This window comes from Simochromis diagramma, unplaced genomic scaffold (assembly GCF_900408965.1).
Source record: "Simochromis diagramma unplaced genomic scaffold, fSimDia1.1 OVJJ01000293.1, whole genome shotgun sequence".
Classification (NCBI taxonomy): domain Eukaryota; kingdom Metazoa; phylum Chordata; class Actinopteri; order Cichliformes; family Cichlidae; genus Simochromis; species Simochromis diagramma.
Window position 1 is genome coordinate 15,581,127 of NW_024386801.1, and position 288,358 is coordinate 15,869,484.

At 40.6% G+C, this 288,358-nt stretch overlaps 9 protein-coding genes and 1 long non-coding RNA gene across 17 annotated transcripts; 4 read left to right on the forward strand and 6 right to left on the reverse strand.

Annotated features, from left to right (window-relative positions):
* Positions 1–34,223: 34,223 nt before the first annotated feature.
* irak4 (interleukin-1 receptor-associated kinase 4) lies at positions 34,224–39,907 on the forward strand. 4 transcript variants are annotated; one of them, XM_040026145.1, is made up of 11 exons: positions 34,224–34,527; positions 34,630–34,775; positions 35,116–35,259; positions 35,700–35,860; positions 35,941–36,005; positions 36,100–36,214; positions 36,314–36,423; positions 37,027–37,213; positions 37,681–37,743; positions 38,054–38,218; positions 39,598–39,907. In XM_040026145.1, exons 1-11 carry the CDS (start codon positions 34,367–34,369, stop codon positions 39,658–39,660), a joined length of 1,380 nt encoding a protein of 459 aa, XP_039882079.1. In that variant the 5' UTR covers positions 34,224–34,366; the 3' UTR covers positions 39,661–39,907. The 4 variants fall into 4 exon arrangements, with proteins under 4 accessions (XP_039882079.1, XP_039882080.1, XP_039882081.1 ...); XM_040026146.1 differs by having other exon boundaries at positions 35,122–35,259; XM_040026147.1 differs by lacking the exon at positions 39,598–39,907 and having other exon boundaries at positions 38,054–39,591.
* Positions 39,905–49,068, reverse strand: LOC120730053 (twinfilin-1-like). The gene is given in 10 exon segments (XM_040026149.1): positions 39,905–41,167; positions 42,848–42,969; positions 43,112–43,262; positions 43,949–44,074; positions 45,774–45,878; positions 46,041–46,136; positions 47,173–47,268; positions 47,270–47,352; positions 47,494–47,574; positions 48,935–49,068. Coding segments are annotated over 10 exon segments (1,053 nt in total). The 5' UTR covers positions 48,960–49,068; the 3' UTR covers positions 39,905–40,999.
* A 3,747-nt stretch (positions 49,069–52,815) lies between these two features.
* On the forward strand, positions 52,816–105,796 carry tmem117 (transmembrane protein 117). 4 transcript variants are annotated; one of them, XM_040026151.1, is made up of 9 exons: positions 52,816–52,826; positions 53,677–53,884; positions 55,319–55,626; positions 76,418–76,550; positions 86,803–86,902; positions 92,170–92,267; positions 93,889–94,048; positions 99,037–99,166; positions 100,189–105,796. In XM_040026151.1, the coding sequence occupies exons 3-9, from the start codon at positions 55,347–55,349 to the stop codon at positions 100,848–100,850; spliced, it is 1,563 nt and encodes a 520-aa protein (XP_039882085.1). In that variant the 5' UTR covers positions 52,816–52,826; positions 53,677–53,884; positions 55,319–55,346; the 3' UTR covers positions 100,851–105,796. The 4 variants fall into 4 exon arrangements, with proteins under 4 accessions (XP_039882085.1, XP_039882088.1, XP_039882086.1 ...); XM_040026154.1 differs by lacking the exon at positions 52,816–52,826 and having other exon boundaries at positions 53,323–53,884; positions 100,545–100,712; XM_040026152.1 differs by lacking the exons at positions 52,816–52,826; positions 53,677–53,884 and adding an exon at positions 53,893–54,966.
* On the reverse strand, positions 55,740–56,245 carry LOC120730059. Its single transcript, XR_005695043.1, has 2 exons — positions 55,874–56,245; positions 55,740–55,819 (listed from the first exon to the last, which is right to left on the reverse strand). It is a non-coding gene; the product is annotated as an uncharacterized LOC120730059 (long non-coding RNA).
* LOC120730057 (P2Y purinoceptor 1-like) lies at positions 68,621–72,443 on the reverse strand. The gene is made up of 2 exons (XM_040026155.1): positions 72,202–72,443; positions 68,621–70,082 (listed from the first exon to the last, which is right to left on the reverse strand). The coding sequence occupies exons 1-2, from the start codon at positions 72,245–72,247 to the stop codon at positions 69,094–69,096; spliced, it is 1,035 nt and encodes a 344-aa protein (XP_039882089.1). The 5' UTR covers positions 72,248–72,443; the 3' UTR covers positions 68,621–69,093.
* Positions 105,797–111,018: 5,222 nt separating the features above from the next.
* On the reverse strand, positions 111,019–196,364 carry nell2a (neural EGFL like 2a). The gene is made up of 20 exons (XM_040026150.1): positions 195,906–196,364; positions 195,505–195,633; positions 184,344–184,494; positions 182,950–183,123; positions 181,886–181,982; positions 179,686–179,758; positions 178,581–178,663; positions 178,066–178,194; positions 175,725–175,827; positions 170,648–170,739; positions 168,989–169,094; positions 168,315–168,443; positions 149,745–149,870; positions 140,377–140,499; positions 136,202–136,297; positions 123,687–123,827; positions 120,437–120,630; positions 116,437–116,613; positions 113,237–113,461; positions 111,019–111,294 (listed from the first exon to the last, which is right to left on the reverse strand). The coding sequence occupies exons 1-20, from the start codon at positions 195,955–195,957 to the stop codon at positions 111,253–111,255; spliced, it is 2,442 nt and encodes an 813-aa protein (XP_039882084.1). The 5' UTR covers positions 195,958–196,364; the 3' UTR covers positions 111,019–111,252.
* Positions 196,365–203,455: 7,091 nt separating this feature from the next.
* Positions 203,456–207,738, forward strand: dbx2 (developing brain homeobox 2). Its single transcript, XM_040026156.1, has 4 exons — positions 203,456–203,891; positions 204,753–204,836; positions 206,729–206,913; positions 207,142–207,738. The coding sequence occupies exons 1-4, from the start codon at positions 203,615–203,617 to the stop codon at positions 207,325–207,327; spliced, it is 732 nt and encodes a 243-aa protein (XP_039882090.1). The 5' UTR covers positions 203,456–203,614; the 3' UTR covers positions 207,328–207,738.
* A 2,155-nt stretch (positions 207,739–209,893) lies between these two features.
* Positions 209,894–212,724, reverse strand: szl (sizzled). The gene is made up of 4 exons (XM_040026992.1): positions 211,139–212,724; positions 210,859–211,025; positions 210,631–210,723; positions 209,894–210,521 (listed from the first exon to the last, which is right to left on the reverse strand). Exons 1-4 carry the CDS (start codon positions 211,417–211,419, stop codon positions 210,211–210,213), a joined length of 852 nt encoding a protein of 283 aa, XP_039882926.1. The 5' UTR covers positions 211,420–212,724; the 3' UTR covers positions 209,894–210,210.
* Positions 212,725–214,709: 1,985 nt separating this feature from the next.
* Positions 214,710–226,357, reverse strand: mov10l1 (Mov10 like RISC complex RNA helicase 1). 2 transcript variants are annotated; one of them, XM_040026158.1, is made up of 27 exons: positions 226,203–226,357; positions 225,721–225,852; positions 225,401–225,588; positions 225,103–225,262; positions 224,788–224,900; positions 224,437–224,624; positions 223,954–224,094; positions 223,102–223,392; positions 222,682–222,879; positions 222,426–222,540; positions 221,952–222,129; positions 221,792–221,862; positions 221,618–221,709; positions 221,415–221,470; positions 220,940–221,016; positions 220,764–220,836; positions 220,489–220,670; positions 219,739–219,885; positions 219,514–219,635; positions 219,329–219,428; positions 218,827–218,973; positions 218,452–218,625; positions 218,149–218,298; positions 217,870–217,977; positions 217,020–217,160; positions 216,812–216,903; positions 214,710–214,978 (listed from the first exon to the last, which is right to left on the reverse strand). In XM_040026158.1, exons 2-27 carry the CDS (start codon positions 225,812–225,814, stop codon positions 214,951–214,953), a joined length of 3,426 nt encoding a protein of 1,141 aa, XP_039882092.1. In that variant the 5' UTR covers positions 225,815–225,852; positions 226,203–226,357; the 3' UTR covers positions 214,710–214,950. The 2 variants fall into 2 exon arrangements, with proteins under 2 accessions (XP_039882092.1, XP_039882091.1); XM_040026157.1 differs by lacking the exon at positions 214,710–214,978 and adding an exon at positions 216,605–216,638 and having other exon boundaries at positions 226,203–226,355.
* Positions 226,358–232,422: 6,065 nt separating this feature from the next.
* nuak1b (NUAK family, SNF1-like kinase, 1b) lies at positions 232,423–250,658 on the forward strand. Its single transcript, XM_040026159.1, has 7 exons — positions 232,423–233,717; positions 238,616–238,736; positions 242,439–242,590; positions 243,901–243,966; positions 244,090–244,209; positions 245,462–245,594; positions 246,186–250,658. Exons 1-7 carry the CDS (start codon positions 233,433–233,435, stop codon positions 247,277–247,279), a joined length of 1,971 nt encoding a protein of 656 aa, XP_039882093.1. The 5' UTR covers positions 232,423–233,432; the 3' UTR covers positions 247,280–250,658.
* The last annotated feature ends 37,700 nt before the right edge of the window (positions 250,659–288,358 follow it).

Sequence of the window (288,358 nt, forward strand, 5' to 3'; positions counted from 1 at the left end):
TAAAGAGTACTTATTAGGGGAAAAATGTCAATATTAACACATATTGGACAATACGTGAGATATTGTAACTTACACATTGATATTATTAGCATCTAAAACGATTTAGTCTCAGGTGGAATAAAATAGACTATACTGTGTTGACTGACACTTTCAACATTACTAACCTTTGCTTAAACAGCCAGAGATGGTCAATGACTCGTTGTACCTATTAGCATCATTTGTCTATGGGGAGAACAAAATATTCAAATGAGAACAGTCAGAACTTACTGTGGATAATTATGAATACACAAACAAATTACAGTATGAGTCAGATCATTAAGTTATTATTGTTGCTGACAGGTAAGAGAAATCAAGTGAAAGTAATGTGATATCTGATGTAATGCATATCTGATGTAATGAATTTAATGAAGTTAAATTTTAGTTGACTGAACAGCACGTTATGGAGCTGCAAACTCATCCTGATAAACTAGGAACTTAGTGTGTACAGCTTCTTACATGTTCCATGGTATCAGCAGCACTGTCTACACCAGTAAAAATGTGTAATACTACCATTTTAGTATTATGATGCTCAACTGTACTGTATCTTGCTGAAGAAATATAACCTGTCCATTTGTGATAGTAGGCCTGAATTTAATTGCTTATTCAGTACATAAAAGGGAGAATAATTGTTTGATAATTATTTGAATTCTAGCTCCCATAGATTGACTGTGTGAGCATGTAGGGCATGGCTGTCCAACTCCAGGCCTCAAGCGTCGCTGTGCTGCAGGTTCTAGATATCACTCTGGATCAACACACCTGAATCAAATGATTAATTCATTACCAGGCCTCCTCAACTTCAAGATATGTTGAGGAGGTCATTTAGCCTTTAAATCAGCTGTGTTGGATCAAGGACACATTTAAAACCTGCAGGACACCGGCCCTCGAGGCCTGGCCTTGGCCCTGATGTAGGACAATCAGTCAATCAATTATACATACTCTTGATCTTAACTCGTTATGTGTATAAAGCACATCTGTCCACAGAATCAATTTCTTTTATTCCAAGCTCTTCACCACCATGGCCAAGACCAAAGACACCAGGGACAAGATTAAAGACCTATTAGGGTAACTATTGCTATTATTATTTGAAAATGAAAGACAAATAAAATGACCAGCTATTGACCAGGAGCTTACCAGGAGTAAGATCTTACCTCATGATCATGAGAAAGGCGGTGGCGGCCTGTTACGATCCGGCTCAAAAGCCGCAACATAAATATGGAGACGACCTAGAGGTTAGCGACCGTAACACAGCCCAAAACTATGGATTGTCGTGGGAGCTTTTAATGTTCTGTTGGAACCACAGTCACCACCATTTGTCAGCGATCTGCTGAGGGCCGTGTGTCACTCTCAGCCAGATCACTGAAGATAGGTTGTGGATGGATCTAGGGGATTTAGGGGTGGTTGTAGCTCAGGAAGCAGAGCAGGTCATCCACTAATTAGAAGCTTGTCAGTTTGATGCCAAACATCCCTGGGCAAAAATATTAACCCCAAGTTAAGTCCCATAACAGTGTGAACGTGTGTGTGAATGTTAGATAGAAAGTACTTAAACTCAGAAAAAGATGCTTGTTTGAACTGGTGTGAATGGGTGAATGGGGCATGTTATATAAAGAACTTTGAGCACTCAGGTAGAGTAGGTAAGCGCCATATAAGAACCAGTCCATTTACCATTTTCCAGCATGACAATGACCAAAAATATACCTACAGTGCTACAAAGGATTAGCTAAAGAAGAAGCACACAAAGGTCATGGAGTGGCTGAGTCACTCTCCAGACCTCAGTGCTATAGAAAATCTGCGTAGGACCGGAAGCTTTAAGTTACCAAGTGACAGCCAGAAACCTAAAGGATTTGGAGAGTTTCTTTAAGAGGAGTGGGCCAAATCCCTCCTGAGATGTTACAAACCTGGTGACCAACTACAAGAAAAGTCTTACCATTGCGCTCCCTACAAGAGTTTCTCCACCAAGTCCTAATTTTGCTTGATGATCAAACATTTTTTCATTCAATGATATGTAAATCACTTTACTGTATAATAATTAAGTAACGTGTATGTGTGTTTTTTGTTTTGAATTTTTGGTTGATATTCTGTCTCTCTCCATTAAAATGAAGCTACCATAAAAATTAGAGACTATTTAGTTACAACTGGTGAGAAAAGCACCGAGGAAATCAAAGCACAAAATAATGAGGACAGAAGGCATTAAGAACCATTCTTCACTGTCATCTATTGGAGGAAGTGGATTTCCTTGGCTGTGAAGCGGCCAGCTTCTCGTTAATCATTTGGGCACGTAAAGTGTTCCACAAAGTTGATGGATGTGTGAAAGAAATCTTGTCCTTTGAAGACTGATGTCACAGCATTGTTAGTAATTAGACGCAGTGGTCTCACCGGAAACACTTTCGGATACCAAAAGCTCTTTCTTTGACACAAAACATCTAGTCTTCAAGTCACGGCTATTACTTTTTGAAGTCTCTCTGACTCTTCTCTTTCCCTCTCTTCCAAGAGCTTTTATTTCATCGACACATATCTGCTAACAGAGCGGTGGTGTGGCCGGCGGTAGGCCAAACAGAGGTTTGCCATAGCTTTGCATTGCATAATTTTTCACATATTGCGATAAATGTTAAGTAGAAAGAACTATACGCCTCAGAAATTGCTCTTAACAGTCAGTCCAGGCTTCTGTTAAATATGTAAGCATCTCAGATGATGAAAGTTTTTGAAGTAAACTTAGACAAAAGAACGAAACAAGACCAAGAATGCATCTGCAAACAGGGTCCAACTTCTCAATAAAAATGCAGGATTCAAACATTCCAGTTTCTAAAAGCTGACAATATTTTAAAAGAATAGTTACTCAGTGTTGAAGTCAGGCTGTCTAATCTGATTATGAATTTCAACCTTCTGGGATGAAGTTATTGTTATTTTCAGTAAAAATCTCCCCACTGTAACTCCTCTGATGCCTCCCTGATGTGTTATTCATTCACTCTTCAAACCTCCTGTGAGGCTTTTCAGTCCTCTTGTCCAGTGTCCCAGCTCTTTCACTGGGTATGTGCAAAAAAGAACAGAGTTTGAGACAAACCGGTTATGGCAAGAAAAGCAGATTTACATAGTGACAGAAGAAACAAATTCTCTTATGAAATATTTGAAATGTTCAGCTTTAAAGCCACATAAAAAAAAACCTCATTTGGTGCTTAAATCTTCTATTTTTCCTAATTATATGTTTCAATTTTAGGGGGAAAGAAAAGACTGAGCTTAATTCTATGACGAGAACGATAAGTCCCAGATGTGCAGCTTTCTTATACTGCAACAACCGCTGTATGGCACACAGGTGCCAGTGCCTCTAGCTATCACTTTAACACCTCTTCATCCGCCCATCCACAAACCAGCTTTTATAATCTATGGTGCATTTTAGAGTTAGCCACATGCCTGCACTAAATAGCTTATTTAGGTTTAGTCTAGCTACTCATGTGCTTGTTATTCCAGACAGATGTTTTGGCTAAACATCTGCAATATCTGCGTAGTTTCCCAGATATTGCAGGGTCTGCTCAAAATCTGCACGTGTCAGTTCTCTGTTGTAATTTGTACATCTATACCATCTTTCTTATGTGAATTATTTATTGTGAAGAGTAATTTTCATAAAAATGCATCAAACGAGGTTGGCTCTTGATACCCTGACTGTTGTTTGCAGTGTGAAAAAGTTCTGGTTAGGAGTTTGCTGGTTATTATTTATTGTTTATTATCGGGGTTTTTTTTAAACGTGAATCATTATTATTATAATATGTTTTTTATGGGTTGTATTGCTTGTTTGGTCTCTGGCCTCAGTCTACCTTTTGGAGGTTTATGCATACAGTTAAGTGATTGATAATGACCAAGAATGACCTTGATTTAGGTTATAAAAAAAATAAGGTAAAAATTGTGTAAGATTCACTGCCATCTAAATATTTCACCCCCTTTCCAAGTGTCTACCCAGTAAAACAAATAGTCATTGAATGATTTGCCTCTTTATACATGTCAATGCTTCTTGTTTCTTCCCTTGGTCATTCATTTTCTGTACCAAGTATTTTGTTCTGACACTGATTTATGTCTTTAATTCTTTTGCCCTCGGAGGCCTAAACCTCGTTTCTCTTTTCTCATCTGATCAATTTCTGTAATTTCAGACCTTCCTTTAGAATAAAATGACTTGGTCTACATAATAATTTAGTGATCAGCTTAACAGTATAGGTTCAGGTTCTTGGAAAAACACTGGATCTATGCTAATGGTCATCAAACCAGGTCTTGATTGATATATTCTGAGGTGGCAAAATTCACCATTTGCTACAGAGGAAGTTGTCAAATACTGTTTTTATAGGGAAATGAAATTCAAATTCAAATTCAAATTTTATTTGTCACGTACACAGTCATACACAGTACGATATGTAGTGAAATGCTTGGACAACTGCTCGTGACCTAAAGAAAACAAAAAAGGAAAAGGCTATGAATAAGATAGGAAATAAATATGAAAAATTAAAAAGGGTAAATTTAACTAGGAAGGAATAAAATATAAATTAAGGTTAAAAATGAAATAACTGTACAACACAAATTAGAATGAAGGGTAAATTTAACTGGGAAAGAATAAGATAAAATATATAAATTAAAGTTGAAAATAAAATAACTGTACAACAAAATACACAATATAGAACTATATAAGAATGTATGATGAAATATAAATAAATATATACACAATAACAGCAGCATATACACAATAACAGCAGCGTGATTTAAGTAATTTAAGTAAGTAAATGAATGCAGCAGCACGATCCTGTCTTTTTTTCTTCAAAGTAATCTAATTTTTATTCAAAGGTACATGTGGGTCAATATACATTGACAAAATAAATGAGTGACACATACAGATGAATACACGGCTAAAACAAAAACATAAAATCTTTCGGTAAACTGAATTAATAATGAAAAAACGACACTGGTGTACTCAGCACATTTGGAGCTCTGCAAGAATCCTTACACCGTACAAAGTACTTCTTAGTTAAAGTGTACACTAAACAAAGAAAGCAGTGGAAGCTCACCAACATGTCAGGTGATTTATCAACCAGTCTGACCTTCCCTCCCCTCTCTGCTGTACCCCAAACTTAAGCAAAGCCTAAGCTCGAAAGCTCAAGCAGTTCCAGAGCTGCTCTGCCTCTCATGGGTCGCTGGTTTTGAACTCTGCAGTCATAACAGTGATCTATACCTCCTGATACACATCGGGGCCTTGCCTTAACCAGCCTCTTCTCGTGGTGTTGCAAAATCTTCTTTATTTGACACATATTTGCACATGTACGTGGTGTCAAGTGCAAAGATTGTAACATGACAACAGAGAATCATTCCTCCCAGGGGGGTAATGGATTGTTGACCATAAATTTCTCCATGACCATCCACAGAATCCTTTATTGTTGTGCAGTGTTGCAATGTCTGCTGTTGCACTGCATGCGTATAATGAACTCTTATCACTGTACTATAATCAACATGGCGATACTCAATCAGCTCAGAGGAAAATTCAATAAAAAAGTCACTGGGAGGTGGATAGGGGAGTTACTGTGTCCCTCAAAGAGTTAGCATAACACACTGACAAAGCAATCCCCGGTCTGCGACCATTCAGGTGGTTCTCATGGTGCATTGATCAAGAAGCTCATCCACCTGACTGCTTGCACTACAGATTAGCGCCCCCACCCCATTTCCTCAACGCAGCTTCATAAGATGCTGAATTCTTAGTTGTTTAAACACAGCAGTCTGTCAACCTTTTCCATACTCCCATTGAGTGAGGCACTGTCTGCCTCAGCTCTGCAGACAGCTATAAAACAATGTTAAAGTACACTCTGTCACCCATCTCCTGAGGGCTGATGAATTATCTTATTATGCCAAAAAAAAAAAAAACCCCAAAAAGAATTCTTCGTTGCTGAAATAAATCAGACAGCAAAGGCTTTAATTTCACATTATAGCAATGGCTGAAAAGCCAAATGAGTGAAAACATGGTGAATTCTTGCTGTTTTACAAGTACAAATTTTGTATTTTGATGTCCTCTTTTCATGGTTGGGACACTGTGTTTATAACTCTGCTGAGCTCATTACATGACAAGCAAAGGCCTAACAAGGAAGGCTTGGACTGCACTGTACAAGGAAACAATCAGCCTAATTCCAGTTCCAGTCTCTGACTTCTTAACACTCTTTTTCCGTTAATAGAAAGTGTCTGCTTCCGCACTCTAGCTCCACTGACTAGTAAAGGGGTTAAGCAAACAGGAGTGAGACAAAGCATGTGTCTTTAAATTAGGAGAAGGTTGCTGTCAAGGTTAAGGTCTGCTGCCATAAAGGCCAAATTTAATTCCTCACATGATTGTATCAATTACGCTAAAATGAGAAGGCAAATCATACAGCTGAGTGAAGCGAGATCATGTTTAATGGCGAAATTGACTTTCAGACACCAGGGATGTGTCACTATACTGCAAAAAGACATCACACTAATAAATGTAATGGAGAACAGATGATGATCTAAACAGAAGGCATTCGACCGTTTCACACCCGTGGTGTCCGGTGTGGCCACGCTCTCAACATGACACTTGCGACACGGGTCATGTGACTGTCTTTCTGATTAAATTTCACCGAGAAATGTATTCCCTTTTTTGCACTTGTCAACAGGCAATCGTGCATCCACACCCCTCAATAAAAATAGTGGGTGTTGATTTCTTTTGACAGCTGGCCACACTAGTGTTGATTTATTTTATTCCTGAAAAATGTCTTTGTCCGCTGTGGCATATGGAAATAGCATGAATGTGTTGATATGATGCGGTCAATTAAATCAAACTCAGCTTTTTAACCCTTGTTGTTTGATTAGTGGGAAAGAACTAGCATTTTAGCATCAACCGCTAACATTGACCGCAGCCATCAATCTGCCATCTGATACCATACCATGACCGAATGCCACACTGTTCACCAGTAACCATCGTGTTTTTCTTAAAATATGACTGGGATGCTAAATCCTGACCATTCCAACTGCAGAGGGTAATTTACAGAGTACAATCCCCATGAGCCACAGACAGGACAACTGCTCTACTATTTGTGACCAGCAACCAAAATAACAGTGAGGTTGGGGTGAAAATAGATAACATGCCAGGCCTGGAGGTTCTCCACTTCCATTATAAACAGTCAAAAGCTGAACCTGCCTTTGGAAAAAAAACTGTCATGTTAGACAAGAAAAAAAATGGGAGGATGAGAGAAGACTGACTGGCAAAATAAATACATTAACATACACTACATTAAGAAGATTGCAAGCTTGCTTCAGTGCTCTATTGTCTTAATGACAGGAAACTGGATACTTGCCAAGTCCAGTTTGGATTTGGGAGACAGACACCTTTTCAGCAAAGCTTATAGTCAAGGCCAGATCAAGGAAGCCTTAAACATCCCTTATTTATGCTGCTATAAGCTCAGGCTGCTGGGGGATTTCCCATGTAGTGAGCACATCTCCTCCTCTTTCCTGTGTGTATTTTTCTGTGTTTTTTATGCCACTCTTGCATGACGTGAATTTATGTTTTCTCCTATATTATTTTAACAGCACCAATGTTGCAAATAAATTGTTCATACAGAGCAAAAACTGCTCAACAACACCAAAAGGCCAAAAAAGATCAAAGAATACACTAAAGGGTATGATGACAGAATTATTTCCATGGTTAACATCCAAGTCGGGAACAAGCTTGAGAAGGTAGGCGTCATTTTCACAGTCTAGACTCAAGAAACACCTTCATGAAAATACATAGGATTACCACAAAGTGCAAGCATAGCACATCATCTGTCAAAGGGGGTGAAAGACATGTCATGAAATGGGCATGTATGGCTGTCCGTGGACCTGGGCAACTAGTGTTTATTGATGATGTGACTGCTGACAGAATCAGCAGGTTGAGTTGTGAAGTGTAGAGCGACTGTGCTCTCTGTTCAGATTCACCAAAATGCTGCAAAACTGATCAGGCAGTCCTGCACAGTGCAAATGAATAATAACCCAAAGCACTGCAAAAACAACCCAAGAGTTTCTCAAGACAAAGAAATGGGATATTCTTCATTGATGACCAAACAGAGCATGCTTTCAGTTATTAAATACAAAACATAATGCAGAAAGACCCAAAAATAAGCAGCAATGAAGTCTGATGTAGTAAAGAGAGAAAGCGGATATTCATAGTTGTGGCATTGATTGTCCATAAGTGGTGTTTTAGGGTTTGTCAATGTTAATGCAAAGAAAGCTTTGTTTTTGTCAGATTTGCCTCTGGTCTGCCTCACAATCCCAGTCGTCTTCATTTATGAACAGTAAATGCAATTAATGGGATTTATCATTTATTTATTCAGTGCAAACAAACAGATCTAATATTGTTGTTGTGGTGGTGCTGGAGCTTATCCCAGATGACATGAAGCAAAATTCAGGTACTCCCAGAGAAGACCTACCTATCATACTTTATCATAGATCAAAGTTTTCATTAAATGTGTAATATAATTAAATATCTTCCAACCAGAAAATTTAAGGGGATTTGTTGTTAAGCTTTATAAAATGAGAAAATGGAAAAGAAAAATACACGCGATTAAAATTTGATTTGTACTGTTGGTAAGTCCAATCATTGATTTCAAATCATTTTCTTTCAGAAATAATACCAGTATTACTGAAGGCCACGAGTTGTACGTGAGACATGGCAAATCATTTGTAAGCTTTGACAGTGTCAGTCTGTCTAAAGCAGGGCTCATCCTTTTACACACCCGCTGAGCTCACTGTTATTCGGCACTCACACAAAGAATCACTTTGCTTTTCGCCTCATTTCATTCCCTCACAGAAGGATTAGGGCCTGAAGCATAAAAGTGTTGCACAGACATAAACACACATGCACACATCTTTTTTTTTAAAACCTTCTTTCTCAGAGACCAAAAACTTATTTTAGTTTAGAGTAAGATACTGTTTCATTTAGCTAAATTCTTAAAACAATAGTTGGATGAAAAGAAAGACTAAATAAAAAGCAACAGCCACCAATCCATTGGTTTAGTCCATCATGCAGACTGGAAACATAAGTAAACAGCTCGCCAGGCTGTGTGCAAAAGACCCAAAATCCTACCGGCACCTCATTTATTTTGAAATTTAATCCCAATTTCTATAATCCCAGCTGAATTTCTGTCTCTGACTAAATCTCTAAGCTTAAAATGATATGGCATGAGCAAAGTTCAGAGCCAAACTGTTTAGTTTACTGTTATTATAAACATATCTTAACATCTTCTGTACTTCTCCTTATTTAGTTGTGAGGATCCTTTCCTTGAAACACACACATACACTGTCTGCCTGAGTCGAATCTGTCAAACCGGGCTTTCACTGAGCCAATGTGTCCACTGATGAAGACCTGGTTCGTTCACAGTGAAAGATGGCAGCTTTTCGTGAGCCCGGGAAGCTTACAGGCACAGATAGCCTCGTCTCTGAGATATTAGGAGGTCTAAAATTAGTGTTATCCAAATGCTTCACGATAAGAAAGCCTGAGAATTCACACTGCACACTGGTAGTCACTTTGCTCACAACCTTCTGCTGCTCTTTGAGTATCTTACACTGTGAGCGAGCAAGAGACAATGCGTTATTACAGACAGACTGTTTAAATCTCGCTGAGAGTTCTCCATCAAGGAAGGCACCATATAGCACACAGGTCAACCTTAAAGTTATGCACAATATAAGGATGCTATCAAACTCAATAAAACTTTCCCGGCACTAATAGCATTACAGCCATGCACTAATATAACCTTGGGAGTGCCAAGTGGTCAAGTGTTTTCAAGCATTCAACACTCCACAGAAGTGAGCTTGAAGTTAAAACCCTCTGCTACCAATGGAGTGCACATTCATCACGTGTATCCAGTGTCTGAGACATTTGGCTATGTACCGACTTTACTATCTTAAATATTAATAACATTAGATTCCCATTTTTCATTCATTTTATTGATATAAAGGAGAGGCCATGATAAGCATTAGGCTACAGGACTATAGCATGTTACAGAACTTGCATTTATATTTATGTGTAGAACTTAAATGCCAGTATTGAATCCATATTGAACATTTTTTAAACACTGACTAAACTAAAACAAGTAAATCCAGTGAGAAAACCTAATGAACTCAAGCCAAAATTCAGCAACAAAAAAGAAAGAACCCCAAAATATAATAACTCTGTCAATCACTTCCTCTCTTTTACACTGAGACTATCTATAGCCAAAAAAGAAAAAACGGAAATGCGTTCAACACCTGGAAACTGTCCCCTTTTTGTACGTTATCTCGAAACACAAGTAGACAGCCAGTCTCCTTAGCTCATGGAATCATGTAATCTTAATGTGCATGTGCTTGCTTGTCTGTGTGGATGTTCGTGTGTGCGCTTTGTATGTGCCTCACTTCTCGCTACAACAAGGTTAAAATCTGATGTCAGATATTGTTTGCGACCTTCATCATATACACAACTTCAAAGCCCTTGAATCTGCAGATCGAATCTTGATTGCGCACAGCGCTCAATTCTCCATGCGTTCATTTTAACTTGCAATTGTGTCAAGTATTCCCACGATTTGATAACAGATACATTTGGGCAAAAAACAAAACAAAACCCAGATACAAACATGAAACTTTTGCAAATGCACAAAAGGATGTGGAACAATTGTTTCATAATGAGAAACTTTATTTTTCCTTTATTGAGCAAACTTAAGAGATCCAACATAATCCAAAACAGATAGCGGTGATTGAGCACATGAACACAAAACAATTTTATGATTACACATCAGTTACCTCCAACAGAACACAATATTCTGTCAGATGTGTGAGCGGTGAGCTTTAGCTTGGTTGTGACATCAGACGCTCTGCGTCCCCTTCTTTCCTTTCGCCACCCTTATCCATACTTCAAGTGGAAGAGAAAAGATGAAGGGGGGCAAAAGGGACTGGTTCAAATTCAAAACAGTGTAAATCCTATGGCATGAGTCCATGAAGCAGTCCTCTGGAGGAGGATGGTGTTTGGGGGATTAGCCCCAGTACAGGTGGTCTTCATTTAGCCTTCTACCCCCATCAGGGGGCCTGTGAGCTGCTGTAAGAGCTCAGCACATGGTCATCACAGCTTCCATCCAGTTCTGATCTCCTCTCTACCCACTTCGACTATGTGCTTTATGGTGGTATCTACCTGAGTGTTGCAGCTCATAAAACATGGACCAAATCTGTATTAAGCATGATAGGAACCATGATGGACTGCGTTTTTTGTCATGTAGTCTGTGGTTTTGCAGCTGTGGGGTTAGACTATTACTGCAGAAAAGCAAAAAAGGAAATATGAGTGGTACTTTCCATGTGTAGTGATATGTTTTAGTAGAAACCTACTGCGTTTTGTTTTTTTTTAATGAAACTATAGACAGTTTCACATAGATTAATAACAAATGAAGTGAAGGAGAAGACGAACACGACAGCAATCAGAATAACAGCAATGTTAACAATGAACTGAAAAAGAGGCCAAACCCAGGTCAGACTTCATTATGAGTTTCCCACTATACCAGGTCTTGAAACCAGTCTTCCAGGTATTATCCCTGTGCTTGTTAGAGTCTGGAGTTGTGTAAACAGGTCTAAATGGCAGGGAAGTTGCTGAAGATCTGAGAGTACCTCTGATCAAAGGAACCTTTACATGCAGCCTGTGTCAGTGTTGTGCATTTCCCAGAGTGAGATGACAGACATAGATGTGTCTGGTGTGGTTCTTTCAGAACCTTCCTGTATTTCAACAGCCTCTGTTTGCTTAACACAAACCATGGAAAGCCCACTCACCTGCACCTATAGCTCATACAATACCTCACGTGAACTCGAGGCCACTACTGTATATGTCCTGAAAGACGCACAAATGCTGATATTTCTAAGAAACACTGTACACAGTTCTATACAATCTGTGAATTTTGAAAATACTCCACATCAGCTAACTGCACACATGATGTGTTGATGGACAAATTCTCTGTTATAAATTTTTGTGAGTTAAGATGCCTTTTCCCTAGACGCCTCTTAAGCAAACAAAGAAATGGGAATAAAAAAAGAGGAAGGGTGAAAGAGACAGAGCTGATGGGGTTGGGAAGCTCAAGACAGCTTCCATGGTCAGCAAGAGCCTTCTTTTAAAATCCCCTTAACAAAAAAATGTCTTTCCAGGAAGTCCAAACTCTGGACTGATTTTGCAGATTATTGTTCGAGGTGACACTGCATGAGAGCTCTTTTGGATGGGCTGCTTGCACGCAGTCCAATCCCGAGGTAAAGGGACCACCCATTAGCTGTGTCTGAAGAAATGCCCATTGAATTTCTGCTCCTATTCATAGACCTGCCTGTCTCTCTGGGCTTGCTCCTACACAGGGATTGTGTGACTGTGGAGTTGGGGGAGTGACAGAGTTTCTAAAAGCAGTGGTCTAGGGAATGAAGTCTGGTTGCTGAGAGCTGCCGAATAGGCCAGAACAAGTCGGAGTTGAGGGGTTTCCTGCTGCGGGAGAGCACAGCTTTGATTCACCATTCAGTGCCGCAGTCGTGCCCCGAAACAACCGACAGCCGACACCCCGGGGGCCGGGCTCGGTGAGAGGAAAGGTTAGCGCATGTTGCGCATGGTGATGACAGTGACATTGACAATGATGCGAGGACAATGTGGCAGCAAGCAGCTGTGTGGGAGGTGACAGAGGGGTGAGGAGAGAGGTTGAATTTTGTTCTACTAACAAACTTGTTGGAGTGTTTGAGTGAAAAGAACAGACTTTCTTTAAGAAGTGTGTGCGCATAGAAGCTGTGTTTTTAAATTCTCTGTCTATGTGTGCACACTGATGTGACTTTTTTGTATCTGTATAAGTATATACCTACCACTTGGTAATTAAAAAGTTCATTCAGTTCATTTGAAAAGGGTGTTTACGTCTGGCTTTGTAATTGTCCTAATAAGTGCTGTTGAGGTTAAAGGGCAGATCTGACACAGGCCTCGTGGCTCCAGCAGATACAATCAAGCCCACCTGAGTTCAGCTTCACACGTCTGCTTCATATTACCGTTGACCGCATCTGACAATGTGGCTCACATTATGGGATGCTCCACGGCGCTGCGGTGAGATCGGAAATTGATTCGGATAATGCGCATTAAAGGGAATGACCTAATTATTTGGCAATTCGTGAGCCACGCCAGCCTCTCAGAGATCACCTTTCGAATAGACCCCACTGATTGTTAGTACATTTTGCTGGGTGTCCCCTAAGAAAAATGAAATTTCCTTTGGGAGATTAACAAGCTTTTGTAAGGTTTCCTTCCCCTTCAACACTTGGCGTGAAGCCTAAATTACCCTGTAGGTTTGTGTTACAGCTCAAGCAGCTGAGCGCACAGCAGGCCAATCCGAACCCACTTTCACAATCAATAAGACATCAAGAACTGGTCTCAGGGAAAGAGAGAGGCTGAATGCTTGTTTATTCTGTCTTCCACCTACAGCACCAAGTGTCCCGTTATAGGAAATCCTCAAATCCTGAGATCAGATCATAAAAGTATCATTAGATATTAAGCTTTCCATTGCTATCGACCTTTTCTTACTTTGACTAAAGATATTTAACTGATCCAGTTCTTTTCATATTCTGCCACACTGTAACTACATGTTTCCTGGACTGCCATTGTAGTTTAAAGTGATGCTTAAATGCCCTGTTGTTTAAACAAAAACAGTTCTCCCACAGGACATGGACACAGTGTTGACAGGGAGGGTGACTGAGATTTTATCAGCACTGGCAAACAAGTAGAAACAAGCCTCTACACACTGAGCTGACTTTTGCCATTAGAATAAAAAGATAGTAGATGCACAAAAATGCGCAACTGCATGAGCAGTTTGCACAAACACAGTGAATGCAGACAGCCTGTTCTTGCACCGCAGTAACACACTACATGTAAACTGCATCGAAAAAGATGATCCGCAGCACCTCCACTTTGAGGATGACTTCAGTGAACCGGAGTACCGAAGGTCTGCGTCCAATTAAGTTGGAGGTTTTTTTGTTGTTTTTTTAATGATACGTACAAACTCGGCAGAAAAGTCTTCCCTTAATATTGCCAATCCCATCAGAGAAGAGGCTAAAAAACACAGAACACCGCTCTTCTCCTTGAGCTTGATGGGGCCCAGAGAAGGAGCCCCCAGAATGCTGATAACTCCCCCCACTATTCACCAGTACTCTCGGTTCATATTTTTGTGGAGGTCCATTGACTTTCTCCTTTTCAGTCTCCCTTTAATCCCTGGGTCTGTATCCTCAGTGGCTTTCTACAGAGGGGCTATTATTCGGGGCCTTATTACTACGCCCCTCGCGGCTTATCTCCTTCCTGGTGACAGTCTTTTCAAGCCTCTCCCTAATGACCTGGGGAAGCTCACATGCTCAACTTCCCAGGGCTGCGGGGCCTCGCTGATGTCAGAGGGGGTGGCCCCCATGCAGGGGCTCCTGGTGCTGCTAAAGAAGAAAAGAGAGAGAGAGAGAAAGAGAGGCAGGAAACAGTCCTGCCAAAGCCTCCATCACACATCTTTGCACCTACCCTCTACCTTATGTCACGTCACGCAGGTGGCCAAGGCAAACCTTATGTACAGGAGGATTCTCTGAAGTGACCCTCAGCTTCCCAGTCGTGGTGTCAGAGTCCATTCAGACTGTGAAGATGTGGTATCTGTGTTTATGATCCTCATCTTCAATGTCAGAATCGCTTCATCATGATATGAGAAAAAGTGCTGTGAGGTTAAAGGATCCAGTTTAAACGATCCAATCCTCCTGTTAATATTCAAAAGTGGTCTGCTGGCACAGACTATGTTACGTTCTGTATTCTCGAGCCTTGATTAAAAGTCCCCTAAAGCCAACCATTCATCTTTGTCACAACAAGCGAGGGGGGTTGAACTGCATGTATATGAGCGAACGTTTCTCCCAACATTTTCTTTTCCCAAGTAAACCAAGACTGGAACTCCAGCTGGGACCTCATGCTAAATTGGCTCGAACTCCATTCAGCATGTTCAAAACATTGCAGTAATATCACGCACGGAGGCTATTGAAGCACAGAAAGCTCCAGCCGTTTGTGGATCAGCTCGTTCATTCACATGTGATTTCAATTCACGCAAGTGCCACAGGACTCAGTGAGGAGGAATGATCCCTCTTTTAGGTGATTGTGAGCGAACATGGTATCCTACTGGTGTACCTTTTAATTATTATCCCCCCCTGCCTTTTTCCTTGTTAAACCTCATGGTGTCTTTGGAAAGGTTCGAAAAGGACACGGCAGGCGATTAGGCCTAACGCTGAGATTGGCTTTCCCATTAAACAATAAGCTGATTACAATTCGGTCCTCGGGACAGACACACTGATGTATGGTATAGAAAGAGATGATGGGAAATGTGGCACAGGTATCTTCCTGCTTCCTCACATGGCAGGCAGGCCTGTCACCCCGAGGCAAAGAGGAAACAACAGTCTTTAGTGTTTGGTTTGCATCTCCGAATCATAAACTGTTTAAGAGTTTGGGAAACATGTTGAGCTAGTCCAATTAAGAAAGTAATGACTTTAGTGAAGCCATTTACAGTGCAAAGGGCTGGAGACATGCAGGGAGCCCTGGAGGAATTAACCGAGTCATCTGCTAAGCTTTGCCTGTGCTGCCCTTCTTTTTTTTTCTTCTTTTTTTAATTCCCATCTGGCCCATCTGAAAGGCTGTAAATAAACGTACCTTAGTACTTCTGCTATTCACTGAGTGTGCTAGCCAACATCTAAATACTAGTATGTAAACCTGGGTCCCATTTTGTTGTTGCTGTGTTTCTGTATGTCGACAGAAGCTAGTATATTATTCAGAATTTTGCCACACAGATAAAACATTACAAGCATGTAATGTACTTTTTACTTTAACCAAAATAAACATTACCCACATGAAACGTTTTCATCCACTGAAACGCACCTATCAAGGGAAGACTGTGGAAACCATTTGAAGCAGCCCATTGCTGCCCTTTAACCCTTTGCTTTGTGTTTTCTTTTAGCCACACCTAACTTACTTTTAATTACGCTAAAGCACGTACCCTCCCCCGTCTCCATCAGCAAGGTAACTGAGGAAACAGGAGAATGTCCAGACACTGAGGAAAAGAAAGAAAGCAAATGCATCAAGTGTCTGAGCGAAAGTAGAGACCAGAATCCTACAACACACCCAGAATTTCAGTAAAGCATCTCTGTACTGGTGCCTGACTGAGATTAAGCTAAAAGATTAAATCCATCAACGTGAAGAGCCATTACAGACTTTAAGAACAAAGTCCTCCATTTGTAAATTATGGTGAATGGATTGGTTCATATACAAGGTTTTTCTACTCTACTTGAGCACTCAAAGCATTTTATACAGACAGCATGTTTCATTTACCCAGTCAAACAAGCACTTTTCTCTATGTCTAACTGCTTTCTATCTAATATTTACCCATCAGGAGCAACTCAATGTTTAGGATTTTCTCCAAGGATATGGTGGCATTAAGACTGGAACAGACAAATTGAACCCACCCTCCAACTAGTAGATGACCTGCACTACTATAATAAAAAAAAAAGTTCAGTGCTGTTATTTTCTTTAACAAAAACGAATGACGTGGGCATCTAAAGTGGCTATTAGCTGCCTTCAAATTTAGATTCACGTTAGCAGCATCAAACATTTTGAAATGTGGTTTAATTACGTGAAAAGCCAAAAACAGCACAAAAACACGATCTGTTTTCAGTAAACAGACACAACATCTTTAGACTAGTCCTAAATGAAAGTTACATACAGCATGGTGTTGTCTTAATCCCGACAAGGCATCAGCATATCCTGAGATCACACAGAGTGTTCCTGTCCTCCTGGCAACTCAGTTAAGCCAAAAAAGACCCAAGTACTCTGCTCCTGCATGGTAACAACTGGCATCAAAGGGGAAAAGGGGGTAAAAGGGGCTGTGATGATAATGGAAAGTGTTTTGACATCCAGGTTTAAGTAATTATTGGATTTAGATAAGAGGGGAATTCCATCTGATGTGAGGTAAAACAAACAAAACAGGAGATTGCAAATTATTCCACCAACAGCAGAAGTCCCATTGTAGCCTCAGGGTAGTGTTAAGCACTCACATTACATCATGGATGTAAACACAGGTGAAACAATGGAAAAATGCATGTAGCTACAGTGCTATAAAGCCCAGCGGCCTTCCTGCAGGGTCAGAATTGGGGCAGAAGGGTTTTACCTCAGCGCAGAAGTATAATGCTGCAGCGGATTGTCAGCAAATGAATATGTGGCTATGAAATGTTCCTGAAACCAAACCGACTGTGACTCAACTTGTTCCACATCCTCCACTCCTGTGTGTTCTCTAATTAGAAATGTAACAGCAAAATATAACATGTAATCATGGCCTGGGAGGCCCTGGTCTTTTTTTTTTCTCCAGATGCAAGTGGAGACAAATGTAAATTCTCTTAAAGCAGTTTCTGAGTCTTAACATGTGGATGCATCTTTTCAAAGTGCAACTAAGGGAAAAAAACAAACAAACAAATTAAAATATATAAATATAATTAAATAAAATTACTCACAGTATTTGACTGCTTATGTCCAGGACTATTGCGTATTATGTAAATGTGAAGCTAGATAGGAGATTTTCTATCTATCTAAACTGTTTCCATCTTTTCCCAGCTGATATTTGTTTGCTTTATCTTTTTGGCCTCTAGCAATGGATCAGTCTGGACCTCTAGTCTGCTGCAGAAGGAAACAAAGAGTTGTCCAAGGTCTCTGACCCAGAGTTTACAGCCTGAGAAAATATCAGAAAGTCTTTAGAATTCACAAGGAATGACTCCTGTTACCCACGGACATTACCAAGCAGCCCCCAAACTGATTCCGAGCACACATACTAACCCTCTCCTTCCATCACAGTTAAAATAAATGACCCATAAAAGCCCCAGTGAGTATCTTTTTGCATCAGTTAACTTTGGCATGTGTCCGAAACACCTCACTTTGTCTTCTTTATCCCCAAGGACCTCTGTTGTGGTTTAGCCTTTACAGACAGAATAGCTTTGCAACTGCTATTAAGCATTTCCAGGTTTTCATGATGCACATTAATCACTTTTGCAAAATGTGTGGTGTGTGGTACTGTGTGCTGCTGTAGCTCCACATTCTGGATGAGATGTACTTTTACAAACAGCATTAAAACGTCTTTCTCACTGACTAAAGTTTTCCTTTTAACAGTTCTTGGCAAAGGAATTCTAAAGGAGTTAAAGAACGTTTTTATTGCCTCTCCAAAACAGACAATATAGTCGCATATAGAAGTAACAAACTGTTTACTTAAAAAACAAGTAAGATGCAAATGCTGATTTTCTTAACCTTAGCATCTTTGCCCTTTTTTGCAGACAAACTCACAGGCCTATAGCAGTATTATAATGTGACAGTTTTTTATGGGAGTTTTTGAGACTTCTACATCATCAGTGTGAATTTTTCCCCCTGAAAAAACAAAAAAAAGTTGAAAATGCACTTTTAAGCAATAAGTTGCAAAAAAAATCAAATTCTGAGGTAGTAAGTATTATACAAATTTAAACTCATATGCAAATTAATTATATATTAATTATATATATATTAAATACATTTTTAAATTGTTTTTTGCTACACAGCTGTTGTCAGGGAAATGAGTCTTGAAAAAGTATCAGTAGTGATGATTGCAGCAGCTGGCTATAATGAAAAATGAGTTCCAAACTGGAAAATTCACATAGACACGTGAGAACAACTTGGAAAGTTGCTGAAAGATTTCTTGCTGATTAGTTGATGTCAAATACGTAGATGGTACAAAACTTTTATTTACAGTGCCAAATGTTTGTTTGTTTTACATTAAATTTATATAGTGTGTTATATGGAACAATCGCATAGTGACCTATATTACTTAATAGTTTCCTGATATGTGCTCAGTCACCCAGGTAATGAACTCCCAGAAAGTTGATTGTAGGTCAAGTGTTCATCTGTAGGTCAGATGAACACTTGTGACCAAGTGACTTCTTCAGAGACTGAAGCAATGTAAACAGAGAGGAAAGGCTCAGTTATGTCAAATTACACAAGAAATAGACTGAAAATCAATGGCAACACATCTGATTTTAGTGATTTTGAGTTAGAATTGTAAAAAAAAATCTTTTGTTGCTCTATGTGCTGTATTTTCACGTGTTTGCACATGTTTTAATATGTTCCAGTCAGCCAACATTTCAATGAGTTAGTACTAAAAAGCTGATGAAATTTGATCAAATAGTTGATAAAAAAGGATATTTGGAAAAGTTGTATGTCGATCTTCTTATCACTATTACAAGCATTATCACGTCAAGCAAAACAAAACTGCAGAAGTATTAGCAGCAGTGCGTATTGTGGCAATAATAAGTGATGACAATTTGTTACCCTGGTGGTGCAGGACATTTAATTAAAATATAGTTATCCAGAGCGTGACCTGTCTCTACTTCCCTGTTTTGCTCCTGCTCTGGTTGTATAACAGATGTGGAGAAAAGTAGGTGGCCAGTGTTTTAAAGAGAGCAAACAGTGTTATCCAGCATGCTGATAACATCTGTATTCCATCAATGACAGAGCGGGTGTGGCTGGTGGTTTCAAGGGTTTGAGATGTATGTAAGTGTTTGTACATATATGTATGCACGATGGGTGTGGGGTACTCACTGGTGGGCTTAAGGTGGACCTGCTGGACAAATACTGAGGGTGATCTGTCAAGAATGGAAAGGAAACAAGTTGGCACAACCTTAATTCACCTACACAGTGAACTTTTGTCCGTGGGATCATGTGACTCCTTTTAGTTTGCGAGCACATGTTGAAACAACGTATGCAAACAACCACAACATCCTGCACTATAATACGACTTTAAAGATTATTCAGTCACATTTGAACTCACAAATCCAGTTGTTTTAATGCAGTAATACGAGGGTCTATTGGTAAAAAAAAATAAAAGTTGCTCCAGTTGCTAGCTATTTGAGTATGTGCCCCAGAATTCCAGATCATATCACAGAATAAAGCAGATCGTGAGCTTCAATTTGTGCATTCTTTAAGTAATTTGGAAATCAGTCAACTATGGGCAGGACTCGCTCCTTACCCAGCAACTATTGTAATGATAAGCTGAAGCCTGTAATCTGTGGGTCTGAGTTTCCACAGAGCGCTGCAGTCGGTATGGATGCACCCTTACACTTGTCTTCAGCGACCACTTCTGCCTTGGCTTTTGATCTACTCTTCAATTATACCATGTAGCAATCATCTCCCCATGGCAGAGATGGTGGGTGAAGTTAAAAGGATTCACACTGATAATTTGCCAACACACTTGGCTATGTTAGGCAACCACAATTTGCCAATGTGTATTTTAAGGGATTTTGCAACTTTTTTTCCGTAATTAAGTGTGCCTATGCCAAAAGGCACACTTATTACTATTGCTCGGATTTATTATTCTTATTATTAAGTGTGCCTATGCCAAAAGGCACACTTATTACTATTGCTCGGATTTATTATTCTTATTATTATTATTATTATTAAGTGTGCCTATGCCAAAAGGCACACTTATTACTATTGCTCGGATTTATTATTCTTATTATTATTATTTTCCTTTTTCAGCCTGAAATTTCCGCGCGTAACTCATCCCACAGTTTTGACACAAGCTTCATATATGTTATATCATTTTGTGCGGCTGGATCAGGAATGGTGTGCTATGACTTTTGGTGTTTATTACTTCTATAGTTTTTTAAATATGAATATTTTAATGCAAGTTTTTTCCCATTGAAATGAATGGGACGGAAAGTGAAACTTAACTTGAAACGAAAGTGAAACTTCATTTGTGGTGTGTTGGCTCACTCTAGTGGTATGCCAGCAGTAGTACGGCCTGTCTACCCTTATTTGGATTTTTTTTTTGGAGCCGTATGAATGGCAAACTACACTCATTGGCAGCGGCATAGGCACACTTAAAATTTCTTCAGAAATTTTCGCTTTCTAGTTATTATTTTCCTTTTTCAGCCTGAAATTTCCGCGCGTAACTCATCCCACAGTTTTGACACAAGCTTCATATATGTTATATCATTTTGTGCGGCTGGATCAGGAATGGTGTGCTATGACTTTTGGTGTTTATTACTTCTATAGTTCTTAATTATAATATATTAAATATATTTTTTGCACTTTTAAGCAATAAGTTGCAAAAAAAATCAAATTCTGAGGTAGTAAGTATTAACAAATTTAAACTCATATGCAAATTATATATTAATTATATATATATATATTTTTAAATTGTTTTTTGCTACACAGCTGTTGTCAGGGAAATGAGTCTTGAAAAAGTATCAGTAGTGATGATTGCAGCAGCTGGCTATAATGAAAAATGAGTTCCAAACTGGAAAATTCACATAGACACGTGAGAACAACTTGGAAAGTTGCTGAAAGATTTCTTGCTGATTAGTTGATGTCAAATACGTAGATGGTACAAAACTTTTATTTACAGTGCCAAATGTTTGTTTGTTTTACATTAAATTTATATAGTGTGTTATATGGAACAATCGCATAGTGACCTATATTACTTAATAGTTTCCTGATATGTGCTCAGTCACCCAGGTAATGAACTCCCAGAAAGTTGATTGTAGGTCAAGTGTTCATCTGTAGGTCAGATGAACACTTGTGACCAAGTGACTTCTTCAGAGACTGAAGCAATGTAAACAGAGAGGAAAGGCTCAGTTATGTCAAATTACACAAGAAATAGACTGAAAATCAATGGCAACACATCTGATTTTAGTGATTTTGAGTTAGAATTGTAAAAAAAAATCTTTTTGTTGCTCTATGTGCTGTATTTTCACGTGTTTGCACATGTTTTAATATGTTCCGTCAGCCAACATTTCAATGAGTTAGTACTAACAGCTGATGAAATTTGATCAAATAGTTGATTAAAAAAGGATATTTGAAAAGTTGTATGTCGATCTTCTTATCACTATTACAAGCATATCACGTCAAGCAAAACAAAACTGCAGAAGTATTAGCAGCAGTGCGTATTGTGGCAATAATAAGTGATGACAATTTGTTACCCTGGTGGTGCAGGACATTTAATTAAAATATAGTTATCCAGAGCGTGACCTGTCTCTACTTCCCTGTTTTGCTCCTGCTCTGGTTGTATAACAGATGTGGAGAAAAGTAGGTGGCCAGTGTTTTAAAGAGAGCAAACAGTGTTATCCAGCATGCTGATAACATCTGTATTCCATCAATGACAGAGCGGGTGTGGCTGGTGGTTTCAAGGGTTTGAGATGTATGTAAGTGTTTGTACATATATGTATGCACGATGGGTGTGGGGTACTCACTGGTGGGCTTAAGGTGGACCTGCTGGACAAATACTGAGGGTGATCTGTCAAGAATGGAAAGGAAACAAGTTGGCACAACCTTAATTCACCTACACAGTGAACTTTTGTCCGTGGGATCATGTGACTCCTTTTAGTTTGCGAGCACATGTTGAAACAACGTATGCAAACAACCACAACATCCTGCACTATAATACGACTTTAAAGATTATTCAGTCACACATTTGAACTCACAAATCTTGATGTAATGCAGTAATACGAGGGTCTATTGGTAAAAATAAAAATAAAAGTTGCTCCAACATTATAGCTAGCTATTTGAGTATGTGCCCCAGAATTCCAGATCATATCACAGAATAAAACGGATTGTGAGCTTCAATTTGTGCATTCTTTAAGTAATTTGGAAATCAGTCAACTATGGGCAGGACTCGCTCCTTACCCAGCAACTATTGTAATGATAAGCTGAAGCCTGTAATCTGTGGGTCTGAGTTTCCACAGAGCGCTGCAGTCGGTATGGATGCACCCTTACACTTGTCTTCAGCGACCACTTCTGCCTTGGCTTTTGATCTACTCTTCAATTATACCATGTAGCAATCATCTCCCCATGGCAGAGATGGTGGGTGAAGTTAAAAGGATTCACACTGATAATTTGCCAACACACTTGGCTATGTTAGGCAACCACAATTTGCCAATGTGTATTTTAAGGGATTTTGCAACTTTTTTTTTGTAATTTGTAGATGTTCTTTTCCTGGTTAACACCCACCCTCTACAGTAGTAACTATGCCTGTAAAATCTAAAAAAAGATGATGTTGCTATGACTTGTGGGACATTGTGCATGATAACACTGACAGTGGGTTACATGTTAAATATTGCACTCCAAAACATGCAAGTTTTCTACACTTACTGGGTAGTAATGTTCAAGTATTAAAGAAAGCTAAAATAATCATTCAGAACATAGAAGAAGGATTTCTTAAATTATATATTTTTTTAAACTTGTTTAAAGCTGTAACCAACATATTAAAGAAAACTGGCTTGAAATGACTAGAAAGAGAAAACACATTTCTCCCATATTGGCTTTTCTTCATTGGCTTCCTGTTAATCTTATGTTAAAGAGCTCATAGTACCATATGACCAGAATAGAGCACTTCAGTCTCAGGCTTACTTGTGATTCCTAGGATATTAGCCTCGTCTTCTCTGGAACCAGCTCCCAGTTTGGATTCTGGAGACAGACACCCTCTCTACTTTTAAGATTCGGCTAAAAATTTTCCTTTTTCATAAAGCATATAATTATGGCTGGATCTGAATCCTCCCGTAGTTATGCTGCAATAGATCTAGGCTGCTTTTGAGTTCCCATGATGAGTGTTTATTCACCTATTTTCACTGTGTGTTTATACATGTGTTTATCCAACAATTTGTATTTAATAATTTGTTAATTTATGACTCTCCTCCACACTGTGCCTCTTATCTTGTTTATCCCCTTGCCAGAGGTTTCTTCCTATCAAAAGGGAGTTTTTCCTTCCCACTGTCACCAAGTGCTTGTTCATAGAGGATCATCTGATTGTTGGGGTTTTCTCTGAATTATTCGAGGGGCTTTACCTTACAATATAAGGCACCTTGAGGTGACTCTTTTTGTGATTTGGTGCGACATAAATAAGATTTAATTGAATTGGTTTGATTTTTGAAAGATCTAGTCTCTGAACCGAGTCACAGCTAAATAAAATTTTGAAAAGCACAAATCTGACTTAGCTTCAGCACACCAGACTTTAATGGACAGCCACATTCATCAAAAGTAATAACAGATACTTAAGTTCTTAAATTAATTTAGAATAAGAGTTATACTACTGGTGCTTCAGGGGGAAAAGACTTACACAGCCCACGTGATCATGACAGGAGACTGCTTAATCCATAGACTGAGTCTGTGGTGGGTGTGCGCAGTCCAGCATATCATCCACAGTTACCATTATTCTGAGCTGTTCTTATTTACAGTCCACTAAACATTGCCACCAGCTGTTTTCACTGTGGATAAAAGATAAATCCATGGGATTAGCATGACTCAGCATTTTAGGTGTAGGTATAAGAGCTTGTGAGGCGTTAACCCCAAGTGTAGTCAATGCACAAGACAAAAAGCCTTTGGTTTTTTCAGATCGAGAGGGATCAGTCGCATGAGAAACATGCACATCTCTCACTATAATGAATAGAAGCTCAATGTTTGAGCTTGTAAAGGTGATTATGAGATTTACGACTTCACCACAAGGAAAGCACAGTTGTGGGCTGCTGAAGAGTTGTGACCTGGATACTAATAGTTTTTTGTTGTATTTTTTTTAATATGATTATTTTTATACACCTATGGCTGATATTCATGGCCTATTTAGTAAATCATTGAGTCAATGTTCAGCACTGTAGCTGTATTTTAATATTATGTTATATATCATTATCATGCAACAAAGAGCACACGGGCAAACCAAACAGGAAAAAGTTACAGTGTGTGTCAGTGTATCCACCCTTTTATTGCTCTTCTTTGCTCTCCCCACAGCGCAGACCTTAACCTCATCCATCAGCAAGTTCCAACAGGTTTTTAAATAAGGAACAAATAAGGTGCAGCATTGTTTTATAGTTTAAAGAATAAACCACCTGTGGCAGTGTTCTGTCATTTTTTGAGCCGAGACTATTGTCAAGGCCTCAGAGCTGAGGTCTAGACCTGCTTTGAAATTTCAGAGAAGTTTATTGTGGGAGATCAGAGCAAACCGCCCTAGTTTGCCTTGGGTTATTTATTCAGCTACAGAATGGCATTTTCAAGCACATCGCTACGTGACAATACAAGGGAACAGTGTAGAAAAGAGGTCAGAAAACCTTGAACAAAGTAGGAGTTTGTAAACCTTTAAAAATTGCCTTTTTGTGCATGGAGACTAGAGTAGATTAGCATCTCAAGGCACCTGGGATTGAAAGCCTCCTCAAATCTCAAAGAAAGTTCTTCTCAAGTGTTTTTTCAGACTTTCTCATGCAAACTTGGATGGCACAAGTAAGAATGAAAGCAGACCAATTCAGTGAGTTGACCCTTGACTCCTTTGCAGCAGTCAATCAACCTGCCATTGTCAAGGAGGAAATTCGTCATTTTTCTGTCAGAATCCAAAGACAATTAACCAATTTCCACCTCTGGTCATCTGCGCATTATGGTTGTTACTCAAAACATTTGCAAGTCAAACACATAAGATGATGTTTGCTTTGTAGCTGCAAAGCTACAGAGATTAGCACTGACGAGCGTTGGATTACAGGGACCCTGCTGGGATGTCAAAGGGCTTCGCGGACTCCTTTCACCTCCACCCTCACTGGAGCAAAGCATCAGTGGCTGGGGTTACCTACCATCAATGATTTGCTTCAAGAGGATCAGAATGCCTTTTCAGTATTCAGAGTTACTACTGACCTGCAGCAGCGCCTCCCCCTCACCTTCCATTCCCATGAATTACGCCCCACTTATATCTTGGCAAACCAATACAAAAAGATCCCTCACAGAAATCGGAATTCAAACAATGGAGGTTATAGGCTCAACGAGAGCCACTCCAGAGCTCAGACCACAGGGAAGTGAAGGCGTTGTGTACATACAAAACTATGTGGAAGCTATTATTATAAAACAGTTCAATTTTAAGACTTTGAGAGCAAATGTTAGCTGTGACACAGTGGGTCAGCTTGATCAGACACTCTGACAGCTACAAATGTCACTTAGGACTAATAAGTGTTAGTCTGATGTTTCCTGTAAAGGAAAAATGGTCAGAAAATTGAGATATTGATGTCGCTTCAATTCAGTGTTGTACAAAAAAATAAATAAAGCAACACTTCAAAAACACATCAGATGTCAGTGGGGAAAAATAATGTTGGATATGCACACTAATGTGGTTTGGGTAATGTGTTAGGAATGAAAGGATGCTGCATCATCTGATGGAAATGATATTATTAACCCACAGAGGGCTGAATTCAAAGATATCTCAAAAATCAAAGTGAAAAATGATGCAGCAGAAATGAATTCCTTATCCAGGAACTGTCTACATAGTCTCATCACAAGCGGCCAGGCATTGCGGAGGAATCCAGAACCCACTGGACAAGTGTAGAGTCTGACAATAGCCTCAAGGATGGGTCTTAACTGCTGTTGCCTAGCCTGTAGAAGTCTGTGTGTCCCTCCCCAGACCGTCACTGACGCGCCACCAAACCAGTCATGCAGAAGGATGTTATAGGCAGCATAACCTTCTCCACAGCTTCTCCAGACCGTTTCATATCACTCATGTGCTCAGAGTGAACCTGATCATCTGTGAAAAGCACAGAGCACCAGTAGTAGACCTACTAAATCTACTATTCTATTGTAAATGCCAATCGGGCTCCATGGTCCAGGGCAGAGTGCACAAGGCCCGCTAGAGGACATCGGGTGCTGAGGCTACCCTCACAAAGTCTGTTTTCTGATTGTTTGGTCAGAGACATTCACACCAGTAGGCTGCTGGGGCTCATTTTGTAGCTCTGGCAGTCCTCATTCTGATCCTCCTTACACAAAAGAGCAGATACCGCTCCTCCTGATGGGTTAAGAATCTCAACAGCCCTCTCCAGCTCTCCTAGACTAAATGCCTGGCTCCTGGAATCTTCTCCATGCTCTTTGCTGGGAGACACAGCAAACCTTCTAGCAATGATACGAATTCATGTGTCATCCTGGTGGAGCTGGACTACCTGTGCAACTTCTGCTGGCTCCAAGTATCTCCCCATCCTACCAACAGTGACACTGACCATAGAAAAATACAAAACTAATGAAAAAACAGCCCAAAAAGATGAGGAGGGAAAAAATGTCAGTAGACCTATGAAACCATTCCTGTTTTAGGGGTTGCCTCACTAGGAAGAACTGTCTTCTGCCACAATGCTATGTTAATAGAAACATGCTCCAGATACACCACCTCACGTGGTCACAGTTTTTATTTACACTTACTACCCAGTAAGTGTAAAAACACTTACATGTTTTTGGAGTGCAACATATAGCATGTAATTCACTGTCCTCATACACAATTCACAGCAATTTTCTAGCTTATTGCTACATTTTTACATCTTCAAGGCCAAAGTAGCTGCTGAGAGTACTGAATGAGTTACTCTGAGTGAAACTAGTGCGCTGATACAGTGGGCAAGGCAAAAGTGTAAAAGTTTAAACCTACAGTATGTTAACTGCCACACAGTCTGTTATCTAGCAAAATGCTGTGGTGGTTAACACTATCGCTATTGTTGACTAAACAACGTCACAGCCAACGATAAAAAAGTATTTATATTTGTTTGAGATTTGTTTCCTTTGTCTTTATCGAGATAAAATAAAATTTGTGAACAAATTTCTATAAAAAAATCTTAGTATTTTTGATTTACACTCTTCAATGTAAAAAACAAAATAAAACAGGTATGCTTATATTAATAAATATACCTAATGGTCTGTTTCTATGTGTCATGCTAGATTAAATTCAGACATGGCATTGCATGACTCCTGGCATTTTTCCAGATACCCCAGAATACACCGTGCTAACAAGTAGCTTTGGAGCGGTGGTGGAGATGCCAGGGGAGGCTGCTCTTTTTGTTCTCATGCTGGTGTGCTTGGTTGGACAGAACATTTTGGGATCGCAGCCAGAGATTTTTTGAGGAAATATGAGAGGGCAACCTCCTGCAATCACCCAGTGTCGATGACCACTCGAGTGCAACGCAGTGGTGAGCTGCCACTCAAGATGCCGCCAGATCATTCCTTAGAAGTAAACTCCTGATGAGCTGTGGATGTGTGAGTGTATGCTTGTGTGTGCGTGTGTAGGCCAAGAGGAAATTGGACAGGCAAACAGCTGCTCTTTCCCTGCAAATTCTTCAGCCCACAAGGCAGAAATGAAAGGATACCTTGAAACGCAAAAATTACTTTAATTTCTGGTTGACTTCAAGCCGTATTGCCTTAAATTATGTGAACTATTATACGCTGCAGAGGAAAAAAGACAGGGTTTCTTTGTGTGTGTGCATGTGTGTGTGTGCTAGAGAGAGAGAGATTTCAACATTGCCCCATATTCTAGGTTTATGCATATTTAAGGACGTGCTAATATTTACCATGCTAGTCATTAATTAGCAGTTGCAGGCTGCCCTCTATGTGTCTAATGGGCCATTACAGTATTGTTGTGTGCACACATCTATCCAAGATTAAACTTGCAACACAGAGATGGGTCTCATCAACATTAAAGCTAGAAACATTTAAAATTCATAGCCACAAAACACCTTCTGACACAAAAGGCTATTAAAATGTTGTTCAGTCGCTGGGGCTTTTCTCAGTGCGCACTAAATCGGATCAATGGTGTTCCAGTTTGAGAGAAGACCTCCTGCAGTGAATTTTCAATGTCTATCAGTGGCACACTGCTAAACTCCTTGTATGCACAGGCAGTATACATTCAGAGATACATTGAGGCTCTTCCATTTGACCCCGATGCTGTGCCCATACCCCCCGTTGCTCTTCTCTGGACTTCCCCATGCATTTGGCTCATTTGAATTCCACTATGGGAGACCTCCAACGAGTTGGGGGAACTGTTAAACTCCCCGACAAGACTGCTAATTAATTTCAACAGACTGTACACACTGCATCTTTGGTGCTGATTTATGAGCATAAATCAGTCTCTCTCTCTTTTATTTTAACTAAGAAGTGGGATGTATCAGTCTGAAGCCCATAATTTCTTAAAGCACTGCATGCAGACATGCATCAGGGAGGGTTTTGTGTTGCTGTCTCTTTTTAGGTATAAACAGTTCAGCAAATGAAAAAGTGTTCAACCTGAAATGTGACATGCACAGGGCAGAGAGAATAACAAAGGTGTTGGATTCAGATTTTTGTCGTTCTTCTTTTCGATCATCTATTTTTGCTGCACTTGTTGTTTAATCTTTGCCTTTACTGCTACTAGTGTCTTTGTTTGCTAAACCTGCCATTTGGAGCAAGCATTTGGAATAAGCCGAGACATTTGCTCAAGAGACCAGTAATATTAACCCTTCACATTTATGCATGGAAACATTTCTCAGTTGGATTCAATATACATCCTGACTGTGAACAGCAAACCATGGTGGAAGCTTCTAATTATTCAGCTATCTGATTTGAAGATGTGATCTCTTAAGAAGGTGTCAAAGAATGCCTTCATTGCTGTACTGTCAATTTCTCACATAGCATCATAGCATCTCCATTTACTTCCAAAGTTGCCCTCCGGTTCTGTCAGTGTACATTCAATCATTGCCACAATCGTGTTGCAGCTTTGCTTTGAGATGCAAAAACTCCTCTTCTGCCACCAGCATCAGCTAAACTATACCGCCAAAAGGATTTGTTCACTCTTTCAAATTATTCAGTTCAGGTGTTTCAATCACTTCCATAGCCACAGGTGTATATAGTCAAGTCAATTTCGTCACTATTAAACATTCCACAGTTGCATGTTAGTGGTATTACAGTAAAGTAGAACTTATTAGTAACAGCAGCAACTCAGCCGTGAAGTGACAGGCCACATAAAATCACAGAGCAGGATCAGCAGATGCTGAGGTACATAGTGTGCAGAGGTCACCAAATTTCTGCACAGTCAGTCGTTACAGACCTCCAAACTTCATGTGGCCTTCAGATTAACTCAAGAACAGTGCATTGAGAACTTCATGGAATGAGTTTCCATGGCCAATCCGCTGTTTCCAAGCTTTACGTCACCAAGGACAATGCAAAGCATCAGATGCTGTCGTGTAAGGCACCCTGAGACACTGGACTCTAGAGGAGTAGAGACGTGTTCTCTGGAGTGAAAAGTCCCACTTGTCCATCTGGCAATCCGATGAACCAGTCTGAGTTCATAGGTTGCCAGGAGAATGGCGCTCATTTGTCCAAGTGTGAATTTTGGTGAGGGGGACATTATGATGTGGGGGTGCTTTTCAGGAAATGGGTCGGCACCTTAGTTCCAGTTAAAAGAACTCTTAATGCTTCAGCATACCGAGATATTTTGAACTATTTCATGCTCCCAACTTTGTGGGAAAAGTTTGGGGACGGCCCCTTCCTGTTCCAACGTGTTCCAGACATGCATTAAAATTTAACTATACAACTGATTTTAATTTTTTTAAAATTTGCAGATTTTATTCACGTTACTTGGAAAATTTTAAAAACACATTCCCTCTTAATAAAACACACATTTTCACTGTGATACAGTTGTGATGCATAATGGTGACCACATGTTTTAAAATGGTATATTTGTATATTGGATCATTTGCAACAGGCACCAAATGGTTTTAATGGTTTAAAAATACTCATTATTATTTGAGAATTGTGCCTTTTATGTCCCCTGTTATTGTGTTTTATTGTTATTCCGTATCTGCTTTAGTTTTGAACTATATCACAGTCTCCTTTGAAAATAATATTCTAATGCGATTTTTTTTTTATTATATAAAGGCTACATCTGCTATTCTGAGGGTGAAATTTCTCAAATCTTTTCCTAAACATTTCAACAATTTTAACCACAGTTATTAAGTTGAGCAGTTAATAAGAGTTTTCCAGACTCCTAAAAGCTATGAAACAATAACGTCTGCTGCAAAAAATATCCCACATGTAACCCCAACACCATCATGGTAATTTGGGAAATAGATGTAATTCTGCCTGTTATGCAATCATAATGGACCGTATAGCATCCGTGGCTAGCAGAACTTCTCATTTCATGTGTCCTTGTTTACCATTAAAGTTTCCTCGATATCACATGACTTCCTCAGATCACTTCCTGCACCTGCAGCATTTCCACCCGCTGATTTAAGCCACTTTGGCATGTCTCCCACCTCTGCCCTTGTTCCCAAACTACAGGGGACCTCGCTTTCTGCTCTCCCTCACATCTCCACCTCTCCTTCGCCTCTATCAGATCCTCTTCTCCACCTCTTTTCCTCTGCACTCTAATTATCGAGAGCCTTCTCCCCTGTGCTGGCTGTTAGTTTTCCTTTTTTGTTGTTGTTGTTGTTTTTTGAACTTTTATGCTTCTCCTCATCTTTAGCGTCAGACTCTCCCTTTCCAGCTCTCTTTATTTTCTTCTCCCTTCATCCCTCCACTCGCCACAGGAGAGCAGAGGCTCTGGCTTCACTCCCTGCCTCTGCGTGTGAAGTGTGCATGCAGTGTTTGGATCCTGTCAGTTGGGTTAGAGGAGGCACGAGATGATTAGGCACTTCAAAGAATCTCCTGCGCACAGGTGTGAGAGCTATCCTTCACCAGGAGCACACACACACACACACACACACACACACACACAAGGAATTTACCTGAGCTCTCGGCAGCTCGGGTCCTCGTCAAACAAGCGTCTTCTTTGATGGTCTCTTGGGCACCGCTGGCTTGTGTTCGCACCCCAGGTTAGCACACATACACAGAAAGAAGACAAGTACAGATACACTCCATCTCCTACTAACAACATACAATTGCTCTAATGAAGTCCCACGTCATTATGCAGAGGTACTCAAATGTCCTCACCTGTCATTTAATGATAAACAACTTCTGACGAGCTCCAGTTGGTCTCATGTATTATGTATTTGCAAAAGATGGCATCAAACCTCAAACATAAAGAGAATAAACCCTTTCGGGCACCACAATTGCAGTGATGGCTCTCATTATGCTTTTCCCTCACAAAATAACTTAATTGCGTTTTGGTTATTTATGTGGTGAAGTCTCCTTTTCATGTAATGCAGACCATCTGTATGCATTGTCATAGAAGTTGTTTTTAAGTTTATGAGTCACTAACTTTTATTAAGAGTATCACTCGTGGTGTCATCAGCCAAGCCTATAAAATTATAATCATAAAAGGCCTGTGGGTTACAGTTGCCTCTCTCTGCTTAGATCATCTCTTGTATGCTCCTTTCACAGAGACAAAGTGAAATGACTCGCAACTGTGTAAAATCATGCAAATGTTGCTTGTCATCATCGGGACTCATAAAAATCACATGCAGCATTAAAGAATTGTATTAGCGTGTGTTGTGAGTTCAGTCTGTTGGTGCAGTGATGGCCATGTGCTCTGGGTCACTGGTTTCACAAGCTCCATGCTAAAACATTATTTATGTCTTACTTCAAATAGGTTTTGGATGACTTTGGGTAGATTGAGATGAATTTTTAAAGTTTCGTTTGTAATGTAATTTTCAATCTTATTTTTTTATGTGTTTGCCTGGAAACAAAACTTGAACACAATATATATATATTATGTAAGAACAAACATTCAAAGAAGGAGTGAGAATTGTGTCCCATTCATGACTGAAAGTTTAATATCAAATGAGATCAAAACTCAAGCAAACCTGAATTTAACTTTTGCTTTGATGCAGTTTGGTGTGTGCACAGTGCAGCAGGTCTCTGTGGGTGGTTTGTTTGATGGTTTGAGCTGATGTTAATAGCTCAATAAATATCAAATGGATTTTAATTTCACTTGTTTGTATTAGCATTCAAAACATGTTATTGTAAGACTTTTCTGATGCAAAAAAAAGTTTTAATCTTGTGTGTGGGTTTTTTGTCTGAAATTTATGTCTCACACACACGCATCTTGCACTTCATCACAAATCCACCCAGTAATCCATCCCATCCAGTAATACAGCTAGGCCTTCCATTTGCACATGGAACTGATCACAGTTCATCAAATACAGTGCAAATAGCAAATAACACACCATAAACAGATCCAGCTTTTTTGTAACACAGAAACAAAAAAAAGGTACTCCAAGCAGTTTAGACCAAATGCCTCCAGCTGTTTGCCAAATTTGTTTGACATGAGATGGCTCGATCGAGGTCACCTCCTTGATGTGGTTTTAAAGTTTCCAAGAAAAAAAAAATCTGTTAAAGAAGTTTTTTTTTCCTGCAACACATTTGGGGAGTTTATTTGGGGAGGGGGGTTCTATGCTGGACTGTGACTGTGATTTAAACACCAGTGAAAAAAAAATTGTGCCTTATGGGTGATGGATAGGCTGATCGATACCTAACATCCTGCAAAAATGGCACCCTTTAGTTTATATTGTGTGTTGATGTAGCAACATAGGAGTTCATAAATGTCCATTTGAGTGTTTAAATACACAAATAGGTACAAAAAAGATGTTTGTTTTTTCCTAATACTTACTTATATAGTTATTTGATCACATTTCCAAACGAAGGCATGCGTGAAACCTAGAGTTCAATAAGAGAAGATGAAGATGGAGATTGAGAAGATGTAAAGGGAACTATTTTCTTCTGTTTTTGTGCATTTAAATTATATGCATACAAGTATTCTAATATTTGACATACGCAGCAGTTATTATGAATTCAATCACAGTTCTAAGGTCTCTCGGTTATTCATTCCATCCATCCTCTTCCGCCTATCCCAGATATCATTTGGGTGAGAGACAGTTTACACCCTGGACAGCTCGCCAACCTGACGCAGGACTAACACAGCAAAACAAGCAACCATTCACACCAACGGGCACCACTAACTACATGTCTTTGGAAGGCAGAGCACCCACGCAGACACCATGCAAACTGATCACATGAAAGGCCTAGCCGAGTGGTGGACTCAAACCCAGGGTGTTCTTGCCGGATACCGTCAGTGTGCACCACCGAATGGAAGATTTGTTTTATTTTCATTATCCACTAGAGGGCACTGTGACACTGTAAATCTCCAAACCACCATCACACGACAGCTGTCTCCCTTTCTGCTCTTGTGTTACCAAAAAGATAATTATATGAATAACCACACGCAGGTTTATTGTTAGTTTGTTGTGCCCGCTTACAGGTAAGAACAGCCAGCACAGACTGTATTATACCATAGCACTCAATCTTTGCGTTTCCGCTTTGTAGGTGGAGACCTTTTGTAGGACAGCCCTGCTGTTTACGTTTGGGGAAGTTGCTCAATATCGGAAAACACTTTTTCTTTTAGGTATGTGAGCAAAACATAACTGTTTGCGATTTTTCTGGGTTAAAGAATCCACTCGATGGAGTGTAATTAACGTCTTCAGGTCTAAGATCATGACAACATGACTGTTAGATAAAGCCCAATCTCGGGTTTGGTCACAAACTCCCCGCAGAATGGATAATCCATTAACTTCCGCTACTTATATTCGCAACATCGGTTTTCGTTTACGTCGCAAATTGTCCGATTTTTTGGATCCTCAGGACAGGTGGAAAGAAGTTCTTGTAGATATACAGAAACCGAGCGGGGAGCCGAGGTATTCCCAGCTTCATGTCAGGTAAGATGCGGGCAAACTTTCTGACGTGCTTGCTTTTCATTGAATGAAATCACGCTGATTGTTTATTTATTGTTTACTGAATTTGTGCCGCTGTCTTTGAAGGAGATTTGAAGGTCTTGTTGCACAGGGTCGCAGTCCCACAGTGGAGCTGCTCAATGACTGGGGGACCACCAACAGCACAGTGGGTGAACTTGTGGACATTTTGAAGAGTCACGAGTTACTGGCTGCTGCCAGTGTTCTGCTACCTGGTATGACTTTTAAAAGCCATTAAATAATAACCACACGCAACAGGTAGAATAAACCTGTTGAATCTTAACTTACCCCAGATCTTTTTCCCAGTATCGCCCTCTTTTTTTAAAAAAAATTCTTGTAAGAAAATAAGATGTTATAACCACGAGTTGTGAAATTGCAATAAGAGATGTAGCAAAAAACTTCTGCACTTTTTGGGTAGAGGATGAGTAAACATCTGTTATGTTTTATTAAAGGTGTGATGCCTGGAGCATGAGGAGAAACAGTCAAACCGCACTGATACAGGATGTAAAACCCAATCATTTATTCTGATCATTTTTTGTTTTTGTCCTCACACAATTGAAGAGTCCAGTCCACTGGAGACACAAACCCAAAGCACTGCTTCAACCAGAGTGCTGGAAGAGAGAGATGTGCAGCAGCAGCCCGTCACCACTGTGCTGCAGCTTCGAATGCCACAGGAGAACACCGAACCAATACACACAGGTCTTTCACTTTTTGATTATGTATTAATTTTACGTTCATATCTTGATTGAACATGTGACACTGAACGTATGACACGTTTGACATTTATTAACACAGTCATTTATGAGTCATATTCATGCGATGTTTTAAGTAGATAATGTTCATCTTTCATTATCTGCTGAAAAGTCTGGTTTCAGTGAATTAAAATGTCATATCTTTCTCAGCACCATGTGAATCTGCCACTGCAGTACTAAAGTAGTGCAATAAATCTACTTGATTACATTAGAGCACTGTAAACTAAGCTGCTCTATAGTGGTGTAGTGTAGTCAACAAAGATGATCTTTTGATTTCGATGCCGCTTCTTCGTAAAGATGTGATTTTATGTAATCGACAGCAGGTGGCAGCGTCGGGCTCTTGATCAGGGAAGTTAATGAGGCAGTTTACTGTGTCTCCCTCCTTAGGCTTCTCCAGTTTCTTATATAGTGACCTGATGAGGATCACAGGCAACTTTGATGACCGGTCCACGTCAGCTGGTGGCAGCCGAATTGGAGAGGGAGGCTTTGGGACGGTATACAAAGGTCTCCTGAATGACAAACCAGTTGCAGTGAAAAAACTCAATCCAGTAAGTGGAAATATTTTTTAACAGAACCACATGCCTCTGTGTACTGCTGTTAATTGCATCTGAGATATTGTATTATTTAGGTGGATGACATGCCACTGGACAAGTTGCAAGATCAGTTCAACCAAGAGATCCAGACTCTGAAAGTGTAAGTTTCCCTCAGGAAGAAGGTGAAGAAGCATATTTAACATACATGTATTTACAAATGCAGGTGTGGTTTAATAACAGCATTTGTTCCACAGGTTGAAACACGAGAACTTGGTTGACATGGTTGGATTTTCCTGTGACGAACAGCACCTATGTTTAGTGTACGCTTTCATGGCCAATGGATCTTTATTAGACCGACTGGCTTGCTTTGTAAGCATTATTTACTCTTCTGCACAAACAGTCTGCTTTTCAGTCCCCATGCATTCATAAAGGGATTTAATTACATGCTTTTTTTTGTTGTTTATTTAGGAAGGAAGTCCTCCACTTTCCTGGCACCACAGGTGCTTGATAGCAGAAGGGACAGCCAAAGGTTTGGAGTATCTGCACTCCAACCATCACGTCCACAGAGATGTTAAAAGGTTCATAGTGCGAAAGCTTTCATCGTTATTGGTTTAGAGATATCCCACAAAGAAGAGAGAAAATGTCCCGTTTTTGATGTCACGTACCTTTATGGAACACTATGCAAATTACATCACATTACTGTTTTAGACAAAGAACCAAAAAAAGACTTTGGGGATGTAGAAAAAGCTTTCCCATATGGTTCTCTGCAGATCATATGACAAGGTTCTCTTTAGAGCTAAATTAAAAGTAGAAAAAGGTTTCATTTACACTTGTATTCATGTCCCTGTTCAGAGGCACATGAAAAAACTGATGCCACACCTAGATTTATTTTATTTTTGTTTAATCTGATGACACCACTAGTAGCTAGTAGTTTAAGTTAACATGAAGATCATGAACAGGTTCATTAGTAATGCAACGGTACAGTTTGGGCACGAAAGGTACAGTTTGGTAATTTAGTGAGTTTTATAGAGGCTCATAAGCAAAATCATGCAAGAGGTATTGATGTTTTAATTTAACTCTTGGCAAGGACGCCAGTAAAATCACATTTCCCTAAATGTAGAAATATACATGACACATGACTGGATGTTTTGTTGCTCACTCTGGTATTTCTTCCCTGTTAGTGCGAACATCCTGTTAGATGAACACTTTGTGGCCAAAATCTCAGACTTTGGTCTGACGAGAGCATCGGCCAAGCGAACCTCGACGACCATGATGACTGAGAGGATCGTGGGTACCCGTGCGTACATGGCACCGGAGGCGCTAAGAGGAGAGATCACACCAAAATCCGATATATTCAGTTTTGGAGTGGTAGGCTTTCTTCAGACACACACACTGATACACACAGGTAGGGCTGGAGAAACTGCAGCTGTAATGTAAAATGTAGAGCAGTACTCAGCACTTTCCTTGACTCCAAGGTTCTCCCAAACTACTGACACATATATAACTGCAGGACACAAGCGTTGCAGTATACTTTTTTCAGTATTTGTGAAATAAGAGCTCTATATTGTTTATCATCTGTCATTATCCCAAATCTGCTGTGGGACACAGCGATACGTATTAGTAGCTATAATTGTCAAACATAGGTGATCATTAGGTGATCATTAGGTGATTTCCGGGATCAGTACTTTAGTAGAATCTCTGACCTTGCCACGAAGCATATGCATTCCTACATGCTGTGGGAATACTGCAGTGTTGGCGATGTTACCCGCCGCCACATGTAAGTTTTCCTGTTGCCCAGAGCCGTGCGATTAACCCCGTCTCTCTGCCATCTACAGGTGTTGTTAGAAATATTGTCTGGACTCCCGCCAGTTGATGAAAACCGGGAGCCACAGTTCTTGGTAAGTTACACAAAAGAGGCTTTCATTGTGTTACCTGCCAAGCTACACTTTGTGCTTCCAGCTTATTAAAGGCTTTGCCTTTAATAAGTCAGGGAACATTATCGGTTAATAGTCAATTTGTTAAGGATTTAAACAAAAAAGTTCAAATCTTCCACCTTTAAAAGTTTCATCTGTGCTCATCATGTGCTGATACTGTATTTGATGTTTAATATACAAGTCAGCATCTATGGAACATGCTTGCAGAAGATGATTGTTACATCACTGTGTGTGTGTGTGTGTGTGTGTGTGTGTTCCCTACTTCATTTCCTAGATGGAGATGAGGTATGACATAGATGATGAAGATGAGGAGCTGACTCTGGAGGATTTTGTGGACAAAAAAATGAAAGCCTGGGAGCTGAGCCAGGTGGAGAGTATTTACTCCTTGGCATGCAACTGCCTCCATGAGAGGAAAAACAGACGGCCTGTCATCAAACAGGTACAGGAACGATCCCAGCAGATTTAACGTATAGGTCAAGCTACTGTGTTGGCATCTGCACAACTTTTCACCTTGAGCTGTTTGCCTGCGTTATGTGCCTCTGCTGGACCAGGCTGAATGAAGAAATCCCACAAAGGGATTTTTTTTGTTTTAGTTTTTGAAAAGAGGATCATTAACAACTGAGTCGGGTCATTGTTTGTTTGTTTGTTTTTTAATGGCATTTATTAGCAAAGATACATTCACCAGACACTTCGTTAAATACACCTGTTTTAACTGCTTATTAACACTAATATCTAAACAGCCAATCACATAGCAGCAACTGACTGCCATATAGGCGTGGCTGTAGTCATTTAAGCACCTCGAGGTGACTTTTGTTGCGATTTGATGCTGTGTAAATAGCACATAACCATTTCCAGTGAGTGGCAGTTTTGAGGGTGAAAATGCCAGAGATCAAAGGAAAATGGGCAGACCGTTTAAAGCTGATAGGAAGTCAACAGTACTCGTTATCTTAACAAGGTATGCAGCAGAGCATCTCTGAATGCACAACATGTTGAACCTTAAAGCAGATGGGATGAGCAGCAGAAAGCCGAGGCCACAGTTCACTCCGACAACAGAACATTGGAAAAACATTGCCCAGGCCAATAAGTCTTCATTTCTTCTATGACATTTAGATGATAGGATCAGAATTTGGCAAAAACAGCATGAAAGTCCAGCAATGTACCAAAACCTCAGGCTGCTGCTGGTGTCATGGTGTGGGGGACATTGTCCCCTTAATACAAACTGAGCGTTTCTTAACCACCACAGCCCACCTGAGTGTTGTTGTTGACCGTGACCACAGTAAACCGACGTTTTTATGACTGCTTCCAGGAAGGTAACACACCATGTCACAAAGCTCAGATCGTCTCAAACTGGTTTCCTGAACATGACGAGTTCACTGTAATTGAATGGCCTCCACAGTCACCAGATCTTAGCCTTAATAGAGCATGTTTGGGACGTGATAGAAAGGGAGATTTGCATCATGAATGCATGATGCAAATCTCCCTTTCTGCCACATCCTGACAAATCTGTGTGACGCTATATTAACCAAAATCTCTGAGGAATTTTCCAACACTGTGTTCAATCTGTGCTGCAACGAATTAAAGCAGTTCTAAAGGCAAAAGGGGCCCAACTTGATATAGCAAGGTGTACCTAATAAAGTGTATGGGGAGTCTATGTAATAACAAACATATTATTTAGGGGATTTAGGGAGCAAATGCAGGCAGTAAGAGAACGGAGACTGCACTCTTGTCTTGTTGAACTAAAGGAAAATGTCATATTGTTGCTACGGTATATATATGCTAACTTCATGTTGTAGTCATGATTGTTGTGTGTCTGAACAGGTTTACGCGGAGATTCACGGAGTCGTCAAAAACATTGCACTGGATCTTGATAGAAAGGCGTGAAGCAAAGCATCGTGGGAATTGTGAGCTTGCTTCAAACTGCAGACTGACAGAAGAATTACTGCACTGTTTTTTTAAAGGCATGTTAGCTTACGTGTGTAATTGCTGTAAAAATACTGCTGAATACATTTCTGTGAGGCCTTTAAACAAATCTAATGGCCGAACTCTTTCAGAATGCCGATTGGTTGTTCTTCCCGGTGTTAAATGTATTTATTACGAACAATTAAAGAAATAAAGTGAAAGAAAGTGATTTAAATATTTTATTTTTCTTCTTTAAAAGAATTATAAGAAAACATAAGACCAAACATGATTTTTCTATTATAATGACACTGTATGAACATAAAGGGATATTCCCTTCAAACATGAGGTGAGCGAAGTAGTTTGCCTAATATTAATCAGTACATCAGTGGATGTGGCAACATTTTGATCAAGGTAATTATATTATTCCCTTTCCCATCCAGTAGCGTGGCATTCCCTGTCATTATGGGAACCAGAAAAGCTGGAAAAGCTTCCTTCCTTGTGAAATCTGAAATGTGTGGATGTAATATTTCTGGAAGCCCCAGTTCTTTCACTGTGATCCTTACCGACGTGGACATCTACCTCAACAGACCAGACTGTTTCTTAATCAAAGAGCATCACACAGCTACAATATGTACATTTACAGCACTTGCATAGAAAAATAAGTATCTCAGCAGATGATTTTTTTTTCATGTAAACCACAGTTATATCAAAAAAGAAGTCTTTTTTTTTTTTCCCCCAATATAAAATGAATCATCAGACACAAGTTTGAGAATTTTTTTTTTCTGCTTTGGAGCACCTCATTGTGCAAACAGTAGGAGACAAATAATCAACACATTAGACACAGAAACATTAATTGACACGAGGAGGAATGGAAGTTAGGAATTTGAGCACGTGAACACAAAATGGGGTCTTTTCATCATATTGGCGCAAGTTCACATTAGTTACACTAACATTTTTGAAGTCTCAGAGCTGGCAACGATGTGAAAATTCAAAAAAACAACCTCATCTTTGACTTGGTTTGGGCCTCTCTGAATTATAGTAAAAGGGTTTTTATGAATGTACTAACCTACATGAATGTACTTCCATTTGGCAAGCTACAAATGGAAATTCTGAAGTGTGTCATTGCTCAGTTGTCCTTGGCGTGCATAGCTGGGTCTGTGGGTGAACTCTGTGGGAATTTGAGGTTTTTGTCTTATTATTTTAAACAAGCGTGTCGAAAATGATTAACCCCCCTCCCTCCTGCCTTCCCCTCCCCAAAGCAGGAATGTTCCTCTGTGGACCGTGCTCGGGGTAGAGGTGGTGGTCGGGCGGTGAGGTCTGTTTAATCTTCCTCCTCTCTCTCCCCCGGTGGTCGGGTGATGCGGCGGCCACCCTTCTTACCAGCGGGGCCTTTGGGCTTGGCAAAGCGCTGCTTGTGTGCGTGCTGCTTGGGATGCACCTCCTCGTACAAGAAATCACTTGTCAGTTCTTCTCCGTTTTCTATTTCCAACTGGGAAACAGAAATATTTAAAAAGTGCATTAAAAAGATGAGCTGGACCACTGGTGCATTGTGTGACAGATTAAAGGAAAAACATTCACCCCTGTGCCCAACATTGAGCATGCTGTTTGAGGCCCATTAGAAAGGGTCACTACAAATGAGTTCTAAGATGACAACATGGCTTTTATTTGCATGACAGATGTTTAATCTGAACAGACAGTAAATTCTGGAAGTGTTCCTGAGCCTGTGCAGCGTTTTCCATGGCATGTGTGCTGTTTTAAATACAGCGCATGTGCTCGAATCGATCCAAATATCGATAGTATCAATGCCAACGCTGGTATTTGTGTCAGATCAATATTAGTTCCATATTATTAATGCTTTGTCTCCATCCTTTCCTCTCAGTTCAGTATGTAGCCCACTGAATTGTGTTAAAAAAAATGTTTTGAGAAAAACTCAATTTAAATGGAAAAAAAAAAAAAAAAAAAAAAAACTATGAAAAATGTCTGAACTTTTTTGTTGACTGTCACGTTCAGAATTTGCAAATTGATGCCGATTCAACTCATAAATCATGACACACTTTTCTCCCCTACATAAGATGTATTAATACATTAAAAGCATTGGCAATATGATGTGTAATGCAATGTGGAGTAAATTATGGGTAGAGTGCCCTTCACCACCATCATCAAAACACCTTATGAGGAAAATATGCTTTGGAAGCATGGCGCTCCACCCTTCCTGTAAATGCCTGGAGATTTACTGTAGAATCAATAATAACACTCTGTAGGTTTTCAGTCTTGTTTAAGCAATACATGTAGAATAAGGTTTACATTTGTAATCAGTCATATCAGCCACCAAAACCATTTTAAACTCTGTATGGAACACAGTACACAAATACTTTTGTTATCAGGAAATCTCTTATGTAAATAAATGATATTTATTTTACATAAGACATTTGATTATTATAGTATATCATAGGGCTGTTCGATATAACGATATATATCGGATGGCGATATAAAAACGTCTATCGTTTCATTTTACACTATCGTTTGTTTCGTGCAGTCGCAAAATAAACTGTTTACGGCAATATTTTTTCATCATTCTGATGGTCACTGTAGTGGTTATATTAATTTCTTAAAGTTCTCTCTTTCTCTTATATTTTATATAACCACACTACCGACGGACAAGCGCCTGTTTTTATGCGTTGTCGTTAGCAACAGCGACAGCAACACCTTCGCGTGTCCGCTTGTTTATGTTCCACATAAACCTTTCACAATAAAGCTCAAGATCCTGTTGAGACTTTTCAAAATAAACTGAATCACGTGAAAGAGCAGATTTATGGATGAGAAGTAAAAAAGAGCCGCCAGGTGCTAAAAAATAAACCTTAGACTCAAACGTTAGAACAGGCTTTTCCCCGCAGCACGCCGTGTAATAAATACTCACAAAGAAAACGGCGGCCGTTACAACTTATGTCTAAAAATGTATCGTTTCATGCATCGGTTAAAACACTCGACTCCAGCTACATGACGCGCAGCTGGAAACACTTCACGCAAGTAGAGCTGCCCGAGATTCACAGAATTTACAGAAAATTTTTGCGATTTATATCGTTATTGGAATGATAGAATTCTTATATCGGGATATGAGATTTTGGTCATATCGCACAGCCCTAGTATATCACAAAACACAGTGTCTTACTTTTTTCTCAATCTCAATCTGGAGATTGTTTTCCACCATGTCGACCAAGGGATTTTTGCAGCTGGAATACAGCATCCTCTCTTTGATGCTACACTTGTACCCTGGCATAGAATAAATGAAGACTACAAAGAAAGAAGGAAAGGACAGTGAGATGGGAATCACGTGAAGCACCATTCAGAGCAGAACAACACAGAAACCTGCACAAAATACAGTGTTTGTTTGTTTTTTCCTGCTGTTCGTAATAACCCGTGGGAAATCATTTACCTGTGGACTCTAAGTAGTCGCCCTCATGGGAATGTTTGTAGAGGAAGAAGTGGTAACGTGGAGTATCTTTAGGGATTCTCATTGGGAGATCTTTCAGCTCCGTTGGCTCAGTGCCGCACAACCGAATGAGCTCCTGTTCAGCATCTAATTGCTTTTTTGACAAAAGAAGCGAAAAGTTACCCTTTAAGCAAGCCGAGTGCTCCTGTAACTACAAGCTCCCTGCTTTGGTTACTAGACAATGTGAAAAATCTAGGTGGTGCCAGTAAATACCAAACACCTCCCTTTACTCTACATGCTAATGTGATCCTCAGCAGCCAGGAGTAAAACTAGTAAGGATGAATAGAACCCACAAAAGAAAGAAATGCACTTTAACTAAGCTTTTAGACTCATGAAAAGGAAATCTGATGCACAACCACAACAGTGCTACAATTATTCCTTTGTACTGGACTCATCTGATCTTGTGACACAAACCGTCAGAATTTCAATGAGCAGAATTTACACAAAGGCTTTTTGGACAAACTGAGTAACTCATTGTGTCAAACTAGAAAGGTCTCCTCGCCAAAACAATCTGCATCTTTCCAAACACAAGGTAAAAACTCCAACTGCACATTCAAATTATTGAATATGAATATGTCAGTGCTGAGCTAATTACTGTCATTTAGACCAGGATACAGCCTTGCAGACGTGTATGCAGAGAGCTGCAGACACCAGGAGTATGTGGCTGGCCTTACAATACTTTGTAATCCCATGGCATGTAAAAATGCCCAGATGTAGTGCTGTGACAGGTATGCTGACACTTGGCCATGTAGAGGCTAATAACCCCAGCTAATAACTCACCAGTTGTACGTAGTTGATTTTCTTGTCCCTGAAACGTTCAAGTGCTGCGATGGCATCTTTGTGAATAGGGAAAGCCACTCCCTGCAGAGTCTGCTGCTTGGTGTCCACACTGATGTCAGTCTGCACCTAAACACACCACAAACGAAGACACAGAAACGAGACACACTTTGAGTTCTACAGTCCCATTATCGTCATTAAAACACTACAATTGACAAAAACACTGAAAAATGATATCAAAGCCTTTAAAGTAGGCTGATCAGAGCATTACTTAGCAAGCATCAAATGTCTTCAAAATCAAAACATAAGCCGCAATAATTCAATAAGTGTAATCATGTGAGGGCACACCGTTAAAAAAAGAAACTTTTTAGGATTACAAGTGCTTTGCACATCTTCAGAGCTAGACCTGATGATTACAGATGAGGTGCTTGTATCGAAGTGACAAGACGCCTCCGAGAAATTGCACTGAAAACTGGAAATTCTGGAAGGATTACACTGATGGATTGCATCTATTTTTAGAGGCTTGTTCCCACAAAATGAAATGCCATGCAAACATGATTGAGCCTCCCATGTAGCTATCGCGCATACCAAAAAGGATTGCAGGTCTTTTATCCATCTGCTTGGAAAAAAGCGTGCAGTCTCCGAGGCAAAGCAACAATAAATATTTCAAAGGCTTTTTGAGCTAGGCAGTACAGATTAACAGTATATCATCTTCCTGCAACAGCTGGGCAAGTGGGAAGAGCAAAAAAAACTCACTTCCCATTTGCTCTGCTGCTTTTAATTGACCGTACTTTTGGAGACAGCCTGCACTCTACTCAGAGCACTTCCATATATGGTAAGAAAGATAGTTCTTGTTCATGTGGCGGAGCTGGGAGAGCAGCAATTAGAAACAGGTTGTTTCTTAACACTGAAGAAATTCTCGGCAAAATTCTAGGAATACTCTCCAGAAGTATAAAGAGTGAAACTTCAATTGTTCCCATTTTCATTTGTCTGTTGGAGTCTATGTGGCACATCCCCGGAGACCTTGATATCAGCACTGTAAACACTGCTGACGACACTGCCTGCAACAAGTATCACATTACAGCACTTCTTTATCTGATCACAACAAAGGCACAAGCCATTGATGCAGCTCACCTGTACTCTTGTGATCAATCACTGCCAAATACTAAGAGCTACAGAACCCTCTCATTTGCATTTAGCTCCCAACATGTAAATGTTCGATTAGAACAATCAAAAAGCTCTTCTTTTAGTCCCTTTGCTGATTAGGCTAACCAGTGTTTACAACTCTAAACAGCACGTTTTGTGGAGCTAAGGATATACACACGGCTAATAGCTTTATCTCTTCCCGATGCATTAGAACATCCTGCTGTTCTAATGCATCAGCATCTCTGCACTGCACTGATACTGCCAGGCAAGCATATGCACACTTGCATTGCTGCTGACCTTGTGCTGTTTGGAAGGCTTCAGCGCCAGCTTTCATTGATACCCTACACTGTACTGGTTTGGATTTACCTACCACACCCAGGATATGCAATGAGGAGGGATACCGCTGAGCTAAAGCAAGCCAGTGCTTTCTCCCAGTGAAGCCTCCAATGTGATAATGACGTAATGCCAAAAGAGAAACGAGAAGCCTAATCCACACCCACTTTAGAACACTTCAAGCCAGAGAACTTGTCAACAAGTGACCGCATGTGTGCAGCAAGCACTGCACAGAACATCGTTTCCTCCAAGATGATGACAACTCTAAGCGGTGACCAAGTGATAAAAGCCAAATCACTTGTCTGAGTGTGTGTGTGTGTGTGTGTGTGTGTGTGTGTGTGTGTGTTACCTCATTCAGTTTGATCTGCCTCAGTTCCTCTTCTGCAGCAGTAAGAGGCAAAGGAGCAGCTTGAGAGGTCAGATGTTTCTTGTAACCACTGAGGCTCAACTCATCCTGCAGGTAAAGAGCAGCCCAATCACACGGCATGCAGAAACACACACTGACTCACTGTTACTGATATAGTAATCACAGTTCCTATTAGGTGCTAAACACTAACACTGACATTTAACTTGGCACTGTTAAGCTACTGAGTAACAAGCCTTTCACTTGACCAACCTTGCTGGTACCAAAAATCTCATCCTTGATGTGCCCGCCTCCAAACTCCTTCTTCAGTGTTGCTCTGGTAGCAGCATATAACATTTTGTGTCGCACCTGTTGTGAATATCCAAAAAAAATAAAAAAAATAAAAAAATATTTTATTTAGCAAACTTTACACAGGACATAAGGCAATGAGAGCTTTATCTTTAAAGAAAAAAACATTTTATTGTTGCTTGCCTTAAAAAAAAAAGTGAGAAATATTATAATACATATTACAGCCGGTGCTTCTGTCAAGACATTCTTTCATGTGTTTGCTGGTTTATTGCTGCATTTCCTGTCATAAAAATAGGGAACTACTCAAATTCATAGTTACACTAGTGGTAACCAAAACTTTACAAGATACCTTTAAATATCAAACGTGTGATTTAAGGCTACGTAAATCCAGCTCCAGTTCTAACGAAGTGAAAAAAAAAATGCACATGATAAAAACGAGTGCATGCATGCATTGGAAAAATGTTTTGCAACTTCCAAGCAAGCCTAAACCTGAAGGCTCGCGCTTTATACTAGAGGTCAGGAATGCTGAGCTCAGCTCCTCCTTCAGAAAGTGATTCTAAAGTCCACCGTGCTACAAATAATCCTCCATTGCACTTTATCTGGGCACCGGTCGCTTCTCCTCGCAACATTCCCCATTTCACTGCTACAGAAACACACTTGTGTGTTATTTGTTACGGCTATTCTTATGCACAGCAACTCCAGGCTGCAAGTGGTTCATCAAGTTTCAGTGAGACCAAACAACAATGACTTAAATGACACTGTGCGAGACAAGAACGCATAAATTGCAAGCACACACATTTGCATTACAACAAAACACCAATGCATGAAAGGAATATGCCACCTAAAAGCAATGAGGGTAAATTTTAAGTCAAGAAGGAGAGGCTGAGGCTATGCACCGTGTTATTTGGAAAAACATAATTTACCCATATTTAGCTTTCAAGAGGTCTGTTAGGAAATAATGAATGCATTTAAAAGAACGGCTGCCTTGATGTGGTAAACCCCACCCGTCTGATACCCATAGCAGAGAAGGACAAATGCCATGCAGAATGGAAAGCTATTCATTAAAGCCGGGATAGTTTGGGGTTTTTTTCCTTACAGCAGAGTGGTCCGGTGACCAGGCCAGGAAGATCCACTCGTAGCCCTGGTTGTTATTGGAGTCTAGCCGGTATAGAACGTAGCAGGGCACATCATCAGTCAAGGAGGGGTAGCACTAAAGAATCGTATTCCTGGTCCCATTTTTTTGATGCTTTCCTGCTGGCACCTAGAGTCAGCTGCTCTGGAGAGCAGATGTGGACAAAAAGAGAGAAAAAAATCAGCAGTGCAGAGTTTTGTTTCTTTATAAAGAAATGCTAATGTCAGCCTTGGCAGACATTTAGGTAGAAGTAAACAAACTCCAGGACGCTAGAGCGCTGCTTACCATCCTTGATGACGATCTTTAGGGCACGATACTGATCCCCGCTCTTCGCACTGGCAAAGATATCCTTCACATCATTCCCCGCTGAGAAAAAAAAAAAAAAAAAGACATAAGAGGTCAGGGTTTTCTTCCCCTCCTTTAAACAATGCAGGCTCAACAACACCACGCTCATCTTAACATGGCCATCATGAGTCATATGATTATGAGTCTACACCTAAAGGTTTAATGACTCATAATAGCCTGTGAACCATCTGATGTCAGCCATTAGACAAAGGCCACAAAATGATCTTCTCATTAAGCATTCAGCACCTGCAGACCTTTGTAAAGTTAGCATTTTATCCCGTATTGCACAGGCTTTGAGTGAGCAGGCCATCAAGAAAACTTGTCAGTCCTATTATTTTGGTTCAACCTTTGATCTCAAACCCAGTCACAATAAATACAATTTTCTTTTAATAAATTTAAAAAGGGTGACAATTCAGATTCAAACCAACTTCTTAATAGCTGTAACACAAAGCCCAAGAGCACCTTAATGGCACAAGTCCAACAAACTATTTAGACATTTTTAAAATCACTTTTGCAGGAAGGCACTAAAGCAAAATCTTCCATGTAACACAACAACACACAGGAATGCATGGTAGTAAATGAACTGGGTCATATTCCCTGAATTACTAGGATTCACTTTTGTTTTTCACCACCACCAAAATCTGGTGAGCTACAAACAACCACAAAAAGGGTTTAGCTTAGAGGAGCCCCTGTATTAAGATTTACGTTTAACATATATATATTTAAAAGATAAAACAGAAAGAAAAAAAAACCACTATTCGGACACAGCAGTAACAAGTACGTTTGTACTTCTATTTTAAGGTTGCCTGATTTGTAAGTTTAACCTCGGGGTTTTTTTCTATTTTTGCTGCGATGCCATCGTGTATAACAAGTGGTCACGCCCTGCATAAATCCCTTTTTCTTTTAATTACAACACGGCTTAAGCAATGCCAGTACCATTCACGGATTATTGCAAACACCGACAGGTACCAGGCCAGCAGTTTGTCAAAATGAAGGCGTCGTCTGTCCATTCAAAATCTACTCAAAATCTAAACACTACCGGATTTATGCTTGATGCTAAAAGGCTGGGGAATTACAGGCTTTTCGAGCACTGCGAGGGTGAAAAAAGTATGAGTAGTCGTGTTTTATGTCGCTCGTAAACTGATTAGAGACTCAGGATTAGATTTCCTGGTCATAAGTGTCCAAACAGGGCACGCACGCACACACACATATGCACACATCAGGATAGCTCAAAGCTAGCTAGGAGTGGCTAGCTAACGTGACGCTAGCTTCCCCTTGCAATTAATTGTTGCAGGCGCTTAAAGCTCGCCGGGCAATCAGACACGCAGCAAAACAAGACACGTAAAGGCCGAAAGCTGTGAATCAGAAAGAAAGCATCTACCTTGAATGCCCGTTTGATGTGACATTGTGGCTTTCGTCGGATAAAAGGCTGATGCGGCTGATCAGGCGAAACCAGGGCAGAGAAGCAGGAAGTGGACTACATCGGCGAGACCCGCCCCGAGTCTGTCGTCACTAAAATCCTAACAGGAAGGTAATCGTGTTTTATTTTAATATGTGTGTTTTTTTCAGTCTTTTAAAAAAAAAAAAAAAACGGAGACGATACTTCACTCTTTATTATTGTCTTTATGATTGTCGCTGCTTTCTTTTTGTCAAATATGAAAACTGTGTTCTAGCTTTTTTTACATTTTTACTTTCCTGTGGAAAAATGAACCATACAGTTTGTTGATTTCTGCTGAGCTGTGTCATTGAAAGACTCGGCGTGTAGCATTTATAAATACTGGGGTTCTTTTGTCACATTTGATTTAAAAAAAAAAAAAAAAAAAGACAGATAAATATCGACTAGTCAAGTCCTGCACCTGAATGAAAACGACCAATCAAGGGGAGGGGGCGTGCCCAATGGTTGCTCGTGCATCATACCTTTGCTGTGAATTAAATTGGACTCAACAGGCCAAGATATTCTATAACTTCTTTTATTTTTTGTCTCTTTTGGTTATGTAGTGCATGCTCTGTATATTCTAGTATATTTAGCAGTACTTTCTACACAAACTATGTACTTGTTTTTATTGCTGTTCTGTGTGAAGTCTCATTTTTTTCATTCACCTTTTATCTGCAGGTGCATGTGGCCTCTTGGTGAAGAGGTGGAAGAACTCTGGTGTGGATTGCCTACCAGCCAGAAAACCAGTGGCTCTTTGCGTGGCTTCCTGCTTTCAGAGGTCACAGTCACACCTTAAAACTTGCAGTGATGATTATTTTCATGATAGAATAAAATACAATACAATAGCTTTTTATCAGTTTTTCTGAAAACAGGCTTTGTTTTGCTTTCTTTTTCATTTTTACAACTTCTGCTTCTTCTTCCTGATAAAGAACTCAATTAATAGAATAGAACGGAACAGAATACCCAAACCTGGCTCAAGAGTTGGCAGTTCGTCTTGTAATTGGAAGGTTGCCGGTTCGAGCCCCAGCTTGGACAGTCTTGGTCATTGTGTCCTTGGGCAAGACCCTTCGTCTACTGGTGATGGCCAGAGGGGCCGATGGTGCGATATGGCAGCCTGGCTTCTGTCAGTCTGCCCCAGGGCAGCTGTGGCTACAACTGTAGCTTGCCTCCACCAGTGTGTGAATGTGAGAGTGAATGAATAGTGGAATTGTACAGCGCTTTAAGGTTCTCGAAAAGCGCTATATAAATGCAATCCATTATTATTGTACATGTAAATGAAATTACGGAATTAAGTAATGATTTCAGCTCTATAAATTTAGAAGTAGTATTTTTCAGCATTGATTCTTTTGTTACTACAAATACAACAGTACAAATCCTTCTACTACACCTCTTCCAGAAGCTGAACTTAGAGCTTCTTTGAAAACAAAGGAGAAAGTGCAAGTGTTTGAATGTAAAAGTAAAAGCACTAGCAGCAAACCTCTGTAAAATGTGTTTAGCTCTTATTAGTATCATTGCTTTAAATCTTTTTTTTTTCAATTACTCTGATATATACACTGTTGTTGAATCCCAGGATACTATTGGTGAGATGTTTTCATATTCATAATGGATATAATAATGAAAAATAATAGTGACATTAAGTTAATGTGCTACCTTGCTGCACTTGTCCCTCTTATCTAGTAAAAACAGAGCTTCCTCCCTCTGACCTTTTTTTTTTTTTTTTTTTAGAAATATCTTTGGTGGTATAAAAAAGTCAAAATATATTTTGTATTTCACATTTTTACATGTGTTCATATGAGCATGGATGAAACGGGACATTTGCTTACACAGGGAACTAAAGGGGACCAGGCTTTGGGCAAGCACAGCAGCAGTACTCATATTATGCACACACCATTTTAAAATAAGACAATTACTTAGTCTCTTAGAAAAGTCAAAGTACAAAAGTTTAGAATTGCCAATTAACCTAAAACCAAGCCTTTGGACTGTCAGGGGAAGCCAGAGTATTGTGTAAGAATTCAAACAAGCACAGGGACAACATGCAAGCTTCACACAGACAAGCCAACACAAAGAAACAGACATTCATAGCACCAGGCACCAGGCACTGAAAAGAGTCAAGAGAGTCCTGGGTTTGAATCAACCAGCTGGCTGGCGCCCTTCTGTGTGGAAAATTCATGGTCTCCCTGTGCTGCTTGTGTTTTCTCGAGGTACTCCAGCTTTGTCTCTCATACAAAACACATTCATGTTCGGCTGACTGGCAATTCTAAATTGACTGTAGGTGTGAATATAAGTGTGAATGGTTGTCTGTGTAAATGTCGTAGCCCTGGTGACCTGACTAGGGGAAAACTCACCTCTCACTCTGACTCTACTGGTGGGTTTTCAGCCTATCCCCACCCCCACCCCTGTGGCTTTCTTCATTTCTTGTTTATATGTGTTCTTTGGTGATTACATTTAAGTCTGTTTTTTCAGTGTTTGAAAACAGACAAAAAAAATCTGTACAAGGTAATAGATCTTAAAAGAACCTCACATTGGGACTCTGGACAAGGAAAACTGAAAACACTGTGGGTTTATTCCCATGGCTTGTGTGATGCTAAAAGTCTATCCAGTTTACCACTTTCTGCCCAGCAGCGTGATTAATGTGTGAGACCTGTCCCAACATTCACAACACAGAAGGCAATCATATCCACAGCTTACCATGCTATTTTTTTTTTACAGTTTAAGGGTTAGTACTTAAGTTTCTTATTGCTTGTGTTTCTTAAAGGTGATATTTGGCTATTGAATAAGCAGGTGTGCTTTCAGTTTCAATTTCTAGAAGACTGCATGAGATTTGTATTTTCACCAACATGCTGTTTTCTGTGCTAAATATACCTTTGGCTGTAGTGGCAAAGGAGCTTAAATTCCACTGCATTGGAGTCCAAAATAACTTTGGCTTATCCAGATGTGGCTTTGCATACTATTTTTATTTTCATCAACACTGCACACTGGTAGAGTGCATCGCTAATCCTGCGTAACATTTGAAGATTTTCTGTTTCTTTTTACTTATTAAAAACAAAGGATTCTGTAATACATAGAGTGCCTAAAGTTTTATATGTGAATTCATAGACTATACTATGCTGACAAGGGACACATTTCTACACAAGTTTATGTTAAATGAAAAAGCCAAGAAGAAAGGGTATAAGGATACTCTTTCACATGTGTATTGGTCTTGGTATGTTGAGATGCCAGAAACCCACGAAGAAGAGCATCATATATATGCATATTCATGCTAACAGTTCTGGTTTATTTATGGGATATTTTAATGATATTCTATTATTGGGTATTTAAATTAAAGGGATAATAAAATAATAATGAATGCTTTACTCCACTATATGTGTATGGTATCTGCTTTTATAATGTAATAAGTTCCAAGAAATAAAGTCAACTTGTTTTCTGGTTTAAATTCAGCTATTTTCTTCAAGAAAAGAAAAACTAAAGCACTGATTGTATTTAATTATGGCTTAAGATGAATATTAATATAAAGATCAATATTCATTCATCTTTCATTTTTTTTTACATTTTATTCAGTTTTTCCACATCTCTGATCTGTCATACCAGATTCCCGCCTCTCAAAGCAGCAGATCCTATTTGGCACAAAATCCGGCAACATCTGGAAGCCACGGGCTTCCTGCCTCTGGTCTCCTCTTTAAATAAATAAATGAGCCCCATGGCAGCAAAATCCCTTCTCAGCTTTGCGTCAAGTATGACACACAGTCGCACAGGAAGTGATTTGAACCCCCCCCCCCCCTTTTTTTTTTCTTTTTACAAAATAAACTGATTGTAGTGTGGCTGATAAAACCTGTGCTCTGTTACTACAGTCACTGTACATTTATGTGAAACAAAATAATTTACCAATGGTATTAAGCAAATTGTTTACTGAGCTCTGGTCCACTGATTGAGATGGGCTCATCTTCAACCATTCTTCGATGTGATGTAGATTTCAGAACATATAAATGAGTGTAAAGTGAAAGACCGTTGACACTCAACTCTTCAACATAAACCAGGACGATTACAGTCACTGTGGAAGTTTGTTTCTGGCACTGAAAAAAAAAAAGCTGGGATCTCAAAGTTTTGAATTAATAATTCAAAATTTAGAGGAAATAACTCCAAATTTCGAGTTAGGTATCCCAAAGTTTTGAGTTAATAAGTTAAAGATTTGCGTTATTATCGAGTTATGGGTGACAGTTTTTTTTTCAGAAGCGGAAAAAATCTTCCTCTGAAAAATCCTCATAGAAATCTGGTAGTTTCTAATGATGTTTAATGGGTTAAGTTCAAGTAACTTGAAAAATAAAGGAAAACAACATCTAATCCGTTAATATTAGAGGTTCGTCCTTGGCCTGTTGTGATACATATATTGGTATACTTATAGATTCCTCAAGTCTTACTTGTGTTATGGATGTCGGTATCATTTTATTTTGAAACCCGTGAGCGGAAGTCGTGTATTTGTATTGGCTCTGACTTTGGCGCTAGTGAATCAACGTGTTGGCTACATTGCGTTGCACTGATGCTGCGCTTGCTGTGTGGATTCAGCCTCCTCCATCCTTGCTACAGCGGCGGTAGAAGCGTCCTACTTACTACCCAGAAACCGCACCTCACGGCGGGGACTCAGTGACGAAGCACCGCCCGCTTAATAGCCGCCCCGCCCGGCGTATGGACAGTCCGGCACAATGACAGAGGATTTGTGGGTGCCTCTGTCGTATACCAACAACAACAGGTCGCATGGATAATCCCACTTCAGCCCTGTCGTATCATCTCCTGTTTAGGATGATTAGAGCGCCGCTGCCGGCTTGATGTGGCCGGAGAGCAGAGCGGGAGCGGGGCTTCTCGTCCTGGACATCGACTGAGAGATAAAACGGCGTGGAGCAGGTGTGTAAAATCGTGTTGACTTTACCCACTGCACATGCACAAATGAGAAAAAGCGACGTGCATGCAGGTAACTTGCACGGATTTTGGCTGTCCCACATCTCACTCGGTGTACCCTACATTCAGATAAGAAGGAACCAAAATGGTCAAGCTTGTTGTGATATCTCATAATTATATAAGGTCAGTGATGTGACATTTGGCGTCATTAGAAGGGAGGTTGGTGCGATCACGCACTAATGCCCTGAACACGATAGTCCATTCAGAAATGGCCAGAAGTGCCTCAAATAGAGAGGCCATTTGGAGTATTTCCTGCAGCACTTAGACTGCTCTGCTCTGATCAGTGCAAATCTAATCTTTATGCTTTAGAGGGAGTTCAGGTCCCGAAACATCAGTTGAGCTCTTCATTACTCATCGTGGTTATCTAGGGTATAGCCCACTCACCCACCTTCAGGTAAACTTATCCCGGCCCATTTTGTTCTTTTTTGGGTGCTAAGTCCCACTTAACACATGTTTTGGGACTCTCTGGTCACAAGTTGCTAGCCACAGAATGGGAGCAGGTCCCTGGTCACACTAAAAGTCTGCCTTCTCCTCCTGCTCCTCTTCCTCTAAATGCTTGCAGTTTGATAAAGAAAGCAAACTAAATCTGCATTTTACCTCATCAGCCTACTATCACCCAAGGTGGCAGCATCATGACAAGACAAACATGATGCCGGTGAAATTTAATAGCCAGCTCTATTTTTGAAGCCATTACATAATTCCTTCTTCCCCCTCCATGCCCTGTTTTAGGGAAGGTATGAAAGCAGGCAGAAGTTCAGCCCAGCAAAGTCAGACGGTTCAAAGAGGTAGAGAGCGATGGAGTAAAGAAAGAGTGGAGTTCATGGGTGAATAATGATTAAAAATACAGGAGGGACGGGGTGTCTGCAGGTTACTCATGCACTGCTTGGCTGGTGTTGCCGGGGAAAGCCTCACTGTAATGCTGGAACAGTTTCTTTTAAGAAGAGCGCAGAGCAGACGGGCTGAAAGGAGACGAGCCAGCGATTTATAGCTAATAGATATATAGTACTTCAAGAGTCCACCACTTCCAGGTATGACACGTGATTCACCGACACAAGATGACACTTGAGTGGATTGATCGTCCACTTTATGTTATTTTTCTCTCCTTTAAATTGTTTGCTAATTTACAGCTGAGTGATAATCTTAGGACTGATTGGAAACTCTGGTTTTGTGTTAAGAAATCTGTGTGCGTTATTGGTATAGTGGTATATAGGCTCTGCTATCTGAGCCGGGTCTGAATTGAGCGTGATCCTAATCCATTATCTTTAGTGATATTCCAACCACTAATCTGTGTCTGAGGGGTGCGTTTGCTCTAATCTGCCTGGCTGGTAATGTAATCTGACTAAAAGAAGCACTTTCTCTCTCTCTCTCTCTGACTCCCAGGTGTAGTGTGGCTGGAGGGCTTAGCAAGATGGAAATAGATGCCCTTTTTCGCTACTATTTCCAGCACCCGTGGTCCCGTCTCATTGTGGCGTACCTCGTCACCTTTTTTAACTTCCTAATTTTCGCCGAGGACCCCATCTCTCACAGTCAGACAGAGGCCCATATGATTGTGGTGGGGAACTGTTTCTCTTTCCTCTTCAACAAGTACCCAGGCCTCGGGTGGAACATCCTGAAAGTAATTGGCTGGATACTGGCCATTATCACTGGCCTGTTAGCCGGGAAGTTTATATTTCACCGCCAGCTCTTTGGTAAGTCATGCACACAATAATGCAGTGGAATGTGCAGAGTAATGGCTTTTCTGTCTGAGGGAACTCCCCCCACCACACCACCCCCATTGATGTTCTTGTTGTTGCTATTCATCGGGGAGAAGCACGTTTAGACTCCTGCTCTGCTTTTTTTTTTGTCAATGGGAACGTAATTAAAGAGATTGTTAATTATTTTCTTTGTTGAAATCGCTGCTGATTCATCTTTTCATTGCGGTAACTAGATGTACACTGAAATTCTATATGAGGACTTGCATTCCTTCAACAGATTTGTGACTAGAGGTGTTTAGAAATGTCTCAGTAGAAAAAGTGCAGATGGAAATAATATTAGAAGATTACCTCAGAGACTTAACGTTGGACTCACAAGCACACTCCTGTATTCATGGCAGACACCCAAGCAATAAACAAAATTTCCCTTATTTCTTCCTCTAATTATTCCAAAATATAAAATGAAGAGTGTCTGCTAAAGTTTGTGTATGCAGTGATCTTTTTGTATGTGTTTCTTTATACATTGCTGTGCAATAGTCCTGAGCTTTCTCTCGTTTTAATGTATTTTTACTGTTGAGGAGCCAGATGTTCTTGTAATGTTTTTTTTAACCTGCTCTTGAGAAATATTTCTCCAGGCTTTCTGAAGGTCTGTGAAAGTTTTTCTTTGGACATTTGTTTGCTTTTTTATTTTAATTTTCAGTCCTCATAGCTGACCACTTTCAAATGCTTTTTGTTGTTGGTTTGTTAAGTGACTTAACAGAATGATTTATAGGTCAGTGTTATGTATTTACACATGACAGACAATTTAGCAACTGCTACATTTTAAACTGTATTTATTATGTGTTTATACTTTTATATTTATTTATTTTAGCTTGATAGGCATACAATTTATGTACCAATAAGGTGATTCCCATAGAGATACTAGTGGAAAACCTGGTGTTGCATAAGCAAGCATGTTGTGCAATGTGCCCTTAAACATCTACAGTAGATCAACAGTATCTGAAGGTATTGTCCTTAAGAAATATAATAAAGTACCAGCAAAGACTTGACACAGAACCCGAGTGAAGCATTTCGCTGTTCAGTTGATCCGTCTGCTGTTCACTGAAGCCTCGTCAGAAATGGTCTCAATGGTTGTGAAGACGTCTTTCTTAAGGAAGGGAAACGGGGAGAAAAAGGCTGAGGTGTGCCAGATTACACAAGAACTGAACTGTGAAAAAAGTGGCAATCGGTCTTAAAAAGTGATGAACTTAAAACTTTGAGATTTTAAAGCCTGAAGTATTTGGTTCAAATTGTCATCGATATGCATGGAAAAGATCAAGAGGGAGGTACAACAGTGAATGTTCAGAGCCATCTGTAAAGCATGGTGGAGGCTCTGTCATGGTCTGGGACTGCATTTAAGCCAGTGGTGTTGGGGACATTGTGAATACAGAAGAGTATGATCTTTTTGATTCATCTTGCTGATTCATCTGAAAAGCATCTGATTGGTATCAGTTTCGTGTTTCAGGACACCAATGATCTCAAACACACTACCAAAGCAGTAATGTCATATGTGGACAGAAAAAAAACACAGTGCAACACCATCAGTCATTGACTGGCTTTCCCACAGCCTGGGCCTCAGCATTATTGACGCAGTATAAGAACAGAACAGAAAGCAGCCAACACAGCTTTGACTGATCTTCAAAAATCCTGATGAACTATTCCTAAAGACTACTTAAAGAAATGTCAAGAAAACTTGCTTAAGAGAGCTTACACTGTGTTGAAGAATACAGGTGGTCATATAGTAAAGACTTTCAATCGTTTTACAATTTTTCAAACAGCTTTTTCCTTTTCTATATCATAGTTGTATGTATGTTTATATGTTTCAATAAATCACTTCCTCTATTTATCACTTCTCTAGGATAATACTGTACAATGAATTGAGGGGTGTAGAGACTTTTGCACAGTGCTTTAGCACTTCGCTTTTAACATTCTTGCTAACAAGAGATGGTTGTAGTGAAATAATATTAACTGCAGCATGTCGTATTAACAAAAGTGCAATGAAAGCTTCCCAAAAAATGTTACACCAAACAGAACAATGGTGACAGTGCGAGAGACTGAAGAAAGAGTAAGAACCTGACAGGAAAGCATCATCATCAGAGCTTTTTAGCTAAGTTTACAGTCAACTAAAATTTATTGTAAACAACCAGAGAAGCTGTTGGAGTAATCAGTGTGAAATGCCTCCAAACTGCTGGCGTTCAGCTGTTAGCCTCCTCCATGCTGTATTAGCTTTACCAGTAGCAGCTGGTGCACTGCTGTGTGGTATAGTAAACAGAGAGCAACATGGAAGTGAATTCAATAGATTAGCTTTATATATATCAGCAAATTGTCACAATATCCAATCCAGCCTTTTGAGTCAGGATAGGACTGATAACTGACCCAAATCAATTTTCTTTTTCCCCCCACAGATGCAGTAGTTGTTCTCAAAATCTGTATTCAGATTTTGATGTGTGATATCAGTAAAGTCCCCCGTTTAATAGAGCTGTTTTACTAGAACAGGGCTGTAGTTTTTCATGCCAGTCAAACTGTCTCAAGTGAAAGACTAAGGGTTTGTCACTGCAAGAAAGTTCAGGTGGTGTCGGCATACGAATGCATTAACACTAATGAAGGCTTTGTTCAAATATGATAGACTATAATAGCAGAACTCTTTATGTTGTTATTTCGAGCTGTGTTTTTCCTGCTGTGACAGGTTGAGAAGCTCTGCAGCGGAACATGTTAGTCAGCTCTCACACCTCTTTGATACATTTCCTCTTCTTTTTCACCAACCTGGCTTTTTTTTTCATCTGTTCTTATGACACTTGTTTCACTCTGTTGCTCGCTCGGCTTCCTCCTAGTCACTCTCCTTTATAACGGCTGTGACTCCATTGTCATCCTCCCTTCACTTTTATGAACTGCGCAGTGCTTCCAGTTGAACTCACGCGTTTCATTTCCTGCTCACTTCACAAGTCACTTAGTGCCGGATATTATTGGGCCCCCTGGTTTATCTTCTTGGATGAACCGTTACCGACTATAATTAGACGGCACAGAGTGGTGGCGGGTGCTCGAAGTGATCATCTTCTCTGAACATAAATAGAAAACTGAGAGTCCATGATGACATGACAGTTTCAGCAAATGCAGAGTCTTTCCTATAAGACGGGAAGTGGAGCAAGTGGGGAGTTATTAGATCTAGTAATAGCAAAATTGTCTCTTCACTTGCAATCACTGAATAAATTGGAGGGTTTTTATACTTGGAGTCTAATGTGTTTTTTTTTTTTTTTTTTTTTTTTTTTTCCTTTCTTTTGGGTCAGGACTCCATTACTAGACTGAGAAAATAAAAAGGTAATTTGATATGATTTAAATAAATGTTTGTCTGAAATAGAACATGTAATATTTATTCATTGCAAAATATAAAATATCATATATAGTATATAATACATATAATAATTGCGTTTTTAAAGCCTTAACAAAAGGCCTTAACATGATGCGTAAATTTACATATTTTGGATTTTCTGGGCTCATCTATCATTGGTGGGTATAAATGCCCATATCTAAATAAATGTAAGTTTTGTTATAGGAAGTTGGGTTGCTGCAACTACTTCTTGATCAGCCACAGTGATGTGTTCACGGTGAAAAGATAAGAGAATGGATTATCATTTGGTTTAAGATGATAAAACTAGCTAGCTTATTGCTCAGAGGTTTTAAATTATAGCTTAGTGTCACTGTGCGCTTGCGTGTATAGACCATCAACAATGTGGCAAATTACACCCCTTTCAGATGTGTGCTCACTAGGCTGTGAAATGAACACTGATCACTACAACCTCATACACACTTTCAGTACAACAAGTCTGAACTGCATGGAGTTGCATTAACGAATAGACACCCATCAAGAGTACTGACTAATTGACTCACATAGGCAATGCTTAATAGGGGTGCAACGATACTTGTATCGATATTGAACCGTTCAATACAGTGCTTTCAGGTCGGTAGGCATATGTATCGAACAATACAAAATAAAATTTTAATTTATTTTATCAACTTTCCTTCTGACGATGCTGTCAGTGTTGAGCGCTCAGTGGATCTGCGCTCGACAGTGCAGCCTAGGCGGAGTAGTCCAACGCAGATTCACTGAGCGCAGGGCAAGCTAGCGAGACAGAAGTTAAGCTCCCCTTGCAACATGGCAAATTGAACCCCCACCCTCGTTCAGATCTGGCGTTTGGAACTATTTTGGTTTTCATGTGATGTATGACCCTGAAGGTAAGCGCGTCATGGACTAAAGTAAAACAGTATGTTGGATGTGCCACGCAATGCTCAATTACATGGGTGGGAGCTAGTGTGTTAGCACAGTTAGCTCGGTAGCTCGTTAACGGAGATTTGCCGTTGTGGAGTTAAGGTCATTTCAACGACATTTACGCTGACAGCACTAGTGGGAACACAACAAATATGACTGCACATTTACACCGACATCATCCTAGTGCAAAGACAAGTGGAAGCAGACAAAAACAACAAGCAGGCATGCTACAAATTTTACCCGAGTCATTTAGACAGCCGTTAGCACATGATTCTTTTTATGGGGACCTGATATGTTTAATATGCTGCTGAGAATATAGCCCAGAAGAAGCGTATAGTATAGCTTTTATTTTGGAAAGAGCCATTTCTCTGTAATAAACTCTCTTTTCCAAAGATGAGTGATTCCTCAATCAGATACAGGGCTCGCAAAATCGCCTGCCCAACGTCCAGGGGCTAGCGATTTTTCCAGTCGGGCTACCAAAATCTATCTCTGCCCTGCCTGTTGGGCTATTGTAGGAAGGAAAAATATATGTCAATGCTTTTGCATTCTTTCGGAAATGTAGCTGGGTAATTATGTCATTGGCGTCGGTGAGCCACTGCCAATATGTGACATATTGAAATCGCGTTTGAATTTGCGCTTGTTTTTTGCTTTGCAATGGCACGAACTGTGTATAGAGAGCGACAGCACTGATTGGTGAATGATGATAATTTGCGCACCAATTCCTCTGACGTTGTCTTATCAATCGTTAGCTTACTATGCAAACATGACAAGTGAAATCTCCTGCAGCAAGCTTAAACATGTGAGAGGTTGATCGCGCAGAGAATCGCTGAGCGTTATGTGAGTGCGTGTGTAAAAGCAGCAGGATATATATTGTAGCGGGTCAGGGCTGTTCAGGGTTCTGTTTGTACAGTTATGTTTTGTTTATGTTGCCATAGTGACGGGTGACGCCCTCTCGCTGCGACGGTGTGTCCTTCCGGGGTCAGAGGGCGCCCTGTGTGTTGGTGTTGTTGTTGTTGTTGCTATGCGGTTGCCGCGCTGAGCAGTTAGCTAGCGGCAGTGTTCTTCTGCAGATGTCAATAAACGGCTGTGCTCCCTGGCTAGCTCACGGGAAGCAAGACCAAACGACACCTCCGTCTCCTCCTTGTCTGAGCTCGCCACATTGGTGTCAGAAGTGGGATGATGGTGGCACCCCATGTTCTGACCCGAGTGACTTTTCCCCCGCCGGTCGTGACCGGCCGGTGCGCCAAAAGAAGGCACCTGGACATTTGCAGGACTTTGTGTGGGGTAATGGGGTCGTCGGCGACGACTGACCCCTTAGGTGGGGGCTATGTAGCGGGTCAGGGCTGTTCGGGGTTCTGCTTGTACAGTTATGTTTTGTTTATGTTGCCATAGTGACGGGTGACGCCCTCTTGCTGCAACGGTGTGTCCTTCCGGGGTCAGAGGGCGCCCTGTGTGTTGGTGTTGTTGTTGTTGTTGCTATGCGGTTGCCGCGCTGAGCAGTTAGCTAGCGGCAGTGTTCTTCTGCAGATGTCAATAAACGGCTGTGCTCCCTGGCTAGCTCACGGGAAGCAAGACCAAACGATACCTCCGTCTCCTCCTTGTCTGAGCTCGCCACAATATTTTAGTTCTGCTGAGCCAAATAAGACAGGTCAGGGTGAAGAAGTGACAGCCAAAGAAAAGCTTACCACAAAACGGAAAAGTTATGACAAATCAGACTATAAGGAAAAAAGAAAGTGCAGCTTTATGGTTTCATGGACAAAAGAATTTCCGTGGCTGCAATATGACAAGCGAAATAACCGGGGCTGCACATAAGTGGTCCGCAGGTGCGCATTCGCTGTCAAAATAAAAAACGGGCACAAGATAAGAAGTTGCAACGTGTGTTTGCATACATAAGATTTTCAGGAGGAGCACAGACATTTGTTTAGAACTCTTAAAGATGTCGAAGAAGCAAGCTCCTGTAAGCAATTACTGTGATGTTCCTCCACCTCCAAAGAAATGTCAGAAGGAGTCCGAACCACAAAAGAAGCACGTATTCTCGGAAAAGTAGTTGCAGGAGGTGATCTGGCTTCAAACAAATGATGAACGCACAGAGATGTGGTGCGGAATGTGCCGTGAAAATTTAATAAATGACAAATTAAAAAGGCATGAACATTTTTTTTGTATCGAAAAAATATCGAACCGTGACACCAAAGTATCAAACCGAACCGAACCGTGAATTTTGTGTATTGTTGCACCCCTAATGCTTACATGTGTGACACATGAGACTGTAGCGCACCTACCCAAGAAGTGGCACTTTAGTCCCTACTCTGATCGTCACATTAAGGTTAAAATGAAATATTTCTTTCTTTGTTTTTTGTTTTTTTTCACGGTTTCATTTTCATCTTCTGGGGTATTGCTTGTTGTTGTCTATCTCTCTCTCTCTATATATATCTATTGTACCAGTATCCAGTATCGGTTGACTTGAGGTGTTTTATGTTGTAAGGTAAAGACCCTGCAATATTACATATCACAAACCCTATGAGTAAGCACTTGGTGACAATGGGAAGGAAAAACTCCATTTTAACAGGAAGAACACTCAGGCAGAACCAGGGGCTGCCATCTGCTGCGATCGGTGACAAAAGATATGCTGTGAGAGAGAGCCAGAGTTTAAAAATAACTAATGATTAAATGCAAAAAAAGGGCCCAGTGTCACCTGATGCAACCCTAACTATAAGCTTTATCAAAAAGGGAAAATTTAAGCCTAATCTTAAAAGTAGAGAGGGCGTCTGTCTCTGGAATCCAAACTGGGAGCTGGTCCCACAGTAGAGAGGCCTGATAGCTGAAGAGTCTTCCAGCCATTCACTTCTGTATGCAAAATCTCATTGCTTTTTCTTTCTTGTTTAATTTTTATTAATCTAAATATCAGTACAACAATTTCAATTTCAAAACATTGTAAAAAGGAGGTTTTAAAATTAATTGTAAATGTGTTCTTTAGGTCCATCTGCAGTACTTATATTGTCCACCAGATTAATAAAGGAAAAAATTTAAAGGGTCTATTCATCCTTCTATCTAACCACATGACCGGTTTGGTCGGGATTAGGAATGGAGGATAAAGTAAATTGTCCTGATTTTTGTTCATCTGCTTGGCTGTATTAAGAAAATCCTTGTGAGTTAGGGAAATACCCACTGACTCTCATCACCAAAGAGTGCCTTCACTTTAACAGACTGGCAAAGCCAGCGTGTTACATATACTGGATGTAACGGAGGTTAAGTGTATTATCCAAAATGTCAGACTGCTCCCCAAAACAGCCGATTTTAAAATGCCCGCTGCCATTTCATTACAGTCGGGTTAATCAAATTTTATTCATTGTGCATTTGGCACTCCGAAAGCATTTTCAATGTTCATACGAGACTTCAGTCAGAAAATGTTTAGCAGGTCTAACTTCTTCATCGGAACGAAGTTGCTTTTTAAAAAGTAAGTTTTGTGATATTTTGTTCCCAAACTATTACATGTTTATGCTACAGTATTTTCTTGGTCTGTGATTTTAGTTTGTTATTGGACGATTGCTAAGCAGCATGATGGTGTCACAATATGTCCTGCACAATCAGGTGGCTACAGGCAGCATGATGATGGAAAAGAACCTACAGGGGACTGAGGTGTATCTGTTTGCATACAAATAAATCCACTATATAACTATTTTCATAATTCACATAGTGCTCAAACTGGGATTTGTACATCATTTTAAAACCACATTGACACAAAATATTTTTCCAGTTCTGGAGTGTTGTGGAAGCTCCAACCCTTGGTGTGTTACACCACCAGCATTTTGTCAGTTGCATGATTCATAATGGTAATGTACAGTAGGTGTGCATGTAGTTCAGTCAGTTTTATGTCAGGTTTTACACTATGGCCCGGTGGATCTGTATCAGGGTCAATGCAATTGCATTAGCTCTAAGGTATGTAGGAGAGGAGTGCAGCTCATTCATAGCCAGGTGCAACTAATGCACTTCAACAAGCTTCTGAACAGATGGTTTGGACTTCTGTGTGCGGGCGTGTGTGTCTGTAAGTGTGAGAGAGCAGCGATATTTTGCAAGCACATGCACGGATGTGTGTTTGTGCGTGTGTCTGAGTGAGGCTGAGAGTTGGAGAGGCGAGATATGCCATGCACAACATTTCAGTGGAGCAGTTATGCAATCACAAACACAGGTAGAGCATAAGAGAAGCACTACAGAAGCAGGCCCACAATAAAATCTATCATCCATTATAAGTCTGCCACACAGGCCCACATGGCCCACTTACTGCTCATCGTGATATCCCCCACTAACATTGTGCAGATATCAGTCTACTATCTCTTCTATCCTCTGATACGTAGGGAGCCAGTGGGAATGCTTCTGGGTAGGAACACAATCCATGCAAAGGTCTGAGCATCTTAAAAAAAAAAAAAAAAAGCACTTTGGAGTGGCAGACTGAAAGTTTTTTTTTTTTTTTTTTTTTTTTTTTTTTTTCCTGTATCCACATTTAGAAGAGGGTGTCTTCTTGTTCCCTTGAACCAGAGCTAAAGTTCTGACACTGTTTGCAGTTTCATGCCTAACTTTATAGAAATGTGTCTCAGGCCTGGAAGCTGACATCGGTTTTGAAAGGTGACACATCCCCTGCATCCTTTATAATTTATCATGGCCTAGAAAATGTTTTGCTGTGAATTGCACCCACAGCCTTCCTCTTTTTGTGCGGTATTTGTCACAATATATATATATTATGTCTCCTCTCAGAAACCCACACAGTTTTTAATCCAGTTGCTGCATAACACTTTATTTGAACTAGTTTTCATTCGTGTTGCTATACGGGTTAGGCATGGGTGCACCGCAGTGTTTCCACAGTGAATAAACTCTCTTTGATGAGTGACTTGTGTGATTTTTAAGTTGACATTTGAGGCTCAAGGAACAACCTATCCTGCTCCATTCAGCCTCTCAAGGCTATGTTTGCTCTCTAATCGAGTGGGTGCTAGCCAATGACTTCTGGTCATTCAAGGCAAGACTGGCTGTCATTACACATTTGTATGAAATCTTGGGTCATACTGGGTTCTCTGGGTTTCATGTCAATGAGTTCCTAATGAAATAATTGTTAGAGCCAGACCCAGTGTTCCAAGTCTCAGTCACGCAAAGCCACGTAACTATATGGGTATAGCTATTATAAATGCCGATACCGATATATGGCTAAATTGCTAATATTAGCCTGTTAGTCGGGGTCTAATAAGTGTGTTACAGGTGAAATAATGTGAAGAAGGAAGATTGTTTTAAAAAGTACAGCAACAATTTAACATTAGAACACAATTAGTTTAGGTTAGTATAAATGCAGCCGTCTATTTTGTCAATTTTGACTTTGCAGAAAATGACACTGCCCATCTCTTTAATGCTGCCTCAGTGACCATATTAGCATAAAATATTCACCTATTTCTCTCTGAGGCTTTGTGAATTCCAAAAGGCAAAGTGAAGGGTAATGTTAATTCATGTGGAGCACTGTCCTAACTGGATTAGATCCTACTTTGCATGTTATTACAGACACTTACATTCAATCAAGCTATGACTTCTCTTATCCACCTGAATGAGTCATTTAAGGCTCCAGATATTGTGAATAGCTCTTAAAAAATAGTAAGTAATGTGAGAGTTGGCCTCCAATGGTCACAGACGTGTGTGTGTGTGTGTGTGTGTGTGTGTGTGTGTGTGTGTGTGTGGTGTGTGTGTGTGTGTGTGTGTGTGTGTGTGTGTGTGTGTGTGTGTGTGTGTGTGTGTGTGTGTGTGTGTGTGTGAGAGACTGTGAGATGTGTTGTTGGCTGCTCTGTTGCTGGAGTGCCTCTCATCCCCTTTTCTCTAGTCTTGATGATTGTAGCCTGCAGGATGCCATCTGGGTTCTGTCATGAGTTATTACTGTGGCAAGCAAAGGCTGACATGGCTTATGTACAGCAGTATGTGGCCGCAGGTCAAAGTGAACTGAGTCTGTGTAGGAGTCAATGTGTGGGTGGCAGGATAGGAGGCTCTGTGTGTTATATTTATATGTATGTAGCTATGCGATATTTTATTGCCCGTGCATTTGTCTCTTAGATGATGTGCTACAGTCGTGAGCAGGAAGTCTTTCCGAAATAATGAATTGTTGAAGTGAATTTTTGTTGCAGTCAGTTTCCCTGATTTCCCTGTCATTGTAAATTTAGGTGTGAACAAAAATAAATGTGCTACCTTAGGCTCCAGGAAAGGTTAAATGCACACAGGTTTTAAAGCTTGATCACCATCAGCACCTCTCTACGGAATGTTTTTTAGAATCATTACTTTGGTTCAGTCTCACCATTTTCATTAGAAATTCAGTTAGTGTTTTCCTAGCTCTTGGACATAGCTAAGCGTGTGTCAGCTAAAAACGTAACACAAGTTATTGGCTCTCCCCAGGATTCTGGCTCTTGCACCTCCTACTACATGACAAGCAGCAGGCGTAGTGGAGAAAAGGAAATCGTATTTGGAAGCGTACCTTTCCTTTATGAGATAATAACATAACCTTTTTGTTGGTTGTGAAGGGAAATTTGCCTTTTATCTTGTGTTGATATACAAACCTCAAAAATTATCTGGAATATCACATGAAACTACAGATCAAGAATTAAAAAATCCAAAACTGACAAGTAATTGAACAGCAGAGGGAGACAAAGACACAAAGAGCAAGCAAACAAAGGAAACCAGCCAAGAGGAAATTGCTTATTTACCTGAAATGTATGACTTCAGAGCCAAGCCATAAATAACAAAACTAGACTTCCACACTGCTTACTGGAACAGGTACAGTGGTACACTGGCCTAGTTGCCAGCTCTCTATGTCTCGGCTCTATTTGCTGCAGTCTCCCAGTGGAGGGAGTTCTTTTGTCACTTTCACCTCTGATTTATTATCCATATGCTTAGTTACAGAGGTGCTCAGCTCTGGGGACATTAGTAGCCGTAGCTGCTTCAACAAACACCCCCCACCCCCCACCCTGCCTCACAGTGATGCCACAGCTTGGCAAATAAGCAATGTGATGAATGGGTTTGGTCCTGTTCACATGCTCAACTGCAGATAGAGAGGAAACTCAGGGTTTCTGTTCTGTTTTTTTGTTGTTGTTTTTTGTGTTCTGTTTTTTTACTCTTAGATCCTTAAGGGGGCAGGATTGTTCTGAGGTTTGGAATCAAAACAAGATGCAATAGTGCTGCATACTGAAACCTAAAATAGATGAAAGTGCATATGCATTATATGCAAACCCTCACAGTTTACAGTATAATGTGTATGAATAGATGACTTGAATACAGAGCAATGTTTGCAATACAAAGACTGTGCAATGTGTAGTTCAGGTATCAGTATGGATGGTACATTGTTGATGATGATCACATTTTCCATGATAGCATCCACTTCTCTGCAATACAGTCAAAATATTTGAACAGGTACGGGCACCATAACTAACAAATAACAAGCGTCTAACAGGATTATATTTAATTCACCTGAGCCTTTCTGTTTTGATACAGGCTGACGTCAGAACCTGAACTTCATATAGGGATTGTTAAAATCTTAAGGGTCGGGTGACATAGAGTGTGTTCGGAAACTGTTTGGCAACCACAAGCTGTCAGATCAGCTTTGATGCTCCTCTTTAATAGACTCTGATAGTCAGTGTGGGGTGAACATTTGATAAAGAACACAATTCACATGATTGTCATGCTATGAAAAGCATAGCAGGCTAAACATCCATTCAAAAATGAGTAAAGTTCTGATAAGCAGACATTTAAGGTCTTCGAACTTGACTGGTCTGATGTTTTAAATTAGTAGTGTACTATGCAGTGTTGACTCACAGACACTAATTTGTGCTTTGAGGTGTGAACGTACAGAAAAAAGATTAACGGAGACTGGATTTTTAAGATTGATACCAATATTTGGCCGATGTAGATATAATTTTTCTTTTCACGAAACACACACGAAACATAAACAGATTTCGGTATTTTTTTGTTATGCGCAGTTACAGAGTCCTTACTATCATAATGTAATATGACAATGCAGTTTAAAAATAATTTTGTTTTATTGTCACAGCAAGTCGTGGATTACCTGTTTACGCTCTGCCCACCTCTGCTCGGATCAGCTGGTTGTTGTGTTTGTGGCATTCCGTGTTGCCAACAGGGAAGTTGTGGCCAAATTCACCAATGTGGAAAACTTCCACATTAGTGAATTTGTTATATGAGTAAAAGACTCACTGCCACCAAAACAAGCAAACTGAAATACTTTGGTCATATGATGTAAAGCAACAAATAAAATCTGCTTAAAGTAAAGGAACATTGAAAGACTTGGTCGTGGTATAATATCCTTAAGCCAGTGATTCAGACCTGGCACACTAGTAACATTAAGAAAGTTTGTGGACACAAAATAGATTGTGCTATTAATTGCCAACGGTCTTGGAGGATGAGGTACTTAAAGAACCTTTTATTCAGGTCTTTGGAAAATAATTTGTCACCTGTATGACTCTCATACATTATATAAGCAAAACTCAAGCTTGTGTTATCAGTGAGTGTGACGTTAGCTGTGCACAGATTTTAATAGGCACAGCTTCAATGCACAAACAAGGATAAGACCACAGAAGATTTATTGATTAATCTGATTTATTTTCATCTTAACCAAATGTTTATGTAATATAGAATAGACAATAATGCAATCTTGCTGTGTTGTTGCATTGATCCCAGATGGTCAGTACCAGCACTATACTTTTTCATTCCTCTTACACAGTAGATTCAGTAGCAGACAGGCCAGGATAATTATACTATTATATCATATCTGCCACTGGCACTGTAGCAACAGTGAAGCTGGATTCTTGCTCTAACACTTTTGTCCATTTGTGGAGGCGCTTATGGTGCGATGTAAAATGCTGATTGTTTGAACTGGAGATAGTGTGTTGACTATACATTGTTTTTAACACTTAGTGCTACTATACTACAGACCTGGTTGTTATGCCTTGTATCCTCTGGGGGCCATTAGGCCATAATTGCCACTAAGGTTGTTCTATATATTTTTGCCACTGGCTCTAAATGCCTGGGTCTGCAAAGGAATGCATAGCGCCAACATTATCCTAGTACCATGCCAGGACCTTATTTGAACCAAGGCAAGTTAAGGTAACTAGCCATAAACTATCTCCAGCAAATCACTCAATTACCCCAATCCTCCTGCTGGCCCTGCAGCAGAACCTCCTGTATTGGCCTCTTTTCCATGCCAGGAACTTCCTCTGGAATTGTTCACCTGCCAGAATATACAGCACTGGGTCCAGGCAGCTGCTTACACTGCACATGGCTTCAGAAAACTCATAGCAAGCATAGAGTACATTGGTGTTGGAGGGGGTCACCAGGTTAGAAATCCTCATGAATACCATGGTGGTGGCCATAGTGTGGTAGGGCAGAAAGGAGACCACAAAGACGAGTATGGCGGCAGTAAGGAGATGTAGGGGCTTTCCTCTCGCTCGGTTGCTTTGACCTCTTGGGAGACGCCTCAAAACTCGAACCGTCATAGTGTAAAAAGCAAGCATGACAGTGAACGGCAGCAGGAAGCCTATTGTTGTTCTGATAATGATGGCTGTTCTGACATAGTAAAAAGGATCCTGGATCTGGTCCACACACACAGTGACATTTTCTGTGGGCTGAATAGAAAAAGTTAGAAATAAGTCAGGAATGGAGCTAAGGACGACCAGCACCCACACGCAGAAGGAGCACAGTTTGGCTTTACCCGCATTCCACCAACGAAGAGAACTGATCGGGTGCACTGTGCCAACGAAGCGGTCGAAACTGATTAGAGTCAGGAAGAGGATGCTGCCATATATGTTGATGTTGAAGAAGGACTTCTTGAACTGACAGAAGATCTGTATGTTTGTGATGTGGGGCCTCCTCAAGGTAATGTAGAGGGAGAAGGGCAGTGTGAGGATCCACCCTGAGTCACACAGAGTCAGGTTAAGCAGGAAAATGTTGCTGGAGCTTGAGGTTTTCCTAAAGCAGGTGTGGTTGATGAGCACTACTAGGTTTCCCAGCAGTCCCACCGGAACAGTGAAAGCAAAGAGCACCAGCACGATGTAGCAATACCAATAGCTGTCCTCAAAATGGTTGCAGAATTCTGTTGACTGGTTCAGGAACACGAGAAGCTCGTCTGGGATTTAAGGACAGGAAGTTGTTAGTTTTTACTACAGTCGTTTTGAAAGGTTGGCTTAAACTAATGTGAGTGGTCAACATTACCATGAGGATAGTTGGATGTCTAATTTACAGAATGTAGCCTTAGAGCTGCTTTGTCTGTCATATGAATGTTTGGACATTTGAAGAGTAATTTGCTCTATTGCTGAGAAGTTGGTGACAAACTGGAGACAGCTCACACATCTGTTTGATGTGAAACTAGATCCAACCAAAGTCTGATAAGCCTGCATTTGTGTTATAGGAAAAAAGTTGATTAATTAACAAGATACCATATTTTAATTTTGCATTGCAATAGGCTGTTTGGGTCTTACCATGATGCACTCTTCTTTACTTCTTTTCACTCTCTATGTGTTTATAGACAGGGGTGCAGATAAGTGGTCCGCAGGTGCGCATGCGCTGTCAAGATAAAAGACGCGCACCAGATAAGAAGTTGCAACGCGCGTTTGCGTACATATAAAAGGCACTGTTTTTGTCAGCTAGAGTGGGATTTTCACGGCATATTCTGCACCACATCTCTGTGCGTTCATCATTGGTTTGAAGCCAGCTCACCTCCTGCAACCACTTTTCCGAGAATACGCGCTTCTTTTGTGGTTCGGACTCCTTCTGACATTTCTTTGGAGGTGGAGGAACACCAAAGTAATTGCTTAAAGGAGCTTCTTCGACAACTTTAAGAGTTCTAAACAAATGTTTGTCCTCCTCCAGAAAATCTTATGTATGCAAACGCGCGTTGCAACTTCTTATCTGGTGCGCGTCTTTTATCTTGACAGCGCAGGCGCACCTGCGGACCACTTGTGTGCACCCCTGTTTATAGACCACTTTGCATTTAAAAATGAGTTATTATTAATATCCGTCTCTATTCTACAGTGTGTTTTTGCATCAAACTGAATCTCATCTCATGAAATCGCATTTTGTGTGTTCACAAATGTAAAATTGTGGTTTTCCAGGTACAGCAGTGGGGTTCTTAAAATCTTCTTGTAACCTTTGAAATCAATGTTAATGGTCAAGAAATGGTGTTGCCCCTCTTGCCTCATTCTAGCACTATATTTACAAGAACACACGTAAACGTTAAACCATCCTCCCCACAGATCTTAAAAAAGCTCTAACTCAAAATTTGAATTTCCCAAATGATTAAATCTAGGCTAACACCTTTAGAAATCTTGACCCTTAGATATAAAGGCTATAAAAGTGATGTTAAACATGAGATAAATATCAGCCACTGTCAACGGTAAATGTTATCTTATTTACTCATAGGTCGATGGCAGTTAATGTCCTTTGTCAACGTTCATCATATAAGATTGGAAAGCAAAATGCTATGCATTCTGAATGCTGTAACTTTAATGTTTTATGTCATTCTTATTCTGTATTTTAAGACTGCATTCAAAATACTGCATTTTTGTATTCAATAGTTTTTTCCCCCAAGTCAGGTGTTTTCATTTGTTTCACTGACTCTGCTGAGTACTTAAAGTAAGATATTTCCCCACTCTCTCTCAGGGCTCTCTGTATTTACACTACTGTCTCTATAATCTCTGAGCATCACCAGTGTGTCCAGGAAGTGAGTGCTTGATTGTCTGCTGTGAGCAATGAAACCTGAGGGGACTGTTGATCTGTTCCCTCCACCATGTCAGCCGATGTTTGCACTTAATCAGAGATCAAACATTCATTTTGCTCAGGTGAGCAGACCTTTAATAATTCACATCTTAGCACCCTCTGAAAGGGAGAACAGAAAAATGTCTTCTTTGGTTATTTAAAATGTGTAAATGACAGTGAAACATTCGTCACAGTGGTATACTGTACATGTAAGTAATAAATTGTTTCCACAGCAGGAAGCTTTGCATGTTTAATTTGAGAAAACCCAAAAAAAAAGGATTTGTTTCTCCTTCCAGAATCAAACTGGGAATCTTCTTTTGCTCCTGAGTGCTTGGATTAAATTGCAGGGCACTATATAAGTACTGCTCCATTTACCATTTACTAATTATGTCAACAACTACTTTTGACTCACAAGCTTAATGTTAAGTTTTATAGGTTCATTTACAATAAACTAACTAATGAAAGTATTTGAAGTTGAGATTTGATCTTACCTTCTTTACTTGGTGCTGTACTGTCACTTTTTAAGAGCTGTGTCATGATGGAGGGATCACATCTCAAGCTGGCTTCAATGCTTCACCACCAATTGTTTGTTTCCCATGTGACTGGAGCTATCGGTGCGCTGCTGCTTTATCTGTGCTGTGTGTGTGTGTGTGTCTGTGTATCTGTACATCCGCACAACACAACAAAAAGAGGATTAAACAGAAGTACTGTTTAAATATCAGGCGTAATTGCTTGTCCATGTGCGCCAGTGGATGATTGATTGCTGACTTCTGCTAGTGTTTACTGTCTGTGTGACCTGTGAGTGGATTATGATTTTGTAACCCGAGCACTTCCCCGAAATATCAAATAGAGGTGGAGACTGGAGACCATAAAGACAGAGAGGACCCTGCAGACACAGATTTAGCATTTAATAGAAATGACTTAGGAAGGAAACTGTCAGATGATGGCTAATAGTAGATGATACAGCCTATTTGTAATGAAAAAATAAAGCACAAAATACTGGTGTAATGTTTTATGTCCCAAAGATTCTGCCATATTTTACGCTTTATTAAATATACCTTGGTAAACGTGCTATGAAGATGGTTGTGTGCAGTGTCAAATTGTCGCCAGTAGATGGAGACAGAGCTGCATCATTGATTTAGATAGAAACGACTTGAGGGAATTTGGGCATGATGTCACCCCAAACAGAACTTTAGTAACAGTTTCAGAAGAACGACACTATAAACGTAAATCGGGGATCAGAATGTAATGTCTGTGTGTTTGCACTGTGATTTAAAGACATGCAAAGTGTCCCCGTTTCTCTCTGTCTATCTTTTTTTTCTTTAGTTAATCTTGTGTTTATGTGTGTGGCTTTCTTGTCCATGTGTGGTGTTGTTGTTGTTGTCCCCAGCCGGGCCGAGCCTTGCAGTAGACATTGCTCATGAATCACGCCTTATCGGGATCCTTCACGGTGGGGAGTTGCAGTGACTCAAAAGGCTTGGCTGAATAGCCTTGAATCACCCCCGAGTTCAATCCTGCCCATACAGGCAATGAGAGGACCCCGTGTTCGATGGCTCAGCGCGCTGCTTTAAAAGTCAGATGTGCCGATGCGCACTGTGCATCTACATCTAAGCGAGGACTCAGTGGCACCGGAGGCAATTAAGTTCACCCATGCAAGTCAATTCAATTATGCAACTGTGATGAGCCCTGAAATACCACAGACAAAAAGACGTATGGTGTGGCCTCACACCAGGCCACTTTGCTTTTGCTTCAACTGCTCCCTCACACCCGTCAAAAATTGAGGAGGAATAATGTTATCAGGAGAACTTTCAGCTTTCTATTCTCTGCAGTACTTGCAATCAATAATCAAAGCTTTCACTAATCCAGCAAGATAATTATAAATATGTATATTTTTTTTACATATCAAATTCATTTTCTGCAGGATTTTCATTCATTATAACCTCACTTTTTTTCTTTTTCTCCTTATCTCAGCGCCCCTTCCACTCCTTAGGAATGTCAACCTCTTGGTTTTTTTTTTATGCGCACAGTGGAAAAAACTGACAGTGAGCAAGCAGAGATCGAACAGCATGTAAAACTATTCAAGAGTAAACCAGCCAGGCTGTAATGGGAAAATAAATGGAGCATTCTGCTTTGCTGTCTCTCTCTGGCTGTGTTTGTGTGTGCGCGCTTGTGAACACAAACACAATGAGCTCTTCGGGGAGCTGTAACTCAAAGGGACGCTGACTGAGCTCGAGGAGAGGAAAACAAAGAGTTGTTCCTGGGAAGATGGCCGCTTCTGGCACTGGATCACAGCTCACAGAGATGAAGCAGAGACTGTGCGTGTGCGTGTGCGTGTGCGTGTGTGTGTGTGTGTGTGTGTGTGTGTGTGTGTGTGTGTGTGTGTGTGTGTGTGTGTGCACATACTGTTATAAACAGTGGAAATGGACTACTATAGCCAAGCTTACTCATCCAGGATTCCTTAATTAAGACTCAGCAGAGTTACCTTGAAGCAGCTGATGGTTGGGGACACTGACTGTCAGATGCTTTGAAGTTTTCTTGGAATTGCTGTTTAATTTAAAGGGGCACTTCACAATTTTTTAAATATTTAATTCAGCTTCCTCGTGATGGCAGCTGCTACTTAGTTTGGTTGTATAAGAGCTCCTGCAACTTTGGGTGGAGCTCAGAAAGTTAATCAGATGACGGTCTAGTGATGTCATCGGTATGTCACAACTTGGCTCCCTGTAAAAGATGGACATAGCTGCTGTGACGCCACCCATTGGTTTCTGAAGTCCCATTTTTTTAATCCCGGAAGCGTGTCCTGTCGCCATCTAGGTTGCAAAAAAGATCTATGTGATGGGATGTGAGCAGGTCTGACATTGAAAACCTCAATCGTTGGTTTGTGGCTTGTGACTTGCTAATGACAATCACAAGTTGTTAGCTTTTAGAGAATGGTTTCACACCAGTGATAATCCTCCACTTTGAAACATAGCAGGGACAGATTTATAAAATAGACTTAATTTTTTTATTCAGCGTAACCCAAAAACTAGTGACTGAGCACTGAACTCATTATAAAAGTCTTTTTGCAACCACAGGTATCGCCATCTAGTGGCCTGCAGATGTAAGGCACTTTTGCATTGACCTGAAAGCTGGATCCATGTTTTATATGCCTGTGGTCTAACTGTTTGTAACAGAAAATCAATGTTCAGTCAGTGTGCTAAACTGTGTTGTGTTTAGTTTTTTTTTTTTTTTTTTAATAAAGACATTCTTCACGGATCTCTCACATCACCTGCATTGTAATACGGTTATTTGTTAACTGGGTTTATTTTACTTGCATTGTAAGTGAAAGGGACAGAAGTAACAGGATATGTTTACTTTTCTGTCAAATAAGGCAACACACACTGATGTATTTGACTTTGTGGGGATTAATTGTGTTTTTGTGCTCAGTCACCCCCCCCCCCTCCAACCTGTCCATTCTGAGCCAGGAAAAAGCCCTTAATGAGCACATTTCAGTTGGAATTGATTATTGAAAATCAGATTTTCAATACTGCTAATTGCAATGGCATGGAGGTATGTCCTCTCTATTAGCTAATATTTATATGGATGTTTCAAGCAGAGCTGCCAAAAACAAAATTGCTTGCATTTTCCTAGCACTTTTATCCAAAGTGGTTTGTAATTGGCCTCTCACTCATCTATTCCATTCTCACTCAGACGCTAGAGGCAGCAAGCCACCTTGTAAGGTGTCGTTCTCCAAGGACACTTCAAGCCATCAGCGCTGCGATTAGAAGATGACACACTCTCCCGAGCTAGCCTGCTAATACCTTTGTTGAGATCATCATGAGTCAAACAAAATGATCCTTTTCATGAATTTCTTCTGTGATTATTCCGATTTTATAAATCTGCAATGTAAAATCTTTTGGGAATCTCCTAGTATATTTAAGTGTCATCTATTTAGTTAAAGAGTCGATTTGACCCAGGTGGTAGGAAGAAGCACACTAAATGTGCAAAACAGATTGCTTCTGTTGTGTGAGCACTTTTGGGTTGTAGTTCGAGGACTTTGACAGGTGTTGTGCAGTTAAGTTATGCGTGTCTTTGCTTCACACTTGCTATTTTCCCATCATCTTACTTACAAAATAAATGCCTTTTCATCCCACTCTAACCAAGTGTGACTTTAAGGTGTAAATATATTAAACAGGAGTCATATTACAAAAGCCAAAATAACTGTAGTTTTACTCTTGTACAAAATAACCTTCAGAGTTGTGTTGAGTCCTGCCACCAGCTTTCTTTGATTATGTGTTCTGTGCAGAAGGCTGCGTATCTGAATCAATCTTATACTCTGCCAGAAAGGTATTTCACCATAATTTGATTCAAAGCCAGGACTGTATTTAAAACAAAACACCACGGGTCACAAATGTCTGAATAATTTCTCTAAACTGTAAGCGTCATGAAACACAAGCAGACATCCATCGCTGGCATCGTCAGCAGATATAACGACATCCTGAAACCGGGCAGGAAAAGGCCCTTACTTCAGGGCGCTAGAAGTGACGCCTCTAACTGGTCTTTAATCTTAATTTCACCGTGTAAAGGGCACGTGTCTGGCTGTGGAGGACATTATTGATCTCCGACTAATTAATTTACTTTTATCCCCATTTTCGCGGCCATACGTGTTAGCAGGTTGACATGCTGTTTGAAGCGCCACTGACGGCAGTGTCCTTGTCGTGCTCCCTTTAGGTCGATACCTGCGCCTGAAAATGTTCCGCGAGGATCATGGCTCCTGGATGACCATGTTCTTCAGCACCATCCTCTTCCTTTTCATCTTCTCACACATCTACAACCTTTTCCTGCTGATGGCTGGGAGCATGAAGTAAGACGTTCAATCTCTCTCTTTCTCTCTCTCTGCTCCTTCCTACCCCCACCCTCCTTACCTCCTCATTCTGTGCTTCCCATTTGTTAGGGCCATTGTATGCTCCCCTTTGGCTGGTGTGATTGATCTAAACGTCTTGCCTGAATAGAGACTCGATACCGGTCTGATTAATCAGCCCTGACTTTAAATCTCAGGTGAGGGCAGACAAAGTGGAGGGTGGTTAATCCTGAAAGATCACCTTTAGCACCTGCACTTATTCTCCCACGATCTTGACTTTTATTTATTTATTTTTTTAATGTGTTCTTGACATCTCTCTGGCTTAAAACCAAAATGTTGTTTTTTTGTTTTTTTTTCCCCGTGTCACTCAGTCTGGGGTCTCGTGTTTTTAGCTACCGCTGCACCAGCTTTCCTGCTGAGAAACCACAGCAGAGCTCCCACACCCACACATCAAGCCCGTGACAGAAATCAGTTTATTGCATTTGCAATGTGGCCATCTAGATGAAGGAAAACACGCCCTTGAAGCGGGCCAGCCAGCCAGACACGAGGTCGCAGCAAGGTGATTTACCATTTTATCTGTTTGGCCTGTTAAAAGAAAGAAAGAAAGTGTGGCAGCTGTCTTTTCAGGTACAAGCTGTCACGAAGGGAAGGCCAGGGCTGTCGTGTGTCCATACAGCACTGCTTTTCCATATTAACAAGGAGCTTGAGCTATCCATGAGGTGCAGGCAGATGAAGGCTATTAGCTATAGGCAAGGTGTGGTGTTTTTCTATGGCCAGAGGGATGAGTTTGTATAATCGGCCCATCTGTCACGCCGGCCGGCACGGTGGCACGGGCATCCATCTTGTTCTGTGTCTCGCTGTCCGAGAGACGGGAAGTGGACGGCCTAGCAAAAGGGCCAGAGGAGGTCTGGGAAGGGGGGTCTGCTGAGATGTCGAATGCTGCTTGCTCAGGGAAAAGTTCCCCTCGCAGTTCTGCCGAGTCCATCTGTCACAGAGATGACCCTTATTTTAACATTTCAGTCTTGAATCATAGAGGAGGGGAAGGGGGGGCTTTAGTTTTTTACTCTGTCACTGCATTTTTGAACAGTCTTAAAATGACATCTGGATAATAGTGATGGGGGAGAAATAATGACATGTTCAGACGCTTCCAGAGGCGTAACTTATCATTTACATTTAACATGTGCAAGTTACACAATCTGTTCATGCATCAAATTCATCAGTTGTCCACGTATGAAAAATAAATAGATAAGTAAAAATGGCAGCTGTAACGGCCAATTAAGCAATTACACTAAAACCCATCCCTGTTTGCTTTGGATGTGTGGAGAGTTACAGCAGTTAGTGGGGGGCTGTAAAGCTCTACTGGTGAAGACAGATGGTGCTGTTGTAAAGCGAGTTAGGCCGCCGCTGCCAAGACACCTGCTCAGTTTTTTTTTTCTCCTTTCATTTTTTATTCATTTATTTATTTATTTTCTGCACTTGCTCCCACCCGCCCCCCTCCTGTCCCTCTATCCCTCGCTTGTTTTCTTTCGGCTCCAACAGTGTGTCCACCAAGGACCCGGGCCCTGCCAAAAACCATTAGTGTTCACATCTCTGTTCAAGACCGACATGTAAGAGCAATGTTCACACTCCGCCAGGACGCTCCCTCAGAAAACCGGGCTCTGGGCTGTGATAGCAATGTATGCAGCAACGTGAGCGAAAAAAAGGTGACGGAGGGAGGGACGGAGGGAGGGAAGAAGCGTGGCGGGCAGTGGGAGAAGTGCTTCAGCCCTGATGATGCAGTGAAACTTAAGTCTTTTGATCTGTGTCCAAAACCCTATTTGCATCGCCTCCTTTCACTCCTCAAAGCGCTCCCTCCTCCTGCAGCGAGACCGTTGGAGTTTTTTCTCTCTTGCCACAGCCCAGAGGAAAAGTACAATATCCCTTTGTGGCTGCAGCTGCCCCTCCTGTGAGGACGAACGCTGCTTTACCTTATTTATTTATACTAAAAGAAGAAGCTCCTGTGAGGGATCATTACCTCTATGAGCAGGCACGGGGTTTTCCAGCTTTGACATCTTGCCATGTTGCTGCACTGCAGGGGATGCTTTTCTGGTGGCCAGACAGGGGTTTGGCCCGCACTCACACACGCACACACACCCCATATTGTTCACGTCTTGCACCTCGCTCAAGTTAGCAGGGGTGTGTGTGTGCGTTGAATTGGGTGTCTGAGTATGTGCGTGTACGTGTGGAGGGGTGTTGGCTCGCTGACCTGATGCTGTATGCTGGCCATGCCCTGCGCTCATTAATATGCTTTAATTTTCTTTGACCTTTCAGTTGGTCTTGAGCTTGATTTAATTAAATCCAGTTACAAATCTGCAAGGAAAAAATAAATAAATAAAAAGATAAACTGTGCCATCAGGACGCCAAACATTCGCTGATAAGAGATGGCATATCATATTTTCTTTTTCTTTTTTTTTTTGGATGACAAGTATTTAGTCATGATTAGTCATGTACAATGGATTCATCAGTGCTGTTATCACTCAGCTGAAAGAGGTTTCCAGACTGTGTAATCTTGCACGTCCAACTGCATGTTAGCCAATATTTAAACAGCCACTTGTAGGTCAACAGCGATCAACCTGTTACCTGGCTTATGTCACATCAGGAAAAGGCTTCATCCACCGTGGCTCCCTGGGAGCTGTAATCTACACTTGTTACCGAACCCCTCACATCTGGGCTATTTGCATTTTAATGTAACTGTCAGATTAGGGGAGGGTGGAGGCGGGGGGGCTGTTTGTGCGAAACCAGGGGAGTGTGACCGCCCAGGGAGTTTGACGGGCTTCATGAATGTTCTGTCACGCCGCGCAATCCCATTCGCCATCTTACGGCACCATTACCAGCCGAAATCAGTCCCTAATTAGATGGTGTTATTTAATTAAGACGGCCCAATGCGTGGCGCACACATTAATCATGACTAATTTAGAGGAAGGGGGGAGGTAAAGTATGCAGAGGTGGAAGAAAAGCGGGGAAGCCTGGAAGTTTGATCTGAAACAGAGTTAGAGTGGGATGGGCGGTGGGGGAGGCTAAAGCTGAAAAATGACATCTATATTTCTTTTCTTCCTTATCCAACACAGAGGTAGATGGATGAATGCCGGGCTGTCGGGGCAGGAGGGGGTGTAAGCTAAGCAATTGAATTGTGGAGCAATGGATAGGGGGAGGTTTGCAGTGGACGGATATCTTCAGCGAGGAGCGGAGAGGGTTGGATGTGACATTTGACTACAGTGAGATTAGACGCCACTATAAGTTTATTTGTTTGGTTTACCATGATCCTTTGTGTCGCATGCATGCAAGTCCCCCTCGACCGTCTGTTTGCTTGTCTGGCACTAAGCTGGGGTAATACCACAGACAAAAGGCTAAATAAACAGCATGTTCTGGTACGCGGATACCTCCTGTTGCTTGCAGTGCGGGACTTTGTGTTGCCTATGATACAGCGGGTTCAATGAACTGCCCTATACTTAATGATGCGCTAGAAAGAGGTTTATATTTTCTCACTTTGTAGTATTTTTTTTTTTTTAAATAATTCCTGAACTCGTGTTATGAAAAGGGTTAAGATGCTTCATTTCTTTCTCCTTTCTGAATTTATTTCCCTGCAAATATTAACACTATATTATTACTTCATGCTGTTGTTATAGAGCTGGTTGATTTGGAACCATTGATTTGAATTGTTTCCTTGTGATTTGGGGATTTATGGCATATATGGAGCATAAAATCAAAGCAGAAAGACGTTACAAAGGCACAAAAACATTGAAAATGTGATCATCACTTTTTTTTGGTGCCTTTTGCAGATCCTTTCGTTCAGTGGGGAAAAAATTGGCAGATTAAAGTGTGATGAAAATAACAATTTGTTAGTCTTAGATCGGCATGCTGATTAATATTCGATATGGCTCAGTGTTTTAGAGGTTGTCCAAAATACTTTACTCTTACATCTTAATATTGAAGCTCATTTACAGTTTGCAAATCACAGTGAATATCTTTGGATTGATTGCCTTTACCTACACCTACATGTACATTCTAAGAGCTCCTCCTGTTTTGTTTCACACTCCTACACACGCGTTTCACGTTGCTATCTGAGTCATTACTGTGTATTTATGAAGTGTTTAGTTATTGTAAAGCGTTTCCCTTTAGAGTTATTTTATCTTTGCTCAGAATATCTCTAAACACAGTCTGGGTGCTATATCAAACTGTCGTTTTCTCTCTGACTACATTAACGTGCGGTTTCCCTGGAGCGTCAGCGGTGGCTGAGGTTGTCGTCATACTTCGTCATAAAGACAGTTCTAAAGAGGTGTGTGCCAGCTGGGAACTATAGTTGCATTATTTATATTATAGTACAGACAGACATGTACTGTAATATGTAGATGATTTAGATATGTAGATATCTAGAAATGTAATATGTAGATATACGTTAATGAAAGGTGGGTAAGGAAATTGTACTAAGACATGAGGTCCACTGATTATGAATGAAACAGCCACTCCACACCTCAACGGTACAAGACTCAGCTGCACCCTTGCATTTAAAGGAGAAAGGACTCTTTTTAGAGGATGCCAATGTTCTCATTTTGGACCTAGAAGACAGATCAAGACTTAGAGGTCATCTGCATCCACTGCGAACGAGCATTGTTGAACAGAGGTGGTGCTTTACAACATCAGCTGTCAGCCACCTACAATGCAGTCCTGAGATCCCTTCCCAGGTGTCTTAACCCCCCGCTCTCACCTTGCCTCAGGCGATCTCAATAGCTCACGTGATGGGGGGTCAGGGGGGATGTCTTGCAGATGTTCCACACCTTGGGCCTGGTGACAGTAATGATCACGACTTTATTCGTACCTTGGGTCATATAGCGATTCACACGATCAATAGTGGGTTGACAACCGTCAGGACCACCACCACCAAGGGGGCAGTCCTCACTAGGGCTCAAATATCTGAGGCTCTGTCAGTTGTTTTAGAATTGATATGGATGTGGTCATTTAAAAATCTGACATTGGCTGATATGGGTTTTTTTTTCTTCGAGACCCACAAAACAGGGTGACACTGAATAGATTTCCCTAACATTTGTTATGTTTAGGTATTTATGAGTCCTTACTGACATAATATAACAACGCTGCTTAAAAATAATCTTGTTTTATTGTCACAAAAACAATACGCTCTGGCAGACTCTGTCATGATCAGATGGTTGCTTTGTTTGTGGTGATCCAAACACGTGTCGCTTTCTGGTAAACAAACTATGCCACATCATTACTCATAACGCAATAAAAGGGTGTTTCTCTTGTCTGTTCTTTACTTTTAAAATGTTAATTTATTTATTTCAGTACCAATATATTGGCAAATAGCTAAAACAAGCCATTGTATCACTGAATTATCAGGCTTTGTTGTGCATTCATGAAATGAACTGGGGCATAATCGGACATATGTGAGAGTGACTGGCCAGTCACCATTATGGGCTGGGAATACTGGAAATCGGCAGATTCTTTTGCCTGGCCGGTCGATTGGTGCAAAAAAAACAACAACAACAACATAAAACTTTACGTGCTGTGTTGCTATTACATTTTTGGTCAATTTTTCAATAAAAGCAATTCATAAAACATTCCCTGGCATTTCCAAATGCCACACATAGCACAGAATAAAACAATACTAAGCAAAATCTTTAGGTTTACATCTATACAGGGTTTTCTGAATGTTTTTCACTACCTTTGTTGGTTTCAGATGTGCCCTTAAGTTGAACTAAGATGGATCTACTTTTGATTTATGAACCTTTATGAATTTAAAAATCTAAATATTGTCACTGATGAAGAACAAAAAAAACGGTTGTCCAAACACAGAATATCAACTTTATGACTGCACAGTGCAATCAGCCTGAAAATCTTAAGTTTAAAAATAAACTGGGATTCCTGCTCTTGTATTTGTTATGGTACTGTGAATAAGGCCACTTTGTTTGTGTCGACGTTAGTGGCAAAGGCTTGGGATTAGTGACAAATCCACAAAGAGCTGTCGATGTCACCGGGAAATCATCACATGAGAAATAAAGAAGTTAAAGAAAGAACCCTGCGTAAAGTCTGTAGCACATTTTGTCATTTGCTTTTAACCAAATGTCCCTCATGTACATTAAATCTTTAAATGTGTCGTTTAAAAATATTATGTGTTATCATTAAGACTTTGAAGTGCCTGTAAATGCATTTGGTGGTAAAGTACACATGCACCTAGTTGTGGACTCTTCTGTCCTAATAGAAAACTGATGAGTAGAAGAGTGTCTATGATATTGCTCACTGATATTTACTCCCAATCTTGAGCCAAGGGAATGGCAAAGACTATAGGACTCAATCTTCAGCCAGTTTAATACAATGGGTGAGTGACAAATTGAGATTGAGATTTTAAGTTGCCTTGGGAGACGGTGTAGTGATAGTGAAGAGAGTCAATATTGACAGCTTTATGCTTCCTGGTAACCACTGCTGCTCACTGTTGTATACTGTAAATACAGCCTTGTGTACTGTAGTGCAGAAGGAGGAGACGGGCAATGCATTTTAATGTGGAGCCAGCCAAGGTCGCAATTTAATGTTCTGAGGGAGTCCAGTCTTTACGGGGCAGAAGAGGTCACTCGGTTGTTACAGTCGCTAAATCACTGCCTGTCCAAAAGAGAAAACAAGTTTATAAAAGCCAGTGTGAGGGCTTATGTATACGTCCAAGCGGACATTGAAAAAATTAATAGAAATTGAGGGCATGTGATGACTCAGAGTAGTGAAAGCTCTCTCAGCATGCTGTTTTATACCCTTAACCATCATAGCTGCTCTCACTTGGCATATTTGATTAAAATAAAATTAAATCATAAACCTTTTTTTAAATTAAATATATCAAGGAAGACGGTGCACAGTGTGAGGGTTGGGCACAATGCTGCATTGCAGATTGCTGATGAAATGGAAAAGCCATAACAGTAGAGGAAAGACTTTTATTGGTATACATATTTAAAGCCCCTGCACAGAGCCACACTATTCCTGAAAGTCTCGTTACGTGGCACATTCGTGTGGTTTTATGTGGCCACAGTTCTAAAAGGAGGTTCCGATGCATTATCTTGGGAAAACACGTACCTCTGGCTTGGGCGATACATAATGATTTTAATAATGTTCGTGTGCTAATATAATGAAATGGCAAATAACCGAAGGCCCTGGGAAATTCTAACTGGACATTATAATTCAAAAAACTGCACTATGACTTGCTATAGATGTTATCACTCCCTAGATGAGGCCACAGCATCTAAACTGAAAGTAAAAAATATTTAAATACTTGCTTAGCAGTATTTTAATTGAAATGCAAATAAACAAATTAACACAGGCTAATGGCAAAGAAAAATCTGGCTGCCAGCATTACTTTGACAAAAGTCAATATTATTTAACCCAAAAGATGATAAATTGATGCTCTTACCCCGAACCCATAAAGCCTTGATCTCCTGGAGCAGCAGTCCCCAACCCCAATATTTTCACAGACCAGCCTTTAAGGTGTCGCGGATAAATACAACAAAATAAAACCAGAACCGGTACCAAAGAAAAAGATTTATTCATCACACACGGGAAAAGACCCAGGGAAACCGAGTTAACGATAAAAACGATTAAAAAAATAAAGCTGAAAACCATGAATTTCACACCCGAGCCTCAGCTCTCGCAGCAACCAAATGACAACGACCGGTCAGGGGGTTGGGGACCGCTGTCCTGGAGGATTCTTCCTGTTAAAAGGTAGTTTTTCCTTCCCACAGCTGCCAAGTCTTTGATCATAGGGGGTCATGTGATTGTTGTGGTTTATAATATTCTTATCTACTATTGTGGGGTCTTTAACTTACAACAGAAAGCACTTTGATGTGTCTGTTGATACGAAATGGTGCTATATAAATCAAATTGATTTGAATTATCAGTGTAAAAAAATAAAATTAAAAAGGAAAGTAAGTAAAAATCTAAGCATCTAAAATCTAGAACATAAATAATGTGATGTGAACTTGAGTGACAGTGACAGCTAAACCCAGAAAGGTATCTCTAGAGACTTGAAGAAGTAAAAAAAAAAAAAAGAGAGAGATTTCTTGGCACCAAAGGGGGGAAACGAAATATTTTGCAGATGGCAGCACTAGTGCAACAGTTGAAATGGTCTGGTTAAAGTCAAACAGGGGTAACACCCAAACTCCTCAAACTTTGTAAGTCTTTAACCTCTGTAGCACAAAATTGTAATTTCTTGCATGCGATGGGACAAGACTGATAGAAAGGCATTGAAATGTCCTTGAATATTATGTCTGAACAAGTGTGGGAAACCTGATAACATTCCTCAGAGGGTCAAAGCTGGCTGAGCCGGCCGTGCTGGCACTGACATTGCAACTGGCTCTGCGATTAAGCCACGGGAGCCATTTTAGGGCTGATTATTCATGGTGCTACTGTACTGATGTTCCACTACACTGAATTCTCTCATTAGGTCATCCGGCTCTAAAGGCCATTAAATTTTCAGTCAGCATGAATAAGTCAGAGAGTTCTGCCTCTGATCATGCAGTGCGAAGAGTCCCCAAACTCATCATAGGTGCTCTGCAAGAAAAGGGAAAAAAAAAAACCTACTTCAGTGCAGGGGTAACATTTGCTCAATTAAATATGTGAGAAGGGCAGGGGTTGGCAGCAGGGTAGTTTTTTAGATTTAAAACCTACCATGTGGTGCCAGACAGCATTTCCAGAAGTATCGATTAGAATTTCGCTGCGGGTAAATGACTCCCAATGGGATCTCCTTGGCAACTGGAGCCGCGCCAAGCCACTGAATGTCTAACCGACTTAATGCAGATATAAATCGCCATTCCAATCAAGGCCGTTTTATTTGCGGCCTTAAGTGAAGCAATACGTCACCTGCAATGCTGCACATTTTCGTCAATAAAATCCTGTCATATCCGTTAAATGCATGCTGCATTGATGAGATATGATTTATGCTGCTTCGTTCCAGGGAAGGATATGTCATGCATAGTTGGAGTAAGCAGGTAGTTAAGAACGGTTGGCATTTGGGTCCCTAGTGCACTACAATTAATCATAATTGCTTTGTATTGCCTATGAACCTTTATTGTGCTTTAGATCTGCACTCCCATAGCATGAAAAGCATGAGCAATTAGCTTTAATTAAAACTAATTCCTACCCGTAATATCTTGAATGGCTTGCCTTCTGCGGCTTTTTGTCCGATTGTTTCGACTTGTGTGACAACAGCTCATTTACAAAGTGACATGAAAATGAAGCATTATGGCGAAACATGCACTGAAATAAACTACTAGATTTTTTTTTCCTTTTTCCGAAGCTTCAGCACTATAGAAAATATTTTCATTGGTGTTTTAATGTGGCCAGAAAATAACTGGAGAAAACAAAGAGAAATTGAACCATTGACTTCAAATACGACCCCTTGAAAGCACAGCCAGAGCCCTATCCACTGCCATCTATTATATTCATGAGTGTGACCTGTCGGGGGTGAGAGGAGGCTGCAGGGGGAGGTGATGGGCGCCCACCTGCTCAGTTTCTAAGACAACTGCCTGCCAGGAGATCAAACAGGCCTCCTCGCTCCCCTCTGTTCTCCTCCTCCTCTCCCTTGCAAGTCCCATATACGAGGCGACTGACCCACTTTTCCTGCCTCCCTGAGCCATTACCTGGAGAAAATGTAGTGATGTGGTGTGCGAGCATGTTGGGTTGGTGGGTGGGTTTGCAGCACTGAACAAAAGCTTCTCATCTTCTCCTACTGTACAGAAATGAAGGTGTAACAAGGACTCCAAAGAAAGCATGTCATTTCTTATCAGATGCTATTGCATGTGTGATTGCTTCTCTAATGGCGTGTCTTGGCCTAGTATGTGTTTTGCTTCTGTGCTGCCACACATGTTAACTGAGCTCACTCAGCTAGGCAAATTTGCCAGACAAATGGATAATTTGCCAAACACTGCGGGACCAAATGAAAGTAGTGATACTGCATAAATTCCATTGCGCTGGTGTAAATTGTTTACAATCCTAAGGGCTTTATGGAAGGTAGAGCCATCACTCATTGTTTTCACGGCATTAGATTGATATTGATTGACTCTGACAGCTAGCATCATGATACTTAGGCCCAGTGACCATTTTATCTCTTTCCCCCTCTTGGCTCATTTTTGTCAGTCCTCTTGCCACCTTCCTTTGTGCTTGCCTTTATTACCCTTATGCTACTTTTTTTTAAATGTTCTTTTCACTCTGATGCTCTCTTTCCTTACAGGCCTCACATGGTGACAGAATACATGGGCATCAGGAATGAGAGTTTTATGAAGATTGCTGCTGTGGGGACATGGATGGGAGATTTTGTCACTGCCTGGATGGTGAGATTTGAACTCATCCGTGTCCACATTAAATAAGTCAGCTTTTATGAAAAGAAAGACAGACCTTCAAATTTTAACCCGCATTATGAAAAGCACAATGACTGAAATGATTGAAAATAAACCTCTTATTTTTGCTAACACCATGATTTGTTAAATGAAATTGTGTTAAGCTTTATTTTTTTCAACACATAGTAGATCACAGTTTAATAAAGAATAGCAGCTTTATTTAAGAAAAAGTTCAAATATAATTGGAAATGCTGAATAACTAAAATACTAATACTTTTTGATAATTTTATGACTCTTTTTTTCATACCTGATACAAAAAAGATCTAATCAAGAGAAAACCAATTAGTTCAGCCTGCTTCATTAAAGTGCAATATACAGTTAGCAAAATAATAGTAAAAATCTAATAGACGAATGCATAAGCAAGTCAGTATTTTAAAAAAGTGAAATAAAAACTCAGTCTTGCTAAACTTGGGATTCTTGTGAAAACATCTGCATTATATTGTGAAATGTTTTCCTGGTAACATTTTAGAACTTTTTCATTAGAGTAGCTGCTCTTTATAGCTAGCTTGCTAACTAGTTTGCATTTAATTTCACATTAGCATGTACTTAAGCTAATGACCTTTAGCCTGTATCGTGGGCGTCATAAACTGCAGAAATAATAATTGTTTGGGTTTTGTTTGTTTTTTTATTTGTTTATTTTTTATTTTTTTTATCCACTCCACACAGTGTATCTGAGACAACTGCCTGATGGTACAGAGCTAAGAATAAAAAGAGCCCTAACTTCATAAATTAGCTGAGCAGCAACAATGAGCATCAAGTATTTAATATAATATAGACTGTCATGCACTGCTCAAATACACTATGCTGAATTACTAACCCACTAAGCATGCTTATAGGTTTTGATAATTTTATAAAAGTGAAATGTTTTTCTCTCATATCTGATATGAAACATTTAATCATTTTCATATCATAGAAGAAGGCAAACAAAATTCTGGTAACATATATCTGATAGACCTTCCCAGACTATAAGTTTGGTCAATATAACAAAAAAATTGTGAGCCTAAATACTCAGCCTTCCTAAAACTTTGTACAAATCTGTGACAAATGACGGACGGTGCAGAGCTAAGAATAAAAGGTTAACAGCAGCAACCTCTAAGCAGCAATGATGACCAAGTATTTGACCCAATGAGTGTTTAAAAAAAAAAAAAAAAATTTAATCTGATAAGCCTTGCATGGCTGCAAGCATGGTTACTTTTAGCTGTGTTCATATCATAATAATTTAATAAATCATGTTTACAACCAGGTCAAGATACAAATGAAGCCATTCTTCACGTACCAAAATCTAATTTCTAGGTCAGGTGTATCCTCTCAGCCATATCAAGGCACACACTTACAATGCAGCTTTCCACACTAATCTAGTTCAGTCTGCTATCAAACCCTCAGAGGAACATGCGACTGATGTAAGGAGGGTCAGAGGAAACAATAGGTGCACAGGGAGGGACAGAGTGTGTTGTAGAAGAAACCTACCTCTGTTCATTTATCAAAATAAAAAGAGGAGGAGAGCTCCAGCGGGACAGGACTACCTGTGGTGGGAGGAGTGCGGGCTTTGACACCAGCATCCACACAGCTGAGACAACTTGACAAGCTCTCTCACCGGTCACATTAGTATTCTACAGTACATACTGCAGAGAAAGAGAGCGGGTGGAAGGAGAGACAGAAAAGGAGGCAGAGGAGGAGGGAGGTAGTCGGTAAGAAACAGAGGTGAAGGGGAAAGGGAAATGTAAAAGTGTGGTCAGAAGGGAGCCAGGGGAGGAAGCGAGTGAGAAGGTGAATCAGGGAGGCAGAGGTAGGCCAAGACGAAGTGCTGATTCCAAAATCCCTCCAAGTTTTTCTTTTTTCTTTTTTTTTTTTCTTTTTTACATTTGATTAATTCAATGAAGCACTTTGAAGATGACCTCTGTGTCTCCTCTGCATAGCAGATTTACAGTATAGCTTTACTGGTTGAGTGAACAGGAAGTGTCTGTTTTTGAAATGGTGCAAAGCCAGAAACATCTCATCGATTCCCTGATTCACATTCTTTCTCCAACACACTATCTGCAGTGAGGTGCTTTATTGACGAATTGACCTTGCCTCTGCAGCAGCTCCACATAAAGAATATAGAGGAATTTTTTTAGACGCTATGCTTTCTGACACAACTCTGCAGCCGTGCAAAGAAGATCTCCCGTAATTGACTTTTAATGACATTAAGGATGACAGCGTAAAAACAATTTCCCTAGCTGTTGGAAGCACAACATTAATACTGAAAGAAGCGAGTATGTTTCAAGGTAATCACATAGTCATTAGTGGTAAATCAACAATGGAATGCTATTCAGTATGAATCATTCAGTATTCACAACTTTATATCTGTTCAGTATTCAAAACTGTATACCTGTAGAGTAACATGTCATACAGTTTAGGGAAATAAGCATTTAATCAGCTGCCAAATTTGTAAGTTTGCACAGCTAGAGACTTATTATTTCTTTTTAATTTTTATGGTGCTTTCATTTTAATTAAGAGAGAATATTAACCAAAAATCCAGGAAAAAAATCCATTACAGAAAAGTTACACACTGATTTGCTCGTCACTGAGTGAAATAAGTGTTTGATTCCTTCCATGACTTAGTACTTAGTTGAGAAACCCTTTTTGGCAGCAGAGGAGTAAGATACTTTCTGTAGTTGGTCACAAGGTTGACTCTCATCTTAGGAGGAATTTAGACTCACTCCTCTTTGCAGAAACTCTCTAAATCCTTTTGGTTTCTTGGCTGCTGCTTGGCAACTCAAATCTCCCTCCATAGATTTTCTATTGAGGAGTGGAGAATGGTTAGGCCACTCAATGACTTTAATGTGGTTCTTCTTTAGTCTCATTTGTTGCCCGGGTGGTATGTTTTAGGTCATTGTCATGCTGGAAGACACATTGACATCCTCAGTGTTCTGGCTGAGGGAAGGAGGTTCTTGTCCAAGTTTTTATGGTACATGACATGAAGTCAGCCCAAAGCATAGTGGTCCTCCCCTGTGTTTGATGGTGGGGATGGTAATCTTTGGGTCATACTTGGCATTTCTCTTTCTCCAAATACAGCACGTCAAGTTGATAGAGCAAATTAGGTTTCATCTGACCATAGGACTTTCTCCCAAACCTTCTCTGCATTGTTTGAATGTTCTGCAAACTTAAGACAGGCCTGCACATGTGCCTTCTTGAACAGGGGGACCTTTCAGGCACTGCAAGATGTCAATCCATCACAGTGTTGTGTTAGCAACAGTCTTCTTGGTGACTGTGTAACCGCTAACTGCCTTCAGATTATTAACAAGCTCCTCCTGTGTGGTTTTGAGATGATCCACCACCTTTTTAAGGATCGTTCTCACCCCATGATGCAAGATCTTGCATGGAACTCCAGACTGAGGGCGATTGATGGTGTTCCATCAATCACTATCTTTCATTTCTAAATAATCAAACCAACCGTTGTCACCTTCTCACAAAACTTCTTGCCGATGGTCTTGTAGCTCATTCCAGCCTCGTGCAGGTCTACAGTCTTGTCTTGACAGCTCTTTGCTCTTGCCCATGGTGGTGGAAAGGTTGGAAAGGAACAAATTGATCCTTTATACACATGACGGGTTGAGTTAAGGAGTGTCTGCAAATAAGTGATAGATTTATGGGCACAGAGTCATGTACACGCATACATGTATATTTAGGAGGCAGAATTATGTCCTTCACTGTAAGTTTGTAACTCTGGAGCAGCATGCAGCATTGTTATTTGTTTAGCATATACAGTAGTTAGCATATGTATAATTGGAATGTCCTGATAAACCAGATGGTTTGATTATGATTTCCACTAGATGAAAACTGTTAAGTAAGAAATGCTAATACTTTGTTTCTTATTGTTTGTTGAGAATGTTTGCACACGTAATGTGGCAACACTTGAACATTATCTAAATGGACTGGCATTTATATAGCACACTTTTTGAGTCATATTGACGTGTACACATCTATGATTGCTAAATAAATATTTTTCAAAAACACTAATAAGATATAAGAGATTTATGTACCACCCAAAAATTTAGACGACATAGCCAAAGTTTCCCTTTGACTTTGAAATGATTCATATTACTTTTATGGCTATCTAGTACATTACATATGTAGCTACATCTAGAAGGTGGTTAGCCCAAATCATTAGGGAAACAGGTAGCCTGCCTTCATCAACAAAAAAATATAAAAATCTTTACGATCCTCCTCTGAAACTTTCAATTAACACTTGGGTTTCATTTGCTGTATCTATTCATGCTCCTCTGAAGAGAACCTATGGGAAATGACTACCCTGCCTTGGGCAGGGTTACCAGGGCCCAACCACGGAGCCAGCCTTAGGGAGGGGCACAGTTAGAGCACCTGATGGTTCGGTCTTAGTCGACAGGGCTCAGCCAGATGTAGTCTGAAGAAGCAACATGGGCCTGCTCTCTGGTAGACCTGGCTTTGGGAATGCCTCAGTGTCCTTCTGGATGAGCTGGAATAGGTGGCTGTGGAGAGGGAGGTGTGGGCTTCTTTGCTTAGACGGAGGCCCCCATGATGCAGACCCAGATAAGCGGAAGAAGATGGATGGATGCAGTAACTTTTTTGACAGTTTGCTCACTAACTCCATTCAGACAGTTTCTTCTGCTTATCAGAAGTTGGGTTGCAGTGGCAGAAGCCTAAGTATTTTAATCCTGACATCATTGTGTTTGCCATTTTAATCCTAGAGGACCCAGAGGCACTCAAAGGCTAGATGAGACGCACAGTTCTGTCCCTGCATCTCCTCCAAAGGGAGGCATTCATGAATGATCCTGATGAGATGCCCACACCACTTCAGCTGCTTCCTTTTGATGCAAAGGAGCAGTGATTCTGCTCTGATATTCTCACTGTAAACCCGAGCTGAGCCATTTTACAGAGGAAATTTATGTCACTTTTATCCGTGACCTTGTTCCTCCGGTCACCATCCAGAGTTGGTGTGAGGGTAGGAATGTAGATGGACTGGTGAATCAAAAGCTTCTGGCTCAGCCCTGTTTTCACCGCTGCGGTGAAAACAGGGCCGAGTGCCTGCATTACTGCGGGCAATGTGCCAATCTACAGGTCAATCTCATGCATCGCCTGCCCGTAACTTGTGAACTAGATTTCAAGACACTTGAACTTCCTCAGTTAGGGTAACAACTCTCCCCCAACCCACACAGAGAACTATTACATTATTTTACTTTCTACAGGTGACAGACATGATGCTCCAGGATCAGCACTACCCAGACTGGGGCAAAGCTGCCAGAAGGTTCTGGAAACAAGGCAACAACAGGATCGTCCTGTTCTGGTAAGTCATTTTCTTACACTGAAATAGAATGTCTGTTAGACTGTGCTTTTCTTTACCTGCATGCACATAAGATATCAATATTTCCTCAAGCTTTGAATTATACTACGTCTTCCTGTAATGCTCTATAGGAGTGTGTACATGCATGTGTGCGTGTTATGTGATCTGTTCAGCACGTTGCAGGGTTACACACAGTCAATAGCCATGTTAATCATCCCTCACTCAGTGTCAGCACCTTTAATTAGAAGAACAGGCTGAAAATCAATGGACACAGCGAGGTCTCCAGGCAAACCATAGCCCCAGCTTTTACTTACTCATACCACAAGCTGTGACCCTGAAATAAGTGCTAAACAAATGCTGCAAACCATGTCTGATGCGCACTTTACTCAGCAGACAAGTAGAACCACTCCCTGTTTAGATGCACTACACCACCGCTGCACGGTCCCAGCGGCGTTCATTCACAAAAGTCCTTTGGTGCTGTCAGATAGTTTGACATAGCGTGTCATTCAGATATGTCACGTAAAAGCTTCTGCAGTGGTTCATCTCGGGGTCATTGTAAAAAAGTGAAAAAAACTGAAACAGGTCTGACATCTAGTTAATAGAAACACAGAGAGCTCGAGACATCTTAAACTTCAAAGCGAATTTGGCCGCAGCGTTTTAACATTTCCTTTTCGCCGAATTGATTCACCTGCAATTAGAATGCAGGCGGACGAACTGTTCGGCGACTTTTCTGCAGCCCTTCATTATATTGATGGATGCCTCAGCTCTCCGTGTCACAATCAATGCCAGATTTGATGAGCTATCGTTTGAAATTCAGCGCTTGAAATGTGATTGATAAATGCGTCGCTGGATATGTCTTGTCAATATGTGCTGAAGGGCCGTTGCAAATTGTAAAGGACAGCGCCAAAAGTCGTCCGTGCTGAGGGAAGGGAATGCCGCTTGTGGAATAATAAAACCCCTCAAAATTTATCTCTCAAACAGCTGAAATGGGATATGAGCTGGCAGTCACTATCTGCAATGCAGCCAACCGATGTGTGGTGTGAGAATGCACACAACTGCACAATAATCGCTGGGTGACATTGAGACAAAATACACAGTGGAGAATAATACTAAGTCACATTGCCTCTCTTCACATGGCTGAGAAATTTTTCAGTGAACACTGAATGCAGAGTAATCCCAGTGTGACATGAACGAAATGCGGGAAGTGTTAAAGAATGCAAAAAAACCCCAAAAAGCCCTCTCTAGGTAAGTGATATTTTGGCTCATGTTAAATATGTAAATGCATGGAAATATGTATGCAGTAGAGTTTTGAATTACATTGTCTCTGCATCCACAAACAGACACAGTTATTGTCTATGCACATTCATCTTCCTGGAAACTCACGCTATTTGTCAAATCTTGGTAAAAGAGTGTGGTTCAATGCATTATTGAATCCATGAAGAGAGACCGAACAGTGCGAGATTGATCTTCTCTTGTAGCTGTCGTACCTGTTGTTTGTGTTCTGAGATATGTGATGCTAACTGTGCATCTATCTAGGCTGAAATTTAGAAAATATATTTAGATGTTCTTTTTTTTCTCAAGTTTAATGCTTGTTATCATGCTCCTCTTCTCTCCTGTGCTGCAGGACAGTACTCATCTCTCTGACATCAGTAGTGGTTCTGGTCATCAGTACCGACTGGATCAGCTGGGACAACCTGAACCGAGGCTTCCTGCCCAGTGATGAGGTCTCCAGAGCCTTCCTAGCTTCCTTCATCTTGGTCTTTGACCTTCTCATTGTTATGCAGGTAGATCAGCCCCATGGGGCCAATTTAAGGGGGGAGAGAGAGAGAGAGAGAGAGAAAGAAAGAAAGAAAGAAAGAAAGAAAGAAAGAAAGAAAGAAAGAAAGAAAAAGTAGCAAGCTGGGATGTCTCTTGGCTTACTCTATTACCTACCTTGCCAGGTCCTCTGCCTCCCCCTTTTTCCTTCCTATTCATCAATGGGGCACTGCGGCACAAAGCAGTGCGAGGGCGGTTGATCCCTCTCAGCTGGCACGGACACAAACTTACACACAAACACACGTATATCTATTTATATACGAAGATACAAACAGAGAGGTGTGGTGTTAAATATAAATTATTGACTTTTTTAAAAAAATCTCTTTTACCGTCTTCATCATGTTTCCCAGACCTCCCCATGAGCCTAGAGACGAGTTTATTTTGTTTAATGATGACTCACAAGATTGGAGTCCCCACTTCCCCCACCGCCCCCAACCCAATGTCTTCTCTCTCTCACAGGAGAGTGAACATCAATAAAGCCTGTGTCAGTCACTCATGAATATGCAAATGTGCTTGTCTGGGAAAAAAAAACCCCAAAAACACATACTGTGTGCTTAGGAGAAAGATTGTGAGATTTTTGTTTTCCCCCACACTGCTAACCATGCGCCTGAACCACAGGCCAATCATCTATTTGCTCAGAGCTTCTCGAGCCTAATTCAGCAAAGCGCCTCCCAATGTTTAATGAACATATTTCACTGGAGCTCGTTAGCAGGTATTAGAGGACGTCCTACAATACCAATATCTGGTATCCCCTAAACATATATTTCCACTCTGTTTATTATGGTAATTATAAGGAGCCAGCAAATGTATGGGAGGACATTTTTCAGTGTTATAAATACCTCACTCCACAGAATCCTGGCACCGACGCCATTATTATTCCCTTGGTATTGTGTATTAGAACAACTGTAACACTAAAAGTGATTTCTAGACTTATTTATTGAAACAGTTCATTATTTTAAGAAGGGCTTTTTGCTGCTCAAGCCAGTAATTACTTCACGCTGTGGTCTTTTCCTCACAATTATTGTGATTATGCAGATTTAAAGCAGTAGCTGATCTTACACTGTGCAAGCGTTTCCTCCCAAACATCCTCGCGTCTCGCTGAGGCCAGCTTTTTCGCCTTCCTTGACCGACTCCCGGACGATGTGTTTGACATCTCCGTTTCTGGACCCTCGACTCTCTCGCTCACGCTCACTCACTGTAACTTGGCTGTTTATCATTCCCGGCTCGCAGTGATTTGTTTACGACAGGCCTCCGCTCATTTTCTGCGCGGTGTACAGCAAGCACATTTACTGCAATTATTTATGGGTCAAGTTAGCTTGTGCCGTTACAGGGCTCTCGCACCGGCGGCCGTCACTACATTCCTTCGGTCAATAAAAATTCATCCGCCGCAGCCCTCCCAACAGCTTCATTCGCCTCTATCCTGGATCTGTGCCATAGTTAATCTCACGCCTCCATGAGAAAAGATGGGTGATTTTGTTCTCAAGCTAATTAATGCTCCAATTAATGACCTGTCTGGATTTGCCTCCGAGCAGGGTTTTATCTTCTTTTTTATTATTATTATTTTTTATATAATTGTGGCTTTTTGCTGTTTTGGGTTTTCTTTGGGAACCAAATGTCAGATTTCTGTATATACATATTTACATATGTGAAAGATGTTGATACACCCTGCCAGTTTACTCTACCTGTATTTGTTGTAGAGGCTCATTATTTTGTGGTAGGAATGTTTAAATGCCATGCCTGCAAGTGCTACGGCAACAGATACAGCAGCTACGGAAGCAAAGTGGAGGACTTAATTAATATCCAAGGGGCTCTCGTCAAATTGTTTTGCTGTTCTGTTCATAGATATTGGCACAGGAGACCTTGGATCACATGAGGACGTAGTGAATTCAGATGTGTTAATTTCGCGCAGAGCAAGAAGCTCTGTGCAAATAACAGAATCAAATGGAAATGGAGCTAATCTGAAATTATGTGTGCCTTGTTTTTTTCCCCTCTAATAGTGATGACAAAAGCTAATTTGCAAAATGATTAAGTCAGCTCAGCAGAAAGAAACTGTTTCATAACATTTTCCTCTCTCTGTCTCTCTGTGTGACTTTCATTAGTTTCATCTGTGTTTATAATCATTTTAATGCCATGCTTTTCATAATCTTAAGTAACTCATTACAGAAATATTTAAATACATTTTAAAATGGTGTTGTAACATGGACATACAGTAGGAATCGTCTCCAGCAGCAGACTGTAACAATTTAAGGCTCTGTATTCACTGTTAGGTTAGATTTTACTTTAAAAAAATCACTTGATCTTTAATTTTTTGATAACAAAAGCAAATTTTTGCTCACTGCCCACTTCATTAGGGATACTTGTTCAATGGTTGGCAGAAGCCTACTGCGTTCAGGTATTTAGACATGGTCAAGATGAAGTTTAAAGCGAGAATCAAAATGGGGAAGAAAGGGGATTTTAAAAGACTTTGAATGTTGTGTGGCTGTTTGTGCCAGATGGTGGTGGCCTGCAAATTGGTGATCTACTGGGATTTTCCCACAATCATCTCTAGGGTTTACATGGAATGTAATGCTCTGAGCTGTCAGGAAGGCAACAGTAATTCAAATAACCACTAGTTATGACCAAGATGAGCAGAAGAGCCTCTTTGAATGCACAATATGTTCTTCAAGCAGACGGTCTCTAGCAGCAGAAAACCGGATCAGGAGCCAATCCCGTCAGCTAAGAACAGGAAACTGAGGCTGCAGTTCACACAGGCTCACTAAAATTGGAAAAATATTGCCTGGTCCTGATTCTTCAGCATTAGGATAGAGGCGATCCTAAATGTCTTCTTGCCTTGTATCTAGGAGACCTTAGCAGGGAAAAATTTCCTCTGACATAAAAGCTCCTGGGATCACTGAAACATACAAACCCCCTCCTTGAATTATCAAGGAGTTTTAGGACTCCCTGATAATTCAAGGAGGGAAAGGAGCCAGCTGAGGGGGTTTGGGCATCTGATGCCTCCTGGACACCTCAAAGGCAAGGTGTTTCAGGCTCCAACTGGGAGGAGGTCTCTGGATTTGCTGGAGAGATTATGTCTTGGCTGGCTTGGGAACAACCTGGTGTCCACCCAGGTGAGCTGGAAGAGGTAGGAAGTCTGGGCTTGCCCCCTTTACCTTAACCTAGATTTATGGCAGAAGATGGATGGATGGATGGACTGAGCCCCTTAGTTCCAGTTGAGCATCATTTATATGCCAAAGCCTAGCTGTATTGTTGCTGACCATATCCACCCCTTCATGATCACAGTGTACCCATCTGATGGCTGCCTCCACCAGGGTAACACATGAATCATTTCAAACTGGTTTCTTGGGCTACGTTCACACTGCAGGCGAAAGCGCATCATATCCGACTTTTTTGATCCTATGCGACCCATATCCAATCAAGTGAACAGCACAAATCTGATATTTTCAAATCCGATGATTTGATGTTTTAGAAAGCGATTGCTGTTTGAATGGTCATGTCGCATTAAATCCGTTTTTTATGTCACTGACACAAGACAGACGCCAATTATCAGCGCCGGAGAAGACATCGCGAACACTTCCTGGCCATTTCGTGTAGATGTTAGTGAAACTGTTGGGAAGACAACGTTGGAGAAACGTGAACATTTTATTTGTACTGTATAATCTGCAGATTCTGACAGAAATCTGCAACTTTCCTTTGAAGCACCGCTCCTCTAAAACAGCAATAAGAATGATTATTAGGCCATATGTAAATAACAAAATAACTTTACAACTTAAAGAAAAATTGGGAAACGTAAAGTCCAAAAAGTGTCTTTATATTAAGGGCCATCAGTCAAACAATACTGTTTGGTCTGGGTCTAAACAGAGCACGTTGTGTGTGACTTCTCCTTTTCCGCATGCGGGCCACTTTGAGGGTTCACACTAGAGCGTGTTTGCTGACACATTTTATCTGTAGTGTGAACAACTAGACAAAAAAATCGGATTTGATCCAAAAATCGGAATTGAGCATTAAGACCTGCAGTGTGAACATAGCCTTAAACATGATGGTGAGTTCAGTGCACTTAAATGGCCTCCACAATCGCCGTATCTCAATCCAACTGAATACCTTTGGGATAGGAACGGGAGATTTGCATCACCAATGTGCGCTTGTCAAATCCGCAGGTGTAACAGATTTGACAGCTGCTCAAGTTGTCATGTTAATACGGACTAAAATCTCAGAGGAATCTTTCCAGCACCTTGTTAAATCTATGCCATGAAGAACTAATGAAGTTCTAAAGGCAAAAGAGGTCTAACCCAGCTCTAGCAGTGTGCACCTAATAAAGTGGCTGATAAGTGTATATTGTTTATTAATTAGAATCCAGTTAAATTTTGAATAATAAAAAAAAAAAAATCTAATCTAAAAAAATTCTTCAGTACTTCACTGGTTTAAAAATGCAAAGCTGTAGGACTCTGTAGAACTGACAGTTTTCCATTTTCAAAAAAAATAAGAAATAATCTTTTTTTTCACCTAATAAATGAATCATGTTTTGTGTGTGAATAGTGAATAGTTTCACTAAAAACCTACTAGCCACCCAATAAAACTACATATTTGCAAAAAAGAAAAGTGACACCACGGGGGCAGAGGAAGATGCTGATGTTGAGCTGCCTGCTGATATTTTTTTATTTTTTTTAATCTGGTGAAATCCCAAGTGCACAGGCACATGAGTACACAGCACATGCGTGTAAACACACAGATTCGTCTGCCGTCTCCAGTAGCTGGCACCACGTTTAACCTCCAGTCAGTTTATGAAGAGACTCCACTGAGTCTTAATATTAGCTAATATTGAAGCCTTCGGTGAAGTGTTCAGCATCCAATAAACTACGATGCAGAGCTGACATTAGTCACGTCAGTGTATTCAGATGGGTGGCAGCATCACAATTGCGAGCTAAATTTTCAAAACCTGTTGTATTTGTGCGTGTTTTAGGACTGGGAGTTCCCTCACTTCATGGGTGACCTGGATATGAATCTACCAGGAATGTCTACAACACATGTGAAGGTTAAGCTTCCTGTCTGCAAGCGCATCTTTAAAGAGGAGTACCATATTCATATCACAGGTACACTCAGATACAGGTCCTCCAGACAAAGAACGGGGTTATTTCATTGTTTTTTTAATGAGAACCTCTGTTTTTTTTTTTTTTCTTTTTTCTATTTTTTTTTTTTTACAGCTGTTGGAAATGGATTAGGCAGCAGAAAGAAATGAAAATGTCCATGAGGGAGACATAACTTTGCCCTATTTTTGAATTGTGAATACTTAAAATAAAAAAGTGCTGTGGCTGCTCTACTTTTCCACTCCTTTCTTTCTTTGGGGAAGTGTTTGTTGGTTAAACCACAAGCAACCATTTATAATACATGTGTAGTTTCTGTGGAAAGCAGGTGCCAACGCCGCTTCGATTGTGTTTCCTGTTCCTCGCGTTCCTCCCTGATGTGCAAGATGCTTCCCTCATCATCTCTCGCATCTCGGCCTCTTTAATGTTCTCTGCAAATGAGTGTATTTCCCATTTAAAACCGTCCTACTGGTTTCTCTATTTGGTTCTGCCACATGAACACGGCCTGTCATGACTATCAAGGGGAGGCGAACCAGTGTTCCTGAGCTAAATGTTAAACTGTTCAAAGGCTCAGTGGTTCGCAGAAGGTTGTTAACCTTAATGCATTGCATATCCATTAAGCATTATGGAAATGGCTCCGGTGCGGCGTGATTGGTTTAACTGAAAGCTTATTAGCATCATATCTCGAGGAAAGGTAGGGAGTAGTGTCACATATACCAGGGGCGACATCTGCCTGCTATCAGACAACCTGGGCAGTGGTGGTGTGGGCTGTCTCATGGTAATATAGTGATCTTGTTAGGAGATACCGTGGAGGAGCTGCCACCTCTATCTGCATGCAAAATGAGAGGAATTTCTGATTAATGAATGTGACAGCATATCCATCTATGGACTCTGCCCTCTTAGCCATGTTTGGAGGAAGCTTGTGTGGTACATCGTTGAGGATATGCTTTAAATCATCTTTACAGTGCGTGCATGCTACTTAGCTTTCAAATATAAGCCTGGTCTAATCCAAGTTGCAATTCTCATTGCAGGTAAGTGGTTCAACTATGGTATCATCTTCCTCGTGCTGATTTTGGACCTTAACATGTGGAAGAACCAGATCTTCTATAAGCCCTATGAATATGGGCAGTATGTTGGGCCTGGTGAGAAGATCTTCACAGTGGAGGAGCCAGAAACCCTCAAGGACTTCAATCACAGCACACTCACCTACGAGTGGCGCTCCACCAACGTTGACCCTAGGACCAACTTAACCTACGTGGAGCGGGACATGTTCCTCCACAGCCGCTACATTGGAGCCAGCTTGGATGTGAAATGCCTGGCCTTTATTCCGAGCCTAGTGGCGTTCCTACTCTTTGGGTTTTTCATCTGGCTGTTTGGTCGATTTCAGGACAGCGAGACCTTCACAGAAAATCCAGACAAGAGTTATGAGAGGATAAAGAGGAAGTCGCCATCCGAGTACAGCAAGGAGATGGGCGCGACACCAGAGGAGACACATGTCACTATGACCGATAGCCTCAAACGATCAGGAACGCCGATGCTTCTGTCGGTGGATGGGCCGCACTTTGGAGCGACACCCTCTACGAACTCTACAATTTCCATGGAAACCCAAGAGACACATCCGAGCATTGTGATCGACAGCACGGAGCAGGATGAACCGGCAGTCTCTTTCGATGTTCACAAATTCTCCCCGTGACTTGACGAACCTCTGAAACTTTGTACCTGCAGACAGGTTGGAACCAACATGATCAATGGTAAACAACTCGAGCATGTTTATTCAGGACAGCACGAGATGTCAGAGGAGGATCTTTAACACAGTTCTTCAAGTGAAGGACAGAGTGTTATTTACCTAGCCTAACCTTGATGGCTGTTCCAGTCATATTAATATATTTTTGTACCAAAAGCATTTTAAAAGTCTTTAAATGGCACCAATTCTGATACATAGCAGATCCATTGCAAAACCTCAACTGACCAGGTGCTACCTTGGATTTTACATTTTCCTAATTCAATTTTGTCAAGGTACACTAACGGGTGCCTGTAACAGAGAACTATTTCTACAGATGTGACCTTCGGTTAGTGGAGTTTTATTGTTTCAAAACAGTGTTATAACTACAGCAGTGCCTTGATATTTCACGTATTCAAATACGCAAAGCATATTCTAAACAGCCTGTGTGACCATCCGGATCTGCTTTACTAATGTCTGACATACTGTATGCTCTTATCATATCGACATCATGTTACCTCATTTGATCCTAAAACTTTATCATTTTAATTTATTCTCATGCGATGTCACTCTTACTACGTTTTAATTGTGTTTATGACCATCGGTGTACGGTGACGACCTCCTCATTTACCCTCACTTGATTTTAGTTGCAAAGATAATAAATGCAATCAGCAGAGATCAAATAGCTAAGCAGCAAGCCACCTCATGATTGCTTATGCGGCTGCTGCACCTTTACTGAATACCAACAGAGGGAGAAAAGGTGGTTTTTGCCCTTGGCATAAACATAAATGTAAACCATTGAAGTGCAGCGGTGACTTCTCCAAAGCTCAGGGCTTCTTTATGTAAAGCTAATGGTTGTAAAAGCAGATTTTGTTTCCTGTTTATTGCATGAAAGAAAAGGTGCATTATCCTACTGTAAAAGAAACCCTCATTTCAAACATAACTAAAAGCTGCAGCATTTAAGCTTAAACTGGCTTTAATGTGTAAAAGTGTTTGTACGTCTAAGTTTGGGGGGTGTTTGGTCCAAAAACATGTTCTTTTTTGTTTTTTATACAATAAAATAACCATCTAAATTAAGTTTGTTCTTAATTATATAATGAACTTGCTCATGCTTTTGACCAAAGATGCTCAATCATGCAGTATTTTGAACATATTTGCAAGAAAATGTGATGATTTGAGACAAAGACATGTATGCACCGAGACAACGCAAGATAGCATGTGCTCTTGTTGTACTCTGCATTGATATATAATGCACAATATTACACTGTGGCTTCAGAAATAAGAAACTATGACATATATCTATATGATATTTCTCAAATAGTCTGCTTTGTTTGCCAATGAAAGGTACAGCAGTCACCATGTAACAGAATATGACCAGATTTCTTACATTTTGTAAACTATTATCTACAGTACAAATTAATATAATTACATTCACATTAATGGATTATCGTTTAATTTTTTTTATCTTTAATTTTTGAAATGGCAAAAACCATTAAAATGTCTTTTATTTAAGGTTGAGGTCCTGTTCTGGTAGAACATTACACAGTGGAGTTTCCTGCATTTGTGTTTTTGTGTGTGTGTGAACTGGAAGCAGAGCGAGAGAGAGATGTCCACTTGTGTCTGTACATGATGTTTTATACTTAACAGTCCGTGTGTGTGTGTGTGTGTGTGTGTGTGTGTGTGTGTGTGCAGACACTTGTGAAGTGTGTAGGTGTTTGCTGCTACACTTCTTTTCAACAAAGGCCATTCTGTGAAGAGGTCAATTTATTCAGCATAATTGGTTTGCAGCTCTTGGTTTAGTAATTATCCTTTTATACATTAAAGCTCTGTGAAGACATTAGATATTAGTGTTTTACCAAAGGGCAGAACCTCTTTGGACATGAAGGGGCTCTAATATGTTTGGAATGCAGCTGTAATTGTTTGGGTTAAAAGTGAGGCCTTTGTCTTGTTCGGACTGTTTTCATTGTGTTGTGCTGCATAACTGACAATTCCTACAAGTTCCTCTCTGTTTTTTGAAGCAAAGGGGATTGTTTTGTGTTTCCGCAGTGTACTGTACTACTGTTGAACCTTGTGCTACCAATAAATTAATAAATTTTTTACATTCTGTATCGCTTGACCACTTTCCTTAATTCTTTTTGAACAAGGTTGCTGATCTCGATAAGTAACTCGCAAGTTAAGTTCTGCTTTTCAGTTTTTCTATATGCTTGGGAAGTATAGTTGCCAAGCAACAGTGCAGGTCAAGCTTCTTGCATCTGCTGACCCAATTAATGTGGGCAACAGGAGAAATAATGATACTATCTCTTCACAAGGACACTCGAATACGTAGCCTGCATACACATAGCACCCAGCTCAGATTAGCATGAGTTCTCCTCTGAGCCTGTCCGTTGTTTGATTTATGCCAGTGGGAAACAATTTGAATTTGTTACTTGTTTTGTTCCCCGGCGGGATTTGTTTATAGAACATGTCTACGTGTAAATGAGTTATAGATTGGATCGAAAATGTCTGAGGGATGAAAACTGAACTCACTGCCGACAGAATTGGTTCCCAGTGTGGTGTTGGGACTCCTCCAATGAGGTTGAGAGAAAAATCTGAAGGGCCTTGAGATGATTGATAATATATTAAAGAAGAAAAAAAATGTGCTTTGTTACAGAGAATTATGGCACAGTACGGCTTTTCATCTTTGCTGTTTTGCCATGCATGCCGCTTGGCTCTGGATGGCAGTGCCGGATGATCAGAGCCACGCTGGATTCAAGAGGAAATTTTGAAAGGAATGTTGCGAAATTTTTTTAAAGGCACTGAAAGAATCCTACAAATGTTAGGGATCACATTTATAGAGTGAACGAGAGCCAGTCGCCCACTGTGCGTTTAGTGTTAATCGGCAAATGTTACTGTGCGAATTTGCTAAATTTATATGACATGCATGGTAGACATAAACACCAGGATATAGTTATTGTGAGCTCTTCAACTTTTACCCTTTATCTCAAAGTGCAGCTGTGTCTAAATAAGAGATGCCGAACATGAGAAAGGGCTGAAATCCAACCAGCGGTTAATGAGAAAATACCACACAGAGGAGTGCGTTATGACAGATCTGTGATGTAACAGTTATTCACTTTCACTAGGAAATATTCAACAATTCTTCTAAGACTCTTGGATGTGCTGATCGCAAATTTAACTATAAAACAATCTAATTTAAATTGTTTGTTCTATTAAAAATGCTCCAACACCACAAACACGGTCATGTGGTCCAGTTTGGCGACTCAAATGAGCTGGGAGCTATTCTGTGTCGACATCCATGTATTATATGTACATATTCTTGCTTATAATATAGGATTTCACTCTCTTTTTGGGACTACCAGATGTTACCCTTCAGATCAAGTCCCATACACGCATCTTGGCCTTGCAGGTTTTTTTTCTTGTAAGCTCTTCTGTTTTGACATATATACAAAGATTCTATTAAAAAGGGTTGCATGTAAGCCTAAATCTAATCCATTCTTAAAGCATGTGGTTGTTAATAGATAAAAGGGACTGCAGGGGTTGCTGCTGATAAAAAGTGGTTGATCGTTTTAGGTCAAATCATGTTAAACAGTGACTGTTTCATCCATCAGCTGTAGAAAGCTGCTTCACGGGGCTGGAATCCAACCACCGGTTTAACACAACAGAGGAGTGAGTTATGAAAAATCTGTAATGTGACAGAAGCAGTTAAACAAACTGATGTGAGACTATGCTATCGCAGGTGTCATCCAATCCAGCACTCCATTGTCAGTAACCGTGTATCCCGGGATGTGTAATTGCACCCACAACACTTGAATCCTGCTGTGCCATTCACTGCAAAATTAGCTTTAATAAGAGCCTCAGCTAGATTGCTTCAGTAGTAAATATTAAAACACCTGCGGTGTGAAAACCAAGCAGATTTGTGAATACCTGAGGTCTCACGGATGCTTGTTGTTTGTCTGTGAAATAAATCTCATTGCCAGAGTGTATTAGCTGTTTTTACTGAGGCCTCTTCCAAGTCTGCCGTTGGGCTGAGAAATTAGATATTGATTTTTTTTTTTTTTTTTTTTTTTTTTTTTTTGAGGACCATGCAGAAAGTGAGAGAGCACATCAAAACGGGCATTTCAAAAAAATGTTTATGGGGTGTTGGAGCCTGATACCCACGTTGTCTTAAAAGTGTATCGACTTCTCCCTCAATGCCGTGGATGCATTCGTGTTGGAAACGTTCATGATCAATTCCTTTCTGTCTGGTAATCAAATTTTTAGCTTGCTTCTTTTTTTCATGACAGAGAAGCTTTCTTTCAAACTGACTTCAGGCACCTTTGAAATGTTCCCCATTATTTACTATTTGTTCCAATAGCATGTCTACAAATCCAAAAAGACATAAGAACTGCTTTTTGAGGGAGGATATGAAGCACTATTGTTGGACCTAGAGCTAAATATAAGCCAGAAAAATTCTCTAGAGGGAATGAGCCATAGCTACAGATCAACTGGAATCTTCTCTACTGTCTTTGAGCTATCCTCCAATTAGATCAGTGTATCATGTCCTGGCATGGCCCATCACTCTGTGCTGGCAGCTCCGTGACTCTTAGAGACCTTGTGAAATTTATCAGTACTGTCAGTCCCAGCCAGCTACAAGGTTTCCCTTCAGTCTTTTCACCAAGTCTGAGATGGTTTCTGTCCCCAGTGGCCACAAGGGAAAGAGAATTCATCAGCAATTCCTTCTGCGGGTTTCTGATACCTAACAGAGGAACATGTGGCTCGGATAAATCTCTCAGAACCTCCAACAAGTCACTCAGAGGACTGAAACCCCAGGGGTGGGTTTGTGATAATGATGTCTGCCTTACTCTTCCTGTGTCGAGGAAGAGGATCAAATTTTATTCAAATTGTTCGTAAGTTATATAAAATGAAGAGCTGCTTGGTGAATATTAAAAAAAAAATTCAGTTGCAATGTCCTTCAGTGGAGCAGCAGGTAAATGACGATAAAATCCAGTGTTGGGGAAAAATGTCTCATTTTTTTTTACCAACATTGGACCCACAAAACTGAAAATATCAATCAGAAAAATATCTAATAGAAAGATATCTGTCACTGTGCAGCGTATTTCTTTGTGAACAGTGAAAAAGTTGATCTTGACATTGTAAGCCTTGCTGCAAAACTCACACACTGCACTGTTTTAAATAGTTTTATATAATATGTTAAAGTTGAGCTCCATCTCCCGACCTAAGCACACTGAGATTTAAATCAGCTGATATTTTCAGGTGACTGAAATACCAGAAAATACTAGTAAGTCATAGCAACTGACCAAGAGACAGGGGTGTAATTTCCAGGAGGGTTAGGGGGGTTATGACCCCCCCCCCCCCCTTCAATAATGAGACCCAACCAATATAACTCCCCAATAAAATTATGAATTATCTTGCATAAATAGGCTGTTGATTTTCTTTACTCATTTCAGGTATTACCAGCAAAATAGTTGCATGTTTATGTTTAATCATCTGGGAATTTACCCAGATTTATTTATTTATTTAGACAGAGATCTTAATCCCCCAAATGCTCAGCACAAAATTACGCAGATGCCAACAGTCAGAGAGGAGTGTCCGGAATGCATGGAACTGATAGGAAGGCAACAGTAATTAAAGAAACAAAAAAACACTCTTTGCAACTGAGGAAAAAGCATCAAAACATTGAAGCAGATGGCCTGCACTAGCAGAAGACCACACTGGGTACCACTACTGGTACTGAGGCTTCAGTTTGCACGGGCTCACTAAAATTGGACAATAAAAGCCTGGAGAAATGTTGAGACTTGATTGCTGCTGTGACATTAAGATGGCAGAGTCAGAATTTGGCGTAACCATCATGAACGCGTGTATCCACCAAATTTGCTATCGGTGGTGTGTGGGATATTTTCTTGGCTCACTTTGTGCCCCTTAGTCCCAATTCAGAATTGCGTAAACACCACAGCTTACCTGAGCATTGTTGCCGCCCATGCCCATCCCTTTGTGACCACAGCGTTCCCTGCTTTCCGACTGCTGCTTCCAGCAGGATAGCACACCTCCTGGTTTCCAGCAACTTGTTGAGTCAATGCCACAAAGAATTAAGAAAGTTTATGAAACCAAAATGGGGGTCTGTATACTAAACTGTATAATACAGTTTTGTTAACCTCCTGAGGAGGTTCTTCGTCGATTAAAAACAAGTTCATATGAAATAATCAGTACTAAATATCCTGATTGTAGCACCTTTGGCTGCACCCACAGTTGAAGCTGGAACCAAAAGTTATAGGTGCTGTGGGCACAGTGAGCACTTGTGTGGATGTTTGCTGTAACACAGACAATTCAAAGCGGCTTCCATTCTTGCTTTGGCTCATGCTCTACATGCTTATGCATTAAGTCAATCCCGCACAAGCTGTGACAAATAAGCAGAATGAACAGAGTTTACCCTGCAGCGATAAGAGGTACAAATACACGCAAATGCTATAAACTGCACATGTCCATGTAATTCCCTACACATAGTACATGGATGAGATTGCCAAGTCCAAAAAAGATGATTTTCAGGTGATTGTATTATTGCATGCTCCTGGTATCTTTTTGTCAGATAAAGACCCTTCTCATTCTTCAGAGTGCAGTGGATTTTCCAGACCAATTAGAACAATTTGAAGGCTATAAGATCACTGAAAACGACATGTCAGCCCAAATGTATTGCTAATGCGTTTTTTTTTTTCTCTCGATTTAAACTCCACACTTAAAGTAAAACTGACTTTTCACTGTTGCCTTGTTTCACCAGCTACAATCACAATGATATGTGTGGTCATTAACAGTGAATATAGGACAGGCAGTGAAGTGGACTCCCCGTGGGTACAGGCATCTGTTGCAGAGGGTTCAGCACTGCCATGGAAAATTGGACATTTAGGAGCCAGCTGGAGGACCAGTCTGCCCTGCTGTGCCACCACTACTCAGGTGCCCACTGGCTTCATGCCACCACCAGCTAGAAGCCACTGGACCAAAGCAGGCCAGATGGTGCCCTTGCCAACCAACGAGCAGCCGCTGTGAACTGTCCACTGCACACTGTCCACTGCCCTATCATTCAACTCAGGGATGAGTTTGGAGTCATGATAACCTGAGTTAAAAAAGTTTTTGGAGAGCGATGCAGAAACAAAAAAAAAAAAAAAGGCTCAAGTGAGCAGAGTGTGTGTTGGAATATAAATGGGCCCCCATTACGTTACGTGTTTGTTAATGTAAGCAGCTGCGAGGTAGAATCAGTTCGTGGAGAGAGACTGTTCCACAGGGAAATAAAGCCATCTCCGGGCTGAACTCATTTGTCTGTGGCTGTGAAGGGATAGATAATTATATTAGGAGCTTTAAGTGCTCTTCTGCGATACAAGTATTACTACCATCTCCAAAGGCACAGGACAAAGTCGGGAGGAGAGAGGAATCCGTGTGCTACAATTGCGGCAGTCGTCGCTCTGCATCCAAATATGCAGACGTGAAAGTGTATCCACCACACGGGGCTTTGTATAAAATCCAATCACTGATAGAACGCTGTTAGATCTATAAATCACACAAATTTACTTATCCAGTGTACAATATCTGCGGGGGACAAAATCTCTGACTTTCCTCAGAACAAATTAGTTTTGATCAGTGTTTGTTCTCTTAATTGTTTGAGCTTCACTGTGCAGAATAATGTACATTCACAGCGTGGCACTAATTCCAATTCATCAGCCAAAAGCGTAAAGTTCCCCCAACCTGAGTGTAAGGTGTGCACCGTCACAGCTAGTTTGGAAGTGAATCACGAGCAGCTTAAACTTAAAGCCAAGCTTGCGTGGCACAAACACTGAGAACAAGGTCTTTGAGTGCGGTAGGACGCATTTTGTGTCCGGTTATTCATTTTTTCACAGAACTAGGAGTAGTAAAAAGGCATTGGATTTTTTTTAATGGAAAAAGATATTATTCAAAGCAGATCATTTTTATATCTAATCTTAACACAAGCCTGGCGGTGGTTCTAAAAGGGCACGTTTACAAACCATCTTTTATGTGCAAGGCATCAAATATACACCAGCATTCATAATCAGTCAATCTATCAGTGTTTATTTCATTTTTAATGTGTGACTGCAATAATATGACCGATACATTCACATTAAAATGTTTTACTGCTGCAACCCGTGGAAGGGAAATTTGTTTTAAGTGTTTTATGTACACATGGCTAGCTGAATCGACTAATGACGCGTCATATTTTATAAACTGGGTAATCTGTCTGTAAACTGTAACTACATAAGTAGTGTGTTTGTTTCATGCTCAAGTCACTCCCTGTATGTTTAGTTTCCACAGCCATTTCTTGCCTCACCTGTAGCCAGTCTGCCAGTTGACATAGTCTATAAAGTCCTCCACTGCCCTTTTGCTCTTTGTCCGATCGACTTCACAATCTCAGGCTGTCCAGACATTTTTTTGTTTTCACTCTGCTTGTGGGTTTTCTTTGTTCCCTCTGTTTTTCTTATGTGTAGGGTTCCTCGTCTCCTCTTTTTACGTCCTCCTGCCTGGGACCCGGAAATCAATCTCAGTATCCCATGTTGAAGGATTTCAGAATTGCTAAAATGGATCAGAGAGGAGAAGGCGGGCTTGCAGAGGAGCTATGATCGAGGATGCGCAGGTGTATCCTGTGCATCAGCATATAAAAGAGGCGTGGCACACAGCCAGAATACATAAACTGTGGTGGGTGATTCTTCAAACAAGCAGTGATTTGTGTTGTTTCGGTTTTTAAAATGATTGTGAGGCGTGTGATTCAGGGTTTTGGTTTTTTTTTTTCAGTATTTGTATGTGTGTGAGACAGAGGGTGTGATATCTTGCCACATTGCATGTTGTAACTTTAATTAAAACAGCCATGAATATTTAAAAAAAATGCAAACAGTGTTACCTCTGACTTCACAAAACACAGGTGTAGTTGGGCTTGAGATTGCTTTAAAATAAGGCTCTGGAGCAATACTACATCATGTTAAATACTCAATGGCTCAGCTCACATCTCTGATTAGAGTGACTAGGATCGAAGGAGAGGAAAGGAGGGGATGTGCAATGAGAAAGAGGTGAGGTTTTTAACTTTTTGTCCACACCTTTGTTTGCATATTTTCAATCTCCTAGAAATTATTAGAAAATGGATTTAAGACTTTAATCTGCCTGATTTCCTTTTTAGGGGTCTTCTCCTCTGAACAGTCACAGTGTCTTACACTCTGAGACTTCAGCAAAGTTTACTGCATGTCATGCTGTGCCACATGGATCTAATAAATCCAGTTTTATGTATGCAGACTGTAAGATGATATAGTCTAATCTGCTCAGGCGCTACAACACATGGTTACAATCCCTTCTCCATTTGTTTCCACGCTATACATTCATCGGTGCAGTCATGCTGGAGGATGAGTACAGACAAACGCGTCTGCTACCTAAAGTTAATCAGATTTTCTTCTTTGTTGGAATGATCGCAAACATTTTGTAATGCATGTTTGTGTTTTACAAACTAACATTGAACCCAGAAACCTAAAAATCTAATTGAAGCCACTGTATGGCCAATAAAATCTCATATCTGTTAAATCGTGATAAATCCAAATTACATAAGAAAAAGACAAGCAATTAATGTAAATGGAAATACTTTATTTCACTATTACACAATAACAAGCTGGGAAAAAAATTACAAAAAAGAGAAATGGAACAAAATGCTGCAAAGCACCACATAATTTAGACGACTCAAATGTGGCAACGGAACCTTATGCTAACTGCCTTTGCTCTAGCTAATGTATCATCATCATCATCATCATCATCGAGAATTTAGAAATCAAAAAATATTTGGACATCAAGCAGAGTCATGCCAGTAATAGTAATATTTTACAGTTTCATGTAGCAATGATTGGGAGTGGGGAATGGTGATCCTTAAAGGTTCACTCTAAGTGGTGAGACATAACAAAGTGGTGGGTTTCAGGAAACCGTAGTCCATCATCTGTTTGGTATGATATACATTTGCATTTGGTATAAAGGAGTTGAGGAAGCAGGCGCCGGTCATAGAGTATTTGCTCTACGAGTTAAAGCTTAGCACCAGATGGGTGGAGTTTACTGTACAGAACATACAATCAACTGTGGCTAATCAGAAGGGAAAGAAAAATACCTGAAAGGTTACTTTTTTTTTTTTACAATTGTCTGTATTTGACAATGTGACACTGGGTGTGTTATTCTGAACTTCCACCCATCTGATTCAGCAGGCCAAAACAAATCCTTACAACGCAAACACTATGTGACCCACGTCTGTGAGGAGGACAGTGAAGAGACACAGGGATGGTGTTATTTTTTATGTATTTTTTTTGTATTTCTTTACATGGAGAACACTGTACAGGTGCCTTCAGATCTGCCAGGACTAAAGGCACATGGGATCCACTGAGCAACAGATGTGTCCATTCTGGAAACACAAAGAAAGAGAAAGAAGAGAGGCACAAGTTTGTTACAATTTAACCTCAGGGCAGCTCGTTTTTTCAACCAGATAATATTTTTGGGTAACAGCAGTGCTGCGGCACACAGACTCGGTTTGGTATTTAGAGTTTGTCTGGGCGCTAACTGATACAAGGTGGCGATTTCTCACTGAGAAATGTGAATGGTCACAGAGTCACTTTGGTTTAACCCCTTCTACGATGCGTGTACCCCGGAGGTCCCTGTAGTTGGGACTATGCTGCATTTGTTATAAAAAATAAAACTCATGCACAGTGAAGAGGCTGAGTGTTAATGCTAAAACTAAAAGGATGAAAAATTGCTGTGCTTCATTTCTGTTGAATCAGAAAACTGACTCTTTATATGTCGAAAATCTCTAGCTGGCCTGGTGATGAGGGTGAGGATGCTGCATTTCAAGTATCCAAGAGGCCAAGGTTTTTAATTTTAGGCTTGCATTTTAAAGCTGCTACTTCAAGGACTGTTTTTAGGTGAATTTAAAAACTGCGTGCTTAAATAAAATTTGCCCCCCCCCAAAAAAAGATGCATAACCTAAAGATGCCTCCCCTCCCCCGCGACCCTGACTCGCATAGAAGAAGAAAATGGCTGGATAGATGAATGGATGGTAGAGATTCCAAAAATGATGATGTTTATTGAAAGTCCTCAGAGAATAGCTGTTATTTTCTGTCTGAGATGCGGACATCATTGCAGGCACGCGCGACGAGAATATTTAATAGTAGAATTTCAAGTGAGGGAGTCAGCCTTGGTGGATTAAGTCCTAAAGCTCAGGCAAACAATTTACGCTCACATTTGGTAATGAAGAGGATATTGCCTGCATAGTTTACTCTCTCCGTGACTGCTCAGCGCTGCAAAATAAAAACTCACGAAGAGCAGCTTTCTCCATCTGATTTACTTGAGCTGCTGATGTGAGTGTTTCTCCAGACGTTTTCAGCACTTCATCCTCAAACCTGTGTGCTCCTTTAGCAGAGGGAAGAATACATCCATGATTTCCTGCTGCAGCCGAGCCAGAGGCCAGGAAAAATGACGCTGCCAGAATTTCAGTTCATTTTCATTTAAAAGAACAGTTCGACATTTAAAAGAAAAAAATTGCTCATTATAACTCAGGTTACAGACCTGAAACAGGAGTCTTGTCATCACTCTGAGAGGTTGCGAGGCAACCAGTGGATTTACAGCAAGTTGCCGCTCCGAACCAAGAAGCAGGCCAGCACGTTACATTGTAAACCTATAACTTATTTTTACACCCTAATTAACAACTAATTAAAAATGTTAATTAGTGACCTTTAAAGGAGCTGGTAGGTTTATTACCACTCGACAGAGCCTGTTTCTAGCTTTAATCTAACCGACTGCAGCTTCATATTTAGCAGAAATACAGTGCAGTGCATCCGAGTAAGACATTCTCATCTAATCCTAAACAAGAAAAATAAAAAGCACATTTCCCAAAAGTATCAAAGTTCTGCTTCACAGAAAACTGCATTCTTGTTAATAAATATAAATAAAACATGTAATCTATGATCTAATAAACTCAAAATTAGAAAGGGAATAATTGCGGAACAGAACATCATATCTTATTTATTTGAATTGATACAGCAGCCGTCTTGTTCTTAGAATGAATATTAGATTCATTTTTTTTCCAAAGCAATTACTGTGTGCATCTTGGTTTAACTAAATAGCTCCCAATAACTGCCCTTTTACAACAACTGGTAAATTCAACTTCTGTGAGGTGTTAAAGATGCACAAATTGCCTTTCTGTTGCAAATACTAGTACTCTGTTTTTGCCCCCTGAAAAAGCACAAAGGGTTCTCACTTTTCAAGCCATTTTTCTTTTGTGTCTTGCCTGCCACGAACTAGAGAAACTGTAATTTGCTGTTTCCATGCTGCCGGCAGGACTAGCAGCTTACCTTGCACTGGCACAGAGTGCACTCTGTGCCGTGTTTAATCCAGGAGGAGCCGCTGAAGCGTGAGATGTTGTGCTCGTCCGTACATGTCTTGGTGATGTCGTTGCGGATGGTGTCGGCCTGGCAGGGGTCGGTGACACAGCGGGGACAGCACTCGCCCTCGGGCACCACAGTAAACTCGCAGTCCACAGGCGGGCACGGCAGAGGCCAGCAATCCACCTGCCCCTGCTGCGAAGGTGGAGATGGAATTTGAAAAGGATAGCCGAGCAGAGAGAGAGAGAAAAAGAAAAATAATCACTGCAAATGCACTTTGCATTTCCTGTGTCTAAACAAGTTATTCACTCAAATGCACATTTCTCCTGACGTAGTGTATTTGTATGCTGGAGGGACCGTCTCGACTTGTAAGGAAGCTAGAAAAATAAAGATGAGCGGCACAGTCTTCCGACAGCGTCAGCAGTTTTTCCAGACTGTGGAGGTAAATGTTCCACCTTTCTAATTGACTTGTTCTAGTCTCGTTGTTCTCCTATTAATCTTACAGCAAACTTTTGGCGCAGAAAGACTTCTTGGATTTTTCCCGCTGCCGTTTTCACTGGCCTGAGAAAACGGGTCATATATTTTGTCCATCCTTGCAACTCTTAACCGAACTGTACTCTACATCATTCTGTCCTGACCCACTTCTGCTTGTGCTGTCATACATGCGCATATCTGCCACGCGCCTTATTGAAATGAAATATGACTTTAGACTGTTTATGTTTAAGCACACCAGCAGATATAAAAGGGGTGCGCACGCATGGTGAGGTTTGATGCAAGTGTCCCACCGGGGATATTCAATATCTCTCAAAATCATCTGACTCAGCGTTTCAAAAATGTTGTAGTAAATTAGGCTGGCTATAAAGCGCGCTCTCACACAGAGCTAATGCCCACTCCCTGCTTCTGTGCTGTGTGTAAACATTCGAAGTGGGAAATCCCCCCGAGTGGCACTTTCTGCTCGCTGCCAGAGGGAGGGATTGAGTGTAGCCTCAGGTATCTGTTCCACACTGTGATAGGGGACGATGTCATCTTTGTCTGTTTATGCAGATGTGGTCTGTTATCATACAGGAGAGGCTGATGTCGGGCACAGCTTTTTGCAAACAACTGACGCTGGACTTTGATATCTTTGTGATATCAAAGATATTGTGAAATCATTTTTTAATATGTCTCCATTCACGATATCTCACTGCTATTTAATCTCTAGATGTAAAGATTTGCTGTTTTTAAGACTGAATGTTACAAAATGCCTCAGGGAAATTAGAACTGGTGACATTTATCTTTGCTTGGGAATTAGCCTGCAATAATTATGCCATTTTTATTCTCAAAAATTAAGCTACTATCTACATGTATGGTTGTGAAAATCAATGGTTTCTTTGATATTTTGGTGATTTAACAAGATGGCAAATTGCAAGTGGCCCGTGTGTGCGCGGTCTGCAAAGGCCACACACTTGATTTCAAATGATTGCATGGTTCATACAAAAGGATTCACATCTTGGACTTGAGAGAATGTTTTGCCCATCTCCCTGCTGTCACTGTGTATTTTAAGGCCCCCGCTGAGTCTGGACAGCCATGCCTCTGCTAAGTGTAGCAGCATTCAAGGTTCATTTCACGTCCCTGTCACGCTACTGGAGCCCCAGTACGGTATCGCGGGAGCAGCCTTCTCCCTTTCAAGTGCTGCTCTTTGTACTGCGTGTGCTGGTGGCCCTTTGCTCTGCGTGCGCCTCTGTGCATCTTAAACTGAGCATGTTTTATGTCTATCTGTGCGTACATGTGGACATATGTAGGATGTGTGCAGATTTTCAAGCACACGTATACTATGTTTACATTGTGTGTGTGTGCGTGTGCGTGTGTGTGTTGTTACAGGCGTGCCTGCAATCTCAAATGTGCTCGTGTCTGCTCGTGTCAACACGAGTGCCTACACTGAGTACTGTTTCAGCGAGAGCGACGCTGAAGCAAACCCATTTTCAGCCAACTGCGCTTCCCCGCTGTCCCTCTGCTGAGCGGTGATTTTCAAGCTCTTCTATAATGGCTCGCTGTAAGAAATCCAAAAAAGCAGCTCTCAGGTCCAGGCATCAGGACGGCATTACAATAGAGGGAGGGAGGGGTGCGAGAGGAAATGACATTGCTATTGCTACTCAGACCATAAATCTGTCAGAGTGGAGCCAACTTATGGTATCTTAGCTGCAAGTACGGCTGATCTTTAAAGGCAACAAAAAGAGGATGAAATAAATAGAAAAATAAGAGTTGTAAAGTGCTGCTCTGAGATCCAAAGCAAAGACAGTTTGTGAGTCATTCAACAGAGGAACTGACACTGGTGTGGGTGAGTGTTACAGCATGTTGGAGGAGGGGGTGGGGTTAGGAGAAGACAGTGGGGTAGAATCTAAAGCGTTCAATTTGCATGTGATATGCATATGGAAATATGGTAAGAGGGGCAACACAGGTGGGAAGATTTATTGTTTTTGTCAGGTTTGTTGGGAAACGCAAAACGCCTCCCTGTTGCTTCAACATAAACACTGTTAAAACCTTGAAAAGGTCAACGCAGCAGAAGATGTGAACACAAAGAAAGCGGCGGATACGTCTAACTGAGAAAGATCTGTGTAGTGAACGAAATGCTGTTTTGTTTCGAATGGGAAATGGGATTAGATGTAGAGGACACTCGAGACTAGCACCGCTGCAGAACCTCCTCAAAGCACAGGAATAACACTCCCTGTTTCACCCTCCCACCTCATAGGCGACACTGTTCCCCTAACCTTGAATGTCTTCTCCAGTAAAACGTGTAATTCCAGCACAGCAGAGAGCAGCCCGTACAGTTCTTTGAATTCTTTAAAATTTCAGTAATCACTCGCTTTGGTTTTCCACTTGTGCAGAAGAAAGAAATCTTCATTTTCTCCTCTCTGCAACCTCCCTATTCACCTCTTAATCACTCCCCCCCTCTTGCCACAAAACATCTTTCCTTGACTTTTTTCGCAGAGCACATCTCTCATTCATGAGCATTTCCATGGAGACTGGAGTATTTGTTACATCTCTCGTGTGGGCACTGCGGCACGGCAACGAATGCCTATGTTGTCTTCGCTATCACCTTAAACGACACCGCACGAAAGCGTTAAATACCTGCGCTCTTTGAAATATTATCAACGTGCAGGAGGGGGTTGGTACAAGCGCCCTTTACTCACCAGGCACTGACACTGCTGGCAGTTCTCCACCCACGTGTCCCCGCTGCCGTAGGTGAGCAGGCCGTTTTGATGCAGACACTGGCTGCTAAGTCGAGGGTCGCACTCGGGGCAGCAGAACAGGTCGGCGTTGGGATTGTCGCAGTCGCACACCATCCTGCGGCACATCACTTGGCCGGCCTGCGTGGGGAGCACAACTGAGCACTGAGCACAGGATGACGCACGGGCCAAAACAGCTGCACGCACAGACAAAGGCCTCTGCTTTGATGGGATCATTAAACATACATGTTGATGATTAATAATGTAATGAAGGCAGTCTAGCTCATGCCAAGAAAACTGTTCTGAAGCAGCAATTTATGACACGCCAGATTAAAGTGTGTACTCTATGCGTACTGATGCATAGTTTCTATTCATCAGCGTGGTGTTCTCAGTGTTTTCAGACTCCTTCCAAACTCATCAGAGTACAGGAAATAATCGGCGGCTTTGAGAAAGCGTGGTAGGAGTTTTAAGCTTTTTAGGATTTTCTAAGATTTTAAGAATTAACTATGAATTGTTGAGAGAGGAAAAAAAAAGAATTGCATGATAATTGATAATGAAAATAATCAGAACGACCCTGCAGTAGCCAGAAGGTGGTGAAAGGAACAGGTACTTCTGTTGACTGTTTCCACAGAATCTTTATATGTGCATTAATCACAGTGTTTCAAACGCATGTCTAGTATCCCGAGCCCAACAGCACCCATTCATAATAGTGTGCAAATTTTCCATCCAATCCCATTTTAATCGCCGTTTTGCCTTCTTGTTACTGTTTAATTCTAATATTTGGATATTTTTCTGTGGATATTCATATGGTTACATATTTCCCGGCTCAGGATGGATACAGACGATTGTAAAAATAGGAAGTCCGAATTAACTATAGAGCACAAAATTAAATTTGAGTATTTTAAAGGTCCCCTACATTTTGCACGACGACAGCTCAGATAGGCTTGAGTGCCCAGCCCTGAGCTGAAGAAGGAGTTAATAGAATGGATTGAAAATTGATTTCAAAGAGCATGAGTTTGATTTCTTTTTTGTAACAAAACTGACAATAAAGTCTACCTTTCATTCCTGTACATTTTTTGTAAAGAATTGTCAGGAATGCATTCAATGTTGCCAGTTAACCTGGTATTTTGATATTTTTTTCTGAACATGTTTTTGAAATTGGTGCAGATGCATCGATGGGTTACACTCCACCCGTCAGCACTGCAATCAGAGCAAAACAATGAACTATTTGTGTACTGCTTGACCTCGGGCTGGACGCTCTTTGTCTTTTCTCTGGGGTTTGACTTTGGTTTCCCCTCTTCAGTTAATCGCAGCTCTCCATGTAATACCCAGCTGTGTCCACTCACTTCCAAAACAATAACATGTTTACTCCTCTGCTCACTGAACTGCTCAATACGACTAATTTTGACAGGCAGCTCTTCAATCTCTCAAATCAATTAATATGACTCATTTAATTAGGGAGCCATTTCTGCCCTGGACCTTTGTAATCAAATGAATAATTTGCTGCTTGATCATTCACTACCGACACTAATCCACTATAATCACCTTCCACTACCGCCAGACACTTGGCATTAGGTTGAGTGAAATGCTGAAATGCAAAGTATGACTGCTCTGTGACCTGATACTCATGGAGGAAAAAAATGTGTTTAAGATGATGGAATGAGTTTTCTGGACCAACTGTTCCCAGATGCCTTGTCACTTTGATGTCAGGAATCAATCAAAACAAGTACATCAAGAGCCCCGATCACTCTGATAGACCTTTAAAAAGGACTATATAGAGAGAGTAGCTCATGCGCTTTAATTAAGTTGCTCACCACTACTGCATCATCTCCACCCATCCACCCATACATACATCCTGATTTTAGGACTCTAGTCATGCAAAAAGCATCAGATCAAAATTCATTCACATTTTCATGCATTTTCAGTTACCGTTATTGCTACATTACTAGCTAGAGAATTAGCCTAGCAGACTGCATATCTAAAACGAAAAGCACTCAGAGAGCACAGACCTACACCAAGACAACTCCCTATCTGAGCTGTATTTACTTTTAAGGGAAGAGTATTGTATTTTGTATATAAACGTTATGTAGGAGGCGACCTGTTTAGAGTATACCCTACCCCTCACCCTATGGAAGCTGGAACAGGCTCCAGCCTCCTCATGATCCTAAATTGGACAAGCGGAAAATAATTGATGAACGGATGATTCATTTGTAAATAACTGAGCATGAATAAACTTATTATATAATATAATAAGATACGGGACATTTTATGAAGGTTGGCTTTATTTGACCTTAAAGAAGTGGCAAGAGGTTCAAACTAACATGATATTTACAATCCCCATATACCATTCCCTATATGCCTATATGTTCTCAATACAAACAACGGCAGGAACAAACATAATGGTAATAAATAGCACTAAAAAGTATTATTATTGTTTTGACCTTTAGGAGAGGAAGGAGAGGTTGGGGGTCAAATGTAAAATTGTAAGTATAATTTCTAAAATAGCTTTTTGAAATCATTACATTGACCTTGGAGACCTTGGTGGATGTAAGTTTGATCAGAATTCATTCAAATCTTTTCAAGCTATCGTGTTAACGGACAGAACGCCATGCATGCAAACGCTACCAAAAACATAACCTTCCAGACAGAGGTAATAAAGACTGAAAGTTACACGTGTGGTAAATTGTCTGATCTTCTGCCGGTAATAAATGTTTAGCTGAACACACATTATTAAATTAATATTAAGGGAAGAGTCATTTAGGAAGCTGGCAGGCCAAAAGACTAAAAAAAGAAAAAGGAGATGTGAGACTGGAACCAGGAGCCTTCTGGTTATTACTGAAATACATTTGCTTTACTGCCCTTAGCCACTGGTTACAGTCAGTGTTGGTGACTTTTAATGATCTCTTTACAAAGAAGGACAAACTGAAATATCCTCACCTGTGGCTTGTTATATGTAAAAGCCAATCATTAATAAAGAATCAAGCTATTTCTGTACAATACTGCAAAGATTTAAAACTGTTCTGTCATTAAGAAAATAGCAAAAACTGGGAAAAATAATAAATACAATGCATATTACGGTCAATTTTGAGCCTTTCTACCTCTGTTTTAATCTCCAACAGCTTTTTGAGAGTTGTACCTCTTTCTTTAGCTGCTAAGAAATCAACAGCAATCACTGTAGCATGACGAAAATCTGTAGTTGCACTTCTTGCCATCTGTTTACCATGCCTGGGTGAATGCTACAATTTCCAATTTCCACAGAGGCAGTAAATGAAATGCAATTTGCTAAGACGATTTTACATTTTTAGACTTTTTGAATTTCGAAAGGTCACTCAGGAGCTAATTCGCACTTCAAAGTTGCCAAAGCTGGGTGCAAATGTTTGCTGTTGATGGGGTGTGACAGTGCCCAAAGGTGGTCTCCCATTTGTCCTACATCAATTATCACATGTCATGTCTAATTAAAAATTAAAAAGGGAAAGAATCATTTGTTGCACTGCTGCGCTTTAGTTGTTGTTTTAATAAAATGTCACTGCTTGTTTAAAGAGAAGCACTCTGACTACAGGATAAAACGAAGTGACGCTTGCTGCTGATTGGTCCTGTGGGGAACAACATCATTCCGAAAGAAAACCAGGTTTACATTTGCTTTGTTATATTATTGTATTTCTGGTTTAAACACTTGGAAAGCCGAGTGAAAAATAACAGCGCTGAAAACGTTTCACGCCTGGATCAGCTGAACGCACATACTGTAAAAGTGTGCACGCGTCAGAGAGACAGGGGAAATCATTACTCGGCTATATACAGCCGTGGACACGTTTCCTCGTCTTTTCACTTGTCTGCCTCTTTCTGTTTCAGCGGATCCATTTACCTCTGCTTTGTTACTCTGTTCTTGGTTTGTTTGTTTCTTTGCTTTTCCTCTCAGCTTTCCTTGTCTCTGTATTCTCTGCGTATGTCTCAGCCTGTTCATTACCTGGCAGGAGCACACCGAGCACCTATCGCTGTCCAGCACCCAGATTTGCCCGCTGTGCTTGACCTTGTTGTCATGGATACAGTCGCCGGTGCAGTTGTGCCCGTGGGGGCACCGACAGTCATAGCCTCCTTCCAGGTTGAAGCACACTGTGTCGTTGGCACAGGTGTTCCTTCCTGTCTTGCATTCATTAATATCTGCAGGGAATACAAAAAGCATGACATCATACATATGCTCTGTGCAGATAACAGTTTCTTCTTTCTTTTTTTTATTACAAGACCAGTAATGTTGCTTTAATAGCAGGGCGATAAGGTAAAAGCAGTTTTCCCTGTAAACGTTGATGCTCTTATATGTCGGTGAGCAGCCATGCTTTTATCTCTTTCAGGACAACAGTGCCCTGCCTCTCTGTATGTGAAAATCGCTGAATAGAGGATTTGAAATGCAATTGTAACGTGCAGCAATAGAACATTTTTCAAATCTTGCTGGGAACACGCAGTATACAGCTGTAATGTAACCCAGAAACCCACTTTTGGCAAAATTATAACTTTGCTTTGTGAGGAACACACAGGCTATTTTTTTTAGGGTGGTTTTAATGCACTTTTTTCTCCCTCCTTTTCCTCTCACAACTCAAACTGACAGCTAAGATTGGGTCAACGAGTGGAGCAGCGCTAGCACTATTGTTACAGGCAACGCTTCAGTGTTACTGTAGATTGAGGGTTTCCGTTTTGACAGCTGACACTTTTTTCTGACAGGCTGAATCAGAGAGAATGTTTCCGAAAATGAACAGGCTGCAAAAGGAAATGTGATATTTTTAGGAAGGAAAACGCAACTCCTAACAACATATCTATGCAATCATAAAGGCACACAAACGTTTCAAAAATAAAACAACACCGAAAAAAAAACCATCTCAAAAGTTAAGTGAATTTTTCAAAGTGGATCACTTAAGATTTTTTTCTCTCTTAAAGTTCAGATTTCAGAAGCACTATTTTCAGTGTCTGCTTTTGTAATTTGAAGCCCTCAATCCTGATACTGGGACTCAAAGAGAGGGACTTAATGATGTGATAAAAATGAGGCATAAAAAGCCTGTCAATGGAAAATGAATGGGTGTTACCATTAATAGGGGTCTGTGGCACCTAATGATGCAAACAGTCATATTCTTGCATTGCTGAAATGTATGAACTGGAATTTAATCCTCAATTAATGCAAGGACTTGAAAAAATTAAGGTCAAATATTGATAAAGTAGGTGCCGTATCCTCTTGAGCAGGCTTTACTCTAATTAAGTCAAATAACTTGAAAACTGAGTTGCTACAGTAAAGTTGGGCATTTGTGCTCTGAGATCACTCAGGTTGGATGCTGGGGTGATGGAGGGGTTGAAATAGCAGACAGATGAGAAATGCTATACAGTCCGTATCAAAATTTTAAGACCACTTGAAAAATGTAAAAAAAAAACAAAAACATATTTTGCATGGTTGGATCTTAACACGGTTCAAAGTAAGCTTCAAAATGCAACAAGAAGAAATGGGAGAGAGACAAAATGTTTTTTTGAGCATGCAATTTATTGAAAACAATGCTTTAACTGAAACAGGCTGTTTTACAGCTGATGAAAAGTTTAAGACCACATGCCTTTAAAAGGCCAAATCTGTGTAAAAATGTGGATTCATTGTCATTTTCTGTCAGGTAGTCACACTGTCATGACGTTCTGATGGCAAAGCCAAAAAAAACATTCCATTTTTCAACATTGTCGGATTGCTGAACTGCATATGCAGGGTCTCTCGCAGCGCGCCGTCGCTGCTGAGGTGGGACGCAGTAGTACAGTTATCTGGAATTTCTTAAATGATCCTGATCTGGGTTATGGAACAAAAAAGTCAAGTGGAAAAGCAAAAATAATTTCACCAGCACTGAGCCAGAGAATCCAATTGGCTGTCCATCAAGACACTGGACGATCCTCGACCAAGATTAAGGCCGTTACTAGCACCGACTGCAGCCCCATAACCATCAGACGGCATCTGAGTCTGAAGGGCTTCAAAAACAAAAAAGGTCTTCAAAGGCCTCGTCTGCTTGAATGCCACAGCACTGAGCGTTTGGACTTTGCAAGAGAGCACGAAACATGGGACATTGAAAGGTGGAAGAAAGTTTGATTCTCTGATGAGAAAAATGTAACCTTGTTGGTCCTGTTGATTTCCAATGTTACTGGCATGATGAGCAGATCCCACCTTAGATGTTTTTTACACGCCACGGTGGAGGGGGGCGCCATAATGGTCTTTTCCCTTAAGTGGAACAATGGAGCTTCAGGAGGTGCAGGGGCGTCAAACAGCCGCTGGCTATGTCCAGATGTTGCAGAGAGCATCCCTCATGATTGAGGGCCCTCGTCTGTGTGGTAACCAGTGGGTTTATCAGCAGGACAACGCTACAGTACACAATGTTCACAGGACAAGGGATTTCTTCCAGGTCCAAAAGAGTGATTTCCCAATCACGCTTTTGGACCATCCTGTGTGTTCCCCTGATCTAAATCCAGTTGAGAAGCTTTGGGGATGGACGGCAGGGAAGTTTACAAAAATGTACATTTTGATGCCCTTCATGCGGCCGTCTTCACCACTTGGAGAAATGTTCCCACTCACCTCATGGAAACACTTGCATCAAGCATGCCACACTGAATTTTTGAAATGATCAGCAATAACGGTGGAGCTAATCATTAATGAGTTCATGTTTGGAACTTTGATTTCTGTTTTCAGGGGGTTTACTTTTTTTAAGGAGGTGTGGCTTTAAACTTTTGATTGGGACTGTATAACTGGGATTGTTTGTTTGTTATATAACGTGAGGAGAGTGAAGTATGTTATGTATGTTTTCTGCCTGAAACAGCTTCCAGTTTTCTCTCTATGGCGTAGTGTTATGTCAATTCCAACAGGACACATTTTTGGCATTTTTTTTTTTTTAGAATCGGATAGACTTATAAACAGAATTCTTAAAAAAAAAAAAAACATTAAAATAATAATTTTTAGGTCTAGTTTTGGTAAGTGTGAAATTTCTACCAACTTCTTTTAAGACTTTCGGAATTTTACACGATCATATTTATGTACTTTTTATAAATTATCTGAATTATTCGACTTATTTTCTTTTTTTAGTGTGTGAAATGTCACAATTATGTGTTCATTTTTTTACTGTGTCGTGTGGTGTGCTAAATAAAGACGTAATTAACCTGAACCAACTTTATCGCCAATATTTGTGTTGTGTACGTGAAGGCGGGCTACTCACCTATACATGATTCCCCATTGGCGGAAAACAGGCCGTTGTCATGGTACCCATCCCGGCACTCACAGTGATACCAGCCGGGCAAGTTGACACAAGTGGATTTACTGTCGCACTCGACAAAGCCGTCCGCACACTCATCAATATCTGGAGACGGAGAGAAGATAAGAAAAGAAATGAAGAAAAAGAAAAGTCACCTCGGATTTAGTCAACATATCATGTTGGTTCAAAATAGTTTTGTACAGTGAATGAGGGTGCTGAGCTGCATTCTTGCCTGGCAGGCATTTTCAACACGGACTGATTCATAATTGATAAAACAACATGTCTAGCATATCAGTAAATCTGGTCCGAAGGCTTTATTGATCAAGCATAGTTTCACAGCCAGAGAAGGACATCTGTATCAATAAAAGATAGCAGGGAATGAATGAATCTAACATAACAAGCTTATTCTAGGAAGACAGCAGCGGGGAGCGGCTCCGCAGTATGGTGGCTTATGTGCGCGAAAGATCCCCGGTTCGATCCTGAGAGGAGACACAAATCCCTTTGGGTTGTGTCAGAAAGGGCATCTGGCATAAAGAAAATCTGCCAAATCAAACATGTGGAGCTACCTTCCATGGCAACCCCCTTGTGAGTAAAGAAGCAGCTAAAAATAGTTTACTGTAGGAAGACAGAGATGTTACTGGCTTGTATCTGAAGAGGCCGTAAAGCTCCTTTGCAGTCTCATCTTCTCATCAAAATATGCAGTAAAACAAATAAATTCCACAGTGCGTGCACAGTTTTCTACAACTCTGCTCGGACAAAGGAGTTTCTATAATGCCTTTGGCACAGCTTCTAACAACCTGTGGGTGGCTGTCAATAGATGGAGGTGATGTTTGTTTTCACAGAGGTCCACTTAGCAATATCCTTGACGCAGCCTCCTTCAGCTCTTCTGTTTAATACAAAACTTTAGATCACACGTTCTGACTTTCTTCTCGGGTGCATTTTTCTTTTGCTTTTATCTCTTTTATTCTGTTTAATTCTCATTTTTCTCTTTCAGTCTTTCTGCCTACAGCTGGCCAACCTTCAACCCTTTCATTACGACAAGCGGCCTTGCAAGCAGCAACCAAGAACAAATCCAATACAGGTTTCAACAATGAGCCTAATACACACAGAGAGAAAGATTACTCTGATATTTTAGCTCGCATTTAATTAAACTAAGGACCGGGCCCACACGAGAGAGGAAATAAAGCCTGTTATTACGCAGTGGGGCTAAATATGTTAGGTCCAGACATGCACCGTGATTAAATGTGTCTGCATAGCCAGTGATGGCTTTTTTATGATTGTGCATGATGCATGATGCTCTGCTCTCATTATGAAAATGGCAGTGTGCCGTGTATGACCTTCTCTGCGACTGCCTGCAACAGTATCCCCCACAGAGCTACAGGCAGACGGGCTCATGGTTGAGCCCCCCCCTTCCACCGCCCAGGCAGTAATGGGATTAAGATCTATTGGCTAATGAGGCCTCAGCCTTTTAATAGAATTCTGCAGCAGATTAATCGTTGATCAAATGTCCCACAGATTAGGGTTTTATCTATTTAAAAATCACCCGCATTTGTCTGCATGAACTGCAGGTTTTCTAAAATTAAAAAAAAAAACTTTCCAGATTGGTGAGGTTTAAAAAAATCTCGCTCCTACAAGCTGGCAGACTTTAAAAGTGAAACACACTTCACCAATTATATCAGTTTGGTGAGAAAGGAGCACCTTATTTCCCCCCCCCTAAGGACAGCAATGTTGGCTTTAAAGGACGCTGTTTAAATCGCGAGTCTGCAGCAAATAGCATAACCAGCCGATCTTTGAAAATGAATATGAATTCACCCCACTCCTGAAGAGAAATATCCAATGCTCTTTGTTGCCTGTGAATTCCAGGGGCGATAAAAGCGCTGGGAGGTTTTAAAGGGAGGAGCTGTGTGAGGTGGTGTTGCCAGTATATGAAAAAGAAATCATGCTGAATTTGTTGGAATGATTCTCTTCTCTCCAATACGGTTGTGTGAAGTAGTTCAAAGTACAACTGAGTAGTCAGATTCTATTTATAACAAACACCGAGGGCGAAGTCAGTCTAAAAATATGCTAATGGGTTATTTTCAGCCAGTTTCATTCAGGTGTATTTAAAACGCTCGGCTGTCTGGTTGTAACAACAGCGGGTTACACCTTCAGCAAAAGGTTTGTCTTTCTTCCCCTTTTTATTTTCGCAAACCTTGTCAGCTACAATTATGGCGCAGCGCTTTTCAGCCTTCTGTCAAATCAACCTTTAAAGTGCTGCAATGTTTTAGGACAATGCAACTCATTGTTGTCGCACCTTGGATCCGACAAGGCTCGGTGTGCGAGGTGCGGCGGAGACGCGGCACGCTTGCACACACACAAAAAAAGTCTTGCCTCCCCTTTTATCATCTGGAGGATCGTTGTAATTAAACCATCAACAGCGACAGTCAGACAAGGGCGCTGCCGAGGAGCGCCGTCACTACTGAATCATGACGCTTTCGCTTTTGTTGAATCACAGAAGTGGATGGCTGTATTTTTACTTGTTAAATCATGTCGTGCTTCTTCTTCTTCTTTTTTTTTTTTTTACCTCTCTGCACTGGAAAAATAAAACCCAGTCCAAAAAAACCCCCATCACCATCACAAATAAATAAAAAAATAAAAAAAATGCTTCTCTCTCCTGGAGAGGTCAAGGCAGTGGTAGAGCAGTTATTTTGGACTTACCTCACTGCATGAAAGACTAGAAAAACAACACAGAAATACCTACGCAGGGGAAGAGGATGGGCCGGATGAGGAGGAGAACAAAGATAAACGCAAGAAGGTGGAGGACAGAAAGAGGAGTAGGAAGAAAAATTAGAAAGACGAGGAGATGGAGGAGGAATCGTTGAAGAGACACTGCAGTTATTCTACTCGTTATCCTGAGTGGCAGCCTGGAAACAAGGGCTCTATTAAGGCAGCTCTCAGAGGACAAAGTGAGAAACAAGAGGACCATCTTTTCTCTGCCCTCCTCCTGGGCTTGTTATGCCACTCTGCCACGAACCACCCTTCCTCCCTTTATATTCATTCTCTGCCTTCACCTGTCCGTGTGTTACCTTTTTCCTCCAGCCGTCTGTCTCAAATCTAACGCAAAAATAGAGGCACTCTAATTGTCACCGCTGCTAATCCCTGTGGTTTTCTCCCCCTCTGAGCAGAAAAAGCCAGAGTTTAGAGATGAGTTTAGCCTACCTCTTCTCTTCATGTCTACCTTTCATTGTTTCTGCTCCTGAACACCACTTCACATCATTCTCACTGGCTATTCTGATGCATAAAAGGTGCAATTCTTTGACTTCCCCTTCCAGCTTTCCTTCCCTTCACTATTCTTCCTCCCCTGTTTTTTTTTTCTTCCCTTCTTTGACTGACAGATAGCCCTAGGGGTTAGGATGCAATTCTGCTGCCTTGCATCACTCATTGCAAAGCCTGTCACTGCTGCCACGTGTACATCTCCCGTACAGTAACCTAATTCAAAAGGATTTCCATTTCCCTGCAAGTCCACCTGATAATCCTGATTGGCACAGGGAAGAATTATTCACACCAACAGCTCACCCTGCCATTTGTCAAGTCAAATGCCAGTGGAATATAAGTGGATTTTAAAATAGGCTGAATTTGTCATGTCAGATCAGGTTTAAAATAAAGGCTGAGAAAAGACCGGAGAGTCGATAATAATGTTTGCGGAGGCGATAACGTAAGAAATGGATTGCTGATCGCTGTTCTTTTATGTATAGTGAAGTGTAATTGAGTGATTGTCACTGATCCTCAGTCTTCATTAAGAGAAAGAGTGAACTCACATAAATCAATCGCTGTGAAACCTAAGGCAAACTTAGTTACACACTGACTTCCTGAAGATGAAACAGACACTGAAAAGCAAATCCATATCTGCAAGCACTTGAGTAGGAGAGTGGATGAGTAATCACGGCAAATTGGAAACAAGTCTTGTGAACAACTGGTAGCTGCAAGAGCATACAGAATGCAATCAGTCTGCATGCAAGTCTCCTCCACCCTTTAAAGCAGGCCTACAGCTGAGACTACAAACTGCTTTGCGATGGTTGTTTTAGTTATAAAAATAGAAGGAAAAAACCCAGAGAGGTCCTTTAATCGCCAAACGTCTGCCTGAGAGTATGGATGTGTTTGATAGATGAGCTAACAAGAGCATTGAGACACAAAATAAACATGTGCTGGAAACTTCTAATTTGAAGCTTATAATACCAGAAGTCATGCTAGAAGGGACTTTTGAATCTGCAATAACAGTATTTATTTGTATTAACAATTAAAAGTCAACCCATGTACATGACTGGTTCACTGTATCGCAGACAGGACTTTAAAAAAAGAAGGAACATAACCTTCACAAGTTGTAATTGTCCACATTTTCTGCTATAAAGGTTAAGGCACTGAAGAACTGAAAACTGTCAATATGAAAAGTTCAAACTTCAACTTTCAACATAAATAAAATTAAAAATGTCCATAAAGATAAGTGCAGCAATTTATAATTACCTCAAACTAACCATTAAGGCCAGCACAGTAATTTCAGTACTTTAAAACAGCGGTCCCCAACCTTTTTTGCGCCACGGACCGGTTTATGCCCAACAATATTTTCATGGACCGGCCTTTAAGGTGTCGCGGATAAATACAACAAAATGAAACTAGTACCGGTACCGAAAAAAAGAAAATTTATTCATAACACACGTGAAAAGACCCAGGAAAACCGAGTTAACGATAAAAACGATAACAAAATAAAGCTGAAAACCGATAAAAACCCTGAAAACTCTACATTTCACACCTGAGCCTCAACTCTCGCGGCCCGGTACCAAACGACTCACGGACCGGTACCGGTCCGAGGCCCGGGGGTTGGGGACCGCTGCTTTAAAAATTGCACAAAGTACTGCTGCTCTCTCATTTTATAACAAACAGGACACAGTCATTTTTTTATTTTATTTTTTCTTGTTCAGTGGTCAAAGCGGCCAGAGGCTCGGTGTGCCCCAGCTTGTGATTGACATTTGCAGGTCGTAGATCCAGGCCAAAAGAGAAGGCCGATTAAAGAGTTTACATTTACATGTAGCGTAAGTTATCACATGGTATTGTACATGTACTGTATTTAATAAAACTGCCATGTGTCTGCACGCCTTTCAGCACTTCAAGATTAGCATGCTGTGGTGGATAGACAGCAAATGGTGCACAGTAAAATGTTCTTCTTCACAGAAATGCATGCATGTCTGCATAAAAATGCTTCTTACAATACTATGACTCAAAGTTTGAGTCAAAGGAAATTTGAATGAATTGAACTGGTCATACCGAAGGGCAAATATTTGAGCTTTAATACTAATAACATAAAAAATGCAATGTGTAGAGTGGAATGTGCAATCTCCCGTGATGATGACGAACCCACAGATCGATTGACGATTGCTATTAGATTAGTGGAATATTTAAGAAGCTTTAATCCAGTTGTTCTGGCTTTAAGGTTTGTTTTATTCTCACTGTTAAAGTAAGTTTTTTCACCTAATGCAATGTAGCTGTGTTCAGTGAAAATCAGTGTAAATCTTACTGATTTCATGCCAGACTGATATAAACACCGAAAGGATGCTTACATTGCTCCACATATGCGTTTTTCAAAATAATGACCATTTCTTCCTCTCTCAAAGGAGAGCACAAAACATATCATTTACAGATCTAGTGTATACTAGCCTGCAGAGGAAAAGCAAGCATTTTAATTTAAATGTACTCTAGCTGTTCTGTGGCCAGTGCAGATCGCTGCATTGCAGCAGGTACAGTGGTCGCCTATCCCTGTGAGATGTGTAATTTAGGTAGAAGCAGCAGGTTGCGCGCAGCTAAACGACAACTCCGGCCATTAGCGAGGCCTAATTAAGACACACTAATTACAGGTGATGGAGAGAGTGCTTTGAAAGGCCGACGCTAAATAAATAATGAATACATAATCACTGTGCTTAAACAAGCCGCTTGAGCGGGCCCCGAGGCCTTGTGGGTAAATTGTGGAGGGAAGGAGGGAGCGTTGCAGTGATGCATCATGGGAGCTGTCAGAGATGCATCACGGGAGCTGTCAAGAGGGTGGAAAAAAAATGAATGTGGTTTTAGATATTCATTAGTGGTGGGTGGGAGGTGCCTAGGGAAGATTTCAAAGATGCAGGCTATTGTAGGGACACACACCGTTGCTCTCGCTGTTTCAAATTATAACAATCAGCAGCTCCAATAACTGTTGGCAGTGTTATAAAATTTACCCTGGAGTGGTCCGCTTTCATACACATGCAACCCATCTCTCTGTATATAATAATAAAACACTTAGTGCTGGCCCTATCATCTGAATGTGTTTTTATTTGATATTTATCTTCCGGCCTGCGCGACTGGGGTTGTCGGATATCTGGTTTATCTGCCGTTTAGTCCGTCTTTCAAGCCGCTCTTCTTTTTTCTCTGTCTAATCTGTCATGTTGTCTAAAACTCTGACAACCCTCCTCGAGTTCAACATCAATGTAAATGAGGTCTGAGGGAACAAATTGTTTGTCTGGCCCCGTTCTGCTCTCTGTCCCAGTCAATATGCCAGCATGACTTCAGCACTCTCTCACTGCCTTCAAGGTTTCCTCATGAACTCAATGGCCATCCCCGCGTCTCCTCCTATCCTCCTCCTCTTCTTCACTGCTCCCCCCCACCCGCCCCTTTCCATTTTTTATATCCTGTTATAATTCCCTTCCTTTATTCTCCAACTTTTTGTCTCTTCTATTCTACTCTTATGCCCTCGTATCTGCTATCACCCACTAATTAAATATCTTTTCTTCCCCACTCAACTATCCACCCATTGCCTCCTCAAACAAATGATTTCCTCACTTCCCATCCTTCTTCTTTTCACTTTTTTCACAACAGGAAGAAATATTTGAGCAAAGGTTGCTAAAACTCGTAGAATATTTCTTTGGTAAAGCAAACAATTTAGCAACACTGATGAAAAGACACATTCTCTTTAGATTAAGTCTCTTCATGAGAACAAGACTTTGAAGGAAGACGTGTGCTGCCAAATGATTGCGACTTTAGTAACCAAGTGTGGTTTTTTTTTCTTTCAATAAAACATCATTTTACAGTGTAGGTGTGCTGCACCAGCACTCCTTGATCGTGCTCTTGAACATTAGCCTCCAGGAGTGTGTAGGAGTGACAAATCTAAATTGTATCATTAACACCAAACATAAAAATCTTTTATCTCTTTCTCCTTGTCCTCAAAGAACTTTGTCGATGCTAAAATAGCCTCTGCGTAATTTGGACCTGCTGATTAAAACTGCTCACAAGGATTCGAGACTGCGGATGAATTGAGAGATGAAAGGCAGAGGTGTCCATCCCGAGCATCTGATCAAATGCTGCTCTCCCTTCAGCATCCCACAGTGTCCTTTTGAGAAACTAGCAAGAGGCCAGCCGAGGACAGCAGAGATGGCCATTAATTACAGATCTGACAGCACAGTGACAGAAAATTTTAACTGGTGGCCAAGCATCCTAATAGGCTTAGAGAGGCTTGAAAGGAAAAGCTAATGAGCTGAAAATAAAGGAAATGCAGACACAACCTCCCCATTCATCTTGTAGGAACAGGTCGGCAAACACAAATCTAAAACCTAAACAAGGAGTGGATTTCCATTATTATTTCATAGAGGTATTGCAGGTCCTTGGTTAGCTAAAAGATTATCAGAGCTACGATATTTATAAAGGCCTTACAAAATCTTCTTACATGTACGAGGTGCTTTCCTAAAGGTTTCATATCTAGAGATGCTTTAGGACGCATAGATTAATAGTTCCTCCTGCCCACTTATCTTAATAAGGCTAAGTACCTTTAGATGGGACTGGATAGAGAAAAAAAATTTATTATACAAATGAAAATAATTTCTTTCACTTTCTTTTTACAGGGAATTACTGGATTTGCATCACATGGCCATGAGCAGGTATCATCATATCTACCAATTTACTAGTTATGCAAAGGCATCCAATTTAATTTACTTTATTCATACAAAACAGTGGTTATGGGATTTTATATTGCAAGGTAAATATGAAGCCATGTTTTACTGAAACATATCAAATATTTAGAAAATGTACAATTTTAAGAAATTGTACATTTTTATTGTAGCAACAATCTCATAAAAGTTGAGATGGCAGCACCACAAGACTGGATGAGTAAATCATACTAAAAAGAAAGAGCTAGAAGAACATTATCCAACTATCGAGGCTAATTGGCAACACGTCAGTAACAATATTTGGTATAAAAACAGAGGAGGCAGAATTTCTCAGAAGTAAATATGAAACAACTGAAAGGCTTTATTTAAGGTAATAATATCCTTTAGCGGTCTAAAATGATGCGTCACGATGATTTCTTTACTTCTGACATCTATCTATCTATCTATCTATCTATCTATCTATCTATCTATCATCTATCTATCCATCCATCCATCCATCCATCCATACCTACCTGTGTGTGTGTGTGTGTGTGTGTACATAACTTATATTTCATCTTCAACCTTGAAAGGCAAGTTGTTGCCAATGCCCAAATAGACCTGTTTTCAATATTACATTAATCTCATCAGAAATGCCACTTTCTTTCCTTTTTTATATTGCTCTTTTTTTCATTTTACTGCACTATTCTACCTATGTTGTGTTTTTTTTTTAATAATTCACATAAATTGAAGCTCCAATCTGGCTTAAGTGCAACATCAAGCAGCCAATTTACTAAAGTAGACTGGGTTTACTTTCTTACACTTTCACCTAGCAACATGGATTATATAAGATGCTGAAAGCTTGAAGCTCTGATAAATTCAAGTTAAGCTACATTTTATGATGCTTTCAGTGCCTCTGAGTTCTTTCTTTTTTTCTTTATTCATTTACTTTTTTGATGTATGCATTTATGCTTGTTTACAGCAGGATGCATTATGGTTTTCATAAAAGTATTAAACTGTACCACATAGCACAGCCAGCCAGAGTTAAGAAGATGTGTATACTTGTTTGATTTTGAGTGGGGTATTAAGAAAAGTGTGTTAAGAATTAACCACCGTTCATAAAATAAAAACACTTTTAGACGATTATATCGACGATGGTCTAAGAAATATGTTTTCGTTTGGTGAGCAAACGACTAGTGTGCTATACTACATCACACACATAAGTAATAAGAATACAAAGCACTGAAAAAGATGACCTCGACATTCTTTAATACGTTTTGTTTCACTTCTGTAGGTAAAAAACATCTTAGCAAAGTACTGAAAAAACAAGCAGAGGCATTACAGAAAAATAAACATAATATTTCTGCATGTGCGCGTCTCTCCCAAGCCATACAACATACACAGCTCCAGCCTGGGGCTACCATGTTGACTATGCGGCATGTTCAGGGCACATATTACATGGCTGGCCCCGCGTACATTTATATCCATGACTGAAGTGAATGCGCACAGCCACAGCTGTACCCTGCATAATTCATGATGTGTCAGAGTTCTCCACTAGCTGGTGTCTGTCTGTCAGCACTGCCTGTCCCCTGTCCCTCCCCATCTATTCCCCCTGAATGGCAATGACAAGGCAGCGAGTGCACTGCACACAATTACAAGAACGCATGAGCAAAAATAGACAACAACACATTCACATGCATACACAGACGCGGAATATTCGACTTATGCATACCACAAAACACTGAAACCTGAAATAAGGGGGCCAGCTGACAATTTGCAAACTGTTGGCATCCTCTCATACGTTAATGCATGCTTATAGGTGTGCGTGTGGATCTTGAAGTTCGGTGTCTTATGACAGGCCGTCAGTCTGCCGCTGCAGCAGCAGAAGCGGTGGAATCCCTGGGGAGACCTCTAAAAGCTCACAGGGTTCTTGTGGGGTGGGGTGGGTGGGGGGGGGGGTGAGGAGCCCAGACTTAGTGAAAGCTTTTCCATGTTCATTCACCAGCTCTGCCTCTCCTCCTCCGGCAGCCCTAACTCTAGCAGCCTCATTCCGCATCCAAATGCAGAGAAAACTTGCTAACCCCTACCCTCTAACCACCCATCTATCCCCTCGCTTCATCCATTCCATCTCTGCATCAGTCAGTTTTCCCCAACATGTCTGTATCTTCCTTTCCACTTCACCTCCTCTCATCCCCCTCCTGCCCACAACCTCTCTTCTCTTTCCTTCCTTGAATGTTGCATCTGTCACTCTCCCCGTACATCTCCATCTCTTCCTCCCAAACCCAGTTTCCCCTCTCCCTCCTCCTACCCATCCCTTCTCCACCTCCTTACCACCAGTAGAGCAGAATATCCAACAGTACATTAACCCCCATACATCTCTGTGAGCTTCTGCAGCAGACGCGTCCGTCACTGGGAGTTCCTGTCACGCTGAGGAGACAGTAAGAAAGACCTTCGTCTTTTCACTCTGAATGACTGGTGGAGTCACTAAACAATGCCAGAGGCTTTCGCCCTATAGAATAGGGCCCTGATGGTGGTCCCAGATGGAAAAAAACAAAACATCAATATGGTAGCTGTCACAAGGCTGACTTGGATAAGACTGAGAGGGAGTCAGATCGTGGGAGGGAGGCGTGCAAACGACAGCAGCGGCATCTGTGGTGACAAAAAAAAAATCCCACTGCCTGAGGCTTGAGGAGCATGATTGGGTGTACATGTAAGATCCCGTTTGTTTGAACCTCAGATTCTAATCAGATGCAACAAGGAGGAGATTGATCCCTGAGCTACCAGTCATTCAGCCCCAGTGGCCTCATCATTAAGAAGAACTGTTTTCTCTTTTCAGAGAAAACATTGCAGAGAAAACAAAAAATGGAAGGTTTAAACATTTTGGGAATGACACATGCTGTATTTGCTCATTCCCAGGGTTAAAATAAGAAGATTAAGATCATTCCTTTATGTTCTTTAAATATAAATCATAAGTGAACGACCACTTTAGCTTAGCACAAAGGAAGCAAACAAAGGGAAACAGGTAGACCAGCTTTAAAAAAAAAGCACATAAAAAGGAAGAAAAAACAAATTCTCATCATATCTTTTTCATTTGGTATTAAAAATCTTTTGGGATGTCTATTTTCTATCATGACATTGTGTTTCTTCCTTGTATACTGAGCCGATGTAATGCAGGATCAAGTCGCTAGCATGAAAAGTCTCAAGTGTGATTGAGTAACCCAGAAAATAATAGCGCAGTATGGGAAGAAGAAAGTTGTGCTACAACAAAGGAGTGTCCTCTATTTATGTCTTGGTCTCCGTTTTTACAATATGCAGTAAAATGTGCAATATGCTCCATATTTTTTTACATTTTGGCTAGTTTTCTGGGGTGTTTTGTAAGATATGGGAGAATGAATAAAGGCAAATAGAAGAGGAGACAAGGAGCAAGGAGAGAAAGTGGGGATCTGAAACACTAAAGAAAGTAATGAAATGTGTGATTGCTTGGAACGTGCAATTACTAAGGGACGAGGTTCTCAGCACCTTCTCTGCTGCAAAATGAGGAAAAGCATAAGGCATTATGGCTGGCTAGGTGTGTTAACACAAGTTCTCTCACTCTCTTTCTCACTCTCAAACACACACACACACGCACATACAAACACACACACACACACTCCTTCCTCAGCATCTCGGGAAATTCATTTACTTTAAGACGGGCAGTAAAAAGGGCGCCTCGTAAAAAAAGGTCCTTTATGTGCAATCAATACCTGAACCAATGAGAAAGCAAAGGGGCTCAGCTTGCCTCATTCAAACACGAGCACGCACAGTGAGAGAGCTGTCATGGCTTTCTATTGCTTTGGCTACATGTCTCCTGAAGGACACTCCATGAAAGGTTGAAATGGGTTATGAGAAAGGTGCTGCTGCTGTAGATTAGACATATAATGCATCAAATACAAGTACAAGAAATACAGCGTTTCTTGGTTACCTTAAATCAGCAACACTGTAGGGAAAAACACACATAGAAAGCCCTGAGTCTTATCACAATGTTTCACATATCTCAATGGCTGCTAGCTGTCTTAACACTCAGTTCATCTATTATGTCCTATTTGATATGGTGCATCAGGAGTTTGCACAGCTGTAATGTGCATGTAGCATAAAGCCTATGAGGAGAATGCCATGCTGATTAATATGGGCTGTGACATGTATGGGCTAACGCCTATTATTGCTGCAGCTGCAGTTTAAATCCTCCACTGGGCCACTTGGAAGAGGCACAAGCTCATCGCTCACCACAGAGGCCCGACCCACAAAGTCAGACACGTTCACGGACATGCACACCGCCACAAACACATTCAAATGCACACAGGGGTAGTTAATATAGCTTAGTGAGAACACTGCAAAAAAAAAAAGCATTTACAGTACAGTCTCCCATTTTCCTTCCTTCATTTAGTCTTATTCTCAAGAGTGTAAAACACCTCCTCGTCCTGCAACATGTTCTTTCTTACACATTCAATCAAAAGTTCCTTTTTTTTTTGTTTGTTTGTTTTATGGGGAAAAAAATGTAAGAGCGTAACGAAAACAAATGTTTACCTGTTTCACATCTCTTCCCAGTAAATCCTTGCTGGCAAACACAGTTGTTAGGTGAAACGCAGGTTCCCCCATTCTGGCACAATCCGTCACACATTGCTGGAGATACACCAGAGGAAAGGAGCCATTACTCACTAAGATTAACGAGCATTAACTATGTAATTAGACCAGCAGCAGCATATGTATTTGCATACAGAATAAGAGCTAATTTGGTGACGTGATTCATTATAGGCTTGCACAATATTATTTTGCGTGATTAATGCATCTCACCAAGGTTAATTCAAAAATGTTCATTATCCGTGGGTAGGCTGTTAGTTAATGTGTCCCCAAAACACAGAGAAGTCACTGAAGTTGACACAAATGGAAATGGAAATAAATGTAATATATGCAAAAATCATACCATGCTTCCTCAGACTAAAGACTGAAAAGTACTGAAAGCAAATGAAAACCTGTTTAGTAAGACGTGTAAAAGCAGTGCTTAAAAAGAGCACTCCAAAAATGAAGAATTGCACTTTCATTAAGTTGGGGGATACAAAAAAACACCAAAAGACAGATGCAAGAGTCTGTCTAAACTATAATAAATTATTATAGCACAGTTTTGGGTGAAGGGTTCCAGCTTCTATCATGTATTTGTATGTGCATGTTTGTGTAGTGTACCTAGTGCTCATCATGACCAAGCAAAGTTATCTTAATGTGCAGCTCCACCATAAATAGATTTCTACTCAAGAAATAGATTAACCAGCTGAGGTCAGGTCAATTTTCTAGAAAGCACAGAGATCACATATAGAACTGCAAACATGACAGAGGCACTCATTAAATCTGGGTCACAGAGGGCTTTTCAGTGGGTGGTGGAGAGAGTAGAATCACCATCATATACTTTATGATATGATATGCTTAACAGAACAATGGCTAAAACTAATGATCTTTGACAGAAATTTGATGATGAAGATGGTAGCAATGTTTATTTTACATCATTAATTTACCTGTTCATAACTTTTGTTTGAATGGTTTTGTACAAAAGACTGTATTATTGTAGGGTCTTTACATTGCAATAGAATGTGCCTTGAGGTTACTGTTGCTGGATTCGCAAACTGTGTAATCACATGCACTGCACAGATGTAATATAGCCTTCTCTATGGGGAGGCAAAAACTCAGAAGCTCAAAATCCATAGAGCTATATGCCTGAGGAATATTCTCACATAAATACCCTGCATTCGGCCCTAATATGACCTTGAGGCCATCAGAAGAGAACATTGTGCAAGAAGGATGCACAGTCAAAGCATGAAAGTAAACCAAAGACTTTGCAGATGCCAGAGTGAGAAGCAATGCAGTCTTACATGAAAGAAACGTCATATCTACAGACTGGATGAGTTCAAAAGTTGTGGGGTGACAAAAGGTCTCCGGCACCAAAGTCAACCTAATCACATGGGTCTCAGCTGACAGACTCTTTCAAAAAAAAAAAAAAAAAAACCACACATGGCAAGATGATGTGCACCTGGCATCACCACATCAAAGCCAATATAACAAGCAGGTATACCTGCCAAATAAATCTTAATTGTAGAAAAGGGAAGACTCTCTAGTGATTCCAGCCCTTTGGATCGTCGACGCTTGGGGGCAGACCTTTAGCTATCAAATCTGACCTCTCAACAGGTAAGCATGCATATGTCACAGTTCTGGGTGTGAGTGAATCACCAGGGGGTATATGTTTGCAGGTGGGGCTCTGCATATGTCATCACAGGTCATCTGCCTTAAAGGCATGAATAGAGGTGACCTCAGCGAGGACTAAAAGGGAATAATTTTCTGTCTTTCCACAGTCAATTTCAACCTCCGAGGACCTGGCGTCCACATATGTGGACATCACATTTTGGGTTATTTAAACCAAAATACTCAATTTTGCTCTACAAGGGCCTGATATACACCTACGAGGACATTATACTGCTACTGTTCTATCAAAATTTTAAACGAATATCCTCATTTGTGGCTCTCATTTTTCTTAGAAACAAAAATCAGATAAAAAAAAAAAAATCTGGTAATTCTGGTAATTCTGATTTTACATGCATCGGGCCCCAATCAGCCCAAATATCAAAGAGTAATTAAAAATGCATGCTGTGGAAGAGTTCGGGTCTTAGGAGGTTAAATTAAATTTGGCCCAGAGAAAAAGGATGGAACGTTTAGTATTTTTTTCCAGGGTGTCATTAAAACCAGCATAAAAAATAAAATAAATTAATAAAACTAGAAATTATTCTGTTTTGTTTACATTTCTTGGCTGTGCATTGTGTGACACAATACACTGACATTCTTGAAGACTTCATTACACTCCGACTTATTTTTTCATATTACACGGTCACTGGAAACAATGCTGTTTCCCCTGAAAGTGAAGACTATTTAAATGTTTTATCATACACATATATATATATATATATATATATATATATATATATACACACACAGTGGGGCAAAAAAGTATTTAGTCAGCCACCGATTGTGCAAGTTCCCCCACTTAAAATGATGACAGAGGTCAGTAATTTGCACCAGAGGTACACTTCAACTGTGAGAGACAGAATGTGAAAAAAAAATCCATGAATTCACATGGTAGGATTTGTAAAGAATTTATACGTAAATTAGGGTGGAAAATAAGTATTTGGTCACCTCAAACAAGGAAAATCTCTGGCTCTCACAGACCTGTAATGTCTTCTGTAAGAAGCTTTTCTGTCCCTCCACTCGTTACCTGTATGAATGGCACCTGTTTGAACTCATCATCTGTATAAAAGACACCTGTCCACAGCCTCAAACAGTCAGACTCCAAACTCCGCCATGGCCAAGACCAAAGAGCTTTCGAAGGACACCAGGAAAAGTATTGTAGACCTGCACCAGACTGGGAAGAGTGAATCTACAATAGGCAAGCAGCTTGGTGTGAAAAAATCAACTGTGGGAGCAATCATCAGAAAATGGAAGACATACAAGACCACTGATAATCTCCCTCGATCTGGGGCTCCACGCAAGATCTCATCCCGTGGGGTCACAATGATCATGAGAACGGTGAGCAAAGATCCCAGAACCACACGGGGGGACCTGGTGAATGACCTGCAGAGAGCTGGGACCAAAGTAACAAAGGTCACCATCAGTAACACACTACAACGGCAGGGAATCAAATCCCGCAGTGCCAGACGTGTACCGCTGCTGAAGCCAGTGCATGTCCAGGCCCGTCTGAAGTTTGCCAGAGAGCACATGGATGATACAGCAGAGGATTGGGAGAATGTCATGTGGTCAGATGAAACCAAAGTAGAACTTTTTGGTATAAACTCAACTCGTCGTGTTTGGAGGAAGAAGAATACTGAGTTGCATCCCAAGAACACCATACCTACTGTGAAGCATGGGGGTGGAAACATCATGCTATGGGGCTGTTTTTCTGCCAAGGGGACAGGACGACTGATCCGTGTTAAGGACAGAATGAATGGGGCCATGTATCGTGAGATTTTGAGCCAAAACCTCCTTCCATCAGTGAGAACTTTGAAGATGAAACGAGGCTGGGTCTTCCAACATGACAATGATCCAAAACACACCGCCCGGGCAACAAAGGAGTGGCTCCGTAAGAAGCATTTGAAAGTCCTGGAGTGGCCTAGCCAGTCTCCAGACCTCAACCCCATAGAAAATCTGTGGCGGGAGTTGAAAGTCCGTGTTGCTCGGCGACAGCCCCAAAACATCACTGCTCTCGAGAAGATCTGCATGGAGGAATGGGCCAAAATACCAGCTACTGTGTGTGCAAACCTGGTAAAGACCTATAGTAAACGTTTGACCTCTGTTATTGCCAACAAAGTTTATGTTACAAAGTATTGAGTTGTATTTTTGTTATTGACCAAATACTTATTTTCCACCCTGATTTACGAATAAATTCTTTACAAATCCTACCATGTGGATTCATGGATTTTTTTTTCACATTCTGTCTCTCACAGTTGAAGTGTACCTCTGGTGCAAATTACTGACCTCTGTCATCATTTTAAGTGGGGGAACTTGCACAATCGGTGGCTGACTAAATACTTTTTTGCCCCACTGTATATATATAGTATGTGATACAACATCTAAATTAGATAAACACTGTTTGTTAAAACAAGGGGAAAAAACAACAGTGGTCAAGTGAAGCAGAACTTAACAAAACAAAATGAACCTGGTGAGATTACCTTTGCAGACTGTCCCATTGCCCGTGTAGCCTGGCTTACAGGAGCAGCTGTGGCCTCCGACCATGTTGAAGCACAAGGCATTCTCATCGCAGTTGTGGAGTCCGCTGAGGCACTCGTCATGTTCTGCAAACAACACAATAATAAAACGTGCATCAATCCGAGCAGGTTTCTCACTAGTACAAAGTATACTTTTCGTATTATGCAGCATCTTCCCAAACAAGCAGAGGAAAACACTCTAGCAACAGTTCAGAAATCGTCTTCACATCTGCAAAGACCTACAGGCATCAAGAAAATAACACTTGATTAAAGAAAAGTGAGCGTTTATCCTCCTTGTAAATATCAGAAATGATGGCAGCCAGCTGGTAATTTGTTTTACTAACCATTAACAAAAAAAAACAAGGACAAGATTTCAAACTGTGCCTTGTTTTAAACGACTTGATAGTTAGACAGCTGTGAGTCTAGTAATAAGACATCAGTGACAAACAGCCAACTGGAGGATGAGTCACTTTTCTCTCTTCCATCAAGATTTGTCGTGAAAAAAATTGTCTCAGATGTTTTGCTGCAATTTGCCGTTTTTGTTTTTGCACATCATGAGGGACGGAGACGTCTCAGTGTCTGCTTCGTAATAGCAGAAAATAAACACTTTAATTTCCGCGCACACACCAATACAGTTCATCCTTGTGTAGCAGTTTACATACAGTACATAAGCCATTAGCCTTTAGTTTGAGCGTTGCAATTGGCACAATTGGCGTGTTAAGTACCCACAGGAAATGTTTTATACAAGCATTAACAAAATGTCCCCGTAGAACTGGAACTCCCAGACTCCCATCACTGTGGAGTTAGTGATATGCTGTGTTATGAATCACTGACAAGCTTGACTAATGGCTACAGCCCGTGACAACATACTGTATCCAACTGGCAAACAAATCTCTTTCCCTCTGTGAGGAGAACTTCGGGAAGACTGAAGTGGCAAAACAGAATCAAATGAAAACCTGGAGTGAAGGCTAATAAAACAAACAGTCCAGTTGCAACTATGTAATGATGCCACATAAAGAAGAAAACAATTAAGCCATTAGGGCTAGTAGTTACAAATTTAAAATAAAAAACATTTAATTTGAAAGTAGCTGTTTACGGAAGACAATGTCTTGTGACAGCTGACAAGAAATCTCAATTAATTGTCATATTTTTACTTGAGGGATCCGAACTTATAAATAGGCCTCTTTAAAAAAAAGGAGTGCTGTGAATGAAACCATTTGAAGCAGCAGGGGAGACGTTATCCTGATGATATCACTCTCTGTGTGTCTGCTTTTTCGTTTGTCACAAGAAGATGTGTTCTGAAACAAATGTGATTTCATTTGCTTGTGGCTGGTGGATCTTAACACTTCCCTGAAACAAAATCATGCTCAAGTCTCACAAAAGTACTGAGTTTTACACCAAACACCACTTCGATCTCTTCCTCACAAGCACTTCATTCTATCGATTCCTCGTATTAATAAAGTGAGAAACTACCATTGCTGAGTTATCGGTATTTTAAATTTGTTTACACCGGTAGAATTGCGAAGCTTTGTTATACTATTTGATTCAAACGGGTCATTAAAAATACAGTGGCAGAAGTTTTTAGCCTGTGCTCACTTATTGACTTCTTTTGTTTTATCCTCCGAGGCCTCTGTGTTTGTTTACACAGTAAATAAACATAGAAGCAATAATGCAATGACGAGTTATTGGAAAAAATCTTATTTGAAGCTGACCTACACTAAACAGTTAAAGAACTCTAAAGCATTTAAGTCCGTTCCCTTGCTACGGGAAGATGGATCTTGATGCAAGTCCTTCATCTGCCCCTGAACATAAAAGCAGATCTTTGTCCCTCTGAGAATCACACAAAAGAAGAATACTCATCCATAGTATTTGGGAGATTCACATAAATATTGCATTCTGATATGTACTTGCTTACCAAGCACAGAATAAGTCTCAAAAACCTTCTAGACTTTATCCTTTTGAAATCTTCTTTTCCATATTTAACATCTCTGTATCCCATCGTAGCCCGAGAGGCTGCAGAGCACAAGCCGTTCATTAAAGGTCCATACAGTACAGTATTCACTCTCTCAGCTGGAGAATCTTGTTTTTCAATTCATATCATCATGTTGTTTGTGGTGAAAACTTTTAATGGTTGCTAAACGGATAAGCAGTCAACTAAATCTCTCCAAAAGGGTTAAGACTCTTGAAAAACACAAATACAAAGCTTTTAGTGCTAATCTGGAGTAAACCGTTTGGACCGTTTCTTGTTATTTTAAGGATTTGGGGGTAGCTTCAAGCTTGCCAGGGGACAGAAATAAACAAACTTCTCTGAGCTGGTTTCTCAAATATATTTTCTTCAGACATGAAGTAAACTTTTGGAGCGTTCTTTTTTATTTATTTATTTTGCTCAACTTTTGTGCTTTTTTTATGTTTGCACTTCGTAAAGACAGTCAAGACTTAAAGACGGCACCTGAAAGGTGAAAGGATCAGAAACCCGAATGCTTGTTGCGGTAGACCTGAGCCGCATCATCCATTTCCCTGCCATCACCCAATCCATTATATCTCCTGAGCAGACCGTGGGCTCTTCCAAATTGAAAGTGACATTGTGATGAGCTCCTCCATCGAGAGTATGATGTATGCGTGCAAGTGTGTGTGAGATGGATTGAAGGGCACTTAGTAGGCCCCACTGCACTGCTCCTGTAACACACACACACAACTTTCCTGCTGTTGGGCAGAATTAAAGTCTGCTCATGGGCATATAAAAACAGTAATAGGAGCACAGGAGAGAGGAAAGAGAATTAGGTGCTTTTCTTTTTCTTTTTTTCTTGCCAAGGTCACATCTGCCAGAGCAGCAAACACCAAGCTGTCTCTTTGAACACACACACAGGCAGCAGAGCCACCGGGTGTTTGAGGGAATCCAGAGTGTGCATCATCACTATGACCCTTGAGTTTTAGTATTGGTTCCTGGTAATTTGGGTTATTTAGGAATTTAGGCTTATTACACTCCTGCACTCAGTGTAAGCGACTCCTAATTTAATCACCAACTAAATCCCTAAAATGCGTACGTGTGTGGTGGCGTGAGAGAAGCATTTCCTCGCTGGCTGCTGCTGCTCAGGCTGTAGACAGATAAACAATCAATTATGTACAGCCTGTCACCAGGGATCTCTCTCTAGCTGTCTGTTTCTCCTCCCGCTTGACTCCATCCACCTTCTGCCAAAACAACACCAGTTTCATTGATGTCTGACCTTCCAGCTGCTTTCCCCAAAACAATGTAACCTCCAATTTAATTTTACAATCCCAAGCTTGAAAAGACTACGATCTTATAATGTTTTACAACAAGAAAAACTGTTCCTTTCTCAGTTTTCCTATTTTGGTGACCAAGACGATAAAAAAAAAGAAAGAAAACTAAATGATGAAGAGCCAATATTTATTTGTTCCTCTAATAACTTAAAGCCAGGACTGGAGCACAGTTTTGGGGATTTTTGTACAATATGTTTCCCATTTTGTTTTAACATCTGCACCTGGATGATGTGATGCACAGTCCAGTCAATGATTTTGTACTATTTCTTTACCAGGAAATTTAACAAGATGCAAAAAGAAAAAGAAAAAAAAAGACCGCAAGCAAAAACAAAATTAAATTGTAATGTAAATCCTTTACTGTGTTTTGAAACTGATTAGGAGAATATTTAAAGGAGAGAGGAATTTAACTAGAAGTGTTTTTATGGTTTTTGTACTTCTTAGCAACTTCTGCAACAAAAACTCTCTAGGGCACCTTTAAAATGCCAAAGACATAACACTGTTCAGACCAGCAGAAATTGAAAACTTTTAAGTCTAAGTGCCCATGGGATCCTGTTGTTCAACCAGAATACAGATGTCCTTTAAAAAGAGGGGGGAAAAACCCTCCATGTCAGCTGCAAGACCTTTTGAGTCATCAGATTAAAAGTCATCTTTTCTGATCTCTGCTGTTGACAAACCTCCTGCTCCACCTGTGGCCTTCGTCCATGCCTTACTCCTCGTCTCCCGCCATCCCAGCCCTCAGCCGGTTCCTCAGCCTCAGGGGCCCAGGTCTGGTTATCAGGGGATTAGAACCGGGACACACACTAACTACATAGGCACCTTAGGAACAAGGGGAGGCGTCCACATATACACCTAGCAAAAACACACAACTCAGGACAGCCTTCTTTAATAACGTTTAAACGGAGAGCACAAGCACAACCAATCCCCTACCTTTCATGGATTAGCTGCTAATCTCACAGAGCCGGGAGCACCTCGGGCACTTTGGGGAAAAGATGAAGAATGGGTGGAGGGGGAGAAAGGAAGCGGAATCTTGACCTTCAAGATGAAGGATACAGTAGCAAAAGAAAGTTGCACATGCTTCTCTCACTGTACCCTCAAACATATAGAGCCTCAGCTTTTGGCTGGACATATTTCATTTAAACAAGTACACGAAGTCCACATGTTCCAGTCTACCCCCAGCTGGGGTCTGAGCCCATCCACCTCCCTCACCGCAGGTGGTTTTCATGTAAAATATGGTCTTCTGTCTGAGCTCGCTGACCCCCTGATAAGCTGAGGATAAATAAAACCACAGTTCCATGCTGGTTCTCTCAGGCCTAAATCTGCAGATCAGCCCTTTAATACACTATCGCGCATATAGACACTGAGCCATGAAATGAGCTAGGGTCAATTTAATCCTCTTTACTAAGGCAGACTGGTTAACATGCAACACTGTAATGCGTGCAGAAATTCGTCCATCAATGCTGGAACCATTGTTTCTGCTGAGATTGCAATTTGTTAATTGGTGAAAGGCGCCATAAATGATGTAGTCACACATACATCATGCGACAGCTAGTGCGGCGGGCGGGGGGGGGGGGGCTTTAATCTTTTCTTCCGCAGCTATAATATTTTATGTGTGAGCAACTTAGAGGAATCAGCATTCCCTTAGGACTATTTTCAAACACAAGCAGATGTTCAATTACTACGAAGCGGTAGATTCCTGCAGCTAGTAACTTAGCATCTTCCTGTTGTTACTGTCAGTTACTGCCACTGCGACTACCAAGGTGGTACTGATCTCAGCACACAGGTATACATTAGGAGAAGTGTGTTTTCTGGCACATATATACTTTCCATTAAGGAATAAAGGCACCTAATTTGACTATAATTTGGCTTACTAATTAGTCTAAGAGGTAAGGTGATACCATACCACTGACTGCACACTGTATCAGACAGTGATAGTAGCTGTAGTAGCTGTGTGGAAGAACACAGTCCAATAAAACTGCAGGGAGATCATGACGGTAATTTGACTGAAGCAAGGGGGAAAAGTCATTACATCAAGCCTTTGCATAAGCCTAGGTTTAATCACACAAATTGACTTTTATAAGGAGGCGCATAGCTGTGTGTTCCACTACAGTGGCTTGAAGGCATTTTAATAGGAGACTACATAAAATATAGTGACACAATTTAATCCATTGGGTTTGTGGAATTAATCTTCATTGTGAATCTGGGGCCTGAGCACACAGTGGAAGAAAGACAAATGGGTAAAACAATATAACTTGCCCACAGCTCAGAAGACTAGAGAAAACACAGTGATTGAAATCACACGAGGTACAGTGGCTGTCTAAAGGTAATGTGGAAAAACGACTGAGTAAGCGAGGATGTTTCTTTCTCTAAATAAATCACAAGTGCACAAGACAAAAAAGATGAATGTGCTTTTGTTGCGGCCGCACAAATGCTATTCCTCATTCTCAACTTTAACTTGTTTATGCCTGTTTTTAAAAACACTTGGGGAAAAAAAAATGTAACTTTGCTCTGTCATTCCCTGATTTCCATTAATAAAGTAACAGAGAAACTACAGCTAGGAATGGAACAGGAAATGGGAGGTTTCAAAGTCATCATGTTGCTGAGTCTCACAGCTTTAATTCAAACTCCAATGGCACAGCAGGAAGTCGGCGAGCCTAAATCTGCCAGCTCCTTCGCTGTGCTGCCACTGAGTTCGTTTGCATTGGTGCAAATTGCGTTTTTAATTACAGGCACAGAGGAAATGCAGCATGTTGCCTCCTCTTCGGAAATGATGCGCAGAGGGAGCTACTTAGCATCGTGTATCACAAGCTGCAAACAACTGCTGAGGAATGAGGCAGATCTGCTGCTCATCCCTGATGAATGACATTGTGTCAGTCGCGTAGAAGGACAGGGACATTACATCATAAAAGGATTACTGATTTTTTCCCCCTTTATATTCTATTCTTAAGTGTGGATGTGCACATGGTATTTTAAAAGTGACACATAGAGGTGAGCTTTTACATAATCCATTTAAAATATGACTTCCCATATTCCTGCAGCATTCTTCACATTTGAGTAAATCTCTGACACTGCAGAATCGTTTCACCTCTTTGTCCACTGATTTGTTTAATTTTCTTTCAAAGGCTACTGGATACTACATAATATTAATAATAATATATCAGTTGTGCCAAGTGAAATTCATATATATAAATATTTCAGTTGGCTTTCATTATTATGTTATTTTTTGACTGAGTGCAAAAAAACATATTGTACAAATTTGCAAATCTTGATCACATTTGGGAAATTTGCCCCCCTCAGGGTTAAAATACAGAACATTCATTAGATTTAGAAACTGAAAAATTGCCAATAATTTCATGATCTTCAACTGAGTGTACACAGTGCATATCTAGGGAACATCCATGGCTTCGGGGCTAAGAAAGTGAGAGCATAAATATCAATAATAATAATATTGCAAACACTACAAGGCAAGTGGCGGGTTAGCAAACCGAACGGTCTCCTGGTAGGAGCTCCTTCTCTAAAGCACTGCCTTAAGCTTCCATTGTCTGGACCTTGAATCCATAAATGTTGTGTTTTCTCTTGGCTAAGTACATGTGCAAATGTGGCTTTTTTAAAAAATATATATAAATTACTCCTTTGTTGTGCTTTTGCACGATGGAATATCAAAATAAAATGATGTGACGTGGCTCTATTTCTCTTACATACAACAGTGCATCCATCTAGTAGAAAATGACCAGCTGGTATGACCAGCAGTGCTACACAAAGACATTCTTTCTACATATAATACGGACATAAAAGAAAGAATGCAAATCATCCACGCAATCTTTTGAAAATGACTTTGGTTCCAACTTTGATCACGAACAAACGGATCTGCCGCCTCCACGTACAGGTTTGCTGTTTCTCAGGTTCTCTTTGGCGTTTTCCTCCTCACACATATACACATACACAGAGTACATTCACACACCATATGAAGACTGCACACACACATACACACAAAGAAGACAGCCTTCTTCTTTTTTTTGCTTAGTGTGTGGATAAAGTCTGAGCCAACTATTGGAATCCTTTAGAAAAAGTTTGGAGTTGTAAATATGTTATATAACAAACAACTGACAGTATAATAGGGTTGAAAGATGGAAAGTTTTTCTATATAATAAATATATGTAATTACTTTTGCAGTTTGACAAAGCTGAAGTTTTAACAAAGACAGAATTTGTAATCTCTATTAATTCAAGGCAACTGAAAATTGATTTAACACTTCGTCTCAGCTGTCAGTGTTTTCTTTGCTATCAGCTTGTGCTGACTTATAGTATCAAGCAGTCAGGCAAATACTAAGTGGTCCATGGTTGTGTTCTCTATCACTGTGGGATACAGCTCAGCTAAACTAAAGCAATAATAGGATGCTAACCTCCTTGCGACTAAGTTGGAATTTTATTCACATCTAGTGATTGACTGCAAGTAATAATAATAATAATGGATTGCATTTCTATAGCGCTTTTCAAGGCACCCAAAGCGCTTTACAACTGCCACTATTCATTCACTCTCGCATTCACACACTGGTGGAGGCAAGCTACGGTTGTAGCCACAGGTGCCCTGGGGCAGACTGACAGAAGCGAGGCTGCCATACCGCATCGGCCCCTCTGGCCAACACCAGTAGGTGGTAGGGAAAAGTGTCTTGCCCAAGGACACAACGACCAGGACAGAGAGCCCGGGGATCGAACCAGCGACCTTCCGGTTACAGATATGCTTCCCAACCCCCTGAGCCACGGTCACTCAGGGGGTTGGTAGTTGTGGCAGTAGTTGTGGCAACCAGCTGGTCTCCCAGGGGATGAGGGTGTTGCATGCCCGACCTCTGAGGGACTACTCTCAATTACAAGGCAATTGCTCAGGTTGCTTTGTGGGAGCCAACTGGTCTCCAAACCAGTTTGACTTGGATTGACTCAGTCATTCTCAGACAGATTAGCCAGCGTTTGGTAATTGCAAATAATTTCTACTTCATTTGTAAATCTAGACAGATTGCCAACATGTTGCAATCAATCAAAGTCAGTCTGCACTGATAAGCGCAAGTCATCTACAATGCATCTGTGGTTGCATGTGGTTGTGGTTGCAACTGGTTGCCAGCTGGTTAAATTCTTATACAGTGCATAGGTCATTTTGCTGCAACTATGTCACTGGGGGCGACCGTGGCTCAGGAATTTCAGAATTTTTCAGAACTGACTCTGAATGCAAGTAATCTAAATTTCTGTATATTTAGATGGACACAACATGTCTGTGATTTTTGTTGATTTATCACAGTAAAATGCTTCATCATCACAAACACATTGCATGTAATAGGTAATAGTTCACTCATAGCAAACTCGTAGCACCAAACTTGATTCAAAGATGGCAGTTGACTGCATGCTGTCTCAACCCTGGTCATGCCGCGGTCTCCAGCCACTGTTTACCATAGTGTGACTGTAGGTGTTAAGTGATCAAGGGGTACAAATGAAATTCTGACATTTATCCTTCCACATGCACATCAAGTGGCAGATTTGCAGACACGTGTCTAACCAGCCATCGTCTGGGATGTGACAGAAAAAGTTAGAGGAGGCGTAGCGCATGGCAAAGCTTTACAACATGTTTTGCAGGTATTGCTTGATACCTATGTCTTCCTGTCATCACATGATTTTTTTATATTACACAGCTTCCTCATTCTGTCAAACATTGCTGATAACTCACAATGTTTATGTCTGAACTGACTTTTGCTGACACTGGCTGACTCTTGCTCTTCTATATCTCCAGACTTCTGTGCAGCTTTTGGCTGAAGTACTTGTTACGACATAAAATACCATAATACCATCCTCCAGTGCATGACTAAAGATGTTAATGAAATCATTTCTAGCTGGCAGTAACTTGCTGTAAGTATGCAGACAGATTGTTCATGCCCATGCAAAGGCATTATCCTTGTGCATATGATTTGAAGGTCTCATAAATGTCTTCACAAAATAGCTGAAACAGAGAAGTAGAATAAAACCAGAACTTTGTGTACTTTTGACTGTCAAAAGGCTAGCATACGAACTCACCTGTGCAGGAATAGTCATCGATCCTGATGTAGCCCGTATGGCAGATACACATAAAGGAACCGGGGGTGTTAACGCACATGGTGTTCTCCCTGCAGTAGTGCTTTCCTTCAGCACACTCATCAATATCTGAAGAGAGGGGGAGAGAGAAAAGCAGAGAAGGGGTGAGAACAAAGCTAAATGAGATGTGGGTTGCTCACTGAGAATTCTTTCAATTGAAAACACAACTAATGAAATTACTGGCCAGATAAAAAACAAGCAGTTATGTCCCATGCTGAAGGCTGATGGTCTATTGATTACTATTATCTGGGGTGTTGTATATTACTATTACTTGTCACTTGAACATAATCATATATTTTTTCTGGACACTTGCTGAAAGAAATCATTTGTTTTTTTTCTTAGGTTTTTCTTAGGTTTGATTTTCAGCATAAAAGAAGCTCATGTACATCACTGTTAAACTTAGCCTCCTTGCTGTATTTAGGCCTTAAGATTGCAATGCTTGATTTTCAATCATCCATCCATCCATCCATCCATTCGCTTCCGCTTCTCCTTTTCAGGGTCGCGGGGGGCACTGGAGCCTATTCCAGCTGTCATAGGGCGAGAGGCGAGGTACATCCTGGACAGGTCGCCAGTCTGTCGCAGGTCCCGATTTTCAATCAGTCAAAATGAATCATTGCACATAGCGGCTTGTCTGCATTTTTCCCACTCACTCAGATGATCTCAGTGCTTTGACCACTTTTTATACAGAACCACTCCACTGGAGAAGTTCATTTAAAAGGTGGGCACACAAACAAATACATTTTTACTCATCCTGCGTGATTAAGCCTCTGCCAAGCTGAGCAGAGATAGTCAAATAACACTGTGTACAAAAAACAATGATAATAACAGTGGGATAACAGCTGCAACGGGAGTGATGTCAATAAAGGACTGTGTATGCAGAGGCTCCACAGAGGTCTAATTGAGCAAAATGAGCAGCACCTGTTAGGGCACAACTTGGCTGTCTAAGCGTTTTAGTTATTTTCTTACAATGCGACCGTATTGCACTGGATTTACATTTCTTATTTGCAATATCGAACCTCTTCACACCAACGGTGAATAAGAATTGTTCTCGTAAATTTGAATGAAACATGTTTCCGTGCTTTGAGGACAGGGACATGATCGCACAGACGAGCATCGTGTCCGTGCTTGACTCATTCTCATGCTACTCACTCTACCTCGAACACCTTGATACAGTTTATCATTGTGCTGTGCATTTCATTACAGGGGATAAATTTCACACTCATCACTGTGCAGCCTATGAAAAAAGCAGGCTGGCAACAAGAACAGAACCCACACTCTGTCATTTTTATTTATAAAGATCTCCTCCAAAAGCTACCTCGGTATATCAGCACTCCTCAAATTTTAAAGCAACTGCCATCTAGAAAATAATTTAAGACTGTTTAAAAATATATTACAGAGAATTGTACAACTTGAATGATCCATCTCAATGGCTGACATTTAACTTCAAATATCTGCTCTGCCATCAACTCTTGGGCTCTGTGTGGCTTTGTTATGTCTGGCTATACATATTATTTGCATTTATCTTTGTTTATTCTTGTTTATTTATTGAATATATATTTGCCATTTTGCTATGTCTCTCTATTTTCTAGTCTCAAATAAAGGTTAGTTACACTTTTTCACTGCAACTCAAGATTGCATGATTTTTATTACCTATGCAATTACAAAATTAAATTAAATCTTTAAAACACAGCATGTCTCAATGGCGGGTGGATCATGCTGGATATGTACTGATCCACTGATATGGAGGGGTAATGTGTTAGTGTTAAATATCAACTTTGTACTTGTATGAAATGCTCCTAATGAGACAGCGGATTGTGTTCTGGGGGATCTCCTCCAAAATGTAGACCAGGGCATCACTGAGCTCCTGGACAGCCTGAGGTGCAACTTCACAATGTCCCAGATGTGAACAATTGGATTTAGGTCAGGCAAGCATGGGAACCAGTAATGCAGGGGTGGGGAACTCCAGGCCTCGAGTGCCGGTGTCCTGCAGGTTTTAGATGTGTCCTTGATCCAACACAGCTGATTCAAATGGCTAAATGACCTCCTTAATATGTCTTGAAGTTCTCCAGAGGCCTGGTAAACAACTAATCATTTGATTCAGGTGTGTTGTACCAGGGTGAGATCTAAAATCTGCAGGACACCTGCCCTCAAGGCCTGGAGTTGCCCACTGCTGCAGTAATGGGTATCAGTTCCTGCCTTCTGTATATACTCTCGTGAGCAGCGTTGGGTCAAAGGATTATATCACAATATCTAATGGCAGTCAGGTGCTTTTGCCTAGACTGTTAAGGTCTTGGCTATGCCTCCCCAGATCATCTTAGACCCACAACCCAACTGGTCATGCTAAATGATGTTACAGGCAGCATAACAGGGCACCAGTGGTGGACCTGCCAATTGTGGTATTCTATGGACCCTCTACAGCCCTGTCCAGCTCTCCTAGAGTAATAGCTTGTCTCCTGAAATCTCCTGTATCCTCCTGAGACTGTGCTGGATGACACAGCAAACCTTCTGACAATGGCACGTACTGATATGCCACCCTGGAGGATACTCTGGACTACCTGTGCAAATCTGTAGGCTCCAGGCATCACTTCATGCAGCCAGTAGTGACACTGACCCTAGCCAACTCCAAAAACAGTTTTAAAAAAAACAGTCAGAAAAGATGAGGAGGGGAAAAATGTCAGTGGCCTCCACCTGTAAACCATTCCCGTTTTGGGGGGTATCTCATTATTGCGCCTCTAGTGCACCTTTTGTTCATCTCATTATTACAAAAGCAGCTGAAACTGATTAACACCCCCTGGCCAGATCGGTATTATATAATTCATCATAACCAGTGCAACAGGATTATTAGGTGGTTTTTTTTTTTTTTTTTCAAAACTGAAATGCAACAGTAGACGTGGACGTTTAATAGCGCATATCTCTAAGACTACCCCTGGGTGGAGGAGATTCCTTTAAAAAGCTGCTCAGAAGTATCACTGTGGGATTAGGACATCCAAGTCTTACTCTGTCATATGATCAGTAATACAAAGACCACTTTAGCCTTGGGCATCTGTTATTCCAAGCAGGAAAGGCTTCTTAGCGTTTGGAAGACATTTTCTCATGAGAGTAATAGCATATACTGACATAATTTAAGAAGATAAATTTTTCCACAAGGAATGAAAAACAATCATCCCACTGATCATCATTTACACACAAATGTTTGTGCGTATGGGGTAGAGTATGACAACTTGAGAGCTATTTTTGAGTTAGGTTGACTTAAAGCTGTTGTTATTTTTTATGACCGCAGTCAGCTGGCTATCTTGGAAGATGACGTCCAAGCTTTTATTTGTCAGCCATTTATCTAAATAGAAAGCACTGATTCATCCATTCAGCTCTCTGGAACTCTAGCTGTCTTAGTTGGATGTGTAAACAATTATTCCCTAACATGTTACCATGACAACTTCATTAACCAATGCTGTGGCTTTGTTTTTGGCGGCTTTATGCTTCATGATAATTAATAGAAGAAACTTTGCTAGTGCAGCTTCAAGATCATAATTTATTAGATTGTCCTTTGTTTTTCCTTCTCACTCTCATGATTCCAATTTTGGATCCATATTAGCTGTTGCTAAGGCAACAGCTATTCCTGGGTTCTAAACTGCATGCCAAACCTTCAGACAGAAGATGCAAAATACTGCCAGGGTAAACAAAATAATCTAGATAATGTGATGCAATCAAATGCAATTCAGTCAAACTGAACAAACTCAGCCATGTTACATCCATCAGGGCTTTATTTCTACTGACAATACAGGTCAATTGAAAACAATTTATGAGAGACAAGTTCTATAGTTCTTGACATTACCAATTTATTATTAATTCTGTGTATTCAGTGTCTATAAGTGAGCAAAAGGATACAAAACCGCTGAATATGTTCTGTGCCAGATGCTGTAGCGAAGAGCACTTCAAATTGAATTTCAATAGATTTGCATTGGCATTCACTCAGCTTGCGTGTCCTTGGGTAGCGCACCGCCCACACCCCGCAAAATAAGAGCTCAACACCTGCCTACAACTGTCGCATTCACATTTACTTGGTGTTCTTCCTTTCACAGGTTCATCAATACTTGTTGCCTTAAGCTATTCAGAGGCTTCCCAGATAAATAAAGCAAGAAGACAATCACAAACCACCTATGAAGGTGCATGCGTCCTTCACTATATGGATGGAGGCCAAACCTTTACTAGCTCTGAAAGAAAAAGGAAAACAAAGGGAGGTGATGAAGGCAGGAAGAAAATGGAAAGCAAAAGAGAAGGTGCAGATAAAAGGGCAGGTTAGTAGAAGAACTGGATTAGAAACAAAGGTACAAGAAGCTATAATGCAGAGCCGGTGAGATGAGACAGATAGGGACAAAGAGCGAACGACTGAGATTGAGAAGTGAGAGAGATAAAGAAGATGGTTGGAAGAAAAGAGCAGGTAAACCTGTAGAATAAACATACAGAGTGAGAAAGTTTTAAAAAAAGTTGTGAAATGGTGTAGTGTGTCTTAGAGAGAGAACAATTGAGACTTTAGATGGCAGAGAAACAGAACTGGAGAGAAGGCACCAAAAGGTATTAACTGAAGAGGCAGTGGAAGAAAAAGTCAGTGTGTTCACTATTGCAGCAGTAACCTTGAGCACGGATCTGGTGACAGCTTCCCACTTTCTGATTGGCCGTCCATAGTGCAGCTTTGATTTAGAGCCTATTAAGTATAACCATCCATCCTGCCCCTGGTGACAGCAGTTACGTATGTTAAAACAATATGTTAGGGGGTGAGATGATGAGGGGCATAGTGTGACTGCGTGGGGGAGAGAAACCATCTCCATCTCCATTAATGCACTCCATTTTCTTGATTGGCTTGTCACATGGACATACGTGATGCACTAGGCAAAGAAGGTTGGCCAGGAGTCAGCTGCAGCCTTTATCACTGAACGGAGTGCTCGGGGTCAATCTGTTGCCACACAGCGACTGATGGCTCGAAAGTGGCTGTGCTTTTTTTTTTTTTTCCATCTTTGTATATTCATGCATAACTACTGAATCAATCATAGTCATATCTGAGGAGAAGGAATAGCTTTGCATTATCTAGACAACAAACATATCTCCCATGCTTAGAGAAGGATGTGTCTTTTACTTCCTGCTGCCACACAATGAGATGATGTGCAAGTCACTTCATTTATTTAGGAAAATATGAACAATAAAAAGATACAAAATGTTTTTTGAGTAATATTTGTGCCAGCAAAAAGCAGCAAAATCACCCTGATTGAAGGGTATGTATATATACTGTTACAATATTTATTATGTATATTATGCATCACCAAAATTCAAAATAATGACTTAAGGATGTAAGTAATGGCTGTAAGCTGAAGCTGCAGACATGTGTAAGCATTTGGTTTCAGAGAGCTTCTTCTTTACTGTTTGATCGACAATATATGATGGCTTAAAGAGAAGATGTGTTTTATACTGTCACCACAGACACAGCACTCTGGGTCTGATGCTCAAACCTTTTGTTTGTGAGAGGCAGCCAATCAGGAAAAAAAGATGGCTTAAAAGGAGCTAAAAAAAAAAAAAAAAAAATAACCTTGTTTCAGACGATTAATAAACTAAGGGGCTGCACCAAAGCTCACTATAAGGTAAATGTGGATTATTTTGAACTGTGAATCATGCAAAGCTACTCTAGTAGAGTCTAATGTCATGATGTGAAGGTGTGTGTGAAGGGGGTGTGACTAAAGTGCACGTGGTTGATGAGAAATGCTGGGATGAGTGATTGACTTTTCAAAATGCAACTACTAGCTCAGTAAAAGATGATGCCTGTGTACCCAAACTTTATATATGTTTATATAAATATAAATGCATTCCAATGCAACTTTCATTTGCATAATGATACCACAAACCTGCTTACTAAGTGCTGTTGTGTTGACATTTAAATAATCCCTCTACTGCTAAGTGATAGCACACAAACAGTTTGTAAATAGGAAATAGCAACTTATCCCTGCTCGCTTGCATAGCATGTAGTTTTTAATAGGGACTACCGTCACTATCTTTGCTTCAAACTGCAGTATAATCAAGATGTAGGAATAGGGAGATAACAATGCTATTTCCTTTGGACATCCAACAAAGGAACCCCATTTCTGTCCCACTCCACTAGGAACTCTTTTCCTCTCCCACTCTTTCTCTTTCTTTTTTGTGTTTTTCATCTGTTCATTCCTTCCTCTAACCAGCTCACTTACTCACGCAGATGGTTTCCAATAAACAGCAGAGGAGCCAGGCTTGCCAAAATGTTGTCTGATATTTCTCAGTAGCCAGTTCCTTTCAAATGTACTACAGTGAAAAGAAAAACCGCTATAGACAACAAGCTGTCCCTGCTGGCCAATCTGTGTTCCACTCAGCAGATTACCTCCACTGTTGGCCTCGGTTCCTCGTGGACGGATGAATGCGTTGGAGAATGTTATAAAAGGCCCGTTTTAGTGTGGGGGGAGTCTCTGTGCATTGTGATGCTGCAAGTTGTATTGGAAGGTGAGCCTGGGAAAAACTACTCAAGAAACTAATTTACTCGAAATAAAGTACTTTTTTGAAACACAAAAGTGAGGTGCTTATAAATCTGTCTGGTTTTTAACTTTTCCAATCTTTAGGGACAATTACTTGCTTTCATTTACACCCGTAGGGAAATCAGAATGAGAAAGAACAACAGTCAAATGCGTTTCTTGGAAATGGAACAAAGATGATTCGTTTCTGAGCCGGTACCTAAAGATGAACTACAGATCAGCAGAAAACAGTTTTCATCACATTTTCAACTTGCCAATTTGGACAATCACTCCTAAACAAGCAGGCCTGAAAACACCCAAAACAAATATGCAAAACGTCACTGTCAATTTGGGTAGGAGCGGGAGCCAATTAAGAAGACTGAGTGGAGAGAATACCATTAGGAGGCAACAAGAGTATAAATCACTCTGAGAGTGCAGTCGTCTAAATATCAGACACACTGTAATCAATCACTGTAAACACTTAGAAGCCTACCTGTTTGGGAAGAGCCTCGCTGCAAGTAGAGTTGCCAGAAGGTGTGTGTGTTAGACCATGTGTTTTTGTTCTCCTGTCAGTTTATGCACACAATCTACATCATTCAACAGCAACTTAGAATTTCCACCTGGGAATAAAGATTCATCCAATTTTGCAACAATCCTCGAACCTGCAAACATCTAACAGGCTTGAAGTGCACGTAGGTGTGTGTCTATAAAGTTATTTTAAACATGCACGTTACTCACTTCGATTTGGAATGACTCAAGTGAATGTCATGGACAAAACTGCCTTGTTTATGTGCGGCAAGCCTGAATGGGGCTTTGGTCTCCATCAGGGCTGTCATTAATCTGGGAAGTGTTTTCAACCATGCGTAAATCGATCGAGCATCATCATCATCCATCACACGTCACTCTGTGACTATTTGTAGCCTGTAGGCCAGAGGTCTAAACAATCACTAACAAAGGAGCATTAACAGCTATCAGAGCTCTCTGGAAGGCTGATTGGAAGATCATGCTTAGTCTTGAAACATGTGTTGCTGCGTACTGAGTTTTGCTTTTTTCCTGGGTTTTGCATTTCAATGCAGAGCTTTGGTTGTATCGAGAGCTACATGAGGATCTTTGTAGAATAGTTTTGATTTTATCTGGAATAGGGAACTCTAAAGTTATTCTAAGATGTGGCAGTTTATTGACTTGCTTTTAAAATATGCATACAGTACCTAGTAATTACTTAGTGGGATGCATGAAAATAGCTTGGGGTGGTTACTCAGCTTTAAAAGAGTTCCCTCTACTCTAACAGCCCCCATTTTAAATATTTTGACTCTTCACTGAAATCAAAGTAACCGTAACGCACTGATAAAAAGTAGAGCTGAGTGTGATCCCATCTGGAAAAGAACCACAGAGAAGTGATCTCCCATGTGACATTTAAAGGGTAGTGGGTGAGTTTGTTGAGATACTGTTATTTACACAGGAGGGAACTATCTCAGTGATGGTGGTACCGTCTGTTGTGGGTGACATTTCGGCAGGGTCACAGAGGTAAACACACATGACCAGTCAGGGTGTGTATATGTTTCCCTGAGTGTGCATGTGTGCCATTCATCAAAGTGCGTGGGGGTCAGGGCCCTAGCAGGTGGGGAGCCCAAAGGCTCAGGGCTCATCCCAGCAGTGATTGGGTTTTGGAGCGGGCTGTGCTCTTCAGTCAGTGCCAATTAGCCTGCTGCCACCTTGTGACATTTAAAAGACAGCTGCAGCAATGGGATTGGTCTGCGCACAAACACAAGGTGTACTTCGACTATGCGCACACATACACACACATTCATGGCTTATGGGTGATAACACATTCTGCGTGCAAGTGGTCCAGTCCTTTTTAATCAATTATTAAAATTCTTTTGTTCTCTGCCCAACAGTCTCATTATCCTGTGGTTGCTTTATCATTTTTAAAAAATATGCATTAGGACATGTTATGTGCAATTTTGTTTTCCTTGCTGATTTTAATATTCTTAACAAAAAAGTATCAAATTAGCACAAGCTAACTGGTAACATCAACGCTTTGCTTGTCGACAGCAAACTGACTGCTACCATCTTCGAAAGGGTGAATCTGACTGAGAAACGGAGGACAATCAATCACAGGCTAGCCATGCACTAAATCATACCCTGCTTTATCATCTTTACTGTTTTGAAACAATGGAGAGCATCATCTATAAAACAAACATCATATTGTACTACATCAGATTTCAAATTATCGATGGAGACCATAAACTCATCGGGGAAATGTTTACTGCGCTCATAAATCAGTTTTGAAGTAGGTTCCTTCTCTCATAGACTTCTTTTTGCAACCATTGTTGTGGGGTGGCAATTAGAGAGAGTGCGTGATTAAGGTGCTTCCACAGTGACTTCACTTTGTCATTTACAGTGGGGGGAAATACTTATTCGATTCTCAGCTGAATTTGTAAGACTGCTCACTCGCAAATAAACGAGGTGTGTTGAATTTTCATTTGTGGTTTCATTTTAATGGAGAGAGACAGAATATCAACCAGAAATCCAGAAAAAAAGTGCATCACGTCAAAGTTAGCAATTGATTTGCATGTCATTGAGTGGAATAATTAGGTGATTAATAAACAAAACGTGACATAGTAATTAAACCTTTGTTGTCAAGTACAGCGGTTTCCTGTAGTTGATCACCAGGTTTGTACACAGTGGTTCTCGTCTAAAATTTTATGATACGTGGCCCAAACCGTTATCACCTCAATGTGGTGAAGTCATCCTGTACCATTAGCAGAAAAACAGCCCGAAAAGCATAATGTTTCCACCTCCGTGCTTGACTGTGGGGATGATGTTTCTTGGCTCCAAATGAGCATTTCTCTTCCTCCAAACACGGCGGGTCGAGTTGACGCCAAAGGGCTTGACTGTGGTCTCAGCTGCCCACAGGACTTTCTCCAAAGTCTTCTCTGTACTTGTGGAGTATAAGGAGTATGAGGACCATGTGGTTGCTGAAAGATTTCATTCCATTACAATATAGTGTTGTTATTAACGGTGCTCTTGGTGACTGATGTCTCAACTGGCTTCAGATCATTACCCAGCTCCTCCCGAGTAGTTTTGGGCACATCCACCACCTTTCTCGTGATCATCCTCACTCCATGAGGCAAGTTCTTACACTCCAGACTGAGTGCGATTGTTGTTGACTTTAGATTTCTTTAATTTCCAAGTAATTGCAAATGAATGGGAGAAATTGGTTCTGTGGATGGGTGTTCTCTATACGTATAATGAGTTGAGATCCGGATTATCTGTAACTGATTGATTACTTGTAGACAATCTGTGGGAGTCCGAATTCTGTGGTTGTTGGGGATAAAATACTTTTTGACAGTCAATGAAATTTATAACCTTTATGTAATGTGTTTTTTCTGGATTTTTGTTTGTCTCTTTGCATTAAAATTAAATTACCATGAAATTTAGAAACTGTTAATTTTCCTCTCGGTATGTCCATCTTTTATATACAGTTGTTATATTTCCCCGTTTACAATTGTAATTTGTTCAAGTACGTAATTGATGTTTATGTGTTGATATTTTCATATATGCTGTATCCTGTGTGCATTTAAGGACCAATTCACCCAAATATCACATATAATGTATTCAAATGTTATCTTCCAGACTATTGTTTCTCTTGATTTTTTTCTCTAGCTGTAAAGTTGTACTTAGTGTCCAAAATATCACAAGAACAAACAAACAGATAGCTAGGGGAACAACTCCACACCTATTGCCTGTGAACCTAAATCCTGGCTTATATATCTATATTATTACTATTATTACTGCTCTAATTCCATATCAGTAGTCAACATGTCCCATTCTTACAATGCATCATCCTTTTGCTCTACATCATCCTTCTAAGATAAACAATCATTATCACAGCAAATATGTAATAATGCACAGATTATAGGAGTCCCGAGCACTCCAGATTAAGTTTACTTCAATGCACAGCTGTTTTAGGAATTTGCCTATATTTTAAATATCCGTTACATTTGATCTAAATAACAAATTCAGGCTCAAAAAACAGACAAGCCGGACACTCAGAAGCATTGAGGCAAACACGTCACTAGTTTTGTTGATTTGTTTATAATGAAACACAGACTACTGCTATTCCGATACTTCTGTAGGTTTTCCGTGTCGTAAGCATTCCCAGTTAAATTCCATTCTCCAGCACCGTGCTGCAGTAGAGACGGAAATCTTAGAGGCTGATATCTTCATGGTTAGATACCTTTCATGTAGGGTGTTTTACTTTTAATTTGGATCAAATGACCCCATAACGCTTATATAGTTACCTCACTTCTTGTTGTACTATTTAACACTGGAAGTGCTTTTGTCTAAATGCGGTTCATTAAATCATGATTAATTCAATAATGAGGATGTGCCTGCACGTAAAGCGAGTAAAGTGAGTTAATAAAACGCCACAATCTGCGATATTGTATGCACACAAAGCCCCGTTGCATACTCCACTTCTTCATTTAACACAATATCGTTCCGTTTTTCACATTTCCCATATGATTGCAACCAAAAAAATCAAACAGCTCTTATTTTTGCACAATTCTGACAGTGAATTTCTAAAGTAGGGCATTTCAAAAAGCAGACAACAATGGGAGATGTCTCTCTGCCTGCAGTCCTCTACAATGCTGAGGTGAATAATGGCATTATCTCAACACGTTGAACTATACTGATTGTTCAATTTAGAGACAATCACACAGTCTGTCACTTCTCCACTGCTCGCCCCTCTGTCTAATTCTGTCCTAAACACATGCACGCATGTAGCAAAATAGGCCTTCAGCCTGACTGCTCTGTGAGAATAGGATGGAGAGAAAACTGGGCTCTTTTTCTGTTGGGGAACTCAGCGCTCAAACACACAGACAAACACACACACATACATGGAACTTCACACACACCCACACAGACTTACACAAAGGCAGGGCTAGTATCCCCCTGAGTTTTCCCTACTGCTGTTTCTATGAAAAATTTACACAGAAGTGATCTCATCGGCTATTTTGAGCGCATCTCTGACCTAGGAATGTTTTAAAGAGCTAGTATCTGCCTCTGCTTTTAGTGATCTTTGGCGTTATGTTTGACATAACCCAAAAATATGCGTGTGTGTACATATACATAAAGTCTTGTATGCTGTGTACCCATGCTTTTCTTTCTTTTATGTTTTTTTAATCTCCCTACTTTGTTCAATACAATAATTGCCTTAAAGTTTGAATTATAATCCCACCTACAAGTGTTGCTGCATTGAAGCTCATTAAGAATTGAAAGCAGGTGGTTTCATTCATCTTTCTTTACATCTCATTGCAGCCACAAAATGGTGCATGAACACTAACATTCTTTTGTTGAACTGAGCATCACTCACTCACACACACACACACACACACACACACACACACACACACACACACACACACACACACACACACACACACACACACAATCATGTACTGTGTACAGAGACAGATGAAGAAAAAAATCAATTGCTTTTGAGAGAACTCCATCATCAAATTGACTCAATTTCAGGTTTCTCTGTGCAGTCTTTGATGCAAAAACTAACCACAATCACGGCCATCCAATTTCATAGCAAGAGTCAGCCTGCTCTCGAGATGAATGGAGATGAATACTTGGGGCCTGAAGTGTTGATGTTGGAGGCACAGGTCTGTCTGCTTGCACTCACTTTTACGCTGGTAATGACATGGGTGGCTACATCCTTATTTCTACAAGAATGAACTGCTGAAAACGTTCAAAGAGCTTGTGTGATAAACTTGCGATCACTAAAGAGCAAAAGGAATCAAGCTGCAAACTTTTAACATGTTTTTTGAGTCTTTCAATTCACACTACTACAATACTGCAGCTGTTTCAGCTTAAGTGACACTGTTATGCTGGTTATCTTGTTGGATATATTTTTAGGAAAATGGGATATTTCTTGTATTTCCTTCCTAAAAACAATCACTAATTACAAATATCTGTAACTACATCTGTTGTGTAGCGAACTAGCAGCTGTACTGTTGAATTAAGGTAAAACACCTTAAGGTAACTGTTGTTGTGATTTAGCACTAAATAAATAAAATTCAATTGAATTGAAATGAATTAAAGACCTGCTGGGATATTTACACTGCATGTGTATGCTTCCCACATTTATTTATGTATAGTAATGTATTGTGCATCCTATAAGAACTTAATGTTGTGCTTTTATAGGTGATACTTTGTTGTTACATTGAATACTCTGTATAAATGATGCACTGATCAGTTATTCGGATGGGACATCAATCTGATCCGAACTTGAAATGCCAGGCCGAGTGTCAGTGACAGCAGACACGATCAATCCAATTCAATTTTATTTTGGTCTGTGTTTACAACTCATTACATTACCTGTGGTGGACTGTTTGCTAGCAGGAGACCTAACATACCACGAAGAAAGCTAACAGGAAAGGGTCAGTAAATATCACAGTCAGTCAGCCAGGTTATGGTAGTCTTAAATGCTTGAACTGAAGCCAACCGAGCTTCGCTTTAGGATCATAAACACGTTTCTCTCTTATCCGTGAGGGTTCTTCAGTTCTAAAAGCTGATGGGGAATAGCAGGTATTTAACCTCCAGTGGGGGGTTGTCACTTGAGGTGGCCCTGAGAGCGGTTGACCCACCCTGTTATCATGCGAGTCGTAAGGGTCACATGATCTGAGGGACTTCTTAGAACTGAAGAAGTCCCTCAGATGAGAGGTGAAACCCATTCATGGACCTAAAAGAAAGCTCAGTTTCCATCAATTCAAAGTCTTAAGATGGTCAGCGCAGATATTTTATGCCTATAACACTAACACCTCTGTATGCTTGAAAGAGTTTTCCTGCTTTTATAATATTGTTACTTCACATACTTCTTGTGTGGACAACAGAGTTGGGCAGTAACGCGTTACTGTAATCCGATTACTTTTTTCGAGTAACGAGTAAAGTAAGGGATTAGTATTGCAAAAACGGTAATTAGATTACTGTTACTTTCCCGTAAGCACGCTGCGTTACTGCGTTACTAAAACCGAGAGTGTCTCATGACAATGACGTAAGCGAGTGCGACGTTCGTGGCAACAGCTGTGTGCAGATCAACAATGGATAATATACTGAGTGCGGGAGAGAGTATGAGCGTGCAGCGTTAAAGCGTGGAAGTACTGACCTTACTTTGAGTTTGATTCCATAAAAAGTGACAAAAACATTAGCGTCTGCTGTTCACTGCGTGGGAAGAAAACCCCTTAACTTCCGAGCAAGCACCGAGTGCGCTACCACGTAATGTGAAATTCACAGAGAAACTCGCGGATTCTTCAACTGACTGCTGCAGCACACCTGCACCAGGGTAAACCTCCGCCTACGCCACTCCTGCTTTACAGGTGAAAATAGAGCAACAGGACCGCTAGTCTTTGATTTTATTTCACTTGCATTTAATTGAAAGAAAAAAAAAATATTTATTTTATGTGCTGGAATGTGCAGAAAATAGGTTTAAATGTTAAACAAATTTCTTCCAGTCAGTGAATGTTGCATATAATGTAAATTTTTGCTTGATGCATAAAGTTAAAAGATTAAAACTGATAAAACAAGTTAAAAAAAGAGACTTTTCCATTTGATTACATTTTGTATGATGGATTATGCAGAAAAAGTAGAATTGGGCTGAAAGATCTATCGCCTTATCACCTATTCAGGTTGTAAATCGTGTTTTTAAAAAGTAACTAAGTAACTAAGTAATTAATTACTTTTGAAAATAAGTAATTAGTAAACTAACGGGATTACTTTTTTGGGGAAGAAATCAGTAATTAGTTACTGATTACTTTTTTCAGGTAACTTGACCAACACTGGTGGACAATAGTCAGTTTTATAAATTATGGTCCCATTTGGAGTAAATTAGCCAATAAAGAAGGCTATGCTTTACAGCACAGCTACCTGGTAAATGGCATTTCACTACCATGCTGCTGTGCAGTGTCTATCAACCAGATCCACTCCTCACTTGGAACGTCTATTTAAAAAATACAAATATGAAGGCAACCAAAAATCTCAACATGAGCCTTCAAAACAGGGGTTTAGATAAGTTTAATGTAACTAATTCAACAGAAAGTTTAAATTCAGTCTTCTTGTTATTATACAAAATCCTTTGCTTCAGTCTGACTCATACTCACAATCTTCCTGATGTACTGCCTACAATATAAGCAATATTTTCAAGGTAATGGTTTAGGTATAGCATTTTAAATTCCTTTCTCCTGTTGAGAAGCTGTACAATGTTTCATATTCTATAACTAATGTTTAGTAAGTAGCAAGTACCTCCACCACTGTGGGATTTATTACTGGGTAAGTGTAAACAAACACACAACAGCAATAATGTTTAAGAAAACAAATTATTTAGCACTGTGCTAAATTATTCCTGTTGCACATTTGTTTACACTTACCTTTTGTGACATTGGTTCCAGCTCAGCAACGGCGCTGCCGTTAATGTTCGTTATTGTCCACCATTGTCTGAATGTTGTTTTCAAGGACATCATGGAGATACACTGCTATGGTGGATGAGGGTTGCATTTACTATTTGATTACAACCTGCAACCCACAGCATTACTCCTCATTAACTTAAGTCAGATAGTATCTGTAATTATGCAGATTCCCTCTGACTAATTACCTGGACAACTGCTCATACCACTAAATTAATGTGCGATCCACTGAAGCTGTGAAGTACTACTACTCAATCATTTAACACCCTGGTTACAATTTAAAAAAAAATAAAATAAGAAGCCTGTCTTCTTATGCGACACTTGAGCCACATCTTGATTACATTAGAGAGAGAGCGATGACTGTAGGCATGAACTCACGGACTGAGGGTCTAAAACTGCACAGACACAATAAAAAAAGAAAGATCAAGAAGGCTGAATATTGACAGGGCAGCTGTCGGGGTCAAAAGCAGATGAATCTAAATAACTTTGATACCCTGTTTGCTCATTAATGCCAGAGATACACAGGGGTAGCAGTTATTACATGATGTTTGCTACATTTTTTAGTACAGGATAGCATTGGAGATGATAAAGTTATCATTTTTTAATGACGCATCTGGTAAGATTCCACCAAGATGGCAGATGAGAAATTCATCTGAAGCTCCATCAATTTCTAGGGTGAACGTTTGAACTCTGTGAGCAGGTTTTTCATAGCTTCCCCATCAACATAAAATGACCTGCTCAATGAGGTGGAGACAATGTTTTTCAGTCGAGCAATTTAAAAGTGTGGGGCGTTCAAAAGGCAATAAAGGAAAACAGTGTCTCTTTGTGTAAAGGAAGAGCGCTGATATAATTAATCCCATTGTGTTTGACTTAAAAGCGCAGAAAGGCAGCAGACTTGTGAACCTTTGCAGGCATTTAGTAATACATGACCTCAGTGATGAGCGATCTGATGGCCAACAGAGAGACCAATAACATATGCACACATACAAACTCTGAGCTTGTTTTTATATCAGAAATTAATCTACTGACTAAGAAGACAAACACAAGGGTCTCAAATTGTATTATGAAAAGCAGTTATTGTTGATGTGGACACAGATAATGAGAGGATTACATTTCCCATCACAACAGGATTATGTGAAAAAAAAGACCATGAATTCAACTAAGGGGTTTATGGGAAAATATTTTGAAAATGCTCCCATGTGTTTCCATTTTTTAGGTAAAAAATATAAAAAGCTGACTCTGATGAAAGCCAGGCTGTGTGAGAGAAAAGAACAGAATAGAATAGAAGAGCCCTTTATTGTCATTGTACATGAAATTGTGGAAATCTACCTTCTGTTAACAATGACAACAAACACTACGAATCAGGCACTGCTGGGATTTGAACCCAGTATCTCCTGTTTACAAGACAGACACTTTAACCAACTAAGCATAAAACCAGCAAAGTATAACATTTAAATAGAATGCAGTCATTTGCAAATTATTTAACTCTCCTGGGTTTGGGGGGCCTAATTTGTAGTTTTTGTTTTTTCATAATGTGCTTTTGTCTGCTGAGGCACCTTTATCTGATTTACAATATGCATGACCTGTAGATTATTTATCAACTGTTTGTCCTATACAAGGCACGGTTGGGTTCTGATGAGATGTTATTGCTATCAATCATGGTCAATCATGTGACCTGTCACAGGCGATAAGATGCCGCTGCCCTGTGTTTCACAGTCTGATGAAGAGCAGGTGTGCTTGAAACATCACACATTAAATAACAAATTTGGAGTTTTAGAATGAGGACCATTAATTCTTTTCTATTTTTCATAACAAGCTGAATATTTTCAAAGAGTGTTTGATTACAAGGCCAAAAAGTTTAAAGAAATGCAGGATGTGGTTTAGCAAAGCTGTTCTTGAATAAGACATCATCTTGATGGCGACATACAGTATGTTGCTCCAAAACCGGCCTCATCATTTGCATCAATGGGAAGTTACTCATATTTATGGACCTCACACTATCATCAATACTGTACAGAATGGTTTCTCTGCCATCTATGCATCAAAACGCACGCAGAGTCCATGATTTTGATTTTGCAAGCAACTATTTGCTGTAGCTGTTTGATGGCAATGTTTTTTTGCTCCCGAAGGCAGTGCAGTGACTTCAGCTAGAGAATCAGTCTGTTTTTAATGCGGTGCTACCTGAGGGCACAAAGATTATGGCCATTTAGAGCTGTTTTCTACTTGTCCCCTGTACAGCACTTTCTTCAGATTCCCTGAATCCTTTAATGACATCGTGCAACCTGAGGATGAAAAACCCAAATTATCTTATTTTAAGACTGAGAAACATTATTTTTAAGTTATTCTATGTTCACCTATTTTCCCTATTAGTCGTTCACAGTGCTGAAGCCTTCTTCATCTTTTTAGTCTTTTGTTCTCTCAGTCTGACACATGTTGTCAGCATCAAAACAATTTTACATTCGACAAGTATTTATGGTTTTAATGATTTGCGTAAATAGTTGCATTCTCTTTTTATTTACAGCTTCCAAACATTTTTGGGTACAGAGTGGGGGGTAACCTTTTGAATGAGATTCAGTCAAGCTAGGAAACTAATAACCTGCTGCTTCGTAAAATAAAAACTATAAACATTTAGAAACGGTGACCTAATGTTTTGGATTCTTTGTGCTGGATTATCTACCAAAGGCCTGAGGCAAATTTTGTACAGTTCGTTTTATAATTCTCCAGACTGAAAAGCATAAACACTCTTTTGGAAGCTGGAAAATAAGCTGTCACACTGACTGTAAGATGACCTCTGCAGAAGTAAAAGAAAAATCTTGGCTATTATTATGTTGGCATGTCTAAAGGAAGGAAAATGATTCATATAAAACATTATAAAAATGCTGTATTACTTTTGGAACACTGAACAAGTGAATGAATACATCAAAAATAAGAAAAATGTAAGAGAGAATAAAGAGACTTATATCCGGTATATCCTTTGATCAGCACGTCCTCATTTTCCACCTCGCTGCAAATGTCATCTCTAAAGCGCTTTGTCCCAAGACTTTTCCGTCTCTTGTTAGTCTGTTGGTCCTGTCGTGTACACATATCTGTGTGCACAGCTATTCCTCTCCAGCCTTAAACCCCTGTGGTTGGCACCACAACATAATATTGTCTCACCACGTATATCAAACTGTCTCTCCTCTCAGTCCCTGCCAGATCCCACCCTCACCTCCAGAGTTAGCTGCTCCATTACTTCAGGTCCAGTTTCTCCTGTTCTTTCTGTTGCCAATGTTAACTTTCCATTCTGCACATTATTCTTAATTTGACAGTCTACAGTGTACTTAGCTCCTCATCATGCGTTTCACCCGACATACACTGCTAACCCCGACCACCCTTTCTTCACTCTGTCTCTAAACCCTCTCCCACTCAAGTTTTCTGCTTTTCAATAAATCTATAAAACCTTCGCCTTTGTCTGGGCACTGCTTTTGGGAGCAGCTAGCTGCTAAACTTTAACACAGAGATTGTTATTCAGAACCACACTATACCTTCACAGTAGGCATTATCATCTCGCAGTGGGCGGAAGCCATCCTTGCAAACACAGCAGTCTCCTGCCTCCAGGTTCACACAGTCAGAGTTCTCCATGCAGCCGTTGCCCTCTGAGCAGAAGTCATGACCTGCGGGAGGCAGGGAGGAAAAGGGTGAGACTCAGAGGATAGAAAAGGAGAGGAGTGACAGAGGCATACAGAGGCAGTCGAAAGGTTATATCATAGCTCCACACCTTTTTTTTTCCCTCCACAGTATCTTAACTGTGGTGTTTTTACTAGTAAATGAGGGCAATACACTCAAATATGCTCTCTACATCTGACTTCACAGAAAACTACGCTGCACTATGAATGAGTAGGTAAAAATTTAAAGACCATACTTATTATTTTACAACATTCAATTCAATTTTCTAGAAGTCACATGCACTTTTTAACTGCTGCAATTCATTTTAAAATAAAGGAGATCTTTCTTACAGAAAAGAACAGAAAAACTACCCAATCACCTTGTAGAGAGAATTCATTTGAAAAAAAACAGAGTGTAAATATCATGCTGAATGACCTGAAATCAAATGTCAAAATCAAACAGTTAGCATATAAACATGCTCCAAAGGTGTGGAGGTTAACAGGTCTGAATTCTTGCATGTTTTCTGAAGTATAAGAACATGCTTCTTCAATACCTCTGCAGACTTTACAGCATCTGCCACTCAAAGCAATCTGCTCCGACTCCGGACAGTTGAGTTCGGGACAAGGCTCACTGGGGACCACTCGATGCATGGTCCTGTCCTGTGAAGAGAGGAGGCAAAATCCTTGTCAGCAACTTCTTAGGTGAACTCTGCCCCCTTCATTTCCTAAGGGCCCAGAGGTAATTATATAGGTAATTATTCATCCATTGTGTTTCCTCTTTCATGGCCCCACTCTCCCTGCTCCCGCTGTGTTCATTATACGCCAATTACTCATTGGTCAATCACATTTTTCCCCCAAAAAAACTACCTGTGAAAAGGGAAAGAAGAAGGGGAAAGCACGCTCTTCTTCTCTTGTTATCCTCAGCAATTTACATCAGGATTTATGATGCATCTTTATTACACTAACAGTGAATCAATCTTCTAGATTATCCCTGCATGTGCGTTTAGTCAGAGTGTAAAACCTGATTATGAGGTTCTGTTTCCCTGCATGCCTTTGGCAGGCCAATGTGATGATCTCATCCTTGTACCCCCAACTGATGCCCTTTTAGATTCCAGATTGCCACAGATAATTCGACAAAAACAACAGACCTCTTCTGTTAATTCCTAGTGGACAAATGTTTTCCTAAGGATAACCTTAAATCAGGAGGTTAAAAAGGCGTCCTTATAATATGCCATGATCTCGGCTCACACACAGGTAAAGTTCTGGAACAAACTTCCCCCAAAAGTCCCAAAGCAACTTTCCAAACAAGCCTTGCCATCTACTTCTGGCCACCCACCACCCAAAACTTGCACCCCCAACCCAACCCACCTCCCTCGCAGCCAGCAGGCAGACAGAAGATCAGAGACGTGACAAGCAGCTGTCAGGGGAAGCCTGCAGAAGTCTGCAGCAGTGGGCTGACTGACAGCACTTCTTTGATCTGCCTGTGACTGCCAGTCAGTTAACTGGGACTACAGATGGGCCAGGTGTGGGCAAGCAAGCCAGGCAGCTGTCTGAAACTGCAGATTCTAATGGAGCTTTGCCGAATTCATGGAGGAGCTGGATGATATGATAGAGCTGGGTGATTAAAAACTTCAAATCATTTTTCTGTGATTGATTGGGCCTGCCTGGAATAATGTCATCAAGCGAATTACTCCCAAAAGTGAGCAACCCACCCATCTGGTGCACCAGGCAGACAAAAGCAAATACTTTGAATAATTGGGGAATGAATCTAATTTGGGACCACTGTGGTATCTGATGATTGGTGCTGAAGAATAGATGTGGCATTCTCTGACTGACAGGTACACCTCCTTTTTACATTTTGGCCTCCAAATGTAAAATTGAGTAGTGGGATTCGGTCTTCTTTTCTTTTTTTTCTTTTTTTTTGTAGGACAACGACAAGACAGATCAATGAAATTGAGCTAAAGCGGACAAACTCACAAGATGGGGTATTGTATCCTGCCACAGTGGGTCACACAGCGTAAGTATTTAGTAAGCTGTCATGCAGAGCGATATGGAAATTAGGAGACTTGAAGTGTTTAGGTCCATGAGGTAATGTGGGGTCTCTTTCTAAAAGACGTTCTAAAGAGCCTTCTAAATGAAAATGGTTGCGTGTGCGTGTGTGTGTGTGTTTGCGCGCGTGCGTGCCTTTGTGTGTGCGTGCTGATATGACTTACCCTGCATTCAAACAGCAGGCACCTGCCAGCAGAGTCACGTACAGCTTTCTGATCTCCTTCCACCAGTTCTCTTCCACCAAATAAGCAGACAGCTGTTAGCAGACACATAAATGCACACAAATAAAATAAATAAATAAATAAATGGTACAATGAACAAATATTAAACAAATATGCACATAAAAACACATTGCTTTTTAAAATCTGCAGTGGTTTATCATCTGCACAGGATAATAACCCTACATCTCCCTTTTTTTTAAATGGCTGTGACCTATTTTTAATTAATTAATGCAGGTCCAAAAAATGTGCTGGTGTAAGACATTTAGACAATATTTAATGATCACCAAAGAGTAGCAGAAATGTTAGCTGAACTGTGTGAAAGCTGTAGAATTACATGTGAGTAAAAAAATACAAATAAAGAACGCAACAAAGCGCTTGCAGTTGCCGGGTTTGGAGATGGAAGGATGCGAACAATGATACCTTTCATTTCCAAACAGATAACAGCTCAATACTTATGATGCTTGAGTTTGAACAGCTGTTGAATACATTTTCATTATTTATTTTTTTATTTTTTTGCATATAAGTATTCAGATTCTATTGATAAGGTAGAGCAGCTAGGCTCATGCTACATGCAGATCAATGATCTCCATAGAGAGCAAAGCAGGGACGGCACTTTCTTATATGTTGTTATTGTAATCTATTGAAGTTAAAACAAAAACAATTTTTATTAGCTTTTTAAAAATGTATCTGCATTTGTAAACAAGGACCACATAATAGAATAGTAAGTCTTTGCCTGGATATCCACTGGACATGGTCCCTTCAAAAAAAATATTATCCATAGGTTAAGCCAGCACGCATGCCTTTGGTTTCGCAGATTGGCCCTTAATAAGTTAATAATGTCTTCAGCTACCAATCAGATGCGAAGAAAAACAAGATGCCCATAATTCATTTTGAATTCATAACCTCATTAATCGGAAAATAATGACTTTCTATTTGAATTTTCTTTATTGTTCTTTCTTTGTAACTTAATTCATCGGTAAAACCTTAGATCGAACCTAATGATCAAAACTGTCTCTTCATATATACACTGATAAAAAAAATAAAAATAAAGGGACACACTGAAAGCAACACTCAATATGAAAAAAATCATGCTGTATACATGTGTCTATAGTCATATGGACTGGGTAATGTGTTTGGAAGGACAGGATGCCACATCACTTGATGGAAATGAAAATCATCAACCTACAGAGGGCTGAATTCAAAGATACTCCGAAAATCAAATTGAAAAAATGATGCAGCAGGCTAGTCCATTTTGCTGAAATTTCAACCTAGAATAACTCAGAATAGTATTGAGTGATTCATGTGGCCCCTAAGTGCATGTGTGTCTTCTATGTCTGACAATGTTCATCCTCCAGGAACTCCCTGCATATCCTCAGCACATGAGGCCGGGTATTGTTGTGCACCAGGAACGTCTTACATTGGTCCAAGGATTTTGTGCTGATACTAATGGTGGTCAGCCTGCCTAGCAAAGGTCTGTGCATACCTCCATGGATATGCCTCCCCAGATGGACGTTGGGCACTCAGGCCACACTCATGAAGTCAGTTTCTGATTGTTTGGTCAGAGACCTTCACACAGTGTGCTGCTGGAGCTCATTTTGTAGGTCTGGCAGTGCTCATCCTGTTCCTGCAGATACCAGTCCAGCTAATGGTTTAAGGATCTTTTACGGCCCTGTCCAGCTCTCCTCGAGTAACTACCCATCTCCTGAAATCTACTCGATGCTTTTGTAACTCTGCCGGGAGACACAGCAAACCTTCTGGCAATGGCACGTATTAATGTGTAATTAAATTTGTAGGATCCAGAACTGCAAAAACTAGCAAAAACAACAGAGTTGCATCTAACAGTAAACCCATTCCTGTTTTGTAAGATGTCCAATTGTTGTACCTCTGGTGCACCTCTTGTTAATTTCATTAACACCAAAGCAGCTGAAACTAATTAATAACCCCCCCCCCCCCCCCCCAAACACACACACACACCCTGCTGCTACTTAACTAGCTAGTTTAATATCCCAGAGGTTTAACTGACCTGATGCTATACTCTGATAAAAAAAAAGCGTTCTTTTAATGTTTTGAGCAGTGTATATATTCTCTGACATCATACAAATGATTCAGTATGATGTGGGAAAATAATTAAAAGAGCCAAACAATCTGTCACAATATCACCCAAATTAGGGGTAACCACTTTTTCGCCCCAGGAAGAACAGATGCTTCATTCTGGTTTGGAGCTTCTTACACAGCTTGAAAAGATTTGGGATCTGCATGTTCTCTGAAGAATTCCGATACAAATTTAATCTGAATTGTAAAATCGCATCATCATAACTAATTTACTAGACCTCACAACCAGCAGCTGAAATAATGGGGACAAAAGGCTCTTTAAAAAAAGGCCCATCAGAATTTTACAATCTGCTTACATCCTATCATGAGAGAGCTCACAGTTTAAGCTACACGCAAGGAACAACAATTCGGTTGCTGAAAACTAAGCAGAGGAAATTGGCATGTGTTGCAGGTGGTGAACTGGTCAATGCAAGCATGTGTAACTCCCACCAAGTTAAATCAATATAATTTTTAAAAAAATGCACCACGCCCGTAAGCTAAATACACAGTTGATAAAGAGACACTATTTTTCTCCAGGCTGGCAGAGCAGAAAGATTCAAATATTTTGAAAAGAGGTCAGAGTGACATGTAAGAAAATTATCTCAAACAGAAATTGCACAAGCCCCGAGCTCATTTCTACTTGGTTTATATCCAGACAAACAAAATTACTTCAAAAAAAGGAAGCAAACATTATGACCCTTGTTTTTTAAATGCCACAAAGCTAACAGCATTGTTTTAGAAAATGACCAAATGTTACACACTAAAAAAGACAAATGATGTCAGAGCTTCCATTTGAAATAATAATTTAAAGGGAAAGTAAGGAGTGTTAGAAATTGTTTAGGGGACCTTTCTTGAAATTCGTAGATGATGTGGATCTAACAGGAAGTTGATCTGAATTGCAGTTGTTTGTAAAGAATAGAGGCTCTTGTTCAGATTGTGAGGTTTTTTCTTGTTTCATCTGAAAAAGATTTGACTCATACTGTCCTCTTTTTGTAACTGCTGAACCCAAATCTGTGCGTCTCCGCTCAGCTGTGACCGTAAACACTAGTTAGATGTCAAGAGTTATTTACCAGTGCTGTTTAACGTGCATCACACACTCTGTCCTTATTATTTACACTTTTTTTGTGAGACCTTTTTTTTAAAGCCCTCAGGTGAATACAGTTGAACCAAATCAAGCGTGTCAAACTCAATTAAGTAACAACAGAAGAAGTGATGGCATAATTAATATGCAGAGGGAGAAAGCACTCCTGAGTGTGGCACTGAGGAGAAGCCATTTCATGTAACTGGGGGTTCTTGGGGTGGTGGAGGTTAAAATAATCACATGGGCAGAAAGCGTATGTTTGATGAGCAGTTGGGGTCAGACAGATCTAGTCTGATACAAGGGGGAGAAATGATTGACACTGGAGGTCAGGCCCTATCACAAAGCAGCGTATCATAAAAGCGAAGGACTTCTGAAACAGCCACTTGGCGCTCTACTTGACAGACAATCACACACAAAAACATAGAGACTCAGAACTCCTCCCTGGAAGGCCCGGCGCTGTGAGATAAGCCTTTAATTTGGAGAGCAAATCATGTCTTTGTAGCAAGGAAACTTGCGGTACACTTCTCTCCAAAGCGAGAGCACGTGTAATTAGCTGTGTGTTTGTCTACCTCATTGACACAAGGGAGAACAGGGATATTGAGTTTAAGGGCATTACTTGCTACGTGTTTGTATTTGGGTAACACGGCAGCAGATTTACAGTCCCGCTTAAAGCCCCTGCGTATCGGCCTAGGCCTATGGTTCCGTGGAAAAAGATGCTGACACGAGATGATTAGCATCCCAGACTAATTGTTTCTTCCTGATAGAGAGTAAATCTTGTCTATTATTTGCGTTTGCAGCATTTTCACTGTGTCATTCGCTTACAAGCAAAGCAGGAAGAGGGATGGCAGAAGTGCGTGGGTGCTTGTGATGAAGAAGCTCTCAAATGAAGTCAGCCTGCACAAGACGTGGAGTCAAATCTGCTAAGAAATACTATACACGCACACGCACAAAGTCTGGTACGTTTTTCTATCGCTCATATGGTGTGTAACCTTCAACACATCTCAGGTGAGAACACCAGTTATTGAAAACACTCAGACGTACGGTAATAAATTCCTTTGCTTAATGCATGTGCTAGATTGTGTTCTATAAGTTGGCAGGCAGTTCTTTTTGCCTCTCAAAAGAAAATATATCACATCTGTTAAAGTTTCATTTGGGATACTATCAGCAGAATGTAAAAAAAAAAAGATAATACGATAATACCCACTGAAATCCATTTTTATTGAGAGGGGAATTGAGAGAATATGAGATGCAGAGTGCTGCGGTGAAGAGGCTAATAAGAGTTCATTGCTTAGCTCAAAGTCATGCGGAAAAAAGAAAAAAAAACAGACCCTCTATGTAGCAATGTGATGAAATGGAATTATTTATCCAGCTAGAACAGATCAGTGTTCAAAAGTTAATAAATGGACATTTATGGAGACACTATTGCCAGTGTGATTATGAGCATCGTTTTAGACCCTTCACATTCCCTTCCTCTTCACTTTTCTCACAGCCTCAACATGCCATGCCATAAATAGGAACTAGTTTACATCACATGCAGCGATCCCAGATTTACTGGCTCATGTCTCTGTGACTGGTGGCCATCTGTGTTTTGAAAGCCAGCTAGTGAATAATTGATTGGTCCGTGTATATGCAAAAAGGATGGACTCATCTCAAGAGACATGTTAGGAGGTAGCTTAGCAACACAGCAGAGCCCTGGTCAATTGTCAGGCAGCCCTTGTGGAGGTGTTATATGTGCTCTAAATCTGGTGATGGAGGTTGTTTTGCTGTTATGTGTGCGCGTTTGTGCGCAATTGTGTCCATGATTGTATGAGTGTAGGAGGGTGCTGAGGTTAAGGGTACTTCACTCACGCTGGCACTCCTTGCAGCAGGCACCCTTTACGTAGGCAGGCGCTGTGCCCGCCGGGCACTGAGGGGGAGGGCAGGAGATGGCCTCACATTGCACCGTGCCATTCTGGTAGAAAGAAACACAACACTTAGTTTAAAGAGTGACTAGTAGAACTCAAGTGACACTGGGTGTTTGGTGCTTGAACTGATACATATTACTTCAGTATCAACAATTCTAAATATCTGACTATATTTATATTGATTTTCTTTATAATAATAATAATAATTTTCTATATAATAATAATAATAATAATCACCTAAATTGGGAAAATACTGCATTTTGAAAAATATATATAATAATTAGGATTTAACATTAAAAAATAAGACTGGAAAAACTGGAAAACAACTAATATCGGATTTTACCGATACCCACACTGATATTTGGTGATTTAAAAATCTGATATGTCGGCCAATATTTTTTTTTCTTTCAAACGCAAATAGATTTCCCCAATAATTGTTCTCATTAACACAATATAACAATGCTAATTAAATATAATCTTTACTTGGAATACTCGAGAACTCCTGGCAGTACTGGCTGGTGGTAATTGGTGGGGTACTGCAGGAAAGTTACAGAGCGCCCTCTGGTGGGCAATCTATGCAGTGTCGACACTCATAAGATAGTTGAAGGGTGTTTCTTACATGTTTTCCTTTTTAATTTATGTACTGGCTTTTATAAATGATGATGAAACAGCTAATATCAACGGCTGATATTGGCTAATAACATTGTTTCTGAACTTCAAACATACATTGGAATTTCTGTCAGCCATTTTTAAATCCTTACTGTCCAACATACAATTGAAGCTAAACACAGTGGTCCATCAATAAATTATATTTTTATGAAGCTAGTATTTGTTGATTTTTTGGTAATGATGAACTACTACATTATGTTGATGTTTCTATTATATTGTTCACCCCATTTGTATAATTGGCATAGGCTAAATGCATGCAAGGCTGCTATTGAAATTAATGCATTTTAGACTGTAATTATGCCATTATAAATACATTATAAATCACAGGATGCACAGATGTTTGCAGCTTACTCAACCCCCCAAATCCTATGTTGCGTCTTCTAAATATTCAGAGGGTTCTGGCCAAGCCGAGGACTATGAATACTGTGCTGCGAATCCACTAAACTGAAGATTTCTACAGTAATCTGTATATCTAACATATTTAAATACTATCTCCTTTTCTCCGGCTGTTACTGTAATTAACATAGTTTCCACGGATGAAAGCTCTGTGACAGCAACATTTATGAACCTGATCCACATAATTGATAACATCTTAATGCATGACCTTTGAATTTTAAAGGTCACAGCTAATTACCACACATAAGGTAAGAACATATCCCATTTAATGCCTTAATTGCAGCCCAGGAGTGGCAAAACATCTTTCCCGACGAATGAAGCGATTTCATTGGATGAGTGGGTAGAACAAATCCCTGATGATAATTATCATCTGTCAAGTGCAATTAGGTGCGGTGCACTGAGAGATATGTGATTTCCTATCTTTTGCATGTTGGGCAGTGGTGCGCAAAGTCATCTCATTGGCTGGTTGGAGCAGTTCAGTAGCAGTGAATGAGTTTCATGTTCCGAAGCTGAGTAGACTGAAAGCCAGTGAAATCTGTTTGCCGATGTAGTACAAGCACAAGATCTCCAGCCGCTTATAATTCTTCTTTTGGCAATTATTCACACTTTGTGCAGCACAAAGTAGACCCTTGAGAGAATAGCGTATTATTAAGCACTGCTGTTGATGCGTCTAATCCTGAGTACTGTGGAGGTTTTTAATACAGTATCTTTTCTTGGGTAACTAGGGCAACCCTCAAGCTAGTGCATGAAAATAATGATACTACAAGCTGTCAACAACGGTGCCCCTGCACTTTGCACCTCTACCTCACCCAAACCCCTATCTTCACACACTTGATCAACAGGGGTTCAAGACAAAAAGGCAGCTTACAATAAGAGCAGAGAATGTATGTGTACACACAGACGCTTGCATACACAGTCGCACACCAACTGAGGCATGCACACGATACAATAAATACAACAATGCATGATTAAAAATGCATGTTGTCAGACACAAATGCATATCCCATTCATACAAATGCCCGCACACATTCATATCCCGCTCACATGCCTGCAAACATATAATCACACACAGCGAGACAAGTACATAATTTCAGACCCAGTATGTTCAAATGCACACAATCACAAAACCGAATGTCCCCTCCCCTTTCCTTTTAATGGTCAGACACACACACACTAGCATGCACGCAGAAGCAGTCGAGCACCCTTGTGAGAAGCCCCACCGTGCATGTGCAATTCCTGCAGCCATCTGTCCAGCTTTCATCCTCCCTGTAGACGACCCCCTTGACGCTGCAGGTTCTCTCACAATAGCAGCCATCCAGCCCATTCATCTTCTCCTCCGCCCTGGACAGCTGCACCACCAACACCCCCCCCCAACACACCCAAAAGACAAAAACCAAGTAGAAAAGAAGACATGAGTCAGCCTCATTCTATGTCTATATTCACATGAAAAAAGGAGCTTCGAAAGCAAACCAGTAGCATCACAAAACTCATTCACGAGATACTATTAACACCTCATACACTCTCAGTCTCTCCATCAGAAGAGAAAAGAGTTCATTAATAGGCAGAGCCAAATGTTAATACGGCTCTGAATGCCTGTTGCAGTGAATGTTAATAACAGAACCGTACTGACAAGGGGATATATTTTACTCATTTAATTCAAAGGAGCAATTACCGTTCCTCTCTCTGTTTTGGATTAAATGTCAAATCAGCACAAATAACACACACATTACATTACCTTGCTGGATGTTTTTGCAAGTATATCCTGTAGCTCCATGATTTTCTGCACTAGTCCATGGAAATCATTGCAGGTTGGACATGCTGGCATACAAGGAACAATACAAAGTAACTTAGGTACGTGCAATAACGTGGTCATCATTTCTAAAAATCTATATTAACTGCATCATAACTATAGCAGATAAAAACCTGTCTAACCATATAACAGTTTTTAAACACTTTTAATAGTAGAAACAGTTCAGAAGTTTAACAGTAATAGTTAATAATTAATAATAACATTAATAATACTTGCTAATATGTTTTTCTCTGAAGGAGGAAATTTCGCTTGTTATTTTATATTACAAAAAAATGTCCCCTCTGTAAAAGGGTGTAATTTACTGGAAAATGCATTAAGCAAACTTTTTGAGGGACAGGAACATATAATCCATGTGAAAAATCATTTTAAACCATGAGGTGTGGTTGTGTGGTTTTCACTCTCTGCAAAAATAGTGTTTGTCTGCAGAAACTCTAACAATGAGATAGGTAAAACAGCCACCTGGAATATAAAAAAGGTTCCTAGTGAAAACACATCATCATAGCACACAATAAAAACATTTCACTGTACAACCAGTGATTGAATGGGGAAAAAAACATTGCATCAGAACATTTCTAAATCAAATAGTCTCACAGATTGCCACTTAAAAGTAATGCGAAACCGATTTCTGAAATATGCCTGATACAGTTTATTTCATCTAGCATATTTACTCAGATAAAATTTCACAGCTTTTTGCACTGATATAAACAGCTGGTTTCTTTGTCCTCGCAAAACTGAATAAAACAGAACCATCATCAAAATCGTGGCAACAATGAGGGTAACGATCACACAAGAAAACCCACTTTTTGCTGATTGACTAACTGCAAAACACCCCACAACTGTTAAACTCCTTAGCGCTACTCAGGATTTAAAAATACTACTAATAATAAATAATAATATCAAATAAATACAAAATGTACGTTTTATCTATACTGTAATCTAAAAGTGGGGTTGCAGGTAAATAAGTTAAAATCGGTGTAAACTAAGTTTGAGTGTTATTCAGAATCAACAGTAATGGGATTACTGCACTCACTTCTGTTAAGGTCTGGACACTGTGAGATGTAACCCTGTGGCATCACCAGGATCTCCACGTCCTGCATCACTCCCTACATACACAGACATAACAACCTTTTGATCATAGGGAGTAACACCTCGTGCTAAAAAGAAGAAAAATACAGAAGAAACATCAAGCAGGTGTAGTAAATACATGAGAGTTGAGAGTTGGGAGTGTGGGTAGGGTGGTAATATTTCTCTAAGTTGTCTAAGTAATTAATATTTGAGATAATGTGGGACCCAAGCATATGTATCCTCACAAAAATAAACAGGTAGAATTGTGTTTTTCACTGTGAAGTATGACAGACAGGTTGTTGAGTGATTGTTGGATAATATGCGTCCCAGACTGTCGCTCTGATCAATCATCTCATATCTGCAAACCTACAGGAGGTTAATTATGTGGCCAATTTAGCTGGAACGTGGATTTTTTTTTCCAATCTCCTCTGATAAGCATAAACAGGAGATAGAGATTCAATCATTTCACAAGTCCAAATTGTCCTACGTCCGAATCCCAAACACATACCTGTGTTCAGACACTCTGTTGCCATAGTAACCAGGTCCATTTCACTCCATGAGTGCATTTATTACCTTTACAGAAGTGGAACAGTGCAACTTAGGAGAAATTGTTTTTTTAAATTGTCTCGCCACTTCAATTTACCAACCATAAATTTAAAATCCTGGGGAAATTATTTGCTGATTTTTCACGGTAACGTGCAGAAATGGCAGAAGATAGGAGCTGTGTCGATCAAATTTGAAATAACACTATTTACTTACCGGCACAGTATAAATTCTGCAAAATACAACTGCTACAAACTATAAACAGAAACTGTGTTATAATGTGTATTGCATATTACTTGCACATTATTGTTTTGTTTAAACTAAGATGCCAAATTACAGTTATTTGCTTGCATCCCTGAATAGGAAGTTTTTAGTGGTTAAATATTGTTGTGTTTGTGTGAAAGAAGGGAGCTATTATTTAATAAATGTGCCCAACAATATTTTAGAAAGTAAAGAGGGATTTTTTTAATGGGCAGTGAGAAAATACTTAATATTAACACATAGAAAAAATTAATCCAGTTTTTGATCTGCAAAAATTAGATACCCTACCAGGCCAAGAAAAAAGTGAACTACTGAAAAATTCTGACTTGATAGAATTCATAACTTCAGTTACTAGATAAGACATTTAGTTATGTATAGTGTCTGAATGTAAAAAAACAAACAAACAAACTTCTTGAGTAAAGAAGCAACAGTGCATGTGCTCTGTCTAAAGTCTTAACTATTACCGCTAAGGCTGTGATTTTCTCATTTTTAGCTAACACATACAGATATTGACCATTTCTCCATGTGTGTGGGCGTGCATGTGTCCTAATGAAGTAGTGTTTAAAAAAGACGAAAGAAAAAGAAAAAAAGGAGATGTCTTCCCAGCAACTAATCAAGGATTCACAGAGTGGCGAGGAAAGATGCTGCTGTGTGACAAGATTAGTGGGTGACCTCCAGAGCTTCTTTCATCAACCAATTAACACAGAGGAAATTCAAATGCCAGGACACAGTGTATAAAGCATTAACAGGTACACATACACACAGCCATCACCGCACCATCAAACACAGACCTAGTCACCAGCAGATTGATTAAAGTAGTTAAAATTGCTAGTAAGCTGACATTTTGCCCCAGCAAGTCTCCCCAGGTGGGAAATTCGGGAGTGCGGCCTAGTCTGAAAGAGGCGATATAAGTCTCTCTGTCTGAAAAACAATACTATAGACTAAGCTTAATGAGCATAGTCCAGAGGCTATTTAATGATTTCTCCCAAATAAGCACGGTGGGGGTTGCTGAGATAATTGCACTGGGCTTAGCTGCAGACTAAGGCACAGGGAACAAACAGTGACAAAAAAATGTCAATTCCTAGGGTAGGCAGAGCAGCCCTCAAATTAAAATGGTAAGCCTTGAGAAATGCATGCAATTAAATCCAACAGCTATAATAAATAAAAACAAACAAGCCAAACAAAGAGGGAAAGGATACAGTATAAACCAAGACTGAGTACGGGGTGAAAAGATGGTGCCGCAGCTGAAATGAATTACTTGTTTGTGCTATTCTGAATCATTTATGGCTTAGTAATGACAGATCAGGAGAGGCATCAGCATGCATATATTCTGGAAAAGAGGTTTTTATTGCAGCATTAACCTTGAAGAAGCCATGAGCAGCGTTTCTTTGTCCGAGCCAAAAGGAAGTATCCTCGGGTATGTCCATGTAGGGAGGTTCCACCACCCGCTCATAGATCCTGAAAAAACATGATCATAAATTGGTCAACGGCTAAAATCACAAAAAAGTCAGTTATGCTACCTGTTTGGCTCATGTGATGAAAAGATGCCCCCCCACCCCCCACCCACACTGCAGGTCCTGCCCTTTTAAATCCTTCTGTTAACTCTTTCCCTATGCAGGGTATAGATAGCCACATGCTTTCTTGGATGCACATGGCGTTGCCGTCTGTTCTCTTATCGTGCCAAGAAGGATCATCACACGCAAACAGTGACTCCCATGTCATAGTGAGCAGCAGAGGCATGTAAAAACGCCGGTTTCCTCAAGGTGAGTTCAACCTGCGCCGGACCCATGAGACATATGGCCGATGTCGATACGTGCATGCCAGAGTCAGCAAGTGAATACGGTCCATACACAACGCAGCATGTCATGGCCTAAAAACACAAACCGTAGTTTAAAGCGCCGTATTGTTACCTAACAGGTTTTGGTTTCACTATTGTCTTTCAGTGAGTTTCTGCTTTTGGAGAGATATTACACATTGTATTTTTCCATGCAAAGACACAGACAAAAAAACCCTGAAAGATGATCCAGAATAGATTTGATCACTTAGTTTAAAGTAATTTAAAGTCCTATTTAAATTAAAGCACCACATGCTAATTCAGTATGAGAAATCTCTTTTTTCCCCAAATTTAAAATCGGTATCTCTCTAAGCCTGGAGTCATTGGAATAATTTTTACATGATTTAACATAGCAGTATCTATTGCCGTGTGAGTTGGAGGCTTACAAATGCAACTCATTGCAGAAACTCAGAAAACAGATTTTATGTGAATTAATTATATTATGGCAGATCAGGTCATTCAGATAATGAAGGTCCTTGCGCGGTATGTTGCATGAGATTAGTACATGCAAAGTTTGAAGCTGATACACAAGCGACATTTAAATCTGTATTTTTCCTTTTGAAAGCGAAGACCCTCAATCCAGGATCTTACCTGTTACAGTCCACGTGTAGTATGACGTGAGATGCGCTGACGGCGACAGAGACCTTGTGCCACTGGTCGTCAGCCAGGCTGTAAGGGAACACCTCCGTGTGATCCTGCTGCCCTTTGGTGCGATAATGAAGGCGTACTTCACTCCGTTGGCCGCTGCTCTCGAGCTCCAGGAACCTGCAACACAAAAGTTCCAGCAACTTAAGTAAAAACCATGGTAAGTTCTGTGACACCTTCCTGCGTCTTACAGTGTTACAAAGTCGTGTTGCTTAAAAAAAATGTATTTGTCGCACAAAGAAATGCAAAACTGTCTGAACTCCTCTATTAAGAATTTGATCACATTAAAGGCTAAACATAGGGGCGCTGTATTGCTGTCTAATGCAACATCAGCAGCACACAGCAATGGCCCGCATGCAGCGATTCAACTCTTTACGTTAGAGCATTAGTATTCCAGGAGAATCCTCTTCTCCACACCGCCGAGATTCACCCAGCACAGTGACACTAATGGAAAGAGCTGCCGATACACACTCATCACCTCAGCGTTTTAAAGACAGACTTATTTGAACAAGAGTCATTTTCAAGAAACATTATTCAAAAGAAAAATAGACAGTGTAGCAATGGAATTGATTTATCTGCAAACCACATCTAATAGATTTACTCTCCCCTAGCCATGCATGCACATTCATCTTGACTCCATAAACGCACTAGCTAACACTTTGGATGCTGAATTATTTCTGCCATGTTTTAAATGAAACCATGCAGTGCTGCTTTGTTGCATATGAATGGCTGGGGAGGCTAATCATCAGTGGGAGAAAGTCATTAACATCCCTGTGAGCTCTCTTCTCAGGACCGACTTTAATGTACAGACTGTTCAATCAACGCATTATGTGGAATTTAGATTGCTGTTCTGATCATCCAACGGCTCAGCTACCACAAAGTAATGGAAAGCATTAGCATGCTAACTGCAGATAGTGTCTCATCAGTTTTCGATTCACAATTACAGACTCGACGCTTACATCGTTGATGGACTGTGAATAATACTCTGGCATACAGGGTGATTTTCTTTGTTTATTTGACTAGTGTGTAAAACATCTAAATGCTTATCAAATACAAATATCCAGTCTGCTCATATGACAGAACAGAGAGTTACTAAATTTAGAGCACAACTGGAATCATTGGGCAGGGAGATTTATTCTGACAGGCTTCACTGTACTAAATGAGCTATACTTTAGTTTCCCAGTGATACACATGCATCACTGAACTTTCTTAAAATGTATTTTATTTAGTATATTCCATTCATGTATCTGCAAATATATCCAAAATGAGCTAATGCTCCACTTTACCTGTGTACGACAAAAGCCGTTTTACACACGTGGTGAAACGAGAAGTGATCTTACCTGTGTTCAGAATGATGGATGGAAAGGATCACCCCAGAGTTCAGGTGATCCTGTTTGAGGGTCACCAACACAGTAAACTCATTCTTGCCTCTTAGCTTCTGGACCATTTGCTCTGAGACCTCCACGGGAGCTTTTACTTCCCTGGAGGACCCTGGATTAAAGACAGGGATTAGAAGAAATTATTAATACCATCAATAAGTACGTCCTCAGAAAGACTGTCTATTTATCTGACCGAAACATCACCACTGGGAAAATAAACTCCAGAACTAACAATGTGTCTTTAGCTAGAGCTGGATCACGAGACCCTGAGTCTTTATGGGGTTTCCCATAAGTTTTTCTTTTTTCACTCACTGCGTTTCACTCTTTGTGCTTACTTACTTACGTACGTTGCATTTAATCATTAATTATTATTAATTACTGGCTTTCTTCCATACTTTGTTTCCTGTTATGTCTCTCTCTTCCCTTCTCTCCCAAACTAGTCACCACAGATGGAAGAAACATGAGGAATCTTCTCATTAAAAAGGGAGTTGCTTGCTTGTAATGGGGTAATCTGATCTTCGTCTTTAAATTACAATGCCTTGAGATGACCGCTGTTGTGCTTTGGTGCTATATAAATAAAAATGAAATGAGTTATCTATTCTTTTTCAGCTCCTTTAACAATGTTTGAAAAACAGAAGTTCTGGTTGAAGCAGTGAATCGACACAACTTTTCCTTTTCCTTTTGTTGTTAACTCTATTGCCACTATTGATATATAATATTAACAATTTAGTAAGAATAACAAATTAGTTGATGTGAAAGTTATGAGTAAAATGTGCTCTAGTGAATCTGCTGTATTGTGGAAAACTAGACAACATTCTGCTGGGATTTTATAAATATTTCATGTAGTGACATAAGACAAGCCTGATAAATTTAAATTCATGAAATAAAAATCAGCACTAAACATTCAGAGCATACTTACTGGCACAAATTACAGTTTATTTCTTAAAGTGAGAGCAAAATGCTAAAGAACAACAAAAAAGTGCCAAGCTTAAAAGCTTTAGTAAGCTGCAAGTCAAATACTTTTTTTCCCAAATAAAACCTTTGACATTTACTGCATTCATTTGGAAAACGGCTTGAGTACTGTTTTTGGTCCAAGAATTTTTCATATATATAGTTTATTGTAAACTCATGACTTCCTAATAAAGGCCAGCTGCTGTAAATCTCACCTCAAGAAAAACTTCTGAAGTTGTCCCCCTGCAAAAAATAATAGGCAACAACCCTTTGCTGCCAAATACTGTACCAGCTGGACAGTGATGACCACCTCTGTCTAATATGCTGTTTGTCCTTTGTATTGTAGGATAATTGACCCACATAAACACAAAGAGACCTGAGAATGCTCTGTGGTATCTGATACAAACAGTTTTTAGCTCCAGCATCTTCAAAGAGCTGTGAATTACATCAAAGTTGATCCCGCACATCCTGTGTTTTGTCAGAAACACTCATCTCATCAAGTCTTCAAAATGGGACTTCAGAAAACAGTGGGTAATGTCACGGTAGCTACATCCATTTTTTAAACTGTCTTCGACAGCTATTCACCGCTTCTGGTCAAAAGCTTGCCACAAGCCCTGTCATTTTGGAGTTGCTCTAACCTAGTCATCTACCATAATGATTTGGCCCTTGTTGTTCTGGCCTTTACACCCACCTACAACACTAAGGCTGTATCAGTGGATGATGATAAACAACAGTCAGAGTGCGTGACAACAGCTTGCCAATCAAGGTGTTCTTTTTTTTTCCTTTTGACTTGTTTTCCTGTGTGAACACACAAGTTCACGTTCCCACATTTGCTCTCTTTCAAATTACCGTTGTGAACCACTCTCATCTCAAAATAAGCGAAAACAGAAGAGGAACATTTCTATTTCTAAAATTGGAGCTTAATGTAGCCGTGTGTTTGCAGAGATGCTAGTTTATCTCATGTCTTTAACCTTATTTATGTCACCAGGTGTTGTGTGAGTTTCTGGTAAAAGACCCTGCTGTGTGTGAGGTGAGCACAGCCAGAGCAGGAAGAGATAGGTGAGCCACCTTTATGCATCAAACAGACTGATCAAGTTAGCAGAGCTATGATAAAAAGAACTATAATCCTAAAGCAAACTTTTAAGTGTAAATCATTTATGGCTGTGTGTGACCGTCTCTCTCCAGCTGGTTCTTTCTCTTTATGCTGGAAATGGGGCATAACCTCTTCTCTGTCTTTGTCTCTCTGGCCAGCAGTTACAGTGCAGCTGTATGTCTGGACCACATACTATGCACAATGTACAGCAGATACCTCAATCTTAATGGCTGCATGGCAGCTATGGTATTGGTTATTGGCATAAGATAATTAGACTATGGAGAAAACTGCTCAACCCTAATGTTTACTATAACTTAACTGCTGCTAATATATCTTAGAAAATAACAAGTGCTCTTGCTAAAAAATATCAACATTATTCATCATCTGTCATCATTTGCCAAAGGGGATAATGATTTCTCTCACTGGTGCAGGCTAACTTAAAATTCAGGTCAAGTTACTTACTCCTAGGTGTAGTATTGGAATAGCCGTATTAAGCTGAGGACTAGAGGAAAAATAAGTAATACGGGTGCTGGTGTGGATGGGAGGGTATTTTCTGTGTGTAGTTAGCTGGTAAACTCCTGTTCCATCAGCGTGCCCCCTTTCCCTCCCCACCAAGTCTACACAGACGTCTATGTTACTTTAATGGAAGCATCAATAAAAGATGACGTTTCTCAGAAGCAATCACATCAAAGAGCTCACTTCCAGCTACGGGATGCATGCACGATGCCCTGGCACACTTAAGCGCTCCAGGAAGCTAGCATGGTGACTTTTCCTCAGTGTATTAGCATTACTTCCAGCTGGTGGGAGTAGCCAATTAACACAATGCAATGTGAAACTTCAAGCAACGCTGTGATGAAGACTGAATACGCATACTCATCACTTACATTAGACACAATGACAGCATGCTTTAAAAAAAAAGGCCTGTTTCGATTCAGTTGTGGTACTTGCAGTGTACACTTATAGTGCAAGCATTAGCTTTTTTTTTCTTCTGATGCAGGCTTTTAAGCCCATTAGGTGCATATTTTGAGTCATTTCTCTTTAAACAAAAGCGTACACTAGATTTGTCTCTCACCAAAGGAAATGCACAGGGCAGGGATTCATGCATTTTGCATTACCAGTGGAGTATCATCCCAGTGACATTGGCTGGGGTGGGACAGATGGCCCAATGACTGCAACAGGAGTTCTGCTGAGCAATAATCTGCTGCTATCAACAGATCCTACTTAGTAACCAATTCCAAATGGCACTGCTGACAATAATCTCAGAATGAGTTTGTTTTCATCAAATTATTAAATGGTAATTTAATCTGTAGTCAGATTTAATTGCTTTTATTAAGAAGAGTCATATATTTATTGTCATGGTCTCCTTGCCTGCCCGGCTACATGTGTTGTTTGGTTTTCTCTCTCTCTCTCTCTCCCTCTCTGCCTGGGCGGAGCTCACTGTGGGATCCCGCCCTTGGCCCACACACCTGACAACAATCAGCTGTCATCACCTAGGAGCACTATTTGAGGCTGGAACACAGATCCTCTCGTTGCTGGATGATTGTACTACAGACGTTAGTGATTCTCCCAGCTCCTGTGAACCTGTGTGTTGTGATTTGTGAGTGACTTCCCTTTCTTCTGCTACAGAGACTTTCCTCCCCGGACCTGTGACCTCCCTGCCGTGTGAACGTGTGTAAGTTTGGACAAGAAGACGTGAGCGAGTGTGAGAGAGCTTCCCCGTGATTCCCTGGAGTTTGGATTTCCCTTCACTGTATATATCGTGCACTAGTGCTGTAAATAAACTGTTTTTGGAGACGTCTAACCGCACGGGTCAATCTACTGCCATGCCATGAGTTGAACAGAAAGTAAAAATGACATCTCAATCATGAGCAAAATAAGCACAGCAGGAGCATTTGTCAGGGCGGGGCCCAGGGTTGATGAGGCAGGGGGGATGGTAAGGATCAAGGAACCTCTACTACTTGTCTGCTCTACAACTTGGCAGCTATGAGCCATTGGCTGTATGTGGACAACTCTCATCACCCATCTTATTACTTTAAGAGAAGGTGCATCTTTATATGGGTCTTTAAGGGCTTGCCAAGTAGAGGCTGCATTGGCATGGAGCGAAAAGATCTGTCTACACTGAATGAATTCAATCCGGCAAAGATTAAGTTAGCATATGTATTAGGAGCATCTCTGCATTCCTTTAAACATATACGTGAAAAACGAGTAGATGAGTTTGTGCTGCGATGAGTAGGACAACTTTCCCGTGTGCCAAATCAATAAGGCCCTGCTGAGGGGGGCCTTTGGTCAATTATATATTGGCAAGTGCCTGGATGGGACAGCCACCTGCTCCTAATGACCACTCTGATGTGAGTTACTGACACAAAATGGCTTGAAAATGATGACACGGTGCATAAAATTCTAATCAGCGTATTTTCGGTGCAATAACACATCTCACGTCATCTGTTGTCGATGTTTACAGGCTATAAGGAGCAGCTGATAGTGAAGAAGCTGCTTTTCAGACACACAGAGTTTTATCAGCTGACTAAAGATCTCCAAAAGCCTCAGGCTCAATAGCATCCCTCGGAAGCGCAGCTTAGGGCTACAGCCTAATCTTATCTCTTGGGTACATTCTGCTTTATTAGTTATACTCAGGCCACGATTTCCATCCCTCAGCTTCACGTCTAATCTTTAACTGTCTAACGGTCTTATTTTGTCTGACCCATGGTACACAAGCCGAGCACTCCCATTCACCCATCCACCCCCACCCACACCCACGCACTCTATTCTCATAGAAAAATATTGGCAGAACCGCACCAATCATCAGCTAACACATTTAGCATTTCGAACAGGTGCCCCCACAGCACAGCGTGAGAGGCCAGATACGCCCAGCTTTGCCACAATCCTTTTCTCACACACTGCTTTCATGTCGACCTGCGCTCACAGAATGGGAGTTTTTCTAGTGAACAGACGCCGAGTTTCTGTCTTCCCACCACGCAAAAGGCATTGGTTAGCGATTTATAAATTTCTCGGAGTGAAATTGCTACTAAAAGCAGCATCGCTGATATTAAGTATGAAAATTACAGCCTCGTTTTTATGCGAATAATGAAGAGTTTCGTTCTCCGGTCTCTAGTGGATTGCCAGAACAAAATAACACCTCCTACATCTTTTGCAACAACTCTTCAACAACAGTTTCCAAATAAGCGATGTTCCTATCAGTTAAGAGGGACTGAGCCATGAGCTGCAGAGAATGTATAAAGCCAAGAGGGGTCCAAATAACGCATTGATGCAATCAGAGGAGGGAAGACCCAACGCTGCCATAAACCATGTAAACTTGTCATATTACACAATGTTTTGTGTTTGAAAAAAAAAAATGACAGCACACTTTTACACAAGACATTTTATCTGCTGGCCTGAGTGTAGAGGGATGTGCGTGGGAGGGACAGGCAAGAGAATATCTCTCTTGGAGGATTAGAATAATGATAAACTCTCCGCCAGAAGCAAACTCAAAACCCTTCATTACTATCAATGTACACACACAATCGCCTGTGAACGCATGCACGTAGACGAACAGGTGTGGACAGCAACACATACGCAGACACTGTAATGCCAACATTTTGCCTAGCCTGCACAACTCTAAACAAACACTGCGTCAGTACAGAGAGAGAAACGGATGCAGAGGTGTGCGGTAAGGTACCTCTTACATACACTAGACACATATACAAAGACCAGCCCCCTAAAGGTCGTTACAGCTCCTAGATATTCCGCCACACTCAGGCGATCTGCATTCGGCGGACCATCTCCCCCCCTGCTGTGTCTCCACTCTCCTGGAACAAATACTAAACTGAGCCAAGGGCACCTCCAGGAGTGCCTTGGCCAGCAATTTTTTCCCAATTCTCAGATCGCCTCCTCGGTGACCGCCTGTCTGACATTCACACATACACACAGCTAATGACAGCCTTCCAGCCACCCAACTGTATAACAACCCTGGGGGGATAGAAATATCTCCCCCTCCATGGTCACTGGAGCTCCTGTGTGGAACAGAGGATCAGGTTTGCCTCAGAAGGCAGCAAGCAAAAATGACTGACCACAGGGAGTTGTGGATAATGTCAGTCATCAGGAAAGATTGGACAACTTTTCTTTGAAATACAGCACAAGACACAACGACTGCTGTATATCGAAGGAAATGGGATTATTTTATATGAATATAAAATGCAGGTGGAATGGATCAAGCAAGCTCTGACCTCAGGTAAATTTTGCTTTTAGCTTCAGCTTCACCGACAATTCTGTTTGGTTCATTTTTAAGCAGAACAAAATGTTATGGTGTTAAAGATTGCAAAGAATAAAGTGCACATCTAACATTTATGTTAACATCTAATGTCTAACATTAGCCCCTGAGTCTTAAAAATGTTTTTATTCTGAAACCTGCTAAAAAAAATTGTCCACACTGCACAATTTTTCAAAATGTTTTTCTGGGAAAATTGGCTTCAGGCAGAATAAAGCAGACCTTTGTTACCTTACACTTTCAAGAAAAATTACTCTTGGTCCTGGAAAATTCTTGAAAGAATGAGTTTCTTGAGTTTCTGTACATATTATAGTCTTCTTGTTAGGTTTGTATTCATCCTACCTGAATACAATCATGCCTGTATTCATATGTTAAGGCTGGGATTACACTATATTACCTTAGAGTCCATTTGGCAGTTGCATGCACAGTTTGCACCCTTAAAGTGTAGTATCTGCACTGACAATTGTACCAGATCACAACAAATTAGAGGCTACATCTCCTCAGAGCTTCACGCACGCACGCTGAAGATAAAATACACACCACTTGGACACTTACAGCACGTATGCAATATGCAATAAACCTGTATTACTAGTCGCTGTAATCCAGCCCATATTGCCACAAAGCGATGCCTTCTGCATGCTGTTAGAATATGAGTGATGAGGATAAAATCGCTAATCTTTGTTCCACACAGAAACGCAGAACTTCAGCTTAATGTGAGGCTACGGCAGTGTGAGACAGTCAGCTAGGGATTTTCCACACTCAATCTCTTTTAGTACCAAATTATCACTTTCTTTTCCCATCCCTCTACATTGGCTCATCAAGGAAACACTCTGTGAATCCACAAAGAAGGAATTTCATAATAAGGACTCTTTGACTTCAGGAAAACCCAACTGACTTGTCTGAGGCTGTAAGAGCTTCATGTTAGCTTCAGATTCACTTTGGAGAGCATTTTCACACGGAGCACCGAGGAATGTGGATTCTGTTCCTCTATTACTTTGGATATAGATTTTTTTTGAAGTCCATACGATCAACAAATTAACATGTAACTGATTTTAATTTACACACGTGTCAGTGATGCGTTTAGCAAAAAAGAAAGTGAACCTTTTTAACTATTCAGCATCAGAGTGTGAAAACAGGCTGAGGAACTTTACCCAAGGTTTCTCAGAGCTTAGTGATTATGTTTTTGTTTGGATTCATATTTTCTGTTATTAACTAGATGGTTTTATTGAAGGTAAAATGGTTTTAAGCATCTAGCTGAACTCTGCATATTTGTATTGATATGAGAGTAAAAAGCTTCAATCTCAGTGAAAGTGAATGCAGCTGTCATGGACAGTGTGACAAAGGAAATCTGAGTGATGTCAGCCATTCTATTATCTTAGGAAAGATTTGTAGAATATTCATTTTAACTGAAAGCTTCTGCAAGCACTGAGAGTTTAACAATACACCAATAATAGTGTTTTTTAATGGATCTTTCTCCATATTAAGGTCTAAAAACCTCAAATTTCATTCTGTTTTGTAGATTTTGTATGCCAAATTAGTTGTGTTGATTCTTAGTTATTTTAAGGACTCCTGCAGAGCTAGATTGGTATGCTAGTTTTACCCCATTAGCACATTTTTCTATTTAATTATTTATGGATTCTTTTGGCACATTTTCCTACATTAAATAACATTTTCTTGTCTATTTCAGGAGGTTTTTTCCTTTTAATTGAATCTATTTGCATCGTGAAACTTCAATAAAAGAGAAGCAGCAAACACAGCACTTGCAGTGAGAAAAAAGAAGCGCGCAGAAGTTCAGCATGATGTGTTACGCTAACCACTTTTTGCCAGTGTTAATTGCATTATTATTTCCTGAAGCCACTTTCCCATTTTGCTTTATTGTCCTTCCTCTAAGTGTGAGGTTTGCAGAACAGCACCCGGTGAATCCTGCTCAATACGATTCAGCAGAGTGCAGCTTTCCTGTACGCAAGCTTTCTCCAGAGCTCTGCCGCTGAAGGACTGAATTGCCCTCTGAACCTCTACATCTTTCTATAGCACAATACTCCACTGCATCATAGTTACTAACAGCTGGTAAGTGTAGCCTCTGCACTGGAAACACATCTGTGACGTACACAGAAATGCCAGACAACAAACCGACATTTCCTCCCTGCTTCATACAGATGTACAAATAAGCGCGCGCACTAACAAGGCATTACAAACGAGCCTCTTCCATCCTGTTACACTTTAGTGTCACAGGAGCCAGGGGCGTCGTCACCACAACATACAAAGAAACACCTCTCTGGCAGTGTTTAAACAGCCGGAGCAGAAACATGCTTCTGAGACAGGCAGGATTCATATAAACACAGACCAACACAATTACAAGGGAGCCTTGTGCTGCAGCTGAAACAATGCTTCTAGCAACTGTGTTGTTTGCACTTTGAATGAGTTCGGTCCATACACTTGTAGCCATAGAGGGAGAGAGCGTGGGTGTATGTGTGTTGGGGGAAGGGAGTGCTTCTGGGTGTGGTCCCCCCTCCCTGCTCGTGTATACCAATAGATATACGGATGTCTAGATATTAAAAACTGTGGGGGAAGTGCTAATGATGTGATGGTTTTGTGGCGAGCCTGAGTATCACCTTGGCACGAGAGGAGCGTAGCCTGGGGCAGGGAGGGGGCCTTTTTTTCCGCCTTTATTATGCCCGTCCCTGAGGTCCACCTCTCCTAATGTCATGCAATGTAGCTCTGACAGCTACCTTCAAAAGCATCAGCAGGGGTTCGCTGAACAGAAATCTCCCCACTGCTCATTCCTTTCCTATTTCCTTTTTTTCAAAACAAACACATTCAGCAGACAGAGATGCATAGAAACAGCATACAGCAAACTAACAGCACACAACACAACAGCCGCTTATCTGCACGTGGACATACACCTATTTCTATACTGTGAATTACACTCTTCCACTTCTCTCTTAGCTCTCAGCAGCTACACCCCCTCCCTCCCACTTCCATCCAGCACCCAGAGATAACAGCCTTCCCTTTGGGCAGGCAGGCAAGCAGCGGAGGGGACAGCCATGGATATGTTCTGCCTGCTATCTAATGAGCGTCGGAATGTCACTGTGGGCCTGTCTGCTGGTCCCAGCCAGCCAAGCCTCCATACATGTGGAATCAGCACAGTCTATCAAACAGCTGGCAGACAGCTCTGCTCTGCATTTCTATCTCTCCCTCTCTCTCTTTCTCCCTCCCATCCCAGCTTCTTTCTCTCGAGCTCCCGCACTCATTTTCTCTTTTACAGAACGTGCCTCCTCCTTTCTGTTCCTGATTGCAAACAAGCAGATGCCCAGGTCCGTTCTGCCGTTGCAGCTCTGCCTCCCCCTCACCCAACATCATCGACTTAACATAGACATCCCAAATGAAGGATGGAGGCAAGCTACCATAAATAACACACTGCTGTCTCCGCCTGGATAACTGTATGTACTTAGCAAAAGGTATCGTAGGAAAATAAGATAGCGCAATGACAAAGGGGTACCAGTCACAGAATAGTTGTTCTTTTTCTCCTTTTATTTTGTGGAAAGAAACCTGCAGGTAGCTTCTTTCACTAACTGTCTTTGTTTCTCTCTCTCTAACTCTCCCTTTGCTACCCGCCTGTGTAGAGCACTTCTGAGTGTTGTCTACACAGAGGACATCAAATGGCCTGCCTTCACAAAGATACTGGAGTTGCTGCTCCATGCAGAAGTGCCGCTGTCTCAGCGGTTGTGCAGGGAGATTAGAAGATATCAGCGAGGGGGGGGGGGGTCAACAAATGATTGTGGTGTTTCTCTGTCCCAAAACAATGCTGTCACTTTGGTACATTACGTGATCCGTGATGAGAACCTTCTTGTGGAGATGTGTTACATCGCCATATCTTTTGTTTTGCCACTGATCTGGGAGCAAAAAGCAATTTCCTCTTTTGCTACTTTTGCCTGGGTTATGATAGACATCTCCATCCCTGTGATGGAGCTGTTAACAGTTTCATTTGGATTGTAATGAGTGTCTGACAAGTAACAAAGACGTAACACTGACAGAAATTTTTAAAAAAAGTGAAAAAGCATTAAAAAAAGTCAAGCACGACCTCATCTTTGACAACTCTGTTTTGCATGCTACAGTTTACTAAATGGCACGAAAGTCTACACGCACTGCCTTGCAGCTGACAACATGATCACTCTGCGGCCCATTCACATTTTTAGCGACGCAAACTGTTCAAACTCACACACTCCAGAAGATCACCAAATGGGTGAATTCTTGCAGGGGGCCCATTCACTCTCCAGACTCACTTCATATATCAGCTGTGACTGTGGGATTTTTGTCTCGGCCTAATCTGATTAAGCTCAGTCATTCTATGATTCTTTGTATGATCCTCCCATCTCTCCCCCTCCGCCTGCCCTCAACACAACACTTTTTCATGAAAACCGAACATGCCTATTGTTCAGGCAGGTGGTAGTCTGAGGCCACCCCCCCCCAGCTAAATCCAAATAGAGAGGAAAAACTGATAATGCACTGTATGTTGCAGTTTACAGTCTGTTACACAGGAACAGACAAACACAAGAATCATATAAAGGAATCTGGTGCACAGCATTATTCGATGATCTAACATCAGACATCTACGGGCATCTCAGCTAAGGATCTGTGGATTACTGGGCTGCATCATGTTGGCCTTTCTAGTTGTGTAAACAAAACATACAAAGGAAATAAACAAAATGAAATGAGTAGTTATCATAGGAAAACATGTTCTTTGCATGGACATCATCTCATCTGGTTTACATTTTAACTTCAGACAGAGACAGAGTGAATGTGTGTTATGGTACCTTGGAAGTGGAAAGCTCTAGACTCGCTGTGGAAGCCCTGGACCTGAGTAACTCCATCAAAGCCTTCTCCAAGCGTTAGTTCATCAAATACGCTGATGCGCAGGGCAGGGTCAACCCCAAAACCTATAACTAATTTACAAACAGAAAACATTTTATTTTATTTTATTTAAACCACTGTTATTTAAAAAAAAGAGTCTTGTGATGCTAGAAAAAATATCATGTTTGTTTCAGGGGGAGATGTGTCAGGTCAGGTTAAGATTAAGAGCTGATTATTTCTGAGAAGGTTTGGTCACAAGTTAAGCAAAACAGCACATCATTTAATGAAGCTGATCTCATGTTAAAAAGCAAAATGTTGCGACATAACGGTTCATTTAAAAATCAGTGACAGCCTTTTGTCCTACCTGAGGAGACGAAAAATACACCGGAAATCAGAAACAGCTGTAATAATCTCATGGTGAATGTATAAAAAAACAAAAGCAAAATTAGTCCATGTTTTGTCCACTTCCGAGAGACAGCGTTCTTCAATCACATGCGAATGATGTGTCACCCTCGCACGGGAGGCTGTTACCAATCCCAAATGCTGAGCGGAGGCATCATCACAACTTTAGATGCCCGGCGATGCGAAATTTTTTTTTAAAAAAAGGGGGGAGAGAGAAGCAAATCCGAAAGAGGGGGAGGAAAAAACACAGCAATGATGCTGAAATTATTCCATGTAACACAGGGTCTGCTCCATCCGCATCATCCGCGGCACAGGTGGCTGACAGAGGACGGACAAAGCGAGCTTCTCTGCCTCGGCAGCTCAACAGACGCTCCTACAGCAGTGCGAACGAGCTGTGTGCGCTGAAGGAGTGCAGACAGAGAGAGGAAGGGAGAGGAGAATCCTGTCAAGGAGCGAGAGACAGGGGGAAAAGAGGGGCAATAAAGCCCCCTGGTGGCCTGAGATGGGAAAAGCTTTTATATCCATTACATGCATCTCGATTGCAACCACGCCTCATCCTGGCCCATGTCTACTGTAATCTCTCTCTTAAAAAAAAAGAAAAGAAAAGAAAAAAAGGAATTTTTGTCAGTCCCTTAGCTTACATGAAATTCAGAGTTAGGGTCAATGTTTAAATGTTTAAGAAAGCAAGAAGTAACGACGACCAAGACAAAAATCGAATTATTCAGTTTTATTCTATATAAAGCAAAATAAATAAATAAATAAATAAAAACAGGCTTTGTGTGCGCGTGTGTTATTATATTGTTATTATTACGGGATAATCCTGGGGTTTTGGCTCATCTTATTAAAACACTGGGTAGCAACCTTGATCTTTGACTCAAATTTCAAATTTGACAGTCAAATGAATTCTGTGGTCTCGAAGCAGTTTCTTCCATCTCCGGACTAAAAACTCCTTGACTTTGTTATGTTAAAACTGGACTACTTAGAGCACTGCATGCTGTAGTTAGTCCATCATCTTTCGCCCACTTACAATTAGTCCGAAAAACTGCAGCCAGATTATAGAGTGGGACAACGAGAAAGAGAGAGAGAGTGATCACATTACTCCAGTGTTGGCAGCCTTACATGGCTCACTGTGTATTACAGAATCCACCATGCAGTGGCACTGTTTGTGTTTAAAGCCTTAAGGTGTCTTGCACCTGCATATGTGGCAGATAAGCTCCATATGCTACTGACGTACAATTTACATACTTAATTATTATTCGGATTTGTCCATTTGGAAGTCTACTTGGTGTGACGTGCTTGGATACTCATGTTAAACGTAATCAAAGTTTCAAATGAAGACGTCAGCATATCAACAAATAATTCAGGTGAGTCAAAAGCTTAGACTTTAGGCTGCTCTAAACACTTTATTTACTTTACTTCTTCATTTGTGTTTCCGTAGAGAGGCTGACACAGCTTGTTTCAAACAGCTGATGAAGTGAGGGGTTGCATCAAGTCTCAACATGAGATAAATAAAGATTATTTTGAACTATGAGTCAAACAAAACAACTTTAGAGTCCAAGAATGAAAATATAGAGTTGCAAAGACCGTAATAGGTCTAGTATAAATAGATACGCATGTTTGAAACTAAATTTTAATGAGTTACTGCTGCAAAGTCGGCCCAATCAAATGAGAAAATGCACTTGCTCTCTATCATTCATAATTGGATAATTACTAGCTAACCGAGCAATATATTTCAGTTTTTATGTATAAACTAAGTCATGGGATATCTAAAAAGTCTAAAAGGGAAAAAGGGAAACAATAAATGAGATAAGCATTGCTAGTATAAGTGTATTGCTTTTCAATTTACTGAGACAAAGGTACGTAATTGTTTTTATTTTCCATCTTAAGTACATTGCACCACAAAAGGCCTAACTACTATTGAAAGGTGGAAGGCCAGCAAGCACAAAAAGCTATTTCATGAGTTATGCCTGTTCATTGAAGTTGTCAAGGTTGTGTACCAACTTTGGAAGTTAAAAGTCCCAGCGATTATAGTGGTAAATGGTAGGAACCTACCATGATAAACAATCCTTCAGGCATTGTCAAGGCTCGCCCTCTTTTCCTTTCCTTTTTAGCAATGTTTGGGTTTTCTTTTCAGTTGATGTTGATAACCTCCTTTACGTCTCTTCCAAACCATCTGCCTTCCCTGTCCTTGTGAAGAAGTCAATGGAGAAAAAGCCACCTGTCACAAAAGCACAACATTTTACTGGATTATCATATATGTTAAAACTGCTTTTTGATTAGAGTTGTGACCTGCTGCAAGCACACGTTCTCAATCCTTCTGTAAAGGTGACGTCTGGCTTTTCAGCAGGTGCCAAGAAAGCAAATTAAAATTGAGTCCTTGGCTGACTGTGTGCCAACTGAAGCAAAGGCGCTCTGTGGGTTGAAAATTTATTTATTTATCTCGCATCTTCTTTATCATGGCACATACTACCATTCTGAAACCTAACTGTTTAATCAGCATCCATGTTATGCCAGTGATGTTGATTTTGAAATTATTACATTTTCATTAAATCCTGATCAATTTTCTGCCAGAGGGACATAAATTGAAGACTTTTCCAATAGGCCTTCTCAGAGGCAATCGATCATAAGTCCTTAACAAACTCAGGCCAATCCCTGGATGACAAGAAAAATCTTTTGCTGGCTATGCTGGTTTCTGAAGTCGAGCTGACAAGTGGGCATCAGCAGATATGATTCGTGGGCCGCTGTGGTGCTCAGATCCATCCCAAGGACCTCAGATTAACACCAGCACATTTTGCCATTTAAATGTGCCTCTCCTTCAATATAGCCTTCGTCAATGCCAATAACATGTTTTGTTTTAATTATAATTCATGCAAAACAGATGTTTTTTGACAAACAGGCTATTATCTGTACCAACTGAGAGCGCATCTACAGCATGCAGCTAATGGGTGGCTATTGTGACCAAAACAAAGACAAGCAATAGCTCTTCATGCAGTGTCACATCTGTTGTCTGAGAGGGCGACCAACCCACTATTCATTATTAATAATTCCATTTCTTCTGGGTCCAGACACAGGAAATGTAATTACTTTGTATTGCCCACAACTTGTCATTTCCTAAAGTGCCATCAGGAAAATAAGAGTCATTAAAGCATGCGCCCAGCAAAGAATCAAAAGTAATAAGCACGCGCACTGCCAACACACACCTGCGCTCGCACGTCAAATCTCTCAAGGCAAAGGCAGAAGAACAGCGGTACTTTCATTTATCTAAAAAAAAAAAAAAATTAAATAAATAAATAATGAAAACTAGATGGATGATGCATTGCAAAGCTCTCAGGGGCTTGTTCGCTTAGGAAATAAATATACCATATAGACATACTGATGCAAGATCTACAAAATTAAAATCACTTAAAGTAGCAGTGACGGAATACGAATGAACTGCTGGGAAAAAAGAAAGAAAAAAAACCTCTGCATATTGTTCCCACAGGGGTCTCCTGGGATTCATTTGGTTCATATTTCTATGTTATAATGTCCTTTTCTGAGTTTCTAATTTGAATTATATTCTATTAAACCTGTAACGTTTTATTGCATCATCCTGCCCAGTAATGTATTCTAATACCTTTGCTTTGACGTGTTTATTTTTAAATTATTATGAATATTATTTTTAATATAAATGGAAAAATATTTAAATTAAGCTGCGGTGGACTGATGGAAGTCATCTGCTATTTGTTGCAAAGCTGCATTTTTAAATATTTGATGCTGATGCAAAAACCAGACAGAGTTTTGGGAATCACGCTGTTAAAATATTGATGGTCCCCGTTCTCTCAGCGCCATCGTGGGTACATGACAGAGCATTGCAGGCACTCGATCACAGTGGAGCAGTACTGAGGCCAAACAGACAGTGTCACTCTTGGACCATGCCAAAGGGTAAATGCTCAACTACCCGAAAAATGGGCAACATACACTCGCGGGCCACTTACTTGGTATAACTGTTGCTCGTTAATACCTAATTAACCAGTCACATGGCGACTTGTATCCTGACTTGTGATGTCATGGTGTGGACGATATTTTCTTAGCACACAACTACTTAGACTAATTACAACAGAGCATTATTTAAACCAACAGCCTACTTGAGTATGGTTGACGATCTAGCCATCACAATCTAACCGCTGTGTTTCTGTCCTCAGAGGGAAGTCACAAAGCTCAAATGAGCCCAGACTGATTTCTTGAACATGACGGTGAGTTCACTTTGCTCACTTCCGCAGTCACCAGATCTCAATCTAATAGAGCACCTTTGGGATGTGGTAAAAACAGGATCTGCATCATTTATGTGCAGCTGATGGAACGATTGTGTGATGCTAGCATGCGAATATAGACCAAAAGCTCTAAGGAATGTTTGCAGCACCGGTTTGAATCCATGCCACAAATAATTAAGGCAGTTAGCCAAACCTGGTACTAGCAGGATTTAAGTGGCTTATGAGTGCAGTGAGTTCAGGGATGAGACATAAATCAAGATAAATGACATAAATGAGCAAGACAAACTATGTACTACCAGATCTCTGTGAGCAGAGTCACCCTGTATTAAGGGCCCTATTATTTTCTGTAGAAACTGACTGCTTAATAAAACATTTTTGCACACTATATTTGAATATTACAGATTCTATGAGTCAAAATCACTTACATTAAATTATATATAGATATTTCGTATCTAACCTCAGATGGTAAAGGGAAAAAATCATTTTAAATCTATATTAATGGGGCTGCATTGTTGCCCTTTTATTAGCAATATGTACACGTTGAAAACTCAGAAAAGTTCGATCACAGCTTTGACAGCCTTTTATTCTGAAAATTATGTGTTTTTCTCATGCCTAAGTGCCGCACAGCTCCACAAATATGATCCGACAGGCATGACGTTGTTTTGTGAAAGGTACACAATAAGACACCATAGTGGCACTTTATTTCATTTAATACTTTTATTCATTCTCATTACTTTTTTTTCAGCGCTCTCTTTTGATAATAGAGACTCATGTGTCGTACATGCAAAGCTTTAAAGTGGAGATAAAAACAAAAGCTTTTCATTGCAATCAGCTTAATGTGCCGTACTCTTAATGAAAATGTGGTCTTAGGTATGTTGAAGCCTTTATAGACTGTCCATGCAGAGCAGTTGCTCCACACAGCCACTCCCATTCCCCCAGGATCCTATTGTGAACATGTGCAGTGAGCTGGCTCATTGGGCCCTCATGGTGAATGGCCCGCAGCCATTCACTCAGCATACAGAAGCTCATTAGAACTCTATAGGCACACAATTGAGAGGCTCACATTAGAAACTTCCTGTTCTGGGGCATAGACACTGCACACAAAGTGCCAGTTTGCTGCTAAACTAAGCGCATTGTCCTCCTGATTCATAGAACCTGGCCCTCCATTCACGATATTAAGTTCGAGTGGTGGAATATCAATTGCGTGTGCAATGGGCCAGTATCTTTTTAAGAGCTTTAGTGGGGTTAAAAAAGAGAGAAAAGGGATCTCAGTCGGTCTGCAGAGTGCTAGTTTTCAACAGACCCATTGTGAGGATTCTGAATGAAGGGAGCCCTGTTTTTTCCCTCCAGTTCTAAAAAGAGATGGGCATCAAATAAATTCACATGAACTTGCTTCAGGGTGTTTCTAAGACCTACCCGTCAAGAAAAGCCTAATTATACCTCCCTCTCCTGGAGAGCTCTATTGGAATCTGGCTAATTACACAGTGGTGAATTTTAATAATGATACGTGCTTACTGATGCCTTTTAAAATGTGCACAAAGTTGGATGAGATTTGTTCTACCTAAAAAAAAAAAGTCACTGAACACAGAGAAATATACGATGTTAATAGACACGCATAATGCTTTGATGAGTGTCATCATGTTTCTGACCTCTTTTAAATTTACTACACTGACATTTTTTGCTCAAATGCTAATTTAAGAACAGAGAACGTGACTCGGTGAAAGTCCTCAGTGTTATCACATAAAACATGCCTTGATACACAATAAGCTATTTAAGAAACAAAAACAGTTAAAAATAGCACTAAACAAGAGTCTAGGCTTCCCTCCTGCTTTCTCGCTGTCATGTAAACAAATGACTCTCTGCAAACAAAAAGCTTCAGGGGGCTATCACAGCCACTGGTCTATGTGAAGCATGTTAACATGAACTCGCTTAACAACAGTGGAAAGTGCACGCAGACGCGCTAACACTCATCATGTGACAGAGCACTATGCATTCTCCACCAGCCTGAGGAATAAAACCTCAAATTTGATTACAAGCAACCTTTGGCTCCCTGGCCATCACACAATAGCCTGAGCTGTCTGGGCCAATTTCCATGCTCAGCATGAGGCATCTACACGCGCAGCCTGGCGCTCCCAGTCGGCCCCACAAACACACAAACACGCTCCCAGATGAGTGTGGATATGCCTGTTTACTGTGCCTAAACTACGGGTCTGTTGCCCCTCTTGTTGGACTTTCTATGACAATGTTGAGGATCATTAGCTGCAGTGTGAAAGGTTACACAAGCCTCTTATTGGATGTGTTTATGCCAAAACACTAACACACGTGTGTATTTGGGTGGCCACCTATATCTCGAAGCTGCAACACACTAATATGCAACACATACAATCCATATAGTGAAAACTGAATATTTAAGTGCTTGATTTTTCTGCCTGAGGAGCTTTATGGATCTCTGTAAAATCATTTGTACATGTAAAATTTTTAAAGCTGACAAATAGAGTTCTGCAACAATTACCAAAACTGAACAAGTCTTAGTTCTGAGGGTTTGTCTTCTAATATAAACAAATGTTGCTCATTGCACTGTTTATTGCATATAATATGTTACAGGAAAAAAATACCCTAAATTGCAACTAATATCAGTTGCAACCAGAGGGAAGAAAAATACGATGAAAAATTGTAAATTTCACTCAAAAGGTTTATATTAACTTAAAAAATTAAGTGTTTTTCCATTATTTATTAAGAAATTAAACTGCATGCTTAAATAAGCCCAGTTATCATGTAAACAGTGCAAGGTGTCTTGTGCAAGTGATTTAGAAAAACAACTGGACACTTTCTTTTTATGACCCTACTGAAATTTGCTTATAAGTGAGGCAAAAACATTACAATCGGATTAATTTGCCAACTGATATTCCAGAAAAACGCAAGATGTTCTTTTTAAACATTCAGCAATGAAAAAAACTCTTACAGAGCACAAATGAACGACGGAGGTGCTTGTATGGTGCACAATAGAGCTCCGAAGGAGGCTGGAGAAAGGAGAGAACTATTTACTACTGCAGAAGAGTGTTTGGTGCATGCTAAACTTTGGCCAGCACTTCATTGTCTCTGGTGTCTATCATTTAATAGGCTAGTTGACATAATGAATGAGCCAGACCCACCTTCTGCCACTCCAGAAAGGCCCCAGCCTTATCTGAATTGAGAAGCACATTAGAGCCCCTCGGCCAATCGTGACACAGTCCTGTGGCATAGTGCAGGCCCGAAGGAGGAAGAGCAGACAACTTTTGTTTTTTGTTTTTTTGTGGTTGTTTTTTCAGAGTTTAATGAAGTTGGCCTAGTCACTCAAAAAGGGATTAAAGGAGAATTTAGTGTCACTGGGCTGTGACTGCTGAAGAGGAAACTCTAGTGTTCAGGTCACTGTGTGATCAGGATGGTCTCAGTTCAGAGCTGTACCAGGAAGAATATGGCTGGCTGTCCTCCTGCTGTACCGGGATATGGGAGCTCAGGAAAGAGTTTTCTTATCGACAATCTGCTGCAGTCTCAGACACCTTCAGCCGCTTCAAAATGGACAACGAGTGGACACCTGAGACGAGCAGTGTATGAATGCCCAAGGAGAACCTGGGGCCCTGAGGACGGAGCCTTGGAAAGTCGGACCCAAAGTCTTCGGCCAGTGAAAGACTTAGGAGGGCCACATCTGCCACGTTCTGGTAAAGAGATTGATTTTATGCAAGTGAACCTTTAAACAAAATGTAAACTGTTTTTCCTTGTATGTTTTAATTTGATTGTAATGTAATGTAGTTTTTTTTTTTTTTTTTTTTATGAATGTAAAGCTACAACTTTACATTCAAATCACACTAATTTTTTCCCCCCGGTCTTGCACCATCTATCAAACCCAGATATGTAGAGGAAAAACATTGTTCAATTAATAATGTAATACTGCTACTTTTGATGCTGTTTAGAGGTTTTATAAAACATGAAAGTAGGTAAGTATATCCATCTTTGCTAATAGTGTCATGTGTGAGTCCAAGACATGAAAAAATGAACAGATAATTAACAGATTTATACCCTTGCATGAAAGAAATAATAATCACTTATTTCTGAGTAATAACAACATTTTGTAAAAAAAAAAAAAAAAAAGTAATAGTTTTTTAACATCAATTTGTAAATGCTAAAAAATGTCATTACATGTAATCTAAATATTTAACAGAACAGTCTCTAAATTCTATGCAGATTTGCAAATAAATGTCAGTTAAAAGACAGAAAACTAGTGACTGATAACAGCTTAGTCAACATACAACTGGTAAGCAAAGATGTAAGTAAATGCATCAATTTTACTATTTACTTAGTTTCTACAAAATCTGACTTCTAAAAATCGTTGAAAATGTCTAATCATAATTCGCACAAATGCCAGTTTATTTTAAAACCGTTAATGTTTAAATACAATCTGAGACTCAGTTTTGTAGACCTTCAGAAATATGAGCTTAGTGATTCAGGTAAGTTCTTTTGGGGATCACAGATATCACACCTGGCAATCGCATTACCCTATCTGACTGTCCCTGTGTTTGCAGATGTGCTGAGCAGTGTTTTCCTGCCGAGCCCGCAGTATCTGTTGGCATGCTGCGGTGGGTCCAGCCCCCCTCCTGTCTTCTCCAGTGAGTGTTTTATGCCTCATCAGCAATGCCTCAGCTACTCTCTAAGCATTAGCAGCAGGGTCTCCCATGGTCTCCACAGCTAATTACCGATGCAATGCCAAAGAGCTAATTCTCCGTTCAGTTCTGCACAGCTCTATTCATAAGCATTCACGGTTGTTTAGGAAAGGGAAAGAGGGGTGGGCTGCAAGGCTTTTAAGAGTCCCAGAGGCCCCCCAACACAGACACGCACCTTTTTTTGTACATGCAAATACACATTTAATAGTGCAAATATGCAGCACTAATAAACATCTTGTCTTCTGCTATATTAAGATAATAATTACCAGGTGTGGGTAATTCTTACTGCTGAGTAAGGCCAAATGTTTCAAAGCTTTACTCCCTCAGCACATTAACAAGTTTGGGTGGCAACACAAAGAGTTTGAAATAAAACTTTCAAGGTGAATAAAATGAGGCAACAGTTACAAAAGCTATTACTGCTTCCACTGAAGGAAAATTTAAATTTTTTAAAGCATGGTTCAAAGTATCTAATTTAGGATTTGTGAAGAGTACTAATTCTTCATCATCATTTAAAAGACTGGAATAAGTCAGGCAGTTCTGATATTTGGTCATTTTCCCTCATTAATTGGAAGTTATTAGTTTCTGCACCCTGTGATGCCTGTCAAGAGTCGTGCAAAATAGCACAAATCAGAAAGCCGTCATCCCACAAGTCCCTGGGGTCCCCTTAGTAGGTTGACACTTTCCCACAGTGCCCGGCAACGAAACAATGCCAACTCTAGCCGTGACCAATTGCCACTTTCACTCCACCATCCACACGCGACCTCACTGCAATTTTTCACTCCAGCAATGAACTCCACTAAGCACAAAAAAGTCTCCCATTTTTCAGTAGAAGAGGGCTGGACAAGTAACATCCCCCACCCATTGTGTGGCTACAGAGCTTGGTTCGCCGACCCCCCGTCTTTCTCCTGTCCTTCAACTCTCATTCCTGCCCATTGAAGACCTCTTGACTAGGACATAAAGCATTCAATGAAAGTGACTTTTATAGACTTATTTGAGCTCATCTTCACATACAAACTGGCTTCAAACTTGCAAGAGAAAAGATTTAGTGTTGGGCCACTGAACCATCGAGTAATGGCATTTCCATTGAACAGCTCTATTGTTGGTGTCCCATATGGCTCTATAGTTGGCCCACTAGGGTAGACACACGTTGCCCAGGAATGACCTGGTAATCAGCTATTTAAGTAAAAGCTATTGAATGCCAATAGAGAAGTGAAAAGCATGTCCAAACCAGTTTTGTGCTCTCTAGAGGTGGTCTATGTGCAGATTTGTCGTACAGATTAAAAAGGCAATGTTGAATAGATCAGATAAATTGTTTCACTTGACTTTTGTTGTGTGTGCACCTGTGAGTGAAGCAGCGTGGTATTGACCCTCTCAGGTCACCAAATCTCCTTTTTCCAGGTTGAAATGGTTTTCTATTCTCATTTAGTCACCCCCAGTTTGTTAAATTGGACAAATAGAAAGAGGATTCAAGAACGTGCGATAAAGTAAGTGTGACAAAGACAACTGGGTTTGAAAAAGTAGGAAATGTGAAACAGTAAGTGGATATATTATAAGTGTGGAGAAGATCTGATTTTATCCAAAGCTTGAATAACCTGTTTCCGTTTATAAGACACTACCTTGGTGTTCCACTGTCTGCTACTTACCTTCTCCAAGATGTTTTTTCATGAATCTACACTTTTTGTTTAAACTGATACAGTATGTGTTACAACCTACCTTGCAGAGATGAACCACCCACCATTGATTTTTATTGCTCTAATAAATAGCCCATTGAATATGTCTAGTACTTGAAACTGATGTCAATAAACTGACATGTTATTGTCCCTCTAATTCACTTCCAGAGGGAGCAAACATTCAGATGTGGTCTGCTAATGCAAGTCCAAACTCACGTAGAGGGATCCTTAGGAGAGCTGTGTTCTCTGAAGAACAAAGGAAGGAGCTGGAGAGGACCTTTCGAAGACAGAAGTACATTAGCAAGACAGACAGGAACAAACTGGCAGCTAATCTCAGCCTTAAGGAGTCACAGGTAATCGAATTCAAATGAGCTCATGTTTCGAATATGTGATCCTGCCTTACAAAAGGGTGCAGGGGAAAGTGACAGCTGTAACAGCTCACCTTAAAGATCAAACCTAAATTCCACACAGTGACCAAGATCTCTAAACTGCATTTACAACTTAAAATGAGAAGCTAACATAATTATAATGAAGGACTTCACAAACTGAACTAAAACCTTTACACTGTCGCACTGCTTTAGGTAAAGATTTGGTTCCAGAACCGGCGCATGAAGTGGCGAAACTGTAAAGAGAAGGAGGTTCATAACATTCGTTCCCCAATGGATGAGCTCATGGCCCGTGGTCTTGGTCAGGAAGAAGAGCCACAGAATTACACTAATGCAAAAACAGAGAGATCATCAAAGCAAAAGAGTGCCAAAGACACATGAGAGGTCATAATGTATGGAGGGCAAACTTTACATCTACAAAATAAAAAGACTACAATACTCTGATGGTTCTAAAAATATATGGATGAAACATTGTCTGTGTATGGCACGTTTCTTGGCATGATAAATGCAATTTGGTACAGCTGCTTGGTCAATCACATTGCAGTGCACTGGCTTCAGTAAGCAGTTTCATGGCTATTACCCTGACAAGTATTTCCAGGAGAGACTGTAATTGGAGTCCATTAAAGACCCGAATGATTCACTTCATTTACTGCACTTCCATATTAGGCTGTTTTATATTTCACATTTTCATAAGCTCTACACTTATGCTTTGTTTGTAATCCAAGTCCATTGGAACTCATGTTTCACTTTCTATATTTTGTAAATATTTTTGTCCAACTGTAAATAAAGCATTTCAATAACTCCTGTTTTAGACATTGTTTGTGCTTAGTGATCACCCTACTATATACTATTCATTGCTCTTAAATATAATCTTGTTAATGGAAGAGCATAATTACAATGAAGGTATCAAAAACCACAATGAATTTTTGTTTAAAACAGAATTGTATATAGATCACGCGCTATCGTGATCACAGTCCAGCTGAGTGCATTTCAGGCTGCAGAGATGATTTTTGACTTTATTGGAGTCTCTGCAGAAGCAGCAGGTTATGATGGTCGAATCCTCCTTGTTTATAGCCGGAAAAAGTCTGAAGAACAACTAAACTCTATGCAGAAATGTAACCCATGTTTCGAATATGTGCTGAAAAGAATAACAGGGAAAAAACAAATTCTTTCAAAGAATGCATGGTGATGATGGATTTATATATGGACTAAAAGTGAACTTTTGAGTATTAAGAAGACGCAAAATATATATTCCATAATTTGCCATAATTATATTTTATACTTCATTCCTGCAAACATAAAAAATCATCTGAGATTTGCAGTGAACACAAAGTGAAACATTTTCAACTGCAGTGTGAATCATTAAAATGCACTGTATCAGTGAGCCCTAGACCCTTGTTGAAGCTGTAGTTGATCCTGATTGTGATCCCGTTACATGCTCCAGTAGTTGTGACAGGAGCTCATTCCAGACCCACAGATAACGTCAGAATCAACCCTGTCAGTTGTTGTTGTCGCATGTGAAAGAAAAGCTTAAATAACTTGTTGCTTTAAAACATCACTCCAGTCACCATACCAAAAAAATGTCTTGCTACTATGATTGAGTGACATTACATATCCTAACCATATGTCTTTATCATTAACAACATCATGAACTCACTTTCAGTCTTTGAGTATTCTCTTGGTCACGTGGTGTTTGGTTACCATGTGTGGAACTTTCTGTTGGTTAAGAAAGAAATATTTTTGTTTTGTGAACACGGGGAAACAAACTACACAATTATAGTTTTGTTTTAATGGCAGCTCAAATGAGGGTGGTTGATGATGATAAATGAATGACAGATAAAGGCTAATGGGTAGTGATTGATGATCATTGTTAAGCATGAAAAAACCCCACAAATTTAGCATGCAGGTCTGTGAGATGCCATGCATTCTTGAAGACTGTTGTGTGACTCTATGAAATAGAGAGATCTGAAAGGAAAGGAACATGGAATCCCGCCTGTCCATCGGGACCAGCGCGTTGGCACGCATTGAAAATTCAGGCATGAACAATTAGAAAGAAAAAAAAAAACACCATTCTTAAATTCCACAAACACAAATTTGTTTGTAGTGGATAAAAATGATATTTTCATGTCATACAATTTGCTTATTTAGCAACTTAGCCAATGTACCCACACGGGAAAAAGTATTACAGACACTAGACTTACTCAGACATTTCAAATAAAGAACATTATTATTGGGAATAAATAAAAGATTTTAATTTGTTGCGCTTGTCTCCTATTCATTTTCAGTTCACATAAATGATTTTAAATAAATGACCATTATCAAAGTAACCTTCATCACATCACACATGTGACACATTGTGTATTATATGGAATGCTGATGATTTTACTTCACAGCTATTCCCGAGGCTGAATTGGCTTTCACCAAAACAGTCAAATATTTAGCATTTATTTTAAACTCCAAGACAACATAAAACCCAAAAGGAGATTTTTCAAAAGTACCAAACACATCCATTGTTCATGAACTACGTCTGTTTGGCCGAGCTGTGAAAACAAGACTATTCAAATGTAAAGGAGTGATTGATCTTCTCGTTAGCATTACACACAATGGGCCTCACGCTGTGAACATAGTGATCAAGACATTTAAAACAGTTTGGCATCTTATGCAGAACAATTTATAGGCAATCCAATTTGTAACCATTACTGCATGCTAGGTGTTAGTTTTACATTGTATTATGCAATGTTTCAGAACAAGTGGCATTAGTGTGCCACCTTGTGGTGACATAAGTGTTAACTGGTTTTTATTTCTGATTTTTATTAGTTCTCTCTTGTAAGAGCAATAACTAAATAACTGTTGTATTAAAGAGATAAACATACTAGGCTAAAGCAAGGCTTTTGAGCACAAGCATGAGGGAAAGAAACCTCACAAATATGTGGTTTCATAGGACGACTATTTTATTGTCATTTATTCCAAACAACACACGGAACATCATAAATACAGCTTTTAACAGAAAATATAATCTACTATAAATTTATATGTATAATACTATGTACAGGTTTCAGTGCGTCTTAATTCAGTGTGCTAACAAAAGCACTAACAAAGATGAAATGAGACGGCGACCTGCTCAGATGAGCAAATTGCTTGAGTCAGAGTCTGTTCTCATAACAATTACCCTCTTTTACAAATGCTTCTTAAAACCCAGTGCCACTGAGCTCCATCTGTGCCTCAAAACACAGATTTCAAGCTCCTGTTTTGGTCCATGTCCCTTCAACATCTGTGGTGCTTCCATTTTCGAAATGCCACTGCAATGTTTGCATCTTTTCTGTGCCAAGGGAAGACACGAGTCAGAGAAAGGGTCCCATCATGCTGCACAGAACCAGTCAGCACATAAAGCTGTGACCTCCCAGGACGCACAAGGGCACGGGCACATCTAACGTTGATAAGGAGCCACTGCTGGAGCAGATGCTGGGTGTCATAAGGCAACAGAGGACCCTGACGGATAAACTCGACCCGCCCCTCAATTTCAAATTCTGGCTCTCCTGTGGGTAGGCGAAGACGGTGGAGTTTGGCGGTAACAGCTGTAAAGGAAAAAATGAATAATAATAAACACCAGGAAAATCGGAAGTTGTGACAAAAACAAACAGATGTGACTGTACCGCAGCTTTTTGAGAGATTTTTTGAACGTACCAAAATCATGGCTGCAGAAAGAATCCAAGATTGTTTTTGATTCAGGAGCCTCTTCCACATAAGGACAGTTTTGACAGGCAGATTTAGGCAACCCTGCGATAAAAATCAAACATTATTTAAAATAACTGTGGTAATCATAAAACAACCTGAAAGAGTAAGGAACTGGTTTTCTATTATTCCAGTGGAATTAAACATTATAATCCTTAATAATGAACATGTAGTCTTTACCTTTAGAAAAGATGCCAGGTTTTCCATGGTGAGAAAGACACATGTCTTCCTCAGCAGGGAAACGGTCACAGTCAAGAACATCAGGCCATGAGTGTCCTTGGCAGGCAAGCACTGGGGCACAGCTTTCCCTCACTGCCACACACAGACTACGGCAGGGCTGGATGAAACTGAACAAATAGCAACAAGATGTTACACAGTGAACAAACAAGATTACAACGGTCATGATTATTAAAGGAAAGAATAAAAAGAAAGCAAAGCTCAACACAGAAAATCTACTTACGTGTCAAGACAAACAGGGGCAATGAGGGAGCAGAGGAAGGCTTGTGCTTGAGGGTGGCAGCCTGTCTGCAACAGCGGCCTCCAATCCTCTGAATGTGGCACCACCTCGCTTTCCAGGCTACTGTGGCCCAAAAAGTTTGGCAAACGCATCTCTGAGTATCCAACATCTTTGCAGACATGCATCTTGTGGGGAATGGCAACACAACGAGTAGACTGACCCATGTCAAATGCCAGTAAAGGACAAGCCATAGTCATAAGAGCCACAGTGAAGAAAACAGCCATAATGTCAGGATCAGAAAGCCAAACCAGGAGAGGACACAAGGATAAACAGGGAGAGTTTTAAACCAGCTTTCTTGTTGCCAGTCTCTGCTGAAATGGCATGATATATATACAGCAAGGTCAGCCAGCCCCATGAGTCTGTAGGTCTGTTATCAACCACCAATCAAAGATGCAGAGACGTGTCTTTGGAGATAACGACTTGTTTTGTGATGACCGCAGACGACAGGGGGGGTGGCAGTAAGCAGATGGTGCGTGGACTAGGGGGGCGGGGAGGGGGAAACACTGGGGAATCCCAGCCCCAACTTTCACCACTCAGTTAAGTCACACAGTCTCCTGCATTCGCTTTTATAGGTCTACAGGGCACAAAAATGTTCATGAGAAAGAAAAAAGGAAAGTTTCAGTTTTCAGGGGGAGAAAAGGTCATTTTGAATTTGATGGCAGCAACATTTCACACACGCACAAAAAAGTTGTGACAGGGTCATGTTTACGACTGTGTAGCATTACCGTTTTTTTAAACAATAGTCTGTGAATGTCTGAGATCTGAGGAGAGCAGCTGCTGGATTTTTGGGAGTGTTGTCCCATTTTTGCTTATTATAAAATCTTAGCTGATCAGCAGTCCCGGGTCTTCTTTTCCTATTTTTCATTTTATGATGCTCCGAATGTTTTTTGTTGGTGTAAGGTCTGGACGGCATTTAGGCCATTTCAGTGCACAGACTCTTCAACTATACAAAGCCACGTTGTAATAGCTGCAGTTACAGGTTTAGGATCGTCTTGCTAAACAGTGAAAATTGTGTTGTCAGGATGTTGTTTTAAAGGTTGTATGTGCATTTAAGTATTAATGATGTGCTTTCACTTGTGCAGGCTTTTGAACTGAGTGGTGATAAGTTGGATGGTCTGTCTCCTCTTTAGTGTAGAGAATGTGGAGTCTATGTTTTGCAAAAATAATTTCAAATTTCTATTCATCTAACCGTGGAACACTTTTCCAGTTCGCTTCGGTCCATTTTAAATGACCTTTGGCGTGACATTTTTGCATTATGTCCACACTGGGCCGCTTTTTTGCAAGACTAAACTTTAACCAGTATTTGTGGATGACACAGCAAACAGGGCATACGGACAATGATTTCTGGAAGTGTTCTTGAGCCCATTCAGTGACTTCCATCACAGAATGCCTGTTTTTAAGCACCTGAAGATCATGGGGGTCCAATGATTTTCAGCCTTGCGCACAGAGATTTCTCCAGATTTGCATAATTTTCCAACAATTTTATTTAGACGATTCATTAGATATTCACCAGTCCTTAACAATTTTATATTAAGGAACTGTTCCACAATATTTCTGTGTTCTAATATTGATAAAATATGGGTTTCTAATATATAACAACCATTGCATTCTGTTTCTGTTTACACAGCATCCCAGCGTTTTTGGAATGCAGTTTGTGTATGAAGTTGTTTTGCATGTCTGAAAGTTCTATTTAAAAATAAATAAATGAGGTTTTGTAGACAGTCAGGCTGTCTCCCTTATACGGCAAGCGTCTTTCGTGTGTTCCTGCTTCCTAATTGAAGACTCATCTGAAGAGCCTCCAGTTCTCATTAGCAAACCAGTGTCTCCTCTGGCACACCTGGCTTTGATCTACCAATAACCCAACCTCAGATCCAGATGTAAAATATTGGCCCATCTTTAATTTATCCATTTCATGGAATAGAAGCTGACAAAATTCCTGTTTCATTAACCAATACAGTGACATAATGACATATTCCAGATCAGTTTAGAGAATTTAGACCATTTCAATTCTTCTTTCTCTAGTAACATGTCCATAAATTTCCTATGCACATTTGAGGTGGGAAAAATATCCTGAGAAAATATGTCAAATACTTTTTTTTAAGTATTTTTTTTTTTTTTTACAAAATAATAACAATAAATAATTTAATAACACAGCAATGTATAGCATTCACCGTCAGTGAGAATTATGCCTAAAGTGCATCCCAAAAACCCATTCAACAGACCAAAGGTCTCATCTTTATTTGTCAACCATAGATAAAGACACTCATTTGTCAAGTTCTGTTAATACAACAGAACTCCATTACAGCATCGTCATGTTTGTTTTGATGTCGTCTGTCTCTAGGTTTAGATCTGTATCTGAGGCTGATGCCACTAAGACTTTCTCTTACAAACAAGAAGTCTCTATCCTAACCAGCCTCCTGTGGCTGGTGATCAGAGATGACAAAGTAAAGTGCTTTCTGACTGACCACAATTGTGTGTGTCAACGCTGTCTGCTGTGAGGACAATGCACCATTGAGCCCTCCGTGGTTGCAAGCCCTCCACTGAGCAACAGCTTAGTCAACTTTTACAATCTGATGAGCGGAGACTGGTTCCAGAGCTTGGGTAGACGAGTACAGTCAGTAAGATGGGGACTAACTGAGCAATAATAGTTCAAGACTAATTTGGGAGAATAGGTCAACACATTTAACAAGCTCCCCTGCTGAGTGCCCAGCAGGGATCTATTGTTGAGCCTAATGGCTGCCTTGTAGACACAGTGTCTGTCTTGGTAATGTGTTGCCTGCCCCTACCTCAGTGAAAAGGTGATAGTGTAGTGATCTTAATACCTGAGCAGCTCTGTCTTAATACAGTAGACAGTCTAGCTTGGACAATTATCCCTTAAAGCCAACAATTAAGAGTAGCTTTAGCCATTTTCCTACATAATCTGCACCATCTGGCTTTCATAGACATTGAGCAGAGGATCTGTACGACCAAGCGATCAACTTTTAAGTTCGGGGCTGTCATATGGACTTAAACAGTCCATCATTACCTGTTACCGTTTTCATTTTAAGTTAAAGTGAGTCTTACACTAAATACCTAAAATCAAGTAAGCTACGCATATATATTTATACGCAGAATTTTTAGTTTTTAAATGAATTTCCCTGTTTAAATGCATAAAATACAAATTTTCAGCTTACAGCTTATAGAAATATAATTTATTGTCCCTCATTAGGTAAATGTATCATATTTAGCTCAGAATTATGTTTATTTCAAAGTTTCTGCCCACATGAGGAATTTGTCTTGGTGTCATGGTGCAAAAATAATAGTGGTACAAAAATACATGGTATTTACAGTACACGTAATATATACATATCTATAAGTACAATAAAAACAAGAATACTTTATGTTTAAGTTAACCATTTATTGATTATTACCTACTTATCTACAAATTTTAGCTAGTAGTTCTAACCGCACATTCACTAATGATTACAAGAAAAAAAAGAAAAAACCACCCCATGCTAGCCTGCACTGTCAAGCACATCAACTTAATGGTAGGACACAAGAATGCTTGGGCCCTGATCATGAGTATCACCTTTATTTCTCATCCAGTGGGACTGCATTTGGCTCTTAGGCAAACAAGATATTTTTCTTTTTAAAGCAATTACGTTAAGAGGTACACAGAGACAAGCCGAGAAAACGTGAAGGAGGAAAAACAAATATAAACACAATTTGATTGCCAGGTTGACTGTGCTGCAGTACACCCCCTGTTTTTGTCCCTTTTATGTGCTCCTTTGCTCCTCTGCAACACTGTGGGAAAATGAGATGGGGTTCACATTTTTGCACAATAATAATAACAAGAATAACAAGAAAAAAAAAAATCACCCCATGTTAGCCTGTTTTAACAGCTTATTGCTTAATGAGTTAATTCATTTTTTTCCCCCCAACATTATTAACCAATCTTAACTTTTGCGTTTTTGCTGTATATTTAGCTGGCCAAGCCATTTCACTTTATGGCAAGGTAGGTTTTTTTTTTTTTTTGAAAGGCTTGGGCTGATGCAATCTTTCCATGTGTGATATAACCCCCCTCCTCCTTTGGTAGCCAACTTGTCTGCTCTGAGGAATTCACAGGTATGTCTTACCTCCTTACAAGCACCACCTGCTATAATAAAATGAGCACAAACTAGTGAGAATGCAGCTGGCACAGACTGTCCCCATTATGTGCTACATGTGAGCACATAATGCTGGTATACACACTGTCCTGGGACCAAAATAAATAAACCCACAAACACCCCGTGTGGGTTTATACTGTCTGCTTATTTCAGACACTGACTTTAGCATCTTGTGGGGAAAATAGTAACCTTTTTTCTGTGTGATAATAAAAAATTGTTTTCCAGACGTTGGGTTTTAATCTGTGCATTTGAAAGTCTTAAATTATTCATTAATAGTAACTGTTCCAGCAAAACAACGTCACAACACATCATGCTTCAAAATCTAAGTGAGAAACCTGGCAGACTAACTTAAGAACCTACAAAGCAACATTATTTTAAACAATATAAATGTGTATGGGTATTTTTCACTCTATGGTACAGCTATTATTGGAGAAGTGGGACACGAGAGGGAAAAAAACAAACCCAAACACCTGAGGCATACATCAAAGACGGGGGTGTCTTTTGGAAGAAAAGAAAAGGGACTTTGTGTCTGAGCTGAGCTCTCTCACAGTTCAGATAAGCGTTATCCCCTCCCTGCTCCTAATAGACCCATTAACTTAAAGACACTGAACCCCCATTTTTGTCTTTTCTTTTCCCATTACTCCACCCACTGGGCTCCAGTAGGGCTGACGGTGAGTGTGCAGACTTAGACTCAATAGCACTCAATTGTCACATCCAGTCTCCAGGTCTTATGGGCAGACACTGTTATATCAACTTATGCAGACAACTTGCCCATAAAATCCGCCGACATCTGCTTAGGTTAATGCCCTCAATATACCAAAACCTTGTTTGTTGTATCCATTTTCTCTTGTTTATCAAAGAGCTGGCACCACATTACTTTCTTTCTGCTTTAAAAGCAAGGTCGATTCCATTCAAATAACTGTGGAACCATTACTGTGCAGACTGGGTAGATAAACACACTGGGACCATTAAGGTGCAATTCTTGGTAATTCACCCAAAAATCAGAAACATCTTATGCACTGTCAAGCACATCAACTTAATGGTAGGACACAAGAATGCTTGGGCCTTGATCATGAGTATCACCTTTATTTCTCATCCAGTGGGACTGCATTTGGCTCTTAGGCAAACAAGATATTTTTCTTTTTAAAGCAATTACGTTAAGAGGTACACAGAGACAAGCCGAGAAAACGTGAAGGAGGAAAAACAAATATAAACACAATTTGATTGCCAGGTTGATTGTGCTGCAGTACACCCCCTGTTTTTGTCCCTTTTATGTGCTCCTTTGCTCCTCTGCAACACTGTGGGAAAATGAGATGGGGTTCACATTTTTTGCACAATAATAATAACAACAAGAATAAAAAAAAAAATAAAAAAAAAAAAAATCAGAATACCATCTGCACTAACAATAAATAATATTTGATTAGTAGCCTTGCAATAGTCCAGAATATCCATTATGAACCTGTTTACTTACGTGTGAACATCTTGAAGAGAGGAAGGAGGGTCGCAGCCCAGATAAGCCTCATTAATAAAGCAGTACTCAAGCAGAGCCCTGAAGCATAGGTCCTGGAAAGGAATTATGATTTTAGAACATATAGGGTGAATGCATTTTATTACAACCAGTATGATGAGAGAAAAAAAAAAAAAAAAAAAAAAAAAAAAAAAGTTAAGAGGTCACTCACCCTAATGAGAATGTGGGGGTTTCCAACAATTAAAAGCAGAGCTTTAGGTCGAGTGATGGCCACATTGAAGCGTTTTGGGTTGGCCAGAAAGCCAAGCGTACTCTTTAGATCATCACTCTGTAGTGACTCACTAGAGCGCACCTATATTATAGAAGAATTATGTGGATTAAATGCCATGACAGTGAACATAAATTATGTAAATGTTACGGGTTTACGTTTGTGCACAAGGTTGAACTAAATCAGCATGTCTGCTTATTCATTAAAAAATAAATTTAAAAAACTCAATAAATCAACAAGGGCTTCAGTATAGTGGAAATTTTATATGGTACAGGTTTAATTTGTGTATTCACTATTTAAATCGTGTGTAATTTGAGGTTAAAGGATATACACATTCAGTGGCCACTTCATTAGTTGCACCTTGCTAGTACCCTGTTGCATCACCACCAGTCTGAACAATTAATACAAGGTAGGATGATCCATGCTTTTGTTGTTTACACGAAAATCTAAACCCAACCATCCAAATGACAATTAAAAAAACAAAAAAAAAAACCCCACCCATGTCTGCCACTTGGATTAACCCAAAGAAATAATAATAATTATTATTATATCAAAGTCAAACTCAACTTTGATATAATTATATATCAAATTATATCAAAGTTTATATAATTTTGCTATAATTTATATAAAATTATATCAAAATTAATATTAAAATACTGCACATATTTTGATATTTGATAACACAGATGCATGTTAAAAAATAAAATAAAAAGAATCAAACAGCTAGCCTTTTACTTAGAGGAAAATACAGTCCAATATTTCTACCTGTAATTAAAAGCATGTTTTTGCCTACCGTAGACAAAATGATGACCAGAAACTCTTGTCCTTGGAACTCCTCCACAGAGCCCACTTTGATGTCCGACAGGCCCACCTTCCCCAGCAGGACACGAATCTTCTCACACTGGTGAGGAAAGCCAGAAGAGTTTAGGGTCTACAGGAGTGCAGTTGGCCAGTTTTAAGTTGAAAAGCCATTAGCACTAACAGTTTGAATTGTGCAAATTGTTGAGGTTTTTCTGTCTAATAAAATAGTAAAAGAAAAAAAACAATACAGTGATGAATCGTAAACTCATACTTGTTTTTTGTAGGGGGCAATAACGCCAATGTCAGAGGCATGGACAGGATTGTAGAGCTTCTTTGCCAGTTGACAGCAGTATAGCATGACCTGTACAGCTTCTACTGGGTTAAACCATGATGGGTTGTTACCTTCTCTCATTTCTGTGCCCTAGAGAAAGAAGGGGGGAGGGGGGGGGGGGGGGGGGGAACATGCAACAAAATAAAAATGCAAGCTAGCAATCCCAACAAAGTGTCATATAGCATTCCTCAGTAAAGGAACCTATCACTTGATGAAGGAAACCATATTCTATATTTTCATTACCCTGACTCCATGAAAAAGAAGTGGGAAGCATTTTTTGGGCAGATTTTTCCACTGGCACAGGGAGTCCACAATAGGCCTGGGTCCTTTACAGCACAGTTCTCCCTGATAGAAGAGCTTTGAAGGCAGTGTGAGCAAGGCCTCGTGAGAACGATAGTTGTAGACCAGCTTAGTTACCTGTTGTTGTAATGAAACAGCACTCCTGTGATTATCATGTAGACTGAAAATATACTGACAAATTCCAGTCAAGTTCATTTATCATTAGATCTGCACTGTATCTTAAAACTTTTATCTTTACTCATTGTAATATGATGCATTTCTGCAAAAAACAACTTAAAAATGCTCAACAGCATGAACACCTTTATGTAGAACACTAACCAGCTTAGGATTGTAGCCCCAGTCCTGTCTGGAGTACAGAGGGTTGGCCATCAGCCTCTCCAACAAAGACACCCCAAAGCCAAAGGTACTGGCTATCTTAGACTTCACAAGCGGACCCAACTGACAGGGGTCTCCAGCTAAAACTATCTAAATAAGGAAAGGTTTTTTTTTGTTTTTTTTTTAAAAACAACAACAAAAAGAGTAATTGTTAATAAAGCTCAGTTCAGTCATGACCAAAAAGTAAAGTAAGTACACAAAAATATGTGGAAAATTAGTTTAACCAGTCATCAAATTCACCCCAACCCTGAGATTTTCTAGTGTCTGACAACACTCAAGTCAGGCAGGTCCATTGTTTAATCCACACAGTATTTCCAGTAGTAAGAAGACACTCGCGGGGCTACATATGTGAAACAGACAACATCTGAACCCGATTCTCCCAGAGCTCATATGTAAAAACCCATTAAGGTCTTAATGAAATCAGTACATGTGTATTTGTGCTAACCTGTCCATCTCTCTCTGACACAACGCTCATCGGGATCAGGGACTCTGGCTCAGTGGCTTGACCGGCTTCATCCAGAAACAGATGAGTAAAGTGTCCAACTCTGAAGATTATTAAAGGGTTAGTAAACAAGGACTAAAGTGGGAGAAAAACTGATTAACCTCTCTCTACTATAACCCATGTCTTACGGTAGGCCTATATTATGAAACATGCCAGCACTGGAGCAGGTGCTGACCACAATCCTGTGGAAAGCAGCTTGACGAATGTCCTCTCCTGCCCTGGAGTACACTCTCAGCACTTCTGGGATAGACTACGAGGAGGAGTGGAGAGAAAAAAACATAAAGAAATAAAAATCTAAATCTGAAATAGTCAAACACATTAGCCTAAATACTATATTAAATAATATTAAATACCTCATTCTGCCTACAGGACGCATTGACACGGGCCAAACTCGCAGCATGCAGGAAGCCACTGTTATGCAGGCGGATGCAGATGAGGTCAGCAGCACTGTTGGAGGGGGTACATACAAGTACCCGACTACTGGGCATAAAGTAGTAAACCTGGATGTGGAAAAGATTAAACCTCATACAAGCAATGGGAATCAAACAGCCATCATTTGCAAATGAGAGTCTAAAGAAGACTGAGTGCTAAGGATTTTTATTCACTTTGTCATAAAAATAAATTAATGGAAAAAAAAAAAAAAAAAAAAAAAAAAAATACTGGCGGCAGCAGCGGCACCCCTCAGCCTCCTAGTAGATGCACCTAGGGTACAAATTTAAAAAAACCCTACTTTGCCTTGTTCTCACATGTTACTGCATTCACAAGATTTTTAGAAAACTTGACCTCTGACCTCCAACCTTGAGGCCATGGTCACTGACATTCAAATTCATCAAGATTTTTAGTAGATACACCTATGGTATCAATTTGAAACTGCTATGTCAATTTATTGAGTTATCGAACTCACAAACTTGTGTGTCCACGCTGCCTGCTCACCCACCAGGCAGGGTAACAACAATTCTATCTATTGACAATCCAGACTTAAACCTAAATACCAATGGACAAAACGTAAAAATGAGCACAGCCACAGTGTGAATAAGAGTGGCACTTACAAAATTATATTTTTCTATGTATTCATGTGACTATATTGCATTGAGTATGTGCACCTGGAGTATGGCCTCTATAATGGTGATCGTCTTTCCAGTGCCTGGAGGTCCAAAGAGCACGTACGGAAGGGGCCGGCACTCCCCTGCTAGGATCCTCTTCACTGCCTCCTTCTGAGGGGGGTTCAGGTCTGGGTTAAAGAAGTGCCCTTTGGTGGGGATGGGTTTAGATGTTGGTGCACAATCTAGATACAATTACACATTTGTTAATGATGATGCTGGTGACGTTATCAGTCAAAACACAGACAAAATCAATATGATACTGAAAATATCTGTACCTTTAGTCTGTGTGCCTTTTGACTTCATGTCAATGGTAATGCCTGACACTTTTCCATTTTCAGTGGCTGGTGCCTGTTTTGTTTGTTTTTTTTTTTTAAACATATTTACATTTGATTAAAAGCTTTAAATTTAATCAAGTAATGTCTTACTTTCACCCCCCCATATTGTGCCCTACCGTTTTGTCATCTAGTTTATCCATCCATTTTCCAGTCCACCGAGGGGTCCGGGGTGTCACTCTGGAGGGGAAGAGAACTGCCCGACAATTTTAAAAACTGCTTTTAAAGTTAGTCATAAATGCTTGGGTATTCTGTAATCAATATGTAGCTATGAAGAAATAAAACAAGCTTTGTGTTTCTTTTTACAAAATGTTTGAAGGCATCTGAACAAGCTGTTGCTGCAGTACATCCTGTGTCAAGACAAGTCAAACAGCACCCTCTAGTGCCACTTTTGTGGCCCTGACAATGTGTGTCATACTAAAGATGAGTTTTCAAGCAGTTACTCTTGTTTTCCCTCTGTTTAGCCTTTTTCTGTTTTTCAATACATATTACACAAAATATAATTTCATTACATCAAAATATATTTTTATATAAAATTATTTAAAAGAAAACGAGTCTGGAATGTAGACTCACAGTAATTTAGATTGAACTTACTTTCCCCGAAGTGTTTTGTCTGTTCAAGTGCACTGTGACACCGCCTCATCGTCAATCTGAATAAACAAACATCAAAAACACTAAAAGGTAAACAAAAAACCCTGAGGCACAGCAACTATGAAACACTGTTTTCAGGTGAAAGACAAATTTGAAATGTGAAGTAATAAATTAATTATGATATTAGGATTCACTCATTTTCTCACCTGTTGTAAGAGAACTCAACATCTAGTGGCTCTCCGAGGTAGCTGCGCTGAAAGTCTGAGTTCACTCGCAAACTCACATCCTCATCATTGATCTGTGTAACAACTGAGCATTAGACTAACATAAAATTAAGTATTTTTTGAAAATATGCTTTACAATAAGAAATATCTCCATACCTCTGTGACGTAGCTAATGTACTCCATCACCACGCCATCACTTTGTGGCTTCTTTAGTATTATTCTGTCCCCTGAAAAGGAAGCTTGTCAACCTTCTTCTTTTGTTGAACAGTAACAATAAAGCAACAATAATGATGAAAGGTGCTTAAGGCCACCTTACCTATATAGAGATTAGGTCTGCCTTCGGCCAAACCGGGTACCTCGAGGTGCAGGTAGACAGCCCCTTTCCTGAGAAGCGCTCCGCTGATAGAGAATTCTCTCAGTTCCCTTTCTGCATTCAACTCTTCCAGCCACAGAAGGACTGAGAAACGCGACTGCATGTTTGACGGGGACAGCACCTGTGCAAAATGCAATAACTTACTGTTTCACTTCATGCAAATTCTGATTTTCTATTTTCAATAGGGCACAAGACACCAGCCACCTGAGGCAGTTCCTAACATTTTACATGACATTGCTTACAGAAAGGCTTAAAAGTTAATTCCTTACTCAAGATCCACAGTTTGTTATTTTACTAATTCAGAAAGTGAAATTATTGTCAGCCAACCATAAACAACACCTCCCAATCATGTAAAAATCAAATGTTTTGTGTCATTATTTTTCAGGACCAGATTAACTTGACCACAGGCAAGCTCACCTCTCCAAGGCAGGGCTCAACAACCAGGACATCACTCTGGGCTTCCACACAGTCTCTTAGAGCTTGAGGCACAGGGTAGTTGGGTAGAAATTGTGGCAACCGTCGATTAGCAAGCCTAGAAGAGTGACAGTCAGCCTTACACACAGCAAGTAGCAAGGGTTGGTTGTGCAACTTAATTTAGGGGGGGAAAAAAATAATTATGCCCACCAATAATCCCCCACATGATCAGAATCATTGGAATCAGCTCTTTCGATACCTTGGTGTTATTTTCGGAGCAGCTACTGTGATCACGTGAGAAGATTTCGCTGCCACTGGGCGACTATCAGTAGGAGCGTAGGGCACAGAGGGCTGAAGCACATCTTCACATTCACTCCGCACGGTGACCTCCAGGCGCCTCCCGATGGTGAAAGAAGAGAAGTGCAGCAGTAGCAGCTCAGCACAAGTTCCCAGGCTCCTTGAGACATTTCCCAAACAAAATTAAACTGTACATAAAAATCATAACAACAAAAGCCCAATAGAGACACACGACACCTTCAACGGTGAAACTCTAATAAATTGTTAACCAGTAAATCCAAAGTGAGATTAAGCAAAGTTCTTCTTTCTCATACATTACCCATATTAGTGATTGTATTATTTTTATCATTGTTTTGATATGAGGAATAAAAACAAAACTTACTTTGCCTCGCAGGCTACAACAACTGGCAGTCTCTCTCCAGGTAAAATATCCAACTCGCTTTCCTGTCTTCTTAGACCAGGGGAATGGACCGCCTCCTTCTGCGCATCGCCATTATCTTTGTCTCCATCTTTTACTTGGATTTCTGAAGACTTGACAGGGTTTTCTTGCAGCTGCTGCCCTTTTTGCCTCAGTGATGTCGATCCTTTAACACTAACCAGAGTGAACTGTTCTTCTGAGTCCCAGCCAGCAAAGTCGCAGTGTGTAAACTTGTGGGTCTCTGAACCTTTATTTCTGTTAAGAGAAAGATGAAGACACTAAAACGCAATCTTACTGAATACTAATTAAAATTGCATTTTCTCAATAATATATAGTCCACAGTTCTCTGAAAGTTTGTGATGCAGTAGCACAATTTGCTGTGATTAAGCACTCATTTCCCCTTCTAAAAGGATGTGCATGGGGAGCATTTTGTGCTGATCCATGCTGACCTCTATCTCCAAGAGACTACATCATTTGTTTTGTTTTCAAATTATGTGCCCTTATAAATAGTGCCAACATGCTTGCTCTGTCTGCTGTGGTTCCTATTTAGGTTGCATTTGGAAAATTAGTTTCATTTAATTTATGCTAATATGAACACGTGGAAAAAGTATTACAATGTTCTTACTCTCAATGACATTTATCAAACAAAAATAAGAGCAAAGTAGCTGCACTTTCACTTTTGACAGGTACAAAAGCAGAATTAAATCAGTGCTTTTAATAAGATGTACATAAATCTCTTTAAAATTTATGTACATTTTGAGTGCTCTTATTTACATTCACAATGTTAATATTTTATTTCTTCCCTGATTAACTTACTGTATCCAGAGCACCAGCTCTCGTGTCTCCCCAGTCATCAGTTCCCCAAACTGTCCGTAGTCTGTTACATTCAGCCCTCCTTTATCTTCTAAGATGCTCTTCAGCTCAGCCTCTCTGAGAGGTGTAGCAGAAAGATTTGCACTGCAATAAGAATAAAAAATACACTCATTATGATTAACTATCTATCAATCTGTCAATCCTTTCCATGTCCGGGTGAGGTTTCCCGTGTTCAGTCAAATTAAGCCGCAGGCTCCACTCCTGGTGGTGCCCTTCCGTCAATTCCTTTAAGTTTCAGCTTTGCAACCATACTCCCCCCGGAACCCAAAGACTTTGGTTTCCCGGACGCTGCCCGGCGGGTCAATAACGCCGCCGGATCGCTAGCTGATGATTGCTCAATGAAGTTATTTTTCAAGCAGAAACTGTAAAAAGCAAACCCACAAAATATACAGTCATCACTTCAAGCTTAAAAACTGTAGCTGATACCTCTGAGAGAAGGGTGCCATGCAAAGAGCCCTCCAGCTATAGAGTGACTGACTGCTCTCCACCATTACCAGGTTAACCAAATGTCCTACTAAAGGCTTGTAATGGGCAGGGAGCAGGAGAGAGTCCAAGCTGAAGAAAACACTGTCATCCACCACTCCACTACGACCATAGATACTGGTCACACGCACCTACAGAAAGGAGGTGAAAATGACAAATGGGGGGGGGGGGGGGGGGGGGGGGTTTACAAAGTTTTACCATTGCAAATAATTGAGCAGAAAAGTAAAGTACAACTAAATGGACTCCAATAAAATAAGCATGTATTGCATTTTAAAAAAACAATGATACAATTACTTGGTCTAGGCGGCAATAGCGTAAAGGGACCACAGAATGAGCCTGGGTAGTCCACTGGTTAGGATTGATAAAATATTTTGCTTGGACCCAGTCTCCTTTCATTGGCTCATAACCTGTGAGAAGACAGAAAACACTCAAAAGATGCCTAAAAAACAGGAAACGTAAACCTTCAGCAGATTGAAAGCATGATCTTTAAAGATCATGCTTGGTTAAATCAGTCCAAAATACTGGCTGGGGCTGAATGACCAAGAATGGGTGTAGCAAAGCATCACAGGTGGAAGAAGCTTTTAGCATGTAATGTGAAGTGGGAGGTACCTTCCCAAAGACTGTGGCATGGGAAGTATGTGGTTTGATTTATGTAGCCACCATCTCCATCAAATGATGTGACCATGCCAACAAGAGGCCGCAGCTGCATAATGTCAGCTTCTAAGGAGGATTTTCCTCCATCCTCCCAAGCGTCTGCACTCTTCTCCACCTAAAGGACATGGTTCAACAAAGCTCACTGAATGCCTTATTGGAGGGAACAACAAACAAGTTCTCAATAGAAACAACTTCACACTACGAAATAAACAGAAATTTAAGCTGTTGATCACATGAAGCACAGGCTCCTCACCCTTAAAGCTTTCCATCCCCCTTCGGAACCATCTCTTACTGCTATACAGTTGACCAGGTCTCCTTCTTTCAGTGGCACGCCACCCAAGACCTCACCACTAGTGAAGTAGATGGCATCGTCGATCATGCCATAGTCAAGACACAGCTGGGTTATCACCTGGCCCCTCAGGTGGCGAATGTCTTCCCTACCTGGTCAAGAGAAAAAAAATTGCAAACCAAACTTGACTAATCTAATGTGTTAGTATTCTGCGATCAGCAATACACACGATTAAGCTGACCAAATTTTTACCTTAACGTGGTTTGAAGTAATATTGCATTTACCTGATTCATGGGAGAAAATGTCTCCTTCCACTTCGACTGTCCTCCACAGTGGAGAAACCAGCTTGGACAGCACACAACGCACTGCAGTAAGCATATCTGCAAAATGCTAGCTCACGCAGCTAGCTACCCGCACTAAGAAAACAGGACGGAGGAGAGCTGCTCTTAATCAGTATTTGCCACCTAAGAGCAGGCTGTACGTTTGCCGTTGTTACACTTAACTCGCTAACAGACTATTAATCGAACACACAACTGAGTGAAGTCATAAAGTTGAATAAGTTATCAATGTCTGCTAATTAGCTGGGGGAGGAAAGTTAACAAGTTCACACGTCGCAGGAAAAGTTAGCTAAAAGCTACCTCACTATAAAAGCCCGCAAATAGAAAATAATTGAAAACATTATTAAACAAATTAAGGTAGTGAGAATATGTTAATAATAAATTAGTTCGTGACATTAAACTAATTTTTCAAATGTCTGATTCGAGACCTGTTGGCTCTTCCACCCTGAAGATCCGTGGCACTTTGGAGGTACGCGGGGACGCTCGGTCACGGCTAATTTTAAGAAGGGCGGTGCTAGGAGAGAGAGGGTAGATTTAACCAAACGGGGGCGCTGTAAAGTACACAGTAAGCAGGTCATAGGAGGAGTGAGAAGAGAAGGAAAGACTGCCAGTACATGGTTGTATCCCAATTCAGGGTCTACAGCCTTAAAGGCCGCATTTTAAGGCCGATTACGTCACAGTGGCGCGCCGAAGGCTGTCCCAATTCAAAGGCTGCTCGAAATGCGGCCCTCAAATGTGTCCTTCATTTCCCTGAATTTTAAGGCTGTGGCAGTGTAGACTTCGTGGCCCAACATATCCCACAAGTCATAGCAGTGTGGATAATTTTGCCGCAGACGGCAGAAGCAGAGCGGCCGAAGAGTAAACTGTGAAAAGTAAGTACTAAATATTATGTCACTTATTTATCTGCAAATGTTTAATAATGAGGAACATTAAAACATTACTGTTGGCCACATGTCGGCAAAGTTATTTGCCATTAGCGATGTTTGTACGTTCAGCTTTTACTTGCTTTCAAAGCCTTTAAAATATAATAATACAATAGTCGACCTTAATCTTACAGAGAATGTGATGATTTTGTGGATAATTAAAGTCAGTCATATATCCACAAACACAACAAGCTGAAAGTCAGTGATGCTGCTCAGTTTGCAGTCCTGAATATCACGGCACAAGCAGGATTCACTGCACTGTTAATGTTAGCTATGTTATATTGCTGCCTCTGTTCGGTGGTGTCGAGCCAAACGGACTTTAACGTGTGTTTGAACGAGCTGACGGTTCACTCGTTAAGCTGAAAGAAAGATGCTTTAATCACAGGAGTCACACATGTGTCCACTGTACCATCTGGGAACTCTTCTTGTTTAGCACTCCTAATAACACAAACACTAAATCCTCCTGTTTTGTAGCAGTGTATACACCTGAGACTGCCACCTGTCTGTCTGTCCTGCACTCTCTCTCTGTTTCTTTCTCTCTGATTGTGGAATAAAAGTATGAACATGTATTTATAAGTTACACTTGTGTTTGAATCCTGCAGCTTATCACACATTTGATTTCCATGTGTGACAACTGCAAGTGTCCAGAGTGAGGACAGACTGAGGGACCCACTGCTGCACATCATCTGTGAGGCTTTGCACCCCTGATGATCCACCAGGACAAACTCAGCAGTGTGTGAGGAAGAGGAGGAGGAAGAGCCAGCAGCAGCTGACAGATGGAGAGAATAGACAGACTGTTCCCTGTTTGTGAAGGACTGCTAGGAAAGTTTAAAATAACTAATTGTCTGTCCTGAATCAGTCTTATTAGGTAATGTTCAAATAATTTTATCATTCCAGTGTTTTCAGTGTGGGAGAAAGTACTCAGGGCCTTCAAGTTACACACTATGAAAGGCAGCAACAAGTTTAATGTTCAGAAACCTGAAGTATGTATCAGCAGCAGAATGGAGCTAAAAATAAATGTTTGTTCCAGTTCTATGAAGCTTTGAGTATTTTGGATTAGTAGCACTGCTGTGTTTGTTGCATCAAATTTCTGTAATTGTTTATATGCTTTATATATTCTGAGGTAAGTTGATCTATAGTGTTACATCATATTCTATAAGGATGTTATGTGTTTGTTTACTTTCTGCCCAGTTTGACCCATTTAGCAGAAGTCAGCCTGTTTAAAGCTCTGATGTCTATTCTGTATGACTTAAAGCAGTTATGACATGGTCTGATTTTCTCACCCAATAAAGGAATATTTAATATATCAGTCTACTCTTCATTTTATCAGAAACAGTTATCACAGCTCATACATTTGCTTTTTACACATATATGTAAGTATTGAGCCAAATTTAGTAATGCCAACATACTGAAGGAACAACACTTGTCTCATATATATAATACATGTATATATACACTGTCAAAGATACTTGAGTGTCTTTGAGTGAAGATTCAAGGTGATAGGACATATGAATAGCTGCAACTTGGATATTTACTGAAGCTCAGTATTTGACACAGAGTTCACTCACATGAATTTCACTCACATGTGCTGTACCAGTGTACCTGCACATGTGATGTGACAATAGAAGTGATTTGATTTGTGAGTTCAAACTCACTGCTGTAATAACTAATAATGATTAATATAATAACTATAATATTGGCCATCTCATATTTACACTGACTTTAGTCTCATGAACAACATTAACTATTTGTTATTTACTAGCTAATCTTAAATGACTGTTCAGTACAGCTATGAAGCCCAACAATCATGTTTTACAGTCCTGTGGTCTCAGCCTCAGATACTTATTAAATCACTCAAAGCTCGTGTAGAAACAAACAAACAAATGAACAAAATATGTTCTCCTTCATTTCTGTCAACCACACGTTTCCAGCTATCATGGTTGCTAGGCAACCTGGGCAGCGCGACGGAGGCTAGACCGTCCCATTTCACAAGCCTCACACTTCCGGCCTTAGCGGTCTTTGAGTACGCGGCCCTTGAGGACCGTTGAGGCTGCGTACTTTAAGGCTGCAGACCCTGAATTGGGATACAGCCCTTGGTTCAGAAACACCTGCTTGTAGCCATGAAGAAGTGGCCCATTGCATGACATGGCCTCAAACACAAAGAGTGAAATGTTACAATTAACCCCATAGTCTGGGTTAGTTGTAACATATCTTGGGGTGAAATGTAACACAATGAAATAAGGGTACTGACAAAACATTAACATGTAATCTTTGTTTATTCAACACATGAATGCACTTACATCCATTTATGTAGCTCTGTGTGTGTGTGACAGAATGCAGAAATCTAGCTTTTGAACATATTCCAACCCCCCCAAAAAAGACAAATTATGGAATTTTCTGCAACTGAATATTTCATTAATTTTGGTTGGTCTTCCTTGAGTTTGGCCTCATTGGCTCAGTGGGCATTATAACCTACAACTCTTGCACCAATTTTGAACATAACAATGAAGCTGAAAAAATGTAGTTGTTCACCAGCATCGCAATTCCATTACTTTTTATCATGGCTTACCTTGGTGTGGTTTGCAAAGTGCTTCAGAAAGATGAGGAAATCTGTTTCTTGCACCCATCCTGATTTATTTCCACTACCAATACTTCCTACTGGTCCATCTCTGACACAGTGGTCTGCATAATGTATGTGTGGGAACACAAACAGTGGAGGAATTGTGTTGCCAATGGCATTAACCGCATATACAAAAGCGACCAGTGAACCTCTCTCTGCTGATGTCGTTGCCCCAACTTGTTTAATATAAGTTAAAGTAATAGTGTGGTAAGTTGAAACATCTGCATTATTGTTACAACTAACCCAGACTGTTGCTGTTACAACTGACCCGGACTCCTATAGCCATGAAATAGCTAACATTACAGCCAACGGCTAAAACATTAGCACTAAAGACCTACACAGAATATATCTCCATAGACATACAAATAACATAATTTAAGTTTGATGAGTTTAACTGCAAAGCAGATAATGCTATTACAAATTGAAATAAAGTAGAAAAACTTACTTTTTGCCATACAAATGACTTTTTTTCGTGTTAAATTGTCTGTGTTTGACAAAATGTGCTGATTTTTCACATGTGATAGCAGAACTGAATTGGGCATGCACAGGATGAGTCACATCATTTGAAACTTAGCCCTGATTGGAGAAATTGGAAGTGTTACAACTGACCCACGTTACAACTATCCCCGGTCTCCCCTACTTTAAGCATGTAGCTCTGTTTTTTAGTAATAGGAAGGTAAAGATTTTCACACATTAATTAAAAACACTAAAGTTATTGTACAAAACAATATTAATAATAATAATAAATCGAGGATTCTGAGGGGTTCAGCTGGGAACTTTGTTTTACAGGTTTATTTTTATTTCATATGCATAATGATTCTTCACCCTCAATAAACATGAATAGTTTTGAGTAAAATGTAACTGAAATATATCAAATCAAGGAATCAAGGTTTTTTTTAAAAATAAAATAAAATAAAATAAAAAAAATCAAATAAATGTGTGCAGTATAAACTGATTGTATATAGGTCAAGCGCATTTCTTTTGGCCAGATTACATTAAATGTAACATTTGACATTGTATTTGTTGCACAAGTCGGCTTCTTTTTTTTTTTTTTTTAGTGTCAAATAATCCTCCTTGTTTTAAATTCTTGGTCCCAGCTTTTACCACAAGAGGGCAGCGGTGGTGTTTTTTGTACACAAGACGTCCCACAGGCTGCACAACAGAGTGCAAATGAGGCCAAGGGAAGTATCACATCAGATAATCTCAGAGTATGTGTTGTTATAAGTGGACACTACTAAACTTTGTTTAGTGACAACAAAATGCCATGCGAAATTATGCCAACTACGTGAGAACCAAAGGAAAAAAACAGATTACATGAGCCCAAACAACTTTTTCCTTTTCTTTCTGTCATGAGAAGCTAAAATACATGTGCATCTTAGCAAATACCAGCATAGTCAAGCCTGGTGTGGTTGTTGGATGGAAATACATTGTGTTTGTGACTCCAAAAACACACATCAACAATGATTAATAATAATATTTGTATGAGATTGTTTTCTTCATTCTAGCAAGTGAAGTTGTTCATAAAGATTATTAAACACCATTAATTGCAGTTTTAGTCCCTACCTGTCCATCAGTCTTTGTTTAGTGTTACCAACAGTAAAATTCACTCAACTTCTTGCATATATTTAAAACAGACTGAAATGGCTTTTTAAAACATTTAAGAGTAATCACACAATTCCCGTGGAAAAGTGGGTAAATGTGTAAAACACCATGTCCCGTGCATTATATGTTGTTGTGACGATTATTACGACTCCAGAAACAATGCACACTTTAAAATGTAACTTCCTCCTTTTTTTTGTGACCAAAACTGAGCAAAACCACACCTATCTAAATTGACAATAATGTAATACTTAACAAATCGGACAGATTGTTTATGTTTAAACTTGATTTTTTTCAGCAGACTAGGCTCCCTCCAGGCAGCATATGCATTCAATTTATAAAACTAAGGAATGCACCATTTTCTTTCTTTCTTTCTTTCTTTCTTTCTTTCTTTCTTTCTTTCTTTCTTTCTTTCTTTCTTTCTTTCTTTCTTTCTTTTTTTGGCTCATCACAGTGTATGACAACCTGTTAGCCAAGAAATAATTCTGTAAATAACTCCCATTAAAGCACATCATGCAGGATTGCTCTCCCCCCGCTTCAGGACACCTACACCAGGAGATGCCGGACTAGAGCAGCGCAGATACTGAAGGACCCGTCCCATCCTGGCAACAAACTGTTCCAACTTCTGCAATCTGGTAGAAGGTTCCGCATCATCCGGGCAAGGACAGAGAGACTCAAGAGGAGCTTCTATCCCCAAGCCATCCGGGCCCTAAACACACACACCCGCCCTCTCACATCATCTATAATTGACTGAGACAGGACTCTTCCAGACACTAAACCAAGGCACAATGTACATTTCAATTCCTTTAATTTTAAATATGTTTATATTGTCTATCCTGTAAAATAGTCAGATGTCTATTCATATTAATGTACAGAATTCACCTGCTTGCTGCTACTACTGCACATTCACCCAATGTATATACTATATATATATATATATATATATAATGTTCTTCCTCTACACCCCCCCCCCCCCCCCCTCCGCCCCAATTTTTTTTGCACATGTCGAGGAGCGTGTCAGGCTACATTTCACTGTGTGTTATACTTGTATAACTATGCATGTGACAAATAAAGAACCTTGAACCTTGAACCTTGAACATCATTTGTTTTTTGTTTTTTGTCGTACATATACATTTGTTGCCTTCTGGCTTTGTGTTTTTAGTCTAAATGCTAGCTAAGGCACACTGGCCAAAGGCCACAGCTTCTATCTATCTATCTATCTATCTCTCTCTCTCTCTCTCTCTCTCTCTCTCTATCTATATATATATATATATATATATATATATATATATATATATATATATATATATATATATATATATTAGTGCTATTAGTGGTACTACATAAAATATGTGGAGGTGAACTACAGATCTGTCTGGTAGAAGGGGTGACAGTGGCAATAAGACACAAAGGGCTTTGAGGGTGGGGGGAGGGGGTGTCACCTCCCGTGCACATGATCGCTGGCTACGCCCGTGAGACTCGGCATATCATAAAAGATGTGAGAGGGAATGATGAGGGGAGCACAAAGACAGAAGGGAAGCGAAAGGACGGGGAAGGAGGAGATCTGCCTAAACTCCGCCTCCGGTCTCGGATCCTCTCGCATTCCTTCTTCACAGCCCTTCACGCTGGAGATAGAGAAAGAAAGGGAAGGAGAAACAAGAAGGCCACGAAGAAAAAGAGGGGGAGCAGTGAAACGACCATGGCAATATCCAAAACGTCTCAGCGTGAGATAGAGTCCGATCCCAGCGCACTTTCACCACCGTCGACCCCGGCTCGGAGCATGCAGTCGCACAATAGACAGAGTCCTGATGAATGAGGAGCTTTACCTGGGCCGTGGACAAAATGAGGGTCATCTTCATCCAAAACGCCGGTTTCGTCGCAGCTTTCTCGCCTTTCTCGTGATGTTGGCAGTGTTTGGGACGACAGATGATGTGAACGAGCCAGAGCTAACCACAGCCAGATCATGCGAGTAAATTGAGGAGTAAGGGGATCGTAGCAATTTATTTAGGCTGTTTTATTTTATTTTGTTTTGTTTTAATGGGATAGAGAGCTTGCACATATTTATAGCCAGTATAGCATCTCTGAATCGAAAGTGTGCTGAGCTTCCGGCATGCAGCCTGCTGTCGAAATCTGAATAATACACTATATTTTTTAAACTATATTGGCACTAGAATGAATTTTTAACCAATGATAGAGTATGTACCAGGTTATTAAGGTCCGATCCTTTTAGACTTCCGCGCTCATGTAGTAATCCTTTAGTATATAGCAATTATTAATATGAATAGGTAGACGGAGAGATCTCTGGCCACTATGATCAAAGCCTATTGATCAACTGAGACAATCTGGAAATGTCAGTTTCCACGTGTGATAACATGACTGGCGTTGTTCCTTGTAATTTATTTATTTATTATTACTATTATTAGGCCTATAAGTATTATATTATCGATTTATTTTTTAGGTAGGTAGTGATATATTTAACAGTGGGAAGGCTGTTTTAAACCCTTCCTTATAGTGAGATGGAAACCGCTTATTTATCGTCGCACCGGGGGGGCACCCGTCCCGAGGCCCAGAAGGGCCAAAGCTCGGCGGGTGAGCCCTCCGCTGCACCACCACCTTCAACTCCACCTGCCGGCAGCTCACCTGAGGAGACCCCGACGAGTGGTGATGGACGGAGAAACTCGGGCGTGAAGAAACACCATCACAAGCACAACCTGAAGCATCGCTACGAGCTGCTGGAGACGCTGGGAAGAGGCACCTATGGCAAAGTCAAGAAGGCCATTGAGCGGCACTCTGGCAGAGAGGTGAGCCATTTACACAAGCAGCTGCAAACATCTGTCACGATGCTTTTAGTAAACCCAGACGCTTGTAATTCACAATACTTCTGTAACGCCCTTTAGCAGCCACTACAAACAGCACTGGTCCCAAATTAAGTGGTTTGTTGCTCCCAGACGCGTGTGCACGACCTACCCCCGCTGGGAATTCCCCCACCATGCTCCAAAAAGGCCAGTGGGGCCAGGGAGTTACGCTGCACACATGCAGGGCCTCACGACCGGATGCCGGAGTGACAGACTTATGGGGACTTGTGTGACCCCCACAAGCTTCACAAAAGTTCCCCAGAAGTGTCCTGCGTCCACGCTCATTCATAATTTGTAAAGTTTTTAAGACATGCATTGCAAAGTTCAGATCAACCCCAAATTCACTCTTTTGCGAATGACCAGCATTTGACATAGTCTCAGTCTTTAAAGTAGTAGGTTACTTGTACTGTTTCATCACTCTGCACAGTGCCGTACAGTTTTTCCCTTCCCGTTTTGTTTCTATTTTTAAAGTGCCAAGTTTTTTTTCCCTGCATGGCTCAGTCTGGCACTTTGCGTTTCTTTTTTTTTAAAGTGATGAACTGTATATTTGTCGCAGTAAACCCACCATCTGCTGTGATGTCCTTGCAGACCGGCAGATCTCTACCAACTATTTCCACATGTGGCAAAATATGACCCCAGTGCCCATTCTGGCAGGGCATGCGGAAATTTCCACTGAAACATAGTACAGGCCAACAATGTCCCCCAGTGGTTTCATAGCTCCTGGCAAATGCATGTTTAATAGGGGAAGGGGGGCAGCAAACCCCCTGGTACGACATTCCTGTTTGACCTGTCCCACTTGCCAGCTTCTCCTTTCTTCCGTTTGTTTTTCGGCATTATTGCCATGGTAGCAAGTGTAATATGAATTAATGTAATTTCACTAGCATCATAAAACTGTGCAACTGTACTAACTGGACAGGTCAAAGTGTATTGCATGATTGTTGGCTTTGGATATCTTGGAAGTCTTTTGTTAAATAATTGACAATGTTTGTCACATAGTTGGCAAGTTTATTATATTTTTGTTACTAAGCCATAAAGCACTACTTGCCAGTCACTAAATATATAAATAAACCCAATATACTTATGTGTAAGTCAAAAAACTATAGCCCAGTGGCTCCAGTTCTCCTACTATCTACAGTACTGAGCTGAGCTTAGCATTAAAACTTAAAATAGAGAACTATTAATATGGGACCCAAGTCTGTGCACATAGAATACTCGCCATCTCGCAGCTTATGAATATGGCACTACACTGCTAGAGTTTACTTGACCTCTGATCCAGAGGGAGTCCCTTGTGTCCATTTGGCATGTAAACCAGTGTGGTGAGAACGTTATTTAATCATCTCAGCTCCCCTGAACCTTTTCCTGGCTTGTTCCACAGACCCAGTGAGAAGAACAAAGTGGAGAGATAAACTGATGAAGCTCTGTGTGTGTGCGTGCTCACACATGGGAATAACGAACGACAGATTAGATGCAAGCATATTCAGCATGTCAGTGAAAGTAGAGCTGGTTTCACCTGGAAGCCCGTTTGTTGTACAATTTGCACGCTCAGTAAAAAACACAAACACCTAACATTAAGTGAAGTGCAGCAGATCACAGAGAACTTGGTGTGGCTTTGTGGGATGTGCACAACCCATGTTTCTGTGCCTGTGTGTGAAAGGTAAAAGGAGACCTGTGGCTATGTTTCAAATAGCTGCATTAAGTATTACATGCCATCTAGAGAGGACTATAGTAAAAAGGTTATGGTGACAGTCAGGCCTATAATGGACACTGACACATGAAAGGCCATCCACAGCAGGAAATTAGATTTAGAAGGTAATGTTAATATCCTGTATGGAGGATCCATCACAGACAGGGGCTGGGGAGTTAGCACAGAGATACAGGGAAGCTCACCACCATAACAAGAGAGAAACCGGCTCAGTTAAAAGGGGTAAAGAGTCATATTAATATGTGCTTAAAGCACCAGATTACATCATTCCCCAACAATGGACTCAATAGGGAGGTACGCAAGAGGGAAAAACATTGGCATTCCTCTGTTATATTCTATGTTGTACAGCTGATGAGGCTTTATGATTCCTGGCTCTGTTTGAGAATACACTTCTCTGGAAAAGTGACGGGCCTCTTTCTCCCACTCACTCTCCCTCTCTCTGCCTCCCCCTAAGTCTGACTCAGACGCACAGTCAATACGACAGATGATCATGATCTTTAGACAATGCAGGGACGAGTGAGTTTGTGATGAATACTTCATCTATTTTAATGGCCTGAGAAAGGCCTGAACGATGTCAGGCTCCGCTGAAGCGAAACATGGACTTTCACTTCAAACGAGCTCTTTTGAGAACAAAATCTGGACGACGGGAGGGGCAGACGAGGCCGCCCCATACCTGGCAGGGACCGACGTGGGCAGCAGTGCAGCGCCCGTTTACTGTGAGTGACAGTAATAGGGGGGTCCACTTAAGAACAAGCGTAGCTGCGTCAGCCAGCTCCGCCAGCTGGCAAGTAGCTGATCTGCGGTCCTGTGTAATGATCCGCATCAAGGTCAGGGCAAAGCAACATGAGGAGATACACAAAAGATATCTGGCTTTCTAGCCCAATATTGGGGAACTGTCTCATTCACTGATTTATCATGCAGTGTAGAATTAACTTCTCTACACATTTTACTTGTCTTTGTGTGTAACTTTTGTAGGCAATTTCTTAGTTCATTCCCTAATTTTAAAAAAATCGGGTATTTTTTGCATGCATCCATCCATCCATCCCACAACAACTGAAAAAGGCAAAGCTGCATTCAGCTTTGCAAAGTCAAGTGTCAGTCACGTTTTGGGGATCAGTGATAAAATCCTGATGATTTTGATGAGGTAAAGGAAAACATCAGTGTTAAGACACAAACAACTTTCCCCAATTATGAACACAGCATGTGAACCCCCTGGACCCTGGCTTGTTTATTATGGTATCATTTCTTTAAATTCTATGTAATCAAGGCATGCTCTGGAAGGCAGCTATTCCGGTTTGGGGTTATTTTTATTGATGTACACGGTAATTAGCTTGGCACTCGCTACTGCCTGTGGTTTTTCGCTGAATGGAATAAAGCTGGGCTCCACAGAATACTGCAGTTTAGTCAGGAGGACAAAAGTTTAAACTAACATAATTCAGAGTGAAAAGATTCTTTACAGACCTGATCAAAGAACAACTCGGGGCTCAATCCAGATTGTTTAGGCTACAAGACTGATGTGCTAGACCGTGGGCTCTCCACTGGTTTATTTGGAGAAGGATGCTAACCTCTCATTTATGGAGTACATAGGTTAGTGGTTTGAATGCATCCTGTTGCGGCTGACTCTTAACTGAATTGGCTTTGCCATGACACTGAAGAATCATCAAATCAAGTGTCATTGTTGACTGTTAAGCTCCTTTTAACGGGCCCATTTGGCACGGCAAGGAGTGAATCACTTCCTCAACCCCTGCTCGTTCTCCTGATACCTCCATAAAACTCTCAGCAGGCCATCTTTTCAGGCTTTTTCAAATACGGGCCATTAGCTGTGTTTAATCAGAATAACTAAACATACAAGGCGGGGGTAGTGGTTAGGGTCTTCTCGGGGACTTTTGACAAGGGAGGAAATTTGCTTTGTAAGTTAATACTGACCGATTGATGGAGGATCACTCTAACCTTCAGCTCTCTCTTTCCTCTTCTTAAAATTGGTGAACACTTAACACCTTTCTCACTGCTTTTTAGGGATACATGGTGCAGACTCTATAGGCTTTTCTACCCCGCGCCTGCTGTACGTGGTTGGGATGTGTCGAAAGAAATTTCTCCACAGTTGTTGGAGTGGCAGTTAGTGCAGACATCCATGCACCAATTTGGATGAACGGCAGTACTTTAGAGGCTATTTGCCTAACCATTGCCTTATTGCCAAATTCCTGCAAACCTAATGGCATTTCCATCAGCCTAAGCTGCACTGTGTGTTGTGCTAATGCACAGATGTTAGCTTGTTAACACAGCAAAGCAGAATAGTGACCATGACTGCTTAAATTAAACCTTATAATTATATCAGCATAGTTTTATTAGCATGAAGACTTTAGCATTTCACACAAAGCGCTACTATGTGCTAGTATGGCTGCAGAGTCCCAGACTGGCTCCGAAAACGCTCCCTGTTTCCAAGATAGCGCGCCGTATTGAGTGAACTATTGAGTGACCATTATATACTGATGAGGGAATGACTGAGTCAGGGGAGTGATTTTGGACACAGGCGATTAGTTAACAACAGCTGCTCCCAGAGAAGTCTTTACTATGGAAACTGCCATGTTGCACTGTGTGAATCTGTCCTCTGATGCTTCTGTAATCATGATGATTGAATATCAAAACAGGCCACAATGTTGGTACTTGTGTTTCAGTTTGCAATAGTTTGACCTCAGCAAGGCTTCGTAAGGTCAAAGGTTATTAAAAGTCTCTGTAGGTGGACAGGGGAGGTTTGTTTTTCTTTGATAATGAAATCAAGCATTGTGTGCAGACTGACATCTCATGACGTGCACCATGTACCGTGGATGAGCTGTACAATTTAAAGTTCACTGATAACAAATCCCATGTGACAGATAAATCTGTTGCACCTTAATCTCATTTCAGTGACTTTCTGCAGTCACGTCTCTTCCCAGATTAAATCAGCCTATTTTTCAAATCAATTTTCTTGGAAAAAAAGACAAATCTGCTTTTACTTTAAACTGTTAAATGTGACACATTCAAGATACTGTATATCTAGGCGGGGGGTTTTTTGTTTGCTTGTTTGCTTGTTTGTTTGTTTTTTGCTTTTTTTCCTTTGCTGCTGAAGTCACATGAGTGAAAAGTGTTTGTCCTCTCTTTCCAGGTGGCTATCAAGTCCATTCGGAAGGAGAAGATTAAGGATGAGCAGGACATGGTACACATTCGCCGAGAGATTGAGATCATGTCGTCCCTCCGCCACCCCCACATCATCTCTATATATGAAGGTGAGGGTCTTTGAATGTCTACCTGTGACAAATCATGGACACTTATTTAATTTGAACATGCAAACAAAATCACACATGTCCAGAATTCTTCCCTCCATCAGCTCATTTAGCACTCGTGGCCGAGCTGTAGGACTGTCATGTTATGACATGCAGATGTCATAATAAGTCCTGGACTACAGCTCTGGGATGTTATTAATCTTCTTCCCGTCTGGCTGCCTGGTCTAGTAAAAGTCTGGATGCCTTTGACAATTTGCATCTGGATTCCTCTCTTTGTGTGTGTGTGTGTGTGTGTGTGTGTGTGTGTGCATGTGTGTGTGTGTGTGTGTGCACGTGTGTGTGTGTGTATTGCATTCACATTTGTGAAAGTTTGTGTTTATAAGAGGGGTGATATTCTAAGGGATTGCCTCTCCCACATCTAACAGGTCACATCCCCTTGTCTTCTCTGGTCTTGATCTCAGGGCCAGACATCTGCTGATACTTAGAGACAACAGCAGCTGGGAACCAGACTATACTCGTGCATGTGTGTGTGTCTGCACATATGTGTCTGTATAAATCCCAGTATATTTATCTCAGTGTATGAACCTTTGTGTGTGTAGCTCAGGAGACTCTGGATTGGCCTCAGTCACCCGGGCTTGCTCCCCGTCTGACTCCAATCCAGTGCTATGCAGCAGGAGGAAAGACCATAAGCCTTCCCTTGGAGCAATATCAACATATGTCTACCCCAGGAAGCAGTTCACTAAATATCAAAGACTTCAAGTCAGACATTGACAACATATTTATTGTTTTGGGCCTCCTTTTTTTTGATGAGTCCTCATGAATGACCTTTACATCACCGGAAGAAAACATTAGATTAGAATTGATGGCGACTCTAAAGGTTGAACAGTTCCCATTGATTTCAACATAGTGCTTGCAATTAATCATCTGATAATATGTAGTATGGGCCTGTTTTCCGTCTCCTACATTCACAATGCACTGCAGTGTGTTTTTTTGTTTGTTTGTTTTTTTGTCATGTGATTTGTGACTCGTGACTATTGTGTCAACATAGCAACAGTTTCAATGCCATTTTCAGGTTAGCTGCCCTGGCATAGCGGCTGCAGGTTGTGTGGTACTTCCCTAACTGGCTTAGCCACTGTCCTTTGTTCAGTTTCAAAGTCCTTAGGTCATTATCAGCAATGTGTATATGTAACAAACATAACTATTTGTCATGGGAACGTGCCAGTAGTCGGTCAGAGGGCTGAATTACCGATGAATTTTATGTGTTTTGCAAGAGAATGATTAAAGAACAGCCAGCTTTATAAACTCAGGCGAGCCTGCATGGTGTTTCTATGTGTGCTGCCTTCCTTTAAAAGCAGTCAATTCTACCAACAAACCTAACCAGACTCATTGCTCTCGCTCTTTGGTGTTTCTCCTCAAACCCAGCGTTTACTGTTGTGGCCTGGCCTCCGCCCAGCCTTGCTTTAGAGATGTATAGGAGGCCTAAAGATTTGTGTATCCGGCAACACCCTCTTCAACAGCCCCTGCTAACTGCCTTGTGTGAAGCAAAGCTGAACCAGATGTGTGCGTGAAGATTGATTTTTACCACTCCCTCACATTCTGCATCCATCAGCATGCTGCGTGGGGACATTTAAAGTAGTTTTTTTTTTTTGCTCTTTGCTCCTCAGGCGAAGCTATGCAGTGCCCTCCTTTTAAGAGAAATAGTCAACCCTACAAAATGCTCAAGCGGCATGAACTGATTCAGCCAGGGGAAAAAAAACCCAAACCCTTCAGCGTGAGGGGAATCTTTAGAAATTTACCTTCTTACAATAAAATAAAAAATGATCACTCTTCTTGTGTCCCCACAGAAAATACATAGCTAAAGCTAAGATCTTGCCAATTTTGTTATCTTGGCAGGAGTTCACTTTCTCAGTGCTCCTTCCAGATTTTGTGCTAAGCTAAGCTAAGTTGCTGACTATATTTGCAATGGTGTTAAATTTGTCAGCTAAATCTAGGCAAAAATCAGCTTATATCTCCAAATATCTTAAGTAAACATGATAAACAAAGAGGAAAATACCCTACAGATTAATTAAAATTTGCTTGTTTATGGCCTACTTTAGAATTATCCCTCCACTCCTCTGTGTGACTCTTTGGCCCTTGTGCAAGTTTTCAACAACAGTCTATCATCAGTGCAGACACTAGGACAATAGGCGCTAATTAGTCAGATGTGAGGGCTTGACCTGTGAACAAAGCCCAGTGAGTGACAGCGAGGCTTTAGTGGTGGCTGGCGTGCCCAGTGGGCTGTAACAAACCCGAGTTATGTAAGCCAGGTAATTACCTCACCGCAAGTGCTCAAAGGTAAATGGGAGTGCAAGCTGAGAATTGGCTCCCCCAGCCTAACCCCATCAAGGTTCGCCGTGAATGTCACCCCAGGTCACCCCTCTGTCCACCAATCAGAGAGCTGAGTCTGCTTTTGCCCTCCCAAGTGCTTGGCTTACATCCCGTCTGTTATTTCCCGAGCTGCCAGACAGTCACAATCAGGGAGCATTACCATCACTCAGCAACTGTGTGTTTTTGTAGAGGATTATATCTTTAAAAGGACCCCAGGAGAGGAGGGGTGGGGTGCTGAGGAAAGTAGTGTGACAGACTGTGAAGGTGCTCACTCAAGAGTACAGAAAGCGGAGGCCCCCACCTCAGTGACCCTGCTGTGTGGGAAAATCAACACGGACAATATGTAGCAACATGGCTGACTGTGTTTTCATAGCCTTTTTTCCCCTCTCTCTTCTTCTCCTCTCTCTCCCTAACCGCTGTCATACTCTTCATGCCAAGAAGCATGTTGCCAAACTGAAATTATATAGCGGATGGCTAAAAACTGACACACAATGATATGTCTGGTGAGCTGTATTTCAATGGTGATAAAAATGAAACAGCATTCCTCTAAAAATCAGCACACGTGTCACCGGGTTTATTCATTTTGCTTCGGTCATAATAAAGTTCAAGGTCCAAAAGAGAAAAAGCCTGCTTTGTAAGAGTAGGTACGGAAGATAGAAGAATATAGGAGTATAGCTTTGATTTCAGTTATGAGTTAAATATGAAGCCGTTTCATTACATTGCTCTTGTCAAAATAAAAGAGGATGCTTGTTGCCATGTTGAGTCATAAATCACTAATGAATAAAGCAGTACTTAGAATAGGTACTCATGAGGCCCGCGCGTGGTTGTTAGAAATATCGGACTGTGTTGTGAAAAGTGGCAACATGATGCAAAGCTCAAGCTGTAGCAGAACCTCCACCTGAGCCTGTGAAGGTAACTCTTTCTCCTCAATCTGGTTCGTGCCCTTTTCTTTCTTTTTTTTTTTGTGGTCTGTTTTCACTGCTCTCCACTTGCTCTGCTCTCTGAGCAAGGCCTGATTGAGTTAACAGCCCCTCCCTGCTGTAGTGTTGTGAAGGAGCCAGGCACATGAGGTGGGGTCTGGGTGATGTAACCCTGGGAGAAATGTAGAGATGTAATGTGTTGCTTTGGAATTTGGATTCCCAATTCCCTCCAAAAAAAAACAAAGGGCAGAGTAAACGTTTTTTTTTTTTTTACTGCTTTTTTACTTAATAATGCTCATTAATATTTTTATCAAGAAGGCAGAATGAACCTGGGCAGACTTAAGAAGCTGTCCTCCCATACCTCTATGTTTTTGGAAAGTCGGTAATAATGTGTTGCTATTTTCTTATCATTTCTCAGTGTTTGAGAACAAGGACAAGATCGTGATTGTGATGGAGTATGCCAGCAAGGGCGAGCTGTATGACTACATTAGCGAGCGTCGGCGCCTGAGCGAGCGGGAGACGCGACGCTTCTTCAGACAGATAGTCTCCGCCGTGCACCACTGTCACAAGGTGAGAAAACTCATCTGTGCCTTCAGCTTGTGCACGCTGTGCTCTGTGTCTCTTACACACATAAAGACTTTGTTTTAAGTCCTTAATTTATCCTTCACCATTCCCCTCACACATTCAGACGCATAGCTAGTATAATCTGCCAGCCCTGCACGGTGTGCTGTTCTTGGCGCACTGGTTGTAGAGAGTCATCTGTTTCTGAGTGAAGATAGAATGCAGGCCAGTTTAATTCAGGCTTACCCTCCCATTACAGAGCAGGGCAACAAACAGGCCCTGTCTTTAAATCTGTGCTCAAATCTTGCTGCACACACACGGACTGATGTCCTGAGCTACCCCCAGAGTCATTCTCCAGAGATTAAGTTTGGTTCACACCCACATCCACACCTCACTTACTCTGCTTAAAACCCAAAGATCCCATTGGCTTCCCACTTGTCACACTTTTCCCAGCTGTAGATAGGGATGATGTCATAGTCTTCAGCTAGGGGACTCCCAGACTAATCTCTATAAATGCTCCCCTTTTCTTTTTTTAAAAAAATAATTTGCTTTCATTGTCAGACTCTAAGTTATGGCCGCGGCGCTAAACAGGACGTCCTGGCCTGAATGTCAATTGTCCATTACCTGTATATCTTCCCCAAAACGCCAGCCTTTGCCCCCAGAGGCTAAGTTATCAGATGATAGACGATTGGTTCACAGATTGGTCCCAGACAGCCATGAATGATGAGTCATTACCACCAAGCGCAACCCCTTGCTGGGTGGGGTGGTGTGAGTCACAGGCACAACAAGCAACCAACCACTTCTTCCTTGTGTTCACCAATCAGAGTCATGTGAAAATGAGCACCGTGTTAGACAGTCACCGACAGGAGATGCAACGCTGAGCTGCGCAAACAGGCGGGGGGGTGACGGATGAAGTCACTCCTCTGCATCTGAGCTGGGTTCTGTCTGTCTGCGTACCACATGTTAATTCCTGGATTTTTTTTCCCCAACCCGTGCATTAACAGCATAGTCGCTGTTTTATCCCATGATGCTCTGAGAACATAATTCATACTGGGAGATAATTACAGGCTCATGTTTATGTCACACATTTGAGCTGATTTAAAAGAAAGTCCCAGCAGATGTCAGCTTGAAGATCTTCGAGGGGACAGGACCAATTAAAGAGTACTAAGCCAACAGGCTGTCTTGATTTCCTCAAGCTATCTTTGTCAAAGTAAATCACACATACATACAAATGCAATGGACTGTTTATTGCTTGGAACCCTCTTTAATGAAAAATGAGCTGATGCATGCATCAATCTTTTTCTTTTTTCTCACTGCAGAATGGAGTAGTGCACAGGGATCTGAAACTGGAAAATGTGCTACTGGATGAAAACTGTAATATTAAGGTAACCTTGCCTCTTGTGATGGTCTGGGATGTGTTGGCAGCCAAAGCCTTGTCTCAAATGATCTTTGCGTGAGGGAAAAGAAATAATATGACCTGAAATTCTAACTTGGCCTTGTGTTCACAGATTGCTGATTTTGGGCTGTCCAACCTCTACCATAAAGACAAGCTACTGCAAACCTTCTGCGGTAGCCCCCTATATGCTTCACCGGAGATCGTCAATGGGAGACCATACCGTGGCCCGGAGGTGAGTCTCAGCGGAAATAGAAATTTAATAATTTATTGCCCTCCCTGAAAATTCATTTTGGGATGAACCGCTAGTGATTACAATCATCATGTAGTCAATATACAAACTGGTGGGTAGACTTTCTTCTCGGGCCCTTTGATGGGATTAGTCCATAGTCCAAGGGAGGTCTCTCTCTTTTGGGTCAGCATCCCTCCCTTGTCCTCCCTTTCCTACAATATTCAGGGGTCTTTGAAGTGAGGAACCAGGGGATCGTTTTTCTCACTCTGTCTTCAGATTAACTGGATTGGAATGAGCTCCCCAGCCTCAAAGCACAAGCGCTGTCTAAACAAATACTTTTGGTGAAAGAAACAGTGAAAATGTCTCCCCAAAACCACTCATTCTGCAAGTGCAGAGTCACTCCGAAGGGCGTTGTCACTACAATTACATCAGATGGATAAAACAAAGCAACAAGGAGGAGGGGGGAATGTTGAATTTTTAGATTTCGTAGTCAAACCGTTCAATTTAGTGCGATTCACTGTAATTTACTCGAGAGTGCTAAAAACGAAATTATAGAACCACAGCTGGGATGAGGCCACAAATTACAGCGAGCAAAGACAACAAAAATAGAGCATGACAATAGTGAGTGGCCTGTCGCATACTCAGGAATGGACCGACGATGACACAAAGAGTGAAACATTCACGATGCTGGTCATTGATTACGTCTCAAAACTTTAGCTGCCCTCATTAAAATCACAGCCCACTGTATCCGCCCCCCAACTACAGTCTGTACACTTATTTTGTGCCATGCTCTTTGTTTCTCTCTCTCTCTCAGTCACACAAACACACACACACACACACACACACACACACACACACACACACACACACACACACACACACACACACACACACGTCAACTGCATGTCTTTAGCGACTGTCAGGAGCTCAGCATATCACAGTTGCTATCTCTGCTGGTCTCATTACCCTCTTCCGCTCCCACCACTCTGCACCTCCTCAAAACACCAAGTGTTATGTAACATTTTTGAAAGCCACATTACATTGTGAGAGAGTGTAATGTGTCTGTGCACAAACAAGTCATGGCCCACCAAAATACCTGCCGTTGTCATTATGTCTTTGAGAGGCCTGCTGGAGAAACAACATCATATCATATTGCTTATTGGTGTGTAGAGTAACTCAAAGCTCAGTCTACTCAGCTCATTTCACAGCATCCATTTTTTTAATGCCATGAATCACTAATCACTGTTTCCTCCAGGTGGACAGCTGGGCCCTTGGGGTGCTGCTGTATACCCTGGTCTATGGAACTATGCCGTTTGATGGGGGAGACCACAAGAACCTCATTCGCCAGATTAGCAACGGCGAGTACAAAGAGCCCACTCAGTCCTCAGGTACTGCTGGAACTTTTGGCTCAGCTTGCATTCCTTTTGGTTTGGGTCATGTTAGGAAACACACCTGATTTCAGTGCGCTGTGTAAAACAATAGCATAAACTGTAATTGGCAAATCTAATTCAGCTGTGCTGCAGATAGAAACCATGAGGACTCTTTTTCTCATAAATTCCAGAAGAATATGAAAGCCTTTAAGATGTTTGTTCATACGCTGCTCGGGGAAGCATGGATCAGAGAGCTCTGGATGTTCACATGTAGTGGATGCAAATTGCATTACACATGATAAACAGTGACGCTTTTATCCAGACAGCATAAAGAAGCACATCTTAGCTGAGCAACAAGACATTATACTTCTTATTCATTTGCTGGTAACATGATTTTTGAATAAACTACAATGGAAACAAAATATAACTTTTTGTGCTAAAAGAGCAACTTTTGTGGAAAAAATACTCTTGAAAAATACTCAGTGATTCATGTTTTTGGTATAGGTGTAACAGTCTTTGAAATGAAAAAGCAATAGCATATGATTTTAGTATTTGTATGTCAAATAATGTGCAGCGTGAAGCACTCAACAGATGTCTGTTTACTCCCAGATGCCCGTGGACTGATCCGCTGGATGCTGATGGTGAATCCTGAGCGTCGAGCTACAGTGGAGGACATTGCCAATCACTGGTGGGTGAACTGGGGCTGGAAGAACAGCGTGTGTGACTGCGAGACCCAACGCGACCACGGAGGCTCGCCCATGCTGGCCCGTTTCATCGACTGGCAGAACCGCACTGAGCCACGTGGTTCTGGAGCCAAAGCTGCGGCCATGCCCCAGCTGCTGCGCCAGAGGCCCAAGAAGTCCAAGAAGGAGAATGTTGAGGCAGGACAGACGCACAGTGGAGGCGAGGACAAGCCAGGTCTAAAGAGACCCAAAGGCATCCTGAAGACCAGGGTTACCGAAGAGCACCAATCTGTAAGTCCTGAAGAGGTGGAGCTGGGTCAGGTAGCGCTGCCTCAGCAAGCTGAAGGTGGAGAGGAGGCGTCCAGCCCAGACCGAGAGGAAGAGGAGCCGACGCTGGGAGGAGTCTCCCCAGCCAAGATCGTGCCGTCTCTGCCCAAAAAAGGCATCTTGAAGAACAACCAACAACGGGAATCAGGGTACTACTCTTCCCCAGAGCGCAGTGAGTCCTCCGAGCTTTTAGGGGGCGCCAGCATGTCTCTGCTAGCCACCTCCCCACCCAAGAGAGCCATGGGGAGAAAGGGTATCTTGAAGCGAAATGGCAAGTACTCCACCTACAGCGGGCCTCCCTCATCAGCGACGGTGGCCGGAGTCCTCGGTGAGCCTCCTCCATCGACCGACTCTGGTTTGTCCCGCAGTCAGAGTCGTCCCTCCAGCATAGTGGGGGAGGACAGCTCCGTCCTGTCCCTGTCACCCAGCTCCCTCAGCGGGGCCGAGTGGCATCCTTCCACACCCCACCTCCGCCCAAACATCAGGGCTTGTGTCTCGGCTGAAAACCTGCTGCAGCTCGCCAACTTTAAAGGCTTCCAGGCAGCCCCGCCAATCCAGGGACACAAATTCAGCCGCGGCCCCAAAACAAAAGGCTCCCCAGGGGACAATGGCAGCTTCTCCTTGTTGGGGGACCTGGAGGACATGACTCAGGTGTACCAGCAAGCCCTGGACATCAGCAGCAACCTCAACTAATAGATGGGTGGAAGACAGAGAAGAAGAGGGATTTTAACACGAGTGTGTGTTTGTGTGTGCGTATGTGTACAGATGTGTATGCGTGACACTAACGACCAGTGCGTTACTGGGATCGGCCTTTCGTAGCTTGTGGCTTTTTCAAATGGGGTTGAAATCTCGATGGAAAAGATGCGTCGCTACACTCGCACACACGCACTCACACACACGCAGGCACACTTCTCTGGCTAGAAAACATTTAGTTAAGGTTTTCTGTGCAGGAGAGAGACAGAGCTGGCATGAGAGAATGCCACCCAGTCAGCTCTCTTGGCCCGCCCATAGACTTTGCTGTGTTCAACATGTTTACATATTCAGCAAGAAGGCAAGTTAGAATCACAAATGCAGCGATCAGAAACTGGTTGGCTCTGCTTAGACATCACCCATTTCCATGTATGAGTTTACAACAGCACCTTAGAACTCAAAACGGAGCATATGCTTTTGTGATCTTTACTTCCTTTAAAAAAAAAGAAAGAAAGAAATGAAACAAACCAGGGTCTTGTTCCAAAAAAAAAATAGCATTGCTGATTATTTATTAATATTTTGTAGCTTTAGTTTTAAGTGCAAAACTGGTGGGCGCTGGCTATTACTGGAAGAGTCCAAAGCTCCTTGTCTCCAACTGTGTTTGTGGAACTGACATATATAATTATGTTACTCGGTGACGAGAAACATCTATATACCCCAATATATAACTGTGTCTGTGTATGTACAACACGCAGGCAAGTATACCTTCATAAAAGCATATGTCCTATATATGTTTATGATACTAGGAAATATGTAGGAAGTGCCTTTTTTTGATTCATAATACAAATTATGTATGTCATTTCCTTAATGTGGAGGGAAAAGCCAGGCCAACCTGTCACCAGTTGTGCTTTTTTGTATCATGTTGTTTGTGAATGTAGAGAGACCCAGGGCCTTCATAGCACAGCTGACTAACTACTTACTCCTTCCCCCCCATCAAAGCCCATTCCTTCTACACAGGTGAAATTACACACAGATATACCAGCATCTACAGGCCAAGAAAACAAAAAACCTTCCTCCGTGGTCTTTGTCAGTGTTAAAGTTTGTAGTTTGGTTTGTCGGCAGTTAAGGCCTGGTTGAACATACTTTTGTTGGCTGGACAAGAGGTCTGGAGGGGCTCACCTAGTGGGACATCTAGTGAAGGGAGATAGCACAGACAACATCTCACAGTCCTGGAATGTGTCTGGCTATAGCCCTAGTTCTTTCACATTTTTTGGGCCTACCTGAAAAAAGTAAGAGGTGTTTCTTTCTTTCTTTTATTTATTTATATTTTGGGGGTTTTTTTTACTAAAGAAGATTAGGTGCTTTCCATTGCTGGGCTGGTTAATATTTTACCCCAAGCTCTTCAAAGGAGCTAAGTAAGGTGGTTTGTTTTAGCTCGCTGATGACGCAGCAAATTCCTCAGAGGGAGGCAGGAGACGTGCTGGTGCTAGAGATCTGTACTGGCCCCAGCCCGAGTCAGCACAGGTGGGATCTGCGGTCAGTGCTCGGCCCCTCCAGCTGTGTATACTAGTTCATTATGTCAACCAAGCACAATTAGCCAGCTATTGTTTTCATTTGAGCGTGAGAGAGAGGCGGCGCGTAGAGACTTATAGCTAGAGGGAGAAGAAAGGTGTGAGAAAGAGTGATGCATGGAGCAGTGGTGAGATTAGAGCAGTCTTTCCTGTAAAACGCAGAAAAGGTCGAGGTGTTAGAATAGTTTTAGTTTTTGAAGGCTTTGTAACGTAGACTAGTGAAAGTAAAGAAAGTGAATAGAAGGAGCAGAGGAAAAGTTTTTGTTTTATACCAAAGAAGTAATGAAACTGACAATGATTCAGGGGAATGGGTGAGTCAGGGGCTTGTCAGAGTCCTTGCATTTTTCTTAGGAATCTCCCCAACCCCCCCATGGTGTATGAAATCATCCCCACATTGGCTTGACCTGCTTTATTTTTCTTCTGTTATTCCCTAACAGAGATGCTGGAGGCTGTTGATATAGCTTGTCTTGAGGGTCATTGTGTGATCCCAGTCTTCTGTATGGCCTTAGAAATTGTGATACACTTTTCAACAGCAGCAAAAGAAATGTCAAAAATTGGAGAACGATGACTGACATCATCCGATACGTTAAATGATGTGAGTGGAAAAGCATGTCGTGGGGGACCCCAAGGGAAAAAGATCAAGTGTTGAATGTTTTCAGCGGTGGCATGTGCGAAGAAAAGGTCCTGGGTTCTGACTCAAATGAAAGACCCACTGCGTATTATATTGCATTTTATTGCCTTTTGTATTGCATTATATTGTCAACTGGATTTACAGTGAAAAAATTATACTATGTTAGTATTTTGTTTTATTATGCTTCTGTTTTTGATTTTCCAAAATATAAGAAATGTTTTTATTGCTTTATGTTATGGCAGAAAAAGAAAAAACTTCCTTCCTTGAAGTGTCACAATTTCTCTCCAAAGGAACAAAAAAAACAACAAAAAACAAACAAAAACAGCCAAATCTGGTGTGAAATTGGTGAACTCGCACACATTTCCCCCTGTTTTTGGAATACCCACAGGTGAAAGTGTTAGCTGGAAAAAAGAGCAAAAGACTGACATTTTTACTAATAGCTGACTGCAAGAATTTTTTATTTTCACATCTACCAAAGCAGGGGAGGCTAAATATGCTGGAACAACACCAGGAGGGAAAAAAAAAGGAAATAAATCAATGGAAAGAATCTGATGATAAAACATTAACTCTGCCAAACTGGAAATAACTGGTGCATATCTGTTAGTTAGCAGAAATTCTAATCATAGGAAAACTTGACTGGATATTGTTATGACAATAATAATAAATTAGTATTTTTTTGTTATTTAAGCATTATTTTGGTTACAGCTTTTTACTATTGCGGGATATTGCCAAAATTTCTTTATTGGTTTTATTTGTTTTTAATCTGTGGGTGATCCTGGACTGCCAAGGTATTGTAAGTTGCGTGCCTTTGGTATCTTTCATGATTTTTTTTTCTTCTTTTTTTAAATTTGATAATGAAAATTATTATCAATGTGGTTTTTTATACTTGTATTTATTGATCAAGCCATTTAAAGTTGATGTCAAAGTACTTCATGTTCATGCTTTGACCTGCTTAGGACTTTAGTGTTTTGTGTTCATGACGCACTGCACACCGAAATATTGTTGCTTCTTTAAAATAGAGTTGTGTCATCTCATTGTGAAGGAGGTGGTCAAGTATCTGAGGAGAGACAAATCAATAAAAGTTCCTGAAATCCTGTAGAATGTCTTAATCTGTCAACTCGGGTCAACACGATGCCCCTGTAGTACTGTATCAACTCAAATAAATGGATCTTGAAGGTAATATGTGTTTTGTGTGCTTTTTGCTATGCATAGTCTTTTTATTCTAGAGCTTTGTCAAGTCAAGTGGCTTCAGTCATTTAACATCAAGATTATACAGGATTCATGCAAGGAGAACCTTAAATACATCTAGGTATAGAAAAGATGGCTTTTAAAGTTAAACAGTAATCTATATAGTCACCATCTATAGAGTTCCAAAAGCTCCCTTTAAAACATGAATGTCTTCAAATATACCTTTTTTTGGCAAATTATTTCTGGTTTATCCAGTGGTTGAACTGGATATCCAGAGTCTTTTTTCTTTCTTTCAGTAGGACACATGTTAATTAAACTAGTGAGATGGCCTCATTTCTGTTTCCTTATTAAGAATGTGTGACCCAAAAACTTTCACCGGTGGATTTAAGATGTCAGCGGCGGTGTCCTGTTTTCATCATTAGCTTCAAGTTAATCAGTCTGAATTTGTGGGGTCAAATCATTGGGGTCAGAATGGCTAAAGTATACTTTTTTTTGGACACATTTTGAAAGTTTTTGCCAAAGCTTCGAGAGCTTTTCAGAGTGTCAAAAGTCGAGCTACCGATGAAAATGGGCCATTCAGGGTACTGATTTCAGCCAGTGTTTCCACACAGCCTTGGCTGCTGTAGTGAAATTAACTTGATGGTTGTTAAAGTGATACCCCACCCAAAATCTGTTTTTCAGGCATTTAAAAGACACTCCCAGTGGGCTTCAGCTGTGGTTGTAAAATAGAACTGTGGTTCTAGTCAGCCTGAATTTACAATGAATTCCAATACTAACCTTTTTTTTTTTTTTTTTTTTACAGTGGAAACGGAAATCACATGACCAATAGGAAGATCACACACTAAATAAGGCTGTCTGGCCCATTAGTGGTTGTAGACATTGATTTATCCGCAGTACAGCACCACATCCTGCTTTTACATTGTTCAGAAGAGCTCACTGTCTAGATGCTGTTTAGTTTCTCAAGAAATCAAGTTCTACAGCATCTCTAAAATGAGACAGATTCAAGTACTGGGATGCTGTTTTATTTTCTAGTCAGTACTGGTGAAGTAATCTTGAAGTAACTATTAAGTATTCTGCTTCAGTGAACAGTGTTTACTGTTTTGTGCTGCAGACTGAGTAGTGAAGAGTTAATTAGACTGACAGTTATAAACCAATTCATTACATATTTGTTCACTAATATAGGATCTCTTAGTTGGTCCTGTAGCAAATATTCTTTATCTACCATCCATACCACCTGGATCAGAAATTATTGGTTAGATACTGATGATCGTCTCATAACTAATAAGTGATCCCTGATATATTTCTCACTTGTACTATCTTTCTTCTTTAACCAAGGCACTTTTTTGTGTCTTTCACTCTATTAGAGGTAGTTCTCCTTTATTGTCATCAAGTCTCTCAGGTCTCTGGTTTCCATTATGATTTCCTATTGTAAAAGAGATAATACATCTAGTCTTGTATGACTGATTGATTTATGAAAGAACAAGGCAAGTGATAACTGCGGAAACTCAAGTGTGAGCTCAAGCTATGCGGCCTCTTGTTTTGCCAACTAGACACTGATAGCTTTTGGTTCCAGCTGATTTGGGTTGACGCGCAGACAGAAACAGACATACTTGTGGTATGAAGGTTATCATTCGCTGTCCATCATGGTCACAACCAAAATGAGTTTCTTGCATGCCTTTTTTTCTTGACTTTCTCTGCTCTTTTGTCTCTTTATGCCACAAAAACCCGTATTAGATGAGACCATCTGCTTCACCTTTGACAAGCAAGCAGTAGAACAAATATAAAACCATGCGCTTGTGACAGTAAAATCTGTCATCTGATGTCCCAGATCTGTGAATCTTTAACAGTGAATGAGGACTCGTCACATGTGGACGATCTTTGTACACCAATAAGGCAAATCATGCCAACTGCAGGGCTGGCTTACCTGAAAATGTGGAGGAAATGCATATAAAACAAATCCTCTGGGTAACTGTGTGACAAAAGTGCTGACATTACATGCTTAGCGAATAGATTCAAATCCAAAAAGTCTGTATATATATATATATATATATATAAAGATACAAGACACAGACATACTTGTCACAACTATAATACATACATCAAAGTCCAGTCCAAGTACTTGGGAAACTGATTCACAGGATTTGAAATTGCTTTAACATGGCACAACTGAGGATTCTGCTGAAATCAGAGTGAGAATCTCCAGTGAGATAATGGGGCTAAACATGCACTATGCTCACCTTAAAATATTTAAGCTCACGCATAAACACTGAATCGAGTATATTCACACCATAATACAGTTTCTGCTTGATAGTTTGTCACAGCAACAATTTTCCTGTTTCAGTAAAGAGTTGAGGCAATGCAAGAGAAAAGACAGACAGTTTTTAGGTGAATATCAAGCTCACTTTGGGTTTCTGATGCTTGCTCAATAACCGAGGTAAGGAAATCCTAGTTTTCAGCAGGAGAAACATTTCATCACTCATCCAAGTAAATCCGTGAATGTGTGAAGAAATATTTCTCTTGCTGAAAAAAAATACAGCCAAATGAACTGTCGATCAACAGAAACATCAGAATCAACTGTCTGGGTACCACTGAGAGTTATTTGTGAAAGAAAACAGCAATAGCAGTGAAGTGTAGATCCACTGAAAACAAAAGACATTGAAATATAAATTGTAAATATGTCATAGGAAGTGGAAAAAATAGCATAAGAAATACTGGTGGTGCCACTTACAAAACATGCGAGGTACATAGAGGTAATTAGACTCACATTAAAAATAAACACCAATATCAATTTTTAAAAAATGACCAAAATCACATCTATATGTTCTATAAATCTTTATTTTCTTACAGGATTATAATGTAATGTTATGCAAGCGTCCAATGGAGTGTCTTTTGCATGTTTGTGCTCCATCTATAGGAGCACAGTGCACTACTGAATACCACTGATCTATGTTATTTGTATAAAACATATCCTAAGTGTGACTCACTAGACACACCAGGGACTTAGCATCAGTTGCACTAGTATTAGGTGCATGGTGTCACCATTTTATACGCCAAGATTTCACTCATTTCTAGAAAACCTACACAAGCAACACCAATGAAATGAACTTACTATAGTTAGTTTCAGCATTATGAACACAGGCATGGGAGCAGGTAGAGGTGCAAAACCCAGTTTCCCAAATTGCACAAGAACACTAAAGTCTGAAATGCTCTGGATGCATTAATGTCACTATCTGTGTAGTAGCCTTTTGGAGGGGTGGGGGGTGGGGGGCAGTTGAAAATTGACAGTCACAATAACACCAGACAATATGGAGTACACAGTTCATGTCTGGCTCGGGAAAGAAACAAGAGTGTCTGTTTTTAGGACTTGGAGACTCAGTTGATTGTCAAGGGAGAACATTGCTGCTGCTGGGTTAATTTGATCCACATTTTGCAAGCGGGAGTGGGTGGGTAGTTGGAAACTCTGCAAGTCTTTCATGGCTTTGGTACTGATGAGTAGGACTTTACCCCTCACTCGTGCTGGCCAGACACAAGCTGCAGGCACTGGAAGATGAAAAAAAAAATACATACATACTTCTACAGTACAGAGCAGGATCCTCACACACAGACACACACACACTGAAACTGTTGTTCTAAGTCTGAAATTTTCTTTGTAAGCAAGTCTGAGCTATAAAAGCAGGAGTTAAACCTTCTATTTATAAATCCCTCCTACATCAATACGCATTTTTTTCATGCTGACAGTAAACTTCAGAAAATTGCATCAATCATTGTCTAAGGTCATTGTTTCTTTTGGGAAGCTTTCTCAGAAGGAGCAAGCTAATTGTTTCTGGAACAACCACAGGCCTGTTTTTTGTTTTTTTGTTTGAATGCAAATTCCAGTTGTCTAAGTTAAAGACTATGCAATACAATAGGGAAAACAATGATGGCGTAATTATGCAACAATTTGAATCCTTACAGTAATTAAGTGTCAGTCATATACAAAAACCAATACAGACGGTGGAATGAAAAAAAAGAAAGCAAACTTTTGAAACCTCAACAGCTGTGCCTCTGATATTGATATGATCTGAGTTTCAAAAGGATTTTTTTTTTTATGTCTTCAGAACAATTTCTGGTTCACTTTTCGACCCCTAAATAAAGTCCAGCTGCTAGGCCCTCTGAACTATTCCCTCCGTTACCCTCCTCCCTTCATCTCTAGAAGGTGAGCATGTTTGCCCCTGGAGGGCGGGGTGTGAGGGTTTATCGGTGGAGACCTACAACTACACTTTCCAAAGCACCCCACAGACCCCTCCCCAATCCCCCATCCATTTGGTCTTTTAGCAAGACCCCAACTTTTTGCCCAGCAGTTATGGACGTCTGCATAATGTTGAAGGATATAAGCTTTTCTCTACCCCTAGCTTGAGGCGCTGATTTGAAAAGATTCCTCTCCCTCTGCAGCCCCCTCAAGCTGCAACGGATAAAAGCCGTCACACGCAGAGGGATTTGAGACATGAAAGCTGGAGAATTTACATGCACTCCAAATCATTTTACAACTCCTTTTGTCTCTGGAATAAATGGCTTCATATGAAGTTGGGGGGGGGGGGGGGCGGTGGCCAAAAAAAACCAAAACAGCAAAACACTTGGCAAGGTCGGTGCTGTATTGGCGCATCTGACTGCTGTTGCAGGCAGGATGTTCACCAGTGAAGGTCTAAGGTGGCTGTTGTAAACTGAGCTGCCCTTTCATTGCAGGAAAAATAAACAGAGGGCCAGGCCTGAAGAAAGTCCTGAGTACAGTGGAGCATGTGTTCCCTGGGTTAGCTGACACATTGTTTTAGAAATAACAGTCTGACAGGCCACTTTCCACGCTTTATCGCGACCTCATACACACAAATGCCTGAGCGCACTCGCATGTGCACATTTTTATAGGCGAAGGTTCATTCTTTCTCAGTCTTTCTGAAAGGTTTCTAACTCAAATCTCCGCAGGACTCCTTTTCCTCTGCTCTGCTGAGATAACATTGTGACTGGATATGGAATGGAATAAACCACCCTCCTTTCCTGTTCAGCTTCCACTCCTCTATCGCTCATCCTCCATCCAGCGGCCCCCTCCGCTAACCCCGTTCTTCATCCCTCTCCTGTCCAGAAGGCTATTTTTAGCGGCAGTTCTATTCTGGAATTTGTTGCTGACTGGCTGCTGCTGGGTGTCTGGGCGGCGTTCTCTTCAGGAATGTCTGGCCCACTCTCAAACCACTCCAGAGTCCCAGCACAGGGTGGATGGCTCAGGGCTCTGATTACAACTTTAAGCCCGCTGTAGCTGTAGCTCATTCTTTCTCCAGCAGGAACTCAAAGCTCCAGCAAGAAGGGCAATTTTCTCAGTCTTTTAACACAAAGGCATTTTTTTGTGTTTATCTATACATTTGCCCTAGTGTTCAAGATGCATAATGCAAAGCATGTAATAAAACAAGCTTTGAAGGATAGAGAACTTTCCCCATCTGGTCTCGTGCTGGATGAGAAGTTTGACACCACTTTCATATTTAATCTTAGCTTAACACAAAGACTGGAAACACGAGGGAGACCAGTTAACTCAGTGTAGCTGTAACTTTGTATAAAATCTGAAGTATAAATGTGAGATTTAACCCTTGTAATGTCCTAGAAAGTTGCTCACATTAGTTTTAGCGGGTGATGACCCATGACTTAAATTGGCCAACAGTTTTCATCCAATAATGTTTTTTCACCTCATAATTAATTTAATATTCATATACATGTAAATACTGTTTTGTTGGCCCCAAAAGCCTTTCATCTTACAATATACCCCTTGTTTTAATTTAGAAAACTGTTTAAATTTACTCATTATATTTCCTATAGTGAAGCCAATAGATAAGTAAATGGCCTGTATTTGTATAGCGCTTTAGGGGTCCTTAAGATTACACAACCAGTCATCCACCCACTGGTAATGGCAAGCTACATTGTAGCCACAGCCACCCTGGGGCGCACTGACAGAGGCGAGGCTGCCGGACACTGGCGCCACCGGACCCTCTGACCACCACGAGTAGGTGGTGAAGTGAAGTGTCTCGCCCAAGGACACAACGACCGAGACTGTCCAAGCCGGGGCTCGAACCGGCAACCTTCCGATTACAAGGCGAACTCCCAACTCTTGAGCCACGATCGCCCCAGTATGTGATCTGAGGCTCATAGACTAATATTCGAGCACACCTCCTAAAAAACGAAGGTGCTGGTGAGCAGATTTGATCCTACCTGGCCTTTTCCCCCATTTTTACTTATGGGCTTAGCTGAATGACTGCTGGTGGTTAGTGCTGTGCTTTACTTATTTACTCGGTAACGAGCCAGTGTTGCCGATACCAGTACCGATGCTTTAAAAATATAACGTTTAGTAGTGTGAGAGTAGTGTCTCGTGAAGTATGAGATGAATCCTCACTAATTTGATACAAAGTCACTGTGATTTTTACTTTAGACAATAATAAGTTAATACAACAAAGCACACCTCTCAGCATTTTGTGTATTTTGAAAGTGCTTTTTAAGGGAGACCTGGAATGTAAACATGCCTGTCTCTGTAGGACTTTGCGTCCGTCTGTTGTTTAAGTCTGCTATGGCAGAGTCACCAGAAAAAGGTTCAGACATTTTTCATAGTGCATATTTGAGGCATGCTTTTCATTTCCAAAAAGTAGTTTATTTAACACAATTTATATAGGCTACATACTGAACTTAGATAATAGAAACAAACTAGATCTGATATCAGTACCACAGGGATGGCCATGAAAGTTATATCAGTTTTCGTAATAAATTCAGAGTTCAGCATATCTTCCAAAATGCTGAACCAACTCTTTAAAGTAAAGGTTAGGGTTAAACGTAGGCGTGTCACGATTGTATTTAAAGTTTGTGGAGTCTCCAGGAAATGAATAAAAATCAATGCAATGCTGCCTTGCTTACAATTTCTGTGTGTTTGTCTGTGCTTGCTTGTGCGTGTGGTCTGTGAAAAGAAAATAAGCAGCACTAATGGGAAGTTTTTCCTGTCTTGGATCAGGCTTAAGGGGTTTCAAGGCAAAATTGTTTGCAGTCAAAAGAATGCCGTCCAAGCCCACCTGTTGCTCATGATTGCAGAGATCCGCTTGAGCTGGGCCTTTCCGAGAGGCATACTGCAGCATGCCACTCAGTGACATAAATGGACTGGGCTAAACAATTTACTTGAAAGCATAGCCCAAGCAGAGACAATAAACTATGATAAAATATAATATAATATGTTCATTATATGCATTCCTGAACTGCTGAGCTCTGGAAGAGATTCACTCGACTGTACTGCACAAGTTTTGGGTGGGGGCTTTATCACCCAAACATTCAAAAATTACAGAGGTTATTTAGAACAATGCTGCTACTTCCATTCCAGTAAATCATTGCTCTGTAGATGCAGTCCCCCAGGCCACAGTCTGACGGGTGCATTTCACATGCATCATCTTTAATAAAATAAACCCTGTCCTTTGAAATAGCAGCACAATTTCTTCCACTTAGTGAATGGTTTTCAGGCCAAAAGATTAGGGCATGAATGGGTGTGAAAATAACACGATGGGATGCATCCAAATCTTAAACATCTTAATGCACTATTTGCTTCTTTAGAAGCCCGGATGAGAAAATGCCTCTATGGGATGTAATGCTTTGATTGTAAATCAGTGAACTCCACATAGTGTTTTTATCAGCAGTCCTGAAGCTGCTGATAAAAAATTCCCATCACAAAACATCTTGCTCTTATTAGTATTAGGATGTACATAATCAAGTATGAAAAGTGAACAGTCAGCAATGTAAGCATGGATGTAGCTAATTGGTCCTGGCTCCTAATAAGGGGATGTGGGTTTAGCTCCAGTACGGTCAGGCTGGATCTAGGCTGCGCAGAGGAAAGAAATGAGACTGAGAGGGAAGCCTGTGAGGCGCCGTGGCCAAGCCGTCCAACTAACTGGCCAGTCAGGTAATTAAAGGACTCTGTATGAGAGCTGTGTCTCTCTAGGGTGTGAAAGGCCAAGGCAATGGCTGAGAAGCCAAGTCCCGCCTGGCTACTCGGCGATTGAATACCCTGGCCGCAGGGTTTTAGCGCTGCTGGTTTTAGCCCATCCTTCAATTTGGCTTTTGTTTCAGAGACTTTCTTCTACCAACCCCCACCCGAATCAAATTCGCCCATAGCTTTAAGTAGAAATACAGCAGAAAGAGCTGGACGGATGGATGTATCCCCCAGCTGGCTTACATTCCTCTGGTTTCCACTTGTGTCTGCTTCTCCTTCTTTATGGGTCAGTGTTTCTGTGATTAAACTTTCTCTTTCCTCTCCTTCAGTTTTTCGTCTCTTTCCATTCATAGCTGTTTCCCCTCTGCCGTTTTTGACCTATCCAGTTTTTTTTTTTCATGTGAATTTGAATGCCCCCAAAAATCTACCAAGGAAACTCCCAGGCAATTTTGTTCTACTGCTGTTTCACCAGCAAAAGCATTATTGTATTCTACAAATACACCAGCTTGAAAGCCCCGTATAGCAAATGTACACTTTCTCACCATTGCCTCTCTGTTAGCTCTTCACAGAGCTTTATCACCTGTGCCAGCTGACTGTCTATCCTCAAACTAACTTTACAGTGACTGATAGGAGCATGGGTGTGGACTCTGTGTCCTGCTTCCTCTTCCTCCACTGCTCTCCAGAAGTGCCCTTTTCACACGGAGGTGGGGGGAGTGTGGTGCTTGATAAAACTCCAGATTTTGAAGATTTGGTCTTTGTTTAAAGACATCACACAACTGACAATCACCAGGTAGAATATGTGCCTTAAGATCTTACTAAATGTACCTTAGTACTTAACATTTGCAGCCAAACACAGTTGACATGCACGACCAAAAGCACTCTATTTAAGTTTTTTTGTTTTTTGTTTTTCTAAAAAAAAGCTTTTACTCTCATTTAGCTTTTCAGACAGTAAGAAATTCACCCAGCGTCATGTTTCGGCTGCATGGACCTGCACACACAGTGCATAATGGCTATTTGGCTCAGCACATCTACAGCACATATGGCCATATATCAGCAGAATTACCATGTTTATATGACCTCGCTGAACCTTCAGCACATTCAGGTAACTTGGCAGCAAAACCTATCTGCCTGTCTACATTAATCCTTGTCAGGGTGGTCCATCTACTGTTGTCTCCCTTTAAAAGGAGGAAGGGAAAAAAACTTCCCAGGAGTATGTGTGGCCTGACATTCACTATCCCATTACAGCCCACCTAAGACACAACCTTGCACATAAAACAACATGAGACACGAGGTAATGAAGTGCTAACCACTGAGGTAATCGCTCTCGGAGCACTGACCCTTTCCCCTTCCCTTCTCATCCCTACGCCCGCCACTCTTCTATCTCATCCCTCCTTTCCTCACATGCTTTTACAACAGTATGTGACTGACAAGAGATTCCACCAGATAAGTAAAAAGCATGTCTCAGGCATGCTTGTGGGGTTGAAGACAACTGTGAGTTCTTCACATGATGAAGGGGATTAAAAGTAGCCACTGGATAAATACGTGCCTCTTGAATTGATATGAGAAAAGAGGAACAGCATATTCAGACATTAAGGGCTATATTTCCTCCTGAGATGAGGGGTAGGGGAGTTCTTTTGGTGGGGTTGAATTTCAAATAAAAGCAACTACTTTGTGACCACAGGTGAGTCCCACTTGATTCTCATTTATGGTGACATTTGGGATGGGAGTTTGAACTTTTTTCTCCCAGGCAAAGATAAAAATCTCCCTCTGGCAGCTGCAGTTTGTTAGAGTTGGGGGGGGGGGGGGGAGTTGGCAGTCGGGCTGTCTTGTCTTAACATGGTAGACAGGCTGGTGAGTCGTCCCTGAAAGATTCCCTTTATGAGTGACGGCCATCCGGGCCGTTCTTCAGTATGCTTGAGCACGTGTATGGTTTCCCTTTCCCCCCCCCTCTCTCCTTTTCCCTTCCACCTAAACAGCAATGAAATGCAGAATGAAAACAAATGAAAAGATAGTGCTTTGAAAATGGATCTATCCCAGCAGCCCGCCGCCACCTCCCGCCTTAATTCTGACCCCCCTCCTCCACCCACTTGTGCAGGCTTGATGAAAGAGTATACTTTTCTTCATCGCACGCAACGGAGGGTGGGAGGGTTGAGGTGAAATTTACAAAAAAAAAAAAAAAATGTTGTGAGGAAGGAGAAAGGAATGATGGAAGCAAGAGAAAATGAGAAAGTGATGTTAAAGAATATCCATTTGTGGAGGCTGTTGATGAAAAAAGATAGAAAAGCTTGTCATCGGTACGCTAAAATCAACTGAGACACAATATATATAAACTGGAGAAGAGGGTGGCAAAAGAAAAACGTTACGTTTCTTGCTTTTTTGTAGATGAGGAATATGAAAAGGTTTAAAATGGCTAAACAAGGGTAAATGGGTGGAGGAGCTTTGAAGGACACGGTTGTGGTTTGCAGTGTGGTGGTTAGAGAAGGAGAGGATGTTTCTTTAAAAAACTGTTAGACATTCATGGGAATATGTATGTTTTGCTTTATTCAAAATGATTTTCACTTCTTTTTTTTTTTACTCAAACTTCTACTATTCCTAAGAAAACAATTACTCTGTGATTACCAGGCAGCTGCCATAACTGGTACCTCTGACCACTCAAACCATTTACTGAGAAACTCAGTACCTGACAAGATCAAAGAAAGTAACGCACACATGCTTCCCGCACCTCTTCTCAAAACAGAAATCTTTCATACGCTAATGACACGCTATAGTGGTGAACTATGCACCGAGCAGGGTGGGAAAGATTAGTGAACTGACAGACATTCCTTTGAGGTGATGTTGAGGCGCTATCGCAAAATATGCTCCTTGCAATGTTGAGAACCAAAATATGAACCCTTTGGACAATATGAGAGCTGATATGTTTGTACGATGGTGGTCCCCAACTGGCTGATCCAGAGGTCAGAATCAAAACTTCTGAGGTGGAAATTCCTCAGGCTTGGTTCAAGGAGAACGTTACAAAGGTGAGAGGCGAACCAGGATGCCTTTGTTGCTAGACTTCGGAAGCAATTCTAGCCAAATGACTGGTTCCCGGGCCTGCTGACCACAAAGGCGCATTCCAGACATTCTGCCCTCAGACAGTGAAGTCCTGGTGTTTTTACAGAGGGCAGATGGCCTCCTTACAATCTGTGTGGCAGGAGGGGGTGTCAGAGAGCGAGCAGACAATCTTTTGATATCATTGTTTTTATCCCACTTCCAGACTTTGTGTGGTTTGAACTCTGTTGAATCACTCTGTGAGTCAATGTAAAGCTCATCCGTCTAAACTCTGTCAGAAGTTTATTCAGACTCCGAATAACCCTAAACCCTGCAGGCATAGCAGCTTGTAGTTTCAAGGTCAGGTCATCTGAACATAGAACAGAGCTCAAATTGACACGTCAGGGGAAAAAAAAGGCCCATGGGTAACAAGAATCAGACCAAGAATCTGTAGAACCAAATTACAACTAGTGTCTGTAGTTTGCAAGCAAAGCAGTATTAATAATTATATGAACAGTGGTGTAGTATTTCCTTACTATAATGGTTATAACGTATGTTAAGTCCTCCTAGACATTCCAATCAATCTGGATGGAACTTCAAGGATCATGGAATCATTTTTATTACTTTCAAATCCTTACAAATTATATATATTCTGTGTAGTACCTGATCTGAAAACAAATAGCAACATTATGTATACATTTCCACGCATCTTTTAATTGTCTTCTTACAAATGATATATGTCTGCAGGGTGTATCAGAAAGAATCACCTTCTTTAAAGTGTTTTCATTTTGCAGCCGTTCACCGGTAATGACTGAAACATGACCTGTTAGAAAGAGGGGATTCTGGAGCTTCACGTGGTTGCTGGTAAGTAGTAACCGCGTCAGTACTTAAATATAACCTTTTGAAAATAGATGACTCAGTGTTGGGGCTGTTTGCTCATTACTTTTCTTAAATGTAATGCATTATGCATTGTCACATAATTACCATTTATCAAAATAAACCTTAGGCTACAGTCCCACACATCAACACAAACCTGTATTCTAATGAGGACACATTATTGATTCTTTATTTTTTAGGTATGAACACAGAACAACACACAACAAAGTTGAAAACCAGCCCAAAGACTTCACACTGAATTTCCTGTAAAATATGATGAGGTAGAAACACAGTCTTCAAGCCTGACTGCTCATCACTGCTTTTGTTAGCTGTTGAGGATCGGGCTCTGGCTGCTGGGCTGGGGTCGGCATTCATTTAGCTTTAACGTCCCCCTGGGTTCTTTGCGAGCTTTGCGTTAGCGTGCTGTCTGTGCAGATGCTTGCAAAGAGCCAAAGCTGTGTTAGCTTTCCATATCCATGAAAATGACAGTAGTTTTAATGCATTCTCAGTAACAATTTCTCACATAAATGTACCCAGTACTGAATTTCTACATTAAAAACCATTCGATTAGATAGCCAATGTGGTCTGAAGATTAACATACCAACAGATTCCTTTTTCTGGCAATAATGCAGACTCATCCAAGCATTACAGATCTCGTTTAGTCTCTCCATCAATTAAACTGAATTAAATTAACCTCCATCTATTGGAGGTAGAGATATTCAAAATCAATAAAAGACTTATCAACATTGTCCATTTGGAATATTTTTTCCATGTTATTTTTGTTGTTTTTAGTGATTTAGTATTTTAATACCAAAAGCTTTTAACAGGGTGTTTTCTCAATGTGGCTTAAAATAGTAGCGTTAAAATTAGTAACAGTAATGGTTTGTTTGTAAACTTTCATCTTCTCATTACAACACAATCTGTGCGCGCATCATTGCAAATCTGACAATTCAATTACCTTTTGAATTTTTACTCAAAGCTTCAACACTGAGAAAGTTGTGACTAAGGTACACCAGGTGTGCATACAGTATTTAGACATGGTATTTTCCTTCATCTAATTCACATCCTCAAACGGCTCTTTTATCTGGAATTTTATCTCAATAAAGCAGCTGCAAAAACAGGAAAAAGCAATTTGTGTGCATGCAACACTGCAAGGGCCAAGGCTTCCTTCGGCACAGTTGGCTCTCGGTGAAATGTCAAAGACAGTTTAGAGTTTCAGTCCTGATCTAGTTTCCCTCCCGCAAAGCATAGCGTTTCGTTATAGGAAGACAATCTTACTCTAATTAACCTCTACCTTGTGTGGGTGAAGATAAACGTGTTGTGCAGCTAGTGTGACAAAACGAAGGCTTTGCATCCCCATTGTAAACATAAGAATCATTGGAGGGCCTTTTTGCACTGAGCCTTCTGCATCGATAAACTATGAAAGGTTTTCATCCCACTGGCGGCGTGTTAAACTTCCTTTCCCGCACACGTGATTTGTCTTTCAGTCAGCCTCGGCCACGGGTGGAACGGCTACTTCCTGTGCAAAGCGGAGAAGGCTGAAGGGGTTAAACGGGAGGCCGCCGACCCGCATAAATAAGCACTCTCATTCATGGCCTCTGTTACTCCCTCATTGCTTAAGTCTGACTCACAAATATCCAAACACTAGTGAAGTCCACCACCACCACAACCACCCCAATCCCCCCACCCATTACTCTTTTAAACTCCATCACCACTACCAAACTCTTCTTCTTCTTCTCCCACACAACTCACCCGCTCCAGAAAAGCTCAAATTGTGTTTTCCTATTTGAAAACAACCCCAGTATTCATATCACATACACTTCATACACGTAGTATTATGCACCGCACGTTTTGTGCATATATGTTATACACACTTGCATGCAGGCTCACACTCAGTGTTTCCTTTACACACACAAACACCCTGCGAGAGGGAGACGAGGTCAAGATAACTCTTCCCTCAAGAATGCAGAAGAAGTTTATGTTGCCATTGGAAAGGGAGCGAGAGAGAGGCATCTTGTGTGAGCTCAGATGAGCAATTATCCTTTTCAGCACGCAGACAAGAAAGGGCCCTTTTTCTGGGAACGTGCCTCCCACTGATATTTCTCCTCGCAGCCGCGGGAGCCCAGCAACATTTGGACTAAATGGGCAAATGTCGATCTGTCACTCGGCAGGAATGTGTTATTTTTACCGTGACTATTTTTACCTCCACTTATTTCCATGGCGCCAAGTAATAACATTTTGTTTGGAAACATAAAAGTGGGACCAGTAAAGTTTCTGGAGGCGCTGGTTCTTCTCTTGCACTTTGCATCTATGTTATGTGTACATTAGATGTGGTGGATACTGAAATCTCAATTATGAGCAGTGTTCATTTGGTTTGTGGCCCCTGCAGCTTACTAAGATGTGGTACCATAATGTAAAGTAATGACAATATAAATATAGAGTAAGAAAGATATTACAAGCACAAGTAAAACAAGGATCACTGTGCATTAATTAATTATGGTTTATCTTTGTCTGAAGGTCTGCTTACAACTTTATGATTGCGGGTTCTGAGGGTGTATAAAACAAACTTCTGCGCTGTCACCAATTATTCTTATAGGGACTTTTATGGAGAGTAGAAATAAACATTCAGGGTTGTAATCTTTAAAAAGACCTAAGGCTCCACGCCCATTCATCCACTCGCATGTGTCTGGCACCTCTAGCTGATCCTTCCTGTCCTCCTGCTGATAACGAGTGTTTACAAGTGAATTCCCAAAGTTGATCAGTGATTCCTGTCCTGCCAACATTTCAGCCAGTCCCATGACCGTGCAGGGGTGGCTTCTACGGCACATTTTCCTTCACAATCACTGTTTATATCTCCTCTCTCCCTGCGTGTGTGTTAATGTGTTTATCCTGTATGATACTCAGTCTTCCCTGTCCTCTGCCAAAGATTAATTGGATTGTTTTCTGGCTTCTCCACTCACGATGTGAATAAATGACAGGCGCGCAAGTGTTTACACTTGATTTCTCCAGTTGGCAGCTGAAACCGAAAAGTTCATGTTTTGCTTTGCCTTCACGATCCCTAGAAAGAAAATAAGGGAGCGGGAGTGTAGTGTAGGGAAATAAAACAATTTCCTTACGCTACGCAGTGGGTTTGTGTTGGATTTCTGCACAGATAAATATGGGTCGTTTGTGAATAGGTCTGCACAATTTTATTAATTTTTTAATTTTAAAACATCCCTGAAACTTTTTACACTGACATGAAAAGAACGAAGAGTAATTCAGAATCAGCAGCTTGGTCAGCAGCTTAATATGCAATGTAGGTTTCTGTTACAAAAGGCATGTTCTTCCCTTTTGACCTAAATGTAAACCTGGCAATAATGACTCGTGCATTTTTTTTCTTTTTGAAAAAACAACACGACACAGCATTTTCTTAAAACAGATAGATTTAGACTATCAATCCCACACCGGGGAAATTCATTTGTTACAACAGCACACGGGTCAGAAAGAATACGTGAATTAGAGAGATATTAGAAAACAATAAACATAGAGGAATAAATTAGAAATATAATACAAAAAAGCCTTAAAATGCAGAATCAGTAAAATACAAAAATCTGCATTTTAAGGCTCTGTCATCCCAAATTGGGGTCATGATCCTGGATGTGGATATTTACTCTTTGTTTACCCTGTGTAAGATGCACTGCCCTTTTCTTCTGACCTTTCCTTATCTCTGGCCAGCCTTGTGCACAAAGCGAGAAAAAAAATCCATCCAGACAGGACGAGGACCTTTATTTACATTGCAGATAAGAATTGTGGGTAGTGGAGGGCACAAGGTGTGTCTGCATGTTGGCTTGTTTTGGGGAAGCTTCTGGGATGTCTGTGATAAGAACAAAATGGGTGAGGTGTGAGGGGGGGAGAGTTATTTCCAAACATTTAAAAACAGGTCTATTAAACTTGCGCTGTCCTCCGGGGTATTTTTTTTTTTGCTCTGCTCAAGCATTAAATCAGCATTGAATCCCACGAGAGAGTGATGGCAAAACACAAAGAAACACATTACACATCAGTAAACCTACTATTCAGCTACATTCAGCTGCTCCCGTATTTACAAGAGAGTCACTTCAACAGGTAATACCACATGTTTGATTTTTACACCAGATGCTCCTGATGACACAACCCTAAAGGGACTTGTGTCATCTTGTGTCTCCTTGACGGGACTGAACCAGGGATCATTTTGCTTGTCAGACAACTGTGTAAATGACTACACCGAACCTAATATTAATTTACATAAACATTTTTTGACAGGCTTAACCTGACCACTGTAGACAGTGTTCTACCCCTGCATTGCCAGATGTGTCCATATAAAGTGATTTTAAAATATCTTAGATTAAGGTCAGTAGAATCACTTGACCTGATGTATGAAACCACCTTGACATCACTATTACCTTTTTCCCCACTAGCACCTACTTGGCCTGACTCAGTTTCAGTCTTTTTTCCATTACAAACGAGTACTAGCACATGGTGTCGTTATAGCAACGAATGCATGATACATGCAAATGGAAATGTCATTTGCATGAGACACAAACACAACACAACATTGGAGGACATCGAGGTCATGGTAGACCTGTTGCTCAGTCTATGGCTTTTTTTTTTGTCAGACTCAGGGACCTTGGTGTGGTTTTTGTGTAGCCATTTCTCTTGTTGGTTTCAAAAAAGTTTGCGACTGGCACTGATTGGCCAGTCTGAGGCATGCAGCCTGCAGTCATGCAGTCTGCTGACATCACATTTTAGGATCTACTGTGCTTACTTGGAAGCCTGTTGAGCAGATACTAAAAAAGCACCTGGTATCCAGTACTACTACCTAATGAAAAACCCTAAAAACTACTGAGAAGTCAACCTGAGAAGGTACTAATGGAAAAGAAATATATGATGTCACCCATTGTTTAGGTAGCTCACATACTTCAGGTTTAAGAGGAGTGTTCTGATGATGGCCTTCTTGGTGTTTTCAAAGCAAATGTGACAAGCAAGAGGTAGATGTTACTGAAGAACGTAAGGACCCTACACGTCAATAAGAACTTGTCAGTGATATGTCCACCTTAAAGCAAACCATGCTTTAATGTCAAATCTTTGACTAATGCCACAAATAACATCATGTTGCATTTAATGTTCATGTTTTTGACCAGTGATTGTGTTTACATACAGTCAAAGGCCAAGAAAGGTGAAGGGTCATTTTCCCATAGACTTCTATACAACTCCACTAACTTCTGAGAAAGAATGTAGGTTTTAGGCAATTTCCCATTGTCTTCACTTTTAAGACTAACAAGTGACATCCATCTTTTGTACACATCCTTCTGTCTGAGACTTAAATACAGTTCTTTCTGTCATTAAATCAAATTGGAGCTAACTGCAATCCCTCAAAGTCCTCAAGGATTTACCTCTCTTGACAAGTCATAATGTTCAGTCTCATTCATTTCATACCAGAGGTATTGTAGCCACATGTTTCCTACTTGAGCAGTTTCCTACTTGTAAACTAGATTTGTGTGAATATTCAGGTTATAATCATTAAAGGGATTATGGAAAGCCATATTTTTCTCAAAGCTCCTGAGGCACCCAAGTTAATTGGTGCTAAAATATAAAGAAGTTCCAGTAAAAGCAAACATGGATAAAAGGCTGTAAAACGCAACAGTTAATAGATGTAGTAGCACTTGATACAGATTATAAGATGTAATGAAATGAAGAATTTTTGAGCAAATGCTTGATAGGTTGTGTAGAAATGTGTGCATGCATGTAAGTACGTATGTACGTATGTATGTATGTATGTATGTATGTATTAAAGATATTATAAAGTTTGAGTTGCATGTTTAGCAGTCAGAGGAAATACCTTTGAAGGGTAAAATTGAAGGAAATCAATTAGTTACCATGACACGGTTTTTTTGCAGATTTCCTTTTTTAGCACTATATAGAATAAGAACTGTCTTTTTAGAGCTAACATGTCCAACTCTGCAGTGAAGAGTCAACTTTATTACACTTTATTCAAACTGCACACTTAAAAAAATCCACTTGCCAAGTAGCCATTCGGGAGAAGCAGTACTCAAGTCAAGCGGTCTCATAGAAACATATGAAATTACCCCTAACCTCATTCTGTAATTTGAACATAACTTGCCACCACCATTGAAATAAAGCACAAAGAAAATCAAATTTGGTGGACACAAAAATGCCCCTGTTCACCTGAGGCTGCAGTGTAAAAAAGTGCGTAGCTGTGGCGCTGCTTAAACCCGAGGCTTTCCCCCAGGAGTCTAGGTTCAGGTTTAATGGGTGAGGTATATAAAAAAACATAAATAAATAATGGTTTGGTCAGCACAACTTCACTGAGAAAATTAAAACACTGATTGTTTTTTAAGGGGTTTAAAATGAGGGTTTGTTTAGGACTCTACTAATTTTTGACCTTTTCAGGTTGTTTTTATTGTAATGACAAATATGAGAGGGATTTTTAGTGATGTTTGCTTTATTCTGAAGAGAACACAGACGTTCCTGTTTATTTTTGCTTTCATGGTTTTTTTTAAGGCTCTGCAATGTTTAATCCTCTTTACAGCTTATTGCACAAGCCTACTGTATGGTGATTAAAACTGACACCCTGCTTCAGAGTATTATACACATAAAATGCTCCTTTAATGTCTTCAGAGAGGAGGAATGTGGATCTTGTCTGTGCCAGCTGAGGGAGACCCAGAAGTGTAAAGTGTGTTGAGTGAGAATTATAGCCATGTGTGATCACTGTAATTATAAAGTTCAGGAGAGTTTGCACTCCATTCATCATCACTTGGAGGTGTCTCATATCGTTCACACGTTGGCTGATTCAGCTGATGAATGTGTGTGTCAGTGAGGTAAAGTTTGGGCGCAGTATTTTATTTTTGTTATCTTCAGAGCTTAATATTCTTTCTATCTTTCTTTCTCTCTCTTTCTTATATGTCTTTTGCGTCCAAATAAGTATGAGTGTTTACCTAAGAGTCTGGCAGACAGAACAAACTGCCTGTGAACGCTGTCGAATGAGCCGAGCTGTGAATCATGAGTTAATTTTTTTTTCTTATTTAATTCACACTCACATGAGTACTGGAGCATGAAGGTGTTTGATGTCCTCAAATGAGCCAGCTCCCACTCCAGCCCTCAAAAAAAGCCAATATCTGCTCTTCACCGAGCACTCATATTTACCTCTTAACGCTAAATTGCTGCTTGGAGCGGCGGTAGGCATATCCATCACTAAAATGCATGAAAAGCTGAGATAACTCGATTGACGTGGGATGAAAACAAGGCTTTCCAGCATTCCCAAACATTCTGCCCAAGTCCACTGCATGTACATTCATTCATTCAATCGGTGATTCATCTGCATGTTGACAGAAAAGATGAGCTAGAGAGACAGCTTTCCACAGGAAGAGCTGTGGAAAGCCATAGCATGACGATCTTCACATTAAGTTGGTTATCACGAATGCAGTTCATGTCAACTTTCCCCAAAGAGCATGAAGGCATGTGTGTGTGTGTGTGTGTGTGTGTGTGTGTGTGTGTGTGTGTGTGTGCGTGTGTGAGAGAGAGAGTGTTTGTAGATAAACTGGATAAAAACAGAGAGGAGATAAATGAGATATAAGGAGAGCAATAGGTCTGTCTGTCTTTGATCAGTTTCATCCTGAAAAAAAAGAGCTTCCAGTTTACAATAAGGCTGCTGTGCCCTTCTGCGAGGTAAAAGCTGGCCAGCAGTATTTCATTAACATCAAAGAGGCGAATCAGGTGCGCTGCATTTTCAACTTGTGTTGTACAACAAATCAGCAATTAGCTCATTCCTGTGCTTTGGCATCATCATCCTCCTCCTCTCTGGTTTAATTTAGCTTATGTAAGAGTGTCCCCTTACTACACAGGCCTGTTTTATATGGATGCTTTAGCAATGACTATGAGGGTGAAACTGACATTGTTGTGTTGTGTTGTGTTTACATGCTTACAAGTGAGTGATTATGGGAAGGCAGCTGTCATTGCTCACTGGATCTAAGGTAGACAAAGGTGGCATATTTGTATGTATATGTATATTTTTCTTAAAAGCTAATTGAAGCAGGATCCACTCTTAAAGGTGTAATAGGTACTATTGGATTGGATCTTTGCACAGGATAACCACTCATTCCTTTGTTACACTCAGGGCTGTACTGTCTATACCCTGGATTTCTACATTCCCAAACCCCTTGGACTAAGCTTTGCTTACTTTCCCCCAAATTCAGAGCACCTTTGAACTACAGGATATACATCAGACATTAATAATTATCTTTGTATACTTCAAACACTCTGACTGTTCATGGCAGGGAAAGCACATATGTAACTAATAATACTAATGATATTTACATATACTAGTAAGCCTTGCCAGTGTTTCAGAATTCAGCTATTTCAGAGGCATGCACCTTCATTTAGCTTAAGAAAGATTTGACAGCACTATATTTAGTAAACAGAAAGGCTAACCTGTCTAACATAGCAAATATCAGTACCACAGCTTGCTTACGTGGCCATGGAATCTTTGTGAACCAATGGGGAGAGAGGAGGATTCCCAGATGTGAGCAGTATATTCACTACCATCCACCCACATTCACTTTCATTGTTGATAATTGTATTGTAGTGCACAGTATATATGTCCCATTAATAGTTACAATGTAATGCCAAATCAGCACAGTAAGATTTGCTGTCACACCTGATCAGGGGAGGTAAAGATGGCTGTATAACTAAACACAGGAAGAATGATGATGCAGAGAAGTACACTTTCAACAACTGGGAGTTTTGGCTTTATTATGAGCACTGTTTCAGTCAAAGAATTGCTATCTGTTGTAAAGTTTGTGTCAGCAGCAAAATGCTTCCAACTACGGGAAATTTAACATATATATATATATATATATAGATATATAGATAGATAGATAGATAGATAGATAGATAGATAGATATACACATCTCAGTAAGATGTAATCGCAAAATAACAACTCTAAAAGTCATTTCCGCCAGCATTCTAAAAATATCCAGCTCCCTTGTTTCACAGTAGGTAGTTATACATTCAGTGTAATATGTGAGTTTCCCCACTGGCTGACTGTCATTATAATCTGCTTCCTTCAAGTCTCTGTTTCCATTTTAAGTGTGGAGGAATAACTGATGGCAACTGGCCTAGACAGCCACATTCATGCCAGTGATTAAAAGAAATTGAAAAGCTGAAACTTGAAGGAAGCATGTAGGTGGGCCCTGTGCAAAATGTTCTTTAATTACGTGTACCCTTTCTGAACCACAGGATTTTAAACAGTGCTGCATGCTAGTTGTAAATGTTGTCTTTCTAACACTGTCAGGAAATTGAAAACAGGCAAAAAAAATAATATTTTTCCGGCGCTAAGGATGATGGATTACCATTTATCTGAAACAAAGCGCCTTTAAATCCTTTATTCAGAGAAAACTGGCTTAAATATACCACTTAATCGATCTGATGAAAGATTAACTACCTTGCATGAGTTCATGCTTTTGAGTTCTGTCGCTGCAATTATCATATGTTCAAATGAAGTAGGTTCATTATCGAAGGCAGATGTTCATTTAGCTGACATTGCTAATTGCCGGTCTCCTCCAGCGTACGTGTGTGAGAATAAATGAACGCGTGCATGTACATATACTCAGAACGCACAGCGGGCAAAAATCCCAAAGAAAACCAGAAGCGATCCAATCTGACTCCAAGCCATCTGTCTCTGCCAGAAGAAATGATAGAGGGAGCAGTGATAAATTATTCCTCTGCTTGTGATCTTCGGGGCAGCATTCTTCCCTTTCCACAAGCATATGTGACCCCTGTCTTCCGATTTTTTTTCCTTTTCTTTTTGTTTTGTTTTTAATATACTGCCTTCCTCTAAATACATGTTTTATCCTCTTCCAAATGGACTAGTTCCTCACTCTTGTTCCTCTGTGGTTAGCTCTGCGTGTTGTGTCGTGTGGCCAGCTTTCAGATGTCTCCCCAAGGCCCCCCATAAGTAGCAGATGGGTATAACGGGATCCATGAGAGTTTAGAGCACCATATCGAAGATCATGTGATGATGTGACACCCAAGGGACAACAAAAGGAAAGACTGATCTCATTTCTTTTCCATACAAGTCCCCTCCCTTATTTAGGCTGTGTAAGTCTGGAAAAAAAGAAGAAAAAAACAGATGCTGAAGCAATTTAATGTGGAGTTAGTTAAGAATTAGCAATGGGAATTCTCTGTGGTGGCTGCACCCTTAAGCCAGACCCACACTGGTCTCACATTTACAGACTTGTCTCCACACTGCAATTCATTGTGCCAATGCACAAGGAAGGCCATGCAGAACCCACTATCAGTGGTATTGTAAGTGGAAATAAAACAGGGTTTCATGGAGCAAATTTGAATTTGCATAACGAGTCTATAACTTTTAGGCTGAAGTTATTTAAAACATTCTTTCAAAGTTTAGAGCTTCTTTCCACTGAATAAAAATAGACCACATCTACTACAGGCACAGGTTTTAAGAGACAAAACAGCAGTGTTTATCTCCTTTCCAAGCAAGAGCCTCCTGTCATAGTTCTTTGTATGTTCAGCAAAATAGTTGGTGCAGTTTGGTGGAAAGAAACTTGGAGACTCATGCCAGAACGATCCAGATTAATAAATATCACCGCATGCTGGAGGAAAAGAATCCAGCTTTGATTTGAGGGGAGAAATGTCCCTTTATGATCCACAGTACCGTGCAAAAGTTTTGAGTCACCCCTATTTAATTTATATTTTGCGTCTAAAGATCCAGATTTTCCTATACTTTTTTTTTCAAGTGGTCTTGAGCAATAGTTCATCAGGCTCTCTAAAGTCTTTCTTTGAACATTGGCTGCTTTTTTACTCATTTTCAGTCGAGTCTTTGTGCCTCACCTTTTTCAAAGGAACATTTTTTTTGTTTATTTTTTTTTTTGTTCACCCACTTAAGATTGATTTCTGAATCATTTAAGCATAAAAAAGTCACATAACTCAAGGTAAAACCCAGTGCTTGTGTTTACACATAACAGACAACTTAGCAAAGAACCAGTCCTTAATTGTTACTTTAGACACGTGTGTTTTTGCAACAGGCTGCTATTAAGCCTGTTGCACAAACACACGATTAGTTTCCATGTCTTTATTGGAATCTGTGAAAGTGCCAAATATAACAGTTTTTTGTTCTTTTTTTTATTAAATAGGAAATATCCAGCAAAAATCTGACAGGGGACCTCAGACACGCATCTGGTCCTTTAGTTTATCCATCTGCTGTTCACTGAAACCTTCTCAGAAATGGTTTCAGTGGAAGGTTGGCTGTCAAGAAGCAATTCATAAGAAAGGGAAACAGGGAGAAAAAGTGAAGGTACGCCAAAATTCACAAGAACTGGAGTGAAAATCTGTGGCAACGGGTCTCATGAATGCAAATTTGAGATTTTTTGTTTAGAATACTCTTTGTTATATCAAATATTGACTTTCGAGCTTGTTAGAGTTCCACACTCTACTTTTGTCTTATACAGTGTATTGTATTTCTATGTATATTTGCACATTTCAATAAATTGCTGCATCTATTTCCTATTTCCCTTTATTTCCTATTTCCCTATTTCCTATTTAACTTCGACCCCTGTGCTCGGCTCCACTACCAGGTAAATCATGAAAATGACTTTCCACAGCTCACACTGCACTACATAAACTACTGTATGCCACATTACCTACACACTCTGAGGCGGCATCTTTCACCACCATGCTATGATGGCCAGACCCTCCGAACAGCGATGAGATGGTCTGTCCCTGCATATTAAGCACCCTGATGGGGAAAACACGTTAGGCCAGGGAGGACTGGGGACTTTCGTTTTTACACACAGACTTAAAAAATAAATTACATCTGTACTGACAAGTTAGACTTTAATAAGCTGTAATTTTGCATTAATAAATAAAATAAGTAGATGTGTGTGTGGGGAAAAAATGCCTACCACTATGTAGGGCAGATTTAGCAGCTGTGAAATCAAACATATAGGCAACAATGACAGAGTGCTGTAGGTAAATGGGTTACTCACACATCTCAAGTGTTGACACAGTCTGATTAGAGGCTAGAGAAGCCGAGAAGGTCACACACCTGCAAAGCACTTTCCACTTTATCATGCCTGCTGGTCAGCTCCTACTGTTAGCGTTCGACTTAACTGTTGTGAGATGCAAACAAGGTGGCAAACACAGCAGGGTCATGAAAAAGTCTGCGTTCTTCACTGAAGATGTTCTCCGAGAGGCTCCATGCGTGCAAAACTTCCATTCATCATTGTCAATAGCCTTGTGTTGTCTGGCCAACCCCCAAAAAGCTTGAGAATGAACCACTGACTCCTGTAAAAGTGTTTTCAAGTTAGCCAAGGTTCAATAAAAAAAGGCCCAGTGCACGAAGTGTGCTGCTAATTACCCACTTCAAGTGAAGCAAAACCTCTGTTAAGTTAAAGTAATGGACTCTGTCACCACCTCTTTGGGGGTAAACGAGGGGGTTCTCTTAGTGCAAACGGTTATTGTATACATAGCTAAGGATTATTTAGTGGTATAAAAACAGCTCATTGTTGTTTTTGTTGTTTTTTCTCACCATCAAATTTGTGTTTGCACGATTTTAAAGTTGATGTAATTATGACGCTAAAAACTCTTTTTTAGGCTTTCTTGAAAAATCTATGTTAAGAATTGAATGGTTCTGTTAGGAGTAACAGAGAATTATTTAACGGGAATACAACCAAATACAGATAAAAAATAGTGATAATGACAAACAGAGCAAGGACGGATTATTAGTTTTTCCCCATCTTCAAGATTTAAGGTCTGTTAAAATGTAATTTCCAGCACTGTAGTGGTGCAAACACAAGTATTGGTGGGAGAAATCATTAGATATTTTCTTAAAAACCATTGTCAAGTATGGTAGCATGGAACTGAAAAATTAGGATCATTAATTTTTTCTTAACAGAGCAGGAACATGAGCAGGCTAACAGATGCTGCTGTCCACAGAGGACCACCTTAACAGGCCTTAAAAAAAGAACTGTCCTGTTTTTTATAATAAAAGCAGTGCGTATAAGGACTGACCCATCTCTGCCGTTTAGAGGTCATGAAAGCACACAAACAAAAAGCAGAAAAGTGGAAACATTCGTTAGGCTGAGAATACCCGGCCTAGTTCTGAACTAGCCCTTTCTAAACTGGTACACCTCACTTGAGAGCAGCTGGCCTCAATGTTTATTGGTCTTGTTTTTTTCCAAGACAAATGTGTGTCTGTAAATGTATATTTGCACCCTTGTGGTTTTCCATGGGACTTTGAAACAGATAATGTTGGTCCAGTGAGGACAAAAACACATGAAAAGTTTCTGCCTTTTGAATTTCAAGGAAATGATGGTGCAGCTACCAGCTGAGTGGTGGAGGAATATTGTAGAGTCAAATTCAATTACCATAAGTGGAGCAGATTCAAAATGAAGGCGCCTGATTCAAATTGGAGATGTTTTCAATTCAAAACAACAATTTTACATCATTAATGTCGACGTAATGTGAGCTTAGTGGTGCCACAACTGAGGTTAAGCCTTTTAACACTAAGATTTAATGCTTATACATGAACACAGCAGGGAAATGATCACTAAGGGTCAATGCTCTACTTTCAGGACATCGAGATTTCCTGCAGTCGCTGTCTTACTTCAAATTTCACTTTGAACTCTAAAAGTTTGCTTTTGGCTTCAGATCTTTCAAAAGCAATTACGGCATAACTTTATCTGCAATAGCAAATAAGGCCCAGATAGCTCAAGGTCACATCAACTTCTAAGAAGGTCCATCTGACACAGGACACTCCTCCCACATGAAACTCTGTAGCGTACCTCACGTGAGGCCGAATTTCATTAGGCCAATCTTTCCGTGAATCTCGGTCTCTCTCTTTGTCTCACCTTTACAGAAAGTGAGTGCAAAAGAGAGAGAGCTAAATTACATAATGAGATCAAGGGCTGGAGTGTTTGTGTGGACCCAGTTTGACGAGCAGTAAGCAGACATGATCTGAGAACCATTATTCACTCTGACAGGTCCAAATGAATGGGCCATTTCTCTAATGCGGAACAGGGATGGGGGCCTCAGATACTTCAAATGTTTCAAATTCAGCAAAACAGTGACCTCCCTCCAGAGAGCTGCAAAATAAATCCCCAGTCACACACTTGGGCCGCAGAAAAAGAGAAAAATGGGGCCTGTCTACGCAGCCCACTCGCTTGCCTTCTTACCAGCACGTGAGACAAAGTGGAAAAGTATGCTGTGCTCTGCTTGCATTGTGTTACATGGTTTTCGATATGTTTCATGGCTTTTTGGAGGCAGGGGGTGGGGGTGGGGGATTTTTGCGCGCTCATTTTTCTCATATGTTTATCTGTGAATGGTCAAAAGCAGTGCTTTTGTGTTATCATTTTATGCATATGAGCGCGTGCCACTGAAAGACCATTTGTAATACTCTAGTGCACGAGATGCAGAGACTGTCTGCTTTCTCAGTTTTCCATTTCCCTCTCGCCTCTTGTTCTCTGTATCATCTCCGACTGTCAGTCTGCCCACTAGGCCAGGATCTCTGGACCTCAGCCACGGAGAGGCCATTTTCTGGCTCCAGTGGTGTGTGCCGAAAAATCCCTACTTGAACTCAGTAGAACCATGGGCTTCATGACTTTCCAGCTTCTCGATGGCGGTTGCCAATTTGAATCCACTTTGCTGGCTGGTAGAGGTACAACCATGTATTATAATAATAATTTTTTTTTAAAGGATCATATTCTTGGAGCACAGTAGACATATAAAAATCTGTTCCAATTTCAGACTCCAAAAGGCACTCGCTTATTATTGCAAACATGAAGGTGATGTGCAAGTAAACTGCTTCCACTGACAGTGGGAAGCTTCAGAGGTAAATAGTATCTTGGGTCTTGTGGAAAAAAACAGAATGCAAATTACAACTTTATATTTTAAGTCTTTCAAACCTTGTATCTTGAATCCATCAAATCATCAACTGCCTTATAGCTGTACTGAGTCAAAAAGCAAAATAATAAAGGTTTCAAAACTACACGGACTGAAGTTCAACCACACCACTTTCCTCATAGTCTAAACTCCTGCTCATGTCATACTTCATGTCACTCAGTGTGTGAGCGTGCCGGCAGAGAAAAGGAAGCCATAAAACCGTGAAGTGCTTCTTTTCCTTCCCTTCGACACATTTCTCTTTTGACAGGGCTTTTTTTGCACGCTGAGCAGGGAGGAGCGGCGCTAGGAGGAGGCTGATGGAAAGGGCCACCTGAACAAACCCAATGCGGAACCAGGCAGCCAGGATGACCAGGCCCAGCCAGATTTATGGCCCTCAGCCATTCTTTTCCCACAGTGAGGCCCCTCTCTGGAGCTTCTGGATGTATTATTCCCAGTCTTTTACTTTTTGCCACCTCTGTCTACCTCTCCTTCCTCTCCCTTTCCTGTTCCACATTCCCAATTCCCTCTTTTTTTTTTAATGCCTGTCGTTTATCTTTGTCGTTCCTCTTTTTCTCAATCTTGGTATCTTCCACCGCCCTTTTCCTTTTCTCCCAGACATCCTGGCCAGCTGCTCACTCAGACAGGGTGTCTACAACTCTCCATGTAAGCAGAGTTGCAGCTCCGGAGGTATGTCCCATAGCCTGCAGCGCGGAGCTCTTTCTCAACACCTTTGTGTCCTCTCTTCGCAGCATCCATGACCTTGACAGCAGAACTGCATGCTTTCTCCAAAACCACCCACACACACTACACAGGGGTTGTCTGCTGGAAGTAGTGCTGCAGAATGTGTACTGGATGAACACCAAAACAATGTACTGTGCCATACAGAAGCACACAATACACTAAAAATAAATTTTGTATTTGAATAGTCCATAAAATTAAGTATTCCTTTGAGGGAGTACCATTTACAGTACAGTAAACACAAGAAACAAAAATGTGCTCTCAGCTTATTTTGTTCCCTTTCTGTCTTTTTTCATTTTTTTTCTCCACCAAGCAACAGCAAAGCCTTGGCAAATGCTTCACATTAAAAATCAAACCACTGACTACAGACATCAGTAAAAGGGTAGAAAACTTCCCCAGACGAAGCTAAACTCTGTTACAACACCCCATGAGACAAGGGGTAGTAAAACCAAATGAAGTGTGCTGCAAATTAGCCCTGCTTTGCTGTAGATGTAGCAATAATTAATGTAGGTCTTGCATGCTTTTCTGCTGCGGTATTCTGCCCTGTTGGCCAAGTTAGTCTTAGATGAGGCAAATTTTAAACTATACCTTCATGTGTATTTGCCTTGGGAACTGTGTTATTTCTTATTATTTCTGAGAAACATCTTCTTAAAAGTTTACAGAGCTGCATTCCTCCTCCCCCCCCGAGTTCTTGGGTAATTATACAGCATTCCTTTGTGCCTTCACAAAAAACATTTTAAATTATTGGAGGCAACAAATTTTTTTTAAAAACTGAAGGAACGCTGACCTAAATTACAAATGAACTTCAACTGACAACATACTGTAACTAAAAGTTTGTCACCCAGTGTTGGTGAAACACTCTGAATTCTCCAAGCCTGTAAAATCATGGTTTATTACTTATTGGTGGGGCTCGGGTGTTTCTTTGTTGGTTGTTACAGTAAACCTTGTTGTCATCGGTGGAGACCTGAGACCTTTGAGATGGACGTGTTTACTCTGCAGTTAATCACCATGTCTGATGCGGCCTCTCTGGATGTGTGAGGGGGAAATGCCGGCTAAATGCAGTCACCGCGACCTAATGAGGTGGTTTAGCTCTAGCAGCGTGCCTTCAGTTGTACTCTGTAATTCAGAGACACCGATTCCACAGTTCCCCTGACCAGTCTGCGTCACAAGTGCGTTCGTCCGTATTCGCCACGTTGCCCACAGCTCTGTGAAACATGTTGAACGGCTGCTTTAGGAGACTGGGGTCCTGCAGGCCGTCAATCAATGTGGAGTGTGTGGTTTGATAATGGGGAGAATGGAGAGAGCTAGGAATGGTTACAGAGAAAAAGGAATTATAGTAAGCAAGTAAGCATCAGACTTCCCATATGAAAGCAAAATGAGTGTAAAATGTATCTCTCAACTGCAGCAGGCCTTTCTTCTCCTCCTTGTCCTCGTGGCACAGCATTGCTGTTCTTGGAAGAGCGTGGGGCTGTAGCTCCACTCCTCGCTAATGGTTAAACAGCATGCCTATGCCATGCTCACTAATGACAGGCTAGGCTTATTCCACTGAAGTGGCGCTTTTCAGAGTCAACGGCGCACAAAGAGCATAGCGAGCACCTCCCAAAGCAGCTGAGGTGCTGTGAGGACACCGTCTACAAGAATGCATGCACGTATTAACAAAGATTCAGAGGGGTTTGAGCTAAGCTGTGCAACTGAGAAAGTGTTTATTACCTGGATGTCATTCCTCCTTTCGAAAGCATTCATTAGCTTTCCTTTTAGTTTACCATTTAAATCATCAAAATCCAACCTCTACATCCTGTTCTAATTTACATTAAAGTGTCCCAGAATCAATCCTGCGTGTTATGCAGGATATTTGTCTATACATGAAGATGAAATAGAGGTAAATGCTTCCCAGATTCACAGGGTCGGGCCTTTCGCTGAGCAATCAGCAGACAAGAGCATGTAGATGTTGCTTGTTTGTCTGTCTCTGTAGAGCCCTTTGTTTGACTTTTTTGTTTAGACATATTATTAGGGCAGTAAACTTCCTAGAAAAGACTTTATGTGCACCACATGTTAAGCCTTTTTTTTAAACATTTCTCAAGACAGAGCTAAAGTGTAAGAGGACCTCCACCTATTCCCACTGTGAGGTGATGTAGGAGAGTTAGAGGTCTGAAATATGTTAAAGAATTTCATGCACATCATCCATCATTTCCACTGAGCAAAGCATGAATACACATGTATGCATGCACACAAGAAAAAAAGGACTTTGATTGCATTCTGCTTATGTGCCTGCGTGGGTGTCTGTGGATGCAAAGGTATGCGTGCACTCAAATTCTCTGGCTTTGGGATATTTGACTCTCGGATCCTGACACACTTTCCCAGCATCCATAGGCTATTCTGTTTCTGCCCCATGACGAGCCCACTTAAACACTTCCTCCGCAGAAAAGGTGGGAGCAAGAAGAACGTAGATTTTCATCAAAGCTTGTGCTGCATGAATATTTCAAACACGCAATATGATTCCTCTGTGCCACCCGACACAAAGGAGAGGTCTCTGGGTGAGTTCAGGGGTGGGGTAAGCGGAGGTGAAATCTCAAATTGTAACGTGCTTTGTAGACACCACCTGCTCACAGTGTCAGACATGCAGACAAGGGCCTGAAGCTTGTGCCGCGACAGAGGTTTGGCTAAACCCTATCCGACTATGTCTGAATGAGTCAGTGCCAGGCCTGCCACTTTGCTGTGGAAAACCATAAGTACAAGTCCAGGCGTGTGCTTGCATTGTTGATTGTATGTGTGGATGGAGAGGTTGGGTGTGCCTGTGGACATACCAGGCATTCCAGGCCAGCAATAAAGCCAAATTGAAGGTGGGGGATAAAGTCGGGATGTGCTGAATGATACCTGGGCAGCTGAGTATGAGAAGGTGGGACACTGCCTTAGGTAAAGTAAGGAAAGATTAAACTCGAGTGAGGATATTTGTGGTCAAAACCATCACTGACTCTGAAATAGACAAGTATGTCCTCAAGAGCCAAGAAGAACATATTAATTTCACCACAGCTGTTCCACAATCAGCCAAAGGGATTAAATAAGACTTGAGTAGTTTGTGTGAATGTTGTACCCACTGAATGTATAACAAACACTTATTGTGATGATTCTAGTCCTATATCACCGCCAACACACACTATGAGAATTTATTGTTATTGTAAATGTTCACAGTGGTGAATCTGGATTGGCACAATAACTCCAGGTGTTTAGGTTTAGAAAACTTTTCCAGGGTGTTGGTGACGACATCAGCTAAACACATGCTGTGCAGATCTTAAACAGTTGATGCTTTCCATACAAAATACACAGCAAACAAAACTTTCAGGCATGCTGCAAAGAAATAAACTTTCATATTGCATTGATTTCAAACTTTTTGTCATGTGACATCTTTAAAGGTACAATTTGTAAAATCTCAGTGTACGATAACAGTAGATTACAGACTTTTCTTACCCTTCCCCATATAATCATCAATGTGGTGATTACTGTAGGACAAACTACAGTTTTAGTCAGCCAAGCAAGATAAAAACATTAAATTCAGGCCATACTGTTTGTGTATACCAGCGGTCCCCAACCCCCGGGCCTCGGACCGGTACCGGTCCGTGAGTCGTTTGGTTCCGGGCCGCGAGAGTTGAGGCTCAGGTGTGAAATGTATGGTTTTCAGGGTTTTTATCGGTTTTCAGCATTATTTTGTTATCGTTTTTATCGTTAACTCGGTTTTCCTGGCTCTTTTCACGTGTGTTATGAATAAATCTTCTTTTTTTCGTTACCGGTACTGGTTTTATTTTGTTGTATTTATCCGCGACACCTTAAAGGCCGGTCCATGAAAATATTGTCGGGCATAAACCGGTCCGTGGCACAAAAAAGGTTGGGGACCGCTGGTGTATACAATATATTATATCTATATCTATCTATCTATCTATAGATATAGCACATTGCAATAAGTTAAAAATAAAAGTTATATATGTTTCATTGAAATATTTTGTGATATTTTATGATATTACCCATAAGACACCTCAAATACTATGGCAGTTGTTCATCTACAGTGAGTGAGTGAGTGTGACTGTTAGTCTGCTGTTTCCCTCATCTATCAATATGCTAGGTGTCAACATCTATATACACTGGAAGAGGCTGTAAAACTCTGTGAAAGGAATCAGATTAATAAAGGGACTACAATAGAGAATAATGAGTTCATAGAGGTAACTTGCATGCTTAAAAGATTAGGCTGAAATGGGACAGACTAACAGGTAGTACAAAAGATAAAATGTCAGTTTTGAAGTGGATACAAGATAAATTGATGAAAAGCGATATTTGTTGCATTGTATTATATTCCACAAGGTGTGGTATAAGTCAGTGATTAATAATTAATCGTGTTATTGTAACTGAAAGAGTAGATTTAACTTGTTCAGGCAAGAGCAGTAAATCACAGTTTGTTTTGGAGGTGCATGATACTGAACATGGTGACATAGGCTACCACAATGTAGTCAAACGCCCTCAGCAGGGGCAAAGTACAAATACTGCGGGACCTGAGAGCAGAAATTTGAGTGTTTTGTGAGAATAAAAGTAAGGACATTCCAGAGCTCTCAAATGCAGAATGGAAAGGAGATCTTGTGTTTGATATTAACAGTTTGACTGTCTGTCATACGTATTTCCACCTCAGATATTGAATTTGACTGCAATTGTTCAAGAACAAAATAGCCTAGATTTCTGTCCAAAAAAGTTTAATTATTTTCATTGTTCAATTGTAGCATATCTTAATAGTAAGAGTTTAGTAAGAGATAAAAAATTAATACTGAGCAGAATTGAGTTCAGTTTTTTGGTGAAGCTCATGTGGACCCTTGGAAAATTCATTGCCAACCCCTGAGTCAGAAGGAAGGATAAAGCCGGCCAATGTTTAGGAAAGGCTTACTTTGTGTTAGTAAGTCTCTTCTGCCAAACAAGCGTGAAATGTCACCCAGTCTCTAAACGTCGTTCTCGAGTTAAGTGCATTGCAATAGTAAAAGCAGAATTTGTTTTGTTCTTGCCAGACATAGCAATCCGTGCATCATTAGGAATACTGCACAATACTTGTTTTGTTTGTTTGTTTGTTTTTTCCAAAACACAGTGCATTCATGGCTAGAAATTGATCAGTAGTCTGTGCATAGTTTATTTAGCGAGTCACAAATACTCAACAGTAGCAGCACAGATTTCGCAGTTTTATGTTCCGTGCTGCTACCTCAGATTGTCAACTCATGTAGGTGGGGCTGCTCCAACTTTCCTGGTTGCAATTCCAAGTTGAGAATGTTTCAGATAAAAATTCAGACTGGGAGTAATTCCAACTTCATCTGGACTGCAGTAAAAATACAGACAGGACTTGAGGCTTCGTAATGGCACCTCTCTAACCAATAGTAAAATGATAAAATGCTATATTGTGCAAAAGGCAGGTAATTACTACTTAGTATATATAAAATATTCTGTCTGCTTAGTATGTCAGGGGACTATTTTTGAATCAGGCCTCATTCACACACAAGTAAGCCCAGCTTGAGGTCTTGTATGTCTTGATTGGTGATCAACATGTTTTAAAATGGGCTTAATACAGTTTCAGATGGCTGTTGGTGAGTGCAAAGTACAGCTGAAGGCATGGTTCATTAAGCCACAACACTGAAGCAATTAAAGCCAATTAAAAGCCTGTTCGAGTCCAATGGCCTCCCCGCTGAGACAGCCTGTGCAACATGAGACTTGAGAAGAATGTAGGAGGTCCATGCTGCTGACATAATTCGGTCATCAGGGCTCACGGGAGTATAATGTGCTACAGTGTTTGAGTGGAGTTGCATTGACATTAGACAAAACGTTCAAAACGTTTCCCATGCTCAGATGTAATTGAGCTAATGTGTCACCTAAATGCTTTCAACTGGTGCTAAACCTTTAATGTAACTCCAATAGTGGACTTTACAATACTGAAAAACCTCCATTGTTCTTTTGATATACTCTGCATTCCCTCACTCTCAGACATACTCTAATCTCTGTTGTGGCAAAGACATGGAGTTCTGCTGAAGCCCCAAATAATCCCTGGGGTTTAATAATGGAGCAATTTCCAGAGCTGTGTAATAATAACTCAATGTACATAGTTAATGGCATGCTGCTCTGTATGCTCGGCAGATAGTCTCCCTAACATGGCACGGTCAATTCAAAGAGGGGACTGTGTCTCAGAAAAACAACAGAATGGGCTTTTGTCTTTTCTTGGTCAGGCCTCCAAGCAACATGTGGACAGGGCAACCATTTTACTCTTTAGGTATGCCCTGCTGAATTCAGGGCTCATTCTGCTCCTGGACAGGCTAATGCAAGCCAGATTGTTGGTTCTTCGGGGAAAATATAGATCTCATGATTACCAACAATTGAACAATTCATTTGACGTGGTGTATGTGCAGCTGCATTTGAAACTGTGGTTATAGGGTTTGTGTGTGTGTGTGTGTGTGTGTGTGTGTGTGTGTGTGTGTGTGTGTGTGTGTGTGTGTGAGAGAGAGAGAGAGAGTGTGTATTTAGGTTTGATCACTCCCACAATAATAAATCAAAAGAGGCTGGTAGCTTTTAGATCACGTTGGGCCTCATGTTTTGAAGAATGGATTGGCACAGAATATGAGCTCTGATTGAACCACTGAGAGGTTGTTTGGATTAGAATGAGCCTATACATTACACAGATGGAGTTCAGTTTAACTGTGTGTGCATGTGTGTGTTAATGTGCCAGCACACAGCAACAGTTGTCTGATGAACAGTTTAAAGACTCAACTGAGATCGCCAGCGCTTGGATAGCTGGAGCCCAAATAGCTTCAGATGGGTTGCCATAAAATCATTTTGAAATAACCTTATTGGCTTAAGATGAATGCTTGTCTACAAAGGAATTTCAGAAATGCCAGGGGAGACTGCCGCTGCCAGGTAGCTTTCCAAAACATCCTCTTGTGTTATCACGAACCCATTCACAGCTGGCTTACACCTACTTTTTTGCAGTGCTCTGCCTAGTAGCAATGATACAGCACTTATAAACACATTAATATACTGAGCACTGCAAGGTAAATCTGAAAACCCTCTACCTGCATGCTAACTGAAACTGAATGTTATTGTCCACCGCTGACTAGTTCCATCTCTTTAGTCAGTTTGAAAGCAGCAGCAAGAATAACAAAAAGCAAATATACAAATAAAAAAATCCATCCAGTTTTATCTTCATTTTAGGAACTTTTTTGTCTTTAGCAGAAGTTAGTGTCTGCCACTGCATGAAAACAGTACTTTTGTTTGTAGTCTTTAAATAGGTGGATTAAATGTTTTTTCCAGTCACGTCATCAAATCATGCATATTTTGATTCCCGTGTTTATTCTTTTGTTGTGTCCAGGGTTGGCAGCAGACCATATGAAGTGGACAGGAAATCAACATTGACAGGGGGGCATTCAGCTGAAATCACTTTGTTATTCCATTTTTTTTTTTTTTTTTTTTTTTAAATGTACTCACACGCTATGCATAATTACAACCATACATGCACAGTACACTCACAAAGAGATGTAGCCACAGTTATAAAAGTGCAAAAATATCTCTTTGTTTTTAGGTTGCAGTGGCAAAGGAGGAAACAAACAGGAGATTTTCCCGAGGTACAGAAGTGGATCAATGAACTCACCACACGCTAGGACAGGTCACTGGGAGCGCACAGTATCCACAACACATTTCCATTAGTTTTGCAATTTTCAAGAAGTTTTCAAGAAGGGTCATGCTTTAAAATTAGCTGTGCAAGTTAGAGTCTTTTTACTTTCAAAGAGACGTGGGGTGCTTCCCAAAGTCTGAACTGCACAGGTCCATCCACTGTCTTCCTCAGTGATGTTAGTTAACACGTTTGCTGCAGAAGCACCAAACTACTGTTAACAAAGTAATTTGATTGCGCTCCAACTGCAATAACTCATCAGTGACATGGGTGTTCAAGTATTCTATTGGGACGCAGTATGAATTAATGTATAGCTCAGTGCGTTGAGTGGGCGACGGCATGCCATACGGCTGAGAGTGGCCAACCCGGTTTGAGTCTGATCCACAGCCCTTTGCCCATGTCTTCACCTCTTTCTCTCCCTCCAATTTCCTGTCCTTTCTTCACTGTTACTGTCAATAAAAGCTGAAAAAGGTGTAAAAAAATAAAAATAACGTGTATCTGTAGAATTCAGCTAAGGGGGCATGGTGGCTTTATTGGGCGAGCCTGGACCCACAAGGCTTGTCTATAATGCTGAGGCTGGTTGTGTGCTCCTTATGTGGTTTAACAAATCTGTGTGTATGTCTTGCTTGCTCCCTACCTAACCACAGGTGAGCATAAAAGGTATATTTTTAACGTTGTTACTTAAATGTCCCTCAATAATTCAGTTTTGTGTAGCTCTTTAAAGCTTAAAAATACATTTTACTGGCAGTAAACAGGTGTTTTGTTTGCAGGTTGTAGCTGGATAAGCCCCATATAGGTCGAATCCGCCCTAAATCAGAAGACTGACTGATTCAGAAGGTTAGCTTCTTGCAATTCTAGATTTACTTTAGTTACTATCGTCTTTGATGCTAATACAATTTAATCATGCATCATGGGGACAGTAGCGGCTATTCTGGCCTGTCCCGCAGTAACACTGCTGTGTTTCTTTTGCTTTACTGTTTTTCTTAGTTTTGGCTTATTGTATGTTCCCATCTTTCCATTTAGGCTCATGTTCTGTTCTCTTTTTACTAATTAAATGGGCACTGGCTGGCATTACAGTTAGCTTTCTTCTTTATTCACAGCCGGTTTAGTTATAAGTGGTGACTCTGAAACATTTTATTTAACTTAGTATAATTTGTCTGGTCTCTGAGCCCTTTTAAATAAATCTGTGTGGTACATAAAAGGTTGTTTCACTCAAAGTATTGAATTGTTTACTGTTCAATTTAGAGTAAACTGTGTGCAGTTAACAGTCTCACATACCTGAAATTTGGTTTTGTTGTGCCAAACCAAAAATGTTTTTGTTTTGCATATTTTATTTCTGAGTGATTACTTTTGACGGTTTCCTTTACACCACTGGAAGACGTATGTAGCCCAGTAAAAAAAAAAAAAAAAAAAAAGCTGAACAAGGGGCTACCTCTGTGCGTGGACATCGTTTGGTTCTGACTTGGAGCAGAAAATGGCACTGCAATATATGCAGCAAACCATCCCCCACCACAGACACTACCAAATTAAACCCCTTCTACCACCTAAGCAAGAATCATTTGAAAGAGTAGTTTATCAATGAGTAGCAAAACAGAGCCATCAGGTGCTCAAAAAGAGTCAAACATTAGATCATGTTTTTGCCCGCAGCACGCCATAAAATAAATGTCATGAACTGGCTGTGTGCAGGCAGGTGAGGACCCAAATGCAAAACTCCCGGAAACAGAACTGAACTCAAAAATCACTGCTTTATTGCAGGCTTAACAATGAAAAGGAACAACACTAGACTGGGAATGATAAACAGACACAAGGAACCACAGGGGAAGGAGGAGAAAGGGGAAGAAGGAGAGAAAGAAAAAAAAAAAAAAACCACACAGCTTCAGGGCGGAGACACTGATGACAACACTAAGCACGGAGAACACAGGGCTTAAATACAAAAGGCAGTAACGAGGAAATGAGACACAAGGGGAGCACGGCTGGGAGCAATCAAACCTGACGAGACTGAGGGAAGCAAAACAGAATACGTTAACCTGAGACACTGACCTTCAAAGTAAAACAGGAAACTCACAAACTGAACTTACAGACGCAAACTCAGGGGAAACACGGGACCAGGGCGGGCACAGAGACACAGAACAGAAGGAGCTCAAAATATAACCAAAACCCAACCGCAAAGAACATCAAAACAAGAATTAACTTTAAACATTAGATAATAATCAAAACTGCTGAGTCACAGACTGAGGACCATGACAATAAAGACTTAGCTTAAGCTTATATCTATAAATGTATGGTGTCATGCACTCCAGGTACATAACAAGCAGCTGAAAAGTCTTAACACAAGTTGAGTTGCCTCGTTTATATTACAAGTGTTGAGCAAACGTATTGGAGGAAATCCGCAAAATAGCATACTATGCTGCAACAACAGATATGTGGACGAGCTGAACAACGCATCCCTTGGGAATACTTGGAACACGG

Bases quoted from the DNA above. Each gene is read 5' to 3' on its own strand.
- nell2a (XM_040026150.1), bottom strand. From the start codon at position 195,957: ATGAGATTATTACAGCTGTTTCTGATTTCCGGTGTATTTTTCGTCTCC. The intron at 184,495-195,504 runs GTACCATAACAC...TCTTTAATCCAG, and splicing joins TAGAGCTTTCCACTTCCAAG to GGTCCTCCAGGGAAGTAAAA. The intron at 181,983-182,949 runs GTAAGATCCTGG...ATGTTTTTTCAG, and splicing joins CTACACGTGGACTGTAACAG to GATCTATGAGCGGGTGGTGG.
- LOC120730057 (XM_040026155.1), bottom strand. From the start codon at position 72,247: ATGACACAGCTCTTAAAAAGTGACAGTACAGCACCAAGTAAAGAAG. The intron at 70,083-72,201 runs GTAAGATCAAAT...CTTAAATCCCAG, and splicing joins TACAGCACCAAGTAAAGAAG to ACGAGCTTCTCGTGTTCCTG.
- tmem117 (XM_040026151.1), top strand. From the start codon at position 55,347: ATGGAAATAGATGCCCTTTTTCGCTACTATTTCCAGCACCCGTGGTCC. The intron at 86,903-92,169 runs GTGAGATTTGAA...TACTTTCTACAG, and splicing joins ATTTTGTCACTGCCTGGATG to GTGACAGACATGATGCTCCA. The intron at 99,167-100,188 runs GTACACTCAGAT...TTCTCATTGCAG, and splicing joins GTACCATATTCATATCACAG to GTAAGTGGTTCAACTATGGT.
- dbx2 (XM_040026156.1), top strand. From the start codon at position 203,615: ATGGTCTCAGTTCAGAGCTGTACCAGGAAGAATATGGCTGGCTGTCCT. The intron at 203,892-204,752 runs GTAAAGAGATTG...CTGTGTTTGCAG, and splicing joins GCCACATCTGCCACGTTCTG to ATGTGCTGAGCAGTGTTTTC. The intron at 206,914-207,141 runs GTAATCGAATTC...GCACTGCTTTAG, and splicing joins TCAGCCTTAAGGAGTCACAG to GTAAAGATTTGGTTCCAGAA.
- mov10l1 (XM_040026158.1), bottom strand. From the start codon at position 225,814: ATGCTTACTGCAGTGCGTTGTGTGCTGTCCAAGCTGGTTTCTCCACTG. The intron at 222,130-222,425 runs GTGAGCTTGCCT...CATTTTGCACAG, and splicing joins TTGAGCCCTGCCTTGGAGAG to GTGCTGTCCCCGTCAAACAT. The intron at 221,471-221,617 runs GTGAGAAAATGA...TTGTTTATTCAG, and splicing joins GTTGAGTTCTCTTACAACAG to ATTGACGATGAGGCGGTGTC.
- szl (XM_040026992.1), bottom strand. From the start codon at position 211,419: ATGGCTGTTTTCTTCACTGTGGCTCTTATGACTATGGCTTGTCCTTTA. The intron at 210,724-210,858 runs GTAAAGACTACA...TTTTTATCGCAG, and splicing joins ACCTGGCATCTTTTCTAAAG to GGTTGCCTAAATCTGCCTGT. The intron at 210,522-210,630 runs GTACGTTCAAAA...TTTCCTTTACAG, and splicing joins TTTCTGCAGCCATGATTTTG to CTGTTACCGCCAAACTCCAC.
- nuak1b (XM_040026159.1), top strand. From the start codon at position 233,433: ATGGAAACCGCTTATTTATCGTCGCACCGGGGGGGCACCCGTCCCGAG. The intron at 233,718-238,615 runs GTGAGCCATTTA...CTCTCTTTCCAG, and splicing joins AGCGGCACTCTGGCAGAGAG to GTGGCTATCAAGTCCATTCG. The intron at 238,737-242,438 runs GTGAGGGTCTTT...ATCATTTCTCAG, and splicing joins CATCATCTCTATATATGAAG to TGTTTGAGAACAAGGACAAG.
- irak4 (XM_040026145.1), top strand. From the start codon at position 34,367: ATGGATAATCCATTAACTTCCGCTACTTATATTCGCAACATCGGTTTT. The intron at 37,214-37,680 runs GTAGGCTTTCTT...TGCCATCTACAG, and splicing joins ATATATTCAGTTTTGGAGTG to GTGTTGTTAGAAATATTGTC. The intron at 38,219-39,597 runs GTACAGGAACGA...GTGTCTGAACAG, and splicing joins GACGGCCTGTCATCAAACAG to GTTTACGCGGAGATTCACGG.